The sequence below is a fragment of the Gadus macrocephalus genome, chromosome 12, assembly GCF_031168955.1.
Source record: "Gadus macrocephalus chromosome 12, ASM3116895v1".
NCBI lineage: Eukaryota > Metazoa > Chordata > Actinopteri > Gadiformes > Gadidae > Gadus > Gadus macrocephalus.
This window is the reverse complement of record NC_082393.1, coordinates 7,850,246-8,101,244: the sequence shown is the minus strand read 5'-3', so window position 1 is coordinate 8,101,244 and position 250,999 is coordinate 7,850,246. Positions and strand designations below refer to the sequence as shown.

The 250,999-nt window shown below is 43.7% G+C and overlaps 14 protein-coding genes, 3 long non-coding RNA genes and 1 pseudogene across 31 annotated transcripts in view; 12 read left to right on the top strand and 6 right to left on the bottom strand.

Annotated features, from left to right (window-relative positions):
* Nucleotides 1-16,971: 16,971 nt before the first annotated feature.
* On the bottom strand, nt 16,972-20,060 carry mmachc (metabolism of cobalamin associated C). Its single transcript, XM_060067322.1, has 5 exons — nt 19,918-20,060; nt 19,612-19,809; nt 19,298-19,453; nt 19,015-19,191; nt 16,972-17,908 (listed from the first exon to the last, which is right to left on the bottom strand). Exons 1-5 carry the CDS (start codon nt 20,005-20,007, stop codon nt 17,717-17,719), a joined length of 813 nt encoding a protein of 270 aa, XP_059923305.1. The 5' UTR covers nt 20,008-20,060; the 3' UTR covers nt 16,972-17,716.
* Nucleotides 20,061-20,175: 115 nt separating this feature from the next.
* Nucleotides 20,176-28,566, top strand: LOC132469362 (putative golgin subfamily A member 8I). The gene is made up of 12 exons (XM_060067319.1): nt 20,176-20,284; nt 20,903-20,980; nt 21,526-21,568; nt 21,741-21,910; nt 22,103-22,184; nt 22,702-22,885; nt 24,173-24,246; nt 24,370-24,446; nt 24,544-24,644; nt 24,776-24,864; nt 26,285-26,437; nt 27,033-28,566. The coding sequence occupies exons 2-12, from the start codon at nt 20,915-20,917 to the stop codon at nt 27,197-27,199; spliced, it is 1,206 nt and encodes a 401-aa protein (XP_059923302.1). The 5' UTR covers nt 20,176-20,284; nt 20,903-20,914; the 3' UTR covers nt 27,200-28,566.
* A 124-nt stretch (nt 28,567-28,690) lies between these two features.
* Nucleotides 28,691-38,591, bottom strand: LOC132469363 (mucin-2-like). 2 transcript variants are annotated; one of them, XM_060067320.1, is made up of 5 exons: nt 38,270-38,587; nt 35,508-35,765; nt 32,954-33,499; nt 31,516-31,655; nt 28,691-31,338 (listed from the first exon to the last, which is right to left on the bottom strand). In XM_060067320.1, exons 1-5 carry the CDS (start codon nt 38,397-38,399, stop codon nt 31,294-31,296), a joined length of 1,119 nt encoding a protein of 372 aa, XP_059923303.1. In that variant the 5' UTR covers nt 38,400-38,587; the 3' UTR covers nt 28,691-31,293. The 2 variants fall into 2 exon arrangements, with proteins under 2 accessions (XP_059923303.1, XP_059923304.1); XM_060067321.1 differs by lacking the exon at nt 35,508-35,765 and having other exon boundaries at nt 38,270-38,591.
* Nucleotides 38,592-39,140: 549 nt separating this feature from the next.
* Nucleotides 39,141-70,926, top strand: LOC132469361 (importin-13-like). Of its 4 annotated transcripts, none has more exons than XM_060067318.1 (23): nt 39,141-39,296; nt 39,687-39,773; nt 45,047-45,172; nt 45,323-45,679; nt 47,937-48,190; nt 50,909-51,049; nt 51,231-51,372; nt 51,642-51,808; nt 52,982-53,102; nt 53,336-53,483; nt 54,595-54,776; nt 55,220-55,246; nt 55,481-55,615; nt 62,076-62,228; nt 62,655-62,735; nt 62,895-63,032; nt 63,278-63,374; nt 65,614-65,666; nt 67,182-67,248; nt 67,379-67,437; nt 67,530-67,619; nt 68,260-68,441; nt 68,790-70,926. In XM_060067318.1, the coding sequence occupies exons 2-23, from the start codon at nt 39,705-39,707 to the stop codon at nt 68,884-68,886; spliced, it is 2,886 nt and encodes a 961-aa protein (XP_059923301.1). In that variant the 5' UTR covers nt 39,141-39,296; nt 39,687-39,704; the 3' UTR covers nt 68,887-70,926. The 4 variants fall into 4 exon arrangements, 3 of the variants coding, with proteins under 3 accessions (XP_059923301.1, XP_059923299.1, XP_059923300.1); XM_060067316.1 differs by having other exon boundaries at nt 68,787-70,926; XM_060067317.1 differs by having other exon boundaries at nt 39,236-39,305; nt 68,787-70,926.
* An 80-nt stretch (nt 70,927-71,006) lies between these two features.
* pfas (phosphoribosylformylglycinamidine synthase) lies at nt 71,007-85,018 on the top strand. Its single transcript, XM_060067315.1, has 28 exons — nt 71,007-71,139; nt 71,905-72,027; nt 72,184-72,319; nt 72,675-72,780; nt 73,623-73,821; nt 75,237-75,342; nt 75,420-75,560; nt 75,808-75,932; nt 76,105-76,233; nt 77,041-77,178; nt 77,575-77,703; nt 77,794-77,867; nt 78,197-78,353; nt 78,769-78,830; nt 78,931-79,092; nt 79,908-80,138; nt 80,378-80,608; nt 80,894-81,074; nt 81,180-81,263; nt 81,444-81,599; nt 81,886-82,005; nt 82,095-82,240; nt 82,355-82,562; nt 82,686-82,771; nt 83,014-83,128; nt 83,229-83,378; nt 83,805-83,945; nt 84,164-85,018. The coding sequence occupies exons 2-28, from the start codon at nt 71,907-71,909 to the stop codon at nt 84,469-84,471; spliced, it is 3,942 nt and encodes a 1,313-aa protein (XP_059923298.1). The 5' UTR covers nt 71,007-71,139; nt 71,905-71,906; the 3' UTR covers nt 84,472-85,018.
* Nucleotides 85,019-85,649: 631 nt separating this feature from the next.
* si:dkey-183n20.15 (RING-HC_RNF170 domain-containing protein) lies at nt 85,650-88,994 on the bottom strand. 2 transcript variants are annotated; one of them, XM_060067188.1, is made up of 6 exons: nt 88,862-88,994; nt 88,142-88,229; nt 87,746-87,854; nt 86,944-87,017; nt 86,596-86,706; nt 85,650-86,033 (listed from the first exon to the last, which is right to left on the bottom strand). In XM_060067188.1, the coding sequence occupies exons 1-6, from the start codon at nt 88,891-88,893 to the stop codon at nt 85,674-85,676; spliced, it is 774 nt and encodes a 257-aa protein (XP_059923171.1). In that variant the 5' UTR covers nt 88,894-88,994; the 3' UTR covers nt 85,650-85,673. The 2 variants fall into 2 exon arrangements, with proteins under 2 accessions (XP_059923171.1, XP_059923170.1); XM_060067187.1 differs by having other exon boundaries at nt 88,142-88,241; nt 88,862-88,992.
* A 2,141-nt stretch (nt 88,995-91,135) lies between these two features.
* Nucleotides 91,136-104,721, top strand: hook1 (hook microtubule-tethering protein 1). 2 transcript variants are annotated; one of them, XM_060067125.1, is made up of 22 exons: nt 91,136-91,294; nt 92,175-92,260; nt 93,781-93,853; nt 94,682-94,732; nt 94,954-95,086; nt 95,386-95,453; nt 95,615-95,677; nt 95,868-95,951; nt 97,342-97,505; nt 97,748-97,888; nt 98,855-99,056; nt 99,273-99,383; nt 99,552-99,639; nt 99,774-99,840; nt 100,435-100,575; nt 100,802-100,889; nt 101,304-101,335; nt 101,445-101,527; nt 102,046-102,146; nt 102,314-102,415; nt 102,681-102,749; nt 103,199-104,721. In XM_060067125.1, the coding sequence occupies exons 1-22, from the start codon at nt 91,250-91,252 to the stop codon at nt 103,355-103,357; spliced, it is 2,151 nt and encodes a 716-aa protein (XP_059923108.1). In that variant the 5' UTR covers nt 91,136-91,249; the 3' UTR covers nt 103,358-104,721. The 2 variants fall into 2 exon arrangements, with proteins under 2 accessions (XP_059923108.1, XP_059923109.1); XM_060067126.1 differs by lacking the exon at nt 92,175-92,260 and having other exon boundaries at nt 91,154-91,294.
* A 571-nt stretch (nt 104,722-105,292) lies between these two features.
* On the bottom strand, nt 105,293-121,428 carry LOC132469192 (cytochrome P450 2J4-like). Of its 3 annotated transcripts, none has more exons than XM_060067128.1 (10): nt 121,132-121,428; nt 114,350-114,529; nt 113,827-113,992; nt 113,317-113,469; nt 110,238-110,398; nt 109,811-109,987; nt 109,321-109,462; nt 108,588-108,775; nt 108,316-108,457; nt 105,293-107,477 (listed from the first exon to the last, which is right to left on the bottom strand). In XM_060067128.1, the coding sequence occupies exons 1-10, from the start codon at nt 121,234-121,236 to the stop codon at nt 107,302-107,304; spliced, it is 1,590 nt and encodes a 529-aa protein (XP_059923111.1). In that variant the 5' UTR covers nt 121,237-121,428; the 3' UTR covers nt 105,293-107,301. The 3 variants fall into 3 exon arrangements, with proteins under 3 accessions (XP_059923111.1, XP_059923112.1, XP_059923110.1); XM_060067129.1 differs by lacking the exon at nt 121,132-121,428 and adding an exon at nt 120,433-120,700; XM_060067127.1 differs by lacking the exon at nt 121,132-121,428 and having other exon boundaries at nt 114,350-116,177.
* Nucleotides 116,362-126,449, top strand: LOC132469194 (cytochrome P450 2J4-like). Of its 2 annotated transcripts, none has more exons than XM_060067130.1 (9): nt 116,362-116,562; nt 120,700-120,862; nt 122,501-122,650; nt 122,836-122,996; nt 123,395-123,571; nt 123,703-123,841; nt 125,188-125,375; nt 125,469-125,610; nt 125,784-126,449. In XM_060067130.1, the coding sequence occupies exons 1-9, from the start codon at nt 116,362-116,364 to the stop codon at nt 125,957-125,959; spliced, it is 1,497 nt and encodes a 498-aa protein (XP_059923113.1). In that variant the 3' UTR covers nt 125,960-126,449. The 2 variants fall into 2 exon arrangements, with proteins under 2 accessions (XP_059923113.1, XP_059923114.1); XM_060067131.1 differs by lacking the exon at nt 116,362-116,562 and adding an exon at nt 117,116-117,248.
* LOC132469200 (uncharacterized) lies at nt 126,292-127,778 on the bottom strand. Its single transcript, XR_009528370.1, has 2 exons — nt 127,637-127,778; nt 126,292-127,083 (listed from the first exon to the last, which is right to left on the bottom strand). It is a non-coding gene; the product is annotated as an uncharacterized LOC132469200 (long non-coding RNA).
* Nucleotides 127,637-140,252, top strand: LOC132469196 (cytochrome P450 2J4-like; annotated as a pseudogene).
* A 9,145-nt stretch (nt 140,253-149,397) lies between these two features.
* On the top strand, nt 149,398-172,238 carry LOC132469195 (cytochrome P450 2J2-like). The gene is made up of 9 exons (XM_060067132.1): nt 149,398-149,708; nt 155,546-155,708; nt 165,036-165,185; nt 165,447-165,607; nt 165,717-165,893; nt 167,124-167,262; nt 167,936-168,123; nt 168,218-168,359; nt 171,602-172,238. The coding sequence occupies exons 1-9, from the start codon at nt 149,508-149,510 to the stop codon at nt 171,775-171,777; spliced, it is 1,497 nt and encodes a 498-aa protein (XP_059923115.1). The 5' UTR covers nt 149,398-149,507; the 3' UTR covers nt 171,778-172,238.
* On the top strand, nt 151,993-155,254 carry LOC132469198 (uncharacterized). Its single transcript, XR_009528369.1, has 2 exons — nt 151,993-152,711; nt 153,154-155,254. It is a non-coding gene; the product is annotated as an uncharacterized LOC132469198 (long non-coding RNA).
* On the bottom strand, nt 171,872-174,001 carry LOC132469201 (uncharacterized). The gene is made up of 2 exons (XR_009528371.1): nt 172,560-174,001; nt 171,872-172,527 (listed from the first exon to the last, which is right to left on the bottom strand). It is a non-coding gene; the product is annotated as an uncharacterized LOC132469201 (long non-coding RNA).
* Nucleotides 174,002-176,485: 2,484 nt separating this feature from the next.
* Nucleotides 176,486-193,035, top strand: LOC132469197 (cytochrome P450 2J2-like). Its single transcript, XM_060067133.1, has 10 exons — nt 176,486-177,156; nt 177,327-177,489; nt 177,861-178,010; nt 185,725-185,885; nt 185,998-186,174; nt 186,549-186,622; nt 190,522-190,586; nt 190,700-190,887; nt 190,975-191,116; nt 191,888-193,035. The coding sequence occupies exons 1-10, from the start codon at nt 176,956-176,958 to the stop codon at nt 192,061-192,063; spliced, it is 1,497 nt and encodes a 498-aa protein (XP_059923116.1). The 5' UTR covers nt 176,486-176,955; the 3' UTR covers nt 192,064-193,035.
* A 7,656-nt stretch (nt 193,036-200,691) lies between these two features.
* Nucleotides 200,692-213,458, top strand: LOC132468704 (cytochrome P450 2J2-like). 5 transcript variants are annotated; one of them, XM_060066474.1, is made up of 10 exons: nt 200,692-200,817; nt 202,409-202,511; nt 202,682-202,844; nt 203,042-203,191; nt 209,342-209,502; nt 209,603-209,779; nt 210,189-210,327; nt 210,437-210,624; nt 210,715-210,856; nt 212,874-213,458. In XM_060066474.1, the coding sequence occupies exons 1-10, from the start codon at nt 200,798-200,800 to the stop codon at nt 213,047-213,049; spliced, it is 1,419 nt and encodes a 472-aa protein (XP_059922457.1). In that variant the 5' UTR covers nt 200,692-200,797; the 3' UTR covers nt 213,050-213,458. The 5 variants fall into 5 exon arrangements, with proteins under 5 accessions (XP_059922457.1, XP_059922456.1, XP_059922458.1 ...); XM_060066473.1 differs by lacking the exon at nt 200,692-200,817 and adding an exon at nt 201,471-201,505; XM_060066475.1 differs by lacking the exon at nt 200,692-200,817 and adding an exon at nt 211,875-211,950 and having other exon boundaries at nt 202,243-202,511; nt 212,874-212,976.
* Nucleotides 213,459-215,946: 2,488 nt separating this feature from the next.
* il23r (interleukin 23 receptor) lies at nt 215,947-228,885 on the top strand. The gene is made up of 16 exons (XM_060066471.1): nt 215,947-216,102; nt 216,373-216,548; nt 216,636-216,759; nt 216,936-217,099; nt 218,355-218,491; nt 218,696-218,844; nt 218,875-218,927; nt 222,207-222,289; nt 222,479-222,677; nt 223,837-224,037; nt 224,593-224,691; nt 224,863-225,018; nt 226,178-226,324; nt 226,765-226,852; nt 227,184-227,275; nt 227,593-228,885. The coding sequence occupies exons 2-16, from the start codon at nt 216,494-216,496 to the stop codon at nt 228,132-228,134; spliced, it is 2,289 nt and encodes a 762-aa protein (XP_059922454.1). The 5' UTR covers nt 215,947-216,102; nt 216,373-216,493; the 3' UTR covers nt 228,135-228,885.
* Nucleotides 228,886-242,498: 13,613 nt separating this feature from the next.
* Nucleotides 242,499-250,999, top strand: part of il12rb2 (interleukin 12 receptor, beta 2a) — a 10,593-nt gene continuing 2,092 nt past the window's right edge. The window contains exons 1-14 of one of the 2 annotated variants that reach the window (XM_060066464.1): nt 242,499-242,724; nt 243,036-243,177; nt 243,539-243,787; nt 244,127-244,256; nt 244,409-244,605; nt 245,065-245,210; nt 245,882-246,026; nt 246,689-246,762; nt 247,549-247,759; nt 248,767-248,949; nt 249,047-249,145; nt 249,864-250,010; nt 250,638-250,769; nt 250,977-250,999. The exon at nt 250,977-250,999 is cut by the window's right edge and continues 71 nt beyond it. In XM_060066464.1, the coding sequence (XP_059922447.1) occupies nt 243,111-243,177; nt 243,539-243,787; nt 244,127-244,256; nt 244,409-244,605; nt 245,065-245,210; nt 245,882-246,026; nt 246,689-246,762; nt 247,549-247,759; nt 248,767-248,949; nt 249,047-249,145; nt 249,864-250,010; nt 250,638-250,769; nt 250,977-250,999 (1,803 nt within the window). In that variant the 5' untranslated portion in view covers nt 242,499-242,724; nt 243,036-243,110. Of the gene's footprint in view, nt 242,730-243,035; nt 243,178-243,538; nt 243,788-244,126; nt 244,257-244,408; nt 244,606-245,064; nt 245,211-245,881; nt 246,027-246,688; nt 246,763-247,548; nt 247,760-248,766; nt 248,950-249,046; nt 249,146-249,863; nt 250,011-250,637; nt 250,770-250,976 lie in introns of both variants that reach the window. The other variant, XM_060066463.1, reaches the window with a different exon arrangement.

Below are 250,999 nucleotides of genomic sequence, written 5' to 3'. Positions count from 1 at the left end.
ATAGCAGGGTGAGCAATAAGGTAAATGCCTTCACTTCAGGACTACAGAATGACCTCTAAGAGTACTGATAAGCAATAGCACCCCAACCAACACACACACACAATCCATGAGAAGATAATCGGGGGTCACAAAGAGAGTGATGCCTTATCGCGACCACCAAAGGGGGATACCGGTAATGTCTCTATATGGTTTGTTGCATTAATTGCTATTAGATTTTACAAATACTGAATCATGGCCACCTACTGTTGTGGTCCAAGCCAGACACTGTGCAGAATAGATCCTTCACCTGAGAAATTGCCTCTGGCCTCCTGTGGTACTGTGGTCACTATAGCTGTGCATCGTTTTGTGACGTATTGCGTTTGGATTTTCAAAAAACTATATAGATTTTATAGTCATTTTTTTCCTTCCTGCAAGCAAACTGAGTTTGTGACGACACCGCTACATGCTAAAGAACCCTTAACACGAGTCACCGCCAGCATACTTAGGCATGTCATGTCGGAGAGTAGTGTTAGTGTTTACAGGTATCCCCCTTTAAAGACATTCGTATCACTCTGACCTGTTCTGCGGTGACAGTCGTGACTGTATTTGACCTTGTTTGTACTGTATGTGTGTGTATATTGACGTGTTTCTCTCTCGCTGTGCATATTTGTATACACGTTCTCTGAGTCACACAACGGTACCGCTGGTTTCCATCTCCTCTGATATCGTTCAAATCGAACACACGAAGACTAGCTAGGTTAGTCGCGCAGGCTAGTCTGCACTGTCAGACTGATTAGCGTCAGGAGCGTAGCATGCTAAAGGGGATGCTGTGCTATGTGAATGGGAGCTTGCTAGTTTGACCTCGTATTATAGGTCAGTACAGACAGGTCCATCACTGAGCTGTATTCTTGTAAATGGGGCTCGTCAGCTCTTGGGTGTGGGTGGGTGGGTTGGTGCGTGCATCATCATCATAATGGTACTGTGTCCTAGACATCCAAGACCTACATGTGCATGACGACCAGCCTGTGTATTTAAGTGGGGCACAACGATCACAGAGCCTTTCCCTGAGCACCATCGACGTGTGATGGGTGGCAGCCAACCCACCCCACCCCAAGCCCCCGAATCATTTGAGAGAGAGAGAGAGCTAGCAATCGTGTGTGTGTGTGTGTGTGTGTGTGTGTGTGTGTGTGTGTGTGTGTGTGGGTGTGTGTGTGTGTGTGTGTGTGTGTGTGTGTGTGGTGTGTGTGTGTGTGTGTGTGTGTGTGTGTGTGTGTGTGTGTGTGAGTGCGCCTCTCAGGACAGCCTCTGATGGCCTCCAGCGGGACTGATTTGGATACAAAAGACCCCCCCACTGGCCTATTGTCATTCTCCTGTAGACCCTCACAAAGATAAACAGTTTACATTATCATGCTCATAAACCAAGCGGAAGAACAACGATACCAGACACACACACACACACACACACACACACACACACTGTCACACACACACACACACACACACACACACACACACACACACTCCTTTCACTCAACTCAACAGTCACTGTCACTTATTCCTTATAGAAACACACATACAAACCCAGGCGTGCACACAAATAATCACACACACATAGGCACAGCCACATCTCAAGGGCAACGGGGCATAGTCAAAGCCAGACCCTTGTAACATTAACACCCTTCTCCAGTTCAACCCCCAGTTCCTCTCTGTTAACTCTCATTCCAACCTCGCTTCACATTAAATGAGCCCTAATCATTGGCAGCTTTTTCTTTAGCGCACAGGCACACAGGCACCCAAACACACGCGTGCACACTCGCATGATGCAGTCTTAAACACAACCTTGAGACACACACATGCATGCACCGGCACGCACACATGCACTTACGCATGCATGCACACACACACACACACACACACACACACACACACACACACACACACACACACACACACACACACACACACACACACACACACACACACACACACACACACACACACAGTGCATGCACTCGGATCAACATCAGCAAAAAGACCCCACAGCACAAAAAAACCTGGAGCGCGGTGTGGAAAGAACTAATCTCCCTGCTATCATCATCAGATAGTGTCTCCCTGAGGTGGGGGCTCCAACCCACCCCGAAAGGTTTGAGCAGGCTTTGAAAGGCGCATGGCTCGCGGTTCAACCGCTGCTCTCTGTGCCCTTGTGGACCATCGAAAATCCCAGCTTCCACTCAGAGTGGAAACGGATCTCCCGTATAATCCACTGTATACTTACCAACGGAGCGGGAGGTAAAGTCAATGATTTTGGCATCCCCCGGCGGCCCTACCAGGCAGACTGGCTGCATATCACCCGTAGTGGAAGAGGGAGCAGCGGATCGGCTGTGGGCCCTCAGCACCTGTAGCTAGGACCACCAGGCCCCATAAAGAATGTGTATGTGTGTGTGTGTGTGTGTCCTTGTATAAACTGTCTGAGGACAAAAGGAAAAAAAGGCATGGATAAAAATATCATTCCATGATCTCAGAGGAGCCCAGCATGATGCGTGACTCAATGTGCTGGTTTGACTGGGCTACGGGTCAGGGGGAGATCTTTACAGCTCTAGTAAAACACAGACCGCCAAACCAGGGGCAACATCCGGATAAGGGAATGAAATTGAGGTCAGAAACTGAAAAATATTAAAGTGGTGCTATGTATAACCCCCACCACTTTAATGTCCTCCTGTCACTTGCATGTGCGTCCAGCTGTACCGCACAAGTCGTTGCGTGTGGGAATGACCGTGCAGGGGAGACACCACTGTCACCCCTGGTTCAGAGAGCAGCTTTTGGCACGCAGTTCCTTTTGCCACTGCATGCTGCAGTAAGTGCAGCAATGCGATGCAGAATATGTCCTCAAGGCCAGCAGAGCTTGTATGCATGCAAGCCAAGGCTCTTGCTGTGTGTGTGTGTGTGTGTGTGTGTGTGTGTGTGTGTGTGTGTGTGTGTGTGTGTGTGTGTGTGTGTGTGTCGTGTGCGTGTGCGTGTGTGTGTGTGTGTGTGTGTATAATGTATGCCTAATGCATGTACGCCCAAAGTATGTATGATGTTTGTGTGTGGCACGTGTTTAATTTATGTGTGTGTGTGTGTGTTCAGTCTGGTGTGTGTGTGTGTGTGTATTTCTGTATGTGTGTGTAGTGTTTTTGTTTAATTAATGGGTTTTTGTGTGACTCTTTTTTAATGTGTGCATTTATGTGTGTGTGTGTGTCTTAAATGTATGCACGTGTGTGAGTGTGTTTGTGTGCTTTCAATGTATGCATATGTATGCTTTCAGTGTGTGTGTGTGTGTGTTTGTGGCTGAAAGGGGCTCCACTGTGAGGCAGGCTTAGAGGCAGTGGTCCAGCAGCGCCAGAAGAGACCTGGAGGCTCTGGTCGGAGGCCTAGAGCAGAAGGCAGAGATTCAGAAACACTGACAAATGTTCACATGGACATTTCCCTGCTCCCTCTAAACAGACAGCTCTTCTACTCTGACACTCTTAACATATGTATTTCATAAACAAATATTCCCCTCTTCTCATTCTTATTTAAAGTCATTGTACACACTTCTGTTCTCTTCTTCACCAAATCTCCTCCTCCCCTTTGCTCCTGAATCAAGTCTAGTCAAGTGCATTTCACAGTCTCAAAGGGCTTCACACAAACATTTTATGACTACCCTGACCCCCCCCCCCCCCCCCATAGGTCAGGGAAAGAAATCCCTTCATTAGCAAGTCCCCGAGAAGGATCCCTCCTCCCAGAGGTGGTTAGAAGTGCAATGGCCGCTACAATGGGGAGACATAATATAACTATCACAAGCAAACATTTCGAGTCGAATACATCGTTAGAAATGGAACGTTAGTATGGTGCACCGTGAGCCGGTGCTGGCTGGTTAGCAATCTGGCCGCCGTCAGGGGGGATGGCCTGGCTGCCACACACCAGAACAGAGACAGCATGGTGATTAGATGGGGCAGTGTGGACAAGAACCCTTGGATCCCCTCTCTGGTGATCATAGGTGCCCCTCTGAGAGGGAGGCGGGCAGCCAGGCGAGAAGGATGGACACACTAGCAGTGGGCCTGATGTATACGCTGAAGCAGAACGCAAGTAATAGTTCACACATTACTTGTCCATTACTTGTCGTGCGCGCGTGTGTGTGTGTGTGTGTGTGTGTGTGTGTGTGTGTGTGTGTGTGTGTGTGTGTGTGTGTGTGTGTCAAGTCTGATTTCAGTATAAACTTGAGTGTAATATTGGAGCATGAGGCGCAGCGACCATCTAATGCAATAAGTCAATAACACGTCCGGTCAACGATCACACACACACACACACACACACACACACTGAAACACACACACACACACACATACACACACACACACACACGTGCGCTGAAACACAAAAACAACAAGCATATAATACAGATACACATTCATGTCCAGCCTTCCAGGGAAAATAGTGAGCATTCTGTTCCTTGTAGCTCCTTCAAATGCACTTCAGTTCAAATACTTTTATCCATCCTCTCTCTCCTCTTCCCGGGCTGCTGTGGCCAAATCCTCCCAGTAATCCAGCCTTTTAAGGGTCTTTATATCCAGAACTCTCTTCCAAGCGCAGAAAACGGTGTAAAGGGAGACATGAACAACTCTATAAGCATCACTTTCAGTGTGACCCCGCTTTGACACACCTGCCGTGTGTGTGTGTGTGTGTGTGTGTGTGTGTGTGTGTGTGTGTGTGCGCGCGCATTTTCGTGTGACAATAGAACACGCACATACACACTCAAACACATTCTCCGATACACACACACATACACACACTAGTGCTAAATTACATTGTGTGAGTGTAGACAAGTGTGTGTTGTGTCAGCAGGATGGGCTTTGCTTCCTTACCCTTGAAGAGGGTCTTGGTGGACCGGCCTAGGGACAACTCCACGATCATAACGTTGCAGTCGCAGTAAAAAGAGTCGGACCATCTACTACAACATCACACACACACACACACACACACACACACACACACACACACACACACACACACACACACACACACACACACACACACACACACACACACACACACACACACAGGTACAAGGAAGTGCATCCATAACACAGGCCTGACGTCCCAGGGACTAGACTACACTAGACTCATGCTAGCAGCCAGCAGCAGGGAACATAGCAGCTAGAAGCTACCTAGCGCTCTGCTCACTTCCTTCTTAGCTCTAAGTGCAGGTCATTTCACAGACATGTTATATACGTATATATATTTGTTTGAAATGAGTCTCAATGAGGCCCGTTGTGTGAGAGGCAATACCAAAAACAGACATCCCTATCCCAGTGTTCAGGCTTGATGCTTTATACGAGCTCATTGCAATATAATTTTTCTACAAAGGAGGGTAAGATGACAAACTCATCAGGAGCGGCTAATGGGTTTCTGGTGAAAAGAACAGGTCGACTCTATCGTGAATTGGGGGTAGGAAAGAGCTGAACGAACACTTTTATGATCAGTTTGTGACTTTAGCAATGTGACAGTGAGAGTGAGTGAGTGTTGTGAGAATGGAAGGGTCGCAGGAGGGCGTGTCCTAGTTGCAGTGCGTAGGAGCTTTTTTTCTTACAAACTCAGTGCTGTGCTCAATGCAGTACAAACTCAAGGTACACACACACACACACACACACACACACACACACGCAAAGCCCCTTTATTCATGGCCTATACTCATGATGGTCTTACAATAGCTCTCTCTAGACCCTGGCTAGTCTCTTAACTATGACTTTACATGCTCACACACACACACACACACACGCACACCCAGCCACGCACACAAAGACCCAGACACACACAGACACACACACACGCTAACAACAATAACACACTCACAGATTATTATTGTATGAATCTACACAGAACAAGCTTTGTGGTGGCTAGCGGTTCTGTCTCTCTATAAAACTGCAGTAACTTATATTAAGTGACATTTTATCTTTTATTATTATTAAAATAATAGACTGATGTTTAAACAAGCCTGTGTCTTCTTTATTGCCCAGATCCTGCCTGATTCTGTCTTTCTTTCATTGTTTGGGTTTTACCAGGGAAGTGAACCAACACCCACATCAGTACAATGTGGGGAAAAGAGTGTTAGTGGTGGTGTTGTGGAAGGAGGGCTGGGGGTGGAATTGATTTATCCTCTGCGTCTCACATCCTTGCACTCCATCTAGTGAGGGGTGAAGTGTGTGTGTGTGTGTGTGTGGGGGGGGGGGGGGGGGAGTCTGGCTGGGGCTGATCAAGTTGGCATCCCTCCACGTGCATCGCATTCACAAGCTATTTTTTATTTTATTTCAGCAGTCCCAGAAATCAAAAAACCTTAGTTAGTGTGTTCAGGCATGTGTGTGTTTGAACAGACCTGCCAGCTGAATATTGAAGACTGCCATGGAGGTCGTGACCTCTGTGATCAGATGCAGATCCACCCCTGCCATGGGGTGCGTGACAACCCTGTGTGGACGCTTTGCTACCCTGCGCACCTCTTCCTGGATTGTTGGCAGCAGAGTGGCTTCACTATCTGGCTTCTGCATCCTGCACCGGCCTGGGTCAGACACTGCAGCAGTTGCCTGGAGCTTGCAGGCAGCACAGCCAGTTAGTGCCGCCGTAGTGATGCATCTGCATTAGGAGCCAGATGATAGTAAAAATACGATATCAATGGGTGATGATTGAGTGATTGATTGTATACATAATATTGCCCATATCCATATGATGGGTATTGATAATCTCTCTCTCTCTCTCTCTCTCTCTCTCTCTCTCTCTCTCTCTCTCTCTCTCTCTCTCTCTCTCTCTCTCTCTCTCTCTCTCTCTCTCTCTCTGTTATATTTCTGATTATACATTATTGAGGGTTAGCATGCTTGCATACATTAATTTGTGTGCGTGTGCATGTGCGTGTGTGTGTGTGTCTGTGTGTGTGTTTGTCCTGTATTGCCACCCCAGTAGGTAAGTGATGTGTCACTGCGGCCGTGGGCACTCTTTAAAAGCAGCGCTAGAGCAGGCATGGCAAGCTGATTTCAGAGCGCCAGGCCTGCCCTCTGCTGCCAGATCCCAGGAACCTCAATCGATCCTGACAGCTCAGTGTGTCACCAGGTCACAGAGACACACTAAGGGAGAGCATAATGACATAAGCGTATCGCTGCAGATCCACTTCCACGCTCATCGCTAGTCATCTCCCTAACGTTTGTTGCCGGAAATACAACAGTCAAGAACTCATGCTGATCGGTCTGTGAGTCACATCTGTCATGTTCCCTTTTCAAGGAAAATGAAAAGTAATATCTTCACCAATGCTGCCCTTGTATTGCCTACAGATGGTTAAATGTGCTGCGTGTGCAGGTTTAGCACAGAGACGAGGACCTTCTAAAGATCTTTTTTTTTATGCATCTTCAGCGGAGCAGTAGGGAAATCCTTTGCCCGATCAGTGGTATAGAGCTCACTGTTCATCGTAGTGTGAAGTAGCAAAACCAAGTGTATTCATATTATATCTTTAAGCATAGAGAAGGAAGTTGAAATCTTACAAACGGTGGAATGTGTTTGCACTACTTGTATAGCAAGAGTCAACAGCTTGATGGAAAAACATATTCAGTGTTGCAGCCACAGAACCAAATATTCTGCAAGAAAAACAGCTTTCCCTTTTTTTTATTGGAGACTGGAGAATGTGTTACACCAATAACACATCGCTGCCGGCACCCAGCCCGAGGGGCTTCAACGCTTTGCAGTTTTCTTTCCCTCTCGGCATGGTAGACAACCCACGTTCCCCATACTTTACCAGAGACACTCCCTCGGTGACCTGAATCGGCTTCTCTGATCACTGAGATCCACGCCATGGCTCACTCCCCCCCCCCCCCCCCCTCAAAGCCCAACAAGCTGAGAGGGATGAGAGGGGGTGGGTAGGGGGGTTAGGGTTCCCGGGGAGGAGCCGTTGGAGCCTCACTTCCCCTGCAGTGACTGTGGACAGGACTGTCTGGCTCACTTCGCTGTGGGGATAAATGATGGGGCCCATAAAGCAGGATCAACGTTTCCATCATGCAGAGGAATGGGCCATATAGTAATGAGATGGTTGGGGAGAGTATGGAGGAGGAGGTGGAGGAGGTGGAGGAGGAGGAGGAGGAGGAGAAGTTAGAATAAGGACAACTCATTAACATTCTTCCTTAGTATCCTGAGTATAAGTATACTTAGTATACTACATAAGTAGTATTATTTTATCCACAGCATCTTTTTTTTGTATTTTAACCTGGTCTATGCCATATAAATGAGCAGTAGCACGCCATTATGACTCTTGTCTTGGTCTGCCATTAAAATCAGGGGGATGCAGGCGTCTGGGCGTCCTGATGAACATGAGCGGATCTGAGCTGCTGCTGCTGCTGCTGCCCTTGCTGCATCTCAGACCAGAGCCTCAGAATAGCAGGCGAAGACTCTCCATATAGAGCTTCTCCTCCTCAGAGACCGGTAGCTCATTACCGCAGGTCTCCCCTCAGGGCCTACACCCCCCCCCCCTGCCTCCCTCACTCCACTCCACCCCACACACAGTCCCACCATGACCTCACCACAGACAGGCCCTCCCTACCCCGCTCTGAGCGACATACCAACATACAAATCCTGGCATGCATTAATCAGACTTGGCTCTTGCCAGACTCCTGTGGTAGTGACCTTTTGTTTTGTTTTAATAACATTACACATTTGATCATTATCTTGCATATAACTTGTACATATTGTGTTGTATTTACATCTTTATAACCAAGCAGTGTATTACTCCAATTCAATTCAATATCTCTAATTGAACCACAGAAAAATACAACTCTATGTACAAGTGATGAAAATTATTGATTGATCAGAGAATACAAACAAAATGTAATAGCCGTGGTGGGGCTTCAGCAGATCACACTGCAGGCATGGAACCCCTGGGTACTGCAGGGGTTCCATGGCTGTGGGCCTCTTCAAGAGCAACTGGGGAGTGAATGTCACATCTTTGGCACCTAACCCACCCTCTCAGCGTTCCCTGTGAGCAAGGCACTGAGCCTATAGCTAATCCAATGTACATTGACATCAGCACCACAATCTCTTCTGCATCTGCTCTCATCTGCATTTGCATACCTTCCTCTCCTGACCTGACCAGTGCTCCTCTATATCTATATCACCTCCTCCTCATCCTTAACCTTCTCCTCCTCCCCCTTCTCCTCCTCCTCCTCCTCCTCCTCCTCCTGCTCTTCCTCATCCTTAACCTCCTCCTCCACCTCCCCTCTTGTTCCCTGCAGGTTAACTCCGGTTGACACCTTTCCCGATTTGGACGGTTCTTGATGAGAATTCCCCACCTCAATCTCCTCTGCTTCCTTACTTAGACGTCCCTAGTGGTTTGTTGGAGCTGCTCACGCTCGCACTCATGGCCACGTTGACGTGCGCACAGTATCGCACATTCCTAAACGTGCACACATAAATGATAGAATATGTATCTTTATGCCTGCTCAAACTCATAGCACCTAGCCTGCGAATACACACATAGGGATATGCATGTACATATGGATACATAATTGAGGTACACAACACACAACCCCACAACCTTTGGCTTTGATGTATTCTTAATGAGGTCTGATGAGCTTCCTTGCATTCTATCGCTCTCTCTCTCTCTCTCTCTCTCTCTCTCTCTCTCTCTCTCTCTCTCTCTCTCTCTCTCCTCTGCAGTCTCTTCCTCTTGCCCTCCTTTACTCAATGTTTTAAGTCTCTAGATTTCATGCCAAATGTAGACACACATCCGATCCTGTAGAGGTCCCACTGAGGTCCACTCTGAGGCCTGAATCCAATACGAAATGATCTGGGTCTTTTACGACCACATGCATTCCCTTTGCGTTTGTCTGTGTGCCGGTGATTGGCTCCCAAACGCACATCCAACAGTCTCTCCACGGAACCATGAGGTACAATTACAGCCTATCAAAGTGTGTGAATAATATTTTGCTGTGGGTGCATTTTTGTCCGTCCCGAAAAAATAAATGAAAAAGAAACAGGAAGTTATCCTGTGCCAAATGCTAAGCCATTACAAGCAGTATGGAGGGGTGAAGAATGGAAACCCCCTGGTCCTATTCCAGGAAGGGGTGGAGCATAGCTCCCCCTCCACCCACCCAACCACCAACCCACCCTAGGTTCGGGACCCAGCCCACCGTGACCACAGGACCCTGGTTAACAAGGTGCCACGGGACTGGAGCTTCACAGTCGAGCTGTGTGTCTATGTGGCTTTTAGTATGTGTTTGTGTGTGTGTGTGTATGTGTATGTGTGTGTTTGTGTGTGTGTGTGTGTGTGGGTGTGTGTGTGTGTGTGTGTGTGTGTTTTTGTTTGTGTGTGTGTGTGTGTGTGTGTGTGTGTGTGTGTGTGTGTGTGTGTGTGTGTGTGTGTGTGTGTGTGTGTGTGTGTGTTTGTGCGAGTGCGTGTGTGTGAGTATTGGGATGGATGGGGGAATTGCCTGGAAAGGGGGAACAAGAAAATGCAAATCACCGTAGCAACACCCGATAAAAAAAGTGGCCCTTCCCTTTTTTTCATTTACCCATAGCTCTTTTCTGACTCAGCTAAAACACAGTCATGCTGCACCTCTCTCGGCCGGTTCCCCCTCTATTCCATCTCCATTACCCCTACAGCCCCTACACACCACCCACCCTCCCGCTGACCTCTGTTGTGTTCTTGTTCTAATCCGTTGGTTTTTTCCTTGAATAGTTCAACACCCACAACTAAACACCCATCCATAACTACCGAAACACATGCCTAGGTATGTCACATCTCTCTGTCTCTCTGTCTCTCTCTCCCTCTCTCTCTCTTTATGTTACAGTGGCTCTGCAGACATTGCCTAAAAAGGACGCCACAAAGATAATGAACAGATAAAATCCATGTGAGAGAGAAAGAGAGAAAGAAAGAGAACGATAGATAGAGAGAGAGATTGCAATGGAAAGAGGGAGCTCAAGGTGCATAATGCTGGAAGCTGTAGCTAAAAACTGCATTTTTATGATCAATATCAGGGAGGGAGGGAAGGGGAGAGGGAGGTCTTCCTTTTCTGAAAATAGCCCTCTCTCTCCCATGAAAGTCCTGAGTTCGGGTGCATTTGTTTGTGGACAAAAAAGAAAAAAAAGAGTTAGAACTCGTCAGAAGCCCAAACACAAAAACCTTTCTGAAATTGCCAAAGAACGTTTTTCTCTGCATCTCATTTAAGAAAGACGTTCAAGAAATACTGCTTATGAAGCCCAAATTACTTTACAATTCTCATACAATGTTTAGTCTGGAACAATGAAAGTCTAAACAACTTTATGAAGCACTGTGTTTAGTAGGTCACAGATGAACAAAAGCAGCATATACATTTCCCCCAGTAAAATATATTAAAATCAGGAGGTATCCTCAATGAATCCATGAAGAATCTCACCCGGCCTATCTGTCCATATTAAGCCTTAGTATAGTCACCTTATGTGGCCTCTTTCAAAAATACACTGCTTTCCTAAAACACATAACATTCAACAATATAATAAATTGCACCAATGAGCCATAATTTCAAAATAAATATTTCATTTTGAGAAATGAACGTGAACGGTAAAAACAATTCTAAGTTATGCCATATGCCATAGTGTATTGTGTAAAGTGAGAGATTTGAGTGGCTTTAGAAGTGCACTCAGTGCAGCTGCTTGAAGTGCTCTGAATGAAAATGCTTGCTTTGAGGTGTGGGAGTTGAGCAGGGTGGGTGCCAGTGCCAGTTATTCTGATTGTGTAGAAACAAGGCTTTTGGCATACTGATTCTCAGTTACGAGTGGGAGATGATCAGTGGTGGCAAAATACACACAACCTTAGCCCTCTGACATTTCAACCAGCTGTTTTTGTGTGAAGCTAACTGAACCTCAGGTCATACAAAGACTTATAAAGTTAAACTATACCACCCCCAAATAATATAAACAATATACTGAAAATATTAATACTATATATAATGGAACTTTGCTCCGATGTGCAAATCAGTTTTCAATGTCAGCAACAGAACTCAAAACTTCAAAATGAGAACACATTTCAGGTCTAATTAAGCCTTAAACTATTCCCTTTTCTTTTTAGGCACATCGCATTAAGCCTAGAATCATTCTTAAAGCAGACAACTTCAAACATTTCTCTTAAATGAGGCCATGAATGGGGAATGTCTTGTCTGCTCTGAATCTGCTCCGTCAGCAATGTTTGCTGGTTCATTTTCATCCATCCTCACTCGCTATGCTACCATTACTCCCATGGACACCATTTCTCCACTGTTGACTGCGTGAGAGCACCGGGGGACAGACCGAGGGATCTTCTTTTACGTGTTATTGTCCCATCCATTTAGGTAGCAATCAGACTTGATGTTAGGAAGATGCAAATCAAAAAATAAAATCGATAATTCCCCTCAAATGCATTAAAACTAAAGTGACAAGATTATTTTGCAAATGTAAGGAGTAGAAAGTACAGATATTTGGGGTAAAATGTATGGAGTAAAAGCAAAAGTTAGTTAGAAATATAAAACTCAATTACAGATACCTGAAAACTGTACTTAAGTACAATAACAAAGTATTTGTACATTGTTAATTCAAACCTCTGGAGATGATAGATTAGTATGATATAGTATACATATGGTTTATATGCACACACACACACACACACACACACACACACACACACACACATGGAAGAACACACACACACACACACACACACACACACACACACACACACACACACACACACACACACACACATGGAAGAACACACACACACACACACACACACACACACACACACACACACACACACACACACACACACACACACACACACACACACACACACACACACACACAGATACACATAGCCTGGCCTATAATTTTCTCTATATAATTTGCTAATCTTTCCTCTGTCCCACAGGTACGTAAACTGTGTTTGGAGCTAAATTGCTCGTCATCACAGGTCATTTTGGGCCTGATGAAATCCTCCGCCTTCCCACTACACGTACTGATGCCGACTTTGGGACTGGAGAGCAGCAGAGCTGGGGTTTTAAAGGGTTTGAAGGCAAAGCCTACGCATCCTCTTGCTGCAATTAACTGTAGTACTAAACTCTGCAGCCACATTTTACTCCACCAATGTATTAGGATATTGCTGGGAAGTTCCAATTCCATGGAAAGCAACATTGAATTCATGGATCACATTGAACCTAGGAGTGGCAGAAACATTTTAATTATATTGCTTGCACCAGTACAATATTCTTTGTATACTTTTATTCAGTTGATTAAATACACACAAGCACATACACACACACACACACACACGCAGACAAATTTATTTAATAACAGAGAAACCAATTTCCGACCACTGCTGCATGGTGCAGTAGTATAGGCTATGTGGTGCTTATGTTGCACAAAAGTGGCTGCACCAGAGTGGGAGGATGAGGATGACACACAAACACACACACACACACACACACACACACACACACACACACACACACACACACACACACACACACACACACACATACACACAGTATGCAAATTTCTTACTCATGCTGTAACTCTCAGCGTTGCACTCAGCCCGATTGCCCAAGGGCCGGTTTGTGTTTGTCTCTACAGCATTCCACTGCTGCCCGAGCCGTCACCCGCTTCCCCTCAATCATAACACATTGACTGAGCTCTGACTTTACTCTAATGTGTTCCTCTCCTGTACAACACCAGCAGTCAATCTTTGTGTAGCTTACTCTGAGGTAATGACATGAACCACAGACCTATTATAGCTTCAAATTACCACACATAAGCTCTTTCTCCATATGGGCAGGGCACACATGCATGTCCCACACACTCACACGCATGCACACACAAAGACGCACGCACGAAAACACACATACACACAAAGCAGGGGCGGAGCCAAACCAGTATGTGTCTGATCTTACATAATGAGCAGATTCATTGCTTATTGGAAAAAATTTCACATATTTTAATAAATGAGCTACATGGTAACCGGGCTTCTAAGCACTGCCCAACAACAGTCACGTGGGAAACAGAGTATTTCTAATCAACAGCAGGAATCACGGCAGGGTCCCTCCATGATTATGCATATTATTGACTCTAAGAGTTAAGGATATATACATTTAATAGGACTTTGGAATTTAACACCCGTAGGTGACAATCCTGAACACTTCATTAGCTGTGGTATGTCTCTCCGGACCATATACTCGTCCGACCAGTGTTCCCTGATAATTAAGTAACACTTGGAAATAAAAGTTGCTGAATTCTGCTCTGTCGATAAACCGGACCCAATGTTAGGTCATGGTTCACAAACGAACCACGTGTAGTGATCCTGACCCAACCCCATTCACAACCTGTTTTTCCTCCCATTAATGGTTGTCACTGTTAATGAATCATTCTGTTCACCTGTGTTCAAGTTGTATTTAAGTTCCCTAGTTTCTGTCCCACCATGTCGGTTCCTTGTTTGTTGTTGGCTTGCCTGCCTATTTTCATTCAGTAAAGCTTCCTTTTACACCTACGCTGAGGCTGATATCTGTATTGGAGGCCAACTCCCTGCGCAAGCCTTGACACCCTGCCAGGCACTCTGGCGTCTGCATCAGCTTTCAAACATCATATTATTTCTGTTAACCCTTCCACGCCATTAACATCTTCAAGATACTACGTATATGCAGCAGCTCTCTGGTCACCATGTTCACTCAAGGCTCTCCACACATTTGCCTTGTATTCATCAATGCATGCACACATTCACACACACAGACAGCTCTGCCAGCCAAGTATCTTGGCTCCATTTCTGGAGCAGCGAACACAACATGGTGGGGAGGTTGCCTCTAGAATTTCATACTTGCATGCGGGCTCTGCCAATATGCGAGACTCATGCAAATGAGCTCATGTCGGCTTATTGTCACTCATCTTGCCAATGAGTTTTTGGTTCCGAGTGTTTGTCATGGTCAGAAATTGGAGTGCATTTGTGTCACTATTGATATTAAACTATTTATACAATGGCTCTTCAAGCGTGTGTGAGTTCTGTATTTTCAATAAAGCTGAGAAAGAATGTTTGTTTACATGTCTGCTGCTGAGTGCACATGCAGTGAGTGCCGTATGGGGTTGTACAGAGTGCAGAGCTGGGAGCACAGGGATTTCCACTTTGCCTGAGTTTCAAAATCAGGCATTATTCTTCATCCCACAGCAGCATCTCCCTCCCTCCCGGCTGACCATTCCGCCTCCATCCACAACAGCAGCCTCCCTATTGGTCCACACAACCCCTGGTGCTGATTGGCTGCATGGAGGAATTCTAAGCTGTGGCACTGGCTAATTATGCTAATCCAAGAAAGATGATAAGGGGAGCCGCTCTGAGCTCAAACGCCTGGCAACAAACACACACACACACACAGTTAAGAGGGTTCTTTAGAGTCAGAGAGGGAGAGAGAGGCAGTATGGCATTGTGATGACTGTCTTGTTTCTTACTGTACAGGGTTCTTAAACAAATTGTGAGGAAAAGAAAAGGGAAAAGAGAAATTCTCAGTTGATGCATCATGCAGTGTTACCATCACCACTCTGAGGTTTCCCCTCGTCCTTTCCTCCCTCTCTCCTCCACTTCTCTCATCTCTAGCCTTGCTTCTCTCATTCGTCTTTACACCCGGAAATCATACTGGAAAGATTAACTTCCCTGCTCTTTGCTCTGTTTGTAAATCATTCCCTCCCTCCTCCAAACCCTCTCCTTCTTGCAGTCCTGTCCCTGCCAGCCCTTGCTTTGTTGCTAGCGTGCTTTTGCCCCCCCCCTCTCCCTTCCTCTCTCCTTTGCTGTCTAACTAGTGTGTGTGGGTGGATTGCAGCGCCTCACTGGTCTACTACTCATGAAACACCACTCATCTCTCTTCTCTGCTTTTTTTTAATAACATCTCGCACTATCCAACTATCCCATTTTTTTCTCTACATCTCTTCTTCGATCTGACTATGTGCATCAATGGGATTCAAGCTGTGCCTATGCTGTCATCCTTCTGTAAAAGTAGGTTAGTTTGACTCTGGATGACTGCAGTTATGGTCACTGTCACTTTCATATGGGTGTTAAGGCCCCAGCCAACAAGAGTTGGTTCATGTGAACTAGCGTCATGATGGTATGGATCTCTGCACGTAGAGCACCAAAAAAGCACCTTGTGCATGTGTGTGTGTGCGAGTCTGAGTCACCTATCACCATGAACTGAAACCACACTTGAAATGTGAATTTAGTATTCCAATTTTTGAAGCCCTTGTGAGTGAAGAGCAAGGCCTCCAGACTCCAGGACAGCGGAGAGGTTCATGGTTCTGCTCTACGGCTTTCTTGACAGTTCTGCAGCGCAAGCAAAACTTCAGCGACCGCACCAGAGTGCTTGCCTTCTGGACACCATTTGTTCTCCTCTGCTGAAGAAACAAAGTCGATTTCCAAGAAAGCACAACATCATACACACATTAAAGTATAGTCAAGGTACACGATTCAATCATGGTGGAAGGTATCATTGACCTATAGTTTCAGGCGCACTAAGTCATGTATGTAGCCAAAAATAGATTTGGATTTCGAGATTCATCATGGCGAGGAAATAGTTCCATAAGTAAAAACGTCTTCTAACGCAACACGTGACCATACTCAAAATGCCCTGATTGACAGCTCTGCCCTTATGTGCAGAGTTGGCTAAAGTCCACACATACTCAGATATGGGTAAGGCAGAGGGGGTATAATGTAAAAAAGTGTTGGTGGGGGGGAGTAAGGGGGGAGAGACAGAGTATCTGTGGGAGCATAATTAACTCTGTGGTTGGCCTCTCTGCAGGCATGCGGCACACTGCTCCGAACTGCTGATTCAGTAACCAGCGGAGAAATAAATGAACATTGTGGCGAGAGAGAGAAGCGGAAGCGAGCTACCCATGGAAATATGCAGCAAAGAGAGAAGAGATTGAGATTTAAACATAGAGCGATAGGAAGGAAGGAAACAGGCAGCACAGTTAAAAAGTGATGAGTTTTTAATTACATGGGGGGAGATGGGGGGGCTAATTGGCAAGCAGGAATGATGCCTTTCAATTAATGCCTTAAGAGACTCAATAACATTGAGAACATTGACGTTCTAAAATATATATATTTTTGTCTGACACTCATATCTTACAAGGAATTCCGTGTAGTACGCCAGGTGGATTATCAAAAGGAAAACAGTGACATCTAGAGTATTAACAGTAAATGTGTAATCTTGAGTTCCTCTGGTGAGCCGTCCTATGAGGTAGGATTTACTTCATTCATCCCAGATGGTAAATTAGTGCTGACGTAATCAACCAGTCATTAACACTCTGACCTTTATTCCTCTTGCTTTGGATAGTAATGAAATGTACCATTAAAAAAATTATGTTTTTTGCATCATTCATACCATATTTTTCGTTGTTTCAGATGCTGACAGTTGACGGTAAATACTGTCTAAAACAACATTATCAGGCACTTACCCTTTTGAAAGTGAAAAAAAAAAGGGTTTTAACATCAAGTCACAAAACATAATCAGTCTCTTGGGGTCCAACTAGAGTGCTGGGGGCCATGTCCCGGCTATACGACTGATATTTTACAAAGCAATCTAATTTTGTACAGATGTATAGTATATAATCCCAATCAGAAGCAGTATGAGAAGGCACTGCATTATGCAGCAGTATGGACGTGTAGTGCAATTAGGAGAAGAGACCCGGCGTGGACGGTCCGACCGTGGTTCATTCAACCGTGCCCACTGTGGGGGATAGGGGACCCCGAGGCCGGGGGTTCCAGCTGGCTTCCGCCCTCCTCCTTCTGAAGGAAGCCCCATTCCTGGAGCAAAGCAGGGCGCTGGGCCGGGCGGGTGGAGAAGTAGTCCCTCTGCCTCTGGGAGTATCTCTGGACTGGAGGGATGATATCTCTATATTTCCAGTCCTGGGAACACCAAGCAGCAGGCAGAGTGTTAGTCTCTGACCCCTCTTTTGTGACTGAGGGTGCACTCACACAAGGCCATCTGGCCGTGGCCGTGGCCGTTTTCGCACCTAACCGTGCTCAAATCTGCCAGTGTGAGTGTGGCCAGTCTGGCCAGGCCAGGCCAATTTGGCCACTTGGGAGAGGTGTGCTGCTACGGTACGAGCCGCTACGGTACAGATGCTAAGCCGACACGCGCCCATGCACGGCTACGCAACCTGAGCTGGATGACGTATAGTCCATGCGACGACCACGGACATAATAAAGGCGACGAGTCTTCTTTCCCAGTAAACGGTAAACATACATCCAAATAAGCAACAGACTCAGCAAAGTGCGAACTGTGTTCTCTGTGTTGTTGTCCATTGTTGTTAAAACTCTGACTGGCGGCAGACTTTATTATGGTCCATGCAGCGGACGCTTGGTGATGACGTGTTACTTACGACGTGATGACGTATGTACAAGAGCCTACCGTGGCCAGGCCACAGTTGCGTCGGCCAACGGCCACGGCCAGATAGCCTAGTGTGAGTGCAGGCCAGAGAACAATGGGGCCATTTCAGCACGGTTAGGTGTGAAAACGGCCAACGGCCACGGCCAGATGGCCTAGTGTGAGTGCACCCTAACATCATGTTGCAGAGAATGTTAATGCTACCTTTAAGCACCGGACGGCATGCATTTACGGAGTACATACCACAAATGTTAAATATTGTAAGTAGCTAGAGGTCTTCACCCATTCTGTATCTGCAAACGGCTTGCTTAGGTTTGGATGGATTTATGGGGCTATATTGAAATGTATTTTGTTATTTTTTGATTTACATGTCATTTTTTATATACGTGTTACATAAAACACATTTTTATATATATATCTATATAAGATATAGTATGTATGTGTATATATCTATATATGAATAAGATATATATATATATATATATATATATATTACACACATACATACAATATCGTTTGAACGGCTGCCATTATGATTTAGACGTTGCTTCCACTCTGTCAAAAGCTTTCTTAACGACCCCTTAACTTTCCACTTGTGGACCCGACAAGGCAGCAAGTGCTTTACCTGCCAGCGGAGGTTGAAGTCCTCCAGAAGCTGAATCCTGGCCTCTCTGGAAGGAACACAGTCAGGAGGGCTGCGCTGCAGGACCTCACACCCCACCTGCACACCCTCAAACACCAACAGGGCTCTGATGGCGAACCAGCCCCCAAACCGGGGATGAATACACACCCCAAACTTTTTCTGTAGGCATAGAGAAGATGCATAAAAACAAGATGCTCAATGAACCATTAGGATTGGAAATGTTTTTAGCTTGCAGAGAAAAATCCCTTTGCTATGTTCATATTACCTTGTCACCCCATGGGTGGTCTGTGACATCTGCTTCTTGGTAATAATAGGCCGCTCCAGCCACATGGGCAGCTGTCTGAGCCAGGAACTTTGGCTTCCTGCTTGCGGGAAGCATCTCATAGTCGTAACTCACCTCCACCTTCTTTCCCGGGAAAGACTGTTGGAGAGGTTGGTTTGTAAAGGAAAAACACACACAACCAAGCACAATGCAAGCGATATTTAATGAACACACTGACCACTCCTTCCCTACCAATCCAAACTCTTATCCCCTGTTACTCCTTACTTACTATACTACCAATAGCATTCAATCATTACCTGTGAGATAGCAGAGTTGATGGTGTGTTTGACACATTGGTCTATCGGGTCCGACACACCCTGACAGCATCCCTTCTCCATAAAAGGCAGGAATGCTCTTTCAAACATGTCAGGTGTGCTGAGTACCACCACAGCCAAGGTGTCCTCATGATGGGGCTGGCGCAGAGAGGCGGGCAGTACGTCGTTGTACCAGCCGATCTGTCGTTCAGAAAAACCAGACGAATAAGCACTCAAGTCGTTAACTAACGTTTTCATTAAGACTCATATTTTGCATTAAGACATCAATAATTATGCGGGCAACCATACCTTTAGTGGGTGACTTTCAAACCCCAGATTTGAAATAGAGTCATCTAATAAACGTGTAACCGTTTCAAAGTTGACAGTGGGCGACGCCATTGCTTCTGAATGCCAACGCGAACCAAAGCCTCATCGTTAGTGATTATGGAGTAATATGATGTTTGTTTCCTGTGGTTTGAATAACACGAATGCCTCTTGCTTTCTCATTATGCACGCTGTTATGAAATATGCTACGTCGGAGACTAGTGTGGGACTGGTGGGACTCCTTTCCAACGTGCATTACGCAAGAGTCGAGAACCGCACGTCATCTACGTGTTACGTAATGACGTCGATGTTGTGGGGCTCCTGGATTTAAAAGTCGATTGCACGTTATTCTGTAAGTAGCAAAGCTGTATTCGGTTATAGCAATACATGTCGAAGTATTACCTAAGCAATAGACCATATTCAAGAACCTATGGATGTTTTGTGCCGCCAGTTTCGGCATTGTATACTTATTGACGCAAATCTTTATTTAGCACAAACCCCCATTTAGCTAACGTTAAGGTTTTGTTTGCTAACGTAAGATAAATATAATTTTTGAAGTAAACTGTTTAACCATGTACTGGTTTATTCATATTTATTGTGCAAACAACGCAAAATAAGATCAGATGGACTAGGATCACTGAAGTTTCCACCTTTGTTGAATGGATAGGGCTGAGTTGTCACCACCAGATTAGCAAGCACTACCATTGTAATTCTTTCCCGTGAAGCGTCAAGTAACGTTACACAGTACACCAGACTGTTACTTGTCCCCGACAGCTGTAAACGCGGCTCTGGTTACTGTGCCACCACATCATCCGTGGCTCTGTAGCTCAAGGTTCATGATGTCATGTAGTTGTTGCCCCCAGTACAATGGATTATGGACCCTATGGTCACATATGGGGTTATGGGGAAATCTAGTAAACAATGCGAGAAAACAAATACTTTTTTGACAATTACATGTGTTTATTTTTAGTTCTACTGCTAGATGAACTGGGATAATCAGCTGAGCTCTATCCTGTCAGCTGCAGATGACAGCGTGGCCAAGATGCGGGTGGGTTGGACCCATGAAGTGATCAAGAGGAAAAACAAAACACATTATTTTCCTTCTTTGATTTAAATGACTAGTTTAGAGATTGATTAACCTCTCCATCCAAACATAATGTGCCACTTTCCAATCTTAACTGTAGATGGCGGTGTAGCTCCACCAAGTTACATGCCATTGCTTTAAGGCTAACCCTGGACGATTTAATTGATCAGTTTATGCCTGTAGAACAATAATGGTTTAGTCCTGTTTCATCACCTGCTGGTAAAAGGTAAAAAAAAAAAAAGGCTGATGTAAAATCCGAATATGTCATTGCACTTACTGTTAATAGTGCAGATAAACATAATTGCTATGTTTATTGTGGTCTTATATGGAAAATGGCAACATTGATTCAAAAATGGAAAATAGATTATATTAGACTCGAGGGTCATTCCTTTTGTAAGGAGGAGAGGCACCGCAACATTATACATTATAAGGACCAAGTTCTTAAATTGACAAAATTTCAAATAGATACAAAGGATATTCTGTGAATATCACTTCTTTTTTTTTCACAGGAAAGACTGACTTCACCAGGGAAATTCTCCAAAGGAAGTCCAGGTGGTTACATGCAGTTTCTTACATGACTGAAATAGTAAAGGATGACCTATATATCGGTAGTTTCTGGCACAAATAAACTCAATTAGCATTTGTGGGTGGTGTAACAACTGGATAAAATATTATTTAGCCCAGCATCCTCCATACGCTTCCCCTATTTCCTCTCCTCTGTCAGATCTGTTTCCGGTGAGGGAAGGGCGTTCTGACCCAGGTTTGGACCCCCTTACTCTTCCTCTCCTTCCCACCAGAGCATCCATGCTCCAACAGCCCTCCTCATCTCTCCCCCCGGAGGTTCAATGGGCAGACCTCACTGCCATCCAGACTCAACTGCAGATGCAGAGCCAGGTGTGTGTGTCTGTATGTGTGTACTGCCTTGTGCAACAACCACACAGAAGGACTCCTGCTTGTATCATTGATTTTACATTCTAGAGCACGCACTACGTGGTGAATATTTAGTCAGTGTGTTTGAAGAGCTTATGTTTTCTATTGTTAATGCAACAGATGCGTTGTTACATTTCTTTTGAACCTCTCTTCAAGGCACTTGAGTCTCTCACCAAGAAGGTTCAAAGCGTCGAGAGGGAGAGAGATTCTCAGCAACGCCGTATTCGCCTACTGGAAGGTAGTTTCACAAATCAGAATAGATTCATATCTGAATGCTGATTGCAGCTCAAATCTGAATGAACACAGCATTTTACTCACGTACGATTCACTTTTATTTCAACCTATCATTTTGCAAGAGGTGGGGATATTTTAACATGTAATAAGCGCACACAAACTTGACTAGCAGTAGTATATGGTCAAAGTGTCTGTAAAGGTTTCAGGTTTTTGCCTTTAGACTTTCTACTGTGGAAATGCACAATTATTAAAACTGAAAAGTTTTCTTGAGAAGTCTTTAACAAAACTACAAGCAATGCGATATATTTTCCGGCCCATGCCTACGGCTGGATCCGTGATTAACTGGAAATTGAAACCACCATGTGGCCTCTTATCGTAAGTCTTCACTCAGTCCAAATGGCTGGCTAGCTGGCTCACTTTGCAGCCTCACACACAAACACCACTCAAAAAATGAATTATTTAGATTAATTATATTATGAATAATACAAATTTTGCTCACAACGTGATGCCATGTCACCCAGAGGAGATCTGCAGCCTGCGGGAAGAGTCGAAGGAGATGGAGAGAGCGAGGGCTGACATGAGGAGGGATCAGAGCCCAGGGACTGAGCGGATGATGGAGCAGTGGAGGAGAGAGATCGGACGCGAGCTGAGCACTCTCCGGGGCCACATCACCAGGGCTACGTCGCTAAGCAACCTGGAGGAGAGGTAAACATGGGGGCAGGGTTTTAGGAATCAAACGATTTCTTCTAATTCTCCTCCTCTTATGATTGAGCTGTAGCTGTACATTCACACCAAAAGCTTTAAAAGATGCAAAATCGCCGAATAGCTCAAAACGCAACGCTGTTCAAAATATTTACAGCTCGTATCGCTCTTGCGATTTTGCTTTTCCATTTAAAGGAGCCGTGCTTTTTGCCTGCACCCTCGTAGTTGAGGCAAGTGCTGCTGCTGATGCAGAGCCACAAAAACACAAGATAGTCATAAGTTTGGTCAATAGAAAAAGAATAATAAGCATAAATACATGAAACACTGAATAACTAATAAATGGAGTAATTGCTTAAATGCTATATTATGGCTTAGTTGATCGCTATCGTGTGTGTGTGTGTGTGTGTGTGTGTGTGTGTGTGTGTGTGTGTGTGTGTGTGTGTGTGTGTGTGTGTGTGTGTGTGTGTGTGTGTGTGTGTGTGTGTGTGTGTGTGTGTGTGTGTGTGTAGTATTGTTTATTATGGAAAAGATCTGCACAACGGGAGCATTTGTGCCAGGCAGACACACGGCAAACTGACAAATTAGAAACAGTTTTTTGTGCGGTATCTCCCTGCTTCTGAAATGCGCGCACATCTCCCCCCACCGCTCGTCCGCTGGTTTCCATCAGCATTCCACTGTGCGACCATCCCTTTTGCGTAATGCGGATTGCGTATGCCCTCCAACAATTGTTGAAATTATATGCTGGATGCTTTATTCTTTCTATGTGTTTTTTATTTAATGATCGGGCTATAATAAGACCACGTTGGCTATGCAATTGCAGAGAAATACGATGCCCTGCAATAGCCGCAATTATTCTCTCACGCACCATGATGAAGGAACAAATGTGTGGTAGGAACTAGGAACTAAAGTTCTCTCATATGTTTACTGGGACCCACGCCGGCGAGAGACATCTACATTCCAATTGGCTGGCGGTCATTTACAGCCAAAACGCTACTAGCTCATTTGCATAGAGTTTAGCTGTTTTCCACTCTCATTTACAGCTTTGCAGCTTTAAAGCTATCTCTAAAAGAAAGTGAATGGGCGTTTATCGCTCAAACCGCTTTGCAGATTTTGGTGTGAACGCACATGTATTTATTCACCTTCTTTCAATGAGGTTTGCTTCTTTTCAAAGTGGCTCATTATCTCCTTAGAATTGGGTTTTGTCCCACGAAAAAAGACTTGGATAAAACCCAAGAAAAAGTTTGAGGTTAATTTTTTCTTTCTTTGTTCCTCTACTCTCTCTTTTCACAGTTTCAGTTCAAAGCTCCAGGGCGAGGAGCTGCAGCACCTGCGAAGGGAGGTAGATCAACTGAAGGCTCGCCTTAGTGAGTCACACACAAGACCACTCATGTTCGATACCGCTCTGCCGGCTGGGAAGTGGCGCTGAGCCTGCTCTTTTTCAGCGCTTCTCTTTTCTTTCTTTATGTCTTTCTTCTTCTGCCCCACAGGGGGACAGGAGGAGGACATGTTTGTCCAGCAGTCGGAGGTCCGAGAGGCCAGGCGACAATACGAACGCAACTGCAAGGTGAAAACGCTTTTGAAGTTTTTGTTGTTGTTGTTGTTGGTTTGTTGTTGATTATTTATCCATCTTTTTTTTGTTGTTCAACCCTCATCCTGCCCAGACGCTGGAGCAGCTCACAGACACTAACAGAACGCATGGTTTGGACCTGGCCAAGACCGAGACGCAGCACACACGCACGCAGCAAGAGGTCCGCCAGATCAGGTATATGCGGTGTAAGCTCATCTACGAGTGTGTGTGTGTGTGTGTGTGTTGGTTGTCATATATCATACACTGATTTGATTCAGTCTCTTGCTGGGAACAAACTAAACGTACTGTTCATGTCTTCTCAACAGAGTCAGCGTATCAGACCTGAGAGATGAGGTCAGCCGTCTTATGCTCAGAGAAGAGCGACCCACACCTGCAAGGCCACAACACACATCAGGTGATTCGCACGCATACCTTGAAAACACACACGCTCTGTCCTACATTACAACGGGTCATTAGGTCATATGACCAAGGCCTCCTGATCCTTCTATGGTCTAGATTGAAGCTCAGGCCTTTGTGGGAAACCCTTCTTCAACACTTCAACAAGTTAAAAATGAAAAGGAGTAGGTTTATGTATATGGTGAAAATTCTGATTCGGGTGGAGTGAGGTTTGACGAGCAGGCAGTGTCTCGGTCAGAAGACAGTGGTAGGGGTGATGAATAAGAGCAGGGCGGAGGCATCGTTTGATGCAGCACAATTTGGTTTATTTCTTATTCTTTTTGTTTACTTGATGCTTTGTCTTACATCAATCTCACTATGACTACTTACCTTTTGAATCCTCCTGACTGGCGTGTGTGTGTGTGTGTGTGTGTGTGTGTGTGTGTGTGTGTGTGTGTGTGTGTGTGTGTGTGTGTGTGTGTGTGTGTGTGTGTGTGTGTGTGTGTGTGTGTGTGTGTGTGTGTGTGTGTGTGAGGAATGGGCTTGATTAATCAACGATCGACTAATTGATCATTAAGAATTTCGTCGATGTCTTAAATTTTTCATCGATAACACTAATGCACAAGACGGGAATTAGGAAAAAAAAATTTGTACAGCTTTCCTTGACAGTGGTCCAGTTCGGTGTGCATAAAAGTACAGACGGACCAATTGCGAACAAATGCAACTGCTGATACCATCTCTCTTGAAAAGTAGCCGCACCCACCCCAAACCAATAGGAATAAGTGTATACATGTCGATTATAGCGGAATACACCACCTCTTCTATTCCGCATGGAATTCTATTCTTATCAGAGAATTGTATTCCGATTTACATGGACACTTCTGATCCGATTAGATTTATAATCCGAATAGATCTATCTATTCCTATCATGCAATCCGAATGTACTGTATATATGGCATTTACAAAAGTGGTAAGCGTATGTCCGTATGTCTCTCGCGCATTCTCGTGTATTCCGATTGAGGCGTATATATGATCATATTCTATTCCGATTGAGCTGTCCTTCCACTTCTAATTGGACCAGAAGTGTCCATGTAAACGCGGGAGAATTGACAATCAATTTTCATTGCATTTTGAATATAGCATAAAAATAGTTCATTTTAATCTAAAGATATTAATGATTAATCGAAAATGTACCTTTAATTCTCCCGACGATCGACCAAGACAATTTAATCGAATACCAATCCCTAGTGTGTTTAAATTTGTGGTTGTGCTGTTTTGACTTCTATGCACTCTTACTCATATTTTGTTTCTTTCACTGTGTGCCAACCGTTCTCTCATCTTTCCACTTTACAGCCCTTTAGTCAGCTAGTAATTATTAAATTTGCTCTACAAATAAACCTGGGCTGGCTTTACAACTCTGTGTTTTGTACGGACCCCAGCTTCTTCGGCACCAGGTTCTCAGCTCCACAGCAGCCATGGTCCGGAGCCCAGAGGTGAGCAGCCAGACTCTGACTCTGAGGACTTCAGCCCCACGCCTAGCCTGGCGGAGGTCAGCTCAGACGACCTGTCATGGCTGGACGACCACGAACCAGGTGAGAAGCGAAGTGAACTGAACAAAGTGTCTTTTGTTCAGTTAACATCAAACCTGTTTTCGTTGTGGTTACACACATGCATCAGTAGATTCCCGGTCTACCTCCCCCTCATTCCCTCCCCCACACATCTGTTAAGAGCCGCTTTCCCTGATCCATGCCATCAATTCTGACTCATTGTGGAGACTTTATCGGTGCCTGGTTGGTCGGGACCACTCATTGCTATGCAGCGGAGAGATCATGTGGGCAGAGCAGAGGAAAGGGTGGGGGGGATTACAGGAATAACAAATTGGCCCATTTAAACCTCTCATTAAGGCGGTCAAAGTATTTTCCTTATCAGGCAATCTCTACAGTCATTCTCTTTTCCATTGATTTTTGTGCACAAACACAGTGATACACTCCCAGTCTTTACTCCAACTGAAACATTTCAATGCGTTTTTTAGTTCTGTTTGTTTTTTAGTCGTTTGCGCCAAAGAAAACCTCAAAGATAATCATTATTGTGTCAGCCAATTCTCATCAGAGCGAAGAACTGCCGAGGCACATAGGTAAAAGTGACCACTCGACCCTATTGACATTTCCTGTCCTCCCTTCTGCGTAGCTCCTCGTCAGAAGAGAGTACCGTGCGTACGTCTCAGCACGCGGTCCAGACGAAGTGACATAGCCGGCCCAAGCAGCGACCTGGGGGACGACGACAATGATGACGATCTAGATGATGATGACGTCCACCTAGGGCTGGGATCGGACCTTAGCCTTGATGACCTCTGACATTTTTCAAATGTCAGACTGAAAGATATGTTAGCTTTGTTTAATTTGTTCCTACCAGAGGTCAGCTATACTCATTACTTTGGTAAATGATTATGGTTAGCTTGTAAAAAAAAAGTATGTATTCTAATGATGAGACATTTCGTTAATTCCCATTTGTATGTCGTCAAGAATCTGTTGTCCTGAATGTAGGACATGTTGAATGTTGAATTCTAAAACTTACGTTACGTGATCTTGTGTTTCTGTAAATAATCCATCAAAAGGTGTTATTGAATAATATTTGACCCAGCTAGCTTGCTAGTCACAATAGCAGGGCCCTCCATCATTGGGCTGAGTCAGGTCTGGGTTGTCTGAAGTGGATCCTGTCTGAGGAACACAATCAGCAGTGCTTTGCTGATATGCATCAGGAGATGAATGTGCTTTAACCAGCTGCACATGTAGAGGATGACTGTACTCTGGGAACAAATAGCCCAAGGCAGCCGCCATTTTGCAGATGCAGTCAATTGTTCTCCCTCAACAACTATTTAGTTTAATTCTGTCATCGTCATATTTGATTTGATTTTAATTGAGTGACCTGATGTCACACCAAATACACATGTATTATGATACGTTCATCAAGTGTGTGTGTGTGTGTTCACTGTGTATATATATTTATGTATATGTGTGTGTATATGTATGTGTGTGTATATATATATATATATATATATATCCTGTATGGAATACGATGTTTCAAGTTAGTGTTGAATGAATCCCATGAGAAATAGATATTTTTTACTTTTTTGCTTTTACTTTTTATGGAAACACCAAGTTCAAGCTGGCCAGAATGATATTTTCCCTCACAACAACATTAATTTATATTATATTATCATATTGCTGACTCATCAGTAAAGTAACCCTGCAGCTGATGGTTGGAATGATACACATCCTTCCTAGGTTAAGTCCCACCCTAGTATTCTGTTTTGATCCAATCTCCCCGTTTGGGCGTCATCCAAAGATGAATCAGCCCGCTTGTGTTTATTTTGAGAGAGCAATATATCTGATTCATTAGCAAAGAACATTCAGTAAAATCGAGGCAGGACAGACATCATTTACGGCAATCCTTCAAATAAGCAACATTGTAAAAGAAACACAGTATTTTGATATAATAACGTGAGCTAGTATTCCCTGCGTAGGATTAATACAGTACCATCTAATGAGTGGCTGTTGTAAAGAAAGGAGGCATTTGTGTGTTATTGTGGACTGATACTGATGATGGCCTAATGACCGGATGAGTTGGGCTGTTCTCTTGCAATTCAATTGCATCTATCAACCATTGAACTGTAATAGAATGACAAATAAAGGAGCTTTTCGTGTCTGCTTAAACAAATTAAGTTTGTGTTCAAGATGGTTCTGTTGCCTTTTACGTGCCCTATTTAAATCTTTCATTAAAGGTTTATTCATAGGAAGTCCCTCAAACATCAAAATAGACCAAGAGAGAAATAATTAATGCAGAGCATGGCTTAAAAAATAACTTTAATCAAACATCAAGAGATCAGGCCATCATCTACAGCAGAATTGAAATCCTGATAATGCAATGAATGATGTTAACACATAATGCTTTAATGTAAAAAATAAGCTGGCGTGTTTAATTTATGACTACACATTGCTAGTCATGGAACATGTATTATCAAGCAACTACACAACAGATAATGGCAAGTTAATTTTAGGCAGTGCATTATGAGAAATAATTGGCAAGTTTTCCGATTCAATAAATGCACGTTTGTTCTTATTCACACTCAGTGTTCAACTTAACACGTAAATTTTTTTTATTTCTTCAAGGTTCTAGAACTATAATCAATGGAAGATGCCTTTCATCTTCCAGTCAACTCTTCATAAAGTTGAAAGTGTTAGCGACATTACTTTTGTTTTCTATCGATTTGCCTGGCTTGATGCACCCGTCATCTGTAGCCAACCAACAACTTTCTTTCTTACGTATCTAAAAGGGAGGCAGATTATAACTTTGATTTGCCCCGGTATGAATGATGGACAAACACAGGAATCTGCTCAGGCCCATTGGCAAATTCAGGCATGTACAAGCTGCACCAAAGTCCTATGTGTCTGCTTGTGTTGGGATGAAAGCATTGCACTTTGAATGACTGGTAGAGCTGAGAGAATAGAGCGTGTGAATATGAATACAATACAGACATACACAGTATACAATAAGAGTCGTCCCTACCCTGTACAAGGCACTATCTTGGACTATTGATCTCAGGAAAGAATAAAAAATAAACACTAAAGCAAAAGAAAGTACAGCAGTATTTTGCATTCAGTAAAAACACTTAAATACCCTCTACCATATCGACCCGTGCACATTTAAAAATATGTGTAAACACATAGACAAACGATGCGATAGTATGGACAGACACACACGCGCGGGCATGCGCAAATATATACACACGCACACTCACACACACACACACACACACACACACACACACACACACACACACACACACACACACACACACACACACACACACACACACACACACACACACACCTCACATCTCAATCACATAAACTATTTACTTTTTTCCCTTTTCTGCAATCCTTTAAACATAAAGTGCAACCTTGTAAAAGAGTAAATACCAACGAGATCACCTTGTTGATATCCTGCTTCCTATCAGAGATTAGAGTCCTCCTCTAGCAAGTACTGATGCTTCTATCACCCTATATTTTTTTACATCAGTGTTTTCGATAATTGGATGTCAACACCATAACACCTGACTATTAATAGACACTACCAGAGCAATGTATTAGATTGGCTAAATGTGAAGTTTTAATTAAAATTGTCGCGCCAATGATCGCAAAATAAATTTTATAGCAAAGTGTAGCCGTTATAAATTACGAAGCTAAGAATGAGAAACATATGAAAAACAAATGTATCATCGTTAATGCACCATAAAACATAAATGAAGGCAGTTGTTAATCTAATGTTTGGATGACCAATGTAATAATAACACTTTAGATGGTGTTTTATATAATAGCATAGACAGACCTTTGCTTACGATTTGTCTTGTTTTAAAGATGATCCATGCTGTATTTTAAATGTGGTTAAAGGTCTACAGTATAGAGATGATGTTACCTGACCATGCTAATGATCGGAAATGTATGCTAACAGTGTACAAAGCCTTTCACGGTTTTAGTTTATTTTTTTAGAATAGGAAATTCCCCAAAGTAATCTAGTGTGTAGGTACTCTTTAAACGTACAATCCTTAACTGACGCATGACTACAGTTGGATTCAATAGCATGACCCAACCATGGTGTTTGGTTTTGGTAATTGGATACTACTGACATGCCATTTTTAGCGTATTAAGATCCTAATACATCCCTTGGGTATTTTGACACAAAAAGCTGATCTTCCTCCTTACCCAAAACAGAACAACTTACTCCCATGCATCAGTTAAATAATTGTTTAATACCCCACTCAGGCCTAGTAGCCCAACGATCAGACCTTTAAAATGGCAAGCAGCAGGGAAGTGGGGCGACCAAGGCTGATCATAGATGGATCCCTAACAGATTACCACTACCTTCCTCCAAAACAAACTCATCAAACACATTGGTGACAAGAACAGCTATTGTGAACCCAGCCAGCTGGTGCTACTGCTTTTTCCTTCTCGGTAAGGACACGAGAATGAAGTGTGTAATTCCGCCTCATCATATCCTTATCCTAAGGTCTCTTAACATAAACCCTCAAAAACAATAAAAAAATTATATCAGGTGTTCAGGTGTTGTTGCCTAAGTTGTGGTTGTGTGGTAAGGTCTCACAATATATAATATATATTTATCCATAGTTTACATTTACATTTTGTTAGAAGGATCCTCCCAACATGGGCAACATCCTTATTTCTCAATTGCCGTTTCAGCCGCCATCTCTGAGGATCTAGAGATGCACATTCAACTGAACTTACAGAACAGGCGTAACAGACCTAACCCGGTATCCCTTCTTTGTGGTGCAGAGAAAGGAAAGGGCACTCTTATCGAGAGACTACTGTGAGGTTGTGTTGGACTTTCAGGCCGTCTGGTGGCTGCTGCCTGCCCCTCCACCCTCTCTCCATCAGTAGCTGTACATGGACAGAGGCGTGTCCTCCATCATGTCATCCTATAGAAGAGAGTAAAGACACGAGACCCACGTCATTGTAGTCCCTCACCACCGTCATCAAATTGATTGTCCTAGATTCATGCTCCTCGCCCAGTAGCACATAATCCTGATGCTGACACCGCACAATGCATATACCTAGGGTAATGTAGCTTTGTCATAGTAGATAGTTCTGCTCACCATCGGCAAGTCTTGGAGCCTGTGAAACTGGGGCCGGTTGTCTCTCCTGCGCAGTTTGAGGAAGAGCAGAAGGGTGATGACGACTGCGGTGGCGATGAAGGCCGACACCAGACCCGCCACTAGGGGGTCTACGGCCTTCTCTGCAGGAGTCAAAGGAGAGTCCATCCAGTCAGTCAGATGAATGTAGCGTTTCAAACACACTCACTCACTCACTCACTCACTCACTCACTCACTCACACACTCACACACTCACACACTCACACACACACACACACACACACACACACACACACACACACACACACACACACAGTTTAACCTAAAATCCTATAAACTCCTAAAAAATAATGTGGATTCTACCCCCAAAACCAGAGCACAGCCACAGCGCGCTGATATTCTTCACATGGAATTACAAGCGCTGTAAAAGTCATACAATTGTGTTTATTCTGGAAGTGCAAGTGAAGCGTGCACAGTGTGGCCAGGCACTTAGGGTTAGTTCAACAGGAACTGTGCATGACAAAGGATGACGGAGCAGAGAAAGGCAAGGAAGTAGCCGGAGACGTGGTGGATTGGTTTAATAGTTAGTGTGCTGGTACTTGGCCGGACCGTTGTTCTGATGTGATGTTTAAGTGTCTTTTCTGTATTCATCGATTCTGTCTTGCATTCGGATCTTTGCATGGTTTGCAGACATGCATAATGCTTGTTGAATAAGAATCTATTTCTGTGTATGCCCAACGGTTGCTATGAGTGGACTGGCTTTGTGTACTTTAAATACATTTTTATCCGCCAAGCAACCACCACATTACAGTGAAAACTCCCTGTTACTGATTTATGGTTAGAGACAGAGGGCCAATCCGTTTCCCCTTAAAAAAAAGAACAAAAAAGCAAAGAAGTCAGGGAAAATCTTTTCATGCCTGGTTTTACTAGGAAGGTCCACTGTAAATGTTTTATTGTTATTTGCATAGGCAGAGGAAAAAAGAGAGGCAGAGAAAGACAGAGGGACACTAAGAGAACGTCGACAAAGGGGTGAGGTGAACAGAGAGCATCCATGTCTCTGATCACATGACAGTCCAGACCTCAGACAGAGCACTGATTGTCCGGCGGCCGATTGTGACGGCACTTTTACGATTAGATAAGCGTTGGGTGGGAAGCACGCCTTTGTGTATGCATTGTGTGATGTTTCTTGTGTTTATTTATGTGTAAGTGACTTACACTGTCTGTTCATTCTTTTTTGTGTAAGTGTGTATGTGTGTGTGTGTGTGTGTGTGTGTGTGTGTGTGTGTGTGTGTGTGTGTGTGTGTGTAGAGGCAGGGACTGGCTTGTCCTGAAAAACAAACAACAGCATCTTCTTTGTTCCTTAAACCATTTCTCCTCTGTGCTAGTGTAGATAACATGGCGGTCCCCGGACTGAACACAAAACAAATATGCATCCACTTACCGGTGACTTCCACGCTGAGCGGAGAGGGGGTGTTGGCATGTGCTTCGGTCTGGGTGGAGGAGTTGCTCGACGTGGTGGTGGATGTCGCCAGCGTGCCTGCCCTGTAGGTTTCAGCAGTGATCTTGGGGCGTGCAGAGGAGGGCTCTCTGTGCTGCTGGGTACTGGGGACATCTTTTGGCGCTTCGGAGGCAGGGATCGAGCTGCCACTGGTGCTGCTGGTAAGGGCAGCTGGTCCGCTGGGGTGGGAGGGTGTGGGCGCGGGTGTAGCTGTGGTGTTTGGGGCTGGGTTGGGCTGGTGGGATATGGTGGTCGGTGTGCTGGGAGTTTGGGTGGAGGAGAGTGCCTGCTCTGTATTTGGGGGGTCGGAGGTAGGAGCGGTGTAGGCGGTGGCGGCGGTGGCGTTGGTGGTGGCGGCGGCGGCAGCGGTGGTGGAGGTGGTGTTGGTGGTTGAGTTGGAGAGGGTGGTGTTGGAGGAGGATAGGTGGTGTGAGGTTATTTCAGCCAGGGCCTTTGGCAATAGCTTTTCTGGAACTTGGATTTTAGTGTCTGGAGAAGGGGGACAGAGCAAGAATAGAGAGCGTGAGGTAAGGAGGTAAAGGAGAGAATGGGAGAGAGCAACATAAAAGAGAAGTATGGGGACAGATGTATAAGTGTTATAGTAATAATACATTTGCATTGAGAATACATTTTCAAATAACAGGAACAGCAAAGGTAATGTAACAGCAACCTAACCCATGTACCCAAGACAAAAGAACATATGCATAAGCTGTGAATATCAAATAGAAAGATTAAACCTTTCCAAGCAACAGAAGACATTATAGAATGTAGCATTTACTTGCTGCCTTTCTCACCCTTGTTCGAATTGGACTAGATCTGATCTCCATTTTTCATACATTGTATATGCCTTTGTGTTTATCCTACAAGGTGTGTGTGTGTGTGTGTGTGTGTGTGTGTGTGTGTGTGTGTGTGTGTGTGTGTGTGTGTGTGTGTGTGTGTGTGTGTGTGTAATTGTAGGAGAGAGAGATATGAAGAGGGGAGGGTAGGGTGGGACTCAGATGATAGGAGGAGGAGGAGGAGGGTGAGAGTGAAGGAGACTGTCAACACTTGGGAACCTTTCCTTGCTCTGCGAGTTTGTGACTGTTTTCTTTACAGGCTGAGATAACATTTGTTAAATATAGCTTTACAGCCCCCTGGGCAGACATGCTGGGCTTCCTATGAAATATTTCCCTGTCCACTGCCCCTGGGAAGAGACCAGAACAATAGGACTGTGACGCAATGTTGTGTTTTCAACAGCTGCACTTCACTTCACGTCTTAAAACAGGGTAATTAATCAATATAATAGGGATGTAGTTATAAGACACTGGGATTTTGGTAATTGTGAAATAATTTCCTATCTGAGTAAGTGAGGTGATTCACTTTGTGAATGCAGGCCCAAAACTAGACTTGTTCCGTCAGTAGGAAATCAGTGGGAGAGACTGACCCCGAGCCCTTGCTTTGACCATAAGTAAACTGTCTCACCTACTCTTTGTGGCTGGACTTTTTGGTTGGTGTTGGGTTTGGAGCCGTTGCTTGCTTGTTAACTGGTCAATTTCTTGCCAGCTAACCACAGAATAATACAATCAATCTGAGCTAAATCTGCTTTATATACAAGGGCACAGCTCTTATAAGAGCCTGGTTCAACTATAATTTATATCAGCACAGGCTGTCTTACGAGATGGAGATTGCAACAGAATTTGAGGTTTTTATTCAAATTACAAACTGTTCATCATATTGGCTATTAGAGGCATTTTATGCATGGAACAGCCTACATGTAGTCCCTTAGAGCTTCTTGTGCAACTGATATATTAGTGACATATGGTTGGTTATCCAACTCAATAGTTGCCAACTGGTTATCATACTTTGAGATTGGGTTCTGCATTAATGCTAAAATAAATTGAATGCAGTCGAATTGTTGAGTTTGTGTTGACATAATATTTTGCAATGGCTTTAAGCCAATCAGAATCAAGGACAAGGAACCAAGTAGTGAATTAAGATGCAAGTAGAAGGAAGCATCAAATCCGTCATTAACTGCAGTCTTTGCTTATCGTTGGTTGTCATAGTCTAACAAGGGTCTGTGAGTACGATGGAAACGTTGACTGAAAGCAGGAAGTTGAACCAAGTCTTCGTAGAAAACGACGATTTGCGTTACCGTATCCATCATCAATGTTTCCTAAACAAAAATGATCTCCCTGCTTGGTACATCTTCTTTGCAATTACGACTACTTTACTATTACTATTCAGGCATATCTTAAAGGATAGGTAGCAGAGGCATCTTGTCTGAGATTTCTTAGCACATTCAGTATCAAACCAGAAGGTCTCAACTGGGAGAACCTGCTCGCAGTGGGCTCTCCTGCCCCAAACCAGCACCATGCATTGAAGTTAATCTGTCAAAGCTACGATACCCCGATGTTTTATCATCAATAGACATCCACAAATTTACAATAGACATCCACCACTGTATCCATCATAATGCTACCAACAATGGAATCGAATTTCAAATGAACATCATAGTTACCATTGCCTGTGTTATTTTCCTTAGCTTTGGGTTGGATCAGTGTGCTTGGGTCCAAATCGGAGGTTTCATTCAAGGTTGTGGAGTTTAGGTAATCCAGCACAGCGGTGTCCACTGTGGTATTCTCAGCTTCTGCAATTGGCTCAGATCCTCCATTATACGAGCTAGAGGATGATGAGGATGATGATGATGGAGGTTCATCAGCGTGTAAGGAGGAAACCTTCATATTGTTCAAATGATCCACTAAGGAATGTTCCTTCCCTGGTGGAAATGAAAACAATGATGTAAGAATCCATCATAATCTGCAGTTGTTAGAATTTAAATTAGTTTTAAAAACAGCAGTGGAAGACTTCATGCCCCTTTTTTCAATTTCTTTCATTAAATACTCAAGTAGCCCTTGAAAAACACATAACTGACCTGAAATTAAATATTGTAGATTGCATGAAAAAAACAGCAGCAGACAGCTGTAAAACGACTTCACATTAGGCCTACATTTCTTAAGATCAAATGAATATTATGAACCCTTGAACCCTGCAGTCCTACTATGTTATAGCATAACTTATATTGGTAGATGGCGCAGAGCCTTGGCCGGAAACCAGAAGCGGCTTTCCTGTTTCGTTACAGAGATTACATCTATTTTGCAATAAGCTTTCAATCCTGTATCTAGCAACATGATAGGTTGAAACAAACACAAAGTCGAAGAAAAGGAAACAACCCATATAGGCGTTGACCCATATTTGAGCTAGTCTGCCATCAGACTTTTGAGGTCTGATTTCTTGAGCTACATGGATATAGCTTGCTCCCTCTCTCTAACATATGTCCACATTATTTTTCAACTGCTACTGCATTTGCATCCACATTATCTGCTCCTTTGACCGCTCTTTGATGAAGACCAGAGCACTGATGTAATGTAATGTAATGTCATTACCAGCCAGTAACACAGTTCTGTGGTGCCTCTCATTATCTCTGTAATCACTCAAGCCCATCTTTTAATCGCTCTCTTTCTCAACATCCTTCTCTTTCTCTCTCTTCACCAAACACACACACACACATTCTCTAATACACTCTCAAATACACAGTCAACCACACGCAAACACTAGTATTCTAGTCTGGACCTCGAGAAAATAGAACACAGAATAGGAAAACAGTTAAAGATAGAAAGATGAATGTACAATATTGGCCTTGTTCCATATATGTACATAGCTTATTATACCCTGTGTGTGTGTTTGTGTGTGTGTGTGTGTGTGTGTGTGTGTGTGTGTGTGTGTGTGTGTGTGTGTGTGTGTGTGTGTGTGTGTGTGTGTGTGTGTGTGTGTGTTTGTGTATCAGCAATTATGTGTCAAAGAGGGAGAAATTGTGAGTAAGAGAGAGTGTATATGTTTGTGTGGGGGGGAAATGGGAAATTTATAAAAGGTGACACTGTTTCCCGTCTGCATACTTCTATAAACATTAAGCAAACTCATGAATCATGTCAGACATGGGAATATAACTGCAGTTCACTCCTTGACCCTGGCAGGCAAAGAGCCAGCAACCAAGCGCTTCTGTAAGCAGCTGTGTACTTATTCAACACAGTAGGGGCATGCCAGCAACCACTCTTTCTGTCTAAACAATACAAACACTCTTATATAGACAATTAAATAGCCGAATAGCTGAGGGGAATCCCTTCAAAGTCGACTCAGAGATAAAAGCGAGCATCAACCCATTTTTCTGATGTGCCACCGACTGTAAATGCAAAAGGTCATCATGGTTGAAGTAATGCAGTGCTGTGCTGGCCTTGACCTTTTCATGTCTGTTTATTTGAGGTTTACTTTCTATTCTCTTTGTCTGCCCTCACATATCCTTTCATGTGCTTAGCCTATTATGGTCTATCTTAGTTCTTTTCCGACCCTGCGTTCCTTTTAGCAAAACTATTTATTTATATGATCTAGACTACCCGTTTAGAAAAATCAGAAAAATTAGATTCTACGTAGAATAAGTTATTATATAACGTCATTAACCACTGGACCATAAAATGCCACAGAAAGCTTAATGAAAGGTCATCAATGAAACGACATTGTCCAGCGAAGTGACAGCCGGGATAATGGGGATATGTCAGCTAGAATCAAGACCCACTCTTTTCCCACTTATTTGCTCATAGCTTCTTTAAAAATGCGAATAAAGATAGGCTACAAGAGGAGAAATTTTGAATTGGGGTAAATGTTGCAAATATAAGAAGAAAAGGGTTTAGATAGAAGAGATAGATAGATAGATAACAACTTTATAAATCCCCCGGAGGAGACATTTCTTTGTTAGGCCACAACATACATACATACAACTAGGGGGTAAAGCTAAGTAATTATTCGATTTCGACTTTTGTGTTGTTTTAGAGGCAATGAGAGTACTGACTCGGTCATTAGATGTATTTTTTTCCATTAGCCTATATATACTTTTTTTTTCTGAAATAGGATGAGGTATCGCAAAGGATCCCAAATGGATCAAAACAATGACGTGCTGGGCTCTTATAAAGGGAAGTGTTAGAACGTGATTGGATTCTAGATAAGGTTAATACATTGCACAATATTTACGGCACTTAACACTCACGTTCAGCAATAGCATCAGAATAACATAATACTATTTGCGCACATTAACAAACAACGCACAGAAAAAAAAATAGCAGGATTTTAGGCAGGTAAGATATACTGTGTGTAATGACACTTTTAAAAGCAGCTTAGTTCAAATGACCGGACAGTATTTATCCATTCCAAAACAGCTTTAGAATAAATTACCTGCAGAGTCCACGTGGACGAGCAAAAGTGCCCAAATCGCGACATTTAGCAGAAACTCCATCTTTGACGTTTGATTAGAGAGTGAAGAAACCCAGCAATTACTGGCTCGCGGTGCTTTTCTTTTGCTCATCTCCGTGGGTATATTGATCGGCGACTCTATAATCCCTATACTGTACACTGCTACTGCAAACACCAGATATCAATCCCTGGCGGAATGAACGGCACCGCTCTGTGTTCCTCTTAAATACAGTGCCACGTGTTCCTGAACGTCGGCGCTGTCGGCGGACGACGAAGCTGACTCATCCGTGTTGGAAATAGTCAGTAGTATGCATCATGACGCGCACAGTGGGACGTCGTAGACTAAACACGAAGGGAAATTATGAGATATACTTTGTCTGATTAACGAAAGATGTGTATTCTACTTTTATCACGAGAGTTTTTTAAACGGTTAAAATACAAATACTGCTATAATTCTTCATTGTCTCTGTGATGCTTGATTCGGATTTCGGTATGTTAACTAAACATCATGTCAGACATCAAGGGTTAATCATGAGATGTTGAGTTGCTGCTCTGTAATGTTTACATTAAGCCACATGGAGACGCTGTTGACCAAAATAAAAGAAAACGCACCCCGGAATATTTGTGCATAGGCCTATTAACTCGATTTCTGAGGGCATGAATTAGCTGAAATATAAATTGGTTCATGAGACTAGCAGCATTCACGCTTGAATCACATAATATTATAGGTTATTACAGGGAAGATGTAGCGCTTAGTGGCATACATAGACAAGACAAGAACATTTGAAATCATCTTTCCTTAGATTTTGTACTTTGTACTACAGGTCGATTACATTGGGTAAAAAAAGGATGGTGTTGACTCACTGACTCTCCAAGAGATGCAGCCCCATGTAATTGGAGGAATGACACGAGCCATCTGATTGGCCAGAACGGACCAGGTCTCTGACGGCGCAGAGGCTGAACATCGACCAAAGCTGGCAGCATCGTCCCGTATCGTCGCAGAAGAGAGGTGACAAATGTTAGCTTTCTAGCGGTTACAAATCCGTCATTTTTTTTCATTTTGTGACTATAGTTTAAGTATATTTATAATAATTACACCGCTGTCTGGTCGGCTGTAGTTCCCGCTTGGTCAACATCACATACACTGTTAGCTAGTGTGCCTTAGCATATTAGCAATAGCAGGCGCTTGTCAACGGTGTGGGTGCTAAGTCCGCTCCGCTAATGCTAGCCTGCCGGTTAGCTTGTTGTGGTGTCGTGGAGTCAGTTCAGTCATAATAATCCCAACAGATGTACCGCTCTATATGTGTAGGGGACCTGTGTTCGGGATATGGTAGGGCCACGGAAATACACATGACGCTTCGTGGCTCCTAAACCGCTGTGTTCTCGAATCCTTTGACAGCTCCGTGACTGCGGAGATATGGAGACTTCAGGGAGGATCGCGTCCACACCGGACACCCTGGAATTCACTGTAGAGAACGTGGAGAAGGTTAGTGTTTTACTTAAGTCTTTTATCGGTAATGACTCATCAGATACCCGATCAGATCATGTAATACAAAAAACGTGTATGTGTCGGCATCATGCAATTCTTGGAAATCGAAACTTGATTTATTGCGTTTGTCATCACAGCAGTGCGGTCGTCATCATCACCACCATGGGCTAGTCATACTAGGATGATAGTCATTATTACAAGTGGGTGTCCGATGAGGTAGAGAGAGTGATGACAAGCTAAAGATGACATATTAAAGCCATATCCAACCCCACCAGTCGCTCTCTTTAATAAACGGTCTGCTTGATTTGATTGGTTTGCGCTGCCATCCAACTTGTGACTAAATAGGTGCGCAATAGACACAGGCGTGTGTGCGCCGTGCCGCCCGCGGCTTTCGCTAGTGTGGCTGCCAGGTTGCTGTGATGAATATCCTTGTTGCTGGGTGGCCACTGTCTGTTGCCAAAGGGGGGAGGCAAGACAATAGGGGGATGGGGGAGAGTAGAGGTGTTTCGGCAGAGGAGCATAGCCAATTTGATGAGAGGAATTGGGGGGTGAGTGCGTGTGCAACGGAAGGCGAAAGGAAGAAAATGTGTTTGGCTTTTGCCATCCTATTTCTCATTCCATTGGGAATACAAGTCAGGTCTGTATGTTCTGAACTAATTGTGACGTTAAATACAGCATGACATTGTCAATGTTAACTGTTTTAATTATTTTATATTTTGTTGCCCTATATCATAGCGACATAGAGCGGAATGTGTATGTTTAAGCGATTTGTGACTTTATTTTCATACTGTAATAGGGATATACATACTATAAATTATTTAATAGTAATAGTAATAGTAGAAGTAGTAGTAGTATAATTAATGCGTCAGAGAGATAATGGGAACAACTTCATGTCATGAACCATCTTGTATCAGTCACCTCTTTCCTAATTTAAATGAGAATCAAACTAATGTTTTCACCCTTATTGTAGTCTTTTCCATTATATTGTCTGTAAATCGTGTTTTGTGATTCTTAATCAGTAAATTAAGTAATCCGAGACGCAAGTCAGGCGTTATTTCTTCCCTAAGTGCTGAAGTCCTTTCTTAACATGGTGAAGAGTGATTAGTAGTATTTCATCAGCAGGCAGGTAGTATCATGAAACCAACAACTGTTAACATTTGATCTTGTGATAGTCAAAACGAAAACACTGAAACAAACTTGGAGATGTTGACTTCTGAAGATGCTTCTCATCTAGAAATGGAAAATGGATGATGAAAAAAATACACCTTACAAAAAGTATACACACATACTGTATCAACAAAGGCCTTTTTTTGAACATTAGAAATAATTTAAAGCTCCGTCTGAAAGCAGTTGGGAGTCTGTTACGCAGTTGTGCTCGGTAGATATTCATCATAGTATGCTGGCGCTTAAGCATTTAGACATTGAAGGGTGGTAAGAGAAGGTCTTAACCCGCTTCAGTGGGAGTCCGAGAGCTTATCATCATTATTATTTTCTTCTTGCTAGTTGACAGATAGTGGGTAGCAGGAAGGTGTGTCGCACTGAACTGTCAAAACCACTCAAGATTTGTAACTGCATCGTAAAGCTGACAAAATGTCTTGTTTTGGAATGACAATTTCTATGGAGGAAATGTACTGTCGCCAGCATGGTGGCACACTGAGATCTCAGAGAACACATGTACACACTTTGTGTGTTTGCGGTGCTGGATCTGATTGCCCCTGCCTCTGTGTTGCTGTCCAACTCAAACAAAGCTCTTTGTTTGACTTATTTTTTTCTCTCCATACAATACCACATTGTCTTATATACGCCACTCTCTGTAGCGTTTATAGTGATTGGGAGAGTGAACCGGGGATGACCCCCAGTGGGCCGTAACGTGTCCATACCATGCAACGATGCACGACAGTAGATGTTTAGAGTCAAACAACACAGGTGCTGAACCCACGTGGGGATTATGACAGTGTAGACAGTGCTGCTACGTGTTCAGAATATAAAGTGGTATCATTTTGCATTCAACATATGAATTGACTTGCAAGGAAGGTATTGCCGTCCAAAACATAATGAAGGAATAAATGAGTGAATGAAAGGGTAGAAGACTCTTTCGGATATGGATAAGAAATGAGGAGAGAAATAGCCTCTCATAAGTAAAGCTTGCAAACGTAGCATGTTTCCTAGCTTTGTCGTCTTATTGATTTTTGTAGGGAGGAATAGAGTGGGATGCAGTGGGTGATCATGCCTATCGATCGGGTGGCAGTAAGTAATCAGTCCCCACGGTGACGTGGAGTAAAACGTAACAAACTGCTGAAACAGTGCTAAAATGCCTGTTGAAACTTTCTTTATACCTATTGTTGAAACACTTTTATACAAACTGAGAATGTGTCACCCATGGAAACAGGGTGTTCCTTTTTAGATTCTGTACACGCACGCACGTGCGTAGCCTCTCTCTCAGAGGTTCTTCATTAGAGAAGTTTTCCGCTCATACAGTATAGGGTGAGCGAACAAGGCATGTGTCCCCCCCTCCTATAGGGCAGCCAGATTGGCGGCTGACTTCCCATTAGGAGGCCGACATTGAGGGTTTGCTGTTGACAACACAGAGCCCCAGGAAATCACAGCCGTGGGCCATCACCTGCTGTGCTCAACTGACTTGCCCTTGATCATACATACATGTGTACATAATATACATCAATGTACAACTTGTGAAAATGTTGTCTTGTGAAAATTATACATTCCCGAGTGCGTTCCAGAATTCGTGATATTTTACATTTGGTGTGATGATACAGTTTGTCAGTGATGACTACACTATATGAATTTCAAATCTTTGCCCCTCTCCTGCTCTTGACGTACAGCCCTCTTACCACTTGCCTTTCTTGTTGTAAATTGCTTACTGTGTGTTGGTGCAGCTCCTGGGCTAGACAAGTTATTTCGGTCCGCTGAGGCTTGGAGTGCCTAGTGAGTGGCGCTCTACTACACTGTGATGTGAGAGGAGCAGATGGTGGATCTGCTAGAGGGCAGAGAGACCTGTATAGAGAGAGGGGGAGGAGAATTGTTTTATACCTATAGCGTCCACCACCCTGCTGGCTCTCCGACGTTGTGAGAAAAGGTGGGGTGTGGGGGAGCATGATGGTATCTTTGGAGACTCCCTGCCTTAAGCAAGCCTACCGTAGGTTGGAAGCAGGTGACTGTTTTCATCTGTGTAGTCTCCCCAGTTAAATGGCCAATACATCGCCTACAAATGTGTGTGCATTATTGCACATATTTGATTTTAGTCTTCAGACTTTTTTGCTTCTACAAAGACTAGATTATAACTTTAGCAAATGGGCATTAAGGGAAAAGTAATCAGAGCCAAAAACCTGTTCTATTTCCTCTTAATGGCTTCATGTGGACATTTTTATTTCCCTGTGTTTTATTATTAATCCCAGGGAGGATAAACCAACACAAACATGTACTTTGACGGTCCCGTTTGATGGGGTGTGGGTGAGAATAACAACATGTGGCATTAATGATCCTCTGGTCCTTTGAAGCCAATGATCACAGGTTTGACTTGCAGAATGTGAGCTGAACAATGACTAGATGAGCTCCAACCCTTCTTCACTCCACGATGTCGATCCTAATCCAGGCCTAGCCTAAAGCGACTGACGGACTTGTTAAAAATGACATTTTCCCATGTCGTTGCCATGACGCTGCTCTCCCTACAAGAAAGTGAACGAATTCTGGATATTTTTTCTTGTGAAAGGCATAAACAGGTGGTGTCTCAGTGTGTTTGTGTCCCTGTGCAGGCTTGTCTTTTCGTCTGTGTGGACGGGGCCTCAGTATCGGTACACACAGCTGTGCCACCTCACCGTGAAAACAATTCTCATTAAACAAGTGCCCAGGCGTTGTTGGTGCTCCTACGGAAACAGGAGCCTAATAATGGTGGAGCGGTATCACAGCACACTGGCAGTCGGCAGCCATGCTGGAAGAAACCCGACCCCCACCCAGTCACGGGAACACGGCTTTGTCCGAGCACTCGTTTCTGTTCTTTTACTTCGTCAGTTAGAGCCAAGGGATATTAATGTATTGGTTGTCATGATGCGGATACTGGGTTGTAGGGTGTGGCACACCATATTGATACGTAGTCACGTCATCAGAGAATCGATTTGAGGTTTTGTTAACATTGAACTATGAAGAAATATAAATTGGGCGGTCAAAGCTTTAATCATCAAGGGTGTCAAGGTAATTTCTAGTTTTGATTTGAAGCTCAGTGTGGAATGTCATATTTCGTTTGATATAACAGACATTAAGAAGCACACGGTGTGATGACGATGCAATATCACCGAAAGAGGATGGACGTCGGTAATATTGAATGTGGACCATTCCTAGTATTAGTTCTGCCAAGCGGTCAGGTTGGCCTGCCAGCTACAGTGTCTACAGTCAACAGTCAGTCAACAGAAAATAAAGACCTGAAAAAAAAATAAGGCTTTGTGGAACTCCTCCTTACAGGAATTCACTTTTAACAATGGACCAATTTCAAGTGAGAACTGACCACCTAAAAGCCTGTAACCTGAGCCCTTTGACTGATCGAGTGAGGCATTTATGGAGCAGAGAGAGAGTGTTTAATGCATGTCCATCTGTTCACTTCGCAGAAAGATACATTTACTGTTAGAAAATAAATATATAGATGAGACGGAAGAAGATTGCTGTAAAGTCTTTTAAAAAAGGTACATCTGTGAGGGATGAGAGGTTTGAGCGCGAGAGGCATGGGATGTGACGGCAGAGGGAGTATGGAGAGCGGGAGATCGAGGAGAAAACATCTATAATTAGCATCTCGAATCCAGCCATGACAGAAGAGGGATTTCTCTCGCTCTCCTCTCTCCTTCTCTCTCCCTCTCCCTCCGCTGGTCTGTTTCCCTGCAGCCTGTTCACATCAATTTCTTTCCAGTCTCAGATTTCCGATGGTCTGTCATGGTCATAAGTATTGACTGAGTATGTCGGGTGTGAGGCTCGTTTCACTGACTGTGGGTCAGAGAGATCTGAACTCTTTCCCTGGCTGGAACCTGCTCCAGACAAACCAGGATGATAAAACAAACAAACACAAACTATGTGTATCAGGATTGGATTAGAATTGTATTTTTTTGCTCTTTACTTCTTTGGGAAAGCTATTTTTGTATTGCTCGCTTTTCAAACACACAACTGGTACTTATTATTTCCATGTGGACACATTTTTACTCTCCTTTAAGTTTGTAACCATAGACTAAGAAAAAAATAAACCATCTGTTTTTTCTTTTGCAAATTTTCAGGCGCTCCACCAGTTATACTACGACCCCAACATAGAGAACAAAAACCTGGCACAGAAATGGCTGATGCAGGCCCAGGTCTCCCCGCAGGCCTGGCAGTTCTGCTGGGCCCTGCTCAGCCCGGATAAGGTTTGTCACACATGCACAAACACATACACATAACCACATACACATATACACACACACAAATTAAACACATAAACAATAACATGTAAACCCAACCAGATATACGTTCCCTTTCCATTTGTATAACTCTAACACAACCTCGTCTCATGACAGGTCCCTGAGATCCAGTACTTTGGGGCGAGCGCCCTCCACACCAAGATCTCCCGCTACTGGGGGGACATCCCCACTGACCAGTACGAGTCCCTGAAGAGCCAGCTGTTCTCCCAGATCGCCTGCTTTTCCTCGGGTTCCAAGATGGTGCTGACCCGGCTGTGCGTGGCGCTGGCCTCGCTGGCGCTCAACACCATGCCGGAGGCGTGGCCGGGCGCCGTGGCCGAGATGGTGCGGGTGTTCCAGGAGGAGGGCGGAGGGGTGGACGGGAGGGCGCGCTGCCTGGCGCTGCTGGAGCTGCTCACCGTGCTTCCCGAGGAGTTCCACACCAGCCGCCTGCCGCAGTACCGCAAGGGACAGGTAGGACCCCTCACTGCTGTTACGCATCAGACTATGCACAAAGGCACACAATAAAAGACAATGCCAATAAGGTATGCAATTTATCAACTGAAAATGTTGATGCCAACCATCCAAATGGTCGACTTCATTTAGTGAAAAGCAGTACAACAGCATTGGCTGTTGCAGTGCTTAAATGTTTGTGATCACATGAGAGGAGAAGTGCCATCATTATCTTACTGACCGCCTGGTCCGTTAGAACCGTAATCCTTTCATTGTCTCCTCTTATTAAAGGTCCCATGGCATGCTAAGTTATGGATGCTTATATGTAGGTGTTAGTGGGCCCTTAATACAGTATTTGAAGACGTTCAAGAAATTCAGCCTTGGTGCAGTATTACAGCCACTACGAGCCAGTCCCATGATGAGCTTTCAACAAACATGCCGTTTTTTAAAGGCGGATCAAGGTGGAGGGGGGGGGGTTTGGCCCTGAGCAGATTGCGGCCACGGTACCATGCGCTCGTGTTTACAGTGGATGTATCGCACTGGCGAGGCGCACACAGCTTTTGGCCGTGTTCTGTAAATATTCTAGAACACTCCGGGTGCTCCGGCGGGAGTCTTGGAGCTCTATATCTAAATTATATCATATTATGCATAGATATCTATATCATATATATTATCAGGGCCAAAAGCGGTGTGCGCCTTCAGACGATGTTATGATTCTCAAACGGCTGCGTCAGGTTCTCCGACGTCTCTGGTTCTTCCACTTCCACATCAATAGTAGACTGAACCACGACATGGAGGAGAAAGGGATGTTGCCCTCGATTGCAATTGCGGGCAACAATCCCTTTCTCCTCCATGTCACGGTTCATGTACTTCAGGGAGTCAAAGCCAAAGTTCCATTTGCCCAATTCCTTCTCAACCATGGCTGAGATAACCCCCACTACGAGTCTCGTTGTGGAAACACCAGAGATGACAGAGAACCCGACATGTTATGCGCCATAACACCAACAGCAGAATGGTTATCCAAATAACAAAGAAGTGTACAACAGTCGTAGCTCATTGTCTCATTGGCGTGCCAAATTCTCTGGGCGGGCAAAGCAGAGAAGGGGAGGTAACCGGGCCCCTTATGACGATATATGGGGCAAAATTCGCAATCTGCTTTCATTTTACAAAGGCGGAGCAGGATCCCTAGTGCTCGTTTTACAGCTAACGTCATCTCTAGCTACTAGGGGACCATAGGCAGGCTAGGGGAACTCGTATTAATGTTAGAAAACCTCTTAAAGTGAAATTGTCATGCCATGGGACCTTTAAGGCAACTCACAGCTTGGAATAACTCTAAATATTGTGGTTTTCAAAATGAATGCTCTGTTCCCGAACAATTATTTCAAACTGTTTACTTAATTTCTGACTGCTCCATGAATGGTTGCATTATTGTTATTATTAATTATGCAGTTTTAAGCTTGTTGTTAAAACGTTTTTTACTCAAAAAGAACTGAAATACATCTTCAGGCGAACAACTGCTTTCATTTAAGTCCTGGAATCCCTTTTTTCCAACACATCGTTAAGCGCAGGGTATAGGCAGATGACGAATACACACGCTGTAGACATAAACAACAACAAAATACATCTGTCAATTTGTAACATTTTCAGGCAGACGCTAGGTGTCAAATTGCACTTCGGCTTTCCTGCACGTATGCGAAGATCCAGGTCGCTAGTCGGAGAGTCTACTCGTACCCTTTCCCATTAATGAACTACAAGTTTGACATTCGGTCTTCTCATAGCTTGGCAACGCTTGGCCAGTTCTTTCGGGTTCACGTCAAGTAATCATTGAATGTTCAAGCGAAAAAAAGGCATTGTGTTTTGTTTTATTTTGGAGAGCCAGGCACAAGAATAAATTGAAATGCCCCCGGCAAAATCAAAAATGAATTTTCAGTCGATACACCAACTGCTTTTCAGCATTGCATCTTGAATGATTTTGCAACATCTTTTTCATAAAACTATTGCTTCCACATATTTTCAATAGAGCACATTCGGCATCGCAGTTGCGTGTTGGCTGTACTGCCACCTTTTGTACACAAACCTGTCGTGGAGGTACTAAAAGCTCTGCGTCATGTCCCTGAGTCGAAAAGTGGATCTTTCGCAAAAGCGTGGGAAGCTCCACAGAACAATGAATTCGGCCCAAGTGCAGTCCGCTCGCCCCCAGCATGAAAAAACGGTGAGCAACCAATGCATGCCATAGAATCTCACGCCGTCTCTCCCTCCACCTTTCCTCTCCCTTCAGGTGCGCGGTGCCCTGGGGCGCGAGTGGGGGTCTGTGTGCCCCCTGCTGCAGCAGCTCCTGCGCAGGGCCGACAGCCCGGGGGCGGTGAAGGCCCGTGTGCTGCGCTGCCTGTCGTCCTGGGTGATGCTGGACGTGCCACTCAATGAGAGCGAGAGTCTGGTGCACGACTGCTTCAGCGCGCTGCCCGACCCCGAACTCTTTGACACAGCAGTGGAGGCCATTGTCAACGCCATCTCCCAGCCAGACTCCCAAAGGTGTGTGTGTGTGTGTGTGTGTGTGTGTGTGTGTGTGTGTGTGTGTGTGTGTGTGTGTGTGTGTGTGTGTGTGTGTGTGTGTGTGTGTGTGTGTGTGTGTGTGTGTGTGTGTGTGTGTGTGTGTGTGTGTGTGTGTGTGTGTGCCTATGCTCAGCATGTGTGTCTCTGTATTTACCTGTTATCCGTTTGTCACACACACACACACACACACACACACACACACACACACACAAAATTAAGGTGTGTCTTAGGGAGCAGCCAAAGACAGACAAGGTTGGATAAGTAGAGGTTGAGAAGGTTAAAAAAGGCTAGATGTCGAACTGAGAGCATGCAAGAGGGAGAGATGGAGTAGACGGGAACGGCAATGAGATGCCGACGGAGGACACGAGGTGGGAATGAAGCAAGGAGAGCGAGAGAGGGCATTGGAGGGGCATCAGATAGGGGGGGGAGGAGGAGAGGGGAGGGGTCATTTTCTCGGCTGGCTGGCGTTGCCATGACTACAGAGCAGGGCCGAGATGTCATCACGCCCTGCTTGATTCAGACATGGCAGGCCCCCATTACCCTATCCCCAGGGCTGGGGGGAGGGGTGAAGGGCCGGCGAGGGTGTGACTGAGAGGGAGACGGGTGCAGAAGAAGAATATAGAGCGACGATGAGAAGGAGGAACAGGAGGAGTACGAGGTGGAGGAGTTCAGGCAAAGGAATGCTTTACTCCTGTATACCAGAATGGGAAGCAAGAGCCCTGGGAAAGCTATTACTGACAAGTGGTCTGAAGTCCCTGAATACGAGTTTGCACATGCATGCATTGCATGCAAAATGCTTCAGTTACAGATAGAGCAGTTGCTCGTTAATGACGAGTTCCATTTAATTTCCTTGGTGAATATGTAATTAGCTGATGTTGTTTTTTCGTTGTTTCACTATGGACAATCCTCCTTGATTAAGCAGGAATAAAATGTTGTACGTCTTGTATTTCAATTCTAGCTGTCAAAATCAGGGACTCATGGGCCTGTTTGTGTGTGCGTGTGTGCGTGCATGTGTGTGTGTAAGTATGTGCAAGTATGTGCACGCGCGTGGATGTGAGTGTACTCACACAAATCTCTGGATACCCTGCCTGTGTATTCTACTCCAGTCCAGAATCTCTACCTCTATGCTGTTCCCCCCGCCCCCCCCCATCTCTCTTTTCTCTCTCTCTTTCTGTTTAAACACATTACAGTCAACTCATTGGGGAGGATGCTATTGGTCCAGCCGCATCCTGTTGCCAGGCAACCCAGTTCCCCTGTCTCAGAGCGTTGATGTAATTGCAGTGGGGATCAGGGAAGGAAAGAGCAGGGGGGGGGGCGGCGGCTGAGTGAGTACTAAGGGCGGGTGGGGTGGACGAAGAGGTACAATTTACAGTGTTTCATCGGGGCAACATAGCGATGAAGCGGAGCCCCAGGATGGGGGTACAACAGCGAATTGCTACAGAATCCCGTCCACTACGAGAGGGGAAACGTATACAAACACACTCTGTCGACTACTACCTTTCATTTTGTTTGATTTCAGTACTCCATAGACTTCTGCACAAACAGGCACTTGTTACCTCAAAGAGCTGAGGCCATGACATACATCTCTAAAGCGGCCCATTAAAAATGAATTGGCCTCTAAGTGCATGTGTGTAGTCGCTCGCTCACTCTCTCTCTCTGTCTCTCTTTCTCTTTCTCTCTCTCTCTTTCACTCCCTCTCTCTCCTGCAGTGATCAAACCGACAGGATGTAGGACACACACACGGCTACACACTGGTCTGAATGGCTGGCTGGGAGTGCAGGGTGGGATAGTCTCCTCCAGGGAGCATCTGATGTTCACAGACTGCTGAGGCGGTGACTCTGCGTTATAACACGGAGACATTAAGGCAGCTCGCCGCATAAAAACCCAGAAACCTCGGGGTAGAAATAGCTAAATGAACCACTGCTAGAGCTGGTAGTGGAGAAATGAACAACGTGGGGACTCTACCCCCAAAACATACAACGATGGATGAGGCAAAAGGCTCTATAAAAATGAGATTTTCCCCAAACTCCTGCTTTCTCTGATGAATATTCATGCCGCCTCACCTTGTCCTTCCCAACGTCCTCATGAAGGATGCATGAAAGTCCTGCATTCCACCCACAACCCCTGGAGACACGCACACACGCACTCATACACACAAACACAGACAGACCCGGTATGGATTTATGTTTATATCCTATGTTGCTCACTCATGGATAATGTCTTCCATGGCATTTGAAATATACACAAGTAGTCACACACGCACACAAAATGTCAGTGTGTGTGTGTGTGTGTGTGTGTGTGTGTGTGTGTGTGTGTGTGTGTGTGTGTGTGTGTGTGTGTGTGTGTGTGTGTGTGTGTGTGTGTGTGTGTGTGTGTGTGTGTGTGTGTGTGTGTGTGTTTCCTGAGACTTCAGAGAGCTGTTGGGTGTGGCTCTTTCCCGGAAACCCTGCAAAATCGTAATCTGAACCCAGACTGCCAATACACAATCAGCCAAGGACAGATTATATACATTGTCAGGCAGTGAAACTATCTGTCATAAATACTAGGCAATACTATCTTCTGAGCAGAAATCTGAAGTAAGCAGAGCCTGGCTATGAGTCAGCAGGGATATTTCACAAAGCGCTGTATTGATTTGGCGGTAACTTTCATCTCTTTACCTTCTAGACTCCTAACGTGTGCTTGTGTGTGTGTGTGTAGGTATGTTAACACTCTACTGAAGCTGGTGCCGTTGGTGCTGGCCCTGCAGGAGCAGCTGAGGGAGGCAGTGCAGGGTGGAGACATGGAGACCTGCCACGGCATCTGCCGCATCGTGGTCACCCTGGGAGAGAACCACTCCAGGTGTGTGTGTGTTGGGGTGCGGGGTGGGTGGGGGGCTGGGGGGAGCTGTTCAATCTTAATATTGGCTAATCCCTGATGAATTACATTTTTGTTATTGTATTTTTACCTGTTGGGGATGAATTATTTCCATACTGGTATACCTGTTCATTATTTAGCCTCACACTTATCTCTCTATCTCTAGGACCCTGCTGGAACAGGTGGACCACTGGCAGAGCTTCCTGGCTCTAGTCAACATGATCATGTTCTGTACGGGCATTCCTGGCCACTACCCGGTTAATGAGACCACCAGCTCTCTCACCCTCACCTTCTGGTACACCCTACAAGTATGTAACCCCCCTCCCCTCTTCATATATACATGCAGTACACACCATCTTGTGTGTTTTTTGCCATTTTATTTTTTTATTCATTCAGTTATTCCTTCGTCATGTGATTAGGAACATGTTGTGTTCAAGTCATCATTGTTGACTCAGCAAAGGTCAGCAAATAGAAAGGCTGACTCGATGCAGATGACATAATACGTACCATTCTCACTGTTTGTCCTTCTCTACGCCTGTCTGTCTATCTGTCTCTGTGTTTCTGTTTCTCTCTCTAGGATGAGATTATGTCGTTTGAGTCGGAGCGGCAGGCCGTGTACCTGCAGGTGTACCGGCCCGTCTACTTCCAGCTGGTGGACGTGTTGCTCCATAAAGCCCAGTTCCCCTCCGACCAGGAGTACGCGTCCTGGTCCTCAGATGAGAAGGAGCAGTTCAGGATCTACAGGTAGGTCTGTTCCAGTGTGTGTGTGTGTGTGTGTGTGTGTGTGTGTGTGTGTGTGTGTATTAGGGCTGTCACTTTTTATTCGAAGTTCGAATATTCGTTCGAAGGTGGGGTGAAAAGTTCGAATTCGAAGTGTAATTCTCCATTCGAACTGTAAAAATGCGCTATAAAGAAGAGAGCGGCGAGTGGCTTCTCCTCAATAAAGCGGCCCTCCTGGATCCCCGCTTCTCCCGGTTAGTCCACCTTTCCCCTGCACAGAAACATCTCGTGACTGAAAGCCTCTCACACGAGCTCACTGAAACGGAGACCGACACTGATCGCACACGACAGGGAGAAAAGTCCGCTGCTGCGCTGGGCGCGATGGGCAGCCTGTTTGGGGACTTATACAGCACGGCTGACACAAGCAGCTGCAACGGTAACGGAGAGCTGCGAGACTACTTGTAATTTTCTTTCCGTAAGGAATAAAAAGAGCAGCATGCCGTGTTGGAGGTCGGCCTCACAGATTGTTCGTTTATATAGGCTGTGTGTGCCATGGACGACATGCGCTCTGCATATCGCGCTCCGAGCAGTTATTGTTAATGTGTAAAAGACAGCCGCACTTGTGTGTCGGAGCTTCCTCTTGTTGTGTTTACAAATGTGTTATCAAAGATGTGTTTTTATCCTGTGCTGTTATGAATTCAGTAGGTATACGTGAGGTATACGAGAGCAACATAAAACATCAAGACTGTTGTCGTGTTCTATGGGGGGGGGGGGGGGTTGAATGTATTCGAATGTATTCGAATTAATTATGGACATTCGAAATTCGTTCGAATTTCATTTTTGGAAAAAGTGACAGCCCTAGTGTGTATAGAAACATGGTATGGAAACATGCTCTCGTATAGAAACGAGAGCAACTCTCCCAAGGCAGAAATTCCACAAGAAAAAAAGGAAGCAGAATGTAACCAAAGACCTGGTAAAAAACTGTCGACTGTAATGGCATCGGCGGTAGTTTGGTGCGTTGTGACATTTGCGATTATGAAGACAAATACACTCAGCTGGACTCTGTTTTAACTTGATATGGGTTGCGCCTTCTGACTGAGGCCATACCCATTTGCTTGTTATTTAAAACACTTAATCCTGAAACAGAGCAGGGTGCAGGATGCTTCTGCTCTGAAACTGTGTGTGTCTGTGTTCCAGAGTGGACATCTCAGACACGCTCATGTACGTGTATGAGATGCTCGGGGCGGAGCTTCTAAGTAACCTTTATGAGAAGCTTGGAAGACTGTTGACCAACACAGAGCAGCCCACGTCGTGGCAGGTGAGTGGCATACACATCTCATGCATGATAGGATTTTCAGGAGCGGAGGAGTCAACTAAAACCGTCCACAGTGGATGATGTGCATGTTTTTTACATGAATCTTTGCCGTGCCTCTACAGTAAACCACAGCCACCCAACCAGCCTGGCTATAACCAATTAATGAGCGTGAATTGTGTACAAGAAAATGGTTTCACTCTCACGGCTCATCACAATGTGCTGTCACCCCCCTCCAGCATACAGAAGCACTGCTGTACGGCTTCCAGTCTATAGCGGAGACGATAGACGTAAACTACTCGGACGTCATCCCGGGTCTAATAGGGCTCATTCCCAGAATCAACATCAACAACGTGCAGCTGGCCGACACAGTCATGTTTACTATAGGTAACGGAAACTCACTTGGCTCTGCGCCCCCGTCTTCTGCTTCTGCTATCCACATCCCTAAAAAATAAGGACGTGAGATTGGCCTTGAGTCTGAAAATTCCTATTCCTAATATATCATCTAATATGGAATGCTTCTTTCAATAATACCGGTGGCTTTAACGTGTATATACTAGGGCTGGGCAACGATTAAAAGTTGTAATCGCGATTGATCGCATGGTATTGGTGAGTTAACTCACGATTAATCGCACATTTTAAATTATATTTTAAATCCACTCTAATTTAATTTAAATGAGATTAAGGAATGACACATTATCATTCATGCCAAATTTACTTAATAAGCAAAAACTAGACCAAGTGATCTTGAGAGAATTTTGAGTCACTCAGTGTGGGTTGAATATGAAATTTACAGAACACTACAGCTTTGCGAATTGTAAACCGGCAGTTAATTAGTACAATTGTAAACCCAACTGTTACTACAAGTGTAGTTAAAATCAAATAAGTAGAGCAACAAATTTGGGAATTATGAACAGGCTATCACTTACTGCAATTGTAATCAGGCAGTCACTTACTGCAAGTATCATTGAATGTAAAGTATTGTAACTAAAAACAAAAAATATTTTTGATATGAATGTTCTGTGGGCAAAACCTTTAAAAAAATCAAGGTAAAAAAGAGAATGCATCAATTAACGCGTTAACTTGCCCAGCCCTAATATATACTGTACATATGTAAATAATACTCAGTGGGTCTGTGTAATGTATTTAATGTATACTTTGTCAGGTCATTATTTTGTTTTCATCAAATTGGCCACCTTCTCATAATGGTCCGTACTCTGAAAGATTTGTAGCAATGTCAAGCAACATCATGCTTTCATGCTTTTAACACATTCATACTTTCCCACATTACCCATGAATATATATATATATAAGACCATGATGTTGTGACCTGTACAGAACATCAATGTAAAATCTGCATGGGGAAGCGACACGACAACTAGACCCCATTACAAAAGCAGTCAAGTTTGAGTAGGGATCTGTCTTCCCCCCGCCCTGTACATGTACAGCTGAACACAACAACAACATCATGTTTTCCCCCCTTCTTTCCCCAACCCAGGAGCGCTGGCAGAATGGCTGGCAGATCACCCAGTCATGCTCAGCAGCGTGCTGCCACTGGTGCTGCAGGCCCTTGGGAACCCGGACCTCTCGGTCTCCTCCGTGTCCACGCTCAAGAAGATCTGCAGGGAGTGTAAATACGACCTGCCGCCCTACGCCAGCAATATCGTGGCAGTCTCCCAGGTAGGACCCGTGAGGCCTGGCAGAGCTCTGCACCAGCCCGCTGTTAGACTTAAAGTGAAGGACCGCAGGATCTGAACACATAGAGTCACCATGACATAGCTCCAAGGGATGGATCCAACCAGACACAATGAGCAAATAGCTTGTCGAGAAAATGTCAAAAAGGATATAAATATACATCTCAAAGTCAGCAAAGGAAGTCGGTGTAGGATCAACTCCTGAGAGGTTTGGGTGTTAACATTATTTTAGACTTTTTGATAGATCACCGGTATGTTTGCAGTGGGTACATTCCTCTGTGATATGTCGGGTGCATTTTGAGTTTTAAGATCCCGTTGTCTATCACTTTAAATTCATGCTTGGGGGGATATTTTTCGAATTTGCGTAAAAAGTGCTAAAAAGAGTTTTGATGCCATACATTAAACATAACTTGTGTCCGTCTCTTCCAGGAGGTGCTTATCAAGCAGATCCACAAGGTCAGTGTGCGTCCTCTTGTGTTGGCCCATCACGAGAGACCGCGTGCCTTGCATTTAAAGTAGAGACACCCGACACATAATTCTTGTTTTATTGCATTCTTTTTATGGGTGTACTCTGAGGAGGTCGCCGTCTGTGTGCACAAGTCTGTACGTGTGCTTTCAATGCCAATTTGGGATTTACGTGTCATGGTGGCGGTAACGGAGGCTAAACATGCACTCCTCTCCCCCCAACAGACGAGTCAGTGTATGTGGCTGATGCAGGCCCTGGGCTTTCTGCTCTCTGCGCTCCCCGTGGAGGAGATCCTGAGGAACCTGCACTCACTCATCACCCCCTACATACAGCAGCTGGAGAAGCTGGCCGACGAAACGGTGTGTACGCACGATTCACATCTGCACACACTCAAACATCTGAATTTCAACGGTAGAGACATGAATCTGTATTGAAAGTGGGTCATAAATGTAGTCGAATACTAACATAAATTTCTAATTTGGTGCCTTCTTGACCGAGAAAAGGGAGACAGTGACTTTTTGGCGCTTGTGGATTGAAGATGACAACTCCCACAAGGCCAATCAGTGTTCACTCCCTGAGGGACATAACAGCCAATCAGCGTTCATATACTATAGCCTTATTTAATATAAAAATATCACTGCCAAAAGCTGTGTGCGCCTTCGGATGATATTATGAATTAAAGACTGCGTCAGGTTCTCTACACAGTCTCTGGTACTTCCATAATAAGTCAAGACTTGTGGTGGGGGTTATCTCGGAAAGAGTCATGCACGGATTCGGGTACCCGACAGGGTGACCCGCACAATTTGGATGAACCGGGTAAAAAAATAATGTAGTGTGTCGGACAAGGGTGCGGGTCGGCTCAGACGCCTGAACAGCGCGGGTCGGTCGTAGGGCTGGGCGATATGGGCCAAAATGAATATCTCGATATTTTTTTACTATATCTCGATATATTTTGAATCTCCTCTAGAGCACATCATAAATGCTCGATTCAACCATGTCTGGCATAATGTTACGTCAGTAATAATTCTAGTATTACTGAAACATAAGTCTGCATGTAGATTACATGAAACAACATATTGTTTAAACTCATCAGTGCTTTCTATTGGAACAATTTAGAACTTGCACATAAGAAAAGGAAAATCACAGCAAGTTAGATTTACCAACACAGCATTTATTCAAACCGTTAATTATTTATTAACAGTTTGAATAATAATTATTATATATACACTGCCAGACGAAGGATCCAGTGCTATTCTTTTTCGAAACCAAATCCTCCGTTTCCATCCTTTTTTCTCTCTCTGGCTGTTCTCACTCACCGGTCGGAGGTACACACACCTACAGCAGCGCGCCTTCCAGACTACGTCACACACGCGCGTCCATGAGAATCTCGTGGACTCGCAATGGGCGGGGGGAGTGAGTGTGTTTAGAGAGCCACCGGAAATAGTGAGAGAAGGGAACGCTGTGCGTTAAACAAACCCCGAGAAGCCCAATCCCTATGAGAGCTCCCCACGCTACGGCCATCAGGAGGCGCACAGAGCTTTTGGCCGTGATATTATATAAACAATTATATTATATTATATATTATTATATATAGAGCTCCGGGAGTCGCAAACGGCAACAATCACTTTCTCCTCCGTGCTGCAGTTCACCCCGGACTGCACTGCACCGAGTTTGACGGTTGAACGCTGGTTGGCTGTTACGTTACACATGTCACTCAGTGGCCACGCTGTTGAACGCTGATTGGCAGATACGCGTCTCTACGTTCACTTTGTATGAGATCTTGTCGCCCCGTCGCGTGAAAGCACAACGAGTATGCCGGCGGCAGCAAAAAGAAACATTGCGTGCCAATTTATATTCGATGTTCGCGATAGGGGCATTTTATACATCCCCTGGAGAACATCTCGCGATACATCGCATATATTCGATATATCGCCCAGCCCTAGTCGGTCGTGGGTTTTGCGATTGCGAGCAACATTTCTCCGGTGCTGGATAGGATTTTCAGGAGCGGAGGAGTCAACTAAAACCGTCCACAGTGGATGATGTGCTTTTTTTGCACAGCAATCTAAAGAACCACGCTAAACACCAGATAGTGTAATTCCCCGGCGTTCCATTATGTTTCTAATTATTCTTCGGGTGCTTGTCAGTCGTCTGTATCAATTTATAGCGGGTCTGGTCGGTTGCGGAAGTATGGGCGGATGCGGGTTTGCAAAATATGACCCGTGTATTAATTCTCGGCCATGGTGGAGAAGGAGCTGGGGGAAGAAGGTTGGCTTTGACTCCGTGAAGTGCAGATTGAACCACGACTTCAGATTAATGTAGAAGGACCAGAGACGTTGGAGCACCCGACGCAGTCCTTTATTCATAATATCATCCGGAGGCGCACACAGCTTTAGGCCGAGATATTATTATATTATAGATGTCTATATATATTATATTTGATCCTTTAGATCAGGGGTCTTCAACGTTTTTCAGGCCACGGACCCCCAAACTGATGGAGAGATGGAGCGGGGACCCCCTACTTATATATTATATAAAATTGTGTTTTATATTAAACTGGTCCTATGGTGCCATGTACAAAATTAACCTTGTTATTGTGCATTCAATACTAAGATATTCAAATAATACGTAGGTTCATATGTTCATGTTTTTATTTTAAACATGTGCAAGGTACAGTAAGTAAACTGTAAACATAACAGACATTTTTAAAACATAAATGTGGAAAGGAAAATTAGTGATGCTTGTTAGTGCCACTGGCATGCATAAACATACCTGCTATCTTGCATTAAATACTGAGACAATTAGAAGTGGAAGAACAGCTCATCGGAATAGAAAAGGATCATATATACGCCTCAATCGGAATACAATTCTCTCTCGGTTTGGGGTGGGTGCGGCTATTTTTTAACCTAGAGATGGCATAAGCAGCTTCAGTAGTTGGCAATTGGTCGGCGTCGGCCTATAGGCTACTTTTATGCACATCGACCGCTTTCAAGGAAAGTCGATTTTTTGCCTCATTCACGTCTTTCTTATCACTCTGCAGTCCGGTAATTTATCAACCCTGGCGAGTGACGTCAAGGTCTTTGGCGGAATATTTCTCTGCTTTCACTACGAATGGTAAAAATAAAAAAAATAAAAAAAGGCACACCGTATGAAGATATATTTTCGCAAGACACCTCCGCTTCGCGTCAGGGTCCGGTTCGCCCTGTCGGGGCTTATTTTTCAGATAATGACCGGCGTTCTGTACATTATCCGCTTACATAACAGCACTCTCTCTCTACCAACAGTCTTGGCTGCGCACTCTCATCCAAATACGTATTGTTTGCGGCGGAGAAAGGGGTAGGCCTAGATATAAAGACCAGACGAGAAACTGACGTTGCTTTGCTGTCCTCCTTCTTCTTAATTGAAGGAGCAGGCAGAGAAAAGCTCTCTCCTGCTGGGCTTTCATTAAAATCAAATACATAAAAATGTCACCAAAACTTGAAAGCCGACGGCAAGAATTAAATGACCAAAATCGTGAGGACTAGGCTTGCGACCCACACACACATGTGGCGCTCGCGCGGTCGTAGCTCATTGGCGCTGTCACGTTAAAATTGTACCGGGGGCGAAAATTGTACCGGCCTACGTCATCGTTTGTTTACATCCTGACAACCTGCCCGGCAACGGACTACGCGATGCAGAAAACATGTTTCCAAACGACGAAATAACATAATACAGATAGCGGATCGCTATCTGTATTATGATAGATAGCGATAACAATTGTTTTTACTTTATATTTGTATTGTATTTAATTGTTTAATCGAAACAATAAAAAAAATTGCCCGCGAAACTGCCGAACGCGTCAAATGACAAATGTTTTGCCCGCGAAACGGGCGATCGCGTCAAATGACGTAGGAAGGTTCTTGAAACATAATACAGATAACGGATCGCTAGATAACACTTGTTTTTACTTTATATTTGTATTGTATTGAATTGTTTAATCGAATTTAGCTAGTAAATAAAGTAAAAACAAGTGTTATCTAGCGATCCGTTATCTGTATTATGTTTCAAGAACCTTCCATACGTCATTTGACGCGATCGCCCGTTTCGCGGGCAAAACATTTGTCATTTGACGCGTTCGGCCGTTTCGCGGGCAATTTTTTTTATTGTTTCGATTAAACAATTAAATACAATACAAATATAAAGTAAAAACAATTGTTATCGCTATCTATCATAATACAGATAGCGATCCGCTATCTGTATTATGTTATTTCGTCGTTTGGAAACATGTTTTCTGCATCGCGTAGTCTGTTGCCGGGCAGGTTGTCAGGATGTAAACAAACGATGACGTAGGCCGGTACAATTTTCGCCCCCGGTACAATTTTAACGTGACAGCGCCACCTATTGATCATTATGTGCCAATGCACAGCCTCTCATTCAAATGACTTAGGGGTCATTTGACCCCTCTGTGGCGCTAGTAGTAAGTAAAAATGGCCCGGCGTTCCTAGTGTTAAATACACAATACACAGTGTGTTGGAATCATGTTAATGTGTATTTAAAGGCATTTCAATTTGTGGAAGAAATTGCGGGGGGGGGGGAATATAAAACAAATGTCTATCTACCAAAACTTTCGTGACCCCCCTGCAGTACCTCCGCGGACCCCCTGTTGAAGACCTCTGCTTTAGATGGATCCTCTCCCGCCGGAGCTCCCAGAGTGTTGTAGAATATCTTACAACACTCTGGGAAAAAAAGATGTGTGCGCCGGATTATATTATGAATAAACGACTGCGTCTCTGGTACTACATCAATACTACATTAGTGCTTGTGTGATTTACCGGTCACACCGGACACAAAATACAGAGGCCCCCCCCCACCCCCTACACTTCCTGCTTTAAATGACGCAAAATTTAATTTTCCTCATTTTGAGTACGGTAATTTAAAGCAGGTGTTAGAGGCAGATAGGGATCTCACCCTAGTCAGGGGAAAGAGAGGGAATGAAGCAAGACCATTCAAAAATATGACTGGGTTTCTAACGATACAAATCTTAATGCAAATGGTTGTCCCTTTAACAAGAGCACATGTACAATTTAATATGTATAAACTAAATACATGCATCAATTGCAAATTTGTACACACACGTATTGGCCTGGCTGTGGCCAGACAAAGCTCAATCGTAGATTGCATGTTGGTCTGGGGAGGCTGATGTCATTATCTTCAGCACAAGAGGCGTGATCAACAGGCTTAGTTCAAATGACTCTGTACGCAATTCGTTGCTCCCCTGTCATCATTGTGTTAAACCAGCCAATAGCGCGCCAGGGGGAAAAGCCATCTTGGTGATTGGCTCCGCCCCGGAAGCAGAAAGAAATGTATTGCTCCTCTCCAGACCCTGCTGCAGGGCGAATTCAAATCGCTGGCAGAACGGGCTGGGGCTACCAAGTCAACACGTATGGCATATGCTACACGTGGCAGGCGTTGTTGGGCATTGGCCGCAGAAGCAGATCCTCTGGCTGTCTGGCCTTTGCAGGGGAACATTTCTCTGCAGGACCAGATGGAGGTTGGTCCTGCACCACAGGCTGAGACTAACATAACATAGTACACACACCACACACCAAACACACTGCAAGCAGGAGAAAATATGAAAACTATCTAAATCAAATGTATTTCCTCAGGTTCAAACTATTGTGCTTGCTAAAAAAAAGGACTGACCCTGATGAAATGACAGATATAATGAAACCTGACCTGCTCGTTCAATTAAAAAAATAAGAAGCTGACAGTACCTATAAATACTTTGCTTGATATTATCTCTGTGGGACAAATGTAGCCTCGTCTTCCTAATTCCTTGTTCCGCCACCATCAAAGACCTCTCTCCTGGGGTGAACAGAGGAATTGGTACAGACATTGCTGCTCCTCGCTTTCTCGCTCCTTCTCTCTGCCTCCATCTCTGTCTCTTTCTATATCGCTCTCTCTGTCTCCGTCTCTGTCCCTCTATATCTCTGTCTGTCTGGCTCTCGCTGTCTGTCTGTCTTTCTGTCTATCTCAGTCTCTGTATCTCTCTCTAGCTCAATCAATCTACTCTCCCCCTCTCCGACTCCATCCTTGTTCCTCCTCGTTGCCCCTAACCCACCACCACCCATTATGTGCATTATCTCGAGCTGTGTAATGTATGCATGGCCATAAACCTCGGCGTAGAGACTCCAGGCCAGTGTCTTACGGCCCCCTGGTGGAGAGTCGCGGCCTCAGCATCAGGGAGTGGCTGGGGGGTTTAATGACGTGACGGAGTTAGAATTGATTTTCTCGCTGTATTTGAAGGGAAGGCAGACGTGGGTGTTATTTTTGCTGAAGTTGTTTTTGCTCTGTGTACTTGATGTTCCGTCGTCATGTTGACACATAGGTAAATAAATGTTTCTTAATGACGCCTTAATTACCCACATCACCTTTGAGAATGTGGGTAAGAGTGGAGGGTGAGGGGTATGGGTAATGTGCATGAGTCAGGCTAGAGGGGGTGGACACAAGCATCCTGACGACTAGCTGAACATCATGGAAATGTGTCAAATTATAATTGTGTTGGCTTTTAGCGCTGAATCGATGCAATACATAGTTAAGGAAGGATATCTGGTAGGATGAAGAATATTGTCTGCGTTGTCGGAGAAGGTATCTATTGTGATAACAAATATATCTTGCATGCGGCATATTTGACCTGCTAGTGGGTATCAGAGATGGGGATGTCCTCTGAGTATCACCATCCTAATCATTCTCGTAAGGCACTCGTCGACCTAGCGCTGGTATCTCCTGGCAGCTCCCCAGAGCATAACCCTGTGTTTGTCTGTGCCTCTTGGACCTCTCCAGCCCAACCCCTCCAATAAGCTGGCCATCATCCACATCCTGGGTCTGCTGTCCAACCTGTTCACCACCCTGGACATCAGCAAGCAGGACGACGAGTCAGGGGAGGGATCGGCGCCGCCGGTTAAAACCACGCCCCCTCCACCCGGACCCAACCCTGTGAGTCCACCAGCTGCCCGACCCTCTGCGATGCCCATTTAACCAGCCATCGGAATGGCTGCCACAATAGTCATTTGAGCAAATCCAAATGAAAAGGATTCATGATTCAAATTAAAAGTATAGAATATAATACAAAAAATAGGAATTGCGTTAAATGGACATGCCTTCAAATATTGAATGTGTGTAAAAAATATTCTATGTGTGAAAAAATGTAGTGTCACAAATCAGACTTTCGGAATAACCCAAAGTTAACAAAACAGGACGCAAGACACAACTCCGCCCCTTTCAGATTTGGTTCCCTGACCAAGCTCGGTGCCGTCTCCCTCCATAAGTTCTGCTATCGCATAGGACTGGTGAAAATATACAATGTGTTCATGGCTATGGGTAACACACTTGAAAATAATATGCATGCATTGTGACCTTCAGGTGGTGGTGGTCTTGCAGCAGGTGTTCGCCCTCATCCAGACGGTCCTCAGCCAGTGGCTAAATGACTCCCAGGTGGTAGAGGTGAGGCACAGGTCAAGATGAGGGTCCCAAGACCCGTGGGCCAATCGGATGTGTTCACAGATACCAACCCCATGTCTATATTTGAAGTGCGACTTCACAGCTCCGCCAATCATCACTTTCTGTCGAGTGGGGATTGATGTCTACACGTGTGTCCCTCAGGCCGTGTGTGCTATCTTTGAGAAGTCGGTGAAGACTCTTCTCCACGACTTTGCGCCGATGGTGTCCCAGCTTAGTGAGATGCTTGGTCAGATGTACAGCACCATACCTCAGGCTTCTGCTCTGGACCTCACACGACAGGTACTTACACACTGGACCACATAACAGCAGGTATACACACAGACACACGCACACAGGTCTTTACTGATCAGGTATGCAAACACATTCGTGTTCACATGACGCATTAATTATTATTTTAACCTCTTTATATTTTTCTCCGGATGAGAATACCATCTTTGAACATTTGTTGTATAACTGCGGGGCGAATCCATTGATTACACCCACTAGGCTTGATGTGTGTGTGCTGATGAAGCTTTATGTTTCAGATGGTTCATATCTTTGCCAGTCAGACGGACCACTTCCCACCCATCAAGGCTCTGTTTGAGCTAGTTACCTCGGTAACACTCTCTATCTTCCAACAAGGTAGGGGGTCCGGCAAGTGAGGGGGCAGCAAATGATTCTCCATGTCTGTGCCATTTTTTTTTTGTTATAGCCAGATCCCTGATGCTTTACTGTTTTGAAATCGTTTTCTGTGTGTCCCTGCTTGTCCAACATCATATTGAATGTTTGGCGAAACGAGAGGAGGTCCAATATGGATTAATTTCCCGATCTGTATTCTTTAATATGTTAGAATCATGCTTTCAAGTTTCCTCCTGACATCACTTGGGAGGACAATGAATGCTGTTTTACATATTTCTAGTCCACAGTGCAAGAGCACTTTAGATGTTTCTGCCCGGGGGATGGCTTTCATGAAGTTGGAGCGCATCAAGAGGATGCTATGTCACCCTTGTCTTACCCAGTCCTCATTGCTTTTAGAGCTAATTGTAAGGACAATGTACCTTCTGGCCTAGGCGGATTGTCTCGGGCTTAAAATACATTAAAACTACAATTATGTGCTCCGCAATGTGTCGATGTATTTCTCATCAATGTAATCTTTGATGACAAACCTTTACTAATGGTATACTGCTATTGAATCGACTATAGAGTTCTGTATGAAGCACATCGAATAGGATTCATCTTATTCGATGAGAATGATCAAACCTATTCCACCAAGCTGAAGGGGGAACCTAAAGGTCAATCCAATAGTGTGTTCGTTAGTCAAACTCTTGTCAGACGCATATACCCCAAAATGTTTCCACCCGGCCCAAAGTGTGATTGAGTGTCAAGGTCCATATCATGTCTGCCTCTCCTGTCCTGTGTTTTTTGTATTTTTTATCATTGTGCACCCCACCCTGCCCACCCTTCTCATGTACTTTGACTGGTACAGTACTGGCTGTTCTGTCTTCCTGCCTGTTAACGCTTTTTATTCACAGAAGGTGTCCTTGTGCCCTAACGGGAGGACTTAAAACATTGGCTTGTTCAGTTGGCTGGAGCTAAATAATATAGCACAGGCTGCATTCACCCAGGCACCCCAAACCCTCCCCTCTGTTGTTCCCTGACATTAAAATTAACCTTGGTGAAAGCGATCTAAAACACAGAAGCTCTTGCGTCCAACTAGGTTCCCACACTGTCGGGAATGCTCTGTGTACAGTCTTCACGGTGCTGCCTCCACTTATGGGATAATTGGCACATCATTGTCATGGAAACAGAGCCAACTCTTAACAATGCACACTTGTGGTGGCATATTATGTAAATCGTCTTGTTTCTCCATTTCTAAATGGAGTTGAGGGGCATTTAAGGGCAGGTCTGTGACTTCAATCCAAGCCAACATAAGATTCTAGGTGTGATTTATTGTGTTTCGCAACAGCCCTCTGAACAAGCCAAACGCTGGGTTTGATGTTAAAATGGGGGATCTGTGTAAACGTTTTTCGCAAAGATGGGGATTGAACAGGAATCTTGTTTGGAGTCTGGGAACAGCTTAAGCTGGGCGCACACTACAGGAGCTTTCCAACCAATTTTTTCCATTCCTGCCAAACCATACCTGTTTGTTAAACCTCATAATAATTCTACGTAAATTAATCGACAACGTATCCTACAGGGTTGTTAACTGTAAGATGTCCCATAACACTTTGAATGTTGTAATGTCTTGTAGTTTGTGTCCAGCATCAGGGATGGCATGGTCTCTTTTTTTGTTACACATTAACAACTAGGAGTTGACAAACAAAATTTCGGGGAAAAAAGGGGGGGAATCTTTCAGGGCAGTGCACTTTAACCTCTCCCCTCGATACATTAACGTATGTTTCTTCAAGCTCTCTGGCTCATCAAAATGCTTGGTTTCCCACTGGACATCTTTTGGGAAAACGGCATTTTCTTGGGTGGAGCATTTGTTTCCATTATAACCGGTCACAGTAGCAGAGGTGCCTCCTGGGTTCCCACTCCAAACCCACTTTTACTTTGTTTTTGTTTTTCCAAGGTTGATTATTTTTTCTGTTACTTCTGTTTTTTTCTCTCCAAACGGACCCATGTCTTTGTCTCTGCTCGTTTTTCAGTTGATTCCGTTATTTTCCCCCCCGAGACCCTCGCCAAAGCTTCATACGCCCCTTCCCCCAACCCACCCCCCACGTTCTCCCCTTCGTCCCTTACTCACGTGTGAATTATTTCGATGAAATATTTTTGAGTTTACCTTTTATTTCCACATGACTGTTGAATCTGTTCAGTTGCTGTTTGTATATTATTATTCTTCTCTTATGATTTGTTAAGTTTCATCTTTATTATATTTTAGGACCCAGGGATCATCCTGATATTGTTGATTCATTTATGCAACTCCAAGCTCAGGTGTGTTTTTGGTTTCTTATTTCATTCACTTTGGGTTTTCTCTCTTGTAAATCTCTCCTTCTGTCTTCCTGTTTCTCCTCTATCTCCTTTTCTTTCTTTATTTGGATACTATCACTCTCTCTCTCTCTACCACTCAGTGTCCTTTTGTTACCGGGTCCTACCGATACCCGTCATATGGGCAAGGTGCTGGAATGAAACGTGGAGGGCATTATTTGAACTGGAGTCTCAGGCTTCACCTCAAATGCTCGAGAAAATAAGATTCATCTGCTAGTGAAGGGGGTTGTATCCTTATGAATTATCCTTCCTTTTGCAACAGCAAATAGAATCATACGCCTTCATAAAATAAATAACATGTTCACCTACGGCCTGGTTGGCAGGACAACACAACTTTCTGGTAATACACAAGTCAGATTGATAAGGTAAATGTGGACTTCCTGGGTTGAATATAAAATATACAGTGTTTGTCACACCTTATGGGCTCTACCCCTCCTACTGAAAACAGATTAATTAGGTATGGTAGGTAATCCATCTCTATGAAACCTTTGTCAGCATTACTCTTAACTGAACTGCAAGACATTCAAAGTAGCATACTGGAGAACTTGCCCTTCAATGCATCCCTGTGTTATCTGCATTTAATTGGCATTAACTGTTGGGGCTTGAAGGGATTTTCAGTCACATAAAGTCCAATAGGTGAATACCTTTTGATTGATAGTCAATTCTGTACGAGTGAAGGTGATCACTTCATCCATCTTCGGGTTTGTAAGAAACCCAAGATGACCTCTTATAGCCTCTGAGCCATGTCCTCTACTTGGAAGGTCATTCCAGCCTAGAGCCGGTCACAGCCCAAATTAATTAATATTTACTCAATATTAATCAATTTAGATTAATTGGCTAACGGCTCTAATTGTTATATAATTTTGCCTACCCTTTTCATTCTTCTTCATTGGCTTTCTATCCTTGGATAGATCTGACCTTCATCTCTCCCTCTCTCCCCTCTCTCTCCCATCCTGACTGAGTTCATTCTTACCAGATGAGTTATGATTCTCTTTATCTGCACATGTCAATTACTTCTGTTGCATATTCAGTCCAGTCAACCAAAAACAAAACAAATAAAATAATGTAATTAAAGTAAAATTAATTGCATATTTTTCTTAGGTTACAAAGCAAAAAAAAAAGGAAACGCCATTGCCTTTATTTTGAGTTTGATATTTCAGTGATTACTTTTGAATGTTTGAAATCTTTTGTTGATGCAGTTTGTTGATTACACCTCCTTTGTTGTGTATTGCGGAGGAGCTCGGTAGGAGTTTGGACATTAGAATGCATCCTAGTCGGTCTACAGAGCCGTAGCGCCTAGTCGTAGCGTGTTTCCGGCCAGATGTGGCTGCCAGGCGTAGAGCCGGGTGCACTGGAGCACAGTGGATATGAATTGGAGGTTAGGGCTAGGAGTGTTTTCAATCCTGGGTCAGGGTCACAGAAACCAACCTCTGCTCCGTGCCTTTTGTTCCTGCATCCTAGGCCCTCAAAAGGAAGCCAGATCTGTTCTTGTCAGAGAGCCTTGATGTGAAAGCGGTGTTCCACTGTGGTAAGTGGGCGTCGTCGCTTACACACCCACACAGTCACAAACGCATACTGCCAGCACCATAATAAAAACAAACTAAATCCTTTTGTTCACATATTCTTTCCTTCACCTGCTCTCTCCTTCTTTGATTTAGGAATCCTGTCACTCAAATTTCCGGAGGCTCCGACTGTCAAGTCGACATGCTTGTTCTTTGTAAGGAAGCACCAAACTCAAAATGTCTCAATCCCCATCGGTAGGATACAAGGGTATGCTTCTTAAACGGCGTCTGTGTGTGTCTATCTCAGACGGAGTTGCTGCCCCACTGCTCTGATGTGCCCCCGGTGGCCAGGGTGGTCCAGGAGGATGGCAAGGTGTTGATACAGGCTCTGCTGGAGGTGAGGAGTGCTGCCTGCATCGCCCATACTGTAGTTGCATGTGCCATACAAAGCCATATTACCAAAAAGCGCTAGTGCTACTACTGATGCTTATAATAGTAGTCGTTCTCCTGGTCCTACATTCTATCAGTTATATATAGGGATGCACCGAATATTCAGCCACCGAAAATGACCCAAAACATAATGTTCGGTTTCGGCCGAAGGAGTAAAAAAAGGCCGAAAATAATACCCCGAGCATTTTTATTTTTGATTTAAAAAAAATAAATAATAATAATTGTTTTACTAGTTTATTTAAAGGTACATTGTTCTTGAATTCTTGCTATAAGGTCTGCTGGAATGTTAGAAAACGTTCAGTATTAAATAAATATTTTGTATCAAATTTGTAATTGATTTTTTTTTATTGAAAAGCAAGACAAAAAGTTTATAAAGGACATTTAATTGTTTGATTTATGCAATGGTGAAAAATTAAAGCAAAATGAATGAAAAACAGAAAAGGCCACATTCGTTATTCGGTTTCGGCTTTCGGCCAACTGTTTCAGTATATTCGGTTTCGGTTTTGGCCATGAATTTCCATTTCGGTGCATCCCTAGGTATATACAGTAGCACTCTACGACAGACGTATAATGTTGCCACTTCGCAGGGAATCGGGGGCGGGGTCTCTCGGAGCCTGATGGACCAGTTTGCTGAGGTGCTCTTCAGTATGAACAAGAACTGCTTCTCTCTGCTGACTCTCTGGCTGAAGGAAGCCCTGCAGCCGCCTGGCTTCCCCTCAATGCGGCTCACGCCTGAACAGAAAGAGACCTTCTCACAGCAGATCCTCAGGTAGAGTTTCATCACTATGCTGATCCCCACCACACTGTTCCTTGGTAGTTCGTCTGTTGCAGGGCAGGGCATTGTGTTGGTGTCATATGCATGTTGTGACGTGTAGTTTATAGTAGGAGGATATAGTTTGGGACATGGTTTGAGCTGATAAACGTTCACTCGGCATTACAGAATTTGCTTATATTTTTCATGCGTGTACTGAATAGTTAATGCCCAGGATATTGTCACATTGTGGATTTTGTCCAAATAATTATATCCTTTCTCAAATTTCAGAGGAAATATTAATATCCGTTTCCCACTAGCATTGACATGCAGTCTCTCCCCCCTTTGTACTCTTCCATCCAGCAGAGAGCGAGTGAACAAAAGGAGGGTGAAGGACATCGTCAAAGAGTTCACCCTGGTGTGCAGGGGGCTCCACGGTACAGAGTACGCCGCAGAATACTAAAACGGGACTCTTGAACTTTGACCTGAACGTCAACCGACCTCTGCCATCGGTACAAAACAGCTGGATGCCCCTGCTCCACCTCCAAAACAAAACCAGACACAAAGGGAAGATGATTTATGGCAGATTGTGTACCTAACCCTACACTCCGACTTCACGGTCACCCAGAGGTGGAAACATTCCAGGAAGCTGCTGTCGTCAGGCAGAGGAACAGAAAACTGTCCGAGCAACCGGCCAATATCTTTCTGCGTCCTGATTTTTTTATTTATTTTTGGTTTACTTTCCACACAGTTTCTTTCTCCTCTTTTCTCCCTCCTTATGGCCTTTGATTTATTCAGTTCTTTCGGTGTGGACGCCCACCCTTTCCAGTGCCCAACTTTTGCCATTATTTCTCCCCGACATCTGTCCCCTGATTTGCATCACTATCCAAAACAAAGTGGATGTCTGTGCCGTGCATAGCTAGTGAATATCATATGAGGGTTAAAACGGAGGCATTATAATCACGTCTTTGTAAAGAGTATGGGGAGGTTAGCACTTCCGCTGGTCACAGGAGGAAAAGGATGTGGCCCGATCTGGGGATGGGATTCTGCAGACAAGCGCTTCTACCCATGACTGTATCCCACAACCCATGCCCCTTGCTATACTCTGCATTTGCCAAATCAATGTGGATTGTTTTGTGGACGAGAGTTTTACCTGCGTGGCACTTCTCTTGGTACTTGCCTTTGTGGGATGAGTTGGCACATTGAACATTAAAGACCACAAGACAGGCTCACAGGCAACAGCTGGTCGTCTGATGCCAAACCCTATATGTATACAGTAGATGTGTGTGTGTGAGTGTGTATCTATAATATATATACATGTATATATATTACATATACATATATATGTAGGGCTCGAACCTCATGTACATATGTCACTCAGACTGTAGATTCCCTGGGATGTAGAATGTTGAATTTCTCATGTAGCCCCTTAGGGAATACAGGGGGTACTCGATACTGGGAAGACTAGGTAGAACTACTACCAGACGGAAGGGGAGGGATTGGGTGTTAGGGGGGTTGATTATTAGTCCCTGTGGCTGGACTGCATAGTCACTGTAATCGTGCAAAAATATTAATCAATTTGTGCATATTAACAGTTATTACCGAAGGCTTTCTGCGTGTTTGAGAGCGTGTCATGTGTGCCTGCGTGTGCGTGTACATAACTGTATGTGTGAGTGGCTGTGTGCGCACAAGTATGTGTGAGTTCCCCCCGCCCCCCCACTTGTTTAGTGCACTCCCATTGGACCTAAATGTGCATCCTCCTAGCCCTGGCATTGAAGCCCTATCCATTGCTCCACGCCACGGTGTCACTTCATTTCTTCCTAAGCACTCATCGATTCCTCACAAGCCATTCAGTGGTCTCCCCCCCCCCCCCCCCCCCCCCCCTCCTCCTCATTGATGGGGCGGGGGGAGGAGAAACAGCCTTGGAGAAGGGCAAGAAGGAAACATCCAAACGAAACGCAGCCTTAGAAACATCTGCATCCACCAAACATCTGCACTGTTCAACAAATTAGAAGCCCATGTATTTATATATAAATAAATGTATCGCTGTGAAGGCAAATGGAGGACAGCTGCGGCAGTGCTATCGGAGACCAGCGGCTTCACAGCCAGTTCGATCCGTCGGCATTTCACTAAATCAACACCAAAATGTACTTTGTGGTCTCCAGATAATATTATCTCAGTCTAATCCTTCTGTCTTATCCGAGGTGCCTGCAAACATGTAGCATGTATGTGTTTCGTGGGGGGGAGGGGGGGGGGGGATTTGGTTGGGTCCTTGGGGACAATAAATACGTTGTGTATGAAACGCAGAAGATTCAATGATTAATGGCTAGACATCATGGTGCAGCTCTTGTGTTAGCTGTTTTACAAGCCTGTTTATATCTGTGATAGACTGTTGTGGTTAAACTGTTGAGAAGAGGAGGTAAATTAGTGGAGGGGAGGTATAAAATGTACATTGTTTTTTTTTGTACCTTGTTTTAATTTATTAAATATATCTAAGACCGCACCACTTTCCTGTGTGAATATTGCTTATTCTATTGCTGTTAAATTCCGATATGCACCATCAACAAAACATCAGTTTAGCTATGCCAAACTGCGCATGCGTGCAATTACTTCCTTAGCGCACATGTGGGACACTCACCACCCGGGTCAACTGCTTTCCAACTTTGCAGATCCTTCCAGGGTTTGAGACGACTTTGTTTTGGGGTGAAAACACCGGGTAAGTGACATGGGGTTCATTCATTTTATTCTGCCGAATATTAGGAAGAAATTAGTTACTAAGACTGTATTGCAATTAGCCATTGCGTTCTCAATTCCTTTAATGAACAACCAGGTTAAAGTTTATTTTCTTCATTAGTCAACGATTTCAAATTAGTCAACATCGGATTCGGTATTGTTTACACACTAGTTCGTTACCTTTATTACCTTTTCACAAATGTTGCTGTAGTGTACAGTATTGGGTAGCACGCTAACTTAGCCCTTTTTAGCGGAAAGTTTATGCAATAGGCTCTCCACTCTTCTCCATGGATCATGGTAGCAAATTATAGACCCGTGCTGTATTTGCTTGTCTGGTGATGCAACATGCATACAATTTACATGAAAGTCGCAGATGCGTAGACTTCAAGTAAACTGGAACACCCTTTTAACCTAAGCATTTAGGTGATGCTTACGACTAATATTGGTAACACAAAAATAGTATTTTGATGACATTTTGATACCAGACCTAGTTAGTGTATTGCTGTAGTCTCCAGCAGTGTTGACCTGAGATGACAACGGTGATTAGTCACTACTATTTGCTGTCACTTGACTTCAACCTAACAATTGAAGATTGTCGGCATTTAATCTATACTCGTGTCTATACTACTATGCCTACTATATGCTATTCAGTTGAGTTTGTTTGAGGTCCGTTACGATCATGCTAAGATTCCTGCTTCTTATGTCAATTCCTTTAATTGTAATATTTGTTCTTTGTTTCAATTATCAGTTATGGCTGTGGTAAGATTCTATAGCAGAGAGGCTGTGAGGGGGCGGGCCTTACAGAGGGCTGCCCATCTCTACCCCAAGCTGTCAATAATCGGAGAAATTTGCTACAATGTGGAACTGACGGGTCAGTATTAAAAAAATTAAATCAGTCTAATCATGTTCATATGCTCAGACAATATAAAAAACAATATTTGCATATTTCAATATAAGACAACTACATATTCACTTATTGTATTCCAACTGTCTCTCACCAACACTACATGCAACTCTCTTTCTGTAGGCTGTGAGAGCCTCAGTGCAAAGGATAGGGAGGTTCTGCTGTGGCTCTTCCAGTCCCCCGTCCAGGCAGGACCGCTCTCGGAGAAGCCTTTCTTGACGGAGGAGAAGGGGCAGCGGTTGGTGGAGATTGGGCCCAGGTACCAAATCAAACCACAGTCACAAAATTGCCTGTGAACCCAAAATCTTGTCATTTTGATTATTAACATCTTGGTATGTCTTGATCTTGAACAGTATCTGTTAAGTACATATCAATGTGTACTAAAAAGAAGAGCCAAGAAGCGTTATCTTCACTCGAAAAGTATCAGGGATTCGGGCTGTGCGATACATGTTGGTTTTGCCATTTCATGTATTATGCTCCACAGTTTCCTCCAAAGTACGTGCGTCTAAAAGCCACAGTCTGAAGGACCGTCACGTCCACCGGAAGCAACATTCCCAGGGGCACAACCCCTCATTCAGCCTCTGACGTAGAGCACTGCTCCGTTTGCCCGGCAGGTTGAACTTCTCCACGGCGTGGTCCACCAACGCCGTGTCCATTTGCCAGAGTGTCGGCCTGGGGGCCGTCACACGGGTGGAGCCGTCTCGCCGACTCCTCATCAAGGTAGTAGACGAGCACCGCCACACCCACCCACAACGTTGTTTCAACGGGCGACTGTAGGGGTGAAGGATGTGGGGGAGGTAGCTGGTTTCATGCACACCTCCTTGTCTGCCTTTTTGGCCGCATTATCAACAAAACAAATCCAAGTTGTTGTTTTCTTTGGAAGCGAACTGGAAATATTGTAGCTGATAAGGTTCATGCATGTATACACAACATGCTTGCGCAGACACATGCAGGCGGTTGCAAATCCTAGCGAATAATAAATGGGTTTTGGAACTCTATTTGAATATATGAACTGCGGGCGGTGACTTGATGGAGATGGGGAGACTGTTCCACAGCCTAGGAGCTGCCTCAGAGAATCCCCTTTTAGCTTCCATCTAGACCGTGCAACGGACCGTAGCATTTGATCAAATGCCCTGGGGGCTCCTGTCTCCTTCCACAGCCCCACAGCTCCTGAGGCAGGCCTCATAGTCTCTCTGCCTTATCATTGAAGCGTTGGAATCCCGACTAGTCTCCTGCTCACTGATGCAGTGCCTGGCCTTATGTTCCCAGAAAACCATTGAGGCATTCGATGAACTTTAGATTCTTTTCATGTCGCTCTTCTCTCCTTAAAGGCTGCATTCCAGTGAAATAATATATAATTGGTGCCGGCACTTATTTGACCATTCAAACACAATTATGCGAATATTAAATATATCTGTCTCCCATATGATTTCTGAGATTATTACTACTGCAATATTAAATTTGAGTTAGTGTCTTATTAACATTACATTACATCGCTTATGTTTGTGTTTGTATAGATGGCTGCTTCAGCTGGTCTCTCTTTGTGCTCTCCTTTCCTCCAGCCACGGGACGGAGCGGGTCTGGATGACCTGGACGGAGAGGTGGAGCAGCTGATCGGGGGTCTGTACGACAGCATGACGGAGTGCCTCTACCAGCAGTCCATCAGCTCCTTCTCCGTTGATGCCAAACCCCAGGCGGTGTTTGAGGTGGACATCCTTGGCCAGGGACGGGCCGCCCTGCAGGAGGCCAACGATGACCTGGGTAGGTGTGTGTGTGTGTGTGTGTGTGTGTGTGTGTGTGTGTGTGTGTGTGTGTGGGTGTGGGTGTGGGTGTGTGTGGGTGTGTGGGTGTGTGTGATGTGTTTTTTTGAAAGCCTCTCTCTTTTCCTTTTCTTATGTCTTATGTCTTTTTCCTTTTCATAACAAACCATCACTCAACTAAACATAATCTCTACCCTGTTCTTGTCTTCCGTCAGTCCTGGGTGTGTGTAAGTGTGTGTTGTGTGTCACATGATCCAGTGCTTCACTAATGAAAGTCACAAGACGGGGCTAATGTTACTAATTATCTTTCACGTGTGTGGGTGTGAATGGATGGCTCTGTTTTTCAATTACTGACTTATTGAACTAAATTGAAACTGATTAGATGGCGTGAGTGTGTGCATCCGTCTGCTTTGTGCAAAATGTTTATTTTATACATTCTACTACTATGACCGTTTTGGTTTTATTTAATTTACTTTACCCCATTGATTGTTTTAGAGTTACAACTTCAAGCATCCAGTGTTGTTGATCACGTAGACACAATAAGACCGTATGATTCCAGACAGAGACATGAATGTTTTAAAGTGGCATGTCATGGGGTATCCCTGTATGTCTTTACTGGCTACAGAAGTGAATTCTTGTGTCTGCCGGTCTCAGGAATTAATTCGACTGAGCTAGAGTTTGGATTAAGGGTGGAATGAAGGATTCAACCAAGTGATCTGGCCTATATGGGAGTGTCGCTCTTTCTAATTAAAGCTTATATTCTCTGAAATCCACTTGGTAGTAGGGTGGCTACTACCCATGGCAGACGTTTATATGATGGCCATCATCAAACGTTTATATGATGGCCATTGTCAAAAGTTTATATGATGATCTTGGTCATACGTTTATATGATGGCCATGGTCAAACATTTATATGATGGCCTTGGTCAAAAGTTTGTCTGATGATCATTGTCAAACGTTTATATGGTGGCCATGGTCAAACATTTATATGATGGCCATGATCAAACGTTTATATGATGGCCATGGTCAAACGTTTATATGATGGCCATGGTCAAACGTTTATATGATGGCCATGGTCAAAAGTTTATATGATGGCTCAGGATAAACATTCATATGATGGCCCAGGACATATGGTCATATGTACGTGTTAAATGTCACAATCTGGAGTTGGCTTACCGATAATTTTACTGTACACTTTTTCACAGTGGAAAAAACTGTACAAGATCTAAAAAATGACAACAAAAAATGTAACGCATGTTTTTTAAGTTGTTTTCCAAATTTTCATGTGGATATCACGGACCAAGCACTAGTAACAAATATTTGTGAATTGGGGCACACACATTTTGAATCGTCTTCTGTGGGTTACAAATATGAAAATGCAACTCAAACATCCACAATCCCCTGTTTCTCACCCAGGTTTGGCCTTCGACTCCTGGGATCTCGACTTCTACACCGCCATGTTTCAGAGGGTGAAGCGCAACCCCACCAGCGTGGAGTGCTTCGACCTGGCCCAGTCCAACAGGTGAGTCTGTGCCCCATGTGCTTCTGTCTGGGATTTGGGGGATCCCTCTGGGAGAGCTAATGTGTTTGGTCTCCCAGTGAGCACAGCCGCCACTGGTTCTTCCGGGGTCGGATGGTGATCGATGGCCAGGAGCAGAAGGACACCCTGTTCAGCCTCATTATGGACACCCAGCGCCATAGCAATCAGAACAACGTCATCCAGTTCTGCGACAACAGCAGGTAGGAGCTTCATCGTCGAATCCCTGTGAGATGAGGGTCTTTGTTAACGAGTCTCTGTTACAATGTCCTGTTGTCATGGGGATAAATTGCATCCTCATAAATCACTGATTCATAATACATTTTTACGTGTGGGCCTATGAGTTCATCTGATCAGTGCACGATTAGTAATCACATTAGAGCAATCTTTTTGTTCTATTTATATCATTTTGGATGACAACATGTCTATTTACGTTGTTTGTGTGTGTAGTGGGATCAGCGGGAGAGAGGTGGAGTGTGTGTACCCCACCGACCCCTCCCAGGCCAGCCGGTACGAGACACGCCGCTCCCTGAGGCATGTCGTCTTCACCGCTGAGACCCACAACTTCCCTACCGGTCAGCGAGCACACACACCTAAAATACTACTACTCTCCTAAATATCAATACAATACATTATCGTAAAGCGGTGTTGAAGTTATTCTGCAGAGCGCATCTTGTTTCTGCATCGCTCGCCTGAGCCGTGGTTAAGTCTCTCCCCCCGTCCCCCCCGTCCCCCGTCCCCATCCAGGAGTCTCTCCGTTCAGCGGCGCCACCACAGGAACGGGCGGCCGGATCCGGGACGTTCAGAGTGTGGGGCGGGGCGGCCACGTCATCGCCGGCACGGCGGGATACTGCTTTGGAAACCTTCACATCCCAGGTGAAGCTTCAGACAATATAATTGATAAAGATTTGATATATCGGATGTAAAATGCAGTGTGAAGCTTTAGCCTGATATCAAGACAGCATTTTCAACTTATTTCATTCCGTTTCCATAAGGATCTGAGAAATGGAATTTAATGAAGTGGGCGGATCCGTGTGTGTGTGTGTGTGTGTTGATGTTTTTTTTGGGCACTTCTCGAGAGCAGGAAATAACCCAAGTTGTGAGCGAGCAAATAATAAAAATAGAACAGTATAACATTTCCGAAAACGGTGAAATGATTTTTTGTGCACCAGCAAATCTGAAATCAAACGTGTGGAAGTCCATTGGGTTTTATAAGAAGGAGGGAAATATCGACAAAAGCCTAGCTATTTGTAAATTGTGTAGGACAGCGATCAAGTCTATCAATAAACAAATAAATAGACGTGTAGTTCTAAATTGATACATTTATCTTCCATTTATTCCCCATGCCATAAAGAAACAAATATAGAAACCTAAGATTCCATGTTCCCTATACCATATACCTATTTGAAAGTAGGCATTGGCTCATTTATAGAAGTCTTATTTATGCAGGGGAAAATGAATGTGTTAACATTAAACAAATATAATCTCTATCTATCGGATTGAATCATATCTCATCAAATCGCACGGGACTGTTATAACATCGAATCGTTCCATGTTAAAAGGTATCGTCCCTGAATCGTATCGTTGCGCATGTATCTCGATACGTATCTGATCGTCCTACAAAGGAGAGATGCACATCCCTAATATATATGTGTGTTGTGTTGTTTTGTTCCACCTCCTCAGGCTACAGTCTTCCCTGGGAGAGTGAGGGGGAGGGCTGGGAGTACCCGCCCAGCTTCGCCCCCCCCCTGCAGGTGGCCATCGAGGCCAGCAACGGAGCGTCCGACTACGGCAACAAGTTCGGAGAGCCCGTCCTATCTGGTGAGTCGTCATCCCCTGGTTCCCACCCTTACCGATGTTATTTTAAAATGGATGCAAGTAATACTATGATTGTGGCCTTGCATGTTACAGCAGTGTGAAAGGTATTGGATACTATTCACAATCTCTGCAAGCTATCTGGAAGGGGGCAAAATAAGATCTTGTTAAAAAAGAAAAAGAGTACATTTACTACACTGCTGTATAGCATAGTGTCTTTGGTAAACGTGCCTGACCTCTCTCTGTGTCTCTGTCTGTCTCACACTGTCTCTGTCCCTCTGATTCTTTCTCTCTCTGTCTCTCTCGCCCTCACCGTCTCTCTGTGTCTCGGTCTCTCTATCCCTCTCCGTCTCTCACTCCTTCTCTGTGTCTCCGTCTCTCTGTCCGTCTCTCTCTGTGCAGGTTTCGCCCGTTCGTTCGGCATGCGTCTGGCCAGCGGGGAGCGCAGAGAGTGGATCAAGCCCATAATGTTCAGCGGCGGCCTGGGCGCCATGGAGGACACGCACATCAAGAAGGAGGCGGCGGAGGCCGGTGCGTTTCGTCTTCTCAAGCCATCGATTTCCGTGGCGATGAACTGGTAGGGGGTCGGTGTGTGACGCAGTGGACGCTCTTCTCTTCCAGGGATGGAGGTGGTGAAGATCGGGGGGCCGGTGTACCGGATCGGTGTGGGGGGAGGAGCGGCCTCCTCTGTGCAGGTACGCTCCCCGGCTCCGCCTCAGTCAGCGGTCAATAAGATTGCTATTGATCATTTTAAAAGGATTTATTGGTGTCGGAATTTTCCTTGAAAGAATAACTTATTCAAATTCGTATAGTATAATAGGGAAATGGGTAAGGTAAGTACGAGGATTTAGAGAAAATAATTCCACGGCCTACCGTAAAGATGTGTTCATTTTAGACCATTTTTTTTTAACATTTGTTATGTTGTCCCTCACATCCTAAATGCACTGTAACCTTTTGCCATTTGATGGAATTTCCTTACATAAAAAGGAAGTTATTGTGTGTTGTGTGTGCACCTCGTGTGAAGGTTCAAGGGGACAACTCCAGTGCTCGTGACCTGGGCGCGGTCCAGAGAGGCGACGCTGAGATGGAGCAGAAGATGAACCGGGCCCTGCGGGCCTGCCTGGAGAGGGGCCAGGGGAACCCTATCTGTAGCATCCACGACCAGGGCGCCGGAGGAAACGGTACATTGAAATATACAAGGTTGAGGCCCCCTGGGGCTACCATGCCAAGAATATATTTCCTTAGTCATAACATTGAGAATGATGTTTTAAAAATGTCGAATGGAATGAATTCCAACAGCGATAGGAATTCTAATAATATTAATATAACGTCAATATTTATAAAAAGATCTATACATTTTTGATGATTTACGATCTGTAAGGATTACACAGTCAATACAGTATCTCATGATGATGCATTTAGAAATGCCATCGGGTTAGGAACTGTTTAATAATAAATAAATTATAACCGCATTGCAAACTAGACGCGCAAAGTCAAATCCCAATTCCGAAAACGGACAGAAAATAATTGTCTGTTCATGCGTCCAAATGAAGAAATCTGAAATCAACAATAAAAAATAGAACAAAACTCTTTCAGGTAACGTGCTCAAGGAGCTGAGTGAGCCTGCAGGAGCCATCATCTACTCCAGTCGCTTCAAGGTAAGTCCCCCAAGACAGCCACGAGTCAAAACAGCCTCTTTAATTAGCATGCCTGGTCCTCGATGAACTCGCGCCTCCGGTCGCCCCTGTTCCCCTGCAGAAGGGGGACCCCACCCTGAGTGTCCTGGAGCTCTGGGGGGCCGAGTACCAGGAGAGCAACGCCCTGCTGCTCCGCCCAGGGGACCGGCCCTTCCTGGAGACGGTGTGTCGGAGGGAGAAGTGTCCCGTGGACTTTGTAGGGAACATCACTGGAGACGGAAAGGTTTGTTTGTGTGTGTGTGTGTGTGTGCGTTCAGTCTTTTATTACTTATTATTAACTGTTTAAATACGGCTGCATAGGTTATTTAAGTTCGTTAAATATATTTTTTGTGCATCACTTGAAGGGTTACCGTCACGCTTGGCTTTTTTCGAATATAGGACGGTGACATTTTTGTCACACTTTGCATGAAGCACTTCTCTGCCATAGTCTAAAAGTAGAGTGTGTGACTACTCCCTTTTTAAATCAGATGGCCTTAATAAGACCGGCGCAAATTGTGGCAGAACGCTATGACATCAATCTTTATTTCATAGATCCATTTCATATCAGCCTGTACAGTGCATGTTAAGACCCTGACATGTCATCTGGTGGTTATACATGTGACTGGTTGCCTCGCCGGGGTCCCTCTGGTCATATGTGACCTCTCGTACATAAAGCAGGGGGAGGGATGGCCTCCGTGGCGAAGGCCCGGCCCGTTGATCATACTCCACAGATGGCAAGGAGACTGCGCTTGGCTCGCCATGAAAGAGAATTCACTTTAGATCTGACACCTTTTTTTGCGGGGTAGCGTTAAGGAAGGTTGGAGCATGTTGCTTGAGTGTTCCAACCTTGATAGTGTCTGTGAATACAGTGGTTTGATTCAACAAAGCGTATCATCATTACCTTACATCAACCCTAACCCCATCTGTTGTTATGAGACTTTTTATTTTCTTTCTCCTGAAATGAACTCAAACGCAAAACTCAAACTTTTTTTGTTGTTAATTCCATGTCAAAGTGTCTGCGTCGAACTCAACACCCCATGTGTACGTGCATCATGGCAGATCGTTCTGGTGGACGAGGAGGGTGGGGATGCAGCCAGCAGGGGGCGCTGTCCCGTGGACCTGCAGCTGGAGTGGGTCCTGGGCAAGATGCCCCAGAAGGAGTTTGTGATGGAGCGAGTGGCCCCGGCCCTCCAGCCCCTGGTCCTGCCCCCTGGGCTGACGGTCCGCGATGCCCTGGACCGGGTCCTTCGACTGCCCTCCGTAGCCTCCAAGCGCTACCTGACCAACAAGGTCCTTGTTTGTTTGTTTGGTTTGTCCTCGTATGTCTCCTAGATCAATTTAGCCGGTGTACAAGCAATGAATACGATTAGTCATGACATTCTTTAGCTCTCTTTCTCGCTCTCTGTCTCATTTAGTCTCTTGTTCTTTCTTTCTCCCTATCACTGTCTCTCTATTTCTGTCTGTCTCTTTGTCTCTGTGTCGCTCATGCTCCCTCTCTCTCTCTGTCTCCCTCCTCTCCCTGTCTTCAGGTAGACCGCTCGGTGACTGGACTGGTTGCCCAGCAACAGTGCGTCGGTCCACTGCACACCCCGTTGGCTGACGTCGCCGTTGTCGCTCTGTCTCCGTTCGGCCTGGAGGGGGCGGCGACTGCCATTGGAGAGCAGCCAATCAAGGGCCTAGTCTCGCCGGAGGCGGGGGCTCGCATGGCTGTGGGAGAGGCTCTGACCAATCTGGTATTTGCCAAAGTCACAGAACTGAAGGTGAGCAGGGGAGTGAACAGGCCCAAGTTTATGAATTCATAAACCCGAAAGCTGTTTCTAGCAAATAAAAAAGAAGTCAATAGTCAAATAATTTGATATTTAATCCAAGGACTGACATTTAGAGGCTTTATCTGCAAGATCTCTGGTGTATTACATAAAACAGTTGATGGAAGCATAGCTTTTAGAAAGGCTTTTCGTGTTCCAAAAGGTGTTGGTTTTGATTATGAACAGCGAGTCGGCTTGTTAACATGTCTTCCCGGCGGTGTTCGCCATGTGATTTTAAAGGATGTGAAGTGTAGCGGGAACTGGATGTGGGCTGCCAAGCTTCCCGGGGAGGGCTCCACGCTGTGGGACGCCTGCCAGGCCATGTGTCAGGTCATGGGCCAGCTGGGGGTGGCTGTTGACGGGGGCAAGGATTCTCTCAGCATGGCTGCCAGGGTCGGCAAGGAGACGGTCAAAGCACCGGGTACGTCCTAGGGCGGTGTGTTTGTTTGTGCAATGATCTATATGTCGGAGAGCAAGTGTTTGGAAAGGCTTTTATATCAGACGTCTCTCTACTGTTTAATATCAGGGGCTCTGGTCATCTCCGCCTACGCCGTGTGTCCTGACATCACGGCCACAGTCACTCCCGATCTAGAGGATCCAGATGGAAAAGGTCAGTCTCTCCCTCGCCCTCGCTTGTCTTTTTCTGTCTCTGTCTCTTTCTGCGCTCTGTGTCCGGGCCTGTGGGCTCTCTCTCTCTCTCTACAGTAAACGGATGATTATGTACAAAGTGGACGCTGGATTTGCCCCCTTGTCTCCCACGCCGTGCCGACTCTTGGTCCTGTGGCTCCAGGTGTTCTGCTGTGGGTGCCAGTCATGGCCGGCCAGCATCGTCTGGGAGGCTCTGCCCTGGCTCAGTGCTACAGCCAGCTGGGTGACTGCTCCCCCGACCTGGACCTGCCCGAGCTCCTCTCCGCCTGCTTCAACGCCACACAGACGCTGATTCAAGGTCGGCAAGGGGGTTTCAAGGTCACTGCTACTCAAGTCGGTCCTTTTTTTTTTTTCATTCAGAGTCAGTTTAAAATGGGCTGCCCAAACAATGTACATAAAATGAATAGTTACTGCACATGATCGGGCTTGTATGTATGTAATGTATGTATGTATGTCGCTTTATTCACATTTATTATCCCCATGCTAGTGCTCCCATCCTCTTAACTATCACACCCCCCGCTGGTGATGGAAGTCTGAGTGCAGCTGATGAGTGGATTTCTTCTATTCAATACATTTTGTGGCAGATCGTCTTCTGAGCGCGGGGCATGACATCAGCGACGGCGGCCTCATCACCTGCTTGTTGGAGATGGCGTTCGCTGGGAACCGCGGGCTGGACGTGGACTTCACCTCCGCTGGTGTCGGAGGTGGGTGTGTTCCCAAAAGTGTAACATGTTGTATTTTTTTTTTAACTCCAACCTGATGCATATGTTTATCCTGTGTGCTCTCCGCGTAGCCTTGGAGTTGCTGTTCAGCGAGGAGCTGGGTCTGGTTCTGGAGGTGTCGCAGGTGGATCTGCAGGCAGTGTGTCAGCGGTACTCCGACGCAGGGCTTCACTGCCACCACATCGGCAGAACCTGTGGTTTCGGACCAGAAGCTAAAGTAGGATTTTAAGGACATCAACATCATGGCCCATTTGAACATACGCTTGAGATGGAAAGAACATGAACAAAAAACGAAAGTCATGATTTCCTACTTCTTTTTGCCACCTTACAGGTCAGCGTTCGTGTTGATGGAAAGGAGGTACTGAACGACAAGCTTCCGGATCTCAGAGCCTTGTGGGAAGAAACAAGTTTCCAACTGGAGCGTCTTCAGACCAATGAGCGCTGTGCTCGGCAAGAAGAGGAGGGGCTAAGCAAGCGGACACAGCCCTTCTTCAAACTGAACTTTGACCCCTCTGAAAGGCCCACCATCAGCCACCTCTGTAAGATCGTACACGCATTCTAAAATCCTTCCATTTGGGCAATATGTCATGACAAATTCACAGTAAATAACTCTGTGTCCGAGCTGTAACAGTTGGTGTTTGTGTGTGTGGGGGTGTGTCCAGGTCAGCCCCGGGTGGCAGTGGTTCGAGAGGAGGGCAGTAATGGAGACCGAGAAATGGCAGTATCTCTGCATATGGCAGGCTTTGAGGTAGACACACCGCAGATGCAGCACTTTTAAATTCCACTACTTGCCTAATGTGCAGTATTTGTAAATGGGGCTATTTGTCCTAAAGCACTTTTTGGTTTTAGTTTCGGCTATGCATTAAGTAGTGTTTAGATATTTCAGAGGCTCTGTAAATAAGTCTGAACTGTTGTAAGCTGGCGGCCCAAAGGGGATCGATGGTAGCTCAGTTCAGTCTCCTCTAAAAGCGCCGACATTTGGGTGTGCAGGTCTGGGACGTGAACATGCAGGACCTGTGTTCTGGTTCCCTGAGCCTGGAGCCCTTCAAAGCCGTGGTGTTCGTCGGCGGGTTCAGCTACGCCGACGTCTTGGGCTCGGCAAAGGGTACGATTGCATACGGAGACCGCACGCACACACACACATGCAGGCATACAGAAATGGTCTACCAGGAACGGCCCCGATACGTCTGATGTGTGATCCCCAGGCTGGGCCGCCACGGTGGCCTACAACCCGCGGGCCAAGGCGGAGTTTGAGCGGTTCCGCAGCCGGCCAGACACGCTGAGCCTAGGGGTGTGCAACGGCTGCCAGCTGCTCGCCCTGCTGGGCTGGGTCGGAGAGGGGAAAGACGGGACAGGTGAGGCAGCTACAGAGGAAAGTACAGCAGTGGGTTCTGTGGTTAGAATGAATAGAGCATTCTGCTTTTATAATTCATTAAGGTGGACCCCTTCTAACTTGGCTGGTAGAGCATGGCATTTACTCTGCCAGTGTTGGGGGGGTTCTATTCCTGCAAGGGCTACACATGCTTTCAATGAATGGCACTGCTTTTAAGAGTCATTTGTGGTGAACGAATGTTATACGTTGTAACATTATAGGCTAAATGTTATTATAGTATGCGCTCAGAAATGTGTTACATTATCGACTGGGGTTTACACATTATTGCTATTGGTTTAATTACAACTAGAGGTTGAGCGTGGGAAAACTCTAGTTTATATAAAAACAGTCGGTCAACGGATAACACATTTAAATGTGTGCCTTGTGGTTCTGTGCGTCGCTCCCCCAGGCTCCGAGGTGGTGCTGACCCACAACACCTCGGGGAGGTTCGAGTCCCGCTTCGTCAGCGTGGGGATCCAGGCCTCCCCCTCCGTCTGGCTGAAGGGCATGGAGGGGTCCGCCCTGGGAGTCTGGGTCGCGCACGGCGAAGGTAGCGCACACGCCGTCGTACACACGCACACACGTTCATTCATACCGAGCAGAGATGGGTCGGCAGGAGGACGGCTGTCCAGGGCTCTAGGGTCCCGGCTAGGCAATGACTAGCTGCTGACTCATCCGGTGGAGTTCAGAGGTCGTGGAGTTCAGAGGTCGTGATTGCTGTAGATTCTCTTGTCTTACCTCCTGTCTGCGTCTGCGTCTGTGCGTCAGGTCTGATGCAGTTCTCCTCGCCCGAGGCCCAGAGCCAGGTCATCTCGGGCGGGCTGGCCCCGCTGCGTTACCTTGACGACGGGGGCGCGCCCACGGAGGAGTACCCCCTGAACCCCAACGGCTCGCCCCAGGGCCTGGCGGGGCTGTGCTCCCGGGACGGGAGGCACCTCACCATGATGCCCCACCCCGAGCGCTGCACCCTCGGCTGGCAGTGGCCCTGGGCCCCCCGGGACCTCCGCGCCTCCCTCAGCCCATCGCCATGGCTACGCATGTTCACCAATGCCGCAGCCTGGTGCGGTAGCAGCTAAGCGCGCGCGGTGCCTGGAGCGTTGGTAGGGGTGTCGGGTGGTACCGTCGGCGTATCGGCTGAGGGCACTGGTTTGTTCACCTTTATTCACAGAGGGACGAGTGCTCCAGTGGTCCCAGAGAAGCGTTACGTCACATGCTCAGTGTTATGGATATGCATGCCACAGATATCGTGTTGCATACAAATATTTTTTTTTGTTTTGGGTTGGTCATCTGTTGCATTTCACTGTCTTGTAAACGGTTGATGGTCTAAAAGTCAAGATGTGTAAAATTGATGCTGACTACTGTTACTTTGCTAAACTTTTAGCTTTCTCATAGCATTATTTAATAATGCCTATCTGTGCCACAAGTAATTTCATAAATAATGGATGGTTAGTCGTTTTCTTTTCTGTTTCTATTCCTGTTACTTACACATTCCAAAAGTTGTTGTTGAAAAGACACAGCTGATATGGCCGTGCTATTAACAGCCTACAGTCTATGTCTCTGTCCCTTGATGAATGTGATTGGTTATCAACCATGCCGGTCAATAAATGAATCAATAAATATGAATTGTCTCGTAACAAGATAATAAATTGTCTTTAATACTGAACATAAAGTAACAAAAGTTTTACATGACACACTTCATCTGCAATATTTATACCCTGATTAGTTTTTTGGGGTTGTGTTTTTAATAACTAATAAGTCTTGACTCAAGATAACTACAGAAGAAGTTTGAATTGCTTGTCAACCTGAGGATTTTTTTGTTCAAGGCTTAAAATATGAATACTGAAATAATGATAGTAGATTCATGTATGGCTGTGCACCAGGGTTGTATGACTGTAGCATGTGACCTAAGTAGTTAACAGTAGGTCTGTATGGCCAACATGTACTGAATATTGTGTTAAATGTGTTATCCCAATATATACACATTTTGTTGAGACATTTCAACCCATGGAAGCAGATTTTTGATTGATTTCAAGTATTGCATTGGATTAAAATAGTCATAAATATAGTAATATGGGAACTGTCCCTTGAATTATAATATTTAGGCTATTTCCTGATTCTAGCTGATAAACAGCGTAATAAATAAAATGTTACTGACGTGTGTTAATACTGTAAGAAAGCCAATATGTATTGATCGACTCGTGAACTACAAGCAATGGTGGTGGTGACTTAAATATGTGTAACTAATATTTAGGTATTACCAACGTGCTTTTTTTTTTTTTCATAGTAGGCCTACTACATGCGTTGCTAACGCGCTCACCGAACCGCTTCGTTCGAGTTCCATCTGCTGGTGGATGTTGATAATGCAGATTAGTAGCAGAACGACCACCACTAGGTCATCCAGGACACCAAGCAGTACGCAGAGAGACTGGTTCATCCCTAGCGTAACCGATGATGATGATGATGATGAAGATGATGATGAAGAGACAGTGTCCAGGGGATGGGACGAGAAGGACACGAGGGCGCCCAAACAGCACAGCGCCACCCGGAAGAAAAAGAGCCACAAGAGACCCCCTACAGCTGTCAGGCCGCGTGCTAACAGCTGCAGGAATAGCAGCGCGTCCCACAGGTCATCCATTACCTGGGATGTGCACAACAGTAAGCAATGTGGCATTGACACGCGCAGCCTATATTTTATCAGTAATGGGGTTTGTGTGTGTGTGTGTGTGTGTGTGTGTGTGCGTGCGCGCGCGTGCGTGCGTGCGTGTCTTTATGGAGGCAGTTAGACAGGACAATGTTATTAAGTTTTCCTATCCTGCTTAAAAATAACACATTTTGTATAAGCTTAACAATAATTCATGGTCATTGCAAAAAGTTAATAATAAAGCCCACCATTTCTGTCAATTAATGAAATCAGGTTTTGCAATCAAACGGAACATTAGGTGTTGTCTTTTTGAAATATAAAGAGCTCTAATTTTCCCAACAGGTGTACTCCAAAAACAGGTGTTATTCAAGGACTGGCTCAATTCAAATCCACCTCGCCTGACACCTTAATACAATCAGGTGAATTACGTGAGCATGTGTATTCAATGGTGACCCAGAAAACAACCACTGGTGGGAGGAGCCGCTGAAGAAAAGGGTGTGTGTGGGATATTGAGTGTCATTAGTGTACTTTGTGTAGTTGTGAGTGTATTATTTGTGACCTTTCTAGGAGCTCCTGAATAGAGCCTGTTGTAGTCGTTGATGTCCACCTCCACTTCCTTTGACCTCCGGTCTGAACGGCTGTCACTGAAGAGATGGCTCAGCACGTTGACCTGAAAATCATGACTGTTGTTAACACTTGGTGTTGTACTGTTACTGTGTCTTGTTATTTGACGTGATACCGCAGTGTGTGGTTTGTATACCTCTTGTCTAGATTAACATGATGTTACGCAGTGCGTGGTTTATATACTACTTGTCTACAGTTTAACATGATGTCACGCAGTGTGTGATTTATATACCTCTTGTCTTTAGTTGAAGATGATGTCACGCAGTGCGTGTGGTTTATATACCTCTTGTCGACAGACAGGGCAGCTGATGGCGCTGAGCCACGACCCGTATCTCCAGTAGTCAATCAGACAAGGTGCTGCAGAAAGAAACAAGACCAACAGTCTTATGATATGTACACTTCCCCATGAGGCATATGTTGAACCTGTCGGGCTGCCTCTCTTTGTCTGTCTGTCTGTCTGTCTGTCTGTCTGTCTGTCTGTCTGTCTGTCTGTCTGTCTACTCAGGTGTCTGTCTGTCTACTCAGGTGTCTGTCTGTCTGTATTTATGTTTATTTGTCTGGTTTCCACTAATCCACTAATGGTGGAACACGATGGATCCCATTTTATGATGGACTTATCAGGTTATTAGTTGTGTAGTCTGATTGTCTGGAAGGGTTATCCTGTGGCAACAAATGAGGATTAAAGTTGAGACAGGGGTTAGTGTGGGGCAAGTGTGGGGCATGATGGACCAGAAGTAGAGTAGTCAATGTTTGTTTTTAGTGGAATCATGAATGCTGAGGACTAAGGGAATTTTGCAGTGGTCGTTCCGTCACCGGTGTGCATCACCTTAAAAGGCTCATGTAGGAAGAAACACCATTTTGCACCGTGTACAATAATACAAATGAAAGGTCATTAATAAAACAACCTTTCATAAGTAACGCGTTGTTAACTTTTAGATGGGACCAAAAGTTAGAGTCCAGAAGACGTTCCCCTGTGCTCAAGTCACATGTCAACCAGTGTACTGATTATTCAATAATTCACAGATCAATGATCAATGATGACCCCTGACTTGTGTGTGCGTCTGTGTGTGTGCAATTTCCATTACCACAGAACAGATGGCCACAGTTTGTGGAGACGGGGAAGTTTGCGGTCTGCAGACACACTGGACAGTGACTATCTCTGTGGCCAATCGATGTACAGTGTCTAGAAGATTCCTGCAGAGTAGTGATCGAAGGAACACCAAAGCCTTCATAGATTAATATCCAAAAGAGAGAGGATAGGAAGATCGTACCGCCACAGAGTCCAATAGAGTCTATAAGCATTGCACGCTCCTGATGCCTTCACAAATACAAACCCCAAGCCTGGAGAACAGCTTTTATCAATAAATAAATGGCTAACATGATCTTTGAAGTTTGAACCTTGACCAAGAGTGACCAAACTGCTGGAACATCTAAAGCCCCATGCAGCATGCTGATGAGAAGTTTGAGGGAGAGGTCCTCACCTCGGGGCTCTTCATGGGACCAGGGGGGGCCGACTGGCTGCTTCTCTGTGATCCTGCGCCGGCCTCCCCCGTAGGAACCCCAGGGGGGCTGGCATCTCGGCTGTACCATCACATGACATGTAAAAAGAATACAGGGCAACTGATATTGACCCTGGTGGTGGCTGAAACGCAGCATGGGTCATGGGTTTATCCAAAGTGATCAGATAAAGGCAACACCGCACACAAAACTGCAAGATAAGATTTGGCGGCAGATTTTCTGGATGGCTGCAGATGTCGATGGCTTAAGGACATGACATGTTACTCCCTACCAATAAGATCATACTAGTCATAGTATATAAGTGGTATTGACTTTTTAGTCTATCAATGAGACATGTTTTGACAGTAAACTTGCAAACAAATGTATATTGCTTCTTATATTTCCCATGCACATAATAATTGGCTCATTGGGCATTTAGGATGACTTTAGGGTTTGCCACATACACTCAATCAATTATCATTCATCATACATTCATACAGTATAGTCTATTCATTTATTTTAACTAATTTCTCCCATGTTCATCAGTGGATTCCCTCAACCAACCATATCCTCATCTCAATATATGAGATTATTTATCACTTGCACAGGGATAAATACCCCCAGTACTACACAGTCAGTGACATCGTTCCAAGATCAGCCACACTGCAGCTAGTAAACACACACCATGGGTGGCTTTGACTCACCCGGGCTGAGAGCCGTTGCACCTGCGGTCCATCGCAGGTCAGAAGGGGCGAAGGACAGAGTTGAGCGTGGCCCCTCTAGTAGGAAGTAAGGTGCTCCAGTGACAGCAGGTATATAAACCACACAGCAGTCACTCAGTCAAATACACTTGGCTGGTTAATGATCAACCCAGTACCTCCATCGTGCGCCTGTCTCTAAACAGAAGGGGGGGGGGATTGTTTGGAATATTCTTGGATACTGTGGTAAAATACTGTCATCAACAAATGGGCTGTGCTGTTAATGTATTTTTTCTTGACGCTTGTGATCCAAACGTTTGGTTATTATTTATTTATATTATCTTTGTGTCCTGTGTCTTTAAGAACACAGGAAAAAATGGTCTGAAGAAGAGAGGGAATTAAACCTGTCACCTCAGGGCCTATTGCTGACGTGGTTAGTGGCCACCTCGCCGCTCCTGAATCAAGCTATATTGGTCATGTGACACACACGGTCAACAGGCACTTCAAAGACCTGGCCCACTCGCCGTCTCAGTAGGAAAACCCTGACCTTGACAATGATTCACCCTGAATTGAATCTCCTGTAAGCCCTCCCTGCCTGTCTACACTCTGCCTTAATGGTCACGTATTGGTTTTGAAACACAGTAGTCACCGAACTAGACCCATGCGAGGCCACATGGGTTTGTGTCAGACGTTGATTGTTAAAGACACAATGGGATCGAGTTAATTAGAGCTGATGTTTTACAAATCAATCTGGCATGGGATATTGGTAAAGATAATGCACTATGAACTGAAAGGGCAAACCTTAATTTCCGTCACATTTTCTAATCTTGAGGACGTGCTTTTTATTCAGAATGCTTATTAAGATGACTCCATATAACAAGAACAATAAATGAATTGATGTATTAATAATTATTCCATTGAAAAACTTTGTTCTTCTGAAAGAGGATTTGAACAACTTCACTCATTGGATTTCTGTGTCAATCTGCCCTTATTTTCGACGCATGACAATGCAGCACTATTTTTAGACGTCTATGTTTTCGCCGGATACCCAGGCTAATATTTACGCAGTCCAGGATGCTCACTGATGCAACGTATTTCGTATCTCCAGATCAAAACGAAGGCCTTGTGATCATTGGTGGTCTGGAAGCTAAAAATAGCAACCATCGATCAGCCAGGGACCAGGCCTCATCAAATCGACTGGGCCTGCGAGTGGCATGGAGGACATAACACCCCAGCACACTTCCAACAGGCCAGTTTCTCCTAACTAGTGGCCTTATGAGATGGCCTCTCTGGTGGCTTGGTCGTGGTGAGAAATGGGCAAATTCTAATCCTTGTCCCATGAGGCACCAAACCATTATCATGTCAAAGTGGTGTGGCCACTACACAAACACACTCACACACAGTCCCTTGCCCCCTCCACACTAAGGGAAGGAATTACATTGTAGTGAAGTAAAGTGTAACACAAGTTGCTGTCTCTCTCTTTTTTTCCTCTCTTTCACTCATTCACACACACACACACACACACACACACACACACACACACACACACACACACACACACACACACACACACACACACACACACACACACACACACACACATTGTCACACTTTTTTGGGGGGACAGGCTCCCTCCACCTCGCTATTCAACTGGGGAAATAATTTGGCTTCTTGTACATGATCAAAACCAGCATTTCAAGGATTAGCAGAAAGATGGTAATTGAAGCAGTCTTGGATTTTGGAGGTAGGTATCCTAGTATCTCAGAAATTATGAATCACGTTTTTCCATGGAAATGAATGCAGTTAAAATCCTGTTTCCAACTTCTGTAAAATACTTTTAGTTATCAATTTCGGGTTAACCTATTTAAATTAGAAACATATTTTAGATACTTTCAATAACTATGAATTTGTATCAACTGCAACAGCCTGTTAAATTGCATAGCATTAAAAAAAAATCTTTTTTCTCTTGCTTATCTCACAGCACGGTGCAGTTGGTTATACGGCTAATAAAGACGGATCAACTTAACATGAAACCGTTTACATCGAGACCGGTGCATTGGCTTGATTATCACAAAAACACATGAATACTCTGTTTTCACGTATCTCAAAGGTGATTGGTCTAATCCTCTCAAAGTACCGCCCAATTGGTTTTCTGCCGCTGCCTTGTCCGCCACTTCCTGTCAATCCCCCAATCCGATTCGTTTGCAAACGTCAAAAAGCACGGCATCTGCAATCCACGAAGAGGTTACGCTGGTCTTTGCTGAACAACACGCAGTAAATTATGCCCCAATACGCCATTTACGTTACGCACCTACCTCTCACAGGTGAGGTCAAATGCAGAGTAAAAGTAAGGGGGGATAGAATTTCGGATAGCCTAATTCAAACGAAGAAGACATGGACGACAACAAAGCAGTTTTGTGCGAAAGTCTTTTAATATGGGTGAGTTTGTGTTGCGTTTGTATCTCTCAAGTGTTTTTTGTTGGCTCAAGCGATTTGTACCTGTCGAAGGAGAGTAGGTCCTATGTCACCGAGAAGCGCACCTATGGGTAAAAAGCTTTCTGCTCAGCATTGCACTACAACCGTAAACATCAAATAATAATAATAATAATTATAATATACCCCTGCCAAAATCACCATGTATCACTGATCGCCAATGAACAGCAAGCATAATACATGTCCTATATTACTGTACGACTATTACTCTACAGTGGGCAAGGTTTCCCCTTACACTTGCGAAACATAAAAACAAATACACTAGCACCCAAATACAGTTGATCCTTATGCGGGTTAGAGTGTTAATCTAATTAACCATGAGATATTTGTGGAATGTCGCACCTTCTGCCAGAGCTTATGAAATCGCATTAAATTATTCACTAGTACAAATTTGTTATACACGAAATGTGTCCAACTTCCGTTTGTATGTCATTGAGTTTTATAAGGTGTCTCGAACCATCGTCTGCATGTCATGTTTAATATACTAGGAATTATATAATAGTATTTCTTCTACGATGTTTACATACTATCTAACGGAATAATGTATATGCATCCATTCATATTTGCATCTGCAGTAGCAATAAAATAATGTCCAATTGTCAAAAAAGGGATAGGCAAAGTGAGACCAACGATCTGAGGATAATATAATATCCATAAAATAAATCTTTGAGCATCAGAGATGATACATTTATTTTGCTGGGTAAACTTCAAATTTTCACATAGGGTAATATAAATACTTGATGAGATTTTACCTGTCTCATTGACAAACAAATTCATTCATTAGCCATCACCCCCTTTTAAACCATTTTGTTTTTGTGTTTTTCAGTTGCAGACCTTCAATACCCCCTCATCCTGCTCCACTTTGACGGAACTGACCAATGGAGAGGCCATGTCCCAAGCCCTGCATCACATGTAATATACTAATTCGAATATTGTTGTTCTATTCTGATTAGTCAATAGCGTTTGGGACAACTCCTGCTTTTTCAAACAGTTCCAAATCATTCCGCTACAAATCCAATATTAAAGGTCTCATTGCATGCTACTTTATGAATGCTTAGGTGTTAGGGGCCCTTAATACAGTTTGAAGATGTTCAAGAAATTCAGCCTTGGTGCAGTATTACAGCCACTACGAACCAATCCCACAATGAGCTTTCCACAAACGTGCCGTTTCTAGAGGTCAAGGTGGAGGGTGGGGGTGTGGCCCTGAGCAGCTTGCGGCCACGGTATCGCAATGGCGAGGCGCACACAGCTTTTGGCCGTGTTCTGTAAATATTCTAGAACACTCTCCGGCGGGAGTCCTGGAGCTCTATATCTAAGTAATATCATATTATGCATGGATATCTATATCATATAATATTTATTAGCACGGCCGAAAGCTGTGTGCGCCTCCAGACGACATTATGAATCTCAAACGACTGCGTCTGGTTCTCTGACGTCTCTGGTTCTACTTCCACATCAATCTGAAGTAGACTGAACCACTACATGGGGGAGAAAGGGATTGTTGACCGCGATTGTCTCCCGCCGGAGCCCCTCTGCCCTTCTGCCGAGGCACCACCGTCTCGGAAGCGGGCATCGGGCAGCGCCGAGGAACCACCGCCCAGTGGCGGTGGTTCCTCGCGGCGGTGGTGCCTCGACAGCGGGCAGCGGGGCTCCGGCGGGAGACAATCGCGGACAACAATCCCTTTTTCCTCCATTTCGCGGTTCATGTACTTCAGGGGGTCAAAGCCAAAGTTCCTTTCCCCCAATTCCTTCTGAACCATGGCTGAGATAACCCCCACTACGAGTCTCGTTGTGGAAACACCAGAGATGTCAGATAACCCGACGTGTTATGCGCCATAACACCAACAGCTGAACGGTTATCCAAATAGCAAAGAAGTGTACAACAGTCGTAGCTTATAGTCTCATTAGCGGGCCAAAATCTCTGGGCAGGCAAAGCAGAGAAGGTGAGGTAACCGGGCCCCTTATGACGACATATGGGGCCAAACTCGAAACCGCAGCGTCTGAGCTTTAATTTATCAAAGGCGGAGCAGGATCCCGCGTGCTCGTTTTACACCTACCGCCATCTCTAGCTACTGGGGGACCATAGGCAGGCTTGGGGAACTCGTATTAATGTTAGAAAACCTCTTAAAGTGATTTTCATGCCATGAGACCTTTAAAAACAACGGTTGAATACCACTATACACCAGATGTTTCCTTTACAATGCAAAAAAAAAATTAAACACACTGCACTAAAATGTATAAACATTATAGACGTGAGGAATTCATATTTAATCATTTTTGATGCAGTTGGTATTTCTTTGCAGTATATTAAGTGGCCCTGCAGCTTGTTCATAGCTTTTTTTCTGGACAAAGAATACAATGATCACAATTATATTATTGAGTTTAACCCTAACCCTCTGTGTACTACCCTAACTCTTGTGTTTGTGGTCCAGAGACTCTGTGTGGTTCAGCAAAAGTTGGCTTGGTCGTATTAAACCAGATGTGGGGGACAACTGGAGACTGAAGGTAAAGCCCTTTGTCTTTTGGTCTCTTTGTCATCCCTCCCCTGTCCCCTGCTCTTATATGTCCTCCCTCACTTGTCCCCTTGCACCTGTCGTCTCTAACATGTCCTCTCTCACTTGTCCCCTTTCACCTGTCGTCTCTAACATGTCCTCTCTCACTTGTCCCCTTTCACCTGTCGTCTCTAACATGTCCTCTCTCACTTGTCCCCTTTTACCTGTCGTCTCTAACATGTCGTCTCTCACTTGTCCCCTCTCACCTACTCTAACATGTCCTCTCTCACTTGTCCCCTTTCACCTGTCGTCTCTAACATGTCCTCCCTCACTTGTCCCCTTTCACCTGTCGTCTCTAACATGTCCTCTCTCACTTGTCCCCTCTCACCTGTCGTCTCTAACATGTCTCACTTCTCCCGTCTCACCTGTCCACACTCACAACATGTCTTCTCTCACCTGTTCCCTTCTCACCCATCTTCTCTCACCTGTCCTCGTGACCTCTGCCAAACGGTGCTCTCCTCTTTTTGTGTGTGTGTGTGTGTGTGTGTGTGTGTGTGTGTGTGTGTGTGTGTGTGTGTGTGTGTGTGTGTGTGTGTGTGTGTGTGTGTGTGTGTGTGTGTGTGTGTGTGTGTGTGTGTGTGTGTGTGTGTGTGTGTGTGTGTCAGTTTAGTGTGATAGCTGATGAGGCTGCTACTGCAGGTTTTACATTGATTATTGATACACTTTGAACATAAAGCAATATAACTTTATTTAGCATACGTGTGTTGCCTTATATTAACAATGAAAAATGTGATAAACATGTATAAAAAAATATTGAAGAAAATTCTTTGAATCTTTTTAGATGAACAACCTGAAGAAGATCCTTCAGATGATGGTGGATTATTATAATGAGGTAGGAAGCTGTTCGATTCCTCCTCCTGTATTTCTAGGGTGATATTTAAGGTTGCATCACCTATCCCTCTCCTACGTCGTTGGAAAGGGATAGGGGAGGGGTAACGGTATTCAGTTGGTTGCAATCTGCATCCTCCCCACTAGATGGCAATAAATCCTACACACTGCACCTTTTAATTCTCCCCCAGTACTTGGATGAGGATTGAGTTTGTTGCTCTTCAGGTTCTCGGGGAGCAGATGTCGGACTTCCCCCTGCCGGACGTGGCGCTGGTGGCGGAGCACACCGACCCGCTGAACACGGGCCGTCTGCTACAGCTCATCCTGGGCTGCGCCGTCAAATGTGACCGCAAGCAAGGTAGCCTACCGTTAGACACATAGACACGTGTCTTCATAAGACTCTGACTAGCATTCGCTCTCAATCGCACGTTCACAGTGTGTTGAAGGAAAAGGTATGAAAGGAAGATTACAATCTAGTCTAGTTCTCTAGGATCTGAGGTCGACAATGTGGCTCTATTGTCCTTCCAAGCTACTCACAAAGGCCTAGCCATCTAGGGAATGAGTAACAAACTCAACGGGGGAACAAAGAAGCATGGCACACCAGTGCTAGAGGTGTGTGTGCGGGTTTGTAACACGACTCTATTGTTGCGTCACCAGAATACATTCAGATCATCATGACCTTGGAGGAGTCGGTGCAGCATGTTGTCATGACCGCCATTCAAGAGGTCAGAACGGGCTTCCCACTCCCTCTCTGCATATTTATCCAAAAGACACACCTCACCAGTCGTGTCCCAGTTTGATGCATGCAGTGGTATGAAACAAGCATTGCATTCAGTTGGGTGTTGATCTCATGATTGCAAAACCAAATGCCAATTGTCTTCCTCAGCTCATGAGCAGAGAGACTGTCTGCTATTCTGGCTCAGAGCAACCCGGGGACCTGGAACAGCAGGTCAGTCGGGTGCATTTCCACAAGGGGGCATTATGACAATATCTGGTCCTAAAGATTGAATGAAGATTTAAAATGTAATCAAACGTGCAAAAGGATATCCAATGATGAAACAAAATATGTCATTCTGTCAAACGATTCTGTATTGTCGTAATCCGTAGTAGTAAATGGAGCTTTTGCCTTCCTTTTTTAGCTGAAAAAGACCCGGGAGGACTTTGCATCTCTTTCCGCTGAGAAGGAAGAGTTGGCCCAGCGCTGTCAGGAGCTGGATGTACAGGTATTTTCAGAGGATTAATTGTTAGTGTGTGTGAAATCTGTCTGCTGTGTGTCTCCTATTAGTCAACCTTAAACACAATTAGATTAGGGAGATCGAACACTCACTCACTCACTCACTCACTCACTCACTCACTCACTCACTCACTCACTCACTCACTCACTCACTCACTCACTCACTCACTCACTCACTCACTCACACAGTCACACACACACACACACACACACACACACACACACACACACACACACACACACACACACACACACACACACACACACACACACAGTCACATACACACACACACAGTCACACACACACAGTTTGCATGCCCCTGGCACAGTGGAAGCTGGGCCATGTGGTATCAACAAGGCTGCAGTCTATTGTCTGTCTCTGCTGTGGCAGAAAACCTGTGGGTTTAGAGACTGGACTGAGCCCAGAGCCAGTGGCTATCGTCTGTCCTCGTCTACCCTGTGCACTTTGCTGCTGGACTGTCTACTCTATGTTGTTGTCTATACTGTATCAATCCGTCTTCAAAGCTACCCGTTCTCATTCCTTCTTTGGTTATTTGGCTGGACTCTTGACGGATTACAATATTCTCTTGTGGTTCTCTTGTGGTCCAGGTTGGGTAAGTCGGCCAGGGCCGCCGGGTTGAACCCAGGCCCCCTCTAGCTCATTCTAACCCTGCTACCCCAGCCCTCCAGTGGGGCTCTGCTGTGAAGCTATTTGTATGCTATGACTTTCCATTTGCACATGTATGTTTAGGTTTGTACAGCAGGGGTAATTGCTTTAACCCCTTATTCCAGGAAACTTTATGCTGCATGTTGAACAAATTGTATTAGCATGTTTATCAGTTAGAATATATCGCATCAAAGCTGTTTCCTTTCCATGTTGCTCTGTAAGCAAACTTGTATTATGAATATTACTTAGTATATTTTTAATTCTTTATACAAAACACAAACAATCTTGTTTCTGTTACTTAAGTAAAACAATGATGAAATGTTGAAATGATGGGTGCAAGGTAGGACTAACCCACCATTAGTTTGTGGGCTGAAAGAATGATCCACGACTATGATGAAACTGCACCACCTCTGGCGAAACAAGGCCACTACTCTTTGTGATTGGCTCAAACATAATGGCAAGTTGTGTCGGTTGTCATGCAAACTGGCGAGTAGCGTGACTTGGCACTAATTTGAACCTATTAGAAAAACTGTTATGTAACCGGCCCTTATTGCTGTGGATTAATTATAGTGTTTGATCACTCTTCATGTGTAGAAAACGATGTGATACCTCTTCTGATACTTCTCTTGCATGAAATCAAATGACTGGATTTTCATTTTTAGGCAAACAGTAAGTCGACCTCATACACTCCTGTTCCCCCTCTTCTCTTCAGGTGACAATCCTCCAAGAGGAGCGGAACAGCTTATTGGCCGAGAATGATGTGCTGACCGACCGAGCCAATCAGCTGGACACGTTCGACGACCCGAGCACACCGTCGGGAAGGAAACACAGCCAGCTGCAGCTGCAACTGGAGTCCTTGCAGGAGGAAACCTTCAGGTGTGTGTGTGTGTGTGTGTGTGTGTGTGTGTGTGTGTGTGTGTGTGTGTGTGTGTGTGTGTGTGTGTGTGTGTGTGTGTGTGTGTGTGTGTGTGTGTGTGTGTGTGTGTGTGTGTGTGTGTTTTATAGTGAACATGCTGCTGTAGATGTTCACCCACGTATATGATGAGTAGAAGATTAAGTGTCTTTATCTGCGTGTGTGTGTGCGCCCATGTGTGTGCGTGCATGCCCATGTGGTTCAGATTGGAGGCTGCTAAGGATGACTACCGGATCCACTGTGAGGAGCTAGAGAAGCAGCTGATCGAGGTGCAGCACCGCAACGACGGGCTCACCGGCCTGGCGGAGGAGTCTCGAGCCCTCAAGGATGAGCTGGACATCCTCAGGTCCGTCCCCTCTCTAGCCTCCTGAGAACATACTGTGGTGTACAGTTTTTTTTTTCTAATTGAAATGTGACGCTGCTTGTTCATCATAATCTTAAACTCCTTCCGCTACTCACTGATTGGTCCGAGCAATTTTACAACTTCGGAATTTTTTATATGGGATGGAGGCCAGACTGATCTGCAGAGACAAACGGAATGTGAACTTGCGAGACCGGGATGGTCTCAAGCCTTTACATCCTCCCTCTACCTGAATCTCACATTCAGACCTCCGGTGGTCTGCATGACTCACGGCTGGTATGGACACCAGCAGTCTCACAAATCAGACTTCAGGTTAATAATATAAAGTCTGATTTCTGAGACTCCTGGTGTCCATACCAGCAGTCTCAAAAATCAGATTTGAGATTTTTAATCTACCGTCTGAGAGTAGACAAGCTCAAATATGCATGAACGGGGAGTATCACTCTCGTTCTTTAAATATTTGTTACGACAAATTGAGCACAGCACGCTCATAATTAGCTAATAACAGCAAACTCAAACTCGGTCAGCACTAGCAAACTGTAAACAAATAAATATGTTTCAAATCAACAATGTGTTGACTGGCCCTTGTATAAATACACTAATTAAAATGTATTGTATGTATCCACTGTCACCCTTGGTAGAGTATCTTCTAACAAAACGTGAAGCAAGCCGTAGCTCCACCCCAGTTGTTTGTTTCCGGCCCAGGCTCTGGGCCTTCTCCCACCCACCACAAGTTCTGATATGACAGCACACCTTGATATTGGAGATCAAAAAAGGAGGATAAAGTTTCCAAAAATATAGTATATGGTATCAATAATATAAAAGAACATACACAGGAAGGGACCAAAGCACAGCGATGGGCAATATAGCGCCCACTCTTGTTGTTTCTGATCGCAGCGCCATCTCAATCCCCACGCGTGTGTGCTTCCTATTTGCGGTGTGCTCCCGCAGGAGTTGCTCGGACCGCGCGGTGAAGCTGGAGGCGTCGGTGGAAACCTACCGCCGCAAGCTGGAGGACCTGGGAGACCTGCGGCGGCAGGTGAAGCAGCTGGAGGAGAAGAACATGACATACATGCACAACACCGTCAGCCTGGAGGAGGAGCTGACCAAAGCCAACGCCGCGCGCACTCAACTGGAGACCTACAAGAGACAGGTGTGTGTGTGTGTGTGTGTGTGTGTGTGATATTAACCATTAACTACCATGATGATTGAAACATAACCGGCCTCCATGAACATTAAATGTTTACCTAAAGTAAAACGTGAATAACCTTGTTTCATACTCTGTGCACCCAAACATATGTATACGTATGTTGTTGTGATTTAGACCGTGGCCTGATTCTTTTATTTGACCTTGGACGCTTGACCCCAGGTCCAGGAGCTCCACAAGAAGTTGTCTGATGAAACGAGGCGAGCCGACAACCTGGCCTACGACATGAAGAAGTTTGAGGAGAAATACGAAACCCTGACGAAGGAGAAAGAGGTAGGGCATGTACCGGCTCTCCCAAAATGTAAACAATATCAATTTCTCGTCTCCCGGAGTGTGTTATCTTGACCTTAACAATGTAGTGACGTGATTCAGCAAATGGAGGGCACCATAGATTAGTGGTCTCAATGAAAAAGCGAAAAAGTTGATGTGTTTGGCCCACAGAGGGTGATCATTGAGAGAGACTCTCTGAAGGAAACCAACGAGGAACTGCGATGCACACAGGCCCAGCAGGAGCACCTCCGACAAGCAGGTACAAGTTGAGGTTGGAGCCGACTCCTGAGCCCGGGGATGGAGCTCTATTAATGGGACGTGTGAGACTGCAGCCCGTGGAAGGTTTTCTTAGAGTGTGTGGTTGACATCCTGTACTGTTCCATGGTCTCCCAGGAATGCTTCCGGCTGGAAGCCCCACCCATGAGAACCTGGCGGCTGAGATAATCCCAATAGAACACAGGTAACCCCGTAGAACACAAGCCACCCCCTAGCTGTAGGTCACCCTATCGAACACAGATAACCCCATAGGACCCAGCTAACCCCATAGCTGTGTAGGTGATCCAATAACATGTAACCTCATAGCTGTAGGTAACCCTATAGAACATGTTACCCCGTAGAACACAGGCAGCCCCTGAGATCACAGATAACCCCATAGATCACAGGTAACCCCATATAAGACAGGTAAACCTTTAGAACACAGGTAACCCCTTAGAACACAGGTTAACCCCATATAACACAGGTTAACCCTTAGAACACAAGTAACCCCTTAAAACAAACGTAACTCCATAGATGTAAGTAACCCTATATAACACAGGTAACTAGTCAAACTATTATACATTCACTCAGTTAAACATGTTGCATAAAAGGTCATCAATGATGCCACATGACTATCATGTTATCAGAGTCCATTTTGAAACGTGCGTCTCTTCACATGACTCGTATTTCCATGTTTTGTACTAATGTACTCAGCTGTCCACAGTTATTGATGTCACATACTTTATCATTTTTGTGCGTGTGCTTTTGAGAACCGTGTTTTATTTTGGCCCGCCGGCAGAGAGAAGTTCATCCGCCTACAGCACGAGAACAAGATGCTGCGGCTGCAGCAGGAGGAGTTTGAGAGGGAGAAGATCAGCGATCTGCAGACCCAGCTGGAGGAGTCCCACCGCACACGTAGCGAGCTGGACACCGACAACAGGTCCATGATCCCTCCCCAACCACCATACTGTTATAAGATACATGCTCAATTTGAAACGGCCATAAAAAACATCCACCTAATGGCATACGGTACAGGACGTGCATAGAATTCAATTGAGATTCATTGTAATGAATCCTGCTTAAAAGGCCATTGCACTCATTATCATACCGGTGTTCCCATCCTGCTCCCTCCTCCCTGTTCGCTGGCTGTGGCGCGGCGTGTCCAGGCTGAGCCGTGAAAGGATGGCTGAGCTGCAGCAGCAGGTGGAGGACCTCCAGAAGGCTCTGCAGAGCCAGGCGGCCCAGCCCGACGACGTGAGTACCAGCAGGCCCGCCCCAGCGCTGTGTTGGGCCCTGAGTGCTCAAGATGGGTTCAGAATCAAATAGAAAAATTATTTAAATTTTATTATCTACATGTATATAGAGATAATTGACATTAGATTTTGATAAAGGTAAAATGTTAACCAAAACCATGACCTTTTAAAGTTTTTTGGAATATATAGTGACGTGATTAAATAGTTCACATCATTGTGAAGATGTACAGAACGACAGTAGTAGGTGGTTGAGGCAAAGCTCTACAGTTCAGATCCTAAAACATGTGCACTGTGGAGACCAGTTAAACACACTTGTGCTGTGTAGAGTTTATTCCAAGCAGATCATCCTCCGTCTGATTATCTGTATCGAAATTTAACTGTACCTAATTTATTTTTATTTATTTTTATTTTTCAGTCCAACCTGAAGAGGAAACTTGACGCCCACATGTAAGTGTGCTGTCTTTATGTTTTTATGTTGTTGAAGTTCCTTACCATCACCAGTAGATGATAGTAATGCTCCTTCTTTGATCAGTTTGTTGTCCCTCTTCTCCCTCAGGGTGCAGCTGAACGAGGCTCAGGATGAGATCATGAAGAAGAAGGAGCTGTTGGAGGACCTCCAGCCCGACAACACTCAGACCTGTGAGTCCCGTACGGTCCTGCTCTGCTGCACCTCTCTGGTCTTCAGCCCATTGGAGGCTTCTTCCACACATAGGGAAACCCTAGGACCAATCAGCAATTGGCCGAGGCAGTTTCAAACTTTCTATTCATGACGGACGAGGGGCGCCACAGGCCCCATGATTTCAAAACAACGGCTGTGACCAAGGAAAACGTAGTAAAGAATGAAGCAGTCAAAACGGTTTAATCAGAGGTAGACTGAAGAACAATGTTAAAAGCTGAACCTAGAAGTTAGCAAGGAAGGCTTTTATCGGAGAAGATGTTTTTACATTCAACCAGGATCGGCATGAGACTTGGGTTATCAAAACTGATTGGCTTTAGTATTTTGCACAATGTTCTGCATTGCCCAAATGTTTAATTCAATTCATGCTCTGCAGAGGACATACTGACAGGCTTTGCAAAACTCAAACTTGAATATCTTGATGGATGGTCTCTCCCAAGGCCTGCTGGTTATTGACTGTGAATTCATATTTGTCTGCCAGCGTTGAGGCTGGATGAGCTGATGGCCGCCCTGAAGAAGAAGGACGATGACATGAAAGCCATGGAAGAACGCTACAAGATGTACCTGGAGAAGGCACGCAATGTGAGTCCAAGCGCCCGCACGGTGGCTCACAGCTTTGATTTCACCTTGATTTTGTATTTGCTTTATTTGATTTATAATTATGTATCTAATGTGGGAGATAAAAGTATATTGGGCTGAGACTTTGAGAAAGTTTGATGAAATGACTGAACCTCCAACGTGGTCTTCAGGTGATCCGAGCCCTGGATCCCAAACTGAACCCGGCCACCGCAGAGATCCAGGCCCTAAAGAGCCTGGTACTAGACCGGGACAGACGGATCCTCACCCTGGAGGTATGACTTCAACCTGGCAACCCGTTGATATCCTGCTCAAACTATGCTTCTCATCGAGGATGTGATCACATCCTCCTGCCTTAATTCAAGCGAGCAGCAGGAGGACCTGCATTTAATATCGCATCCATTGTGATGATAACGGATCCATTGCTCCGCATGACCTGCGTTCCATATGTACTGAAGTTGAGCACAATGACTGGGTGTGGTGCAGCGTAGACGGTATAAAGGTTTTCCATACTGATGGCTCATCCCCTGTGCCTCACAGCGGGAGTGTGAGCAGGCCAAGCTGAGGGAGTACGAGGAGAAGCTCATTGTCACGGCCTGGTATAATAAGGTAAGACGGTCAGCTCAGCAATACTTTAGATGTGTGTGTGTGTGTGTGTGTGTGTGTGTGTGTGTGTGTGTGTGTGTGTGTGTGTGTGTGTGTGTGTGTGTGTGTGTGTGTGTGTGTGTGTGTGTGTGTGTGTGTGTGTGTGTGTGTGTGTACATGCTTGTGTGTGCTGTATTTACGTGTGTGTGTTTACATGCTTGTGTGTGCTGTATTTACGTGTGTGTGTGTTTACATGCTTGTGTGTGCTGTATTTACGTGTGTGTGTTTACATGCTTGTGTATAGGCGTGTTGTCTGTGTTAACATGCTTGTGTGTGTGTGTGCGTGTAGGCGTTTGTGTATGAGGTCATGTATGTGTTATGTTCACGTCTGAAGAGGTCCTGCAAATCAGGCCTTAACAACGGTTAAAGTGTATTTCTATGTGTGTGTTAAACACAATCCTTTCTACGCCCAGAGTCTGAGCTTCCATAAGCTGGCCATGGAGTCTCGCCTGGGGGACCGTTCCGCCTCCTCGCTGCCCCTGGGTCCGTCCTTCCTGTCCCAGCAGCGCCAGGTCACCAACGCCACACGCCGGATTCTGCCAGTCAACATGCCCGCCTCCACTACCAAGTAGACCCGACCCTCCCAACCTGCCACTGTTCGGTCATCGATCCACTCTCTTGTAATCGACATGTAAGCACACATAGAAGCAAGCAAACACTTAAGTGGCCTTATACCTTTCTAAGAGCTGCTCATGTCGGCCATCCCTCCAATGGCTGATGGTCTATTGCTTGAATGAAGCTCCGCCTCTGAGGTCGTCGTGTGCGTTTCAAACTGTTCCACTGGACACTGGCTGGGGGGGGGGTGAATACATGAATGGACATTGCAGAACTCGTGGGGCATGTGCGTAAGTGCTCACCTTTCCAGATTGCACTGATGAACCAATGCTCACTCCCTCAATGACTTCTGACTTTTGAATTGGGGTTATTTACCAGAAGGCTCGGTAACCTGGGTAGTACTTGGTACTTTGTCATGTATATTAATATATACTTGTATACTACTAGGTACATTCATGTATTTTACTAGGTACTTTGCTATGTATACAACTAGGTACTTTAATGTATACTACTAGGTGCTTTGCTATGTATACTACTAGGCACTTAATCTGACAATCCCTTTCTTAGCTGCTTTCGATTTTCATGATCTTTAATTGTAAGAAAGCGCATGAATGCAGAATCATATTATAAACAAATGCCTACTATATGAATGTGATCACAACTTTAAAAATGAAGTTCAATCTAATGCCAGCTAAAGATTATTTAAAATGAATGGTAATGTGAAATTGTACTGATACCCTATGCAGCTATAAAAGGCTCTTGCCTTGTAATTCAGAAGATAAATAATTATATTGTAACCAATACATCTATAACACAGTGGCATTTATTATGTCATGTTCTGGTGCTGGTCACCAGCTGCAACTACAGGTCCATTTCAGGTTTTTTTATTGAAAAAAATGAAGGCAAGCTTATTCCTTAAACATGGATCTATTTGGTATTTCATGTTTACTAAGAAAGGTCTGAGACTACAAGCCTCTTAATCTAAACAAATTCATTCAGGCCCGTTTCAGTTCCCCATTCTTCTTTTGTTTGTTTGTTTCCTCTACTTGTACTTTGTTTTGTCCGCATTAATCAATGGACTGATATAAATTGGTATAATGCTCTGGTAATGAAGATTGTGTAACCTTTGGACCCAAATGTACTCATGGTTTAGCTTCTATACTTTACCTGCTAAATTCATACAATCACCTTTCTCCGATTGGAAGTAGGGAACTGTAAACGCTTTCCCCGAGGTAAACTGTGTGTGGAAGAATGTAACTTGAGATAGAAATTCAACAGGTGAAGGAACAGAACAGCTCTGTTGGATATGTCAACGTAGCTTTGGTTTAGATGCTTTCTTGCATGCATTTGTGAGAGAACATTAAACATTTCTTTGTCTTTCTTCTTGCGATGTTGATTTGATTGTTTGTTTGTTCCTTTGCAGTGAATTATACTAATTAGACCTACTCATTTGAAGGCAAAGTAATTGAAACAATGCTAATGATCAAATATAGCACTTTGTATCAAATATATTACTAATGTGTTTTAGAAATTTAATAAGAGTGATTATATTTATTTATATATATATATGATTTTGTGGAGTCAAAAATTGTAGGGCATGTTTTGTGTCGATTATTTCCTAAGCCACAAGATGGTGGCTGGAGCTGTATTGAAGCTGGTTCAGGTTCCAATCAGGACGGATAAGGGCAGCAGGCCAGCAGAAGTAACGGCACGGAGTTGTTGTTGACATTGCGTGTGAGCCGTTGTATCTCGAGCGATGAACCTTTGGAACACCCTTTGGTCCACTGGAAATATGCAGTGTTAGATGTTTTGCCGGTGGGTTGCATAACTTTTTATTTATTTTTATACAACGCACCATCAAAGTGACAAACAAGTGTATTATACAAGCATTTCTGAAGAAGTACCGCCGTTTTATGTCGCTTGGTCCTCAGGAACACTTGAACACACACATATTCTGGCAAAGCAAGGGGTTTATTAAATATACTGCATGTTAGTTTAAGTTTAAAGGAAGTAAAGACCCTATTCACAAAACCATTGTCATAGAACAAAGATGTAAAGACTTAGCAAGTCCATTGATATTGGTCTACCGGTCCATTCAATTGAGAATGCTCCTACCAGGAAATAGATGTAGTAGATTAAATAACACGAGATAAATTCAGAATAAAATAGAAAAATATTTTTATCTACAAAAGATATTATCTACATCTAATTAAAGATTATTGTCCTTAGATTTTGATGAAGGTAAAATGTTGACCAAAGCCATGACAGTGCAAAAACCTTTTCAAGTTTTGGAATATATAGTGACGTGATGAAATAGTTCACATTTTGTGAAGATGTGCAGAACGACAGTAGTAGTTGATTGGTGGTTGAGGCAAAGCTCTACAGTTCAGATCCTTAAACATGCGCACTGTAAGGAGACCAGTAAAACACACTTGTGCTGTTTATTCCCTCAGATCATCCTCCGTCTGATTATCTGGATCGAAAGGAATGGTTATCCTAAATGTTTGTGATGTTTTTTATTTCAGTCAAGCCTGAAGACGAAACTTGATGCTCACATGTAACTGTGCTCCGTCTTTATTGACTTACAATGTGACCTTGTTGATCGCAATACTTCAGTAGTCGTCATCAATATAAACCACAGCATGTCTACAATGCCTGGACATAGTTTTGTTAATCATTATAGATTTTGATTAGATCTATAATTAGCTACATTTGCTATTATTGGACTTGCCTTATGTTGTTGAACTTCCTTACCATCACCAGTAGATGATAGTCATGCTCCTGACCTTCTTTGATCAGTTTGTTGTCCCTCTTCTCCCTCAGGGTGCAGCTGAATGAGGCTCAGGATGAGATCATGAAGAAGAAGGAGCTGTTGGAGGGCCTCCTTAATTTTTATAATTATGTATTGAATTGTTTATGTTTATGTGGGAGATAAAAGTCTATTGGGCTGAGACTGTGAGAAAGTTTGATGAAATGACTGAACCTCCAACGTGGTCTTCAGGTGATCCGAGCCCTGGATCCCAAACTGAACCCGGCCACCGCAGAGATCCAGGCCCTAAAGAGCCTGGTACTAGACCGGGACAGACGGATCCTCACCCTGGAGGTATGACTTCAACCTGGCAACCCGTTGATATCCTGCCCGAGCGATGCTTCTCATCGAGGATGTGATCATCCTCCTGCCTAAATTCAAACTGGATGTGAACTGATTGTTCATCCCCTGTGCCTCACAGCGGGAGTGTGAGCGTGTGTGTGCACTGTTTGTGTGTGTGTGTGTGTGTGTGTGTGTGTGTGTGTGTGTGTGTGTGTGTGTGTGTGTGTGTGTGTGTATATAAATGCCTGTGTGTTTTCACCGAGGTAAACCGGGTGTGGAAGAATGTACCTTGAGATTGGAATTCAACAGGTGAAGGAACAGAACAGCTCTGTTGGATATGTCAACGTAGCTTACAAAAATTGTAAGGCCTTGTTTTTTCTTTTCAAAAGTAAATCCCTTTTTCCAAACAAGTTGTGTTGATTATTTCCTGAGCCACAAGATGGTGGATGGAGCTGTATTGAAGCTGGTTCAGGTTCCAATCAGGACGGATAAGGGCAGCAGGCCAGCAGAAATAAGTTGATGAACCTTTGGAACACCCTTTGGTCCACCTGAAATATGCAGTTAGGTATATTGACAGTGGGTTGCCTAACCTTTTATTTTTTTTATACAATGCACCATAAAAGTGAAAAACAAAGGGTATTGCACAAGCATTGCTGAAGAAATACCACAGTTTGATGGTGCTTGGTTCTCAGGAAAACTTGAAATAGAATTGACTTTGCTACAAGGGGTTTAATAAATATACTTGTGTTAGTTTGAGTTTAAAGGGACTAAAGACCCTATTCACAGAAGCATCGTCATAGAACAAAGATGTAAAGACTTAGCAAGTCCATTGATATTGGTCTACCGGTCCGTTGGTTATTATGCACAAGCTCAGCGGGGCATGGCATATATCTTGAACGGATGGGGTGAGCGCGTGGCTCCGATGATTCCTTCCGTGCTCAGCTCCACACCTTCCGGTGTTGAGAAGCTGAACTTCTGCATCAAATTCACGAAAAACAAGAAGAGTTCCATTCTGGCCAGGCTCTCCCCGAGACAAGCACGTTTACCTGGGGACAAACAAAACGTGGGAGAAGGACAGGGTGATATTTTAATTAATGTGTTCCTTAAATCTAGCATTCATGCTGCATCGCCCTTCCAAGGTTTCATCATGTCAAAATATGAATTGAATATAGATTTTTGATGGAACTGAACCAGCACTTCGTATTTATGGACAATACTAGTTTTTATACAAATTCAAAATAAGTTGTATTGGCATGGGATACCAATGTTTACATTGTCAAAGCAGATGAATTGTGAAAAAGGCAAAAGAAAAATATGAATTAACTCAAATATAAACATATTTTTAGTGCCCTGTTGTGTTTGTCTTTGTGCAAAAGGTTGGTTTGTTAAGAGTTTTATGTTTAGGGGACTGTAGTGGCGTAAATGGTTATTGTTGTATTGTATTGGGCCTTATGTTTCTTGACACAGACCATTGTCTTTTGACGGTTTGACTGATAATGTGAACACACACACTGGAAGAAGGGCTGGATAACTCTGCATAACTTCTAAAGGCTTGTTCCTTGATAATAAAAGGGCCAAGTGGCAAGGGTTAGGGTTCATAAAATATTAAGGATGGCCTTGAAAGCCCTTTGAGACTGTAACTGTGATGAGGGCTATACAAATAAAATGATCTTGAGCCGATAATATGTAAGTAGTGCTAGGGAGGAGATTGAGAAAACTCTCTGGACGCTCTGCTAGTTAGGTGAGGTTTCCTAATCTCAAATATGACAATACTCTTATATAAAGATTGTCTTTTCTGAGATTCTGAGCCTCCCTCTGCCTATTATACCTCTACCTAGAGGGATATCATCTGCAGCTCTTGGCTGGGATTTGAGCTTGAATCACCTGCAGAGAAAGGCAGGAATGCGTCCCTCCGCACAAGCTTTCCGTCCGCATCCAGAAAGTGTGCAGGGTTGAAAATGTCTGGTGTCTCCCATTCAGTCTTATCAAACAGCACAGACGTCAGGTTGGGCATCAAAGTTGTCCCCTGCATGTGCACACACACATACACGTACACATACACATACACATACACACAAATACACACAGATAATCGATTCAGATCTATACATGCATTGGACAACTTGCAAGTCAACTTGATTTTCACCTCCATGCACCTTTGGTATGAAGTATCCCGCAAGAGTTGTGTCCTTGGAAGCCCTTCTGAGCCCGTTGAGTGGGACAATGTTCCCCATCCTCTGGATCTCGTGGATGACGGCGTCTGTGTACGGCATGCTGGGTCTGTCTGCCATGCTGGGCTTTCGGGCCGGTCCGACCATTGTGTCTATCTCCAACTGGACTTTTTCTGCAGAGGGAAAGATCCAATACGACTTGTGAATTGAGATCAGGGCATATAGGGCCTAAGCCAGGGTTTGCAAATTAGTGAGGTTAATGTTTATGCATTATATGATGGAAGACAAACAGAATATTGGTTGACACACACACACACACACACACACACACACACACACACACACACACACACACACACACACACACACACACACACACACACACACACACACACACACACACACACACTTCTCCCCTGGATGACTATTTTGTTAATATTGTTGCTTAAAAGCACAATTTTAACACTTAGATGGGGTTGTTACCTTTACAATTATAGTAATATACTGTATGATTGAAACTACTATTATTCATAGCTTTTGAAAAAAAATCCATGTTTCAAATTTCTATAGTTTAATCTTGTTTAATTGCACACATGAGGAAAAGCACTTTTTATGAGAGAGTGGAAGGTACCCCTCAGCTGGGAGATGAACAGTCTAGTACTACACCAATCCTGCCCCACATCTTGGGTATCTGGCACAAATTGTGTGAGGTCCTCACCCTGAATATGTGGGTTGTTTATCAGGTAAATGAGGGCCCACTGCAGAGTCTTGGATGTAGTCTCACTTCCAGCCAGGAAGAGGTCCAGACAACACAGAACAAGATTGTCTTCATCAAAACCCAGCTCAGGGGCTTCTCTGTGCTGCCATAGAGAAAGATGATGTTGAGAAACTTTCCTTGGAGTCCTGTGAAATTAATATTTTTGTAACCATTTGACTATTTCACCCCTTTGAGGTTAATCACTTATTTTGCAAGAGAAACCCTAAATCCCACAATCACATGACCTATACAGACAAATTAAATAAACATGATTAAAAAAGGTTACAAATGCACAGCCATGACCACATAATGGTTTATTGAATAATTTATTAAAATTTAGTAATAATATTTCATAGGATATAAATGTTTCCTGGAATTATTTAAATTGTACTAGGCCAGGGTGCTAGACCATGGCCTAAATCAAAACAGTCAGATCAAGATCTGGCCTCACCTTCTTCATCTCGATGAGGAAAGCGTCCATGTAGTCCCGGGGGTTGCTGGGGTCCATGTCCAGCTTGTGTCTCTCCAGCTCTCCGCGGATAAGAGTTTCCAGGGATCGGAAGTTGCTGAAGATCTCATTGTGGCGGCCAGGTAGGTGCTTCATCAGGGTAGGGAAGGCATCGTACAACTACAATGGGAGAGAGGCAGAGGGCTGGTCATGTCCTACAGTTGATCTGACATATGTCAATAGACTATAGATAACGTATAAAGGGTGTATAACATGAAATTGTTTCAATCGGTTCCTGTTTTGCATTCATGTCTTTGATAATCTCTAGGATAAGAATACACCAGCAATTGGTTAGATGTGGGTCCATTTTTAAACTTAGTCAACCATTTGGTTAAAAATGAAAAATATAAAGTGGTGGCTTATGTCCTACGTGAGCCCAGATAGAACCTTCCAGATGGGCCAGTTCAATCAAGTTCTTCAGCATGGTCTGGAAGTTCTTGTCGTCGTACTCGAAACGTCTTCCAAACACCATCTGGCATATGATGTTGGCCACGGCATTGTTGAACAATTGCGCCGGGTTAAATGGCTCACCTGAAAATCAAATAAAACTATGGTTGTTTGTGATCTTTAGGAAAAGGTTCTCTGGGAACGGTCAGAAATTGTATATAAAACAAAATGAGAATAGAAGACTGCACACTGACATATTCATCTATACGCTCATGACTAGACCATCACGATCTCGCCATGATCTCGCCAGTTCACGCCAGTTTCTTTCTGAGAATCTGTGTGGTTTGCCTCGATTCAGACCCTGTATTTTGCAGTCTTGCTGTCTCTCTGTCATCATTATCCACTTTCGCCAATATCCCGTCTATCCGGTTCCACAAATAATCTCATCCCCCTCATCAGTTCCCAGCAAAGGGAGAACTGCCACAACATTTAAAAACGTTTTGCTAGTATCTCTCTCTTTGTAACCATGTGTTACGTGGTAGTGCTGGGTCTTGTGCTGTTTTTGTTTGTTTTGCACTAATGTCTTGCTATTGCCTCCTGCACTCAATCATATCAATCAACTCCTGGAGGCGGAGCATTGTGGCTGCAGGTTGCCGTTTGGCTCGCCCTGATTGTTGGCGCCGCCCCCATACATGTAAAGCCAAGTGGAAGATGGCGGCTCTCTCGCTCTCTCATCTGAGCACAGACGCTGGCACACTTTTGTCAATTTTGTTAAAGATATCATATTTCTTGTTGCTCTTGGTGGTTACTTTCTGCACGTTCAGCTAAGAGCAAGAGTAGCTATATAGCTTCCACTATTTTATTTTGTCCGCTGTCGGTCACGTAAATTAGATAATCTGAACCTCCCAGGCAGTTAGCGTGAGGTTTTTCCTTTGCATTTTTCCCTTTATGTTTGATAGGATTGCTAGATCCATTGTTATCTTATATATTATATTTTTTGTCCGACTGCCCTTAGAGGCCCAGGAGAAGGCTCAGGTATTTAAGGCACAGAAGCAGACTCCTGATCATGAACTAGCTCTGTAAGCTGGAGATTGAGGCAGAGCCAGTGAAAATGAGGTTCATTTTCATTGCTAGGTCAGCCGATGATGTTATCAAGTCAAAAATCAAATGCTTTAAAGAGAATCTATTTATTCAAACATTGGAATAATTGTCCACTGAATAAAGTACCTTTCAAGTACCATTTGAGAATCCACTAATTAGATTTGTGAGTAGGCAATCAACATACCTACTGTATAAATGCAATAATGATTGTAGTACCTATGAATGTAATTTTTTCTGATGTTAATGATTTACTGCTTTTAGATGATCATTGTTAAGTGAATTACGATTTGTATCTTGTGTATTGTTATGTTTTGTTTCTTTCTGTTTGGACCCCAGGAAGACTAGCTTGTCCCACTTTTGTGACGGCTAATTGGAATCCTAAACAATAAACCATATTCTAGCACATGGTCAGTGCAAATGCAGATTCTGACTATGGCGATCAAGAAGTTGCCGAAGGCCTCTTTTACTCTCAAACTGGCTAAATGGGACTTTGTTGAAGCGCCGGTCACCTTCTTGGGTGAGCAGGTGGGTCATGGACGGGTTAGTCCTATAGAAAAATGCAGTGCCATCACAGGTTTCCCTGCAACCACTACCAACGCAACTTCTCAACATTGGTTGCCCCATTGGATTTCTAGCCAATTTTTTAAAGTTCGGTTCAGTCTACTTCAGATTGATGTCGAAGTGGAAGAACCAGAGATTCATAATATCGTCTGGAAGCGCACACAGCTTTTGGCAATGATAATATATATTATATGATATAGATGTCCATGCATGATATTATTCAGATAGAGAGCTCCAGGACTCCCACCGGAGCACCCGGAGTATTCTAGAATATTTACAGAACACCGCTAAAGGCTGTGTGCGCCTCGCCATTGCGATACATCCACTGTAAACAGAGCATGGGGGCGTGGCCGTAAGCTGCTCAGGGCCACACCCTACCCTCCTCCTTGACCCGCCTCTCCCCTCATTTCCATTAAAGCTACAGACACCGAAACGGTGCGTTTGGGGAAAGCTCAATGTACGACTGGCTCGTAGTGGCTGTTATTCTGCACCACGGCTGAATTTCGGGAACGTCTTCAAATACTTTTTAGGGGCCCACTAATATCTATATTAAAGCGTCCATAAATTAGCATGCCATGGGACCTTTTAAGTAAGTGGTAGACCCAAGCGCCCTGAGATCTGGTGCTGTGCCGTTGCAGAAAAGTGCAGATGGCATTGGATCCCCCAGTTTGTTTATTTTCTCATACGTTTGATAGGCACCATCTAAATATTACACCATTGAGAAAGACGGATTGGCCTTGCTATTGGCTTTGGAATATTTTGATTACATTTATGTTTACGTTTTTGTTATCAATTTTGTATTGGCTATTGGGATTTAGGTCATTTATCAGTGTGTTGGCTCTCGTCTTCCTTCCTCCTGTTTAATGCTGTGAAATGAAGTGAATGAATAAATCGACATGGATTGTGAACAATACAAAACGTATGTTTTTTTTTCTGATTTACGCATAACCCTAGCCTCGTGAGACTATCTTGACACAAAGGTTTGCGTTTCACTGAGCATCACTCCGGCCGTTGTTGGGGAGCAATTGCTTTCCAAATATGGCCGCAGCCTTACATTATTCAAAAAGTTCCAGCCAATCAGATTGAAGGTCTTTGCTCTTGCCGAATCTGGTTGGAGGTAACGAAAACATATTGCAATCTGGAAAAAAGCCTTTTCGATCAGATTTCTGTTAATCTTTTAACATTCTGATGTATATTTCCACAAACTTTTCACACTTTTCTATGGCACCCCCACATTATTTTTATTCTCCCTGATTCTCCTTGGAAAATCTTTGGAAAACGCATTAAACAGGATTGAATCCAGCCGGACCGATGGCGATCTTGGTCTCATGAGGCCATCATTCCCTCTTTTTTATCCTCTTTGCGTTGGGGGTCCCCTCTGTCTGCTCCACTGGACCCACCTCTCATGCCCTCCATCTCCAGCTGCAGGTGATGGCTCTCTTCACAGATGCTGTCCTCCAGGCAGCTCCTCCCCAGTCCCAGGCTGCGTAGCGTGGCGATGGCAAACCGTCGCTGCCTCTTCCACAGCGGCCCATTGCTGAAGAAGAACCCCCCTGAGGGGAAGGAGACACCGGGGAGGAAGAGAATGCATCGATGTTATGGAGGATATTGTTGCTTATGAGGGCGTATGTGTGTATTTACACATAGTAGCATGATATTGAGGCTGATCTACGTTTGTCAATTTGTGTGTGTGTGTGTGTGTGTGTGTGTGTGTGTGTGTGTGTGTGTGTGTGTGTGTGTGTGTGTGTGTGTGTGTGTGTGTGTGTGTGTGTGTGTGTGTGTGTGTGTATGTGTGTTTGTGCAATAGAATGGTTGGGGGAGTGCAATCATGTATGTGTGTAAGGGGGGCATGCATGAGTATTTGTGTGTGTGTGTGTGTGTGTGAGAGTGAGTATGGCTTATGTTCTTACCTATGTTCTCTGAGTACAACCTGGTAGCCATAGGGCTGTAGGGTCGATCCACAAAGATGTCTGCCTGCGTCACGATGGCTTCCTTCACCATCTTGTACCCGGACACAAAGACTGTCTTGTCTCTCCCCAGACGCATGCTGAATACATTCCCATGAACAACGGCCATCTGAGGAGGTAGGATTAGAGCATAAGGTCTGTTGTTGACCAGCATGTGACAGCAATAACACGCATGACTCACAGCTCATTGTTTCTGGAAAAACAAGTTCAGCTGGCAAAAACAAAGTAGCTTGAATAAAACTTTAGCTTATAAAGATTGCTTTTACATAAAAAAATCTAACTTATATAACTATATGTTCTTTAGCGTGTGGTTCAATTTGTAACTCTTTTGAATAGCTATTACTATCATGTTATACCAAATCACAGATTTCGTACTGAACAATATTCAGCATGAGTGCTGTTTTTCACGTGTTTACCTCCAGGTTGAATGGAACAGTACACTGACGTAGGGTAAAAATAAGCCTACCTTGGTTAGGTAAATGTGAGGTTGCCTGGGGTCAATGTTGAAAACGTTGCCCACCAACGGGAGAGCTAGAGGTCCTGGAGGATAGTTGGGGGGGTTTCTGTTCTTCAGTAGATCCATCATCAGTAGAGTAATGAAGGTGAGGAGCAGGACCCCACTGAGGTTGAGACCCACAAACACATCCTGGAGCCACATGGTGAGTGGAAACAGGCAGGAGACGGCCACTGAGAGGTTGGTATGTGTCTCTCTTTGTGTCTCTGTCACTCTCTCACAGACACATACCAACAAAAGAGGGAGTGATGGGGGGAGGAAACACATCCTAAAATATACGGATTCACAGAATATGACCATTTTCAATCACAATCGTATCGTATTAGTTTGGCTGTCAGACATAGTGGGCAGATATAAAATGAATAATGTGGAGAGGAATGATTTTGTATATAATGTAGCTCTGAAACAAAGACTTTGAGCATGTCAGTCATTACCACTTCCCTATATTTTCCCAAGACATAAGCATAGGCGATATATCACGATATATGCATAGGCGATATCGTCGCGTTCTTTAAGAAAAGGTACTCGAATCAGGATCGCTTTTAACTGACTTTATTTGGTAAAGTTTCGGTATGGTAACTATGAAGCAAAAGGAGGGGAATTGTATGCATGTGCGTGCACACACACACGCACACGAACAAGTAAAGACGTTTAACGGCTCCACCATCGGTACACGCGCAGGTAAGAACACACGCATGCGCACACACCAATGCGACAGTTGCCCAGGTAAGACGTTATGTTTTTAAACACGTCGACAAACTTTGTCAGGTAACACGTTCTGTCTATAGACTGTAGAAATAGCGATAAAATAAGGGAAGACGCAATTTCTCACCTCGACAAGCAACAGCGGGTCGTTCATTTTGTCATATAAAAAACGTTAAAATATAAAAAGCGTTAAATTCAAACATCGCACCGACCAGCATATCAACACAGAAGTCACGTGATTCTTAAAGAGACAGTGGCCCTATAACACAGAACGAAAACATGTCAATAACACAGTATGGTGAATCATGTACACCACAAGACTACACTTTGTTTCTCAAATGTAATATTACTCCTCCTTGAGCCTCCCCAAATATCTTGCGATATTGATATCCCCCCCACCCCCCAATGGACTGTTTTAGTTGTTTTATTTTTATTATGTTTTGTGTGTATGCTATGTGTGACTGTAGGCTAATGCTGCCTGTCTTGGCCAGGACACTGGAAGAGGTGTTGAATCACATGATGATTATTATTTTTCAATTAACCAATAGTAGTTGCCTTGCATTTTAAAATTTCAATGCAGTTTTCAGCCCCGAATAACAGTAAAAGCTAATTGATTTGCATGCATTGTATACTACACTTTCCATTGAACAATTACCCCTGTTACCATAAATCGAGAAATGTTATAATATAATCAAATGCTCACACAGCTGCTTTCAGACACACGTGTACATTCTGATATTCTCCTTACGGCCCGTAGGCCTATGTGTGAACAAAATATCCTGACAACCTACCCTGAAAATCTCCGGAATAATACTACCCCTGAGGTAGTATTTTCTCTGTAGGAAATGTAGATTACCTTATATGTGAATGAGGAGTAGAAAGTCGGTATTTCTCACACCACTTCAGTGGGCGTTTTGATGACAAATGATAATCAGCCTGTTAGCTTTTGTTCGCTGAATGGTTAGAAAATATTAAAATGTCGGCACTGCTTTAAAGAGTCATTTGTGGTGATCTAATGTTTTACGTTGTAAAATTATAGGCAAAATGTTATTATATTATGCCTCAGAAATTTGTTACATTATCGACTGGGGTTTCCACATTATTATCAAAATTGTATTATCACTTTATTGTAATCTTACTACCATGCACATGCATGGATTTGCCTGCACTGTGCTATATATGTGCACAAACTCGGACACACTTCTATTTTAACCTTTGTTCTACTTTCAAGCGGTCGGGCTAGAGCAGGTGCATAAGCAATGGCGTTGTTCTGTGAAATATTAGCCCTGGAGTGGATGGACACCAAATGTGTATTTATATTCGTCTTGGTTTTCCTGCTCCTTGCTGATTATTTAAAGTACAGAGTCCCGGCTGATTTTCCTCCGGGACCCTGGGCTATCCCTTTCATTGGGGACGTCCACCGAATCAACCCCAGCCAAATACATCTGCAGTTTGACAAGGTATGTGTGTTGCACGAATCGGAGCAAAATCTGTTAAACGTAGAGTGGGGTTTAGTAGTGTGTCCGTAGCAGTGCTTAAACATCAACCGAGCTGTTAAAACTTTGGTAGTCATTTAGTCAGTAACGTTAGTTAGTAATTTGTATTCCTAAACGGAGAGGGTCATTGAGCCTGATCTCGGTCCACCACCACGCGAATTCCACTGCGGTCAAGTGAGCCGCTATTCGTTCATCCACGGTTAAAGGTTGGGTATGGAATTGGCTTTTTTGGCAATTTTTGCAAAATTACTTGAAATCCTTATCATAACCCACTTACAGCCACTGAGTTAGAAGTACTGACATGAAAATTAAACAAGTCAATCATCTGTGGAACGGGCAGGGCTCGAAAAACTCCAGCCAATGATTTCCAGAGCCACCGAGTTGCATTGGACAGTAAATACGTCAATCAAACGGTCGTACTGCACTCCCCCTCCCCCGCGCCCCGCGCGCGACCCCTTCGTGCAGTACTCGTGGCCCAGAGCTCGTGACCCAGAGCAAGCTCCTGTTTGTAGTTTTCCTGCGGTAGCTACTGGAACTAGTTAATCCACATTTGGACCTAGCAGTAGAAGACAATTTCCATGGCAGACAAGACGCCACCATCCCCACCACCACCACCACCAGCAAAGAGAAGGAAAACTCTTTTTCAGAGAGTAATTGATAATAAAAACGCTGAAAGAGAAAAAATGAAATCAAGAATAATCCTAGGCGCTGCTTATAGTAATGATGATAGTAATGATTTATGTGACCGTTTAATGTTTAGAATATCTGGTGCAACTTACAGCTGAATGTAGTACCATGTTGTTTAACGAAAACCTATGCTAGCCTGGCTCGCTCTCGCGCATCTGTGTTCGCGCTCGTGCATGATTGCGCGTCCAGGTACTTGGAATGGGTGGAGTCAGAGTCAGCGTTGAAGGAGAGGGGGTAGGACCATTTGAGTTGTGTATTTTCAAAATCTGCTGGCGTTTCGCAAATCCCATACCCAACCTTTAAGCCAGCCGTCACACAAATCTTCGTGCGCCTTTACTCTAAACAGCCTTTGGGTGGTATCTCGCAACATTTTCAAAATAAAACCCTTCACCTACGTGTGTAGATATATAGAACACTAATGTCTTACGGCGGCGTCTAGAAGGTCCGCACTTGCTGCCATCTTGCCAGTCAGCTGCTCACCCATAACATTGTGTTGGTAGTGGTACATGTACTTAAATAACCATAACTTGCTACATTTTCAACCGGTTTACAAACGGTTTGGTTTCTTACAAACGTTATTAACGTGGTTATAATATTGTACCTATTTTAGAACATTATTCAATTTTTTTTTAGAATCTAACATAATTATTCATCAGTATCAAATATGCAGTGCCGTAACTACATCTCTGACGTTTAGAACAAAACAAACCGTTTGAAAATGTAGCAAGGTGGTTATGGTTATTTAAAAAGTACATGTACCACTACCAACACAGTGTTATGGCTGAGCAGCTGACTGTGGCAAGTTGGCCGCCAGTGCGGACGTTCGACTCCATTGGCCAGCAGACCCTGGGTATCACAGGTGAAACAGATACTGGATGACTGCGGGTTGTCATACATCTGGATAACACAAAAGTACAACAACATTAACTGGCTGAAAAAAATTGTTGAGCAGAGGTTAAAAGATCAATTCATCCAGAGGTGGCAGAGCGAGCTTACAAGCATGACTTCCTGTGACACGTACATAGAATTTAAACAAGAGTTTAAATTAGAAAAATACCTGATGTATGAAAACCAAAAGTCCAGACAGGCTATCTGCAATTTTAGAACGAATAACACCAGAATACCTAAAGTCACTGGAAGATACAAAGGGCTGGAAAGAAGCGAAAGAATGTGCAACATCTGCGATTCCAATTGTGTTGGCGACGAATATCATGTGCTTTTTGAGTATAAAAATGTAAACGTAATGTATTATAGAAAAAAATACCTGCCAAAATATTATGTCTATTCTCCATCTAAGATCAAACTGATTTTGCTTTTGAGGTCAAATAACCCAGGGGTTATTGCTAAAACAGGTGCCTTTCTGAGAAATGTCCTGCCATTGTTTAAGTAATGTTTTAGTTTTTTCCCTTGCCGTGCACCATTGTTTTGGTCTGTAATGATTTAAGTTGAATTTTGTGCTCCATGCCATGTGCTATGGCCGTGAGCCGTAATAAATAAATGAATGAATGAATGAATGAAAGAATATGCATGTGTAAGTTTTTCAAATGACATTTTCTCCAAATCTATACAGTAAAATCACATGGTTCCTTGTGTACACGTAGTCAGTACGACAGTTAGTATGGTCATATCAGTCAGTGCCTGAACTTACGTGAAATTCCGTCTATAGCTCACTTCATAGTGCTGACATAATGCAATTTTGCAAAGGCGAGAATATGCACGTGTAAGTTTTTCAAATGACATTTTCTCAAAATCTATACAGTAAAATCACATGGTTCCTTGTGTACAAGTAGTCAGTACGACAGTTAGTATGGTCATATCAGTCAGTGCCTGAACTTACGTGAAATTCGGTCTATAGCTCACTTCATAGTGCTGACATAATGCAATTTTGCAAAGGCGAGAATATGCACGTGTACGTTTTTCAACTGAAAATTTCTCAAAATCTATACAGTAAAATCACGTGGTTCCTTGTGTACAAGTAGTCAGTACGACAGTTAATATGGTCACATCAGTCAGTGCCTGAACTTATGTGAAATTCGGTCTATAGCTCACTTCAAAGTGCTGACATAATGCAATTTTGCAAAGGCGAGAATATGCTGATATGACGTACTGACTACTTGTACACAAGGAACCATGTGATTTTACTGTATAGATTTTGAGAAAATGTCATTTGAAAAACATACACATGCATATTCTCGCCTTTGCAAATTGCATTATGTCAGCACTTTGAAGTCAGCTATAGACCGAATTTCACATAAGTTCAGGCACTGACTGATATGAGTCATGACCATACTAACTTTTGTACTGACTACTTGTACACAAGGAACCAATTGATTTTACTGTATAGATTTTGAGAAAATGTCATTTGAAAAACGTACACGTGCATATTCTGCTGGCCAATAGAGTCGAAGGTCCGCACTGGCGGCCAACTTGCCACAGTCAGCTGCTCACCCATAACACTGTGTTGACTTGGTAGTGGTACATGTAGTTTTTAAATAACCATAACCACCTTGCTACATTTTCAAACGGTTTGTTTTGCTATAAATGGCAGAGATGTAGTTACGGCACTGCATACTTGATACTGATGAATAATTATGTTAGATTCTAAAAAAATTGAATAATGTTCTAAAATAGGTACAATATTATAGCCACGTTAATAACGTTTGTAAGAAACCAAACCGTTGGTTAACCGGTTGAAAATGTATCAAGTTATGGTTATTTAAAAAGTACATGTACCACTACCAACACAATGTTATGGGTGAGCAGCTGACTGGCAAGATTGCCCCAAGTGCGGACGTTCTAGACGCTGCCGTAAGACAGCTAGTGTTCTATATATCTACACACGTAGGTGAAGGGTTTTATTTTGAAAACGTTGCGAGATACCACACAAAGGCTGTTTAGAGTAAAGGCGCACAAAGATTTTGTGTGACGGCTGGCTTAACCGCGGATGAACGAATGGCGGCTCGCTTGACCGCAGTCGAATACTGGTCCCTTTACTTCCTCTGGACGCCAGTTAACACTTAACAGCATAGGATCACAGTCCCCGCAGAAAGTCATTCACATAATACAATAGAAAAGAACAACAACTACAACAACAAGGATAACCAATTTGGAATGTTGAAGAAGAATTTGACAAAGTAATATCCTAACCATGGAATGCAAACGGATACCCCTCTATCAAGAAGCCAATGTTATTGAATGTCCAGCCCTCTCTTTCTCTCGCCAACAATTCCCCGTCCTGGTCCGTGTTCTCCGTGGGGAGGGCCTGGGAGGGTTATGTTTTGATCAACGTAGGCTTCGAAATACGTTTGAAGTAGTACAATTAAGCAATGGCATACGGATTTGAACACACACATAATCATGTCGAACAGGGATCCTATCCCTGGACTTTAATGACATCTCCATTTTCTATTTTAGTTTGCTGAGAAATATGGACCCGTTTTTAGTCTTCGAATGATGGGTGGAAGGGTCGTGGTTGTCAACGGATACAAGCTTGTGAGGGAAGCCTTGGTCGAGAAAGGCGAAGACTATGTGGATCGCCCAAGTATACCATTGTTTGAAGAGGTCATTGGAAATAAAGGTATCGTGCTTGCATGTCTTAAAAACATCCCAAAATTACACTTAATCAGTAGACACCTTTTTTTTATCCAGAGGGAGAGACTGGCAACAATCAATGCATGAAATCAAAAATGTAAACAATATAAGTGCTCATCATTGTATCCTGGGGGTGGAGCAGTCGCTTAAGATTTGCTACTCAACCTCCAGCAATGCTTCGGGTCACAGTAACAATGTATTAAAACCATGAGCTAAAGGAACCAATTACCTGTAGTATGAAAAGGAACTACTAACCTTAACACAGAACCAGTAGCATCCAGCTGCAGCCCCGGAGCCGGACACAGTGGTGTGGCAATGGCACTGTGGTGTGGCAACGGCATTGTGGTATGGCAACGGCATTGTGGTGTGGCAACGGCATTGTGGTGTGGCAACGGCATTGTGGTGTGGCAGTTTTGGTTTTTTCTTTGTGTGTCTATCAATGTACTAATCACTGTATAGATAGATAATGATAAGCAATACATTGATAGATAGATGTTACCGAAAAACCCGACCTGCCACACCACACTGCCGTTGCCACACCACAGTGTCCGGCTCCGGGGCTGCAGTTGGATGCTATTGCACAGAACATGATGTAAAACTCTTAGTTTTGGGAGTGGTTACATGGATGTCCTCTCTAGAGGTTCAACCACCATAGTAGAGGATTTATAAAGAGATGATTGCATTAATTAATCAACCCCCTTTCCAAAGTCGTCATATCGGCAAACACATACACCGATATGATATATCTGTGATATATCAGACGATACGAACCAATTACCTGTAGATTAGAGCTCGACCAAAATATCGGTCGGGCTCTAATCAATAGTCAGATGTTTTAATTAAAGTTCTGTGTCAAAGAACACAAGTTAGTAGATAAGATGTCTTCAGAAGAGATGATTGTTTTCTAAGCTTTTTGGAGATTGAGAAGGGCTTTACTATTCTATTATTTTCTATCTGTATGGGTCTTCAAGTAAAAATACCAAATTTCTATGAAGTGTTTCCCCCAGCACCGTATGGTTAAGGCTGCCGCCTTAACAACAAAAGGGCCCCGCCTTGACTACCAATGAATTATGCATTAATAAAGTACAAAACTTGTAGGGAAAGAAAACATACTTCCATCAGGTACTAAAAATAAAGAAATAATGCATTGGTAATACTGTGCACAAAACAATAGTCGTGCCATCAAGCTTTTTGAATGAAATTGAAACGGCGGCAACTGGTGGTTGTAATATTTCGAATTGAAACCCCCTCAGCCCCCCCCCCCCCCGCGCTCTTCGACCTTCACTAAGACATTTCCTGGGGGAAACACTGCTATGCTTTACTCTAAGTCCCACTTTTTTTTATTTATTATGTGTGCCTTATTGTGCTGTTTTGTATAGTTCTCTGTTAAATGAACAAAATCTATAATGAATAAAAAGAAAAGCTAACCGAGTTGCAAATATATACAGAAATGGCTTCATAACCATCAACTATCAAAGCTTTGTTTGTGGAATCTCCCTGCTGTTTATAATAATAACAGTACAGTAACTAATCCTAACCCTAACCCTAACCCTAACCCTAGAGCTTAAACTATCAAACTAATAAATCACTTAACCAGGTCCCTGATGTTTTGTATTTCCAACAGGTCTGGTGTTGTCAAATGGCTACCAATGGAGGAAGCAGAGGAGGTTTGCCCTGCACACACTCAGAAACTTTGGACTGGGTAAAATGAGTCTGGAACCGTCAATCCAGCAGGAGTGCCAGTACCTGACTGAGGTCTTTGCTCAGCAGAAAGGTAGGCCTACTGGAGTGCTTTCATACCTTCTATAGAGGATTCAATATTAGCTAAATACGTTTTTAGGTGTGTAGGTGGTTATAGGTCATAGAAGTGTCGATTGAGTAAATGTGCAATTTTTGGTTTAAAAAGCAACCTAGGACGCAACCCCCATAGCACTTATAATAAGATTCTCACCGTCTTAGGAGCCCCTTTCGATCCTAAAATGGCACTGAACAAGGCATCATCCAATATCATCTGCTGTTTGGTGTTTGGGAAACACTTTGAGTACACTGACAAGAAGCATCAGACTATGATTGAGAACCTCAGTGAGGTGTTTTACCTTGAAGGACAAACATGGGCACAGGTAAGTCCTTTACCAATACAAGTCCAGTATTATTATTTGAAGTTATTGAATTGATATACATTTTGAAGGTATTTTAGCCTATATTAACCTTACCCATGGCCTACAGAATTAATCTTTCCAGCAGTATCAGTCAATGAGGTGCATATGTGATGCTGGAGATGTTTGTATGCTGTGTTTATTGTATCTTGTGATCATCTTTCAGTTGTCATGATCTGTCATCGGAATTACCAGCATGTTGTCAATTAAGATGGGTACACAGATCATGTAATAGCCACTGGATGATTGACAACAATAGAGTACATATGCTATACCAGAATGACCGTACATGAAATGGATGTATTGGACGCAGGTTTGAGTTGAAGTTTTCCTGTCTAAGTAGACCTTTATGTTCTCTGTAGGTGTTCAACATGGTTCCATGGCTGATGAGACATATCCCCGGACCTCACCAGAAGATATTTTCTCTGACGCGTTCAATTATGTCCTTTACTGAAGAGCAGATCAAGGAGCACAGAGTGGATCATGACCCCTCATCACCCAGAGACTATATCGACTGCTTTCTCACAGAAATGGACAAGGTACGTCTTTACCTGTGGTGGTTAATGTTTCACACAGCTGTTTGATTTCCCACTATAATTTCAATATTACATAAGCTATTATTGATATAATTTTGGTGTTTCTCTGCTGTGTGTTCCTGTGTTCTTGGTAGAATGAAGATTCCATATCCGGATTTGATATAGAAAACCTGTGTGTTTGTACACTGGACCTATTTGCTGCTGGGACTGAAACCACCACCACCACTTTGCACTGGGGACTGCTATTCATGTCCTACTACCCTGACATACAAAGTAAGGGAGAATCTTTGCTTTGCATTCATTGTGTGACCATTAGGTGACCAGATTGTGTTGAATTTTAAATCTTTAACTATGCATTTTGGAAGATTGCTTACATCCACACAATATTACAGCTCCAAATGAATCCATGTATTGATTGGGGTAGGGGGAATCTCTTTGGGGTCATCAGATGGGTAGCTGCCTAAAAAATCCCGGAGGTCTCAATAGTTACTCGAGCCATCCCATCTGTTTTCCACTTTACCAATAGCAGTGGGAAGAGGTTTTCAACAAGTGGGTCTGTTAAAAGGACAGGGGGGCACTTTTCATTCATTTATCAATTGAATACAATGTGGATGCTGCAGAATAGGTCAGAACACACAGGTTGCCTTATCTGAGGTTAAACGAAACCAAACAACCTACACACAAGAACAATCATCACTAAAATAGGTATCATAAACTTGTATTACAAAATATAAATAATAATAATTAAATGAAAAAAAGTTCCTCCATCTTCTCCAGGGGATGCAGCAGCCCCCACATGTATCCCTATACTGGTCATGTTGATTTATGGTGATCTTGAGCTCAATAAGGGCACCTTCTATTAGGCAGTGCCTGTTGTTTTGTCCCAGCCCAGGTTCCATGATGCTCAAACATCCCTCCCTTTCAGTAGTCTGATGGAAGGCGTGGCTACAAAGCCTCTACAGCCAACCTCCACAGAGGGTTATCAAGCAAATTTGCACTGCCTTGGCCACTAGATCCGATATTTCAGCCTTTTGCTTTTTGTAGGCTCCTCAGACTGGAGCCTCTCATGGCAGAGGTAGCTTGGTAGATTGGATGTGATGATCTCGGTTGTTATGATCCAGGGCTGTGTCCAGTAGGCTTTCTTTCTTACAGCTGGCCTTGTCTTGTATTCTGCTGGCACAAGGCAGTAGTGTAACTTAATCTATACATTTTGGAGGAGAGCATAGGCGGGAGCTCTCTTTCCTTTTGGTAAAACGTGTGATGCAAACGGAGGACCTGCTTGTGCCTCCAGGTCCTTGCCTCCCAGTAAGGATGTGTCTTAGGCGCTTTCCCGCCGATAGTTGAGCAAACTTGATTCCATCTGGGGTGAAGTTGATACTTTGTTTGCTTTTACCTTTGGTTTGCTAAGCGTTTACACTAAACTTTACTCAAAGCCAACCACTTAAGCGTGATGCTCGTCTATTTGAGAGAAAATCTGAGGGATCCCTCAACGTTCTCTTATTTCAGAAAATAATAATTGGCCAACTTTGTCTTTGTCTTTCATACATTTAAAAGGATCCTTGTCCCGATTAAATAACACTTTAACTGGCAGTGATATGTACTATTCTTTTATCATGCAGAGAAGGTCCAGGCTGAACTAGATACGGTAATTGGCACATCCAGGCAGCCCAGCTGGGCTGACAGAGAGAGCACTCCCTATATCAATGCCGTCATACAAGAGACTCAAAGGATGGGAAACATCTTACCTCTCAATGTTGTCCGTATGACTAACAGGGACACCCAACTTGGAAAGTACACCATCCAAAAGGTAGAAACCCATTCGAAGTCATTATTGGTCCGAACACACTTTTATTTTGAAAAGATCTCCTTATTGCCCTTATTACCCTAATTCCTCCAATAGGGTACCATGGTGATGGCCACCCTGAACTCTGTTCTTCATGATGAGTCTATGTGGGAAACGCCCGACTCCTTCAACCCTCAACACTTCCTGGACAAGAACGGCCAGGCTAGAAAGAGAGAGGCCTTCCTGCCCTTTTCAGCTGGTATGTATCTACTCCTATTGTAGCATTGATGGGTCGGCAAAGGGCCACCTGCACCTTTAAATTCGTACAGTTTATTACTGTTGGCCAAGTTTGTTTGGGTAAATTCTTTGTGCGTGTGCGTGTGTGTGTGTGTGTGTGTGTGTGTGTGTGTGTGTGTGTGTGTGTCCTCATAGGGAAGCGGGTGTGTCTTGGGGAACAGCTGGCCAGGATGGAGCTGTATCTTTTCCTCACCTCCCTCCTTCAGAGGTTTTCTTTCTCTGCCCCCCCTGGAGAAAAGCTCAGTCTGGACTACATATTAGGCACCACTCACTGTCCCAAGCCCTTTCGCCTTTGTGCCACAACACGTTGATGACAATATCCAAAGCTGCCCCATAATTATACCACTAGCATAACATCATAGCCAATATGTTATAATCAATTGCATTTGGCCATTCTGAGATTATAACACGATGAGAGCCTGAGAGACTTTTACTAATTGTGTTATAAAAGTCTAATGATTAAATGATGAATATGTTTGCGTGCTAATTTCCATCATTTTAACTGGCATTGATGATATGATTACATTTATTTCATTTGTTATTTACATTTTTGCAGTGTAACATTATGAAAAAGCCAAATAAAGTAACAGAATTGACTAGGAAGATAATTACATTTCACCTGAGGTGTGATTCTAGAAGTGTGTTATCATGTTGACCCCTTTTAGTAAAATTACCTTCCTTTTATCGATTTTTTTTTTTCTCTCAGAAAGCCCATCCCTTGAATAAACAAACACATCATTTTAAATTGGTGATTGTTTGTTTCGAATGATGTAAAACAATAAAGTAGATACACAAATCATTCACACTTGTTGTGGTCACTTGTGTTACATGATGCAATTCCGGCTGTTGGAATATTTAACTGGAATGGCTTTTCTTTAACTATTGATAATTATAGCCTATGCATAAATCCGCTTTTTTTTTCTTTCTTTTTTAACAGCTATAATTTCTGTGTTACACAGCATTTTACAAGTGTCTGATGTTCTAGGCCTATACCTATGCATCCAATAAAGGAAAAGCATTAGTTCTGGCTTTAGTAAGATTATGTTGGCCGTCAGAACTAGTGGGCAGATAGACAATGTAGATAATGATGTGGAGAGGATTTTTTTTCAAATATTTAGCTCTGAAACAGACTTTGAGCCTGTCTATTCAGCAAATTACTTCTGAATCAGGCATACATTACATAATAATAAAAAAGAAATACATAAAGGTAAGGTCCTTTGTTGGCCAACACTGTCCAAGCCTTATCATAGTTCAAACTTTCCTCTTTTCCCAAGACTTAACGTGTAATAGGCTCACTATCTGTATTTTGTGGTGTACAAGTGGATAGGGTAGGCCTACATGCCATGCACGTTATCTACGTTATCACTTCTGTTTGGATCTCATTAAAAGACCCGAACGCTCGACTTTTGTCACACAACCACTCACACCCACACAGCTATATGGTGCGTTCGAGTATTCTCTGCGAGCCGACTCGGATCTCGGATCGGACGCCACGCCCACACTAAAATCGTTTTATTATGTTTTGAGCGTAGGTCGTCGGAGAAAAACATGGACGCCACCCGGAAAGCTATTGTTGCGGTAGCATTGGCCGACTACTACTACTATTTTCATTTATATTATTTCAGGACTACGAAATAATATAAATGAAACGGTGCGTTTTCACCGTACGAAAACGCAGCCATTTGAACTTCTACAATTTTCACTTCATTTCATGTTTCAATGTATCATCTGCATATGTAAGTTATTACAGCAATACGAGTGATTGAAATTGCGATTTAAACCACCAAAGCGGTCCAAACACAATGAAAACAGTTCACTGAATGTCACACTGGGCGCATCCATCTTCAATTCTATCTCGGAAGCCTCGCTCGGTCACCGCTGAGTTCAAACGAGATGGCGAGATCGACTTCCGAGGAAAAGGGGCGTGTTTGTGCGTGTCGCTAGGCAACGTCCTCGGAGCTCCGAGACGGATGGATATTAAAACGCACCAATAATTCAGGAGGCTCTGACATAACCTTTCACCCGTTCTTCTCCAGACAATTTAGCAGGGCAAACTCAAATCGCCGGCAGAGTGGGCGGAGGCCAGTCTAACTACAAGACGTGCCCAAACTCGGAAACACCTATCTTAACCGTTGTTCTTCTTTCAAGCGGTCGGGCTACAACAATCTCAACCAACACGTCGCTTAAGTGCATAAGCAATGGCGTTGTTCGCTGAAATATTAGCCTTGGAGTGGATGGACACTAGATGTGTATTTATATTCTTCTTGGTGTTCCTGCTCCTTGCTGATTATTTAAAGCACAGAGTCCCGGCTGATTTTCCTCCGGGACCCTGGGCTATCCCTTTCATCGGGGACGTCCACCGAATCAACCCCAGCCAAATACATCTGCAGTTTGACAAGGTATGTGTGTTGCACGAATCGGAGCTAAATCTGTTAAACGTAGAGTGCGGTTTTGTGTCCGCGCAGCAGTGCTTAAACATCAATCGGCAAGTGAAATCGATGTTAAAAGTTTGGTAGTCATGTAAGGGTGATTCATTTAGCATGACCAATTTAGCATCTGATCTCGGTCCAACACCGCGAGAATTCCGGTATCACATCGAATTCTGCGACCCACCGAAATGTGTGACCCCAGAGGGCGCTGTTGCACATTTTCTGCAACATGCACGTTTGCATGTTTAAAACATAAGATCTCCCCTCAACCGTGGGTCTTTCTTTTCTTGATGCTAACATTAATTCTAAACAGCGTTTTACACAGTAGCCTATAATAGGAAATGCTCAAAGGTAAATTAGCGTAATTTAACACTGACTGTAGCTTTTGAGGACCGTACTATACGCCCTATCATTGTATGGGTCTGTAAAGTGCGAATCAAATCAAAACAAATGTATTTATTAAGAACCTTTAATAAAAAGATAATTGGTTAGAGGGATATCTTATGTTTTATTTATGTTTTTGTCATGCCTGTCTACGCTTCAAACTCATGCATATTGCAAAAAATATGCAACAGCGCACCCTGCGGTCACACTTTTAGGTGGGTCACAGAATTCGGTTTAACATCGGTCCCTTACTGCCTCTGCACGCCAGATAACAGAATAGGATCACAGTCCCCGCAGATGCATTATCTTTATAAAAGAACAACAACTTTAACAACAAGGATAACAAATATGGAATGTTGAAGAAGAATTTGACAAAGTAATATCCTGTAATCCAAAAGGATACCCCGCCGTTTGATCAACGTAGGCTTCGAAATAAGTTTGAAGTCGTAGGCCTACAACAAACTACAAACAAGAATACAGAATTGAAGATCCATATAATCATGTTAGCAGGGAAGCTTTTTTATTTAATAAATCAAATCAAATCTCCAATTTCTGTTTTAGTTTGCTGAGAAATATGGACCCATTTTTAGTCTTCGAATGATGGGTGGAAGGGTCGTGGTTGTCAACGGATACAAGCTTGTGAGGGAAGCCTTGGTCGAGAAAGGCGAAGACTATGTGGATCGCCCAACTGAACCATTGTTTGAAGAGTTGATTGGAAATAAAGGTATTGTGCTTGCATGTCTTTAAAACATCCCCAAATTACACTTATTCAGTAGACACAGTAAACAGGGGGAGATTGGCAACAATCAATGCATAAAATAAAAAAGTAAGCAATATAAGTGTTCATGTAATAAGGTGTATATTGGTATCAGAAACACAGTGCATGGTGGTGGTGCCTTGCAACAAAGAGATATAAATTGGAGCCTGATCGATACTGGATTTTAGGTGCCAATATCGATACATCAGCCTTTATTCTATATCATGGTCCTGGTGTTGGAGCAACCCCTTAAGATTTGCCACTCACCTTCAAGCAATGCTTCAGGCCACAGTAACATCGTATTAAAACAGTGGGCTAAAGGAACCAATTACCTGTAGTATGGGGAGGAGCTACTGACCTTCACACAGAACAGGTTGTGAAACTATTACTGTCCGTCCACACCAGAAGCGAATTGAGCGACCAAATCGCCGGAAGTCATTCACTTTCTATGGGCAAGAGCGACCAAAGCGACCAAAGCGACCAACGCTACCAGCGGCCAAAGTTGAGCGACCAGAGCGTCAAAAAGAAGTTGAAAACTTTTTAACTTTATGCAAATGACTATTATTCGCTTCAGCGACCAAACACTGACAGCCAATCGGAATGTAGACGCTCTTCGCTTGCGTGGATCCCAGGGAACATCGGCAGGCACTTTGGTTCCTACCTACCTTTATTCACTCACTGAACAAAATGTCGGCTGAAGTATTAATCGCGGCTGTAACTGGGCACCCGGTGTTGTACGAACCCACCCTTTTTCAGTTCAGAGATCGAAACGCCATAGTGGTTTGGATATCAAGTGATGATAAGCGGGAGAATTTATAGGCTACATCTAGAACGTTCGTATTTAAGCGGGAATCATTATAATTTGCTCTACATGCCACCAATCTAACCAACCAATCGCGTGTAGCATGCTTTAAACAAAACCGTCACATAAACAAACTAATCGACAAGACGAGGGATAAATGACAAGGGATATATCTCTTGTCTTTTATCCCTCTATTCCCCACTATTCACGGAGCCTGAGGTGAATAATTTTTAATTAAATAGTCTAGATAGATAGATAGTCAAGTCTTTATTAATACCAAACGACACAAATCGTCGGGAATCCATTTAGGTGGTTCGTCCCACACAGGACAGTAGCCTACAAGACCACACAGAACAAGTCTGACTGGACATACACACAATACATCACATTAAAACTAGACACGCGTTGATAGATAGATAGACAGAAAGACCTAGATAGATAGATATGTTCCATTATTTGCCTTGCGGAGCCAACCAGTCCTGTGCACGTATGCAAATTAGCCATGTGCGCTAACGTCTACGTCTTTTTGAATACGACGAATGAGTACAGATCATGATTTGCAGATCCAGATCAGTGAAACATATTTCAACTACTACAGCACGCAGGGTTTTTTGTTCTCGGTTGTAATTAGCCTACATTTTAGGATTTTATATTGGGGGGAATCACTGTCCTACTTGTTGTCGAAGCACTTTATCGAACAAGCAAAACCGTCTCGGCAATATGGCCAAGGTGTATGGGAGAGTTCAATATTTGATATGGCTGTCTGTAGGGCCTACTAAACGCATACGGCTCCTTTAAATGCGTCTGCATAATTGAATTGTACGTCATGAGCGACTTGAGCGACCAAAGCGAACAGAAAAATTCGCAGCGAAAATTCGCAGCGCTCCTGGTGTGGACGTACAGTTAGTGTTGGGAGTTGTTACACGGATATGCTCTCTAGAGGTTCAACCACCACAGTAGAGGATTCATAAAGAAGTGATTCAATTAATTATCTACACCAGGGATCGGCAACCCTAGGCACGGGGCAGCATAATCATTGGCAAGCTTAAAGAAAAAATATATATATTATTTATTTTAATTATTATTATTAAAAAAATTCACAGCACAATGCGGCAGCATAATCACTACTACTACCGATTTTTTTTTTTACTGTTTTGGCCATTTCCTCCCAGTGAAAATATGTTTAAATTAGTTACAGAAAGCAGTGTTCTGAAATGGGATCAAGCAATAGTTTTTAAGCCTATGTTGTGAGTAATAGAGAAGAAAATATTTAAAATATTGTTGCAAATGGCCTGTATGCATCACCTTCACATGGTATTGCAAAGCTGTACATGTCTTAAAGATATTGATGTGGATGGTTCCAACATTCTCATATATTCTCGTTTTTTACATTTCTCAGAGTGCAAATATGTTTTTGAAGGAGTTTCTGGAAATGGTGTTTTAAGATGGGACATATGTAGTTATAATTTGTAAACCCATGTTGCAAATATATCAACCAAAAAAACATGTAAAATGTTGATGCATGATTTTGGACAATATGGAAATAGTACAATTCCAGGTCTTCTGGAAATGTTTTTGGTCGCTGTGTCATAATTCAGCTTAATATTTAATATATTGTTGCTTAAGGCACACTCATTAACGAGAAAATGTCAAACTGGCACTACATGTTGAAAAGGTTGCTGACCCCTGATCTACACCATTCCCAAAGTTTTCATATCGGCAAACACAAACACCGATAGCGATGTATCTGTGACAGGCCATCCGATATATCGGTCAGGCTGTAATCAATAGTCAGACACTCTCATTAAAGTGCTATGTCAAAGTACACAAGTCAGTTGATAAGATGTCTGTAGAAGAGATGATTGTTTTGTAAGCTTTTTGAAGATTGAGAAGAGCTTTACTATTCTATCTACTCTTTATCTGTATGATTATGGGTAAAGATACCAAATTTCTATATCTCTACATTCTAAGAAACCGAGTAGTAGCAAATATATACATGAATGGCTTTTTAACCATCAACCATCAAAGCTTTGTTTGTGGCTGCTCCCTGCTGTTCATAATAATAACAGTACAATAAATAACCGTAACCCTAGAGTTTAAACTATGAAACTAATAAATCACAATTTTTTATTTCCAACAGGTTTGGTGAGTTCTAATGGCTACCAATGGAGGCAGCAGAGGAGATTTGCCCTGCACACACTCAGAAACTTTGGTTTGGGTAAAGTTAGTCTGGAACCGTCCATCCAGCAGGAGTGCCAGTACCTGACTGAGGTCTTTGCTCAACAGGAAGGTAGGCCTACTGGAGTGCTTTCATAGAGTATTCAGTATAAGCTCAATACAAAGCAATTTAGGACGCTAGCCAACACCCATAGCTCTTCTAATAAGAATCTCATCGTCTTAGGAGCTCCCTTCGATCCTAAAATGGCACTGACCAAGGCGGTGTCCAATATCATCTGCTGTTTGGTGGTTGGGAAACGCTTTGAGTACACTGAGAAGAAGCATCAGACTATGATTGAGAACATCAATGACCTGTTTTACCTTTCAGGACAAACATGGGCACAGGTAAGTCCTTTACCTATACAAGTCCAGTATTATTATTTGAAGTTATTGAATTTATATACATTTTTACTGTATTTTAGCATATATTAACCTCACCCATGGCCTACAGAATTGATCTTTCCAACAGTACCAGTCAATGAGATGTATATGTGATGCTGGAGATGTTTGTATGCTGTGTTAATTGTATCTTGTGATCATCTTTCAGTTGTCATGATCTGTCATCAGAATTACCAGCATGTTGTCAATTAAGATGGGTACACAGATCATGTAATAGCCACTGGATGATTGACAACAATAGAGTACATATGCTATACCAGAATGGCCGTACATCAAATGGATGGATTGGACGCAGTTTTGAGGTTTCCTGTCTAAGCAGCCCTTTGTGTTCTCTGTAGGTGTTCAACATGGTTCCATGGCTGATGAGACATATCCCCGGACCTCACAAGAAGATATTTTCTTTGACGCGTTCAATTATATCCTTTACTGAAGAGCAGATCAAAGAGCACAGAGTGGATCATGACCCCTCATCACCCAGAGACTATATTGACTGCTTTCTCACAGAAATGGACAAGGTACGTCTGTACCTGTGGTGGTTAATGTTTCACACAGCTGCCCTGCAGACCGTTTGATTTCCCATTATAAATTAAATGTTACATAAGCTATTATTGATATCATTTTGGTGTTTCTCTGCTGTGCGTTCCTGTGTTCTTGGTAGAATGAGGATTCCAAATCTGCATTTGACATAGAGAACCTGTGTGTTTGTACACTGGACCTATTTGCTGCTGGGACTGAAACCACCAGCACCACGCTGCACTGGGGACTGCTATTCATGTCCTACTACCCTGACATACAAAGTAAGGGAGAATCTTTGTGTTTTGCATTCATTGTGTGACCATTAGGTGACCAGAGTTTGTTGAATTTTGAATGAAAAATGAATCCATGTAATGAGGTTTAGATTGGGTTAGGGGGAATCTCTTTAGGGTCATCAGATGGGAAGCTGCCTTAAAAAATCTCTGGAGGTCTCAATAGTTACTCCTGCCATCCCTTGTGTACCCCCTTTCCACTTTACCATTAGCAGTGGGAAGAGCTTTTCAACAAGTGGGGCTGTTAAAAGGGCCAGGGGGCACTTTTTATATCAATTGAATACAATGCAGATGCTGCAGAATAGGTCAGAACACACAGGTGGCCAGTCTAGTTCACTTTATCTGAGGTTAAACCAAACCAAACAACCTACACGAAATTTAAAAACTGAAATAAATTAAAAGTCAAGAACACACTGATGGAAGATATATAAATATGACATATAATTATGAAGGAAAGATGTTCCAATTAATGTAATACTGTGCCCCCGCTTTCAGGTGACTGGGCTGCAGAGCAATGGTCGAATGTCATGTTCAGCTTGTTCATAATGCTCTAATCGGGATTCAAGCTCTCAACCTAAGGTCACCTGTACAAGGCATTATCCCATTGTGCCACTTATAAACCTGAACTGCAGCCTCATTCACATGGTCAAAATTTATATTGATAAGCACACAACATCCAGAAAACTCAAAGCACACATTTCTCAAGTGAATTAAGGGCTTTCTTCAAAGCATATACCTGAAAAATCTTTGAAATTCTGGGGTAATTAAACATTTGTAATCAAGAACAATAACGGAAGAAATATAAATATGACAGAGTTAATTCCGAAGGAGAAATGGTTAACGAAAAAGTTCCCCTTAATGCCATACTGTGTCTTGGCAGTCAGATTCTTGGAAACTAATGAGCCGGAATGTTGATTGCCTGGTGAATTTCAGGTGCTGTTCAATGTTGTGTTTCTTAAATGAGTGACAATGACAGAATGTCATGTTCAGCATGCTCCAATCAGGATTCGAACTCTCAACCTAAGGATCACCAGTACACGGTATTATCCCGTTGAGCCACTGACATTCCTGATCTGCATAATAAGCCTCATTCACATCGTGAAAATGTCGATTGATAAGCACACAACATCAAGAAAATCTCCAAGCACTCATTACACAAGAGAATTAAGGGCTTTCTTAAAAGAGTACAGATCGGAAAATTTGGACTGTTAATGGTATCCACATAATGATAGCCGTATGGTAGTTATACAATAACAAAATGGTCATATAGGCAAAATTGGTTGAGACTGTGGACGTTTGGCTTTTCTATGAAATTGTGGGAAAAGTAAACATTTTTAGAGCAGAAGACCAGGGTGAAAAAGATGCATCTGATTTTGGAGATTAATATGATGAAAGAATTTTGAGTCCAGGTCAATCTCGTAAGGAGAAATAAGTCTAGGTCATATTTTTTGTAAATAGCGCCACCTTTGGGTGCAGTACCACAATTTGGGATTATTAGTAGTGGGGGGGTATTGGTATCCACCTAATAATAGTCATATGTTTTTTTATATAATAACAAAATGGTCATATAAGAAAAATGGACTCACTGCTCCAACTTTATTGGCCAATATTTCTCAAATGGAACCAAGTAAAACAAATTCTGTAAAGATTTTATGTGGCGATTTTGGTGAATTTTTGATTATTTTTGTAGCCTGTGAATCTTTTTATCATGTTTAGCTTTAATATGAAATTGTGGGGAAAGTATACATTTTTAGGGCATAAGACATGATTTTATAAATGCTGTCTGATTCTAGAGATTAATATTCTGAATTTTTTTTGAGTCCAGGTCAATCAGGTGAGGGGAAATAAGCCTAATTCATGATATTTTGGGTTTCTGGGTAGAGGGGGTTATTGGTAACCATACCTGACATTTTTAAGAGTTTTCGACTTACGGTATAAGCTGCAGTATGACTTTTACAGAATTTCAGAAATAAAAAAATGTTACAGAAACAATAGGGACCAAGCAGCTTTGCTGCAAGGACCCCTAATTATACATCACACATCATCTCCAGGGGATGCAGCAGCAGCCCCCACATGTATGCTTTTACCACTCACATGTTGATTGATGGTGATTTTGACTAAGGGAATATAAGGGAACCTTCTATAAGGCAGAACCTTCTATAAGGCAGAGCTTGTTGTTTTGTCCCAGCCCAGGTTCCATGATGCGCAAACATCCATCCCTTTCAGTAGTCTGGTGGAAGGCGTGCTACAATATTTGCTAAATTAAAATATAGAGTGGGAGTGGGTTTATATTTCCATTTGAAAGTAATAGTAAGCCGTTCTGCCTTATATGCCCTCCGTCATTAGCGCATTTCAAGGTTTCAAATCTTCAGCGCCACTTCAGCTCACTCCATGCTAACATCGACCAGCAATTTCCAAAAGGGACTGAACTTTACTGTAAATTAATCCCTTTGAAAAGTCAGGCAGAATAGCAGACACAGTTCCAAAACTTTACGAAGCATTAGGAGACCGTAACGCTTGCATCGTATGGGGTCGGCTGCCGCCTTGCATGGTTGACTCTGCCGTCAGTGCTTCAATTATTGTATTAACCGATGTAAGTCAGCTTTGGATAAAAGCGTCTGCTAAATGCCCTAATTGTAATTGTATCCACTGGCTTGGAACAAGCCATACAATGATGGGAAGTTCGTTTATCAATGCCTCATTGACGTTGTCGAAATCTTGTCTCCTCTAAACGACAAACTAAAACAAATGGTATCTGACGTCCAACTGTCCAGCCACACTGTTGAACACAGGATTTCAGACATTAATAATTGCAGTTGCACTCTGATCTTCAAGCATTCAAGTATTTTAGTGTCGCATTGGATGAGTCTTGTGACACACAAAACAAGCCTCAGTTGGCAATATTTGCACGTTCTGTGTCAAACGGTTGCGTCATCAAAGAAGAACTCCTTGATATTATGCCATTAAAAGGCAGAACTTGGGGCATAGATGTGAAAGGAACCATGATGGCTGCATTTGTGAAGCAAATTACAGTAAATCTGTCTGAGTAGAGGTCTGTGGTGTGTGTGTGTGTGTGTGTGTGTGTGTGTGTGTGTGTGTGTGTGTGTGTGTGTGTGTGTGTGTGTGTGTGTGTGTGTGTGTGTGTGTGTGTGTGTGTGTGTGTGTGTGTGTGTGATGTGGCTCTCTGCAGTAACACAGTAAAAAAAAATGGCTCTTTGACTGGATGGCCACCCCTGTTCTAAACGTTCCAATTAAATAACACTTTAACTGGCAGTGATATGTACTATTCTTTTATCATGCAGAAAAGGTCCAGGCTGAACTAGATACTGTAATTGGCACATCCAGGCAGCCCAGCTGGCCTGACAGAGAGAACACTCCCTATATTAATGCCGTCATACAAGAGACTCAAAGGATGGGAAAAACATCTTACCGCTCAATCTTATCCGTGTAACTAACAAAGAAACCCACCTTGGAAAGTACACCATCCCAAAGGTAGAAACCCATTCCAAAGTCATTATAAGTCCGAACACACTTTTATTGAAAAAATCTCCTTATTGCCCTTATTGCCCTAATTCCTCCAATAGGGTACCATGGTGATGGCCACCCTGAACTCGGTTCTTCATGATGAGTCTATGTGGGAAACGCCCGACTCCTTCAACCCTCAGCACTTCCTGGATAAGAACGGCCAGGCTAGAAAGAGAGAGGCCTTCCTGCCCTTTTCAGCTGGTATGTATCTACTCCTATTGTAGCGTTGATGGGTCCGGAAATATGGAAGCATATATGTCGCAAAATTCAAATGGCAATGCAATTTGCAATTGACAATTCATCATGCAATTAAATAATGTAATTTGTAAATACGATTTTGTAAAATGTTTTGGAAAACGTATCAGCCAATCGCGTCTGGGCGGGATCTACGTCACTTCCTCGTCAGACTTGATCATCCACGACCTAGCAGCACTTGGCACTTTCTTTTCTATGCTTAGCATTGTGCCAGGTTTGATTGGGTTAACGTATTTAGTAATAACGTGAAAATGGGGGAAAAGACGGTCGCGGAGCTGCTGCGGGAGGCTGCTGCAGCTCTAGATGAGCAGCGGGATGCAGGGTCCGAAACAGCGACTAACATGCCTGCACCGGATCGTACCGGAGAAGGGCGCGCAAACCGCGTGTGCCACTTTTCTGCTTGCATAGGCTACTTTAGTGAAATAACTAGTCTAGGGGGTGTAGGGGTTGGCTTAGCGCAGTTTTCTTGTAACCGAAAGGTTGCTAGTTCGATCCCCAGCTGAGTGTTAATGTGTCCCTGAGCAAGACACTTAACCCTAACTGCTCCTGACGAGCTGGCTGCCGCCTTGCATGGTTGACTCTGCTGTCGTTGTGTTAACCGATGTAAGTCACTTTGGATAAAAGCGTCTGCTAAATGCACTAATTACAGTCTGGGGCGTTATCTCCCTTGGACGATCTGTAGGTATGAATTGTTGATCTGAATAAACGTTGTGTCTCAGAGTGATACTGCCTTGCGTCACATTGATTCTCGAGCTCGCTGCTTTGCTCAGAGACGATACAGAGCAAGAGACCACCACATCAGGCGACCGAAATGATAGCGAAAGAGTGAATAACGTAATTTTTGGCTGGGTTGTAGCCAGTGGAGGGAAACACATAGGTTTTGAATAATGGTGTAATGGCCTCTTTTTGGAAACAAGGCAAATACCATGGTCTATAATAACATGGACCGTCGGGTCACAAGTTGATCTGGCTGCCTCCTGCGCTTAGGAAGTTGTGCTTTTTAGTACTAGTCTGCAGATGATGACGTTTCTGTGGAATGGAATCTCATCTTGAAATATTTCCCCCAAAAAATGGTAGGCAATGAGTTTGAATCCCGTATTTATTAAAAAAACAAAAACATTTTCCATTTATTTTGGTTTAAAATGGTTCTATGTGACAAGTTTCCTCCAATTAGAATCCAAATACGAATGAGATGGGTATGTTTCTGAAATTTTATTGAAAACAAATCAAAGAGGCATTCGAAAGGACAGCCACATGTCTTTTCCCGATTTCCAACAGCTGCCGTAGCCACGACAACAAGCAACGTATTCGGCTGATGGTCACCAGTTAACACGGTCACTAGTTGACCTGAAACACCGGTTTGCGTGCCCTTCTCCGGTCTGATCCGGTGCAGGCATGTTAGTCGCTGTTTCGAACCCTGCATCCCGCTGCTCCTCTAGAGCTGCAGCGGCCTCCCGCAAGCAGCTCCGCGACCGTCTTTTCCGCCATTTTCACGTTATTACTATATACGTCAAACCTGGCACACTGCTAGGCATAGAAAAGAAAGTGCCAACTATCAAGTAGGCTACTAGGTCGTGGATGATCTGGTCTGACGAGGAATTGACGTAGTTCCCGCCCAGACGCAATTGACTGATACGTTTTGCAAAATCTTTTGCAAAGCGTTTTGCATAATCTTTTGCAAAGCGTTTTGCGGATTGAAATGTATTTTGAATTTCGCAACACAGGGAGCGTGGCGAAGTGCATTGCAATCTCGGGGACGCTATAGCTTTTCAATTTGAATAAAGGGACTAAAAAATTTTGAAAAATGTTATTCCATTTTTATTGTTATAACTTGCAAATTTTATTGAGGTTTTCATTGTTACTTCTCATATTAAAATGCACTTTGAATAACGTATTTACAAATTACATTATTAAATTGCATAATGAATTGTCAATTGCATAATGTGATGACTTATTGAATTGCAAATTGCATTGCCATTTGAATTTTGCTACATATATGCTTCCATACGGAAAGGGCAAGCAGTAGTGGTGGGGAAAATCATCAATTTTGGCAGGGTGCTTTAAAGTCACTGTGATGTGTGGGTGGTTTGTTTAATGGTGGTAGGAGTTTCCTACAATGTTTGTATCATTTGAATACCTGCTTGTATTGTCATATTAATCCACATATTAAGCAGTGTTGATTCGGAATCTTTACAGACCATTTTATTTTTTACATTTTAATACTGCTGCCACGTTTGTTTGGGTCAATTGTGTGTGTGTGTGTGTGTGTGTGTGTGTGTGTGTGTGTGTGTGTGTGTGTGTGTGTGTGTGTGTGTGTGTGTGTGTGTGTGTGTGTGTGTGTGTGTGTGTGTGTGTGTGTGTGTGTGTGTGTGTGTGTGTGTGTGTCCTCATAGGGAAGCGGGTGTGTCTTGGGGAACAGCTGGCCAGGATGGAGCTGTATCTTTTCTTCACCTCCCTCCTTCAGAGGTTTTCTTTCTCTGCCCCCCCTGGAGAAAAGCTCAGTCTGGACTACATATTAGGCACCACGCACTGTCCCAAGCCCTTTCGCCTTTGTGCCACACCACGTTGAAGACGATATCCTTCCCTATGATTAAACCTCTAGCATCATAGCCAATATGTTATAATCAATTGCATGCTGCCATTTTGAGAACACGATGTGAGCCTGAGAGACTTTTACGAATTGTGTTGTAAAAGTCTAATGAATGAATGATGAATATATTTCCGTGCTAATTTCCAGAATGTTAATGCGCGGTGATGATACGCTCACATTTTCTTCAGTAGTTATTTTTACGTTTTTTGCAGTGTAACATTATTAAATAAGCCAAATAAGGTAACACAATTGACTTGGAAGATGCTAATAATTACATTTAACCTGAAGTGTAATTGTAGAAATGCGTTAACAAGTTGACCTTTTTAGTAAAATGACCTTATTCTCATCGATACAATTTTTTTCTCTCCAAAAAGCCTATATATTCCTTAAATAAAAATGTTTCGAATGATAAAACAAAAAATACACACAAATCCGTCACACTTGTTGTCACTTGTTCTTCTTATCTAAACAGTCTGTAACAGACTGTAGACAGTGATTATTAGAGGGTTCAAAAGTAAAAAGTATAGTTTACAATGATTAAAGTTTTATTCCGGCGAAAATTTAACCCAGGGTAATTGTGTTGCCAAATGAAACCCATCAAATAAGCCATCAAGAAACCTTCTTCATGGAAAATCGAGAGATTGCCCGGCGCAATGTTTGGCTTCCATGTCATTGGCTTGGGGCAGTAAGTTTCGCTTCCAAATCGGCATCTTTGAGCCACTAATATTGCTAAAAAATAGCACCAAACCTACCACCACCGGACTGCCGCCGAAGCTTCGGCCTAATATTATATAAATACCAATATATAATATTATTATTATTATATTATATTATATAGATATAGAGCTCCAGGAGTCCGCAAATGGCAACAATCCCTTCTCCATGCTGTGGTTCAGTCTGACAGCTCATTGGTCAATGGGCAGCAGCTCATTTGCGTTAAAGCTAAAGACACCAGAAACAGCGCATTCTGAAGGGACTGAAACAGAGATGAATAGCGGTAGGCGAGATTTATTTTCCTAAAAGCTATTTCCAGCAAACGGCTTCAAAAGGATGTTTTCTGGAACTCAAATACTATGTTTACTTGTTGGGAAAACACAATAATTTGTCTCCTTGAAAAAGACAGTTTTAGTATTACCGGTAGGTCCGTGTTTACAATAAGTCCACACAAGTCAATTACCGAATGCGCCGGAGTTCAGTTCAAGGAGGAAAGTTTTGGAATTAATAATTTGCATAATTTATATTTATAAATAATATATAGCAAGTGTTGACACGTAAATGAAAGGACTTGCATAATAAGTTGCAGTTACAAAATATTTGTTCGCTACAATCAAGCATGGCACGTTGTTTACAGAAGACACTGCACACGTGATTGACGCATAGAGTCAAGAGAGAGAGATGGTTCGTGTTTGTGTTTTCCCTGGCTGCGGAAAAAAAAAGAAACACCCCAGAAACTTTCCATAGCCATTGCGGTAAAATGACCGATCTCTTGTAGACCAGTGGCTTAATGTTTTGAATACGGACATTGAGATGCCAGTCGAGATGCTGGTGGAGATAGGACCACCGTGTCTGCAGTGCTAATTTTGATTAGGACGACTTCATCATTCCTCAAAGAGCTGCTGATCCAAAGAACCCAAAGAAAGTGTCATTGAAGAAGAATGCTATTCCACGAGTGCTGCAAGTGGCTACGGATAGACTTGAGGTAAAGTTGTTTGATTATTTGTAGTAGTGTTATACATTGTTCACAATTGTAGTGGGGGAGGATGCTTCACGAAACAAAGTTATAAGTCCTAGAAGCCCTAACTTCATTCGAGAAAGTGAAAGATTATTTGTAAGTTGTCTAGGTAGGCTATCCTCGATTTATTGTGTATAAGGAATTGTGGTGGGAATTTCCGGACCACGTCAATCGTTTTCTGTGTCAACCGTGTAATAAAGAGCAGTGTTGGGAACGTTACCTTAAAAAAGTAATTAGTTATAGTTACTCACTACTTGTTCCAAAAAGTAACTGAGTTAGTAACTGAATTACTCTATAATAAAAGTAACTCGTTACCAGGCAAAGTAACTATTTGCGTTACTTTAAAAAAAAAAAAAAATTGCTATAGGTGAAAGATTTGGATTTTTCTGAGCAGTTTTCACTTGGCCTTAATGTGTTAAATGGTTGAACTGCCCATTCAAGGCCCTGATATGCTTCCAACTGAGGCCCCGTCCACACTAACCCAGGTAAATCTACAAATGCATCAATATTCATCCGTTTAGTCCTTCCGTCCAAACTAAAACTGAGAATTCCGACACTGAAAACGATGCTTTTCGAAAACGATTGCTGAGGTGGATAAATGTGAAAACGCTGGGTTCGTGTTGTAGTGTGGACACAGACGGAGGCTTTCAGAAACTATGACGTTCGATTGCCATGACACTGCCATGACACTGCCACAAGCTTGCGATAGAGACCGAGAAGCTCATCAAAAGAATGGCAGGTGAAATGCAAATGAGGATCTCTCTGTACATCGTACTAATTTATCTCCAGAAACAACTCGACATATTGAATCAAACATATTTGTTGCACCAACGCCGGAGGCGAGCGCTGTACTTAATGTTCTTAAGTGATAGTAAAAAAAAACGAAAGACGACAGTTCAAACCGTCGCCTACTTCGAGCGGCGTTTCTGGACAAGATCGGGTCGAAAATGATTAACCAGCTGATCAACTGTAAATATCATCTGATCGCGCGCCTGTAATCTAAACAGAGAGGAGTAACGTAACCATGACAACTGTTTATCAAAATAATTTCAGTGTGGAACGTGGATGCAAAACATTCTGAAAACGATGCCAACTTTTCATCGGATTGCTCCGGACTCGCCATTTCTGCTGCTTCATCGAATCGGTTTGGTGCGTGCGTTTGCGTGTGTGTGGCGTGCGTGTCCTGGCTTGTGTGTAAAAACACTGGCTCCGATTGGCTAACATGAAACATGACTCTGCCTTAGCCAATCATAATCACTTATCTCGTTGTTAATCCACCCGGTCTCCTCACTAGCAGTTTGTGTTAGGAGCCAGGGGTGCGTTCGGATTACGCAGTTTATTCAATCAATTCATAGTAACGCACTGCATTTTTCGTACAGTAACGGTAACGGCGTTACGTAACGCCGTTCTTTTAAACTGCGTTATTTCCAACACTGATAAAGAGTCATCCGAACGTTTAACAATTGTGGTCATATATGGTATGGTAATATACAGATGATGTTATGTAAAATTGCTCTTAATAAAAAAAAATCCAACACGAAATATCTGGGCTAGAGGTTATGTGTGTCCTATTGTAATTGACGTTGCATAAATAAGTTTTCTTTCATTATGCACACTTAATAATCAATACTTCAATTTCGTGTAATAAATAAATAGATAATAATTCATGTTGGGTGAAATGGTTCAAATGTATCTTATAATGTATCTTAACCCATGTGTAATGTGTAATTAGAATGTGTTAATGTTAGTTCATGAACTCGTTCATATTTTGGGCGAACGTGAACTGAACTTACTGTATTACTGCCTGATGAATGTAACTGTGAACTCGTTCATTCTGGTGTCTGTGAACGGCACGCTCACTCGGTTTAACTTCATTCAATAGGGGGATTATTTGTTTATCAACACGGCGGATGCGCGCACAGAATGATCGCAAAAAGAAAATTTGTTTGACCGGTTGCCATGGTTATCTCCGTCTGGCTCATTTGCAGTTGCGGTGTTGTCAGTTTACAGTTACATTAAACTGTATCAGAAAACGCGGTTATATGCTATAGACCCTATAGTATCTGTGGTATTAAGAGGCTGGGATGAATTTCGAATTATAAATATGTACACTTTATGTTGAAAGTATAGACCGTCGCGATTCCCATTGAAACGATTAGCGAGGTGATTATTCTTCAAAACGAGAGCTGGTAAATTTTGAAAAATGAATTAAACAGTAATCAGACAAAGTGGTTATATGCTATAGACGAATTTCGAATTATAAATATGTACAATCCATAACGTTAGCTCTCTGGCTCGATCAGCGGACTAGAATACCTCCTAGAAGCATTGCTTGTTGGCCGGAAACGGAAAGGGGGGCTGTTTACGTTTGGTTGTAGTCTTTTCACTCGGTTCTCCGTCTCAACAGTAGGGCTAGAACTGAGCAAAAAGACTACAACCAAACGTTAACACCCCCCTTTCTGTTTCCGGCCAACGAGCAATGAGTCTTCCAACAGAAATCAATGGGATTTACAAAATGCGCTAAATGTGCAATAAAACACGATAGAAACTGTATTTCGCTACGATACTTGATTCAACCACTCTATTTCATCCTAGACGAACCAGAAAGGGGGCTCAATGTTCAAAATACCGGAAAAAAATAATAGCTCACAGCAACATATTGAAAAAAAGAACTATGAACTAGTTCATTTTTGGAGCTGTGAACTTAGTTCCAAATTTTTAATTATGAACGTTGAACTGAACTTTGAACTAGTTCACGTAGAAAGTGAACTTTCCCAACACTGCCTACCGGTCCAGAACCGCTTCCTCCCAACCATATATTTACAATGAAATCTTCGGTTATTCTTCCCCCGCCTGGAGAGTTCTGCAAAGAAGATCTGTATCTCAATAAAAGGTAGAAAAGAGTGCAGTTCCTGGCCAACGAATTCTGGCGAAGATGGAAGCGAGAATACCTGTTGAACTTGCAACAAAGGCAGAAGTGGCAAAAAACATCACAAAATTCAAAGGTAGATGACATTGTGATTCTACAAGACGACAGCTCACCAAGAAATGAATGGAAACTTGCCAGGGTTGTAGAAGCTCACCCTAGCGCAGATGGAAAGGTGCGAAAGCTGAAGCTACTTGTCAATAGCACCACACTTGAGAAAGGAAAAACACTTACCAGATAATTTCACCTTGAAAGGCCTATACACAAAGTGGTAACATTACTTGAGGCTAACTAAAGTCATAAACATAAGGTCACATACATTGAGACTTGAACATTTGTATTTATTTCAAGATCTTTGTTTAAAGGTCCCATGACATGAAAATCTCACTTTATGAGGTTTTCTAACATAAATATGAGTTCCCCTAGCCTGCCTATGGTCCCCCAGTGGCTAAAACTTGCGTTTGGTGTAAAACGAGCAATAGCTGTTCTGCTCGCCTTTGAAAAAACGGAGGCTCAAGCACGCTGATTTGGAATGTCTTTATTTATGTTGTCATAAAGCATCTAAGCTCCTCCCCTTACTCTGCCTGGCCCGCCCAGAGACGTTGGCCCGCCAATGAGACACGACCGTGCGAGTGCCACATGTGTGTATCGTCTGGAGGCGCACACAGCTTTTGGCCGTGATAATATGTATTATATGATATAGATATTAGAGCTGTCAAGCGATTAAAATATTTAATCGTGATTAATCGCATTAATGTCATAGTTAACTCACATTAATCGCGATTAATCGCAAATTCGTTTTCTATGCTAAATATCCCTTGATTTCTGTGTCCCATTAATTCTTCTCGTTTTAATTCTCTTATCAACATGATGAAGTGCATCGGCTTGCCTAGTGCAAATGATTTTTTATTGATAACAACATTGGCATATACTGATCAAAACAGGAAGATACAAAAAAAGAGCCTATAGTGCAATCAAAATCTAAGCAGTCGGTTAGACTGCTTTGAACAAATGTCATTTGAACATAGCAGTCAGGCTACTGCTTCTTTGTTTTGAGCCAAAACAATTATTATTTTTTTAATAAAAGATTTGCGTTAATCGCGCTAAAAAAATTGACGCCGTTAAAAATTGGTTTGCGTTAACGCCGTTAATAACGCGTTTAACTGACAGCTCTTTTAGATATCTATGTATTATATGATATTATTTAGATATAGAGCTCTAGGACTGTAACGCAAGTGTTGTACACTTCCTTGTTATTTGGATAACCGTTCTGCTTTTGGTGTTATGGCGCATAACACGTCGGACTCTCGTCTCTGGTATTTCTACAACAAGACTCGTAGTGGGGGTTATCTCAGCCAAGGTTGAGAATGAATTGGGGGGAAGGAACTTTGGCTTTGACTCCCTCACGAACATGAACCACGACATGGAGGAGAAAGGGATTGTTGGCGGCGAATGTCTCCCGCTTGAGCCCCGCTGAGGGACCACCGCCGGAGGCGGAGGTGCCTAAGCGCTGCCCGGCAACAATCCCTTTCTCCTCCTTGTCGCGGTTCAGTCTACTTCACATTGATGTGGACGTGGAAAAAACAGGAACGTCGGAGAACCCAACGCGGTCGTTGAGATTCATAATATCGGCTCACACAGCTTTTGGCCGTGATAATATATATTATATGATATAGATATCTATGTAGGCTATATGATAATATTTAGATATAGAGCTCCAGGACTCCCGTGTGTTCTAGAATATTTACAGAACACGGCTAAAGGCTGTGTGCGCCTCGCCATTGCGATACATCCACTGTAAACAGAGCGCATGGTACCGTGGCTGCAAGCTGCTCAGGGCCACACCCCCACCCTCCTCCTTGACCCGCCTCGCTCCTCCTCATTTGCATTATAGCTACAGACACCAAAACAGCGCATTTGGGGGAAGCCCAATGTGCGACTGGCTCGGAGTGGCTGTAACTCTGCACCACGGCTGAATTTCGGGAACGTCTTTGAATACTGTGTTAGTTGCCCACTAATACCTATATTAAAGAATACATAAAATAGCATGTCATGGGACCTTTAAAGGAAATCCCACATTCCAAAGGGAATTAGTGATTTGGTGGGAGTGTAACTGTACGTCCACACCAGAAGCGAATTGAGCGACCAAATTGCCGGAAGTCATTCACTTTCTATGGGCAAGAGCGACCAAAGCGACCAAAGCGACCAACGCTACCAGCGGCCAAAGTTGAGCGACCAGAGCGTCAAAAAGAAGTTGAAAACTTTTTAACTTTATGCAAATGACTATTATTCGCTTCAGCGGCCAAACACTGACAGCCAATCGGAATGTAGACGCTCTTCGCTTGCGTGGATCCCAGGGAACATCGGCAGGCACTTTGGTTCCTACCTACCTTTATTCACTCACTGAACAAAATGTCGGCTGAAGTATTAATCGCGGCTGTAACTGGGTACCCGCGACCCAACCCTTTTTCAGTTCAGAGATCGAAACGCCATAGTGGTTTGGATATCAAGTGATGATAAGCGGGAGTATTTATAGGCTACATCTAGAACGTTCGTATTTAAACGGGAATCATTTTAATTTGCTCTCCATGCCACCAATCTAACCAACCAATCGCGTGTAGCATGCTTTAAACAAAACCAAAAAAGTTTTTGAAATCGTCACATAAACAAACTAATCGGCAAGACGAGGGATAAATGACAAGGGATATATCTCTTGTCTTTTATCCCTCTATTCCCCACTATTCACGGAGCCTGAGGTGAATAATTGTTAATTAAATAGTCTAGATAGATAGATAGCCTAGTCAAGTCTTTATTAATACCAAACGACACAAATCGTCGGGAATCCATTTAGGTGGTTCGGCCCACACAGGACAGTAGCCTACAAGACCACACAGAACAAGTCTGACTGGACATACACACAATACATCACATTAAAACTAGACACGCGTTGATAGATAGATAGACAGAAAGGCCTAGATAGATAGATATGTTCCATTATTTGCCTTGCGGAGCCAACCAGTCCTGTGCACGTATGCAAATTAGCCATGTGCGTCTATTTGTTTTGAATGCGACAAATGAGTGGAGATCATGATTTGCAGATCCAGATCAGTGAAACATATTTTAACTACTACAGCACGCAGGGTTTTTTGTTCTCGGTTGTAATTAGCCTACATTTTAGGATTTTTTTTATATTGGGGGGAATCACTGTCCTACTTGTTGTCGAAGCACTTTATCGAACAAGCAAAACCGTCTCGGCAATATGGCCAAGGTGTATGGGAGAGTTCATTATTTGATATGGCTGTCTGTAGGGCCTACTAAACGCATACGGCTCCTTTAAATGCGTCTGCATAATTGAATTGTACGTCATGAGCGACTTGAGCGACCAAAGCGAACAGAAAAATTCGCAGCGAAACTTTGTGAGCGACCAAAGCGTTGGTCGCTCCTGGTGTGGACGTACAGTAAGTGACGTTGCATAAATACTAGTCAAGTGATTAAAATATTTAATGTCATAGTTAACTCACGATAATTTTTTTTCTATACTAAATATCCCATTATTAACCGCAAATGCGCTACGGCGCGCATTTTCATATCTTTCATTATGCAAACTTAATAATCAATACTTCAATTTCATATTATAAATAATAAAGGATTCATTTCATGCATATGTTAATATTGTATAATTTGCTGATGTGCCGTTTCGTTTATTTGTGATAGTTTTCACGGCGTAAAGGAGTAAAGAGTGCCATTAAAGAACGCCCGTTTTGAAAGAAGCCAACCTGTGTCTGTGTGGTGTGACATGAGCTTCTGTGTGTGGGATTATATCGTTTTATGATGCAGAAATGCAGCAGTGGTCGAGGGTTGGCTATCATTTTTCACATTGTGGCCACCCGGCCCGGGCCAATTAAGGAGATGCAGAGCACCTGAGGGAGAGCAGGGCTTAAATAGCCTGCTTCTCCACTCATTCTGGGCTCTCCCAGCCATGTTGCTCATGTAAGAGACCGGTCCTCGTGGGTGACAGGGATTCCACCCACGAAGCATGGGCCCGTTGATCCCTCCCAGGTTTTTACTCTCTTTTGTGTTTCCTCAGCGAGAGACTTTATGTTTGAGTTTGGAATTAAACATGGCTTTTTGGTTTTTCCCCGCGAAATGGTGTCCTGCTTGGGAGGAGGTAGTTCGCTCACTGTGCCGGGTTGCCACAATATACAATTTAAGGCCTGTGAGTAATAAATAAAAACAAATCTGCCCGCAGTTGTTAATGAGAAAGGAAACAACAATTTGCCTTATTAAAATAAACATAAACAAACATTGTAGTGTATGTAACAAAAAAGCTCTACTTATCTGTCAAATTGTTTTAAATGATTGTAATAGTTAATTCTTTGATTGAGGTGCCCTTATTGGTGTTCCTATTACCTGTTCCAGATTTAGCGGTTGAAGACTTCTTTCAAGCAAAAGGCCCATGTACGCCAGGTAGGGCTACGAAGAGTGTGCCGGAACAGACGGAACAGACGGAACAGACTCCCGCCATGTCATCACTGCGCATGTCCACCATGTGAAGATGCGACAGGGTTTCATAGCTGGCTATCCCCATGCTTTTGATACATAACTCAATAGGATTATATAAAACAATAGATAGGCCTAACTATTATAAATAAATGTAATTCAGGCCAAGTATGTATACTTTTTGTCAGACCAATGCTGTACGATGACACGCTTATTTAGATTAGATTTAATTAAAACCCACAAAAGTAAAAAATCGCAGTTAATGCAGAAAGTAGGCTATCTAACATAGGCCTAACATGAAGACGTTACCACGTTTGAATTCAGTTAATGAAGTAAATATAAACGGTAAACATCAGTACATTTAGGCTACCAGAAGGGAGTCAAATGTGAACCCCAATGACGCAAAATAACTGCATAGTGATTAACATTGAACAATGAATCCGGTCGGGAGCCGCACCGATCGGCGGACAGGTGTACTGTACATTGGACCCCAGGGCTTCCATTCTCAATACACCGATACGACTAGGCACTGTAGTAATGGCGGTGTTTTCTGAAATATTAGCCCTGAATTGGATGGACGCGAGAGGTGTTTTATTATTTCTCTTCGTTTTCTTGATTCTTGCTGACTATTTTAAGCATAGAAAACCGAGGAATTTTCCTCCGGGACCCTGGGCTCTTCCTATTATTGGGGACGCACACCGGGTCGAGCCCTCCAAGCTACATCTGAATTTCGACCAGGTAGGTTGGTTTTAGACCACAATTATTTGTATTTTAAAAGTCTAAAAAGTGCAATTGTGCTATTTACGTCACGAGCAAAAACAAACTTATGTCGCCTTCAAAACAGCTCGGAAGTTCGGAAGCTCTTAGGCCAATTTCCACTGGAATCGGCACGGAACCGGCACGGCACGGAACCGTCCCCAACCCGGCACTTCGTTTACGATACTTGCCTCTTCTATTTCTGAAAGTTGCCGGTTCGCTGCCGTGTCTCAGAACACGACTACAGCCCTTTTCGCATGAATATTCATGAGCTCACATCGATCCTTATGCAATTCACAGGGTATTGTAATATTATACAGTCTATATGGTATGGTATCAATAGCTAGTCAGTGGCAAAGAAGAATTGAAAGTCCGCGTCGATGCCTCGCAAGTCCAGTGTCGCGAGTGGACGTTGCCATGACATCTAGAAATCATAGGTCTACCGTATTTAATGGGTTATGTGTATGGTTGATTATAAGGTAGGCCTATGTATATATATATATATATATATATATATTATAATGTATATTATAATATATATGGTTTGAATGACTTGTGAATAATATTGTATGAATACTTATTATAATTATGCACGTCTTGAGCCATCTGTCGGAACGTGTCCGTGCCGCTTCCAGTGGGGATTGCAGTACGGAACACAGCCGCTTCGCTGCCGTGGCGCTTCCGTGCCGCTTCCGTGCCGATTCCGGTGGAAATTGGCCTTTACGTGTAGGCCTACTGTAAACCTTACCTTCTTCCGAAATAAGAGTGTTCAGGATACGCCCCTTACTTTCATTGCTCATTCCTTTTGCATTGTGGAATTATTCATCTAGTGCAGGGGCGTAGGAACGTGTTTAACATTGGAGGGGACACATATCGGAAACCTGACAGATTAATTGATGGTTCGAAGAGAAATATGTCATAAATGAACTACACTGCAAAACATTCACAAATGTATTTTATTCTTCTAAAAATATACATTTGTAAAGGAAAACACATTTTGAATGGCAGTATTGAACTGATAGCCTACATATCAAATCAATTATTTAATTGCAGGCCTTATCATACAGTTTTGTAGACTGATAAATAACATGTGAAAAATATTGATCTAAATTTGAATTCGTATTTTCTGAATACCTTTTATTTTCTTAGTTGTAGCCTATCTTATGCCTCAATGAACACACAGGCAAAGGTTAAGGTTAAAGGGAAAAACAGCATCAAGAATTTTAACATATACACCAACGGTTCTATCAACATCCTTTCTGTACCGACAGCGATATATTGATGCAGTTCTTATGACAAATGTACTTATTGTAAGTCGCTTTGGATAAAAGCGGCTGCTAAATGCCCTAAATGGAAACGTAAATGTAACTTGTTTTTAATCTCGAGTAGGCCTATGTGATATTATTCGAACATTTCCACTAACTGATTGGTGTGTGAAGGCAAACGAAAACGACATTAGAATGGATGTAATGAACTGATAAATATAAATTAGTGTGTATACTGATACAAATAAAAGCTAGATAGCACTGTAGTGTTATCCAACAGTGTCAAACGTGCCGTGACACACAAAAGGTTGAAAAACTATGGCCTAGGCAAAAGAGCCAAAATGTTTTCTTCTCCTGTCATTTGCAGCCACGAAATGCTTGCAAATTGACTTCTTGTCAGTAAGTCAAGTCTATCCTGATGGACATGACAGACAGCAACATGGTTGAGTCTGTTTTGAGACATTGTGGACCGGAGCCAGGTTTTGAGCCTGCGGAGGACACTAAAACTTCTCAGCTATTCTACTGCTGTCTTTTCATTTGAACAGCTCTAACCTGTTGCGTTAGCTGCAGACACCCGCATCTCAAACAGTCTGAGCCGTTGATGGGATGCGGCAGCTTATGGCTGTCTTGCGAGTGAGACGTATTCACGCGAGATCACGAGATCACGCGATTAGAGTAGCAGGCTGGCAGCGATCAGCAGCGGTGACAGCGGCGCTTACGTCCCCGATGGAAAGCAGGCAACTTTTCTTCTAGGCAGCGATTCGAAGGCGTTTCCAGCCTGAAGTCCTTATAACTTCCAACCGCCCCCAACCCTGCGCGCTGCCATACATGGGGCAGGTGACAAGACGCTGTGTTGCGCTTTCAAAATAAAAGCGAGTAAAATATAAAAAATATATATATATATATTGCGGTATAATTTTTTGGGGGGGACAAATGCGCCTGTCTCGAAAATTGGAGGGGACACGTCCCCTCCGTCCCCCCCGGTTCCTACGCCCTTGATCTAGTGCATCAACAATCTCCATACAGGACCTTGTATCAAGCCGGGATGTATCAAACGTCTTTTAAAAAGCGCTTTTTCAGGGGCGGCAGGGAATAGAACAGTGTCATAAATATTCAACCCACTCTCACGGAAATACGTGACACTGTCACGTCATTTAATCTATTCATTCGTGATCTGGGACACGTAATTTAAATTTTCTCGTGCCAAAAGCACAAATTTCTAACAATATGACAGCTTTTGGCCACCTGTTTCTACTTTCACCTATGATTCTGGGAAATTGTGACAATTCACAGATATATTGAATGCAGGTGCGCATACCGCAACGGAAAAAAGGTATCTGCTTCATCTCTTCTTTTTCAAATGAGTTTGAAATTTGTGCTTTTGGCACGAAAAGATTGAAATTACGTGTCCCAGATCAAGAATGAATAGATTAAATGACGGGACGTGATAGTGTCACATATTTCCGTGAGACTGGGTTGAAATATTTGGCCTGTTAAGCCCTTTGAGACTGTAATGGGGATTAAGGTCTATACAAATACATTTGAATTTGATTGAACAGTGGCCTGAAGCCTAAAGGCCTAAACACACCGCCGCCGCCGCGCTACGGCGCGCATTTCACGCGCGTCAAAAGCCGCCACCAACAGGAAGCGGCACGACGGTCGCGCTGCAGTGTATAATCAGGAAGTCACCTGTCGATCAACCGCAACAAAGAGACGATGGGTGAGTAGCCTATTGCAGCATAGTTTATTTATCTTCCATCTTTTTTGGCTGAATAATTTGAAAAATTATGTTTTCAAGCAGCAGACCAACTTAGTTTGTAGGGCACTTAATCGTTTTATTTACTGTCATTTCTTATTTATTTTATATTGTGCAATTATTCATCTACTGCATCAACAATCTCCGTATGCGCAGGACCTTCTATTAAGCCTTTTTAGTATATAGTGCAGTCACCTTTAAAGGCCAATTGTTATGTGTGTATTTATTGTATTGAGCTACTGGATGGCTTTATGGTCCCCATTGGGACCAATAAAGTAGCTATCTATCTATCCAGCTATATAGCCTTAACATAGCCACACATTTACATGTATGCAGCCAGTAGTTATCCATTTTAATTGAACACAAGCTCTTTTACATTTTATTGAGTTTTTTTTTATTTCAACAGAACAAAGAATTGCTGCCAGACAGAGGGTGGCTGCCTTTCTTCTGCTGCGCCGTAGGCGTGCAAGGAGAAGACGAAGGGTTTGGGTGCACCCCATCAATGAACGGAGACAAGAACAGGGGGTATACCACAATCTGGTCCAGGAGCTCCATGAAGATCCTGAGAGGCACCGCCAATATTTCAATTTGCCACTAGGAAGCGTGCAATGGCAGAACCGTATGGTGTAGCCTAGTCATGATGACCTATAATTTAGTTATTATCCCTCTCTGGTATAAATACTCTTGCATAATATATATAAATATAATTTTTTTTTATCCCTCGGGATAAATACAGTGATGTTATTGCTGTGCTGGACTCGGTAGCCAGTCTATTTTATTTGAGTGCTCGAGACACCTAATGTTATTTTCCTTAAATCCAGAGAGACAGTTAATTCATGATCTGATACCAGAGAGACAGTTATTACATGACAATGCATTTTTGAACTTTGCCTGTTTTTTCTTTTACTTATCTATTTTATTGCATGAGAATGTTTCTATGTGAAGCACTTTGAGTCTGCTTCATGTATGAAAAGTGCTAGATAAATGAAGTTGCCTTGCCTTCAATAAAAAAATATATATTACAAGTAATCTGGTTTCTACCTACATGGTGTGATTAGCCATATTATGTGACTTGATTAAAGGTTAAAGTTTTGTGTACTTAGTCCACCATTGTTGATTTCTCACCTGAAGAGCCAATCTCCAGAGCTATGGATCGAGCTATGTCTTTTTTGGAGTTGTCTTTGTAATGACGGGAACTTTGGTCATACAATTCGGCATATTTCTCCACCTCAAAGACCAGTCTCTCCTCATCCATTCTAGTAATTGTTTCTCACAAACAAAAGAGGGCGACATCCAGTGGTGAGGAGTAGATATAGAGGTGCCTACGGGACCCGGGATGTACGAACCAGCTTTTAAAAAGCGCTTTTTCAGGGGCGGCGACGCTTTGGAATAGAACATTGGCGTGAAGCCTAGTTGGGCGGCGCGTCGTGGCGCGCTGCCGCGCGGCTAGTCGGCACCAGTGTGGGCTAATACATCCGGAATAATGGGGGCAGACTTTTTGACGCGCCGCTTCGGCGCCGGTGTGTTTAGGCCCTGAGTCACCATTGTGATACGCTCTTTAAGCGATGCTTAAAGAGATCGACTTTCGTGTCCAAGCTAACCCAGGCTTTGAACGCAACATACCTTGCTAACCCACTAATCGAGGTTCCTAGTAAAGGCCACAGTTTTCAGAAAAGTGTGTTTCCGTTTGTTCTTGTAATCTTTTGTATAGGCAGATGACTCTGGTAGTTTCTCACAAGGATAAAAAAGTTATTGAAAGAACAATTTGCGCAGAACTTCTAAATGTTATAAAAAAAAGTTGACAGGTTATCACTTCACTTGGGTAAAACATGGGGGAGTCCATATTCTTTGGATCGAATTGCAAAAGGTCCTAGCTGGAGATTCTGAAATACAGCCAAGGAATCAGTCAGTTATCTTGGCTGTGTATTAGATTGCCACTTATCTAGTGTAGGTCAGGCTCAAAAGGAAATCACCAAAATAAATCAAAGAATCAGTTTTTTTTTTCTTGATCAAAAAACAATGTTAATTTTAGCAGGAGCTTTATTTCAGCCTTATTATGATCATGCGTGTGGCTCATGATACAATGGTGTCACGATGAATTTGAAACATAGGCTTCAGACCTTGCAAAATAAGTTAGTTAGGCTTATTTTTGACCTCCCCATGAGAACTCATCTCAAATCTTCCCACTTTGAGAGGTCAGGATGGTTGAAAATAGAGGATTGTGTATCTTAGATACAGCTGTGTAGGATACAGAGGATTGTTTATGGGGATGTGCCCAAATATTTCAGAATTTTTTTTAACTGAGTAAGTGAAGTTCAAAGGCAGCTCAATTGATTTTTTGAGACTATTTTGGGCGAAGATTATTTTCTTTATGCTGGAACTACACTTTGGAACAGGTAACCTGATACACTCCAGTCATTCAGAAACATAGGCAGTTTTAAACAGGCTTTGAAACATTGGCTTAGAAGGCATGTCTTAATTATGATCGTTGTTGTGTGTGTAATTTCTATGTAATTGTGTAAATGTTTTTAATGATTGATATGTGATTTGCTGCTACTTGCCCTCTTCTCCTGCCCCACAGGGACCACAATGGAAATAAGCCTTCGGGCTATATTGTGTCATCCCTGACTATGTGTTTTAATGTATGAAAGAGTGCTGTTCATATTTTATATCAAAATCAAAGTCAAATAAAATCAATCAACGGCCCCTCACTGTCCCTCGTCTCTATTGACTGACCCAATGTTGTCTCTGTAAAGTTTGACACTTTAAAATTACATCTTTATAACATTTTCTTTCAGTTTGCTGAGAAATATGGACCAATTTTTAGTCTTCGAATCATGGTTGGATGGGTCGTGGTTGTCAACGGATACAAGCTTGTGAGGGAAGCCTTGGTCGAGAGAGGGGAAGACTATGTGGATCGCCCATATCTGCCATTGTTGTATGAAGCGATTGGATCCAAAGGTATGTCCACCCACCTGCTTGGCATGCACACACTGCCCACGCACTCATTGCGCATGTCTGGAGCCTACCTAGCTAAACTTTATTTTCATACGAACGTAACAAGATCTGCGAGACTCTCTGGGATGAGGTTCATTCTGTAGTGATGTTTGCAATGAAAACATTGGACAAGTTGAAACTAAAAAACTAATTAATCTCTTCAGCTACTAAGCTAAGTCACAATGTTAAAGATTGAGCCCCTCCCAATAATTAGAGACTTTCAGGGCCCTATTTTAACGGTCTGAAACGCAAGTGAGAAGCGCCAAGCACAAGTAGCTTTGTGGGCGGTTCTATGTCGCTAGTTTACCGGCGCAGAAAATTACTCTTGCGCCCGGCGCAAATCTAAAAAGGGTTGGTCTGAAGTAGCCTAATTACCCGTAGGTGTGGTTTGGGCGTAACGTGCATTAAACCAATGAGAGTGCCAGCTCCCATCCCCTTTTAGAGCCATGAGCGCATTTGAATCTGACGAGTTGATATTTTGACAGCGCGTTTGCAGTCTCCGATGAGACAGATGCACATGAATTTCAAACTTCAAATGGCTCAGTTTATGGCCAAATAATATGGCCTAATTCACCCAAGCAATAAGGTTTTCTTCCACAACTTCAGAAATACTGAGTCCTCAAATAAATTTCGGCAAAGAAAACTTATATGATATAACATATGATATGCGGTAACTGTGGTTCTATTTAATGATATACGCAATACATTATAAACATTGTTTCTTATCAGTATTGTATGCAGTGTGCGAACTATACCGCAGCTTTCGGGGGGGCTCACTTATATTGTGGGTGGGGGGGCTTGCGCGTGCCTCAGAGCGAGGACTAAGGGCCCTTACATAGTCGACGCAACGCTACGCTTACACGTCCAAAAGGCTACGCGACGTGACGCTTCGGCCGCCATTAAGCGTCGAAGCGTAGCAAAACGCGTCCTCCAAATTTTTGATACGCGACGCGCCGATCCATGCAATACCAAGCGTTGTCGGTGGGGGCGATACTGCAAATATTGTACATTATTACTACTATAGGTTATATTTACAGAAGAACATATGAGAGGATGCGGGAATGTGATAAGAATGACTTGACGTCTCTTTTACTAATTATCTGTGCCAATTTATGCGAACCCTTCCACAGGGTCAAAGTGCTATTTTGATGCGCGACATCAGACAGCTGATGCGGGATTGTGAGCCATTTTAATGATCTTCTTGTCACCCGATATTCGTTCTATTGCTGGCCTTATTTGTTTTAGAATTAGCCTATTTGAATTAATTACGTAATGTTTTGTGTTCACGTTCTATGTGAAACATAAATGTTCATGTTCTGTGTGAAACATAAGTTCAGTAGCCTCTTTGAGTGAATGAAATTTGAAAGCGTGAGTGTGTAGTGAATGAAAAATGTGTGCGTGTATGGTGGGACTATTTTCTGTATTTGATAAATAAACCCCTTTTCTCTAATAATGTTGCCTACCATATAATTTCTGTGGACATTATGCGCTATAGCTTAAAGCCTTTGGCTGTAGGCCTACACTTAAATAATTCATTCATCTGTCAAGGCAATAGCTCGTTGTATAAACATTTTATATGGATATGAATTAATGAGTTTGACGTGAACCAAATTAGGTAACTTGTGTAACATGATAACTAATGAATCAAAAGTCATGCTTCCAAGTGACCAATGTATATACATTTATTGGTCAGTGCGCATACCCAATCGTAGCACATTGTACTGGTGGGGAAACACGCCAGCATCTGACAAAAAATAATCTGCCAGCTGCTCCCTGACAAGGGCCGGTTTTGGTGAGTCGGGAAGATATCGGATGACTCGCGAAAGGAGATCATCAAACTTTGGCGCCGACATCCGAAAATACTGGAAATGCCTCTCCTCGTCCATGCTTCGCATTGGAAGCACCAGAGAAACAAATTCCCCATCATGATCTCGTGTGGTATTTAAAGGGCGCACATACCACCGCCTATCTCTGCGCTTCATCACTCTTCTTCCGTAGCCACTTTGATCGGAACGTCACCTGGAACGTCCCCCCGCGAAAACACCGGTGACTCTGCTGCCACCCATGGCGTGAGTGGTGTATTGCATGTCATGCATTGCCCGCGGCGTTCGCGTATGCTGTGTAGACTATGAAAGGAAGCGCGACGCTCGCATCACTCACGTCGTTTACGCGCGTCGCTCGCGTCGACTATGTAAGGGCCCTTACTCAAAACACATCCATTATTACAAGCCTGTATGCCTACTTGCCTTATGTCAGCATATATAAGCACATATCACCTCCAACCCTCCACACACGCATCAAATCGGACTGCGGTCGAGCCAGCCACTACATTTTACGTCCGCCCATATTGCGACCTTTAGGGCCCTTACATAGTCGACGCGAGCGACGCGCGTAAACGACGTGAGTGACGCGAGCGTCGCGCTTCCTTTCATAGTCTACACAGCATACGCGAACGTCGCGGGCAATGCATGACATGCAATACACCACTCACGGCATGGGTGGCAGCAGAGTCACCGGTGTTTTCGCGGGGGGACGTTCCAGGTGACGTTCCGATCAAAGTGGCTACGGAAGAAGAGTAATGAAGCGCAGAGATAGGCGGTGGTATGTGCGCCCTTTAAATACCACACGAGATCATGATGGGGAATTTGTTTCTCTGGTGCTTCCAATGCGAAGCATGGACGAGGAGAGGCATTTCCAGTATTTTCGGATGTCGGCGCCAAAGTTTGATGATCTCCTTTCGCGAGTCATCCGATATCTTCCCGACTCACCAAAACCGGCCCTTGTCAGGGAGCAGCTGGCAGATTATTTTTTGTCAGATGCTGGCGTGTTTCCCCACCAGTACAATGTGCTACGATTGGGTATGCGCTAGGGCTGTAACGATACGCGTATCAAACCGAAAATCGCGATACTCAAAGCCACGAACCTGTCTCGCGGTGTGAGAAGGCAGAAGCGCGATATGCCCTTTCTAACTCTTCGGTGAAATTGTCCGATTGAAATTTGCTAATAATTTGTCTAAATAATAGTCTGCTGACAGCGCCCCCTCCTATCGATGCCGTAAATATGTGACGAGATGCCCTCTCTGTGATCACAGCTCTCCGTGGCTATGGAGGATTGCATTTCTCCACAGCCGTCGAAGTCCTCATATGCGATATGAACGACATTCATCCAGAGTGGGCCAAGCTTTATTCTCACTTTATTCTACCGGACTCGTTCGCTTCTTCACTAGACACACGCGCTACCGCTCGCTCTCCTCGCTCGTCCACTCACTCGCTGACGTCACTCACACACGCATACGCACACTGCCATTCTCCCGCACACACATATGCTACTCGTAACACTATGCCTCGTTATTGCGACGTTCATGTTTTTCCTCATCTATTGAAAGTTAGGCTATTAAACATGTTGCATTCTATACGGCCTGATTATGTCATTATTTAAGCTACATAGCCTAATAAGAAGCGCTAATAAGGATATTTGAATAAACCAACCAAACAGTTAAAGGGGCCCTATTATGCCTACCAGCAAAAAGCATCCTCCAACTGCAATCTTCGGTTATTTCTTTATTAATTTAGCTATACTTTAATAGTATTCTTTCGGTTCAAATCTGTTCAGTGTTCCAAATTATTTGTTATTAAATGTTACATTAAGATAATTGGTATTTAAGTGTTGTATAAATAAAATGCTTTTTAAATTTAAAAGAATCGTGGGATGTATCGAACCGTGGGTCAAAAATCGTGATACAAACCGAATCGTGAATTTGTGTATCGTTACAGCCCTAGTATGCGCACTGACCAATAAATGTATATACATTGGTCACTTGGAAGCATGACTTTTGATTCATTAGTTATCATGTTACACAAGTTACCTAATTTGGTTTACGTCAAACTCATTAATTCATATCCATATAAAATGTTTATACAACGAGCTATTGCCTTGACAGATGAATGAATTATTTAAGTGTAGGCCTACAGCCAAAGGCTTTAAGCTATAGCGCATAATGTCCACAGAAATTATATGGTAGGCAACATTATTAGAGAAAAGGGGTTTATTTATCAAATACAGAAAATAGTCCCACCATACACGCACACATTTTTCATTCACTACACACTCACGCTTTCAAATTTCATTCACTCAAAGAGGCTACTGAACTTATGTTTCACACAGAACATGAACATTTATGTTTCACATAGAACGTGAACACAAAACATTACGTAATTAATTCAAATAGGCTAATTCTAAAACAAATAAGGCCAGCAATAGAACGAATATCGGGTGACAAGAAGATCATTAAAATGGCTCAAAATCCCGCATCAGCTGTCTGATGTCGCGCATCAAAATAGCACTTTGACCCTGTGGAAGGGTTCGCATAAATTGGCACAGATAATTGGTAAAAGAGACGTCAAGTCATTCTTATCACGTTCCCGCATCCTCTCATATGTTCTTCTGTAAATATAACCTATAGTAGTAATAATGTACAATATTTGCAGTATCGCCCCCACCGACAACGCTTGGTATTGCATGGATCGGCGCGTTGCGTATCAAAAATTTGGAGGACGCGTTTTGCTACGCTTCGACGCTTAATGGCGGCCGAAGCGTCGCGTCGCGTAGCCTTTTGGACGCGTAAGCGTAGCGTTGCGTCGACTATGTAAGGGCCCTTACGGTAACTGCACAGAGAAGACCAGCTTCCGGTTTTCAAATAAAAATGAGTATTAAAAGGCAATTCTGACTGGTTGCGTTATTTATATTGACTTATTTGTTATTTATTATTATAAGGACCATTCAAAGCTAATAGAAAGAGGTGTGTCTTAATCAGCCTGTTTAGTCATAAGGTCACATGACCTGGGCGCAATTGAGAAAAAATGCTGTATTTTTCACAGAAATATTAATATATATAAATGGATCTGGCTTGCATGAGAGACATACTCCGTGAACTACAGGTTCTCTAATTAAAACTTCAGCGGAGAGACATGTCACTAGTGGTGGGCCAGGCAATGTCACCATCATTAGCGGCCTCTGAGCTGTCGGCTGTTGGCAGGCTTTCACCGGCAGCAGTCCCCGCAAGTGCAGCGGTGGTGGTGTCGGTTGTCCCCAAGCTAGCATCTGCCGAAGAACTCGCCTCTTGCTGCTCCTCAGAGTCATTTGTCTTCGACTTCTTTGTAAATCCGAAATTTGTGAGTAGGTTTCCCTGTTTTCTTTTAGACATGACTGCAAAACATGTAATACGAAATTGCCCGGGTCCAGCGGCTCTCCGATGTCTGATTTTAAGTGACGTTTAAGACATAGCGCCCCCACGCTTCAGTGAGGACAAAAATTGCATGCAGGCCGGTATCTTTATGAAGATGAAGAATCACCCTCATGCGCAAATCATACATTAAAAATAGCCACATTTTACACGTGATCCATGATTATGCAATACAAAAACAAAAAGGAAATGCATGGGAAAAAACAGCATTTCGCCAATATTTTAGAGACCCCCCCAAAATTTCACAAATCATGTTTTCAGGGGAGCTCATATCGCATTCAGTGGGGCTGAGACCCCCCAGGCCCCCCGTAGTTTGCACCCTGATTGTATGCATTATCGTGTTCCTAATAGCCTATGCATGCATCCCCTGGACTGTATTATGCATTACGTGTATAGTTGCGTGTGTTTAAACAGATGGACGCACACTCGCGCGCCCGCATTCATTAATTATTTTTCACATACACGCACGGCCACATTCATTCATTCTTTTTAACACTTACTCGCGGTAAAACAATGTTTTCTCACGATCAAATACTCATCATCATCAATCCTAAAAGTTATGGGCATGTACACAATGTCTGTGTGAAGAAAATACGGTTTGCTGTACGGTGTTTGTAGATGCATTGATTTAAAAGTACAACTTATTACCGCTGTAGGCCTATCAGCTGTTCTTTCCCAAATAATTTACCAAGAATGTGTGGCTAGGTAGTAGGGATGTGAATAGCTCCAATTTTTCATGGTCAAATAATTGGTGGTTGGCATGAACGAATAATCAATTATTCGATGTGTGCCGACATTCACAAAGGCAGCCATGGATCATCGACAAGAAATCACGCAAAACAACAACTACCTGCTAAGTAGTTCCAGTCATATTGTCTGTTCAGCCCTCAAAACAAGAGCTGGTAAATTGTGAAAAATGCATTAAACTGTAATCCGAAAACGCGGTTATATGCTATAGTCCCTACAGTATCTGTGGTATAAAGGCTGAATCGCGACGGTCTATACTTTCAACATGAAGCGTACGTATTTAACCGTGGTAAAGTTAGTTTTATATTGGACATTGGATATTCGACACATTCGAAAAATCTATTTAGCACTGGCTTCGATGGACGAATTTGTTTCAAACCAACTTAGATGTGTTAATACAAGGCATACCTATGTAAAACAAAGCTTATTTCTTTAAAAAAAAAAACACAATTTGATTTTATAAAAAAATGTAATGTTAAAAAAGGCTATAAATCTATATATTTTTTACTCTCAGAAAATGCTATAAATCTATTATGCGGCTTGACCTTTTGACCTACCCATATGAAAACACATCTGGTGAACTCAGCTAACTGCCCCACACATAACACAAAGCTTATTCTTTTCCAAAAACTCACCTTTTGATTTTATACTATTTTTTTAATGTTAAAAAAGGCTATAAATCTATTATGCGGCTTGACCTTTTGACCTACCCATATCAAAACACATCTGGTGAACTCAGCTAACTTCCCCACACATAACACAAAGCTTATTTCCAAAAAGTCACCTTTTGATTTTATACTATTTTTTTAATGTTAAAAAAGGCTATAAATCTATTATGCGGCTTGACCTTTTGACCTACCCATATCAAAACACATCTGGTGAACTCAGCTAACTGCCCCACACATAACACAAAGCTTATTTTCTCAAAATACCTACCCTGTGATTTTATATATATTTTTTACTCTCAGAAAAAGCTATAAATCTATTATGCGGCTTGACCTTTTGACCTACCCATATCAAAACACATCTGGTGAACTCAGCTAACTGCCCCACACATAACACAAAGCTTATTTTTTCCAAAAAGTCACCTTTTGATTTTATACTATTTTTTTAATGTTAAAAAAGGCTATAAATCTATTATGCGGCTTGACCTTTTGACCTACCCATATCAAAACACATCTGGTGAACTCAGCTAACTTCCCCACACATAACACAAAGCTTATTTTCTCAAAATACCTACCCTGTGATTTTATATATATTTTTTACTCTCAGAAAAAGCTATAAATCTATTATGCGGCTTGACCTTTTGACCTACCCATATCAAAACACATCTGGTGAACTCAGCTAACTGCCCCACACATAACACAAAGCTTATTTTTTCCAAAATCCCACCTTTTGATTTTATACTATTTTTTTAATGTTAAAAAAGGCCATAAATCTATTATGCGGCTTGACCTTTTGACCTACCCATATCAAAAACACATCTGGTGTAATCAACTAACTGCCCCACACATAACACAAAGCTTATTTTCTCAAAATACCTACCCTGTGATTTTATATATATTTGTGGGGCAGTTAGCTGAGTTCACCAGATGTGTTTTGATATGGGTAGGTCAAAAGGTCAAGCTGCATAATAGATTTATAGCATTTTCTGAGAGTAAAAAAAATATATAAAATCACAGGGTAGGTATTTTGAGAAAATAAGCTTTGTGTTATGTGTGGGGCAGTTAGCTGAGTTCACCAGATGTGTTTTAATATGGGTAGGTCAAAAGGTCAAGCCGCATAATAGATTTATGGCCTTTTTTAACATTAAAAAAATTGTATAAAATCAAAAGGTGGGATTTTGGAAAAAATAAGCTTTGTGTTATGTGTGGGGAAGTTAGCTGAGTTCACCAGATGTGTTTTGATATGGGTAGGTCAAAAGGTCAAGCCGCATAATAGATTTATAGCCTTTTTTAACATTAAAAAAATAGTATAAAATCAAAAGGTGACTTTTTGGAAAAAATAAGCTTTGTGTTATGTGTGGGGCAGTTAGCTGAGTTCACCAGATGTGTTTTGATATGTGTAGGTCAAAAGGTCAAGCCGCATAATAGATTTATAGCCTTTTTTAACATTACATTTTTTTATAAAATTTAACGTTTTTTTTTTTAAAAATAAGCGTTGTTTTACATAGGTAGGCCTTGTATTAACACATCTAAGTTGGTTTGACACAAATTCGTCCATCGAAGCCAGTGCTAAATTGATTTTTCGAATGTGTCGAATATCCAACGTCCAATATAAAACTAACTTTACCACGGTACGTATTTATCATTTGAAATTCGTCCGAGCCTTTATACCACAGATACTATAGGGTCTATACTAGCATATAACCGCATTTTCTGATTACAGTTTAATGTAACAGTAAGCTGACAACATCGCTAATTAACACCGCAACTGCAAATTTACTGCACGGAGATAAACATGGCAACCGGTCAATCAAATTTTCTTATGGCGATCATTCTGCGCGCACATCCGCCGTGTTGATAAACAAATAATCCCCCTATAAATGAATGGTCTTCATTTATTTTCTTTGGCAAGTGACCTTGGTATAAGCGGGATAATGCCCTTGGATACCTGTCCAACATTAGTACCTTTCGTTAATTCTTATTTATTTAAATGGGAAAAAATCTTAACGGTCCAAATGTTAAAAATCGACTTCGACCCTCGGGAACGAATAATTGAATGATCGAATATTCGGACCCATCCCTACTAGGTAGATGAGAGAAGCAAAGTGTATGTGCGAGGTGCACAAGCAACATTATGCATGCGCCCTTAAAATAGCATTTGAACAACGCGCCACTGACATTAAACCAGGTATTTCCTGGTTTGTGGCGCAAGTGGTTTCTGAAACTGCAAAATAGCACCAGGGAACGTTTGCGCCAGAACACGCCTACTCCTTTTGCCGAACCGCCCCTTGGGGCGCAAGATCATTCCTTAATTTACCGACGCGTGGCGCAGGACGGAAAAGAACGCTCTGCGCCAGTTGCAAAGGATGCAAGATAGGGCCCTCAGTATTCAAAAACTTAATTCAGAGTTGAAGGTATGGATCCTTGTTAACAAAGGGAGAGGTACGGGCCGGCCTACATTTCCTTGAGTCTATCAGTAACAGGATGGGATTTGAAAGATAAGATCATTGAAATCTTTGATTTCGATCTTTGATCATTGATTTTTTTTTATGATCAAGGCTAATATATGATTTTAAGGTATGAGCTAGATTAAATTACACACATTCCGACTCAAATCTCTGAATGCATTTCCAACAGGTCTGGTGATGTCAAATGGTTACCAATGGAGGCAGCAGAGGAGATTTGCCCTGCACACACTCAGAGACTTTGGTTTGGGTAAAAAGAGTCTAGAACCGTCAATCCAACTGGAGTGCCAGTACCTGACTGAGGCCTTCGCTCAGCAGCAAGGTAGGCCTATGGGTTGAGTTATTTGGCCTAATAAAGGCTGTAATGTTGGCCAGATGTATATTTTACAAGTTAATGTATGCATATTAATTAATTGAAAGTTGAATTTAACCGTGAACTTGACAACATGGGAAGCCAAGTGGGGTAACCTCAATGTATCAGGCTTCTGAATATTGCTGCTATTGAGCCACCCAGCCAAAAACGTTCTTACTCTAATTCTACATGCACAACTCATCTGAATAGCTTCATTCCAAATATTGTTAGGAGCACCATTCGACCCGAAAATGGGGGTGACCAAGGCGGTGTCCAACATCATCTGCTGTTTGGTGTTTGGGAAACGCTTTGAGTACACTGAGAAGCAGCATCAGACGATCATTGATGACTTCAATGAAATGCTGATCCTACAAGGAAGCGTAGGGGCAATGGTAAAGCTTTTACTTATACAGCTCCAATGTGATGAATTGCAAGGTCTTGATTCATTCTTCGTGCTGAATGGCAGACGTTGTGTGTCTAAAACCTCTGTGTTCTCTGTAGATGTACAACATGTATCCATGGCTGGTGAAGCATTTACCTGGACCTCACAGGAGGGTGTTAACTCTGTCTGCCAGACTTATATCCTTTATTGAAGAGCGGGTCAAAGAGCACAGAGTGGATCATGACCCCTCATTGCCCAGAGACTACATCGACTGCTTCCTGACAGAAATGCTCAAGGTATGTGCATGTGTTCACTTCTGGTGGGTATGACCAAGTTGCTTCACATATTGTTAAAAGGGACAGCTCAGCTCAGTGATTTTCACTAGGGCTTTCTATTATAGTGCTGTTGCGTGGCTGCTGTCTAAAGGTCTGGCCATTTTCTGAGTACCTGAGGAACTTTTTGTTATGAGGCTTTGGTAGGGATAAAAAAAAAAAAAAAGTGCTTTGCAAAATAAAGACTATGTTGGCATTTTTGCACTTGCACTAAATAGTTAATTGCGTTTGTAGCATACACTCAGATGTATACCCATTCTTGCATGCGAGTGGCTTGAATAAAAAATAAAATAAAAAGTCAGAGTATGCAAATTATTCTAAAGAGGTCTGCTCTCCGTGGGTATGCCCGCCTACTCCACTGCACAAGAAAGCCGGCTCCTTGACGAAGGGGTATTATACCCCCTTGGTTTTACACAGGCAAGGCAGTGAAATTGCAGGGCGTGCCGTGACCGTACCGGCTTGGCAGTGTAAAATGCCTAATGAAATAACAAAATGAAATAGTCTACGAAAAAAACATGTGTAACATAGCTCACCACTGAAGCTAATATAGTCACCACCGTGGTTCATACAATGAATGGCTTTTACATATATAATTGGAAGCTATTTAACAATTATTCGGCGAAGGCAAAGTGAATAGTGGGCTATGCCCCACTATTCACGCAGCCTGAGGTAAATAATTGTTGAGTATATACTACACGTGAACCCTCCAAAAATAAACAAGCTAACAATTTTTGCTGGGATTTATGTTTTTTTATTAGTGGTTTATTTGTCTTTATTACCGTGACGAAACGACCGTCACGCAATATCCCGAGTTTGAGATCTCAATCATGGGATATTGCCCAATATGCCGAGATAGCGAACCATTCCAATTGCGCCATCTTAGGAGGTTCACGTGGAGCATAAACTAACTATATATAAAGTACATACCTGTGTATAATGCCGCGTTCACACTGTACTTGTCGATGGATCTCATTGACTTTGCATGGGGCGCTCTTGAAATGCATTGTGGGTCATCCATTCCGTCGGCTCAGTTGCCTGTGTCAAGAAGTTGAGAAATATTCAACTCTCCAGGCACGTCCGTCATCCGTCGAAGGAGGTGTACAGTGTGAACGGGGCTTAACCCTAATGCTAAATCTAATGCTAAAATTCATGTTATTTTGGTGTTTGTATGTTTTCTTGCCGGATTCTTGGTAGAATGAGGCTTCTGAATCAAGATTTGACCTAGAGAACCTCAGTATTTGTTCACTGGACCTATTTTTCGCCGGGACTGAAACCACCACCACCACTCTGCACTGGGGACTGCTGTTCATGGCCTACTACCCTGACATACAAAGTAAGTGAGTATCTGCCGGTGGAAGTGAGAATCTGCCGGTGGAATAGGCGGTAAAGATGAACGCTAGATGCGACATCCCTCCATCCGTCCAGCCTTTGAATGTATATTGTTTACTTTTACTAATACTATTTTAATCAGGGCGGGGTAAGTTAACCCGTTAATTATGTGCTAACTTGCAATTTCCAAATCTGTGGCGCTACTTATTTGAATTTAACTACACTTGTAGTAACTGTTGGTTTACAATTGTACTAATTAACTGCCTGTTTACAATTCCCAAATCTGTGGTGTTCATTAAGTTTCATATTCAACCCACACTGGGTTGGGGTTCAATACAATAAAACTCCCTAAAGATCTCTTGGCCTGCTTTTTGCTTATTATGTTTATTTGGTGTGAATGATAATGTGTCATTTGATAATCTCATTTAACTTCAATTGGAGTGGATTTAAAATATAATTTTAAAAGTGCATTTAATCATGAGTTAACTCACATACAACTACTTTTATTTTGAAATATAAAAAAAAAAAAAAAAGAATTATATACGGTACATAGCTTGTTAAATAAACAGCCCCGTGTTCTGGGTTGCTGACTGCACTGGTTTCGTTAATATTGAAATTTTTGATATTTCATATTGTACATGAATATTGACATCCTCTACTTTTATTTTATCATGTAGAGAAGGTCCAGGCTGAACTAGATATCGTAGTTGGCTCATCCAGGCAACCCTCCATGTCTGACAGAGACAGCACTCCCTATACTTACGCTGTCATACAAGAGACCCAAAGGATGGGTAACATCTTACCTCTCAATGTTGCCCGTATGGCTAACAGGGACACCCCCCTTGGAAATTACACCATCCCAAAGGTAGAAACCCATTCCAAAGCCATTATTAGTTTGATCAACCTTTATTTTGAAATGGTCCCATCTGATCTCTTTATTGCCATAATTCCTCTAACAGGGCACCGTGGTGATGGCCACCCTGAACTCGGTTCTACGTGATGAGACTATGTGGGAAACGCCACACTCCTTCAACCCACAACACTTCCTTGACCAAGACGGCCAGGCTAGAAAGAGAGAGGCCTTCCTGCCCTTTTCAGCTGGTATGCATCCATACAACTTTGAGTACACCACTGAACCATTGAATTTACGATTTTATTTTGATGATGATTCATTTAATGTGAACAGGTAGATGTAAGGGGCATTGTGGTCCACCCATCTCCTCCCACAGTTGTTCACTTAGAGAAAATCGATTTGATAACTTATTTCTAATTAGGTGAGTGCTGCATGTCAGAATTGGGGATCGAGCCCGGATCTGTGAATCCACAGTTCTACTCTGAACCCAGTTAACAAAAGGGAAGGGTATAGACTCAAGTGCAGAGAGGGTTAAACTGAACGGTTGTTTATTACAAAAAGTCTTTGGGCAAAAACACAGAAGATCAAATTCCAAAACGAGGGCAAAATCCAAAAAGAGCAAAAAACCAACAGAAAAGACAAAAGTCCAAAACGTCATACCAAAGGGGCAAATCCAAGTGGGTAATCCAGAGGGCAGGCAAGCGGTCAAAACATAGGGGATCAATAATAATTTCCAAGACAAGACAAGCTTCGGTCAGAGTACGAACGTGGCACATCAAAGACTAAGCACTGAACATAGGCAAAAGCAGGGCTTAAATGCATGGCTTGATTGGTCATGTGACCGGAGCAACAAGACACAGGTGACAGGGCTAATTGGCAAAGCAAGGGAACAGACACTACTTTCTTCTTTCTTTCTACATTATTTTTAATTATCATTATTATTTTTATTATTTTTATCTTATTGTACAGCACTTTGGTCAGTGTATGCTGTGTGTAAATGTGCTCTATAAATAAAACTTACTTACTTACTTAAATAACACATGTACGGCCACTTGATGCCGCCAAAGTCCAAAGTGCAAAAAACATTATTCAAAACCATGACACTGCATGCAGCGCTCAACTATTGTTCTTCAGAAGATTTATTAAAAATTTCTTTCTTTCCTCTTTATTATTCTCTACAAATTTTGGGACCTATCCCCTTCCTCAATTCTTCACCTAGAAACTCTGTTCAAATTTTAAAATGTTCAGAATAGCTTGGAATCGCTCGTTTCTTTTCAGATTTTTTAAATATTTTATACTTTTTAAGATATTCTACTTTTAAAATACTATCTTTTTTATTAACATGGGAGTCAATAGGAGGACGGCAGAAGACGTAACTAAATCCTTTTTCAACCGTTTACCTTCGTTCAAACCATTTAACAAATCTACACACTTGTATCTTCAATAATATTCAGACAGAATTTCGATATCATTTAAATTTTATTCAGAATCATAGTTTTAGTTTCATACCGGTGTGGGTGTCAGATTGACTCGGCTGCCAGATCGACTCGGGGTCCTAGATGCGCAATAATGACGCACTTCCTTTAAACGCTGTCTTTTAAATGCGCATGCTCGTTCCGATCTCCTTTTGTATTCTAATCTATGAATAATAATCTAATGTACAAATTATTGATGCATATACTTGGGTTATATATAAAAGAAGAATCGGTTAACTCCATTCACTGAACGGGGCGATCCACTTTATTTCCAGCACTCCCAACACACAGTCAAAACAGCGACCCACACGCAGACACTTCCGTTCTCCTCCTTCAGCATAAGAGTCCCTAACAGGAACTGGGTTACAGATGCATCAGTGCTTTAAGACGTGTTTCCAATGGCTTTGTTATGCGAAAGAACGGGCTGCGTTCAATGAAATCAAAACTAAAACGGATTGAGCCTTCTTTTTATGTCCATGATTGAGCCCCGTTTATAAACGTCCCTTCCGGGTTTGTCGGTTGGTTTGTGTCGATACGTCAAGTGTCGATACGTCATCTGTAAGCGCAGGACCCCTAGTCACATTTTTTGCAGGAAATGCATTATTTCTGTTGTTCTCTTTTACAATGAAATAAATAATTGCATCCAACATTACCTGTGCCCTATACCACGAAGCTCGCTGAACATACCCAGGCTTTCTTCGGAAAACCTGGCTCGACAGACCCGCAACTCGCAATCAGAGTTAAATGGTACCACGAAGCTCACTTTAGATTCAATTAGTAGAACCAGGTTTTCCGCTTTAGGTTCAGTGCGCGTTCACGTGAAAGGGGCGTTTTTTGCGTCCTTTTTCTCACCTTTACGATAGATCAAGCAGTCTATACGAGTAGGCCTATAAGTGAAAAGATTCTGCATATTGTCTGTAAAATAACTATGCCAAATGCAGAATTGTTCGCCATTAATCCAAATAGAATGATGATGATTTAAAAATGCATAAGCAACGTCCATCCTGCCTTATTCTATCATTTAGGGAATTCACTTTAAATACACCCTATTTAAGAAATGTATCGCATGTTTTCGACCGCTGAGAGGTAGCGACTGTAGCGTAGTGGATTAGTATAAGACCCGAACGCCAGCGACCGGGGTTCAAATTTGCCGGTCTATCATCATGCATTTTACCCCCATAGATGTGGTGCCATCACGGCCTTGAAAATATGGGTTCAAGTTCGAAATAAGCACAAAAACATAATTCCATAAGCTTTAGTGAATAAGTATTCCATATGCATGAGAATTAGAACTTTTAATGCTTCACATACATTTGCATCACTTGGGAGTCGAACCCCCCGCGCAGAAATTCAAGACTGACGCGCTACCTCCACTCTAGCTCACTGTCACGGAGACACAATGCGCAACAGTAATCATTGTCTACATAAGGTCCAAAAGGACGATCAAATAACGAACACCCTCTGATGAGAATCTGTATCTCTCATGAAGAACCCCAATTTCGTTGTTTGCACAATGACAATAAAGTCTGAAATCTGAATATCGTCAGACAATGCCAAGGGATCGGTTCTGTCCTGTAAAACCCTCTGTCTCCGGAGAGACGCCTGTACGAGAAGTGCGCCGGGGTCCACGGGAACACCCACAAATGGTGACGCCATTGTCAGAGGAGGGGCTAGGAAGCTGCGCACACCGATTTAAGTAGCCGATCTCCGGCTAGACGCCGAAAAACTGCTCCCGACCAGGTTTGGTTGCGAGCATAAGTCACCATGGTGATACAGCGACGCTAAAAGAGATCGACTTTCGTGGTACAACTAACCCAGGCTTGGAGCTCAACATACCTCGCTAACCCTCTAAGCGAGCTTCGTGGTACAGGGCCCTGATGTATAATTGTGTGTGTGTGTGTGTGTGTGTGTGTGTGTGTGTGTGTGTGTGTGTGTGTGTGTGTGTGTGTGTGTGTGTGTGTGTGTGTGTGTGTGTGTGTGTGTGTGTGTGTGTGTGTGTGTGTGTGTCCTCATAGGGAAGCGGGTGTGTCTTGGGGAACAGCTGGCCAGGATGGAGCTGTATCTTTTCTTCACCTCCCTCCTTCAAAGGTTTTCTTTCTCTGCCCCCCCTGGAGAAAAGCTCAGTGTGGACCCCGTGTTTGCTACCACTAACTCTCCCAAGCCCTTCCGCCTGTGTGCCAAACCACGATGAATCCATTATCCCAAACCTTTTTCATAATTAAACATGTTGCATCAGAGCATCAGTGATACATAATTGTTATAATAAATAGATTTTGGGAATCTAAGCCGGGACAGAGGACCATTTAATCATTGTTTGAGGATTTTGTGATGATTCCTCGTTTCCATGACGTAATGATTCTGGGCACATATCGATGCGATGATTAACCAAATTTACAAGATTACAGTTTTGTTGGAATAACATGGTTAAGGACGCCAAATTAGGTAGCATAGTAGAGAAAGATACTATCAATTGTGTTTGACTACAAGCAACATTGGTTTGCTATTTTGTTGATTTTTGTTAGTGAAGGCATTATACAATCTTGAACACAATATTGTTAATCATTAGTGTGACGTTGAGCTAATTGCCCTCGTGGATGATGTGACCTCTGAAGACATTAATAGCCCAAAATAAAGCCTTTGATCAGATTCTAAGGTCTGTGTGTCATTGCATTTTTACATCCTTTTCCCACTCTAGCAATACTTAAACCTAAAAATGCATCACCTTTGCTTTATTTATTTAAGTAAGTATTTGTTTTTCTTTTTGATGATGGCGCTTTGTGTAAAAAAACGTAGCATTCAAAGTTATTTGCTTCTGAACTGGGCTTACTGTGGACAGTACATGACCGGGACGGAGTAAGGCCGTGTGACGTACAAGTTGTTCTGTGCTGTGTCCTGATTGGTTGAAGAGAAATAGGTACGTTGTTGTGTTCTAAAACTGGACCTGGCGATTTGACATGTTCAATCTCTGGCGACTCCTTGCGACGGCATCAGCCGCGCTGCAACGACCAGTTCACACTGCTGCAACTTTTCCCCTGCGACATTCCAAAACAGTCTCGTTGCAAGTCGTTGCGAGGCGAATCTTTGGTCTGAATTGGGCTTTATTGGTCTTTATATGTTCCAATTCTCACAGTTGGAATATACCCTTCTGGTTTTATACTGGGGGCTTTAAACGAATCAAAGACTGACCGCTGCTCAGGATGTAGCTCTATCTTCTTTTCACTGCCTGTCTTCAATGAGTTCTTTCTCCGTCCCCCCTGGAGAAGCACTCAATCTAAACTTCAAATGAGGCACCACACACTTTCCAAAGGCCTTCCTCTTGTGTGCAACATGTTGAAGCCAACATCCAAAGCCTTCTCATTATGATTAAACCTCGAGCACACAAAATGATATGTTAAAATCAAGTGCAAGCTGCCATTTTTGTCTATCACATTATGTGAGCCTGAAGGACCCTTTAGTCATTGTGTTGTTGATTGAGGATACTTTCTTTATGTGCAAGTTTCCATAATATTGATGCACACTGATGATATAATGTGTGTCTCTGATTACAGTGTGACAACACTCTTTTTGCTGGTTCCCTGCTTTAACCTCGGCGTGGAGCCAGTGGGCGGGCCTGAGGAAGGGGTCAGCTGATGTGGTATACCGGTTCAGGTTTGGTATAGGCTTAATAATGTTTACCACATAAACCAGTCGATCTATCTAGACTGACAGGTTGGTTTTTTGGTTTTGTTCCTCTTAATTTTTTCTCTTAGGATATTTTGGATCCTTTGGCTTGGCATTATTCTCTATCTAGTATTCACACCATTCAGCATTCCCACAGCTCAGATGTTCCATTCGTTTCGGATTCCAAAGCTAGTACCACAGTAGTAATGTTAACAAATGCCTTCCAGTTCCATTACATTATTTCAACGGAATTGAGAAAGAATTCACATTGCAAACTTGAACTGATATTTGCATAATACAACAAACATCCCTATCGACAGAAACCATCTGACCATCTATAGTTCAATGTTCAGGGCACCAGCATTCAAGCAAAAGGTTGCTATTCGATACCCATAATCACACTAATAATGCGTTAAACAAACACAACAATCACCATTTTCAAATATTGCCGCTTTACGCCGCTCTACACCCTTTCCTCTGAGGAAAGGGTGGAGGCCCCACTTTCGGAAACATGGGCGCAATCAGTGTTGCTAGATCGGATTGGCAATTTAGTCTAAAAACCGCCCAAACAGCCAAAACCCTGCCCGAATGTATTTTGCCAGAAAACCGAACAACCATATCATTTTGAAATGGTAAACACGTGAATATACACCTAAATGCAACCTAATTATTAACTATGACCTTATATGGTAAACAAGGAACATCTCATACTCAGAAAATTAGAATATCGTACAAAAGTTCATTTATTTCAGTAATTCAACTTAAAAGGTCATACTAATACATTATGTAGATTCCATGCATGCAAAGTGAGATATTCCAAGCCTTTATATGTTATAATTTTGAAGATTATGGCTTAATTCAAAATCTCAGAAAATTAGAATATTACATGAAATCAGTAAAAAAAGGATTTTAAATAAAGAAATGTTGGCCCTATGAAAAGTATAATCATGCATATGTACTCAGTACTTGGTTTGGGCCCCTTTTGCATGAATTACTGCCTTAATGCGGCGTGGCATAGATGCTATCAGCCTGTGGCACTGCTGAGGTGTTATGGAAGAGCAGGATTCTTCAATAGCGGCCTTCAGCTCTTTGGCATTGTTCGGTCTCATGTCTTTCATCTTTCTCTTGGCAATGCCCCATAGATTTTCTATGGGGTTCAGGTCAGGCGAGTTTGCTGGCCAATCAAGGACAGTAATCCCATGGTCATTGAACCAGGTTTTTGTAGTTTTGGCAGTGTGGGCAGGTGCCCAGTCCTGCTGGAAAATGAAGTCAGCATCCCCATTAAGATGGTCCGCTGAAGAAAGCATGAAGTGCTCTAAAATGTCCTGGTAGACGGCTGCGTTAACTCTGGTCTTAATAAAGCACATTGGACCAACACCAGCCGATGACATGGCTCCCCAAACCAACACATACTGTGGAAACTTCACACTGGACTTCAAGCATCTTGCATTCTGTGCCTCTCCAATCTTTCTGATTGTGAATCCTACTGAAGCAGGCTGGGAGACCATTTAAAGGCTCAGGAACTCTTTTCAGGTGTTTTGGATTAATTAGCTGATTAGAATGTGACACTTTGAGCCTACAATATGGAACCTTTTCACAATATTCTAATTTTCTGAGATTTTGAATTTGGGGTTTTCATAAATTGTAAGCAATAATCTTCAAAATTATAACAAATAAAGGCTTGGAATATCTCACTTTGCATGTAATGAGTCTACATAATGTATTAATTTGGCCTTTTAAGTTGAATTACTGAAATAAATGAACTTTTGCACGATATTCTTATTTTCTGAGTATGACCTGTATCTCTTTCACACATACACACAAACCTCACAAGGTCTGTGTAACGATCACACACAGAAAATGTGTCTTACGTAAATAAGATGACAACACAAAAAGCCATCTAAAAGGCCAATGCGTGAACGCAATAAAGACTTGAATGCAACCTAATTAACCTGATAATTAATTAGGTGGTAGACAAGGAACTTCGCGCTACCACACACAATCTTCAGGGACACGGCCACAGAACATTTATGTTTGGTACATGAGCTGAAATAAAAGAACCCTTAGGCATAATAATAATAATAATACATTTAATTTAGAGGCGCCTTTCAAGACACCCAAGGTCACCTTACAGAGCATATAGTCATCATTCAAAACTATGTAAAACAGACTAGGAATAAAAGGAAAACAGAGGTTAAACATGAATAATAATAATAATTAATAACACTCAAAGACGCCTAAAGTGAAGGGGGGACCTCACTAACCACCACCAATATGTAGCACCCACTTGGGTGATGCACGGCAGCCAATCGGTGCCAGAACGCTCACTACACACCAGCTTGAGGTGGAGAGTTAGGGATGAGGTGGAGAGTGAGTGAAAAGAACATATTTAAACACTATCGACCATATTTAAACACTGTCGATCACATTTAAACAATATCGACCACATGTAAACACTATCGACCACATTTAAACACTATCGACCATATTTAAACACTATGGACCACATGTAAACCCTATCGACCACATGTAAACACTATCGCCCACATTTAAACACTATCACCCACATTTAAACACTATGGACCACACGTAAACCCTATCGACCACATTTAAACACTATCGCCCACATTTAAACACTATCGCCCACATTTAAACACTATGGACCACATTTAAACACTATGGACCACATGTAAACCCTATCGACCACATGTAAACCCTATCGACCATATATAAACACTATCGACCACATTTAAACATGTAAACCCTATCGACCACAATTAAACACTATCGACCACAATTAAGATTGCATACATACAATCTTCCGACATTTGGAGCCTGGTTTTAACAATCCCAGTTATGAGATTAGTTATTTACAGAACTAACGTTTTTGCAGAATAACATTGTTACATAAACCAAATAAGGTTAGAAAATAGAAGAAGATAGTCCCACTAATTGTAACATTTAACCAGAAAAATAATTTGCTGAGAGAACTTTGTGTAGTTTGTTTTGAAACAAAAAAGTTGACACACAAAACATCCACAATTGCAATTCTCCCAGTTGAAAAATTACTGGTGTCGATTTTCTCTCTTGATCTTTATGAGATAGACTTTAATTAGTATGCGGTTTTAGAGATGATATGATTAGGACTACATATCACAAAACAGTAGTTTAGTAATAGTCCCAGATATAATGTAACCTGGGCCTCTATAGCAATCAAACCTTTTCAGGCAGGAAATATTCTGGCCCGAGGTACTGTCTTTCCTCTGGTTGTGTTTGGATCTATTTTACAATTACAATTACAATTAGGGCATTAAGCAGAAGCTTTTATCCAAAGCGACTTACATCGGTTAATACACACATTGACACACCGACGGCAGAGTCAACCATGCAAGGCAACCGCCAGCTCGTCAGGAGCAGTTTTATTAGTGTCTTGCTCAGGGACACATCAACACATCAACCTTTCGGTTACATGGTCTGTGAATAATCAACAAAATCAAACCTGACCCAGATGTTGAAAAAAAAATAGTCTTATCACTTTATCAAATCGTATTTAATTGTTTATAACATCAGTATTGTCAGAACATGCTCTTATTGGTGCACTTAGCCTACAAATACGGACTTTGCTCCAGATTCAGCAGTTGCATGTCTTCATTCAAGCAAAGACTACAATCCTCAATACACCAATACTACCAAACACTGTAGATTACAAATGGCGGTGTTTTCTGAAATATTAGCCCTGGAGTGGATGGACACAAGAGGTGTTTTAATATTCATCTTTGTTTTCCTGATCCTTGCTGACTATCTAAGGAATAGAAGCCCCTCCGATTTTCCTCCCGGACCCTGGACTCTTCCTATTATTCGGGACACATATCGGGTTGATCCCAACAAAATGCATTTGAATTTTGAGAAGGTATGTTTGTTGTGAACCACAATTATTTCAAACAGTAAAAGGTTAGCATTTAAAAAGTCTAGCACGAATACCCCCTCACTACTATTTGTCTCCATTGATTTGATTGACAATATGTTGTCTCTGTACAGTTTGACACTGTTCAATTATATCATCATCACATTTTATTTTAGTTTGCTGTGAAATATGGACCAATTTTTAGTCTTCAAATCTTGGGTGGAAGAGTTGTGGTTGTCAACGGATACAAGCTTATGAGAGAAGTCTTGGTCAAGAGAGGAGAAGACTATGCAGATCGCCCAGGTCTACCAATACTGTATGATGTGATTGGAACAAAAGGTATTGTGTGTTGCATTGCTTTAAAAAACATCCCCACATATTTTGCAGCCTTAGTAGATTCAATCAATATTGGCAAAAACAGAAATGTGTGTACTATATTAACCAATAAAAATTAAACCTGAAACCTTAAAATTGTGTATAATAACAGCTACCGTTAACAAGTAGCAATGAACAGTTTTGTTTAAAAGGTTGAGGTGCTTTGCAAAGCTTTCTCTGGATACCTGATGTGACATCGTTTGCAATAAAATATATATTCATTGGGATGAGGATCATTCTGTAAACTTTCAGGGTAAACATTGTATGTGTTTCAACTGCCACACAAAGATATCACTTCAGCCAATTAAGCTTTGGATGTTTTGTATTTGCAACAGGTTTGTTGATGTCAAGTGGTATCTCATGGAAGCAGCAGAGGAGATTTGCTCTGTACACACTCAGGAACTTTGGTTTGGGTAAGACGCGTCTGGAACCAACCATCCAGCAGGAGTGCCAGTACCTGATTGAGAGCTTTGCACAGCAGCAAGGTAGGCCTACTGGATGAATGATTTTGTTTGTCATGTCATTTGTTTTGTTACCATCTTGTAAACATGTCATTGTGCAGTGCATAACAATTGTAACAACAGCAACAACATTGCTGACATATCTGAAGTGGCCGTGTCAAATAAAAATACGCATAACCTGTAAAAGCACCTGTGCAGCTCACAACACAGTTCCAACATGGAACTGTGTTGTGATACGTAGCGAAGAGCCACGACGTGCAGGAATGTAGGTGAAACCCCTGAAAATTCCGTTAGGAAACCCCGTATTTTCCAAAGTGTCGAAATGCGCATGTGCACCGTAGTTGGCCCAGCCTCAGACAGAGTCTGACTTAAACCCGTGTGTCTTGCTAACAAAGATACTACAGTGAGCCCAACTCGTGACCCAAAACTCAACATTGTTGGTTGGACTAAATTGCATTGCACAGTTGACATGAATATGAATGAATGTTTTATATTCATTTTACTCAGAAATCATAATGAGACCAACAATTTTAAGTTTTCGTTTTTACAGTGTGTTTGCAAGCTGTGTAATTTACAAATGTAGGTGTGGATATTCATAAATTAAATGCCTTATTTAACGAGGACCTCTCTCATCCGTCAACTCAATTCCTCATGCTTACTTCTGAATATTCCTGCTATCGAAGCCAAGGGCGTAGATTTGGGTGGGGGACCAGGGGACGTGTCCCCACCAATGTCAAATGACGACTGAAATGTCCCCACCAATTTTCAGGTTGAAACGAAAAAAAAAGCGGCTCATGCCGTACACAAAGGGTTAAATTCCCACTTTGGTACCACCTCCCAACATACGTCTTCCTTTTAACACATTTAACGCCTTCCTCCCAGGCAGCAGAGAGACATGTTTCCCAAAGCTCCGCTAGGCATTGGAAAAAACGACTTAATTCATCGTTCAGATCTGCTTTATTTTATTTTATTTCATGATCATAATACTTAACAATATATAGTTTGTTTCCGTCGTCCTCCATCGCTCGATTCCACAATACATTTTGGCACTTTTTATGACTCCCGGATCAGACCGCAACAAAAGCCTTGGACTTTCCTATTGCCAACATGCCTCTGTACTCGGATATCTCAGGCACGGAGACTGGGAAATGCACAGACTGCACCAAACTGCGACAGACAGTGGCTATATTTGAAACGAGACTAGCAGCATTAGAAAAATGCAAAGGACTCCTCCAGGATACAGTTCCGATGGGTGACGCCCCGTGCCCACTACCTCCGTCAGTTGTCCGTTGCCCATTGACTTTGAATGGGGACGGTCGCGCAATGCATTGTGGATCCGTCCGTTGACTTGGAGCGTTCGCCACCGTCAAAAAGTTGAAAAATGTTCAACTTTTTCGGCCGCGACGGATCCGTCATCCAATCAGATCTCGTATGCAAATTTAAGCACTGTGACGCGACTCGGGCTCTGACGATACTGGAAAGCGGGAAAGCGGGTCATCTTGCCTCGCAACAAGCAGGAAGAAGCGGGAAGAACCCGGCGAAGCGATTTGATTGGCTGACGGTTGCCTCTGCAAAGACTACTCCCCCATCCGTCAGCCACGCCTTCCCACGTCCGTTGACTGACGGTGCAGTGGGCACGAGGCGTTAGTCTGCTGAGCTAACTCCGACAAATACACAACAAGATGATCAAAGCTACATTGTATCATTCCCGAAGCTGGACAAAAGAGAGACAGTACCAACTGAGTCTCACTGGCACGGAGTCGGCGCTAAGCCAAAACAACATACCAAACTGTATCAACAAGTTCACTCAACCCCAAATGCTAAGCTACCCAAAGCTAAAGTTGCATGTATCAGCCCATCACTAGTTAACCCTGCCGCTGAAGAACCGGTTCCTGCCCCTTCAAGAGTCCATGAACGCGCCTGCCACCCATGCACCCCTGAGCCCCGAGATGCGTCCGGACAAACAGTGCGGACAGAGACCGACCATGAACCCGTCGCCAGAGAGGCGAGCTGTGCATGTGTTGGCCACCCGTGCACCCCTGAGCCCCGAGATGCGTCCGGACAGACGGTGCGGACAGAGACGGAACAAGAACCAGTCGCCATGGAGGCGAGCTGCGCATGCGTCGGCCACCTGTGCACCCCTGAGCCCCGAAATGTGTCCGGACGGACGGTACGGACAGAGATGGAACAAGAACCAGTCGCCACGGAGGCGGGCTGCGCATGCGTCTGCGACCGCCACCTCAAGCCAACAAGGGCCCATTTCACAGAAAGCAGATGAACCAGACACTCTGATTATAGGAGACTCAACCATCAAGGATATAACTGGTAAGAAAATCAAAACATGCAACTTCCCATATGGAATGGTTAGTGATATCAACCAGAAACTAGCCACAATCATATTGGAAAACCCCAAAATCCCACAGATTATTGTGCATGCAGGATTTACTGATATTGAAAGAGAACAGTCAGAACTTCTGAAGAGGGATTACACTGATATATTGGAAACACTGGACAAAATACACATTAAGTCATTCATTAGTGGACCCATACCAGCAGTTGACAGGGGAATAAACAGATTCAGTCGTCTACTTGCACTGAATACATGGGTTTCCAGAGTCTGCAATGAAAGAGAAAGGGGCTTTATTGACAATTTCAACTTATTCTGGGGGCGCAAATATCTTTTCAGAGCAGATGGCCTACACCCAAACAGGTTAGGCTCAAAACTGTTAAGGGACAATCTTCTCTTCTCGCTTTCCCACAATCTCCATGGTCTGACGCACAGGCCACAGTCAGAGCACAGGTTGAGAAGAAGCAAGACTACAGCCTCCCCCACACATCTACTCTGCCACTATCTGCCACACAGATAGCAGACAGCCCACAGACCTTGAAGAGAGACAACAGCCCGCCTGACGCCATCGACACTATGCCTTCCCCCATCGCTGATGCTGGCTTGGCGAGGAACGGCCACCTCCCTCATCTGCATTCCCCCATCGACGATGACCTCCAGCCTCATCTCTCCCATAGCCACAACAACAACTCCAGCTCCACTGTCTCCTCCCTTTGCGATTTTCCAGCTAAATTTAAGAAACTGGAATATGTTGGCATCAAACTTGCATCTGTGTCAAAGACAGCATCGCCATCTCATGGCTACAGGCTGATAACACCCAAGAGGATGGCGCCCCAGCCCCCCCCCCTGTACTGATAGTAGTCCTGAGTATTACTGAGATAAAAAAGGGTTCAGCCGTAGACACAGTATGAAGGAAGTTTCACATAATCTGCTGAACCCAAGGTTACCTACGTCAAAACAGGGAAACTTTTTTTTTTTTCAACTAACAAGTCTAGGAGAGCTTAAAAGTCCTCAAAAGGACTCCTAACTCAGTAAGACCTATTCACAAAGAATCGTAAAATGCCTGCGAGACGAAATGTTAGGGTATTCAACTTATTGTGGAGTTAATGCGCGATGCAATAACATCCCAGACTAACAGGAATAATCCGATTAGTCCCGAAATAAAATGTTTGGCCACACTACGTTATTTAGCAACAGGGGAAATGCAACTTTGCAATGCCGACGATTTAAAATTATCGCAACCATCAGTCAGCCGTGCCATAAACTTTCCTTTGGACATTCAACAATTACACAGGATCAAAGCCAACTTCATGGCAATTGCAGGTATGCCCGGTGTGGTCGGTGCTATTGACGGGACGCACATAAAAATAATTGCGCCATCAAAAGACGAGGACGTGTTCGTCAATAGGAAGAAAGTGCATTCCATCAACACGCAGGTTGTTTTTGATGCAAATTTTAACATAGCCTACTGGATGTTGTTGCAAAGTGGCCTGGATCTTCAGCTACCCATGATTCGCACATTTTAATGGTGAGCGGTCTGAGGCAGCTTTTTGAGATGTACCAGTTGGGTGTCACTTGCTGGGTGACAGTGACTATCCATGCAAGACGTGGCTCTAGATACCCTACCTCAATCCACAACCGGGAGCACAGTTAAAGTGTAACATGTAAGTGATTACGCAGATTACGCTTAGTCCTATGCATAAAACACATCGTATTGGCTCTTTGACGCCTTTTATTTGTTGAATCCATATTTATTATTGTTTACTGATTTCTTCCATGTATGCTAGAGCACACAAACATACACGAAATGTTGTGGAGAGAGGAATTGGGCAGATGAAACGTCGGTTTCATGTCCTCCACGGCGAAATACGCCTCACCCCAGAGAGGGCAAGCACAGTAATCACTGTATGTGCCATTCTACACAACCTCTGCAAGCGGAGGAACATTCCACAGCCAGACGATGATGATGATGATGATGATGATGATGATGATGATGATGATGGCGATCAACATTACAAGGAATTTGGCCGTGTGGAACCGAGTGGACAGGCATTTAGGGATCACTTTGAAAACACATTTTAGGTAAACACCTTGGCACAAATCAGTCAACACTTGGGTAGTTCATAACATTTATTTTCTTTTAAATTTGACGTATTTTTATTGTTTGCTTTCTCTCTCTCTTGAACGTGCAGGCTACAACGTCATTATCGTGGTCTGCACAAAATTGTCATCATGCGTGTATTCTGCTAACTGCACTATAACTACTTAATAGGAATTCATTTCTAGCCTAGGCTATTTCCTTGTTTTTCGGTGATTCAGTGGGCTCGTCTGAACAACCAATCACCGAACTGACCGCTTCTAAACTCGTGCACGAGAATTGACGTAATCCATAGCAACGGCGCGTCACTCTTAGTTCACTCTTTGTGATTCATCCTTAGTAAGAGTAGGTCTCAGCGGCTTTGTGAATAACTTTTAAGAAAAAACTCCTACGTAAAATGTTTTAGCGCGAGTTAGGAGCACTCCTAGCGGTAAGATAAAATGCTTTGTGAATACGGCCCCTGGTCTTACTGTGTATTGAAAATCCATTCCTGGTGAAAAATATCCAAGAATTCTCAATTGAAGCCCTGAGGGTCTGCCCATGGGCTAGTGCTGCTTCTCTTCAATCAGAGCTGATTGAGCTTCAGGAAAACCTTGCACTGCAGGAATCTCTTTGTGACCCAGCCACCTTTTGGAAGAAGATGGTCCCTGCAGCAGGTGTCCCCGTCTTGCAAGAAATGGCCCTGAACATTCTCACCATGTTCCCTTCAACATACTCTTGTGAGTCAGCCTTTTCAACGATGACTATGGTGAAGAACAAATACAGGAGTACACTCAGTAATGAACACTTACACCAGTGTCTACGCCTGGCCCTCACACCTTTTGTGCCCAAGTTTAAAGAACTGGTGGCACAAAAAAGGTGTCACTTTTCACACTGATGTGGACGGAAGACATCATCCTTTGTGCATAGTTCAAATATTCTTCATGGATTTACTGCCTTTTTTTTTTGTTCTGAGTACTTATTTTTGAATTACATCGTCACTGTTCCGGACCCTGGACAGATTGGAAATTTGGTGAGTGGACCTTTTGATTTTCTAATTGAGTACCCCTGCTGTAGACCATACAATACTTCTGGACAGGTTAGAAAACTGGGTGGGGCTTTCAGGCACAGTCTAAAATTGGTTCAGGTCCTACCTACAAAATAGGAACTTCTTTGTTTCCATTAGCGACTTTGTGTCAGAATCAACCAACGTGACATGTGGAGTCCCACAAGGTTCGATCTTAGGACCCTCTTTATTCAACATCTACATGCTCCCACTAGGGCAAATCACGCAAAATAGCGATATTCACCATCATTGCTATGCTGATGACACGCAAATATATGTATCGCTATCACCAAATGACTATCGGCCCATAGATCTGATGTTCCAGTGCATTGAGCAAGTGAAAGAATGGATGTGCCGAAATTTCCTTCAACTAAATGAGGACAAAACAGAGATAATTGTATTTGGTTCTAAAACGGAAAGGCTTAAAGTAACCCAACACCTTTACTCTCTGTCCCTGAAAACCTCAATCAAAGCCAGAAATCTAGGGGTTATCATGGATTTAGATTTACATTTCGACAGTCACATCAAATCAGTTACAAAATCTGCATATTATCACCTTAGGGTCGTTTTAGACGCAGAGACGTAAGCACGTAATTTACGCAAGGGACTTGTTTTAGACAAGTTTTGATTTACGGTTCCTTAAGGATTGCGCGTGTTGCAAGGGGATTCTCCGCCAGAACAGTAGGGGGAGCAACGAACGAATCTGTGGGCGTGGAAGTGGAAATCGATGTGAAATGTGAGACTCCTGAAAGGATGTGGTTAGCTGGCCAATCACAGTCTTTGCGAGCTGCGTAGGGCCGTAGTGTTTTAAGGCCGATATATGCTCTGTTTTAGACGTAACGCGTAAGCACGTAAGATACATAACCCCCCCTTGCGCGGTAAAATATCCCCCCTTACGTGCTTAAGTGCGTCGCCCAAAATTCCTGACTATGCGACTAAAACACTACGGCCCTACGCAGCTCGCAAAGACTGTGATTGGCCAGCTAACCACATAATTTTCAATGCTTATCAGCTCCAGCTCACTCAACTGTCTTCGACTCAACCTTAACATCGTTCAGAGTGTGGAAAAAGACCGCTAACCTAAACTTAGCTACTGCTACTCGAAAATACTGGACGTGCATAAATATAAACAAGCCAGCGATTTCCACTTCCACGCCCACAGATTCGTTCGTTGCTCCCCCTACTGTTCTGGCGGAGAATCCCCTTGCAACACGCGCAATCCTTAAGGAACCTTAAAGGAACCGTAAATCAAAACTTGTCTAAAACAAGTCCCTTGTGTAAATTACGTGCTTACGTCTCTGCGTCTAAAACGACCCTAAATCGGCCTTTAGTCGCATAGTCAGGAATTTTGGGCAACGCACTTAAGCACGTAAGGGGGGATATTTTACCGCGCAAGGGGGGGTTATGTATCTTACGTGCTTACGCGTTACGTCTAAAACAGAGCATATATCGGCCTACACTGGTTATCACTTGCTTGCTACATCCTATATAATCCAGATAACCCAACACCCGCACGCACGCATGCACGTACAACCAGGTCACTATTCAGCGCATGAATTTGAGGAAAATAGTGAAATAGCAATTATAAAAACAACAATAGTAGGCTATACAATACTATTGCGCAGACTTCAATAGAATGAACAAGTGCCCTTCTCCAGCTAGAACTAGCCTACTCATGTTGATATCGCTGCGTTGTTGCTGTCTGGAGAACGCAGCAACACCTCTACCCAAACCCCCACTCCCCTACCTCCCACTGCGGAGCGTCTAATCACATTCTCTTTAAAATGAAAACGCCAATGTGTGTAGGGTCCGGGAGGCTAAATTGGGGCTAGCTATAGCTCAAGCCGGCAATTTTTCCTCAGCCAGTGTAAAAGCGCGGACCATGCGACCACACGTCTTTTGAGACAGATCTGTTTTATAATCTAATAGGTAGACGGAATCTTTGTCTTTGCTTACCAAGCACATTTGGTAAGCAATTGGAATGGTGCTAAACTAAATGTTTTACTGCATATGCATCAGCATGCATCAAACAAAGTTAAATTCAGGCGAGCGTCATAGTTATTTCATTTAGTGTGTGTGTGTGTGTGTGTGTGTGTGTGTGTGTGTGGGGGGGGGGGTGTCTGGGTAGTGTCCCCACCAAAGCTCAGACCAAACCTACGCCCTTGATCGAAGCACCAAGCTAAAAGGTTTTTTACAATAGTTATACATGCATATCCCGTCTGAATAACCTAATTCCAAATGTTGTTAGGAGCGCCCTCCGATCCTAGAACAGCCTTAATCAAGGCCACCTCCAACATCATCTCCTGTTTGTTGTTTGGAGAACGCTTTGAGTACACTGATAAGAAGCATCAGTCTATCGTTGAGGACTTCCGTGAAATACTGAAGCTACAAGGAGGGCGAGGGGCGATGGTAAGTCATGGTACTTATTGAGGTTAAATGGGATGAATTTCAAGGTCTGGATGGAATCTACTCGCTGTATGGCCGACTTAAATGTCTAATTAAACCACTATGTTCTCTGTAGCTGTACAACACGTTTCCATGGCTGGTGAAGCATTTTCCTGGACCTCACAGGGGGGTGTTCACTCTGACTCGTAGAGTTTTGTCCTACATTGAAGAGCGGGTCAAAGAGCACAGAGTAGATCATGACCCCTCATTGCCCAGAGACTACATCGACTGCTTCCTCACAGAAATGCTTAAGGTATGTGTATGTGTTCACTTGTGGTGGGTATGACCTTACATATTGTAATATTGTACAAACTTGTAAAAAAGTGAAACTAGGGTAGCTAAGCACTCAGCAGTTTTTGAAAGACGTTTATAACATAGCATACCCCTCTAGTCACATAGTTGCCGCCATGATATACTCAATGAGCAGCTTTTACATAAATCCTTTGATGGATGGATCATCTCTCACGATTTTTAGGTTTGGGTGTCCAGGAGATTCCTGTACTCAGCAAAGAGTATAAGCTGTACCTGTGTATAACCTTAGCCATTACCACAGTAACGGTGTATGTAATGCTAGATAGATTCATATTGTTTCGGTGTTTGTATGTTTTTTTGCCGGATTCTTGGCAGAATGAAGCTCCTGAATCAAGGTTTGACATCGAGAACTTGAGTGTTTGTACAATGGACCTATTTCTTGCTGGGACTGTCACAGAACAGACGAGGGGACCCAAATGCTGGACACAGGGAGACGGAGACGGAATAAAGGAAAGGGGTTTATTCCGTAGACAGGCGTGTAGTCAGACAAGCAGGGATCAGGAACCAGCGGGGTAGTCAGACAGGCGGGGATCAGGAACCAGAAGGAGAGTCAGACAGGCAGGGATCAGGAACCGGCAGGAGAGTCAGACAGGCGAGGATCAGGAACCAGAAGGAGAGTCAGACAGGCAGGGATCAGGAACCGGCAGGAGAGTCAGACAGGCAGGGGTTCGATGACAGGCAAGCAAGGGAGCGACGGCAGGTGGGTAGTCAGGCAGGCAGGGGTTCGGCGACCGGGAAATATGTAAAGACGTAGCGACGAACTGGCGCCGGCTGATGTAGGGACGATCATCAAGGATAATTACGTCCAGGTGCGGGAGAAGGAGGCCCACCAGCGTCCCATAGCCACTAGATGGCGGCATTCGGCGGACGACCCACAGCCGACGGATGGTCCCGATGGAAATCCCGAACCAGCGAGGCATCCAGGATACTCCTCCGGGGAACCCAGGAGCGCTCCTCGGGCCCGTACCCCTCCCAGTCGACAAGATACTGGTGGCCCCGGCCGCGGCGACGTACCTCCAGGAGGCGGCGGACTGTCCACGCCGGATGGTTGTCGATGACCCTGGGCGGAGGTGGAGGCGGAGCGGGAGGAGACAACGGGCTGGTGGAGACAGGCTTGAGCTGGGAGACATGGAAGGTCGGATGGACACGGAGAGATGGAGGGAGTCGGAGACGAACGGCACAGGGGTTGATGACAGACTTCGCCCGAAGCCACACCGACTGTCCGGGAGCGTACTGGGGGGCAGGCAGACGGCGACCTATTGGCCTGCAGTTGGGAGCGGGAGGATGCGCGGAGCAGTGCGGTGCGTGTGCGCTTCCAAGTGCGCCGGCACCTGCACATATGAGCCTGGACTGACGGGACAGAGATCTCCTCCTCCAACTCGGGAAACAAGGGCGGTTGGTAACCCAGCGAGGCCATAAACGGGGACAAGCCGGTGGATGCGTTGACCAGCGTGTTGTGGGCATACTCGACCCAGGGAAGCTGAGAGGTCCAGGAGGAGGGGTTGGCGTGGGAGACACAACGGAGCGCGGCCTCCATCTCCTGGTTGGCCCGCTCCGATTGTCCATTGGACTGGGGGTGGAACCCGGAGGACAGGCTGGGCGTGGCCCCTAAAGCCGCACAGAATGCACGCCACACCTGAGAGGTGAACTGGGGGCCCCTGTCAGAAACGATGTCCGCAGGGATGCCATGGAGACGAAACACGTGCCTGACCAGGAGATCCGCCGTCTCACTCGAGGAGGGGAGCTTGGGAAGAGCGACGAAGTGTGCAGCCTTGGAGAACCGATCGATCACCGTGAGGATGGTGGTGTTGCCACCGGACGTGGGCAGGCCGGTGACGAAGTCCAGGGCGATGTGTGACCACGGTCGGTTAGGAATGGGCAGAGGCCGAAGCAGACCGGAACGGGGACGAGTCGAGGTCTTATTCCGGGCGCAGGTAGCGCACGCCGCAACAAAAGCACGGATGTCCGCATCCATGGAAGGGATGAAGCGAACCGTCCTTCTTCCCAACAAAGAAGAACCCCGCTCCAACCGGCGAAGAGGAAGGGCGGATGATCCCAGCGGAGAGGGACTCCCCGATGTACTCCTCCATGGACTCACGCTCGGGCCGGGAGAGATTGAATAGACGACTCCCCGGAAGAGGAGCTCCGGAAAGGAGGTTGATGGCGCAGTCATAAGGACGGTGGGGGGCAGGGACAAGGCGCGGGACTTACTGAACACCTCCCCAAGGTCGTGGTACTCCTCCGGAACGGAGGACAGGTCAGGAGGGACGGCGGCAGACGCGAGCTCCGGCGCCCGAGGTGACTGGGCGGACCGCAAACAATGGGACAGACAGTGTGTGCTCCAGGACACCACTCGACCGGTTCCCCAATCCATCTGGGGGTTGTGTGTCTTGAGCCAGGGGTAACCCAGAACCACCGGAGAGAAGGGACTGGTAATAACTAGAAGCGAGATGGACTCGTGATGATTCCCCGAAACAAGCAGTTTGATCGGAACGGTGCGGCGCTCCACCCGCGTGAGGGTCCTCCCGTCCAGAGCCTGGGTCTCGATAGGAGGATCCAGAGGAACAGTGTCAATCCCAAAGCGAAGAACCAGCTCCCGATCAATAAAACTCTCGTCCGCTCCGGAGTCCAGGAGGATAGAGAGCGGTAGTGTCTGATCCTGCCACAGGAGAACGGCCTCCAGGAGGGGACGGGACACCGAGGGGTTACAGGAGCGGCTCGCCAGGATCCCTCGGGTTACTGGCGAGCCCGATCTTTTCCCGAGAGAGCGGGGCAGCCAGACCGGAGATGGCCTGACAGGCCGCAGTAAAGACAGGCTCCGGAGCGCATCCGGCGTTCCCTCTCCTCAGAGGAAAGATGTGTACGTCCGATCTGCATGGGCTCGGGAGAGAGCCCCCGCTCACGGCAAGGTGGAGCGGAGAACGAAGGAGAGGACCGAGGCGTTGCCGCTGACTCGAACGAGGGCGTGGGTACCGAACGTGAGCCTCTCTCTCTGCGGCGCTCCCGTAGTCGATTGTCCATTCTAATGGAGACAGCGATCAACTGATCCAAACCCACCTCCTCCTCCCGAGAAGTCAACTGGTCCTTCACCTCGTCAGAGAGCGCGCCCAGGAAAACCCCCTGTAGAGCCTCCTCGTTCCAGCCGCTCTCAGCAGCAAGGGTGCGGAACTCCACCGCGAAGGAAGCGACGCTGCGGGATCCCTGGCGAAGGCGAAGAAGACGCTGGGAAGCCTCTCTTCCCCGGACCGGATGATCAAACACCCTCCGCATCTCTTCGGTGAAGGCGGAGTAATTGCATGAAGCCGCGGAACCACGTTCCCATACGGCCGCCGCCCACGCGAGAGCCTCCCCTCGCAGGGAGCCGATCAGGTAAGCAATCCGCGACTTATCGGTGGGGTAAGTCTGGGGCTGAAGCTCGAAAACCAGGGAGCACTGTAGAAGGAAGGACCGACAGGTTCCCAGGCCCCCCTCGTAGCGTTCCGGGGCCGGAATGAACGGTTCACGGGATGAAGGTGCTGGGAGTGGTGGTGTCGGAGAGACGGGGCGCTGGGAGTGAATCGAAATGGTTAAATCCCGCAGACTAGAAGTGATCTCCTGCAGAGTCCGATCGTGCTGCGTCAGGAGATCCCCCTGACGGGACATGACCTGGCGGAAAGCCTCTGCGTCAGCTGGGTCCATTTTGGCCAGTTCGTACTGTCACAGAACAGACGAGGGGACCCAAATGCTGGACACAGGGAGACGGAGACGGAATAAAGGAAAGGGGTTTATTCCGTAGACAGGCGAGTAGTCAGACAAGCAGGGATCAGGAACCAGCGGGGTAGTCAGACAGGCGGGGATCAGGAACCAGAAGGAGAGTCAGACAGGCAGGGATCAGGAACCGGCAGGAGAGTCAGACAGGCGAGGATCAGGAACCAGAAGGAGAGTCAGACAGGCAGGGATCAGGAACCGGCAGGAGAGTCAGACAGGCGAGGATCAGGAACCAGAAGGAGAGTCAGACAGGCAGGGATCAGGAACCGGCAGGAGAGTCAGACAGGCAGGGGTTCGATGACAGGCAAGCAAGGGAGCGACGGCAGGCGGGTAGTCAGGCAGGCAGGGGTTCGGCGACCGGGGAATATGTAAAGACGTAGCGACGAACTGGCGCCGGCTGATAGGAAATCCCCGGCTGATGTAGGGACGATCATCAAGGATAATTACGTCCAGGTGCGGGAGAAGGAGGCCCACCAGCGTCCCATAGCCACTAGATGGCGGCATTGGACCGCGTAGCAGGACGCGACGTGACAGGGACTGAAACAACCACCACCACCACTCTGCAGTGGGGACTGCTCTTCATGGCTCACTACCCTGACATACAAAGTAAGTGGGAATGTTAGTGTTGCATTCATTTTAGGCCAAGGAGCATTATGGGTCTTGTCACGATTACTTTCGTCAATGTTTTTTCAAATGTATACTTTTATGTTATTATACAGAGAAAGTCCAAGCTGAACTAGATATCATAGTTGGCTCATCCAGGCAACCTTCCATATCTGACAGAGACAGCACTCCCTATACTTACGCTGTCATTCAAGAGACCCAAAGGATGGGTAACATCTTACCTCTCAATATTGTCCGTTTGACTAACAGGGACACCCCCCTTGGAAAGTACACCATCCCAAAGGTAGAAACCCATTCTAAAGTCATTATTAGTTTGATCAACCTTTATTTTGAAAAGGTCCCATCTGATCTCCTTATTGCCATAATTCAGGGCACTGTGGTGATGGCCACCCTGAACTCTGTTCTTCATGATGAGACTGTGTGGGAAACGCCACACTCCTTCAACCCACAACACTTCCTGGACCAGGACAGCCAGGCTAGAAAGAGAGAGGCCTTCCTGCCCTTTTCAGCTGGTGTGTATCAGCAACTTCGAGTACACCACTGAATCATTGAATTGATGAAAGAACAATTGATGATGGCATGATTCATTTGATTTGAGACCAACTTGGTAAAGTATCAGCAGGAAGTGGTAAAAGGGGCAACAGGTACATGTGAGTTAGGGGTATGGTTGGTAGTCATTCAGCAGACTGTAAATAGATAGATTATGATCTTACAGAGGATCTCAGCTAAAATGCTAAAATGTTATCCATCCACTTTTTTACGTTTCAACTTGTATTGAGTCGATAGCTTCGTTCGTGGTTGGACTTCAACCACTTTAAACTTCACCATTTCACCTTTGTTCAAGCATTGAACAAGTCACCATATTTTGACTTTCATATAAAATAACTTGTATAACTTGGTATCAACTCAATCTTACTTGTTGCGAATCAACAGCGTTGTTTTATACATGTTGCGTATATTTACGCATTTTATTGTTTCTACTACTGATACTAATCATAATAATGCTACTTGCATGCTTTTACTTTCATTATTTATACTAATACTACTGCTACTAATCCTTCTTCTACTACTTCGTAGTAGAAGTAGTAGCACTCGCCACATTTCCTGCAGGAAATTGCATTTTTTCCGTTATCGACTATTATTGATAATTTTATGCGGTATTTTAGGTTTGATGTGTGTGTGTGCGTTTGTGTGTGTGTGTGTGTGTGTGTGTGTGTGTGTGTGTGTGTGTGTGTGTGTGTGTGTGTGTGTGTGTGTGTGTGTTAATTTGTGTGTCCTTGTAGGGAAGCGTGTGTGTCCTGGGGAACAGCTGGCCAGGATGGAGCTGTATATTTTCCTTTCCTCCCTCCTTCAAAGATTTTCTTTCTCTGCCCCCCCTGGAGAAAAGCTCAATCTGGACCCGGTGTTTGCGACCACTCACTGTCCCCAGCCCTTCCGCCTATGTGCCACACCACGTTGAATACATTATCCCAAGCCTTTCCATAATTTAGTCCTATTAGACCATCAGTGATACATAATGGTTATAATAAATGGCTGATGCAAAATAGATGCCAACATTTTGGGATTCAAAGATGTGCCAGAGGAACTTTTAATCATTGTTTGATGATAGAGTGATGACTCTTTTGGATGCTCATTTCAATAATGATGGAATGAATCTGGGCACATATCAATCTTCTAATACATTTTTAGAATATTACGGTTTGATTTTGTGGAAATAACATTGTTAAAGACGCCAAATATGGCATCATTGAGGAAGATACTAATAATTGTGTTTGACTTTAAGCAACAATTGTTTGCTATTGTGTGGATTTTTATTAGTGAAGTTATTACAATCTTGAACACAGTATTTAGACCTAAATACAATATCAGATTCTATGTTGAAGCCAATAACCAAAGCCTATTCATTATAATTTAATCTCTAGAATAGCACCATAGGAATAATATAATCAATGGCGTGCCGCCCTTTTGAGCTTTTTCCATAATGTTTCCATAATGTCTATGCACAGTGATTATATAATGTGTGTCTGTGATTACAATGGGATGACTCTCTCTCTCTCCGTCTGCGGTTTCCCCTATGTTAACCTCTCTGGGGCGTTGAGCAAGTGGGCGTGGCTGAGAGAGGGGGCAGCTGATGTGGTACACCTGTTCAGGTTTGGTCTGTAGGCTTAATAATGTTTACCACATCGACCAGCCGATCTATTCTGACTGGCAGGTTGCCTTTTTGGTTTTGTTCATCTTGGTTTTGTCTCTTAGGATTTTTTGCATCCTTTGGCTTGGTATTATTCTTTGTCTTGTATTCACACCATTCAACATTCCCGCAACAAAGATGTTCCACTCAATCATACACGACACACACCGCTGATTAAACAGACTTCAGGTATAATCATATACATTGTTTTAGAGGAATAAATATTACCGTGAACCCCTTTAATCATGTGTTGACTCCATCCTGGTTATGATCTTGGTTGCAAAATTCCCATTTATGAGATTAGTTATTTACATTTTTGCAGAATAACAGCTTCTTTTGCAGAATAAGCCGGATAAGGTTATATAATAAATAGAAGATGATAGGCCTACTAATTGTAACATTAACCAGAAGCAATGATTGGCTGACATTATTTCATTAGTTGTCAAACAGGTGCAGGGCACAAATTGTTATTGCCAGTTTTATTTATTTTTTCTAGCACATTAACACATTTTCCCCAGGCTCTTTATTTTTTTTTTACAAAAAAACAACAACCAAAATAGTCCCAAATAGCCCAAAAAGCGGTCAGAATTAGCCAGATTTAAAAAAGAAGAACCGTTAGGCCAAAGTCTCTTGCACAACCAATGGGTCAAAGTTGCAACATTTTAAAAGGCAAAATCTCAGGACCTGAAGAATAAGTCCCGCCTCCGAGGATCCCGGTTCCCTCAGTAAAATATCGATGGGAAATAAGATAGCGTTTTTGAATGATCGTACATAACAAACTCTGTAGGTGGCGAAGAAGTAAATGCTGCATTTTGAACTACACACTTTTCCATCTAGTTTCCACAGGGGTTTTGGATTGTCGGGGCTGTTAAAGTAGTAAACGATTATTGATGCTAACTGGGAGATAGTTCCGATCTGCGCAGACTTCATACTCTTTACGGCCGCAGACCAAAAGGGGCCGTGCCTCCTTGAAATGCCGCAAGAAAGCTGGGAGATTTCCCAACTTGCAACTCGGCATGCTGGTGTTTGAGGCTTCTGGAACACATCGTCAGATGTCTTTGCTCGCAACCAGTCAAAACCTAACGTGATCGTCATTTCACGTGATTTCAGTGGTCTATAAAACTCAATCGCTGGCGAGGTTAAGCCTCTTTTCTCAGAACAGTAACATAGTAACATAGTAATATCTTAAAAAAAATCTTAACAACCTATCAAACATGACTATTTCACACGTGAACGAGCAGCATTGGTGCCACCTCCCTAGGCGGGCTCTGGTGCCACTGAACTTAACCAAGGTTTTCTGATATATGAGTGAGGTATCTCACTATGGGACACGCCCCTCGCGCTGTCCCCCAGAAGCAATTTTACACTACGCCAGTCGTGACTAGCCAACAGAAGTGACGTCTGCCTGCAGAGGAGGGACTCCCTCCTACTACATAAGTCCCGTCGTCATGTCATCTCTTCAGTCTATAGGCAAAACACCTCTTCCTCGCTCCGGGCAAGGAGGGTGGTCTGGTGAGATACCTCACTCATATATCAGAAAACCTTGGTTCATTTCTTAACCTTAAGTTTTCTTTCAATATTCACTCAGTATCTCACTATGGGATATAGTAACTTATGGAACATGCCCTCTGTAACCCTTCTTCGAACCGGGTTTGGAACAGAACATCTAGGGGGGACGGCGACGGCGTCTGGCCGGGCCTGCCGCACCCCCCTGGTCGCAGAGCCTCAGGTAGCGCGCCGTTTCTTCACGGCTCCCTGAGTAGCCGAAGGGGCCGCACGGCCACCTAGGGCCCCCCCGGGCGCATGTGGCTTCCTCGCCCACACGCCACTGTGCTCCGGCGGCTTGTTCTGGTCCCGGCCGGCCCCGTGGGTTGGGTGGGGCAGACGCTTCTGGATGCGGTAAGCCGGCGGAGGAGCGTGGGGCTGGGTGAACACCTGGCCGGGTGCGTTGGCGGGGAAAGGCGCTCTTCTGGGAAGACACAATCGAAGCGCCTCACCCTCCCTCTTTTTCTCCTCCCAGCGTTTCAGCATGACGTCATACGCTGGGCCAAACAGACCTTCAGGGTCCACAGGCACGTCGATGAGTTGGGTTTTTTCCCTCAGAGAGAGACTGGACAGGTTCAGCCACCTCGTTCTCTCCTGTGCGACCATCAGCGCCATGGCCCGTCCGGACGCTTGGACAGCGCTCCTGTGAGAGTCTTGGCTGAGAGAGGCTTGCTCCAAGACCGGGTCGCTTCATCCAGGCACTCGGGAAAGGCCGGAAGTAGCAGGCTGGTTGAGGTCTTCGCCTTTGGGAGTCGCTTGCCCTCGTAGCGAGATGTGGCAGTCTCCACCGGGGGCTCAGGCCACTCGATGTTCAGCCTCGCAGCCGCCCTCTTGCAGGCCTCGTGGTGGTCCATGCTGAAGGCCGGGTTCAGGCCGTCAGCATGGACCACCATAGGCGACGCGGTGTGGGGGAAAAAATAATCATCATCCTCGTCCTCGTCAGAGCCGAGGCTAATAGACCCCCCCCCGACTCGGAGTAAGCGCCCTCGGCTTCGTCAGGCCCTACCAGCAGGCTAGCCTCGATAGCGTCGGGCTGAGTCACCTCCAGCGGCTGGGAAGCGTCGTGAGGTCCACCTCCGATCCCCAGCTGGTGCCCAGTGGGGCGGCGAGCCCCCGGGAACTTCCCGCTAGCTCCGGTAGTGGTGGGTTGGTTACCCCCATTACCGGATCATCTGCGAAGAGCTTCGCCTTCTTATTCAGCCGGCGTTTGCGGGTTTTATTGGAAAACCGCGCACAATGCTCGCAGGTGGCCGGGAATGCAAGGGCAGCCTTGGCGTGTTCCAGCCCAAGGCAGCGAATGCAGGCGGCGTGGCTATCCGCTCCCGACATCTTGTTCCCGCACACGCAGAACTTTGTCGGAGGCTTCCCCGAGCCATCGGTTAGGGAAGGTTCAACCTCAGACTGCATGGTCTCTTTCCGCTTATGCCCAGCTGCTGTTTGGCGACAGGTCAGCTTGGACACTGGGATTGCAGCTAGTGTGGGTACTAACAGCTAGTATGGATACTAGCAGCTACTGCTGGGTGATAGTCTAGCTTTTTTTTGCCTCACAGAGGTCAGAGGTAGTGATGTAGGCTAGCATTCGGTGACCGAGGGGTTAGCTCGCTCTGGGAACAGTATGCTAGGCCGTCTACAGCTTCTGTCCCAGAGGTGCTTCTAGGAGCGAGAAGAGGTTAAAGACTGAAGAGATGACGTGACGACGGGACTTATGTTGTAGGAGGGAGACCCTCCTCTGCAGGCAGGCGTCACGTCTGTTGGCCAGTCACGACTGGCGTAGTGTAAAATTGCTTCTGGGGGACAGCGCGAGGGGCGTGTCCCGTAGTGAGATACCGAGCGAATATTGAAAGAAAACATTGCCTTTGCTATGCAACCTTGACTGGGAGAGTCGGCGATTTGGGCGACGCACTACCAACTGGGAGAAAGAGGATTTTTTTTCTAACAAATAGGGGATTATCACGCTGATACGTAGTACTTCCGCATTCGGTGATCTTTGTGCACTGTGACATCCAGTGAATCACTCATCACTCTGGCGAACCGATGATGGAGGACCGGCAGTTCACTTTCACGACATCCCTAGTAAATGTACCCAAAGTCAAGTTTTCTGACGTTCACAGACTTACCAAACAACACTCCATAACAGCCCGCTCCAAACTGGACAAGGGATAGTTTATTTTTTTAGAAATATATTGACTACGAAGGTGAGTGTCTGCTAGCCAGAGCCGGACAGTAACGGAGTACATTTACTTGAGTACAGTACTTAAGTACAATTTTGAGGGATCTGTACTTTACTCGAGTATCATTTTTTGGGAGTACTCATGACTTTACTCAAGTACATTTGAGAGGCAAATATTGTACTCTTTACTCCGTTACATTTCTATCCATAACCGTGAGTACCCGTTACTCCTTCTGAAAAATAAAAAATAAAAGGAGAAAAGAAAAATCACGGAAACCCTCAATTTGTTGTTTCCCTCTCAAACGTGATTCCCTCTCAAACTGATTAGGACAGCCTTCAGCCTATCAGCAATCACCTTCGCTTTTCGCCAAAGCCAACTCCATGGTCAGAATTAGATGAGAGACGATTGTTGATTTGATTGATAAAAAAACTGAGAAACTCACACATACATAGAATTGTTAGCTGAATTTTCTTTTCTGATATTGCATATTTATGTAAGCTGAGCAATTGTTTTTATGTTCTTGAGTATACTGTTATACTGTATACTATTGTGCTATTGCCATGGTAAAAAGATGAAAATTACTTGATTTTACTTTCAATTCCTTTTACATTCTCCAAGGTGTTAACATTTTTCATAACACCATGTAGGACGTTTCTATACATAAATGTAAGCACTGTGGCAGTAGTAATGCAATATTTAGAAAACATACTCTTGTACTCTTGATACTCAAGTACTTTTAAAAACAAGTACTTCAGTACTTTTACTTAAGTAGACATCTGACTGTAGTACTTTTACTTGTACTTGAGTAAAATTTAGCAAGGGGTATCTGTACTTTTACTCAAGTAAGGAAGCTGTGTACTCTGTCCGCCTCTGCTGCTAGCTAGCTTACGCTAGGTAGGTTGGCTTATGCTAATGTCAGTTTTGCGTCAGCTCAGTCTGGAGGGATGATGAAATGATAAAAGAGATGAAAAATAAGGTAGACTTGTACTTTTTTGGTACATATATGAATGTGTATCTTCAGCAGAAAGTGAAATGAACTGAATGAAGGAACTGAAAGAGTAAAAGGATTTAATTCCTTCCCTTTTTCTGAGTACATCATTTATTACATTACATATTAACATTATTTTGAATACTTTCAGGATGGACTGACTTCACTTTAAAATTGATTATATATGAAAGACTTCTCATTCAATTATATACATGTCATTCAATATATATAATGTTTTCAGTATACAGAATTACAGCTCCGGAAAAAATGAAGGGACCACTCCAAATGTTCAGTGTCCCTCGTTTTAATATTTATATATTATATTTAATATTTATAGGCATATGTTTGAGTAGAAACACTATTCAACAGGGATGTAGCCTTTTAAGTCAAGTGGTCCCTGGAAGTTGGTCATCACACAGCAGACGGTCCACAGCTGGTTGAGGTCAGTGCGTTCCCAGATGCGGTATTCCTTGACTCTGCGTATTGCTCTTTCCACAAGGATTCAAAGTCGGACGATTGCTTGTGTTTTCAGAGCATCCTCTTCGGTGAACTGCGCAGTGGTTAGAGATAATTAGTATTATTATTGTGAGTGCTTCAGTCTATCTTAATCATTTGTCTACATATCTTAATGGTCACATTTGGGTCACAGTCTTCATTTGAAATGTTCATTTCTTTCATGCCTACCTGCCATCTTGAAGGGTGGTATAATCAGCGTTGCCCCACGATCAGCTAGTGGCTTCTCGATGGTGAAACCCTTGTCTGCCATGCAGCCATCACCTGGCTCCAGTAAATCCAGCAGTCCACTTCGTTCAGTCAGCTCTCGGTCAGAGATGGAGCCGGTGAAGAGACTTGACACAAAAGTCACAGCAATACAAGGGGCAAGCCCAAACAAGGCCTTAAAGGTTGTCGTGTTCTTGTAAGATGAGAAAGGGATGTACCGACGAGCTCCACCAAGGGATGAGGGATGATGGATTCTGGCATCGCACCTCGGTGCAGCCGATGATTACCTGAACATCTGGACTGTACTGCACAAATTTGCTTGGCATGGTGTTCTTGACTTGCTGTTTACTCATCCAGATTGGGAGGGAGCCAAGGAGCAGGTAACGGTAGTTGGCCCACGTTATAACAACACGGGAGACAGTGGACACACTGACCTGAAACATGTCAGCAAGCACCTTCTCTTGCAGACCTGCAGCAACCCGGCAGCAGAAGAGAAAAAACTAAACCAGTTGCAGTCTACGCATTGGACTGGGAGAAATGGGTTCAAATGTTTGTTTCCTTTTCTGAGCTTTCGACCAATAAACCAACATGGAGGCAGGTGGTTGAATAGCCTCCCAGAAGTCACAAAAAACATCTCTTGATGTGAATCTGGTGTAAAAAAGGATGTCCTTGTCTGAGACACAAAATCTGTGAAAAGGCACTTGGCCCACTTTCAACTGTGACAGCTCCTTGACTCATTCTTCCAATTGCTGTATGCGTGCAGCAGCAGCAGCAGCATCCAGTGCACCTGTATGAGATGAGAAAAAAAATGAAAACATCTGACCCAGATTTTGTCTGTAACTTGCATATTGGAAGTAGTTATTGGAAGTAGTTTGGACCTCTAAAGAAATTGCTTTTTATAGCTCAATATTGCTTTTAAAATTTGCTTTTTATAGCTCAATATTCACCTTTACATTTAATTAAGTAAGATATAAAATGCAACATTTGTACTTGTGATGAAGCTTTTCACATTGTGGTATTGGTCAAATGCTGGGACATCAATGAGACATTTTGTGCCCGAGTTCTGAAAAGTTGACCTACCTCCTCGGTATAACCTACTAAGAGCCCATTCTGTGATTAAACCATAGGTAGCACATCCTGTCAGGTAGGTGGTTTAAGCTGTCGTGGACTGGAAGGGGACGGATGGCGGGGTCTCTCCCTCCTTCGCTCCCGAATGCGATTGTCTATTTGCATAGCAAGAGATATGAGCACCTCTAAATCGGACGGCTCGGCCCGCAACGCAATCTCATCCCGTAGGTGATCGGCCAGACATCGCTGAAAAACGTCCCTCAATGCGTCGTCACGCCAACCACTCTCTGCCGCGTAGATCTGGAAATCGATCACAAGCTCCGCCACGCTGCAGTCACCCTGGCGTAGATCCAGAAGACACTGAGCGACCTTTCGTCCCCGAACTGGATGGTCGAAAGCCGCTGCATCGCCTTCATAAAAGCGAGGTAGTTAGAGGCCTCGGATTCCCCGCAGTCCATCTCTGCCGAAGCCCAGGTAAGCGCTACCCCCTGAAGGCAGGCGATGAGGTAGGCGATGCGGGAGGTTTCGGTGGCGTAGGTGAGTGGCTGTTGCTGAAAACCCCTCCTACCTGGAGAAGAAAGCCATGACAAGCCCCTGGGTCGCCCTCATATGGTGCCGGAGTTGGAACGTAGGGCTCCCGGCAAACGACAGGAACCGTAGGGGGGAACCAGCGAACGAGCCAGAGGACGGAATCAAAAGTACCACCTGGGATTCGAGGGACGACAAGGCAGTGGCAAACCGGCTTAGGCTCGCGGAAACCTCCCTCAGGTTCCGGCAATGTTCTTCCCCGAGGGCGCCCTGGCAGTGTACCTCCAATGTTAAACTCGCTACGCGAGCGGCCAAGGAAACGGCTGCGTCATCTGTGTCGGCTGGGTCCATGTTTGGCCAGATCGTACTGTTACGATTCGGCACAAATGACCACAGACGAGAGCGGTAACAGTTGAACAGTTTATTAATCCACGGTTGATTAAGGTTGGTGCTGGTGGTTGCACCCGTTAGGGATAATCCTGAATCCACGGACCGGGTAGTCCGAACCGGGGTTGGATGAGTCGGCTGGCAGCCGAACCGACAGCCAAACCCGACAATTTGGTGATGGTGGTAACTCCGGCAGTAGAGCAGGGATGAAGTATTGTCGTGATGGTGATGACTGGTGGAGAGACAGAAGTATTAGGGATGTGCAGACTTGAACACGAGTAAACTAGAACACTAGGAATACAGGGTATGAAGAATCAGGAAGCCACTCAACAGGGCAAGTACAACTGACGATCTGGCGAAGAATGGTTGGAAGGCTGGGGTAGATATACTGGTGATCCTGATTGGAGATGACTGTCAGGTGCGGGTGATCAACGTGGCTGGATCGGGGATCTGCGCTGGAATGCGCAGGCCACGCCCCGCACATGAAACACTGAGACAGCAACAAACAGGGACTGACAAGACTGACCAAGAGCGGTACTAGCGGAAGATAGGATCTGGTGGGAGAGGACAAGTATATGTTTATTAGGATAGATAGTGGATGTGGTATTCTATGATAGGGTACGTATTCTATGATATATAGTGGATGAGGTATTCTTTGATATATAGTGGATGTGGTGTTCAATGATATATACTGGATGTGGTATTATGTGATAGATAGTTGGCTGCATTCTAGGATAATAGGGTGTGTCGTGCACTACGATAGATAGTGGACGTGGTATTCTATGATGGGGCATGTATTCTATGATAGTGGATGTGGAATTATATGATATATAGTGGATTAATTATGTGATAGATAGTGAATGCGTTATTATATGATATATAGTGGATAGATTATGTGATAGATATATATTTTGCTATTATACGATAGATAATGGATTGCTCCTTTGCTAGATAGTGCCTACTCCTACAACATATTTTCATCTCTGACTGCAGGTACATATCCGTCAATAGCTCACGCCTGTGAGGCAGAAGGTGCATGGCTTGAATCCCAACAGGGAACTATTATGGTCTGCTGAAACAGCTTGTTTATATTGTACTACTGAATGTAATACTTCAGGCAGTCAAGGTGACATCCTTGACTCTTTACTCAACAGCTTCCAGCTGGCAGGCACTGTCCTCGAATAGCGACGGTGTGGTTAGAACTGAGGTTACAATGGGGCATGTCATAATTGAAGCTACTCCCAGCTGTCTGTTCTGAGAAATTGCAGGAATCAAAATCAATGTCAATGATTCACATCTATCAGCAGTAGGTACACATTGGCTTTATTGGGGGAACCAACTAACACTGTAACTTCAAGTGACCTCGAGCAGTTGTATCTCCAAAATCACTGTTTCCTTAATTTCCAAACCTTCCAAATTCTGCGTGCTTGACAGGTTAATGCTGCTGGCAGCTATATTTGTGGTTGTTATTAGAGACATATGTTAACATGTTAACCTTTAAGTAAAATGATTTTGAACTATTTTCCTGTTAAATATTTTCCATTAATAAAAAAACAGTGACTGTTGGCAGTTATCATAAGAAGCGTAAATGTAGTGAGTTATAACTAGAGATGACATGGTGATTAGGCCTACACATCACAAAACAGTAGTTTAGTAATAGTATCAGATGTAATGTAAGCTGGGCCCCTGTCGCAATCAAACTTTTCTGGCAGAAAATATCCGGACCCGAGGTAATGCAGGTCCTGCAATTGTGTGTCTGGAACTATATAGATAATTTGGGGTTTGGGAATAATTTATAAAAACAAATCGCGCCCATGCGGAAATGGGAAGAAATACATGAGAACAATTTGCCACAGATTTACCTAATAAAAAATATTAGATTAATTCAGACATTACAATGAACAAAATTATAATTTTAGAACAGTATGAAAAATGCTAAATGATTCTTCGTCAAATCGTATTTGATGGTTGATTACGTCAGTATTGGCAGAACATGCTCTTATTGGTGCACTTAGCCTACAAATACAGACTTTGCTCCAGATTCAGCAGTTGCATGTCTTCATTCAAGCAAAGGCTTAAATTCTCAATACCCCAATACTACCAGACAAGAAATGGGGCTGTTTTCTGAAATATTAGCCCTGGAGTGGATGGACACAAGAGGTGTTTTAATATTCATCTTTGTTTTCCTGATCCTTGCTGACTATTTAAGGAATAGAAGCCCCTCCGATTTTCCTCCCGGACCCTGGACTCTTCCTATTATCCGGGACACATATCGGGTCGATCCCAACAAAATGCATCTGAATTTTGAGGAGGTATGTTTGTTGTGAACCACAATTAACGGTAAAAGGCTATTATTAAAAAAATTTAATGCACCAATACCCCCGCACCATTATTTGTCTCCATTGATTGACAATATGTTGTCTGTACAGTTCAACACTTGTCAACACTAACACAAATACATCATAATTTTATTTTATTTTAGTTTGCTGCGAAATATGGACCAATTTTTAGCATTCAAATCTTGGGTGGAAGAGTTGTGGTTGTCAATGGATACAAGCTTATGAGAGAAGTCTTGGTCAAGAGAGGAGAAGACTATACAGATCGCCCGATTATACCAATAATCTACGATGTGAATGAAACAAAAGGTATTGTGTGTTGCATTTCTTCGACAACATCCACTATTTTCTTAAACTATGTATACTATCCAACCAAGAGAAATTTTTTACTGAAATCTTAAAATAATAAACAGCTACCAGTGAGGAATTCAGTGAATATATGTTTCAACTAAAGCACAAATATCACTTCAGCCTTGGATGTTTATTTATTTATTTATTTGCAACAGGTTTGTTGTTGTCTAGTGGTAACTCGTGGAAGCAGCAGAGGAGATTTGCTCTCTACACACTGAGGAACTTTGGTTTGGGTAAGACGCGTCTGGAACCAACCATCCAGCAGGAGTGCCAGTACCTGATTGAGAGCTTTGCACAGCAGCAAGGTAGGCCTACTGGATGAGTACTTTTGTTTGATAGGGCCTGTAATGATTGCCAGCGGTGAAATTTACAAATGTAGCTGTGTATATTCATGATCTATTTCGACCTCTCTCTGACCGTCACCACGGTCTTACTACGAATGATGCCATTCAGCTACTTTACCTCTGTGTGTGTTTGTGTGTGTGTGTGTGTGTGTGTGTGTGTGTGTGTGTGTGTGTGTGTGTGTGTGTGTGTGTGTGTGTGTGTGTGTGTGTGCGAGACCCTTATATCAAAATTGTCACCTGTGACTGATTGGAGGCAGGTCCTGCCGCATAAAGCGGATGCAAGGACATGGCTCTTCCTCTTTTGCCTTCTCGCTTCGGTTTTTCGTGAGACCCGGTAAGTTTGAAACTTGGGAAATCCACAATCCGTCACGTTATTCGTGCTGGATTGTAAACGGTCCTGAGGACTGTTTACAATTTTCCCGTTGAAGTTTTTTGCTGTTTTTTCCCTGGTAAACCAACTTTGCTTGTGTGTGCAGGAGAAAAGTACTGGTGAACGAGCGTGAGGCACGGAAGGACGAAACGTTTCTACCCTGTTTTGAATGCTTTATCTATTTTGATTATCATTGGCTGAAGTGATAGGCCGACTCCCCTCTGCAGCAGCATGGGTGGATTACTGCACGGGCACACCGGGCACATGCCCAGGGGCCCAAGGGCTCAGGGGGGCCCTTGGGCCCCCCTGAGCCGCCCCACAAGTTAACAGCCTCCCCACAAGTCAACAGTGGGGTCCAGGGCCCCACAAGTTACTAACAGTGGGGCCCAGGGCCCCACTGTTAGTAACTGAAGTAAACTGAGCCGCCCCACAAGTTACTAACAGGGGGGCCCTTGGGCCCCCCTGTTAGTAACTGAAGTAAACTGAGCCGCCCCACAAGTTACTAACAGTGGGGCCCAGGGCCCCACTGTTAGTAACTGAAGTAAACTGAGCCGCCCCACAAGTTACTAACAGTGGGGCCCTTGGGCCCCCCTGAGCCGCCCCACAAGTTACTAACAGTGGGGTCCAGGGCCCCACAAGTTACTAACAGTGGGGCCCAGGGCCCCACTGTTAGTAACTGAAGTAGACTGAGCCACCCCACAAGTTACTAACAGTGGGGCCCAGGGCCCCACAAGTTACTAACAGTGGGGTCCAGGGCCCCACAAGTTGGGTGTTGGATACAATTTTAAGGGGTTACCGACTCCAATTTTGGCGGCGGCCTCCACCCCTTTTCGGGGTTCCATCCGACCACAGTCAAGGACCCAGTCCAGGCAAACATTTTAGCAGAAGAAGTGGCAACACTACTGCAGAAAGGCGCCATAACAAGAGTAGGCACCAGTGTACAGCAAGCTGGCTTTTATTCAATATATTTCCTGGTCCCCAAAAAGGAAAGTGGGCCACGCCCCATTTTAGACCTGCGCCGCTTGAACGCGCACTTGAAAACCCTGACAGTCAAAATGCTCCAGGCAAGGCACATCCTAGAGTCAATAGAGCCACTACGATCGATTTAAAAGATGCATACTTCCACGTCCCAATTTGTCAGGAACATCAGCCGTTCCTCCGTTTTGCCTTTCAGGGACAAGCCTATCAATTTCAGGTCCTTCCGTTCGGCCTCTCCCTGTCCCCGAGGGTGTTCACCAGGGTAGTGGCGGCTGCCTTGGCAACCCTTCAGAGGAGGGGTTTAAGGATTATGCCCTACCTCGACGACTGGCTCATATGTGCCCCATCCCGCCAGCAGGTTGTGGAGGATACAGAGTCAGTACTGTCCCACATTCAGTCTCTCGGCTTCCAGGTCAATTCGAAAAAGAACGACCTGAATCCAAGGCAGGAAACGTCCTTTTTGGGACTCTGCCTGAACTCTCTCACGATGAGGGCATCTCTCACCCCTCAAAGAGTAGCCGGGATCCAGGCAACCCTCCGTGCTTTTCGCCAGAGCAGGCGTGTAGAGCTGCTTTGCTTTCAGAGGATGTTGGGGTTGATGTCTGCTGCGGCAATGGTGGTTCCACTGGGCCTTCTAAGGGCCCGTCCATTGCAGTGTTGGCTGAATGCTTTCAGCCTTCGTCCACGGAGGCACAGGCACAGAAAGCTCAGGTTGACCCAGTTATGTTTGCAAGCCTTGCTACCCTGGCGGAACGTCAGCTGGTTGACACAGGGAGTCCCTCTGGGCAGGGTACCTTCCAGGCGGACGCTAGTGTTCACAGATGCCTCCCAGACCGGCTGGGGAGCAGTCTGGGAGGGTCGGACGGTGAGAGGCCGTTGGGAACACCCGTGGGACAAAGAACACATCAATGTCCTGGAGCTCAGAGCAATGCACCTTGGCCTGAGAGCACTTCTTCCCTTTATACAGGGCAAGCATGTGCTAGTACGTACGGACAATCGCTCAGCTGTCTATTTGTCAGGGTGTGGGTGTCTCCCTGTGTTTCCCTCCTGTGTTGATTACTGTTCCCTCCCCTAATGTGTCTCAGCTGTTCCTCGTTGTGTTTGTTATTTAAGCCCTCGTCTTTCCTTTGTTCCTTGTGCTGTCATTGTGGTTGTTAGTTGTGGTTTGCTGTGGTTGTTTGTGGTGGCTAGTCCTGCGTGTTCTGTGTTCCCTGTCGTCTCCCGAGTTCCCTGTAGTCTCCCGAGTTCCGAGTTGTCTCCCGAGTTCCCTGATTCCTGTGCCTTAGCCTTTAGGCCTGAATAAAGTGCCGTTTCCTGAAACCGTCTGCGTTTGGGTCCTACTTGCCTGCTCGCATCACCACCCGCCTACCTTAACAGAATGACAGCACCAGGAATGGACCCAGCGGACGATCAGGTTAGCCGTGAGCGGCAGGATTTATTTATTTTGAAGGCAATAGATCGCTGGAAGAGTTTGGGGTGCCACCCGGTTAGCCGTGAGCTGCAGGATTCATTTTTTATGAAGGCGATAGCTCGCTGGGAGAGTTTGGGGTACCACCCGGTTCCTCCTGGCACTTCAGCTCCCGCTTTGACTCCGGTCCCCGAGCCCTGTCCGGTTCCTGAGCCCACTCCTAGCCTTCCAGAGGGGGACCGGCCTCTTCGCCTGCTTGAGGTGGTCCGCCCTCCGCTCCTGCCTGAGGGGGCCCGCCCCCTGCTCCTTCCAGAGGGGGACCGGCCTCTGCTCCTGCCGGAGGGGGTCCGCCCTCCAGACCGTCCAGGGGAGGCACGCTCCCCGCTCCTGCCTGTGGGGGCCCTCCTCCACTCCTTCCCGAGGGGGGTTCCCCTTCAAGGCCTTCCACCGGAGGGGACCCGCCCCCTACCTGGCCTGCCACCAGAGGGGACCCGCCCTCTGCCTGGCCTTCCACCAGAGGGGACCCGCCCTCTGCCTGGCCTTCCACCAGAGGGGACCCGCCCTCTACCTGGCCTTCCACCAGAGGGGACCCGCCCCCTACCTGGCCTGCCACCAGAGGGGACCCGCCCCCTACCTGGCCTGCCACCAGAGGGGACCCGCCCTCTGCCTGGCCTTCCACCAGAGGGGACCCGCCCTCTACCCTGTCCACCGGAGGGGACCCGCCCCCTACCTGGCCTGCCACCAGAGGGGACCCGCCCTCTGCCTGGCCCTCCTCCTGAGGGGACCCGCCCTCTGCCTGGCCCGCCTCCTGAGGGGACCCGCCCTCTACCTGGCCTGCCTCCTGAGGGGACCCGCCCTCTACCTGGCCTGCCTCCTGAGGGGACCCGCCCTCTACCTGGCCTGCCTCCTGAGGGGACCCGCCCTCTACCTGGCCTTCCTCTTGAGGGGACCCGCCCTCTACCTCGCCTTCGCCGGCCTCCTGAAGGGTTCCGCCTTCACCGCTGCCGGCCTTCTGAGGGGGTTCTGCGCCACTGCAGGTCTCCTGAGGGACTGAGCCCTCATCGTCCTTGCCGCCGGCCTCCGGAAGGGTTCCGCCTTCACTCTGCCTCTGCTTGCCCCCCAGGCCGTCCGCCTGAGGCTCCCTGCCATGCCCTGGGGCAGTTTTCTGGCCGCCCGCTTGACGTCCCTCGGCTCTGCCCCAGTCCATTTATTTTTTTTTGATTCCCCCCTCCTGGCGCCCCTCCACCCACCCGTTTTGGGTTTGACTTTCTTTGTTTTTCTTGCTTGTCGTGGGTCGCCTGGGAGTCGACCCTTAAGGGGGGGGTACTGTCAGGGTGTGGGTGTCTCCCTGTGTTTCCCTCCTGTGTTGATTACTGTTCCCTCCCCTAATGTGTCTCAGCTGTTCCTCGTTGTGTTTGTTATTTAAGCCCTCGTCTTTCCTTTGTTCCTTGTGCTGTCATTGTGGTTGTTAGTTGTGGTTTGCTGTGGTTGTTTGTGGCGGCTAGTCCTGCGTGTTCCGTGTTCCCTGTCGTCTCCCGAGTTCCCTGTAGTCTCCCGAGTTCCGAGTTGTCTCCCGAGTTCCCTGATTCCTGTGCCTTAGCCTTTAGGCCTGAATAAAGTGCCGTTTCCTGAAACCGTCTGCGTTTGGGTCCTACTTGCCTGCTCGCATCACCACCCGCCTACCTTAACACTATTATGTCAATCACCAGGGGGGCACAGGTCTGCCCGTTAGGGCAGACCTTCTCTCGCAAGTGGGGGGTCGAATTTGGCATCCCAGGCCGGCTGTCCTGCAGCTGTGGGCCTGGCCCCTCCTCAGCCCCTGCCTCAAAGGTTGAGTGAGGCTGTGTTGGAGACCATAAGTAATGCTAGAGCACCCTCCCCTCGGGCAAATTACCAGCAGAGATGGAGGTTATTCTCTTTATGGTGTAATGACAGGGGTCTTGACCCAAAGACCTGCCCAGTGGGAATGGTACTCCATTTCCTCCAGTCTCTTTTGGACACTAGGAGGGCAGCCAGCACCTTAAGTGTTTATGCAGCCGCGATCTCTGCATTCCATGATTCGGTCGGCGGCCTGTCTATCGGGATACACCGTATGGTGTCACAATTTTTAAACGGTGCAAACCGTCTACGTCCAAGCAGGTGTTTGAGGGCCCTGTCTTGGGACCTTCCATTGGTATTGAGGTCTTTGAACACAGCCCCATAGGAGCCGTTGGGGAAAGCTGATCTTAAGTTTTTAACACAGAAGACAGTGTTTGTACTGGCCTTGTGCTCTACCAAGAGGGTGAGCGAGCTGCACGCACTCTCTGTGAGTACTGAGTGCATGAGGTGGAAGCCTGAAGGGGCAGCGTTGACGCTTGGGCCGAATCCATTCTTCCTCCCCAAAGTGCTAAGCCCTCAGTCAATTAATAGGGCTATTGATCTGGAGGCATTTCACCCTGAGCCAGCCTGTCAGGCAGGGGTAGCTCTTCACACATTATGCCCAGTCAGGGCTTTGAGGGACTATGTGGATCGTACACAGCAGCTGAGACTTGACCACACTCACGCTTTTTGTATGCTATGGAGCTAGGCAGTTGGGTCACCCAGTCTCGAAACAGCGTGTGTCCCACTGGTTAGCGGACACTATTGCCCAAGCTTATGCCGGGAGGGGTTTCCCAGTTCCTGAGGGCCTGGTGGCTCACTCCACACGAAGCATGGCTACCTCATGGGCAGCTTTGAAAGGGGTTTCTCTTGCTGACATTTGTGCGGCAGCATCCTGGAGTACTCCATGTGCTTTTGCCAGGTTTTATAGAGTCAATGTGACTTCCACCGCAGCCGGCGCCACTGTTCTCATGACGGCTGCTCAACAGACTAGTGAAGGGGGATCCTTGGTTCCTTGTGACACTTCTGGTACTAGTCATCCGTAGTAAGTCCGTGGTGATGGTCAGAGAGAGGTCGAAATAGATCGTAAGTTATGACCATAACTATGGATCTATGAGACCGAACGATGACCGTCACCCTCCTTTGTCCCTCGGAACAAATCGAAGCATTCCAGGCAAGGAGGAAGAGCCATGTCCTTGCATCCGCTTTATGCGGCAGGACCTGCCTCCAATCAGTGACAATTTTGATGTAAGGGTCTCGCGACAAGTAGCTGAATGGCATCATTCGTAGTAAGACCGTGGTGACGGTCATGGTTCGGTCTCATAGATCCATAGTTATGGTCATAACTTACGATGTTCAATGTTAGTGTGTGTGCAAAAATTGCGTGTTTATCATGCTTTCTGAATATTCCTGCTATTGAGCCCCCAAGCTAACAGGTTTCTTACACTAGTTTTACATGCACATCCCGTCTGAATAACCCAATTCAAAATGTTGTTAGGAGCGCCCTCCAATCCTAGAACAGCCTTAATCAAGGCCACCTCCAACATCATCTCCTGTTTGGTGTTTGGGAAACGCTTTGAGTACACTGATAAGAAGCATCAGTCTATCGTTGAGGACTTTCATGAATTAGTAAAGCTACAAGGAGGGAGAGGGGCGATGGTAAGTCATGGTATTTCAAGGTAATTTCAAGGTCTGGATGGAATCTACTGGCCGTATGGTAGGCTTCAAGTGTCTTATTAAACCTCTATGTTCTCTGTAGCTGTACAACACGTTTCCATGGCTGGTGAAGCATTTTCCTGGACCTCACAGGGGGGTGTTCACTCTGACTCGTAGAGTTTTGTCCTACATTGAAGAGCGGGTCGAAGAGCACAGAGTGGATCATGACCCCTCATTGCCCAGAGACTACATCGACTGCTTCCTCACAGAAATGCTCAAGGTATGTGTATGTGTATGTAAGGTATGACCTTACATATTGTAAAAAGTGAACGTCAGTAGTGTAGCTAAACACCCAGCAGTTTTGGACATTTATAACTGTGAGGCAGAATGTGCATGGTTCAAATCCCGCCAGGTAACTATTATGGTCTGCCGAACCAGCTTGTCTATGTTGTAGTACTGAGCCACTGTAGCCACATAGTCGCCCACCATGATATACACAATGAGTAGCTTTTACATAAATCCTTGGATGGATGGATCAACTCTTTCAGTTTGGGTCTAAGGCAGATTCCTGTACTCAGCAATAAGCTGAACCTGTGTATAACCTTAGCCCTAACCACCAAAATGGTGCATGTAATGCTAGGTTCATATTATTATGGTGTATGAATGTTTTGTTTCCGGATTCTTGGTAGAATGAGGCTCCTGAATCAAGGTTTGACATCGAGAACCTGAGTGTTTGTACACTGGACCTATTTATTGCTGGGACTGAAACCACCACCACCACTCTGCATTGGGGACTGCTGTTCATGACCTACTACCCTGACATACAAAGTAAGTGGGAGTGTTATTGTTGCATTCCTTTTTAGGCCATTGAGCATTATGGGTTTTGTCACGATTCGTCAATGTTTTTTCTAACTTAGACTTATATTTTATTATGCAGAGAAAGTCCACGCTGAACTAGATACCGTAGTTGGCTCATCTAGGCAACCCTCCATGTCTGACAGAGACAGCACTCCCTATACTTACGCTGTCATACAAGAAACCCAAAGGATGGGTAACATCTTACCTCTCAATGTTGCCCGTATGACTACAAGGGAAACCCACATTGGAAAGTACACTCTCCCAAAGGTAGAAACCTAATACAAAGTCATTATTAGTTCAACCTTTATTTTGAAATGGTCCCATCTGATCTCTTTATTGCCATAATTCCTCCCACAGGGTACCGTGGTGATGGCCACCCTGAACTCGGTTCTACGTGATGAGACTATGTGGGAAACGCCACACTCCTTCAACCCTCAACACTTCCTGGACCGGGACGGGCAGGCCAGAAAGAGGGAGGCCTTCCTGCCCTTTTCAGCTGGTTTGTTAACATGCAACTTCGAATTCATGAAAAACAATTGTTGATTGCATGATTCATTTGATGTGTCGCCAGGAAGTGGTAAATGGGGCAACAGGTAGATGTTAGGGGCATGGTGATAGATGTTAAGACATAGACTATTTCTTGTTAAGTGATTCAGCAGATTGTTAATATATACACTTAGATTAAAATTTTACAGAGGATCTCAGCTGAGAGTACTACTGCCCGATAATAACGTGGAACTCAAATCTTCCGTTATGTGAGTGCTGTCAGGCAACACTCAGCTTATGTTCTGCTTATGCTTCATTCTTTATTAATCTTACTTTATTTTTGGCACCTAACTCCACCTATCTTCTTCACCTAGAGATATCACATTGCACTATTTATTCAGCTGACACTTTTATCCAGAGACATTTACAATAAATGTAATGAACCATGGAGATACTGCCTAGAAATGGCAAGAATGATGTGAAAACATACAATTCATCAAATGAGCTCACAGCTTCAAGTGCTGCATTTTAGAATCAAGATGCAGTCTGAACAGATTCATTTTCAGTCTGTGACAGATGATGTGAAGGCTTTCTGCGGCCCTGATGGCAGTGGTTAGCACCAGTGGTTACATTTACATTTAGGGCATTGAGCACACGCTTTTATCCAACGTGACTTACAATTTACAAAAGCAAAGCAAATTTGTCAGAAGAAAGAGAAACAACAAAATGTCACTGTCGGTACAGCAAAGTAGTTCATAGAAACAAGTACCAAGCACTTACCCTAACCACAATTGCTAGGTTAACCCATTCCCTGTATACAACAAAGATAGTTAGTGCCAGGATGTACAACATACAATAAGTGTGTACATTAAGTGCATGGGTGAGGGGTGAGGGTAAGAGGGGAGGCCATGCAGAGGGAGTCTTCAGTCTCTTGCAGGGGCTGGTGAGTCAATCTGCAGTCCTGAAATTGGCGGGGAACTTGTTTCACCATTGCTCTGCCAAAACAGAGAATCCTGCAATGTCCTCAACAGTGACCAACACTTCCATGTGAGGGCAATCTTTCCTTGGCACAAGGAGGAGCTCAGTCTTGTCAAGGTTAAGCTTCAGGTGAATGGCTGACGTCCAAGTGCTGATGACTGCCAGACAAAGTAACGCGTTACAGTAACGATATTACTTTTTGGGGTAACGAAGTAAAGTAACGTATTACATTTAAAATTCGGCAACTACACTACTTTACTAGACTATAGTAACGCGCTTACCTGCGTTACCCAAGCCGTGTTCGCCTGCTTGCCTCGGCACGTTGCCATAGCGATCGATTTGAGTGACGTAGCTGCTTGTGCAGCTACGTGCAAGTGTTCAAGTGTTGGAGGGCAGAAAACAGAGAAGAAGCAGGTGACACGGAAAGACAGGCTGGTTGCAGGGCACTTAATTTTTGTTCTCATGGCTCCGAAAGCCTGTGTTTTGAAACTTGCGTGTTGCTACTGATTGACTTCACCATAGCCTAGTTTATCCTGTTGTATGTGGATTTTACAGTGAGGCATTTCTTTGTGCAGACAGGGATATTATTCTTTCATATGGTTTTACATGCTATTTTGTATAGATTTATACAATAAACACTAAGTGATGATAAGGCTATGATGTTTGTCCATGTATCTACAGTAAATTAAGAAACCGGAAAGTAAAGTAATAAGTAGTGAAGTTACTTTTCAGATGCAGTAACTAGTAAAGTAATCTTATTACAATTTACAGAAGTAATAAGTAACTAATTACTTTTTTTGGGTAATTACCCAAACACTGCTACTACTCATCATAGTTCTACTTATTATCGTACTACCTAGACAACCGCACTCACCACATTTCCTGCAGGAAAGGCATTTCATTTTTTTTTCTCCTTCAATGCAATCGATTAGTTAATGTGGGATGCATAGGTATGTTTTCATTTGCGTGTGTGTGTGTGTGTGTGTGTGTGTGTGTGTGTGTGTGTGTGTGTGTGTGTGTGTGTGTGTGTGTGTGTGTGTGTGTGTGTGTAGGGAAGCGCGTGTGTCCTGGAGAACAGCTCGCGAGGATGGAGCTGTATCTCTTCTTCACCTCCCTCCTTCAAATGTTTTCTTTTTCTTCACCCCCTGGAGAAAAGCTCAGTCTAGACTCGGCGTTTGCATTCACAAACTGTCCACAGCCCTTCCGCCTGTGTGCCACGCCACGTTGAATCCATCATCCCAAGCCTTTCCATTATTAAACCTCTAGCATTAGAACATCAATGACCCACGTTATAATAAACGTTGTTCTCCCATTTTGGGATTCTACCTTGTGTTTGAGGAACTTTTAATAATTGTGCGATTGATTAAGTGATGATACTTTTGGATGACCGTTCCATAAATACAATTCGGTCCACATATCCTTGCGATGATTAACCAGTTTAACAAGACTACAGTTTGATTTTGTGGGAATAACATTGTTAAAGATGAAGATGAAATTCGATAACACCCGGAAGATATTTTTGTTTGCCATTGTGTCGATTGTTATTAGAGAAGTTATTATACAATCCTAAACACCATATGTTTGACGTACGTCATAGGTTTGGTAACTTGAGACGACAAAATTAAAACCTTTGATCATGCTGCCGCCTACGTGTTTTCATGATAATATCCTTGGGTAGCCATACTCTAGCCTACAACTGTGATCACTTTTGCGTTAGATATATAAAAGCACACAAAAACATTCGAACTTGTTTTTGCCTTGGTCTTCATGCGCTCCAGTTCTCACGGTAGGAAACCACCTTGTGGTCTTTTTCTAAGTTTGTAAACGTGTGTATGGCTATATTTATGCCGCGTTTCCACTGCAGGGTGCGGAACGGATCGGATCGCAAAGGTGCGGTAGGGAGGGGGCGGTATAGCCCAGCTCAGTTCCGAGGTCGCGTTTCCACTGCCGACAGTACCCTTGTATTGGTGGTAGGCCGGATGTCGATCGCCGCGGCAGCTACGTAAACATCGTAAACAACGTCTTCCTCCCCAAGAATGCAGACGAACGTCTCCACCTCCTTGTTCGCCCAAGCAAGCTTTTTACGCAACATGTTAACTGTAAAGAATAATACCTCGAGGCTACTGTTTGTTTGTTTTTATCCCCGCGTCACCCGGAAGTGACGATTCTGTCGACCAATCAACGGAGGGGGGGTGTAGCTAGAATTTCACGGGACCCTTTCAGGCGTCTGGTCTCGTTTTGGGTACCGCAACGGAGGAGTCCCGAGAATGGGGCCGGAACGGGTACGGCAAAGTCCGGGTCACGCCCACTTTTGGCGGTGGAAACGCGACCCGACCCGCACCTTTGCGATCCGATCCGTTCCGCACCCTGCAGTGGAAACGCGCCATTATAACTGAAACTACGCCCACCGAAAAACAATGGCAATCGATGTTTTAAACAGGATTATATAACAGTGTAAATCAAACGGAATCTCCGTTGCAGTGGCGGCGCCAGGGGGGGGCTAGGGGGTGCTAGAGCACCCCCTAGATTGGCCATAGCACCCCCATAGCACCCCCAAGAAAATAATGGTTTATTTATGATTGTTATTTAATTTCATTCTGAGTTCTTAATAAAATGTATTGTGTGATAATAATATTTTAATCACAAAAGAAAATAACAGATTGAAATAAACAGATTGTTCACGTAGCACGACACAGACACGTTGCGTGCGTGAACGTGATTGTTCAATGAGTAGGCTAGGCTAGTAACAGTAATCCTGGCGATCGGTCAATTTTAAGTCAAGCGTTCACAAAATCACGAAAATGGATCGGCTCTTTTTGAAAGCATTTCTGACTCTTGGCCTGTTTAAATTAATTCTATCTGACATTCTAATCTGCCGTCTTTAGTTAGAAGTGTATTGAACTTGGTATGTTTAGTTTAATTTGTCGCTCATGGTAGTGGTGACCTGGTAGTCACCTGGCGCAAACTTTAATCCACACACTGAAGTAAGTGAAGTATTTGGGATTACGTTATCTATAACATGCTGCATCCATTTTGACCGTCGGAGATGAACGCGGCTTTGTGCGCTTCCGTCAGAAGTAGCCTAATGACAATAATAATACGATCGATTTGAATGGCGCTTTTTATGTACCCCAAAGACCCGTTAGAGAGCAAACGTGTAAACATATGTGACGATATGGTGGGGAGGTGTTGTAGTAGAGAAAAATGCGACTCATATGCTATCACCGTAATTTCATAGCACCCTCAGTAAAACGCCGAGCACCCCCATAGCACCACCAGAAAAAAATATCTGGCGCCGCCACTGCTCCGTTGTATAGCCTACTTGGTTAGGCTTAATTGTTGAATCCATAACTTTTAATGTAGGTTGGATGTAGGACTCCCAAGACTTGCAGCACTTTGTTATTTTGTTCCTGCACGACATATAAAGGATGGATCATTTGATAAGCAACTGTTTTTTCATCGCCACCCACGACTCAAACCAAGATTAAAAGGGGTTAGCGAAGTAGGGCGACTGCAATGCTCAAACTAAAGCAGAAAGATCATGCATCTGCTAAAATACCACCAAACTAGGTCATGTCATTTAAGAAACTTCACGTGGACTAGATTTTTACCAAGTCTCTGCGTTAGATGTTTCATCACGGGTGTTTCATTGGTATTATGACGGCTTCCTCCAGCTTGCTTTCCTCGGGCAGGAGATAAGATCAAAAGAGTGACTCATTTGCTGAAGAAATTGAAGTTATATTGACGCACAAAAAAAAGCCTACACAGTTTTTGTTTTTGAAATATGATTAGGTAGACAATCCAGCTCCGTCCTGCAATTCACAGACATTCAGTGTAGCAGAGCCTACTTTTGTCGATTTTCTTTCAGGAGTGCTTTTCATCACCATATCAGCTACATTCTAAGACAATTACCCAACTGAATTCAACAGAGAAGATGAACTATGATGAATATTCTCACATCGACTTTCATATTCCGAATACGGGTTCTCCTAATTTTCATGGGTAAGTTGGATCTAGTTTATTAATTAAAGTTTCCGTTTCTTTCTTTGTATCGGCACAAACTAAATATCCGCCACCCACCATCATATGTAGGGTATAATACAGTAAAAACAGAAGTGTTCATTTGTGGCGTGATTATGTGACAGGCTCGCACCTGCTGTCTGCTACCTTCGGGACAAAAATTTTGGAACGGGGCTTTCTGACCGTAGTGCCAGCTCAGGAATTTATTCTGGGTTCAGACCTGACCGTGTACTGCCACCTCACAGAGAAGTGTTCATGGAGGTAAAGCCTGTCTCTAAAGCCTGTGTGTGTGTGTGTGTGTGTGTGTGTGTGTGTGTGTGTGTGTGTGTGTGTGTGTGTGTGTGTGTGTGTGTGTGTGTGTGTGTGTGTGTGTGTGTGTGTGTGTGTGTGTGTGTGTGTGTGTGTGTGCGCGTGTGCGCGTGTGTGTTGCTCATGCTTATACGATTTAAATCCATATTGGCCCAAAAGGTACCGGGATTCTACATACAGTATCTATTTCCATGTTAAAACATACTCTTAATTCCCTGTTAGCATCCACTTAATTCTGTGGCTAGATAAAGTGACGGTGGAGCCTGAGCAACGCATCAACTGCACAACAGCCAGATTTCGACTGACGAACCTCCGCACCCCTGAACCTGTTGTGAAATGCTTGATGCGTATGGATGGCAGGTCCTACGCAGTGACTGGACTCCGTCTCCATGGTGGATGTATGTACGAAGTATAAAAAACAGCTTAAATATAATACGTTCAAATATTGCACAATGGACATTGGATAACCTGTTTTTGTACTTCAGTGCCTCCTGATAAGCCTACCGATGTTTACTGTGAGACAACACGGGACTCCGGAGTGTTGGATTGCCGGTGGGACCAAGGACAGAAGACATACCTATCCACTAGCTACAATATTTCTCTCAGCAGGTACTGAGTTACATTTAATTCTGTAGACTCTGTAGTTCTATACAGAATTTATGGCTGGGCTTTTTTGGCATGTTCTGATTTATTCATACATTATTACTTGCAATAAACTGTCTCACTCTCTACTCTCACTCTGTATATCATGTTGACCATCACCTCTTTTTATGCCTTATATACAGTGAAAATGGAACTCAAATACACAGTGTTCATGAACAGAGAGAGAATTGCCAGGTGCCAAAAACATTGCTGGATGAGAATGAAAATTACCAGTTGACCATCACCTCTTACAACACCAAGGGGACATCGAAGTCAGAACCCTTCAACTTCTGTGTCAAGGATGTTGGTAAGCAACGGGTGTGTGTGTGTGTGTGTGTGTGTGTGTGTGTGTGTGTGTGTGTGTGTGCGTTCAAGCACATAACCCACATGCACACATTAATATAAAAAATATCTTTACAATAAAGGTATTGTCTTTAAGTATCTGATCTCTATTATGACTTATATTGATATCTTTATATCAGAATGCAAACAAAGATCTTTTTAATTGCATTATGACTAGTTTCACAGAACCAGTTTCACAAAATCAGACTTAGATCTTTAGATTCATATCTAAAGTCTACGAGGTGAGCTTAAAACTGGCTGATAAGGGTGGTTCACTTCCTTTCGCTTCATATATATTTCCACAATTCATGTGGCTGGAGGCAGGGATCTGCGATATTTTTTTGTCTTTAAAGGTCTCAATTAAACACTGTGTAGACTGACCACTTTAGAAAGACAATTATTTAAATCAGAAAGTTTCATCACACAAATAAATTTTATTCGGTAGAATATCTCTGCAACCAAAAAGGAAACAAGGTGTAGCTCCTCAACTTGCAGTTTCTGGTGTCGGGCCCAGGCTTTGTGCGGTCTCCCCCAAGATGTTCTGCTACAACAAAGGAGGACTGCTGGAACCGAGACTACATTTTGACTAACCTGATCTGTTTAGACCTAGTAAGCTCTTAGAGGCAACATAATTAAAAAATAATATTAATAACTGGTTTGGTTTTTGGTTCTAGGGCTGGTATTAGGGTTTCCTGTTTAGGAAAGGTTTTAGGGTTTGGTTTCTGGTTTTAATGTTTGGTTTTGGGGTTAGGGTTAGCTATTTAGGTGAGGTTTCCGGGTTGGCTTCAATCTTCTTTGGTTTACTTTTAGATTTAGGATTTCCTATTTGAAATCAGTTTTGGGGTTTGGTTCGGTTTCTAGTGTTTGTTTTCAGGGGTTTGCTTCCTATTTGTTACAGTTTCAGTGCATGATTTTTGGTTCTAGAGTTTCGTTTTAGGGTCAGGCTTTCTTATTTGGTTTTAGGGTTTGTATTTTTGGAGGTCGGATTGTTTGACCAGAGAGCAAGGTTGTAGTGATCGTGCTTTGGTCGTGATGATCGTGATTTTGCTTTTCGATGCCAGGGTTGGGGTTACGGTTAGGGAGATCATATAGGTTGGGACTAGGGTTTGTTTTTCAGTTCTATGATTTGTAGGGAGGATCACTCCTTCGGTAGTGCTCTTTAGCTGTTTTTTGTAGTAGGAAAAAACATTATATCTGGGTGTGCTGTTCTATTGTTTCAGTTGTACCAGTGACACCACTCATTGTGCAAATAAAGTTTGGCAACGACTCTTCCGCCTCGCTGCGCTGTAACAGCACAGAGTCCTCCGAGCTAATCCACTACCTCGCCAGACTCCGGACAGGAAATGGCTCCCTTTGGGTAAACAGCACACCGCCTTACAATTACTTCCCATCCATGGCATGTGACCGCTGATCTCTTTAGAATTTAAAGGCTTGATGGTTGTGTGTGTGTGTGTGTGTGTGTGTGTGTGTGTGTGTGTGTGTGTGTGTGTGTGTGTGTGTGTGTGTGTGTGTGTGTGTGTGTGTGTGTGTGTGTGTGTGTGTGTGTGTGTGTGTCGTGCAGCTACTTGCAGAAGAAGCACGGAGCGGTACAGGCCAACTAAGAGTGGAGGGATTGAATGCCCTTTGTGAGTACGAGTTCCAAGCCAGAGCTTGCTACTCCGCACATGCAGGTGGTCTGACCTCGGTGCCCACCAGCGCATCCAGATCCAGTCCCACCTCTCAGGTCATCTTCGCCCAAAGGCCTCGCTGCAGCAAATGGAGCGAACCTGTCAGGAGGGTGAGCCCTGGCAAAGGCAAGCTATCTACAACTACTTGATTGATAGTATTATATTATAGAATATAGTTATATCGATTATAAATACTATACTCATAACTCTGTAGTAATGCTAATGATATAAATCATGATCAGTGTTGGGGTAGTTGCTCAAAAAAAGTAATATGTTTCTTATTACTAGTTACTTCTGTAAATTGTAATGAGATTACTTTACTAGTTACTGCATTTGAAAAGTAACTTTACTACTTATTACTTTACTTTACCGTTTCTTAAATTACTGTAGATACATGGACAAACATCATAGCCCTATCATCACTCAGTGTTTATTGAATAAATCTATACAAAAATAGCATATCAAACCATATGAAAGAACAATATCCCTGTCTGCACAAAGAAATGCCTCACTGTAAAATCCACAAACAACAGGATAGGCTATGGTGAGGTCAATCAGTAGCAACAAACAAGTTTCAAACACGCTTTGGGAAACATGAGAACAAAAAATTAAGTGGTCAATGAAAAATATAAAAAGGTCACTTTATCCCATACAATTAAAACAGTCGGAACCGGTTCCCTACTGGAACCGAGTTTCGGTGCTCAACCCTATTCCTAAGTAACTTTTGTTGGTGGCGGACCAAATGTCCGCGGTGGTGGACACATGGCCCAGGAACATTATTTTGAGCTTCGATTTCATGTCGGTAGTATAACACTTGGACACATTGAGATACACGAGGTCCCTGGGAACGCTCTAAGCTAGGGAGAATATTAGCATTTATCACTGTTAGTTACTTAATCATCAGCTGGTAACAATATCGCTCCTTGCATTTTGTTTGAAGTATTTGTGGGGTTTTTTTCAAACAAAGGGGTCATTAACTCTCTAAACCATTGGTTCTCAAAGTGCGGCCCGCGGGCCAATGGCAGCCCGCAGAATCATTCCTGGCGGCCCGCAATGACATACATAATTATGTAAGTTATATAAAAAATATAAAAATAAAACTTTTTTTTTTTTTAATCAATATTAATTTAAACAAATATAAATAAATATAAAGAGAAAATTCGACTCTCTCTAGCTTTCAATTAAATCCTTTTACATTTTTTAGTTTTAATCCGGCTGTACATTACTTTGAAAGGGTGAACCTCAGTTTCATGATTTAGACCTCACTTGACCTCACTCCCAGAGGTCCACGGTGCGGGTGCAATGTTTTTTTTCACCACTGGGATGCTGACGGCGTTTCCCGCCAAAAATTTTTTTCCTTTGGCGGCCCTCAGTCAAATTTTGGGTTCCTAAATTGGCCCTCAGTTGTCAAAACTTTGAGAACCCCTGCTCTAAACTAACATTCAGAAGAATAAAAAATGAAGGCGCTAAAGGTCATGTAGATAGGGAGGACATTTTGTGTGGATTCCACAGAGAGACCTAATTTGTAGTAGAAGTACGCTAATATCTTCCCATTTTATGCTATTTAAAGTTTATTGTGTTCCTCACCATGATGGTTGTGCCTCCTCAATCACAAAGGATTTACACAGTGGAGGAAAATACTAAAATTATCTATTTCAGACCAGCTTTTATGCATAGTATGTTGCTGGTGGGATGATGACGCTATCAGTTTTTATGTGAATTTTCTAACACAACAATTCCCTACCCCACCGATATCCAATACCAGCGCTAATGCATTCCTACTTCAAAAGATTATTTTCCCTTTATGACTCTACGTCCTAAAAATACCAGCTTCTTTAATTATGCTGACCTATATTTCCATAAGGAAATAATGTCCATGCATTACAGCGATTACAGCATGTTAGTTTTCCTGTACCACCCGAACCCCTTTCATTCATCATCAAGATAAAAGATTAAGACAACGTAGAAAAATAGTTTCTTTATTAAAAAAAATCTAGTCAGGTACAACTTAAGCGAGAAGGATGTGATGCTTTCACAGCCACAAATTGTTTGGTCTATACACCAAAGAGGCTCATTAATAAAACATAGCATTCATCAAATATGCATTAATACACACATTATTGGTCTGGTTATTGGCTATTGACACAAACCAAATAGGGACCAATGGTTAACAGTCATTGCCCATACAGGCGTTGTGTAACGGCTGGCCAATTCATTTGATCATAGAGCAGCAGAGACATGTATTAATTATTCAGTCCTATTCAGACGACACCCAGATCTGTCCTTGACTCACAAAGGTAAACAATCTCTCAACCGCTGTCTCTCTTTTGATCTCCCTCTCTCTCTGCTTTTTGTTGCTAGTGATCCCAATCCCGTGACCACCGAACAAAACTACTTTTGGGGCCTCCACCTCACCCACACGTGTCTCGATTTCAACCTCCGCGAAATTTAGCTTTTTTGCTTTTCTCAGTCCTTCTGCCATTGTTTCCGACAAGACATAATACTTGCATCTGAGTCTGTTTTATATGCAGATCGCATTCATGAGGTTGTTTGCATTGACCATTTATGGTTAAAAAGGGGCGTGTACAGGGCGGAACGTGAAGCTGATTCAGCTGCGCACACTTGTAGGCACTCTGTGTTTTATAAAGCAAAGATTGCTTAGAGGTGTGCGTACGCAGGGTTTTATAAGTCTTTATATTTTTTGGCGCACGCAAAACTTGGCTTTTGGGCGTACATACACTTTTAGTAACGATCCCACACACAGTTTTATAAATTAGACCCCAGAACTTTACAGGCAGGCAAACAGGGCTTGGGTAACGCAGGAAAGCGCGTTACTATAGTCTAGTAAAGTAGTGTAGTTACCGATATTTTAAACGTAATGCGTTACTTTACTTCGTTACCCAAAAAAGTAATATCGTTACTGTAACGCGTTACCCCCAACACTGATCATGATAATATTGATAGAGGTAGTTAATCCTGCGCCATACACGTTTCCTATTTGCCACTCTAGTGGCTTGAGCTGTAGCAATAGCCAGAGCTAGATCATTTCTGTGAGCTGTAGCAACAATAGCCAGAGCTAGATCATTTCTGTGAGCTGTAGCAACAATAGCCAGAGCTATATCATTTCTGTCTGGAATCACTCATGTCATAGATCAATTTTTTTTTTTTTCACGAAACGGTAATTCCATTTAGTTTGGTTGTATGGTCCCTCCCCTATGCTCCCTGCTGTAAGATTTCTGTCCGATACTTTTTTTTCCGATACCTTTTTATCTTGGAATAGATAGTGGCAGTTGAATGCTAGAATAGTGCAGGCTTATGTGATTCAGGAACACAGCACAGTGTGTCGAAAGAGGTTGAGCCGGTTGTCTGAGGTGAACGTGTCTGTGCTTTGTTGGCGTGCCTCAGGTCCTTCCCTGGAGCTCCAGGTATGGAGGATTCTCGGTCACCATGACGACAGTGGCCTTCAGAATGTGACTGTTTTGTGGAAGGTATTGATGTGTCATTGTTCAAACATTAAATGAAGAAAGACGACAAAGCAGGATCCTTTCAGTAACCAGGATAGCAATCACCCAACATACTGTTCACATGTACTACATACTAACCATAAGTGGCAAACTCCTTGGCATGTGCTGAACGATAGGGATGAGTCAGTAAAGTGTGTTCTGTTTCCCCTCCAGCCTTCTCCTCAAGAGGACTACAGCGGTACACTGTGGGGCTACAAGGTGCGCCCGGACCGTGCGGCGAGCAATGTCACCTGCCCTCCTGATCTGAGCCTGTGTGTAGTCCTGGTGTCTCCGGACGTTCATACGCTGTGGGTCAGCGCGGTCACCTCCTACGGCTGCTCCCCGCCTGCCGCTGTCCCCCTCATATCCTCAGGTACCATGCCACAACGAGCAACCGCCTTTCATAACATGACGTGACAGGTAAAACATAACATGGCATCACATTCCCATGGACAACATGCCATGACATTCCAGTTGATAACATGCCATCACATTCCCTTTGATAAGATGACATCCAATAACATTGCGGTACCTTTGATAACATGACAGATCATCAGATTTAGGGGTGGGCGATACTGCAAAATTTGGTTTGGATCCAATAACAAGTTATATGGTAACAGAATCGCCGATAACAATACCGATACCTTTTATCATTTAGAGCGGCATGTGTATTTTCATGCAAGGGAGAGCAGTGTGTCATTGAGGGGAATGCATCATCAAAACACTAAATCTGAACTGATGATATGCCAAAGGTTATCAATCACAGTAAGGTGAGTGGTAGAATAGCATTTCTACCTGCCACATGTGAGACCCGGGTTTGATTCCATACAGAAGCATGTATGTAGCAAGCAATTTTCTTTAAACGCAAATAACAAAAATATACTTTTTATTATGGTAAATTGAATGCGCTAACATTAAAATTCAGTTTTTGGAAGAAACAAAGAGCACCCAAGTATTCATGGAGAACAAACCAATAAAAAAAATAGTTTATACAGACAGTTTGACTCTTTAAATCTCATGAAATGGGCCAAACAGAGAGAAATTGAAACTCGTATTGATCCTTTTGACGCTAGATCAATCTTCAAAAATTAGACGTAGAAGTATCTGTCAGATCACATTACATTACATACACAGCATTTGATAACATGTCATCATCACACGTTACCATGTGAACGTAACATACCTCAGACATTACCTTCTGAAACGGCCTTCTGAAATTGGATTACCTTTCATACAATTATATAAAATTTCCTTGTAAAACATAACATCACATGAATTACATTTAAATACATTGTTATGTGATATAACACTGCATACATTACATAACATTACACTTTGCAAAATGTAGATCGACAGAAGCTGTGTATGTGATAATGATAATATGATGATATAATATGCAGGATTAGATCATGTGCTCAGGAAATGCATACTTAGTATGCGGGGAGGGCTATTTAAAAGGGATGATGAATGCTTTATTATAATGTAGGATTTATTTCTGGAAGACTTCTTATTTAATGTTTGCTTCACTGCAGGTGTTCCTGGGCCTGCTTTAAAGAGGACGCTCCGTGATGGACATGGGAGCGTGGTACTCTCCTGGTCCTGGCCTCCCCCTGGCCCTGGTGGCTCAGGGGGCACTGGGGAACTGGTCAGCTATGTGACTGAATGGACCATTCGACCTGCGGAGCTGCGCTGGAACATTCTGTCCAGAGATCAAAACACTACCTTAATCGGAGGTGAACTCATCCCTTTGATTCAAAATGGTTATAAATTGTTTATATTAACAATGCCACATATTTGCACTACATTTCATAGTGCAGATTTGATTAAACTAATGAAGTAGAATCACTTTTACAGAGCATTAAGTCATAAATAATGGCTGTGTAGTGCTTCACAAAAACAAGTTGAATTTGGTATTCAATAGTTGGGTATATTGTTATTATAGAATCTTATGCCTGATCAAACAGTGCACTCTAGTGGACATTTGGTGCAGCACACATGCATATAAACTGCCATAACACCATAAAGCCGCCCCCAAAACAAGAAAATTAGAAATCAAAGATTCAAAGGTATTTATTTGTCACATACAGGGCATGCAGCGAAATATTTGTGTGACATACCTGGTACTAGCTTTGCTAAACAAAATAATAACAAAATAAACAATATAATTAAAATAAAATAAAATACAAAATACGTTTTAACTGAAATGAAGAACATTATAAATATCTGTAAAAATGTATGAAATTAATAACACACCACTGCTGCTGGTCCTCTCCTTTCTACTGTTACAGGTCTGTTTGCCGGTGAGCGGTATAACGTCTCTGTGTATGCTGTGACCACTAAGGGCATCAGTAAGCCATCTTCACTTTTGGTGTACTCCGAAGAAAAGAGTAAGCTTCAAAACATGATATTCTTCCTCATCACTTTTTTGCAAACACCTCTATTGGACCATATTCAGTTATTGTGTGTCTACCATAGCAAACCTCTCCTCATTATACACAATGATCCTCGATTCGTTTTTAGTGGTGCCAGATTTTCAACCTCCCCATGTGTTGCTCCAGGGCCTCTGTCAGGGCCCAAGGTGTCAGTGGTGGACCACAAGGCTGGCCGTGTCCTGATCCAGTGGGAGGAGCTTCCCGTAGCATGTCAGAGAGGTTTCATCACAAGTTACACCATATATGTCCGCACGCTTTCCTCCAGCCCCAGTGAACAGAACAGTAAGCTTCTAGACGGACTGGTGGCTTTGTGGTTAGTGTGAGTGTGAGTGTGAGTGTGAGTGTGAGTGTGAGTGTGAGTGTGTGTGTGCGTGCAAGTGTGTGCGTGCAAGTGTGTGTGTGCAAGTGTGTACAAGTTTGAAACACAAAAATGGTAAACTTTACAGTAAGGGGTGTTATACTTTATACATATATATATAGCGTCCTTTTAATCAGAGGACTACTTTTGTCTGCTCTATGTCTGTGTATGGGCTTTACCCACATGGGTGTTTTGCTGTGCAGAAAGCTCATTTACATGCACTTAGGGGCTTACCGTACAGCATGGGACATATTACTGTTTTGGTAAACACCGCATACTCCGAACAGTCATCAAGCTTCTCAGTATTACTTTCCACAAAGCATCATCAGGGCTCATAGAAGACTTAAAGTAACAGAAAAGGACCAAGAAAAGTGCTATCATTATTATGTTTCACTTCTTATGTTGAAAAATGAAAAGGCAAACAGACAGTTATGAGCGAACAGAAGGAACTTAACCTTAAACGTTCTTTTCTTATTTATGTTCCCGGTGCTCGTTCTGTATCATAGACTATTCTAGAACTCTTTGACCACAAACAGGAAGCTCTTTGCATGAGAAGCCATGTGGCTACAACTGAATGTGCTTGCAGTCCTTAGCCACATGCTGCACAAAGAAGAAGTCATGTTCTTATGTATAGGTCACCACTTCATTTCACACACCTTTGGGTTTTCTCTGCTTGGCTCATGAATAGCAATACCTCCTGACACAAACCAGTTAAAAACCTGTTTTAAATGCTTCTCAGTTGTTTTGCCTGGCATCTTTGATTGTGGAATAAAATCTACATAAATAAAACCTATACATTGGTTTCTTTTAACCTTAATGACAGAATATATCTAGCACGAATAGGTTAGCAACTGGAAGAAGAAGAGCTTAATTTAAAGAAAATGTACAGCCATAAATGACATTGAACAATTAGGAAATGTGAAACGATTTAAATACTAACAACCTTTTTGCCGGATTACCTTCCACATAGACGACGCTACCCATCATTCAATTATGCATGGATCAAATTTAATCATTTGTGTACTACGGTATATATCATTGTATAATATTGATTGGTGGGATTGCCCTGTTATTTCTCTCAAGTAAGCGTATCTGGCTCAGCCCCTCGGCGCGTGTGGCTTGACTGTCCTGAAGACAGTGTAATACTGGGTCTCTCTGCCTCCAACTCAGCCGGAGAGGGACCAAAGGGAGAAGGGGTCACCTTCAAGCCCTCAGTCACACATCCTATAGGTGCATACCCTCCGTACACCTCCAGCACTTCCAGTACACATCCTGACGCATTCAATTGACCATCATCCAGTAAACTTCCCATACCCTTCCAGGACAGCTCTAGAACACCATCCTCCAATACACAATCGTTACACATCCTCAACACATCGACCACACATTCAGTTCACAATTCTCCAATATACACTGGCAGTACAGCTCCTGTTCAACATCCTCCAGCACACGTCCACTCCACATACAGTAAACACTCCAGTTCACCTTCCTCCAATACACACCCACTACACATTCAGTACACATGTACACACCTCAGAGTGCAACTCCAGTACACCATATAAATCATTAAAAAGTTTAAAAAAAACATGAGCATTGTTAGTATTTCGTCATGGTGCTCTGAACCTGTCCACTTGATTGAGTTTGCTTCCATCTATCTTGCTCTCTCCTAGCCGGATTGGTGACTGCTCTGGTTCTCACCATAACCTTCTTCTCAGTGGCTGCACTCATCTTTATATGCAGGAGCTCTGTGAGGAAAAGGTGAGCTACAGAAGTCCTGTTACTCCAACGTTTTGAACAGCATTTCAGAGTCATATCCGTTGCATGTAAGGGGGATACTTAATTTCTCCAGTTATCAAACATGGTTATTATGAATCATTTAGGCTTCTAAATTTCAAGGGGATTCTGCTGCCCCTTTGCCACTCTTGTAGTGAGTATGTTGGCCTTAGCGTGAAGTACTGCCTAACCCTAACCTTTCCATAGACATCCACATAGTTATTCTGTATACCACGACTTTTCAAGCTGTTAGACTTTTGAAAGTCTACCCTATAACCTTTGTACATTCTCTTTCTCAACCACTAAAACGCTACAGAATCAAACAGTCATGCATTTCCTGGGGACCGTCTTGGCTTGTTGAAAACGTACCGAAACCTGAAGACAGTAAAGCTAATGCACTTTTGAAGGTAATCGCTGAGCTATGCACAAACTATTATCATTTTGTTATTCTGTGTTAAAGCATATTTTAACAATTTCCAACGTCATATTTGTTCCTACTACCCATTGGTTTTTAGCAATCATCATACATACTAACAAATGCATCCAATTGTATAGACCGGAAAGTGTGTCCTATCAATCAGTCATCAATCAGTAATCAGTATCCCATAGGTTTTTAGTATTCGTCATACATACTAACAAATGCATCCAATTGTATAGACCGGAAAGTGTTTCCTATCAATCAGTCAGTCATCAGTATCAGGATTATGTTTGTTTTGATTTCCATGGGAAGTACGTCGAAACCTCCGCCAGGCCATCCCGCCCAAACTCCCATAGTGACCCTCCTCTCTCACCCATCGAGGAGATCCCCTGGGAGGACACCCTCCTCCTCCCAACCCGACCCTGGCCTGTCCAGGCTCCGGGGTCATGGCCGGGGCAGACAGCAGAGACGGAACGGCCCCTTCCCGCTGAGGGGCCCGTGGAGTCGGTCAGCTACAAGCCTCATGCTCCGTGCATTGAGGAGGACAAGGAGGAAACGGGCCATGGAGGAGTGTGCGGAGAGCAGAGGGATGTACCTGACACACCTGCGCAAGAGCGTGGCAGCGGATGCTCGCTCACGCTCAATGGGTTTCCAAAGTTGAGCTCACTCTACGGTGCGGACGGGGATTTGCCTAATATGCGATCTCTGGGGTTTACCGAGGGCTCTGGTAGCCGTCTGTCTGGCCTCCTCTGCAGCGGGGTCTTTTTTGGGGGAGCTGAAACTGAGGGCCAGGGGACTATGTGTGCTGGGTATTCAACGGGAGGAGAGGGAGACCCCTGGAGAACCTAGAACCTAGGAATCTGGGGTTCTGGGTATTCAGTTGGCGACGGAGACCCCTGAAGAGGTGTTATGATGTTGTTCATTCAAGGTTTTGTTTTAGTGTTCGTAAAGTGGCTGTACTGACAACAGAGCAAGGCAGCATATACCTGCTTGGAAGAAACCCATCGGTTCAAATCAGTCTATGAACGAGTAAAAGAGTACAATACTGCATTACTGAAAAATGAAAAGAAATACACAAGCGTACAGTTAATGGAGTCAAGGGGGTTATGGATACTTTGGTCAATGTTTGTTTATGTATATAACACAAATCTTTCTTAAACTAATTTAGTCATCAAGATCTTTTTCTTGTCTTAACATGTATCTAGTGCCCCTTAATCCCTCCTATAATAGTAACCCTTCTAATAATAATAGGGAACATTCATTTTGTATTGATTAACAATTTTAATTAACCAGACACAATTCAGTAATATGAATCAGTTTACAGTTAATTAACAGTTGACCAAACCATAAGTAATCATTTCCAAATGCTGTTTATGTTTAATAAAGATGTGCATGTTTAGTACGGTATTAATGTATACATTATTTAATAGGGTTTGGGTAAAACCTTACTTTAGCTTATTAATGCTTATTAATGAATTGACTAATGCTAATTAACGGTTAACTAATGTACCCTTATGTAATGTTATTCTAAGGGGAGTATCAATCTAACACTATTGCAAAATATGAAAAATAAACTTGATTCTTCTGTTTGTTGTCCAAACGCTGTTGTGTGCCTTTTAAAAACTGAATTTCCTGTTTTTACTTTGCAAATGTGTTATTTAGGGTTATGAAAATTAAGGGTAAATTTGCTATTTTTGACCCAAGTGCCTAGCCACAGATTATGTCGCATGATACACACATTAGTTCAGTATTAAGTTGGTCGGCTTCTTCCTGTTGGGCTCTAGCTTGGCCTTAGAATGGAAGACGACTGGTCATAAGTAAACCATTTCTAACAAACATTACAGAGACCGATCTGAGTTGATAAATGCTTTTGACAATGTCGTCACAAGACAAGGCTTCCCCGAGGACATTTAAATTGTGTGTGGATTTGAATTTAAATGTGAATTGCTACAGTGGCCAGTCTACACAGTGTTGATTTGAAGCCTTTACAGACACTTATTTACAGTTTACTACTGCTGGCCGAGTTTGTGATCACGAATTACACACTTACAGTCACCCTCCCCAAGACACCTCAGACTGTAGATATGAGGCGATGGTGAGACTAGGAGAACCTTAACCCATGATACATTTTTCTTGGATTTAGGCTTAAGGGTTGTGTTTTGTTTTGTGATTAGGGTTTTCATTTTAGGGTCAGGGTTTGGTTTAAGGGTTAGGGTTTAGTTACCAGGACAACGGTCTACAGTCCGAGGGAGAGTCCCAAAGGCCTCTAGGCCTCTGGGAAAGGACCCTCCCCCAGGAGGACCTCGGACTGGGAAGGGACCCAGCACAGGGCCCACAGTCCCAGGATGGCCCCCAGGGTGGCCAGGGTCAGGGTTCCTAAGTGAACGATCTCTTACGGAATGAGAGAGCTTCCAGGCACCTTCCCCTCAACATAACATAATTTCAGAGGAAGTTGTTGATTGGCTACTGCAGATCAGATGATGGGAGAAATAGCTGATTTGGCAGGCCTGTTGTATCGCCTTGTAAGAGGGCAGAGATGTTTCCGTTCATTTTAACACTATGGGCCCTATCTTGCATCCGGCGCAAGTGACAGTCACTGGCGCATGTGTCGTTGCTAGTTTACAACTGGCGCAGAGCGTTCTTTTCCCACCACCGCCACTCGCCGGTAAATTAGGGATTGATCATGCGCCCCAGGGGGCGGTTCGGCAGAAGGAGGAGGCGTGTTCTGGCGCAAACGGTATTTTGCCGTTTCTGAATACCATTGCGCTACTGACCAGGAAATACCTGGTTTAAAGTCAGTGGCGCTTGTTCAGATGCTATTTTAAGGGCGCATGCATACATGCGCATGCGATGCATACGGATTGCTTGTGCACCTCGCGCATACACTTTGCTTCTCCCATCTACCTAGCCGCACATTCTTGGTAAATTATTTGGGAAAGAACAGCTGATGCAGCGGTAATAAGTTGTAGGCCTACTTTTAAATCAATGCATCTGCAAACACCGTACAGCAAACACATATTTTCTTGACAGAGACATCGTGTAGGCCTACATGCCCATAACTTTTAGGATTGATGAGTATTTGATCGTGAAAAACATTGTTTTACCGCGAGTGAGTGTTAAAAAGAATGAATGAATGCGGGCGCGCGTGTGTGCTCTGTTTAAACACACGCAAACTAAACACGTAACGCATAATACAATGGCAATGTCTATTAACGCGGGGACACATGCATATTAGGATAGCATACAATACTGATAAGAAACAATGTTTATAATGTATTGCGTATATCATTAAATATAACCACAGTTACCGCATATCATATGTTATATCATATACGTTTTCTTTGCCGAAATTTATTTGAGGACTCAGTATTTCTGAAGTTGTGGAAGAAAACCCCTTATTCCATGTGTGAATTAGGCCATATTATTTGGCAATAAGAAATTCATGTGCATCTGTCTCATCGGAGACTGCAGACGCGCTGTCAAAATATCAACTCGTCCGATTCAAATGCGCTCATGGCTCTTAAAGGGGATGGGAGCTGGCACTCTCATTGGTTTGTTGGACATTACGCCCAAACCACACCAACGGGTAACGAGGCTGCTTCAGACCAACCCTTTTGACACTTGCGCCGCAACGCAAGTGTCATTTATCCGCCTGTAAAATAGCGATAGCGCCGTAGAACCGCCCACAAAGCTACTTGCGCTTTGCGCTTCCCACTTGCGTTTCAGACCGTTAAAATAGGGCCCTATGTCTGTATAAATACATTTTCAGCTTGATTGGCATTTTTGCTAGGTTTATTCTCTGGTTCCCAGCGAAAAACTAGGCCATACGGATCATTCCACTTCCTGATAAGTGTCTCGCTTCCCCACCAAAAATATCGAACCGAGTCCTTCTCCATCACGTTAAATAATATAGCTTCTCATTATTGACACGACTTATATTACGTGGCCTTCATATGGTCATTAGCTAGCCTCTTATTGTCGTCAGTTTTGATGCAATGTCAATGTATGTCTGTGAAAAACTATTCAAATAGGACTAACGAGCAGGGGCGGACTGGGGGAAAAAAGTGGCCCGGGAGTTTCTGTCAGACCGGCCCACTCAATACACGGCGCGCGGCCCACTAAGTACACGCCGCGTTGCCCACTCAATGGATCGCGCGTATCGAACAGTCAGTGGCCTTCTGGGAAAAATACCCATACACTTAACATTATTTTGGATGATTACAAAGAAATTACATCATATATGTATGTTTGTTTTTTAATAACATTTGGATCCACCAATTTGCCTGGATGGACACATGGAATAAAATTATTATTGGCTATTGTAACACTCCAAGGTAGGTATAGTTTGCTAGATGCATATGCTTAACTCTTGGCTAGTATCAGATGGTTATACAAGTATAACTACAAAGCCTTAAGGAATGAATGTCAGCAGAGAAAGACCACACAATAAAGAAACTGGAATCAGAGGGTAGAATTAGCATGAACAATATATTAGAAATGAACAGAACAGAACATACGATGGGGTGTGAACATCAGTGGTATCAGTAGTGTTGCATGCTGGGTGTGTGATTGTTTGTGTGTGTAGGGGTGCTGAAGGTGCATAACAAAACAGTAAGTTACATAACGACGTTCCCGAAATTCAGCCGTGGTGCAGAGTTACAGCCACTCCGAGCCAGTCGCACATTGAGCTTCCCCCAAATGCGCTGTTTTGGTGTCTGTAGCTATAATGCAAATGAGGAGGAGCGAGGCGGGTCAAGGAGGAGGGTGGGGGTGTGGCCCTGAGCAGCTTGCAGCCACGGTACCATTCGCTCTGTTTACAGTGGATGTATCGCAATGGCGAGGCTCACACAGCCTTTAGCCATGTTCTGTAAATATTCTAGAACACACGGGAGTCCTGGAGCTCTATATCAAAATATTATCATATAGCCTACATAGATATCTATATCATATAATATTATAACGGCCAAAAGATGTGTGAGCCGATATTATGAATCTCAAACGACCGCGTTGGGTTCTCCGACGTTCCTGGTTCTTCAACGTCCTCATCAATGTGAAGTAGACTGAACCACGACAAGGAGGAGAAAGGGATCGTTGCCGGGCAGCGCTTAGGCACCTCCGCCTCCGGCGGTGGTCCCTCAGCGGGTCTCAAGCTGGAGACATTTGCCGCTAACAATCCCTTTCTCCTCATGGGTTGAGCGCATGCGTAGAACTGGGTGCCGCGTTGCGTGTATGTATGCAAATCCAAATTCTCTACCTCAATCCGCACAGCTGAGAACACTTCGGCTGTGTAAGAACCAATTTAGAGGTGTTTATTAATAAGGTGGAGATCTTTTCTTACTTTGGACTTCCGAAGTCTGTAAAACACATATTAGAAGACACTTAAAAAAAAATCGAAAAATAGTCACCATGAGTATACGAGCCACATCCAATGTGTGTTTTGACTCCCGGGTGACCTGGTTGACGCGCTGTGTTGATGTTTCCAGTACTATGCAGGTACGTGAAGCAATGATTGATCCATGCGATTGTCTCCGGTTTACAACCCGTTTATTTCCTCAAGATAACACCAATTGCATGGGAATACGGAATACATTCATTGATCCTCAGTGACATAACAACACCTTCGTAGTTCTTGCGGTCAAAAACCGTATGCCCTTCCGGGGTCAAACAACAGAGGTACCCCAAATGACGTCCCCTTTACACCTGTACCCGCAATACGGCAACACCACTCAGTGGTCAACACAGACATTACAACACAACTAAAAAACAGGAAAATGGCTCTTACACTCCGGCCCCTAAATGCAAGCGACGGATGGAGCTAACATTTAAACCAAAACAACAAAGAGCCATTAATACCAGTCATGCATTACTGCATTATCATCAGATATCTTGAGCTGCGTTTAACAGACACAATTTGGTCACTGGTCTTACCACAGTGCTAAACTTCGTCTTAAGACGAACGGACCGTACAAACTCGTTTTGTCGGGAAAGGTCTCGACTACTCGTCCGAGCAGCCAAGAGCCATGAGGTGCAGCCGAATCCATGACTATGACAATGTCTCCTGGCACAAAATTCCCCTTTTCATTGTTCCATTCTGCCGTTCTTGCAGCAGAGGGAGGTACTCTTGAACCCACCGTTTCCAGAACAGATCAGATATATATTGAACCTGTCTCCACCTTCTCTTTGCATACAGGTCTTGTTTCACAAACACCCCAGGTGGTAATGCAGGTTTGCCTTTCAGGAGGAGGATATGGTTTGGTGCGAGAAGTTCAAGATCATTGGGATCCTCGGACAGCTGGGTGATGGGCCGGTCATTTACTATGGCCTCCACTTCACAGAGAACCGTGTTGAGGCCGTCGTCGTCCAATTTCTGCTGGTGCAATACAGATTTGAGAACACGCCTTATTGTACGAATCATGCGCTCCCAAATTTCGCCAAAATGAGATGCCCCTGGAGGTTTGAATTTCCAGTCCACTCCTGCTGGAATGAGAGATCTTTGAATCTGTTCATGATTAAGTGCAGCGTGAGCCTCCTTCAGTTCTCTATTTGCTCCAACGAAATTGGTACCAATGTCGGATAGCATATGAGAAACTTGGCCTCTTCTACTTATGAAGCGCCGCAAAGCATTAATGCACGCATCAGTGTCCAGCGAGTTTGCAACCTCCAGGTGCACAGCTCTACTTACTTAACAGGTAAAATCACCCCGTAGCCTTTACAGAGGTTTCTTCCTCTCTTCACCTCGATAGGTCCAAAAAGGTCTACACCAAGACTTGTGAAAGGGGGTAGGTCAGGCAAAGTCCTTTCTAAAGGCAGGTCTGCCATTTTTTGTTCACCTGCTCTTGCAGCGTGGAGTCTGCACGTCCAACAATCATTTATGACCTTTCTTATTGCTGAAGGAGCCTTTGTGATCCAGTATTTCCTCCTGAGTTTGGATAGTATGTGGTTTTTACCACTATGACCCAGTTGCTGGTGGATATGCCTGAGAATAAGAGTCGAAATATGCTGGTCTTTAGTGAGGATGAGTGGATGCTTGACTTCTTCTGGCAGAGTTACCCTACTGAGCCTTCCTCCAACTCGAAGCAGGTCGTCCTCCAGATTCTTGTTGTTGAAGTCATGGTTGTACTGAGCAGCCACCATTTCCTCCAGTTTATGCACAGCAATCCTGTTAACCGTAGCAGAGGGACATTTTTCCTCCATGGTGCCACAGTTTCCATTTAGTGGACCATTTACTGACCATCCTAGCACAGTTCTAATAGCATATGGGCCATTCCCACAGCTGTTGACGACCTGCCATGGTTCCAATAACCTTGGAGCATTAGTTCCAATCAGTAGATCAACCTTTGCCTTGATGCTTGAGATGTGTACCTTTTCTAGGTATGGCCACTGAGACAGATCTTCCTGTGTCACTATGTCATCGGCAGTCACTGGGATCTTCTCCTGTGTGAGAACATCTGGAAGTGCATAGAAATCACTGCTGTCAAGCCCAGCAACCTCCAACCCAGCTAAGCGATAAGCAGTCTTCACTGTTTCTTGCCCCATTGTGCGTAACAGGAAGCTGATTTTGTTGCCCGCAGCATTCAGTTTCTTCATTAGATTTTCCGAACAAAAGGTGCCTGAGCTGCCAGGATCCAGAAAGGCGTATGTTGTTATGATGTTATTTCCCTTTGAAGCTTTCACCCTCACAGGAAGGATAGACAAAGCGCACTGGTCTCTACCGGCCCCTGTATGTCCACATGTTGTAACTATAGCAGGCTGTTCATTGGGAGGTTCCTCTTGCTGGTCCAGAGCTGGTTGCCTTTTTATATGAAGCAAGGTAGGGTGAGTTTGACCACAGATCTTGCATATCATGCGCCTCTCGCAGTAACGGCTCATGTGACCCACGCATAAACATGCGAAACAAACTCCTTTTTCACGCAAAAATTGAATTTTGTCTTTGTGTCCCCATCCAATGAGCTCCTTACATTCATCCAATGAATGCCCACGAGAACAGCAGAGGCATCCAGCTTTCTCCACTTTTGTTTGTTCTTTAATTCTTTCAGTGACGTTTGTAGAAGCTACTGCAGTGGCAAAAATACTTTCTTTAACTCTGTTCCTGATCTGTGAGGTAAACCTGGTGAAAGTCTTTGGCCCTGCAGCTCCAAACCCGGAGTCCTGTATGTTACCAAACAATGGGTCTGACAGAATTCTCACATGGCGTTCAACAAACGACACTAGGTCTTTGATGTGTGCTCTGTCATTTGTTCTTTCCATTGCATCATGAGCTCTGACTCTCCACTGATCTCTCATTTTAAATGGTAGTTTGGAAATAATGGCCCTCATGTTAACTGGCATATCAAGTTCTTGTAAGTACTGGAGATCCTCCATTGCATTGCAGCAACCACGCAAAAACAATGAATAGGCTTGGAGTGCATCCACATCTTCAGGTTTAATTGATGGCCAGGCCAAAGCTTTCTCCATATAAGCAGTTGCAATCGTATAGTGGTTCCCAAAATGTTCTTGTAGAAGACCCTTCGCCACTCCATAGCCACTCTCAGGATCCATATGCTGGCAGCTACGCACCAACTCTCGCGGCTGTCCTCTCGTATATTGCTCCAGATAGTATAGACAATCAGCATTGCTTGCCTTTCCTTCCACTCCTTGCTCGAATGCCTTTATGAATGACCTGTATGTGAGAGGGTGTCCTTCAAAGGTAGGAATATCTCTTGGTGGTAGAGACAAGTAATGCTGTTGTTGCACCAGAGCAGCAGTAATTTCATTTTGTCTGCTCATGATATTAATTATGTCGTCAGAAAGATTTTGATGACTACCATGTTGTCTTGGTCCATCGTTTGACTGAGCAACTGTAGGCTGGCACTGTGCATGCTGTGATGTTGCTATGATGTTTCCTAACAATTGCACAGGTTGTTTTGGCCTTATGTCCATTGATGTATGTTTGTCAGATGTTAATGATGATTGTGCCCAGTGAATTTGTTGCACAGGCCTGCATGTAGGCTCATACTCCTTCACCATGGGGTTTAGGACAACGACAGAGTCCTCTTTCTTTTTTCCTTTTTCAAAATAGGAATTCATACCATCTGAGCCTAACTGAGAATAACCTTTTGTTTCCCATGCCTGCAGTACTGCCAGCTTTGCATTACATGCAGCAAGGTCGGATTTCAAGTCAAGCTCCTCTCTTTTCCTCCTCAGTTGTTGTTCTTGCTCATCCATTTTGCTTTTTAGCTGTTGTTGCTGTTCCTCCATTTTGCTTTTTAGCTGTTGTTGCTGTTCCTCCAGAGCATGTTTTTCTTTTAGGGCTGCTTGGCGAGCGAGAAGTGCCGCTCTGTCTGCCTCAGCCATTATCCGTCCAGAGGATGCAGTGCTTGATCTCCCACTGCGGTGGCTCCTTTGACTAGAGTGTTTGCTACCCACATTTGAAATACTGTCATCAGGACAGATACCATCCTCCACATGAACATTTTCATGTAAAGTTAAATGACCATGACACAACAACCACTTTTTAGCATCAGCAATAGAACCATTATTTGACAACATTTTTGCTTTAAACCATGTTTCATGCTTCACCTTCTCTTCAGACGGCAATAGGGTCAACAAAGAATCATGGCTGAATTTAGCCTCATTACACACCGTTATCAGTTTGTCAAGAGCATTTTTTACCTCTGTTTCATCATTATTCAACATTAGACATTGTATTGTTTTTCTTATAACATCTGCTGTATTTAGTTTGTTTTTTCTTTCCTTTTGTAAACTATCTAGTTTACCAACCAACGCATTTGCTGTAAGTTTGACCACCCGCTTTAGTGGCAGTGTTTCAGCACCACCAGTAACACTGATTGCTTTTTTAGCTGTTGGTATTTTACCAGTCCCGTTGACAATGTCTGATGCTGCGTTTCCCTCCATTAGAACAACAGTCACAAATCAGTTCAATAGTTTGAAACACAAAGTCAAGTCAATGCAAAGTCTACCGTCCTGTCAGCTTGTCACCAATGCATTGGATTTAAAGCCCGGGCATGTGTGTGGCTCCACAAATACCTGCTCTCTAAATGTTGTGTTGTGCGCCGTCCAGTAGCTTGTGTACGATGTAATCCACTCCACAGCCGTAGCCTCCAGCGTTAGCACCGTAGCCCATGGTTAGACCCGATGATGCAGGTGTAGCGCAAGTCCTGACAGCTCCCGCAGGCGATTCTACTCGAAATCCCGCAGCCTCCAGACGCACTCCAGCGCAGCCGAAATCTCGACAGCTTCCCGGTCCTTCTGCAGCCCGCAAACGTCCTCCAAAAGGTACGATAGTCGAAGCTGCATTAAGCTACCAATAGCTTTCAAAGTCCTTGTGCCACCAGTTGCCTTACGTGCCGAAGGTTTCCTACAGTTCCAACCGGCAGTTTTGAATAAACGGCGGGTTTTTGACAAGTATACGAGCCACATCCAATGTGTGTTTTGACTCCCGGGTGACCTGGTTGACGCGCTGTGTTGATGTTTCCAGTACTATGCAGGTACGTGAAGCAATGATTGATCCATGCGATTGTCTCCGGTTTACAACCCGTTTATTTCCTCAAGATAACACCAATTGCATGGGAATACGGAATACATTCATTGATCCTCAGTGACATAACAACACCTTCGTAGTTCTTGCGGTCAAAAACCGTATGCCCTTCCGGGGTCAAACAACAGAGGTACCCCAAATGACGTCCCCTTTACACCTGTACCCGCAATACGGCAACACCACTCAGTGGTCAACACAGACATTACAACACAACTAAAAAACAGGAAAATGGCTCTTACAATGAGTGTGAAGACCGATTGCGAGTAGCAGTATAAAAGTCAGTCAGTGCGATTGTGATTAGATAGGTATAGCTCTTGGAGAAAATTACGCTTGTGCCGCTGTGATAACCATTGTAGGGCTGATGCGATGACGGGCGTGGGCCGGTACATAATAGTATTTTGGGCCATCGGCCCACCGGGGATGTCCCCGGTATTCCCGATGGCCAGTCCGCCCCTGCTAACGAGGAGGTGGAATGAGTCCCTGACAAGAGCAACCATGTGCTTGTGGAAATAACAATGATAAACAGCTTAATATTAAAATAATGATGATAGGTACTTAGATAGAGAGACAAGTAGAAATACAGATCAGTTTAATTACAGTTTTACTCAGTCGCTTTGGTACATTTCTCAGATCAGAATTGAAATTCTCAAAACTACCTGTTCAATCTTCACATCATTTTGTCACTTGTGCACATCAAAAAAACAGTTTCTCATTTCTTTGAACAAGTTGCCAATGCTTTGGTACATTCATGCAAATGATTATGTACGATTCTCTGCTCTTTCCTACATTATCAATGGCTGATATCATGTTGATCAAAATGTATTGCAATGGGTCTCTATTGTATAGTCTCACCTCCACAACATTTAGGTATTAGTTCATTGCATAAGTCCTTACATGCAAAATGGTTGAACAAGTTGTCATAATATGTCAAGCATATTTCTATACATTTCCATTTACTTTTTTTCTAAATCTGTCCTGAATTGGTAAATTGCTACCAGGTGAATCTTGACTTTCTCTAAAGAAGTGAAATGTGTGAAGTGTTAGATCAACCAACGATCAACCAGTTTACTGAAATAGCTCAAAGGTGCATCTCATGAACCATAAACTGGCAAGTATATATATAGCTGGAGCACAACACAATGTTACATTGTCTGACAATGGAAGGACAAGGAATTGGACGGGGTCAACAGCCAGAGAGAAGAAGAAGAGGAAGAGGAGTGAGGCTGCGTGAGAATGAGAATTTGTGGCCCAACAGACAGGAACGTCATGGGTGTAGGAAGACTGCACTGTAATTCCTACAGCAATGCATGTACAGTTTACCCTATAAGGAGATTGTCCTATGTTCACATTTCTAGCAATGACATGGTCTGCCAACAAATTACAGAACAAACAGTCAAAGCGTAAATGTGAATCTTGTCCAGTCTCTTGCAATCAATCTCCCACATACACTAAGGTGTAACTTACAATTTACAATAATTGTCTTCAATGACACAAGGACTAGTCATTCTGATGGCACTGACATGTTCATTGACACAGATATTTACTTTTGAGAAACAAACTAAGGATTTTGAGCAAGAGACTGGCTTTTGCAGGGAATCCATGGTGTTTTGCTATTTGTACGAATTGTTTGGAGGAATCCACTTACTGTTTTGCAAAATTTCAATTCTGATCTGAGAAATGCACCAAAGCGACTGAGAAAAACTGTAACTGTGCATGCACTTGTTTCTCCCCATGTCCGGTCAAGTTTCCCTCCTGTGTGACTACTGCTCCCTCCCCTAATTTGTTTCAGCTGTTACTCCTTGCGTGCCCTGTGTGTGTTTAATATTCAAGCCCTTGTCTTTCCTTTGTTCCTTGTCGGATCATTTTAGTTTGTGGTGTGTTGTGTCCTGTGTGTTACTTGTGTTCCCTGTGTTACCCGCGTTCCTTGCCTTTTGCGTTACAGTTTTTCTCAGTCGCTTTGGTACATTTCTCAGATCAGAATTGAAATTTGCAAAGCAGCAAGTGCATTTCTCAAAACAATGTGTTCAAATAGCAAAACACCATAGATTACCTGCAAAAGCCAGTCTCTTGCTCAAAATACTTAGTTCATCTCTCAAAAGTAAATATCTGTTTCAATGAACATGTCAGTGCCATCAGAATGACAAGTCCTTGTGTCATTGTCTACGGATAAGACAGTCAAATTGCTTAGTCATGTTGTCAATATTACAGTGTACTCTGGAGGGATGTTCTGATGTAAACTATGGCTAAAGTTTTGAAGACAATTATTGTAAATTGTAAGTTACACCTTAGTGTATGTGGGAGATTGATTGCAAGAGACTGGACAAGATTCACATTTACGCTTTGACTGTTTGTACTGTAATTTGTTGACAGACCATGTCATTGCTAGAAATGTGAACATAGGAAAATCTCCTTAGGGTAAACTGTACATGCATTGCTGTAGGAATTACAGTGCAGTCTTCCAACACCTCCTGACGTTCCTGTCTGTTGGGCCACAAATCCTCAGACAATGTAACATTGTGTTGTGCTCCAGCTATATATATGCTTGCCAGTTCATGGTTCAGGAGATGCACCTTTGAGCAACAGTAAACTGGTTGATCTAACACTTCACACATTTCCCTTCTTTAGAGAAAGTCAAGATTCAATTTACCAATTCAGGACAGATTTAGAAAAAAAGTCTAATGGAAATGTATAGAAATATGCTTGACATATTATGACAACTTGTTTAACCATTTTGCATGCAAAGATTTATGCAATGAACTAATGCCTAAATGTTGTGGGGCTGAGACTATTCAATAGAGTCCCATTACAATACATTTTGATCAACATGACATAAGCAATTGATAATGTAGGAAAGAGCAGAGAATTGTACATCATTTTTTGCATGAATGTACCAAAGCATTTGCAACTTGTTCAAAAAGAAACTGCTTTTTTGATGTGCACAAGTGACAAAATTATGTGAAGATTGAACAGGTAGTTTTGAGAATTTAAATTCGATTTGAGAAATGTACCAAAACAACTGAGAAAAACTAATGGGGAACTCGGTGGGGGACACAATGTTGTGGTTGGCTAGTGCATGTAGGGAGAAGCCACACAGTTTGAAGCCTAAAACCTGAAGCCTGATTCCTGATTAGGAGTTCTTTGTCCGACCAACTAAGGTTTTGTTATAGCTCCTCTGCAAGTGATAATAAAGTCTTTATCTTTCAAACCTTGTATTTCTCGGCCTCTCTTAGTTAGTTAAAGTGTGGGGTTTTATCCACTTCAATAGATAGTTCAATCCATGGATTGATTGAACGATATAGTGAAAGAGAGAGACAGACAGACAAATAGACAGTGAGACAGACGGACGGACGGACAGACAGACAGACAGACAGACAGACAGACAGACAGACAGACAGACAGACAGACAGACAGACAGACAGACAGACAGACAGACAGACAGACAGACAGACAGACAGACAGACAGACAGACAGACAGACAGACAGACAGACAGACAGACAGACAGACAGACAGACAGACAGACAGACAGACAGACAGACAGACAGACAGACAGACAGACAGACAGACAGACAGACAGACAGATAGATAGATAGATAGATAGATAGATAGATAGATAGATAGATAGATAGATAGATAGATAGATAGATAGATATGATTAAGTGTATTCACTCGTTATAACGATGTAATATCTGTGCGATTGTTGATAACAAACTTACTCATGCAATAGATGCCTGACAACACCAGAGGTTGATGTGACAAAAGGTTATAATATTTTATTTAACACATTATCTAAACTTAAAGTCTACCCAAGAAGGGCACAATAATGTTGAATGCAGAGCCAGACAGTATCGGAGTACATTTACTTGAGTACAGTACTTAAGTACAATTTTGAGGGATCTGTACTTTACTAGAGTATCATTTTTGGGGAGCACTCATGACTTTACTCAAGTAAATTTGAGAGGCAAATATTGTACTCTTTACTCCGCTACATATCTATCCATAACCGTGAGTACCCGTTACTTATTCTAAAAAATAAAAAATAAAAGGAGAAAAGAAAAATCACGGAAACCCTCAATTTGTTGCTTCCCTCTCAAACTTGATAAAAACAAGTACTTCAGTACTTTTACTTAAGTAGACATCTGACTGTAGTACTTTCACTTGTACTTGAGTAAAATTTAGCAAGGGGTATCTGTACTTTTACTAAAGTAAGGAAGCTGTGTACTCAGTCCGCCTCTGGTTGAATGAAATCAATAAAAAAATATCTAAGAGGGCTTAAATGGGGATGAGAGCTGGGACTGTCTGTCAACGGATCCCAGATCAGCTGCTAGGCCTGGCAGCATGCAACCAACCCACCAACAACATCAAGAATAAGAGAGGGGGAAAGAACGTATCAAATAAAGACCACCCCCACAATGGAACAATTGTAAACAAAACACAAAGGTCTAACCCCCACAGAGACCCATTAGCCTCCATCACACGGGCCGGGCCCAAATGATGATGCCTGCCAGACCCTTAATAACAACCAAGTTAACCAAAAATAATAATGCATATTTCATTAGTTGCTTATCCAGTTGCCAAATGGAAGCCCCAAGCTTGTCAGGATATCTGATCAGCAAACCACCGAAACCAAGTTTGGTGCAAAAGGGAAGGCTCAAATCTTGTGCTCACCCCTTGCACATCCTCCTCCCCTGCTCTTCAGGGTCCTAAAGGCATATTCTGCCGATAGATAGATTGTTCGATAGCGTTAAATCCACGTGCCAAAACAACACCCTGTGTCTCTCTTTCGTTGAGAGACGGCAGTCCACCATAGAAAGCTCCTTCGGGTCCCAAGTGACATAGCCTGCATCCATGGTTCTCGCGACCAAACAGGCAAGACAGGAAGCGCTCCAGGGGACGAGCGAATGGTTTGGCAAGTGTTAAATATGTATTTATTTGTAAGCCTATATGTGTATATTCTGGCTGATTTAACGGATCTCTAAAACGCTGTTCATTTCCTTTTAAGTGTAGGAATATAGATAATCATTGATTACATCATTATATGTTATAGACTATAATACTGTTTGGCAATGATTGTTCTCGTATCATTGGTGTGATGTTGCTGTTTGTTCAGCATCAGTATAGGTGTCCTTGTGTCTTCTTTGAATTTTTTTTGATTTGCCATGGCACCCAAATGATTTAACTAAGGAATAAATGATGTTTTATTTGACTTTGTCAGCTGGCCTACTTTTGTTAACTTGGTGATGTGGTCATTTGGGAACCCCTGAAGAGGAACTACGTCGCGGGTCAACGAATGGCTCCAAAATTCCCAACATGGTGCGTTTGCATAGTCACAGCGCTGGTTGTGCATTGTTCTACAGGTGAGAATCAACTCGTCATAGCGTTTAGACAGATTATTAATTAATGTAAAGGCCGCACTACATTTCACTTTCAAATGTTTTTGCATCGAAATAATCCCACGTTGAGTCAAAGTTGTACATTTCACATGGAAATAATTGGAACACAGTTAAAGCCTCGCCATGAATCCTTGTTAAACATGCAGTATTTCGCTTTTGTAGCCTACTACAGCTATCTAATAGCTGTCAATCCGTCCAGTTTTTTATTATTATGAACATGATATCTCCACAATTGTTGCTAAATCTAAAGCCAACATAAGTTGCAAATGGGATAACTGACATCAGCAGGTGAAGCTGAACATCTCTACTTGTGTTCTTTTTCCAGGCTCTGAAACATGCAAGATCTGGTCCAGCGCTGGAGAAGTTGTGAAACGAGGCTCCAGTTTTAAGATTTTCTGCACATTTCCATCCACCTGCGAAATTGAAGTGCATTTAAGCGATAACTTGCGCAAATACGAACGTCATAATTCGTCCACCGTGTACATTGACGCTGTAAACACAACGAACAGTGCGACGTATAGCTGCCAGTGCAAGCTCGAACGCTATCTCTGTGGAATCGATATTCGTGCAGGATGTAAGTATATTATTTGAAACAATCTTTAGCAGGCCTATTCCCCAACGGTTGTTGCTTGCTGACAGTTAAAATAACTGCCATGTTATTGTTCTTGTTGGAATTGATACTTTAATGACACACACAGTCATATAACATTGTCGAATTTCTTTTTGTGATAGCCTAGTTTATGAAAGTCCATGTTGCTTTTATCTGAACACAAAAACGTATTTAAGGAACGTAACATAATAACGAATCTTATTTATTCGCATTGTCACACCCTGTTGAGAAACGTGTTTGTTTTTCCCTTTTATTCAACCTAACTGGGTTTGGATTTCTCCATGTTTTGGGGTTTTGCTATAGATCCACCAGGCAAACATGGAGCCCCAACGTGCATAAAGAGTGAAGAAAAGAGTAACGGAACACATGGTTTTGTGGAGTGTAGATGGAAAAGCTTGACGAAAACCTATCTACACCCTAATTCTACTCTACGGTGAGTTAATGCCTCATCACTATCAGCTGCTCAACAGTAAAAAGGCACACTTGTATTATGTGGTTTTCCAGTTGCGATAATCAGTTAGTTACCTGTCACTATTAATGGATTAAGTGTATAGACTTGACTGATGAACACCTCATGTGTCACAGGGTGACGTCTCTGCCCAAAAAACCCAAGGGCATCCCCGAGATTCGCCCTGGGTCCATTGAGGGCCCAGGGTCGGTCACGTTCAGGGCTAACTTGACGGTAGAGAGTTCTGTCCAGATGATTTCCGTGGAAGTCCTCGCCCACAACGTGCTGGGGCGGTCAGAGTCTGACACCTATAACTTCACTCTCAGCGACATCGGTATGGAAGCCACACCCACTCATCACCCTCTTCAAACCATATGAGAGACGGAGCACTGCAGTGTTTGCAATGATGTTCATGTTCATTGACAGTTTTGACCAAGCTAGTAGCGGATATACGAGAGGATGAGTCAATTTCGAAAACCACATTGGGTTCAAAGGATTTCTCTTTTCGAGTGAATTGCTTAATCCTACACCTAACTGTAATCAGCTAAAAAATAAACAAGATCACCTAAGATTGTGGTAATTTTTAGAATCGGGGGGGATTACAGTTACAAGCAGTGTATTCGTGTAGTCGTATGGTTGTTTATCTATTCTAACCTGTCAGGGGGGATATTCGATCTGATGGTTGATGTCACCTCTTATTTGAGAACCTGCTCTCTGGTGCGGTATTCACTATATTGACTTGTGGTCTGTCCCCGTCTGAGATTAGCTCTGTTTTTTATTGTTATTCCTACAGTGAAGCCCTCGCCCCCCGTTTTGAACCTAGTGGAGTGCTCCTCGAGGTCCTGTAACATCACCTGGGGCCACTCCCTGAAGGTCAACCTACAGGTCCACCCACAGGTCCAGTACAGGGATGTTACGGATCTGTTGGTTGCAGAGGAGGTATGTATCCCACATCCCACACATCCAGACTCTGTAAGATCCAATGTTTGTTAGAGGGCTTGTTAGTACATAAGAATGCATCATTTGTTTCTTTTGGATGGCAATTCTTGGCCTTATTGAGAAGACTGAAGAGAGCTGCAGTACTGTCAAATCCTAAATAAATATTAACATACTGTAACCTGTTAGTCCCCATAATGATCAATCATTTCATGATTGATTACTAAACAATGACCAAAAATGGAGTCATTGCAATGTGACGCTTTGATGCAAAAGCCCTAAACGTTATGATGCAAATGAACGCACTCGCAAAAGACCTTGCAGAGATGTATACCAGAGTCCTTATCATAATGTTTTTAATGTATATGCCACACGTCCCTTTGTTGAAGAAATGCCACTAATATAGGAGTCGTCAAATCTTGCTTATTCATATTTTTTCGACCATGACATGGAAAATGCTCCTCAGAATGCAAGTGGCCATGTAAAAAGTCCAAGTTTAACTGTAGGGATTAATTGTATTGGTATGTCAACTGTACTGTCATTGTTACCAAAGTGTTTACTCACTCTCAGCCTTCCATTTATTTTCACCATTATTTTTAAACATGACTAGGCCGACAGTTAAGCCCAGCAGAGAATATTAAATAACATTGTGTTTGTCGTGTGGTTGTCTTCAGGACTGGCTGAACACCTCATCTGAGCTGCCCTCCGTCCTTTCTCTAGAACCATCCAGGAATTACTCCTTCAGAGCCAGAGCCAAGCTGAACAGTGGACTCTGGAGTGACTGGAGCACACCGGTCCAAAACAGGACTCAGGAGGAAGGCAAGTGATAGCCTGCCGCTGTGGCTTGACAATGGCTGGAGGCCCACATTTAGTATTTTTTGGTATTTTCACTTTAATTTCATGGTCTCACATTCTTGGGACCTTTTTAGACCGCATTATACCGCTTTGTAATTCCCCTTGTAAGTACAGCACAGTAGAGTCACTCTATTTCGAACGACTAGTTGTTCAGTCTGCCAGGTTGTTGTTTGTGCTTGTTTGTATTTAACCAAATGTGTTTGAGCAGCTATGGCTTAATATTTGACAAAAGTTTCCCATGGGTGATTTCGATGTTGGGCTTTCTCGTTGCTAATTAATAAGAAATAATTTTTTTGAAGACTTTATGACAAGCAAAAACGGCTCAAAGCTTACCTTTTCCCTAAATATATGACCTAGTACGCCACTTTCAAATTTCAAATGCAGTGCACTAACTTAAATGTAAAAATCTGTCAAACAGACCGTCTTAATTCTGTGTACGGGAAAATCATCATTCCCTTCCTCTCAAGTCTTAAATGCTCAAAGTTTACATAGGAATAAACCTTATTGTCTGTTAACAGTTGTATGAGCCATGGGACAAAATAACACATAAAGAAAATGATTGGCTCCAACAGAAATGGAGCTGCATTCCATCAGCTAGTGTGACAGTGAGTGTTGTCGTTTTGCAGCTCCCAACAAGGAACTTGACATCTGGTTTGCCAGGGCCACTTCTCCACCGAACAAGTTGACTGTTTACTGGAAGGTAAGTGTTTTCAACCTCTTGGCCTTGTGCACATTGAATCTTAAGAACTTGTTTGACGTATTTGCGGTCTTACTATAGTTGCATAGTATAGTTTGGTTGGGTTTAGTTCTGGTTTAGAGCACATTGTTGGTTTGCACACATTTCCATTGCTGTAGCCAAAGCATTAGTTATGGTTGTTCTTACCATTTTCCACAGAAATGAAAGGTCAGCCCTTAACCACTTTTGTGGCTTCACGCTTACACAGACACACACGTACACACCACACCACATCACCCTATGCACGCACAAACACACACACATACACACACACACACACACACACACACACACACACACACACACACCTGATTAGTCATAGCAAGAGAGGCTACTGAAAACCAGACAAAATGGCTGTTTCAGTTTACACGAAAAGCAGTCCCTAAAATGCATTACCGTCCATCTGCATTACTATTTCTCCTTTTTATGAATACTTTTTGGGAGTTAAATTTTTACCTCAGATATACCAATAAAAAAGTAATCTGGAACTTTCGCTGACTACCTCATATGCAAATGAGAAAAAAAAAAAGATATAATCAAATGCAGTGGTTGAAGAATAAGTGCCATCACCACTTTGCTTCACAAATTGTACTGCAAGAAGCCCGTTGCCAGTGTGAAACACTGGAAAGAAAAACACTCATAAACATGCTCCATGTTTGTTTATTTAGCAAACGTCAATTGACAAATGCACGCTTTCTGCAGTGTGGTCCTACTGCAAAAAATACAATTAACGTCCTTCTGTCCCTGCAGTCGCTGAATGAATCTGAGGCCAGAGGGAGGGTGCTGGGATACCTAGTCCATATAAATGACAATCACACGGAAAGCCCAACCACACACAATGTCAGTGCCAACGACGCACGTTTCGAAGTCCAGTCCTGTGTAAGTTGCCTGGTGACGGTGTCTGCATACAACTCCAAAGGCTCCTCCCCTCCGGCCCGCGTCCCCTCCCTTTTCAAAACAGGTGAGGTGCTTACTTAATTATTTTTGCAATGAAGCCTTTATACCGTCTCTCTTTCCTAGTTCATCGTTTTTATTATTTAGAAATTACTACAATACCACTGTACTGTGGAGTAAAATGAATCAGTCAGTGTAACCCTTACATCATAGACTCATGTTCAATGAAGGGGTCAACAACCTTTTCAACATGCAGTGCCAGTTTGACATTTTCTCGTTAATGAGTGTGCCTTAGGCAACAATATATAAAATATGAAGCTGAATTATGAACATAAAAAACATTTCCAGAAGACCTGGAATTGTACTATTTTCATATAGTCCACAATCATGCATCAACATTTGAAATGTTTTTTAGTTGTTATATTTGCAACATGGGCTTACAAATTATAATTACTTATTACACGGGTCTTTTCAACGTTCCGTTCACTTGCATGAGCACTTCACAACTTCCGGCGTTCCCACTGATAATTCATTGGCAACGGATGAATAATGACCACTATCAAGGTAAACAAAAGGACTTTTTGCCTTTGGTATCACACCTGTTCGCCCTGTCGGGGCTTATTTTCTTGATAATGACCGGCGTTCTATACATTATCCCTTACATATGTCCCATCTTAAAACACCATTTTCAGAAACTCATTGAGGAACATATTTGCACTGTGAGAAATGTAAAAAACGAGAATATATGAGAATGTTGAAACCATCCACATCAATATCTTTAAGACATATACAGTTATGCAAAACCATGTGAAGGCGATGCATACAGCAACAACACCACTTGCGACAATACTTTCAATATTTTTTCTATTACTCACAACATAGGTTTAAAAACTATTAATTTATCCCATTTCAGAACACTGCTGTTTTTTTAAATTTTAATACTTTTTTAAATTTTTAATAAGAAAAAAAAAAAGTGTGCCAATGATTATGCTGCCCCATGCCAGTGGTGGCACGCGTGCCTAGGGTTGCCGACCCCTGAACTATCATCTCAACTACCCACTCCTCCATCTTCAGCTCAGCCCCCTCAAGAGTTGCATGTCACTGAAAGCAAGGACAACGTCTCCCTCTACTGGAGAAAGGCAGACCCTACATTGCAATCCACTGGCTATCTGGTTGAGTGGTATCTGCAAGACCAGCCGTTTGAAAAGCTCCAATGGATGCGACTGTCCAGCGCAGAGAGTCAGGCAGTAATCACAGGTGACAAGGAAGAGATGCTTACATGCTCACTGCAAAAACGTGTTGTTTCACTTTCTCAGCCTAATAATTGAATGAATTATTCTCTTTTGGTTTGCAGAGATTGATCCAAATACGTGCTATGATGGAGCGGTGTATGTCTTCTATGAAAACGCTTTGGGCAAGGCCAGTTTTACTGGTGTCAACACTCTAGTGTCAGGTAAGTGCGGCCTTCCCAGCAGAAGTCTCTTGCAGCCACTATGCCAGGCCCCACCCACCTCATAAGGTAGAGGCTGTGATTGGTAAAACTAAATAAATTAAACTGTATAAGTAAATCATCCCTAAGGTATAAAACCTTGTCACTTTGGATAAACAAATACATTTTGTTAACTGCTGATATAGTACAGACCTGCGATTTGTTAATGTTCCAACAAAATGAAAGAAAACACAGATATAAATGTTGCTAATTTTCATATATTTTCTCCAAGTAATGTATGTGTGCCGGGACTGGTGTTGAACTGACTAGTATTTTGTCCAATTATATTGCTCTGTTATCTTCTGTTACTCATATCATGGGGTTTTACGGCTAGCTTTTGTTTTGGACGTATTCAAATATCAACGCTAAGCTGAGCTCTACCCTAACCATTTTCACAAACCCAAACACTTTTTGAAGAGCTTTGTCCCGCCCCAACCTCCTGTTTTATGACGCCTCAGGAATTTTTTTTGAAAGGAATGCCGTTCGACTTCTGTTTGATAGGACTTTTAGTCAAATAAAAGAATCGTTTTTTTAAATGATCATGTTAAAAATGACAAAAACTGGCTCCATAACAAACAGATGTTCTAGCAACACATCTGCCTTTTTTAAAACCCTTTCTGTCTGCGGTTTGAAATTAGATTTTCCAGTGGGTCATGTGAACGAGGAGCTCTTTGGTTTACAGTGCCAACAGGTGCGCCGTCGGTCAACAGGGACGGTGACGGCCAGGCGGTGACCTTGACCTGGACCCCGATTCCCTGGCATCAGCGTAGAGGGTGTATCCGCAACTACACCGTCTACGTAACAAACAACAAGGACCCCGAGGACACGTGTGAGTATAATGCCCAGGGACCGAACGATAAAGCCATGACGTAGCGCACACAGCCCTGTGGTTCTAGTTTAGTGGATAGTTTACTTCTTTTTGGCTGCTTGTCAGATAAACAGAGCACATATAAGGCATCCTTTTGTCTCTGGAAACTCGGGCATTTACAATTATTAACGGCATTTAATAGACTAAATAAATCATCAGAAATCTTTTCATTATTAATCGACTATGTAAATAATGTTTAGTTGCAGCCCTAGTGAACAGATGAAAGTGGCCTGACCTCTCACACCAAGCATACTGCCGTATTACATTCACCACCCCCCTCTTCACGTGCTAGTCCGTCCACCAAAACCCAGCTCTGCACCTTCTCCTCCTCGCCACCCGATGGTGGAATGCACCACCAAACCAGCGGCTTCATAGCACACCCTCCCCACCCCCACTCCCCCCCCCCCCCCCCCCCCGAGACCTTCCCCGACTTTCTCCATTTTGTAAAACAGTATGTGGCCAATTTAAAGAGTTGATAATTGCATTGTTGTCACTTGAACCTTGTGTACAGCACTTAAATAATTGAAGAAATAATCCTTCCATCTAGGATGTATGTCATTGTGTGTTGTATATGGTTGTGTGTTGCAGACCATGTCCCTGCATCAGAGCGTCGGTACACCATCGACCATCTGCCTCCAGACACCTACATAGTCTGGGTGACAGGCTGGACACAAAAAGGCGAAGGACCCCGTGGGGAAACATTCCAGTTTATCATCCAACGTAAGCCCCATGCTGCTGCTATATAGTCAACTCCTTTCAATTCGTTTTTTTCGCGGTTAGATTTGTTCCACACTGACCATAGCTCCCCCTGGTGTAATCTGAGGGTTAAGCGACCATGTCATTGAACCCATTTCTTTGTATCTCTGGGTCTACATGTCATGGGTTAACATGTGTTCTTACATGTTTTCCTAATTTTCACTCTTTCAGAGGAAACAAACCCACTCCCTTGG

Excerpts from the sequence above, each read along its gene's own strand:
- mmachc (XM_060067322.1), bottom strand. The coding sequence starts at position 20,007 with ATGGCGTCGCCCACTGTCAACTTTGAAACGGTTACACGTTTATTAGAT. Across the intron at positions 19,454-19,611 it reads TCAACTCTGCTATCTCACAG|TCTTTCCCGGGAAAGAAGGT; the intron begins GTAATGATTGAA and ends CCTCTCCAACAG. Across the intron at positions 19,192-19,297 it reads ACCACCCATGGGGTGACAAG|AAAAAGTTTGGGGTGTGTAT; the intron begins GTAATATGAACA and ends CTATGCCTACAG.
- LOC132469362 (XM_060067319.1), top strand. The coding sequence starts at position 20,915 with ATGAACTGGGATAATCAGCTGAGCTCTATCCTGTCAGCTGCAGATGAC. Across the intron at positions 21,911-22,102 it reads AACTGCAGATGCAGAGCCAG|GCACTTGAGTCTCTCACCAA; the intron begins GTGTGTGTGTCT and ends CCTCTCTTCAAG. Across the intron at positions 26,438-27,032 it reads GCTGGACGACCACGAACCAG|CTCCTCGTCAGAAGAGAGTA; the intron begins GTGAGAAGCGAA and ends CCTTCTGCGTAG.
- LOC132469363 (XM_060067320.1), bottom strand. The coding sequence starts at position 38,399 with ATGAGCAAAAGAAAAGCACCGCGAGCCAGTAATTGCTGGGTTTCTTCA. Across the intron at positions 35,766-38,269 it reads CGTCCACGTGGACTCTGCAG|GGAAGGAACATTCCTTAGTG; the intron begins GTAATTTATTCT and ends CATTTCCACCAG. Across the intron at positions 31,656-32,953 it reads GCTCAGCGTGGAAGTCACCG|AGAAGGCCGTAGACCCCCTA; the intron begins GTAAGTGGATGC and ends TGACTCCTGCAG.
- LOC132469361 (XM_060067316.1), top strand. The coding sequence starts at position 39,705 with ATGGAGACTTCAGGGAGGATCGCGTCCACACCGGACACCCTGGAATTC. Across the intron at positions 51,373-51,641 it reads CCTTCTGGTACACCCTACAA|GATGAGATTATGTCGTTTGA; the intron begins GTATGTAACCCC and ends TTCTCTCTCTAG. Across the intron at positions 68,442-68,786 it reads TTCTCACAGCAGATCCTCAG|CAGAGAGCGAGTGAACAAAA; the intron begins GTAGAGTTTCAT and ends TCTTCCATCCAG.
- pfas (XM_060067315.1), top strand. The coding sequence starts at position 71,907 with ATGGCTGTGGTAAGATTCTATAGCAGAGAGGCTGTGAGGGGGCGGGCC. Across the intron at positions 79,093-79,907 it reads ACATCACTGGAGACGGAAAG|ATCGTTCTGGTGGACGAGGA; the intron begins GTTTGTTTGTGT and ends GCATCATGGCAG. Across the intron at positions 82,563-82,685 it reads GCCCACCATCAGCCACCTCT|GTCAGCCCCGGGTGGCAGTG; the intron begins GTAAGATCGTAC and ends GGGTGTGTCCAG.
- si:dkey-183n20.15 (XM_060067187.1), bottom strand. The coding sequence starts at position 88,893 with ATGGACCGCAGGTGCAACGGCTCTCAGCCCGG. Across the intron at positions 88,242-88,861 it reads TGCAACGGCTCTCAGCCCGG|CCGAGATGCCAGCCCCCCTG; the intron begins GTGAGTCAAAGC and ends GTGATGGTACAG. Across the intron at positions 87,018-87,745 it reads CTGTGGCCATCTGTTCTGTG|CACCTTGTCTGATTGACTAC; the intron begins GTAATGGAAATT and ends TTCTTTCTGCAG.
- hook1 (XM_060067125.1), top strand. The coding sequence starts at position 91,250 with ATGGACGACAACAAAGCAGTTTTGTGCGAAAGTCTTTTAATATGG. Across the intron at positions 100,576-100,801 it reads GAGCTGGACACCGACAACAG|GCTGAGCCGTGAAAGGATGG; the intron begins GTCCATGATCCC and ends CGGCGTGTCCAG. Across the intron at positions 101,528-102,045 it reads GCCCGACAACACTCAGACCT|CGTTGAGGCTGGATGAGCTG; the intron begins GTGAGTCCCGTA and ends TTTGTCTGCCAG.
- LOC132469192 (XM_060067127.1), bottom strand. The coding sequence starts at position 114,697 with ATGGTCATATTCTGTGAATCCGTATATTTTAGGATGTGTTTCCTCCCC. Across the intron at positions 108,776-109,320 it reads AAACAACCCACATATTCAGG|AAAAAGTCCAGTTGGAGATA; the intron begins GTGAGGACCTCA and ends TTCCCTCTGCAG. Across the intron at positions 108,458-108,587 it reads CGGGATACTTCATACCAAAG|GGGACAACTTTGATGCCCAA; the intron begins GTGCATGGAGGT and ends GTGCACATGCAG.
- LOC132469194 (XM_060067130.1), top strand. The coding sequence starts at position 116,362 with ATGGCGTTGTTCTGTGAAATATTAGCCCTGGAGTGGATGGACACCAAA. Across the intron at positions 120,863-122,500 it reads AGAGGTCATTGGAAATAAAG|GTCTGGTGTTGTCAAATGGC; the intron begins GTATCGTGCTTG and ends TATTTCCAACAG. Across the intron at positions 122,997-123,394 it reads AAGGACAAACATGGGCACAG|GTGTTCAACATGGTTCCATG; the intron begins GTAAGTCCTTTA and ends TGTTCTCTGTAG.
- LOC132469195 (XM_060067132.1), top strand. The coding sequence starts at position 149,508 with ATGGCGGTGTTTTCTGAAATATTAGCCCTGAATTGGATGGACGCGAGA. Across the intron at positions 155,709-165,035 it reads TGAAGCGATTGGATCCAAAG|GTCTGGTGATGTCAAATGGT; the intron begins GTATGTCCACCC and ends CATTTCCAACAG. Across the intron at positions 168,124-168,217 it reads GAAATTACACCATCCCAAAG|GGCACCGTGGTGATGGCCAC; the intron begins GTAGAAACCCAT and ends TTCCTCTAACAG.
- LOC132469197 (XM_060067133.1), top strand. The coding sequence starts at position 176,956 with ATGGCGGTGTTTTCTGAAATATTAGCCCTGGAGTGGATGGACACAAGA. Across the intron at positions 177,157-177,326 it reads TGCATTTGAATTTTGAGAAG|TTTGCTGTGAAATATGGACC; the intron begins GTATGTTTGTTG and ends ATTTTATTTTAG. Across the intron at positions 177,490-177,860 it reads TGATGTGATTGGAACAAAAG|GTTTGTTGATGTCAAGTGGT; the intron begins GTATTGTGTGTT and ends TATTTGCAACAG.
- LOC132468704 (XM_060066472.1), top strand. The coding sequence starts at position 202,311 with ATGGGGCTGTTTTCTGAAATATTAGCCCTGGAGTGGATGGACACAAGA. Across the intron at positions 202,512-202,681 it reads TGCATCTGAATTTTGAGGAG|TTTGCTGCGAAATATGGACC; the intron begins GTATGTTTGTTG and ends ATTTTATTTTAG. Across the intron at positions 210,857-212,873 it reads CTTCCTGCCCTTTTCAGCTG|GGAAGCGCGTGTGTCCTGGA; the intron begins GTTTGTTAACAT and ends GTGTGTGTGTAG.
- il23r (XM_060066471.1), top strand. The coding sequence starts at position 216,494 with ATGCGTATGGATGGCAGGTCCTACGCAGTGACTGGACTCCGTCTCCAT. Across the intron at positions 224,038-224,592 it reads AAACACTACCTTAATCGGAG|GTCTGTTTGCCGGTGAGCGG; the intron begins GTGAACTCATCC and ends CTACTGTTACAG. Across the intron at positions 225,019-226,177 it reads CAGCCCCAGTGAACAGAACA|TAAGCGTATCTGGCTCAGCC; the intron begins GTAAGCTTCTAG and ends ATTTCTCTCAAG.